Source organism: Macrobrachium nipponense, chromosome 26 (genome assembly GCF_015104395.2).
Source record: "Macrobrachium nipponense isolate FS-2020 chromosome 26, ASM1510439v2, whole genome shotgun sequence".
Classification (NCBI taxonomy): Eukaryota; Metazoa; Arthropoda; class Malacostraca; order Decapoda; family Palaemonidae; genus Macrobrachium; species Macrobrachium nipponense.
In genome coordinates this window covers 67305925-67509961 of record NC_087215.1, presented here as the reverse complement: position 1 = coordinate 67509961, position 204037 = coordinate 67305925, and the positions used below count along the sequence as shown (strand labels likewise).

General features: G+C 39.2%; 3 protein-coding genes across 10 annotated transcripts; 2 read left to right on the top strand and 1 right to left on the bottom strand.

Moving 5' to 3' along the window:
• Positions 1-50587: 50587 nt before the first annotated feature.
• Positions 50588-66499, top strand: LOC135200367 (uncharacterized). Of its 2 annotated transcripts, none has more exons than XM_064228980.1 (8): positions 50588-53463; positions 57607-57720; positions 58372-58537; positions 61206-61304; positions 61750-61880; positions 62448-62623; positions 63345-63472; positions 64105-66499. In XM_064228980.1, the coding sequence occupies exons 1-8, from the start codon at positions 50835-50837 to the stop codon at positions 65186-65188; spliced, it is 4527 nt and encodes a 1508-aa protein (XP_064085050.1). In that variant the 5' UTR covers positions 50588-50834; the 3' UTR covers positions 65189-66499. The 2 variants fall into 2 exon arrangements, with proteins under 2 accessions (XP_064085050.1, XP_064085049.1); XM_064228979.1 differs by having other exon boundaries at positions 50588-54027.
• A 1600-nt stretch (positions 66500-68099) lies between these two features.
• Positions 68100-121109, top strand: LOC135200364 (exonuclease 1-like). The gene is made up of 11 exons (XM_064228970.1): positions 68100-68458; positions 70864-70983; positions 85155-85309; positions 92076-92182; positions 95060-95275; positions 95894-96181; positions 108908-109106; positions 117249-117642; positions 119075-119768; positions 119876-119991; positions 120611-121109. The coding sequence occupies exons 1-11, from the start codon at positions 68298-68300 to the stop codon at positions 120648-120650; spliced, it is 2490 nt and encodes an 829-aa protein (XP_064085040.1). The 5' UTR covers positions 68100-68297; the 3' UTR covers positions 120651-121109.
• A 1118-nt stretch (positions 121110-122227) lies between these two features.
• Positions 122228-192095, bottom strand: LOC135200365 (coronin-6-like). 7 transcript variants are annotated; one of them, XM_064228976.1, is made up of 12 exons: positions 191947-192095; positions 173478-173684; positions 167896-167931; positions 161727-161881; positions 157738-158014; positions 157052-157268; positions 156592-156803; positions 154071-154185; positions 150513-150664; positions 149459-149620; positions 130717-130789; positions 122228-125609 (listed from the first exon to the last, which is right to left on the bottom strand). In XM_064228976.1, exons 2-11 carry the CDS (start codon positions 173682-173684, stop codon positions 130754-130756), a joined length of 1569 nt encoding a protein of 522 aa, XP_064085046.1. In that variant the 5' UTR covers positions 191947-192095; the 3' UTR covers positions 122228-125609; positions 130717-130753. The 7 variants fall into 7 exon arrangements, with proteins under 7 accessions (XP_064085046.1, XP_064085041.1, XP_064085044.1 ...); XM_064228971.1 differs by lacking the exon at positions 130717-130789; XM_064228974.1 differs by lacking the exons at positions 130717-130789; positions 167896-167931 and adding an exon at positions 166172-166201.
• Between the last annotated feature and the right edge of the window lie 11942 nt (positions 192096-204037).

The following is a 204037-nucleotide window of genomic DNA, read 5'->3' as shown; positions in this document are numbered from 1 at the left end:
ATGGCAAACTACACCCCTATACCATATGAAACTTAAACCAAAGACTTCTATCGGTTTAAAGTTTTCCTGTTCCCTAATTACGACTCCGCATGTGATGTCATTTTCAATAAGTTGAAAATAAATGAAAAAGACATACGAGGAGTTTCAGAATATACCAAATAACAGAGTTGCTGTGAAATTTCTTGAGGCCAATGTTTTTGACGTCTTTATACGAGAGTATGAAGACAAAGTTATTAATTTTGGTGATGGGAAAAGGCCCTAGTAATTAATTTGAGCAGTGTATTACATTATGTATCAGTACGTTATGCACCCTTTGTGATTTGGAAGACTCCCTTTAACTAGTGTCCTCAGCCAGTATGGAAAAAGTCCTCCATCTAAGACCATAACTTTTCTTTTTCTCATGGGAGGGCGAGTGGTCTGCTAAATGGAACACGCACTGTGAAAATGGAAATAAAGAAAACATCCCATCCTCCATAAATATCTGTGGTTATAATGTTGTTTTTCTGTACAATGGACAAAAAAAGACGTGTTACAAATGCGGAAGAGACTCTCACATGGCAGTTAATTGTAACATGGATAGTGAAACCGAAGTTAAATATTTTCAATTTGAATGACTTTCCAGCAATGCCTGGTAAGGATTCTGGTAAGGGTGATGTTCCTGACGGAAATGGAACTAATTGATATTCCAGCATGCGAAAAATAATGAAGGAAATGCGGAGCCACCATCTGATGAAATTAATGCTGGCAATGACAAGCGAAATCTAGCATCCTTGATAAAGACCAGATGGGTAAAGTATGCGAAGTAGTAGAACAACTTGTAACTTTTCCTTTATCCGAAAGTGTTGATGATGTTATTGGAGGACCCAATTGAAATAGAAGATAAATCACAAGACTTGGATTGTAATGTTTCAAAATAATAATGATGATATAAAGGATACTGACAGTGACAGTGATATCTTTGCAATAAAAATGCACCCGAAAGGTGCTTCTCAAGTAATGGAAATAACTGATGATGAAGGACCTCGCTCACAAGACGAACCTCGTGTTCCTTACACTATTGGGAGTCTCTCTCCGTTGATGATGATAAAAATGAAGAACTGGGACAGTCTTGAAGAAATTGTTGTAGCGGCTTCAGTGATAGGAATGATGAATCTGTGGATGATATGCCAGAAGAATGTGATATGGATTCAGAGGTAAATAAAGAAAGTGATATTGAAGATGATTTGGAAAATGATGATAAAGGTTCAAACATGATGTCAGAAAGTCAGTGGAATTTAGACCTAGAAACTGTAGGTAAATTAAGGTTCACTAAAGGAAAATCACCAAAGAAAAAGGAGGAAGCAAAAATGAATGGGAAAGTAGGTTGTCAAAGAAAAAGAAAATTAATTGTTTAATTTTCGGTGATATAATGGCTCTTTCTGTTGCCACTTTAAATATTAATGGCTTAAATGAGGTAAATAAGCAAATGAAGGTTGTGTCTCTTATCATGTACTATAAAATTGATATCCTGTTAATTCAAGAGCATAATGTTAAAAAAGATTTTTCAGTTTTGAGTATCTCGCTCATTTACAAGTATAGTGTTTAATCCACAATCAATCAATTTAAAAGGAGGTACAATGATATGTATAAATAATAAAACAAGTGTAAAACTTTTAACTAAGGAAATGGACACTAATGGAAGAATTGTGGGTGTAAGAATATGTTACAATAAATGTATTATACCTGTCCTAAATGTGTATGCTCCGTCTGGTACAAGTAAATCTGCAGAAAGGGAAGACTTCTTTAGAAATGAAATTTTGTACTACCTGAGACATAATAATGATTATCTAATCTTTGGGGGTGACTTTAACTGCATAACAAGCACAAGAGATTGCAGTAATAATAACAAAGCCTTGTTGTCTAAATCTATGAGTACTCTTGTGAAAAACCTTGCCTTGAAAGACAATTACAAATTCTCAAACAGAATACCAGAGTAACTTACTTATATACGTGAAAACTATGGATCAAGGATAGATAGGATGTATACTGTCAAGTTATTGATAATATAATAATCTGCTGACACTGTTCCAATAAGTTTTTCAGACCACAGTATGGTTGTTTTGAGGCTAAGAATTAACACGCATGTAATTTGCACAGGGTATTGGAAGTTAAATGTGAAAGTTTTAGATTCTGATGAAACTGATGGAAATTTTATGCATGTATGGCAGTGTATAAAGCAGCAGAAAAAAGGTACATTTGATAACTACTTGTATGGTGGGACTGGGCAAAATTACAGTGTAAAACATTATTTGTCAAATTATGTAAAAAGATATCACAAGAAAAGTATGGCTTGCTGAACTTGCTACAAACAAGATTACGGCATCTTTATGACATAAACTACAAAACTAGTGTAAATTATGACAATATTAAGCTTCTCAAAAATAGGATTTGTGACATCCAGAATGAAATTTTAGAGGGTATAAAGATAAGAGCCAAACTAAATGATCTTACAATGGGTGAAAAAAATGTCTGCACATCTACTTGGTGCTGAAAAAAAGAAAATCATACTAGCATTACCAGCATAAAACAACCAGATGGTTCCATTACAGAAAGTACAGAGGGAATATCTGCTTTTATTCAAGAGCCTTTTGAAAGATTATTTAGTATGGTCTCAGGTCAGGAAAAAAGTCAAGACTATTTTCTTAGCTTCTGTAATTCTAGTTTGGACCAAGATGATGTACATTTGTTGAGCAGAGATTTAGAGGAAGCTGAGGTTTTCGATGCTGTCAAGAGTATGTGTAAAGGTAAATCACCAGGATATGACGGGCTTCCTATAGAATTCTACAAAAAGTTTTGGTTTTGGTGTATAATAAAATCTGATATAATGGAGGTGTTCAAATTCATTGCAACTATGAAATGCATGTCAGATAGTCAATCCTTAGGTATAATAAAATTATTAGCTAAAACAGGAGATTTATCCGTGGTGGAAAAACTGGAGACCTATAAACCCTACTGAATGTGGACTATAAAATCTTTGCTAAAGTTTTAGCAAACAGATTGAGATGTGATTACTGAGAAGATTATCTCCCCGGAAACAATATTGTGCAGTGAAAGGAAGGTCAATTGTGAATTGTAACTAATACGATTCGAGATGTAATTTTTCATGCAAAACAAAAACTGTCTAGATTTGGCAATCTTAGCTTAGATTGGTCCTAAAAGCCTTTGATAGGTAAATATGGATTTGTTTTAAAAATAATGAAGAAATTTGGTTTACCAGAGGAATTTGTGGACTAGTTCGAGTTTTGTATAAGGATTGTAAAAGTCGTATTTTTGTAAATGGGTTATTGGTTCCCCCTTTTAGTATTAAAAGATCTGTAAGACAGGGCTGCCCGATGTCAATGCTGTTATATTGTATATTTCAAGAACCTTATATAGGGCAATGAAGAGTAACAACAAGATAATAGGGCCAAGCCTACCTAACAGTGTAAATATATGTCTGCAGGGTTATGCAGATGATTTATCTATGATTTGTCAACTGATGATTCAGTTAGAGAGTGCTATGAAGAAATACAATTGTTTGAAATTGCGACAGGTGCACAGCTAAACAAGGACAAAAAACTAGTATAATGGGTTTGGTAAATGGGAGAACCGAAACACCTGGCCTCTCAGTTGGTTAAAAACTGTTGAAAGTATAAAAATTCTTGGTATGGTTTATTATAATGATTTTGAGATGACGTGTGAAGAGAATTGGTCTCGCCTTGCTAAAAATAGTAAAAAAGAAATATCAGTAGCTATGCTTAGTCCAAGACAACTGTCTATTTTCCAGAAAGCTATTATTATTAATTCTCTAGTTTTGTCCAAAGTTTGGTATATTTCTCACACCTTGCCTCCATCAAAAAAATACATTGCTCAAAATAAATATGCATATTTTCCGGTATGTCTGGAGGGGTACTTACCTTCCTGTAAGCAGAGAGACTCTTGTTGTCTAAAGAAAAAGGTTGGATTGGGAATAATAAATGTTTTTTTAAATCATTAGCGATTTTCAGTTCGACAGCTTTGAGTGATATTAAAAAGGATATAGGTTGAGCAATTTCTATTGCAAGATGAGAATAAGCTTCTTGTTAGATTTGAAGGAATGAATGAGATTTCATTTTTATCAACATCATTTACTCAGTAGCAATTGATGTCATCAGGAAAAGTTTCTCGGCATGAAAAATTCCCAAACTTGAATAGTAAAGACTGCTATAAATTTATAAGGCCAGAAAATGCACCAAAAATTGAAGAGGAGTTATCCACTTTTGGACTGGGAAATGGTATGGGAGAGCATAAACAAACCTTTCATTGGTATCATGGAAAGGGAGTTTGCCTTTAAACTATGCACATGGAACCTTGGCGACCAACAAACAGGCTAAAAATGTTTAAAATAATCAAAAACAGTGATAGATGTGATCATTGTGAAGATGTTGAATACACCTTGCATATTTTTACTTCTGTAGTCACATAAAAACAATCATTGGAGTATTTCAAAAGTGTGCTATTCAATACTTGTAAAATAAATGAGATAATGTTTTGAAAACATTCAAGTTTAGTTTCAATTATAGGACTAAAAAGGATCTTAATAGTGCCACTGTATTAATTGTAGGGTATTTATATGCGTTTGGGTTTAAGTAAAAAGAAAAACACTTACACAAAAAGAGGAAACAGATGCCTTTTTTATTAAAAGCAAATTTTGTTATGATAGGTGGCTATTAAAGAACAATTACAAAGAAAGAATAAAAAAATATTTTCACAATAGAGTACATTAATTACTGTTTTTAAAATAGCCAGATTAATTTTGTAAGTAATATCACAATTAATTTTATAGTGTTAAGGAAAAAAAGTTTTAAAGTCTAGTTAATAATAAAAAAATAAAATCCAGTAATTGTAAATATTGTAGGTGTACAATTTGTAATATTTTGTTAATATTTTGTAATACCTTACTTATGTAAATGACATGTAATATTTTTCTAATAAAAGTTTAAAAAAAAAAAGAACTTGAAAGGAAACGAAAAGACCGACAATAACCCCCAAAACTTGACAAGGGAAAAGGTACTGTAATACTAAATAAAAACGAATACTACAAAGATGGAAAAATATCTTGGGCGGAGATGAATCTAAATTCAAAAAGACAAGAGAACCTCAATATTCTGCTATCTTTAAGATAGAAGACCGAATCAACCGTTTTTTGAAATACCCTAGAAGAACGCAAATCATTAGGGTGAAAATACTATACATTCATTATATAGCACAGGTGCCTCATATGGGGTGATGTATGGGTTACCTAAATCCATAAAGAAGGTATACCAAATGAGGCCTATTCTCACCTCTATACCAATTCTAATTACAAAATTGCCAAATTTCTTGTGCCTCTCCTAGCGCCTTTAACTACCAATAACTATAGTTGTAAGAATTCAGAACATTTGAAAGAAAAAAATTTTACCCCAGGATTCAGACTTATTTATGGTTAGAATGGATGTGGAGTCTCTTTTTACTAATGTACCGGTAGAAGAAACCATTGATATTATTGTTAGCCGTATTTTTCCTGACCCAGATGCCACTTTCAATCATTTAACTTACGATTTTAGAAAATTGCTCGAGCTCGCTGTGCAGGGACACAGCCTTTGTTTTTAATGGGCAGGCCTACATTCAGGTTGAGGTATGGCGATGGGCTCCCCTTTGGGTCCCACCTTTGCAAACATTTTGATGTACTGGGCCCCTGGAGGAAATCATTCTGGACAACTGCCCTTTGGCCTACATCCATTATTTTATAATAGGTAGGATGATACCTCTTATTGTTCAGAGATAAGATCAGCTGACAAATTTCTTGATTATGCCAATGAAATACATCCTAACATTAATCACAATTGAATATGAAAAGGAAAATAAATGCCGTTTTTTTTTGGATGTAACCCGTTTTTAGATATGATGATCATTTTAACACACGGTTTTTTGAAAGGAAACGTTTACCGGCCTGGGATCGAATTTTTATAGCAACTGTTTTTATAATTTTAAACTAAACTCCATATCTACCCTCTTTCATGGGGCTTTTAACATAACGTCTAACTGGAATCGTTTTCACCATGAAATAACCTATCTCCACCAATATTTCACTGACAATTGCTTTCCATCGAAACTTTTTTATAAACACCTGTACAAATTCTTGAACAATATCTTCCATCCTAAAATTAAACTGCCAACAGTGCCCAAAATTACGATTGTTTGCAAGTGTCCCATTTATTCATAACAAAATTTCTACCATGAATTGAAACTGTCAATTGAAAGTTTTTTTCCTGCAATTGAATTAAAACTAATACCTTGCAACCCAATGAATATCAGATCTCTGTTTAAACACAAGGAGAAATTAAATCCACTGATGACCTCAGGAGTCGTATATCTATTTAATTGCCCTAGATGTAACCTAGGGAAGTACGTCGGCTCCACACGGAGGTTACTCAAAGTGAGATTAGACTCTCATCGAGGCGTTAGTTATATATAGACCAGGAATCAAATTAACTAATCCTGAGTTTTCATGTATACGGGAGCATACAAAGAAATGTAAACATGACTTGAATTACAAAGATTTTAAAATTATAGGCCAATCCTCTAACGAACAGCATTTAGCTATTTTAGAATCACTTTTCATTAAACAACTCGTTCCGCAGTTAAACACCCAGTCTTCCTCAACACCTCTGTATCTCTCGTGAGTTCAAGTCGAAGCTGCCGGCCCGAATTGTCACTCGGTCTGTGCTTTCAGCACCTTATGGTATTGACTCCTCCCTACTTTTGTACTTGTCTTTTACATTTGTAAACTTTTTAAACTTTTAATATGTATTCCGAGTTTGTGATTTTAACTTTTGTTTAATCTTTTTTTTAGCTTGATAATGGGACTTTTATGTCTTGAAACGTCGCGACAATAAAAGTACATATAACGGGAATAAAGGATTGTCCTTCACCTTGCATCGACTGATATATATATATATATATATATATATATATATATATATATATATATATATATATATATATATATATATATATATATAATGTAATGATAGCAATAAGAAATAATAGTAGATAGGGTAGCGTAAAAACAGAGAGAGAGAGAGACAATAATCAAAGTACAGTGAAAATAACGAGAAAGAGGAAGAGAGAGAGAGAATTAAGCTTTGGTTTGTGAGCCAGAATTTGATCAACAAAACCTTAGTCACAGGAAGTTGGACCATAACACCATCGCAATTAAAATCTAAAGACCGTCATAAAATCTTTGACCTGTGACCTCGCACCAAAGTTACTCAGGTTCTAGCGGAATGCAGCTCCGCCTCCCGGAAGAGGTATTAACATGTTAAATTATTGACTCCACCTGGAAAAGGAGAAATCAACATGTTAACCCCGCCTAAAAAGGGGATGGGGAAAAGCTAAGGAAACACCACTCCACGAATCAAGAATCCAGTTGGGCGGAGAACCAAAATCTACACCTCCTGAGGAGGTGGTGCCGAATTCGAACCGAGGGTGGCTCAAGTTGAGACTGACAGAAGTAGCCAGAGAGGACTGGCAGCCGTCGTTGAGTACAGGAGTAGAAATATTGCTAGAGTCAACAAGAATACAAAGATTACTAATCCAGAACTAACATTAAGAAGAAGCATAAAGTTAAAACCCAGACTGCAGAACGCATTATCAAGAAGAAGCAGATAAGCGATCATATAACTCGAACACTACCTTACAAAAAAAAAGCACCATATAAAATTGGTGCACCGCTTAACACACACACACACACACACACACACACACATATATATATATATATATATATATATATATATATATATATATATATATATATATATGTATGTATGATGTGTGTTTGTGTTCCCCCTGTGTGTGTGTGTGTGTGAGAGAGAGAGAGAGAGGACAAACTCACTGAAGACAATAACCAACGAATATGGATGAAACCTATGAACATATAGGGCGTCCATGACTGGAATCCATCCAGTTTAGGGATAGACAAAGCCAATCATCTGGAACGCCATGACAGAGCACACTCATACTGTTTGTATTACAAGACACAAACAAACCGAGCATTTTTTGTCTTGAGAAAATCTCCTGAGGGCGGTGGTAAGATGATTTGCCTGTAAATTCAACTCAGTCCCTTAAGAAATTTGCAACGGCCAGAGAATCATTAAAAGAAGAACGTTGGTATTGAGGCCCATATATTTTCACTGAGAAAAAAAAATACAAATGTTTACAATAATGACGTTAAAACATCCGTTTGAAAAATATTACACACTGACGTATAAAGACTCAGTCTTGTGTGTAAGACAACCAAAAGGAGTAATTTTCTAAATTTCATTGTTATACCTACTCACTCACTAGAAGCAGCGCCTCAGTGGCGTGGTCGGTATGGTGTTGGCGTGCCACTTCGGTGCCCGCGAGTTCGATTCTCGGGAATTCCATTGAGGAGTGAGAGATGTCTATTTCTGGTGATAGAAGTTCACTCTCGACGTGGTTCGGAAGTCACGTCAAGCCGTTGCTAGTCCCGTTGCTGAATAACCACTGGTTCCATGCAGCGAAAAAATACCATACAAACAAACAAACAAACAAAACTCACTAGAAGCCCTGGCACATGTTTGAAAGCCTGGATCTAATTTTAAGGTTTTCACGGTGCTTGTGACGGAATTTCGCGCCTTGGTTAGTGAGTTAGTTGGAATTTTGCCCCTTGGTTAGTAAGTTAGTTAGTTGGAATTTCGCGCCTTGGTTAGCAAGTTAGTTAGTTGGAATTTCGTGCCTTGGTTATAGAGTAAGTTAGTTGGAATTTAGCGCCTTGGTTAGAAAGTTGGTTAGTTGGAATTTCGCGCCTTGGTTAGCGAGTTAATTACCTGGAATTTTGCGCCTTGGTTAGCGAGTTAGTTAGTTGGAATTTTGCCCCTTGGTTAGCGAGTTAGTTAGTTGGAATTTTGCGCCTTGGTTAGCGAGTGAGTTAGTTGGAATTTCGCGCCTTGGTTAGCAAGTTAGTTAGTTGGAATTCCGCACCTTGGTTAGTAAGTTAGTTAGTTCCAACTAACTAACTCGCTAAATTCCAACTAACTACTCGCTAACCAAGGGGCAAAATTCCAACTAACTAACTCGCTAACCAAGGCGCAAAATTCCAGGTAATTAACTCGCTAACCAAGGCGCGAAATTCCCAACTAACCAACTTTCTAACCAAGGCGCTAAATTCCAACTAACTTACTCTATAACCAAGGCACGAAATTAGTAAGTTAGTTAGTTGGAATTTCACGCTTTGGTTAGTAAGTTAGTTAGTTGGAATTTTGCTCCTTGGTTAGCAAGATAGTTAGTTGGAATTCCGTGCCTTGGTTAGTAAGTTAGTTAGTTGGAATTTTGCGCCTTGGTTAGTTAGTTAGTTGGAATTTTGTGCTTTGGTTAGCGAGTTAGTTGGATTTTTACGCCTTGGTTAGCGAGTTAGTTAGTTGGAATTTTGCGCCTTGGTTAGCGAGTTAGTTACTTGGAATTTCGCGCCTTGGTTAGCGAGTTAGTTAGTTGGAATGTTGCGCCTTGGTTAGCGAGTTAGATAGTTGGAATTTTGCGCCTTGGTTAGCGAGTTAGTTAGTTGGAATTTCGCGTCTTGGTTAATAAGTTAGTTAGTTGGAATTTTGTGCCTTGGTTAGCAAGTTAGTTAGTTGGAATTTCGCGCCTTGGTTAGTAAGTGAGTTAGTTGGAATTTTACGCCTTAGTTAGTAAGTTAGTTAGTTGGAATTTTGCGCCTTGGTTGGTGAGTTAGTTAGTTGGAATTTCGAGACTTGGTTAGGAAGATAGTTAGTTGGAATTTTGTGCCTTGGTTAGCAAGTTAGTTAGTTGGAATTTCGCGCCTTGGTTAGTAAGTGAGTTAGTTGGAATTTTACGCCTTAGTTAGTAAGTTAGATAGTTGGAATTTTGTGCCTTGGTTGGTGAGTTAGTTAGTTGGAATTTCGAGACTTGGTTAGGAAGATAGTTAGTTGGAATTTTGTGCCTTGGTTAGCAAGTTAGTTAGTTGGAATTTCGTGCCTTGGTTAGCAAGTTAGTTAGTTGGAATTTTGCACCTTGGTTAGTGAGTTAGTTAGTTGGAATTTCGTGCCTTGGTTAGTTAGTTAGTTGGAATTTTGTGCCTTGGTTAGTGAGTTAGTTAGTTGGAATTTCGTGCCTTGGTTAGTGAGTTAGTTAGTTGGAATTTTGCACCTTGGTTAGTAATTTAGTTAGTTGGAATTTCACGTCTTGGTTAGTGAGTTAGTTAGTTGGAATTTCGTGCCTTGGTTAGTTAGTTAGTTGGAATTTCGTGTCTTGGTTACTTAGTTAGATAGTTGGAATTTCGTGCCTTGGTTTGTAAGTTAGTTGGAATTTTGCGTCTTGGTTAGTTAGTTAGTTGGAATTTCATGCCTTGGTTAGTAAGTTAGTTTGTTGGAATTTCGTGCCTTGGTTAGTAATTTAGTTAGTTGGAATTTTGCACCTTGGTTAGTTAGTTAGTTAGTTGGAATTTCGAGCCTTGGTTAGTAAGTTAGTTAGTTGGAATTTTGTGCCTTAGTTAGTTAATTAGTTGGAATTTTGTGCCTTGGTTAGTTAGTTAGTTGGAATTTCGTGACTTGGTTAGTTACTTAGTTAGTTGGAATTTCGCATCTTGGTAAGTTAGTTGGAATTTTGCGCCTTGGTTAGTTAGTTAGTTGGAATATCGGGCCTTGGTAAGTAAGTTAGTTAGTTAGAATTTTACGCCTTGGTTAGTTAGTTATTTGGAATTTTGCGCCTTGGTTAGTTAGTTAGTTGGAATTTTGCGCCTTCGGTTAGAAGTTAGTTAGTTGGAATTTTCGCGCCTTGGCGTTAGGTAAGTTAGTTAGTTGGAATTTTGCGCCTTGGTTAGTTAGTTAGTTAGCTGGAATTTTGCACCTTGGTTAGTAAGTTAGTTAGTTGGAATTTCGCACCTTGGTTAGTGAGTTAGTTAGTTAGTTAGAATTTCGCACCTTGGTTAGTAAGTTAGTTAGTTGGAATTTCGTGCCTTGGTTAGTAAGTTAGTTAGTTGGAATTTCGTGCCTTGGTTAGTTAGTTGGTTAGTTGGAATTTCGCTCCTTGGTTAGAGAGTTAGTTAGTTGGAATTTTGCGCCTTGGTTAGCGAGTTAGTTAGTTGGAATTTTGGGCCTTGGTTAGCGAGTTAGTTAGTTAGTTGGAATTTTGCACCTTGGTTAGCGAGTTAGTTAGTTGGAATTTCATGCCTTGGTTAGTGAGTTAGTTAGTTGGAATTTCGCACCTTGGTTAATAAGTTAGTTTAGTTGGAATTTCGCACCTTGGTTAGCGAGTTAGTTAGTAGGAATTTTGCGTTTTGGTTAGTAAGTTAGTTAGTTGGAATTTTGTGCCTTAGTTAGTAAGTTAGTTAGTTGGAATTTCGCACCTTGGTTGGTAAGTTAGTTAGTTGGAATTTCGCGCCTTGGTTAGTAAGATAATTAGTTGGAATTTAGCGCCTTGGATAGAAATGTGGAGTTTTTTAGGTTGGAATTTCGGCAACCTTGGTTAGCAAGTTAATTACCTGAATTTTGCGGCCTTGGTTAGCGAGTTAGTTAGTTGGAATTTTGTCCCCTTGGTTAAGCGAGTTCGTTTAGTTGGAATTTTGCGCCCTGGGGTTAGCGAGTGAGTTAGTTGGAAATTTCGGCGCCCACTTGGTTGTTAGCAAGTTAGTTAGTTGGAATTCCGCACCTTGGTTAGTAAGTTAGCTAGTTGGAATTTCGTGCCTTGGTTAGAAATTAGTTAGTTGGAATTTTGCGCCTTGGTTAGTAAGTTAGTTAGTTGGAATTTCACGCTTTGGTTAGTAAGTTAGTTAGTTAGAATTTTGCTCCTTGGTTAGCAAGATAGTTAGTTGGAATTTCGTGCCTTGGTTAGTAAGTTAGTTAGTTGGAATTTTGCGCCTTGGTTAGTTAGTTAGTTGGAATTTTGTGCTTTGGTTAGCGAGTTAGTTGGATTTTTACGCCATCGTTAGCGAGTTAATTAGTTGGAATTTTGCGCCTTGGTTAGCAAGTTAGTTACTTGGAATTTCACGCCTTGGTTAGCGAGTTAGTTAGCTGGAATGTTACGCCTTGGTTAGCGAGTTAGATATTTGGAATTTTGTGCCTTGGTTAGCAAGTTAGTTAGTTGGAATTTCGCGTCTTGGTTAATAAGTTAGTTAGTTGGAATTTTGTGCCTGGGTTAGCAAGTTAGTTAGTTGGAATTTCGCGCCTTGGTTAGTAAGTGAGTTAGTTGGAATTTTTTTACGCCTTGAGTTAGTAAGTTAGTTAGTTGGAATTTTGCGGCCTTGGTTGTGAGTTAGTTAGTTGAATTTTCGAGACTTGGTTTGGGAAGATAGTTATGTTGGAATTTTGGTTGCCTTGGGTTTAAGCCAAGTTAGTTGAGTTGGAATTTCGCGGCCTTGGTTAGTAAGTGAGTTAGTTGGAATTTTTTGTTACGGCCTTTAAGTTTTAGTAAGTTAGTTAGTTTGGAATTTTTGCGCCTTGGTTGGTGAGTTTAGTTAGTTTGGAATTTCGAAGACTTGGTTAAGGAATATACGTTTTAGTTTGGAATTTTGTGCCTTGGTTAGCAAGTTAGTTAGTTGGAATTTCAGACGGCCTTGGTTAGCAAGTTAGTTTGCTGGAATTTTGCCCACCTTGGGCTTTAGTGAGTTAGTTTTATTGGAAGTTTTCGTGCCTTGGTTAGTTAGTTAGTTGGAATTTTGTGCCTTGGTTAGTTAGTTAGTTATCTGGAATTTCGTGCCTTGGTTAGTTAGTTAGTTGGAATTTCGTGTCTTGGTTACTTAGTTAGATAGTTGGAATTTCGTGCTTTGTTTAGTTAGTTAGTTGGAATTTTGCGTCTTGGTTAGTTAGTTAGTTGGAATTTCATGCCTTGGTTAGTAAGTTAGTTTGTTGGAATTTCGTGCCTTGGTTAGTAATTTAGTTAGTTGGAATTTTGCACCTTGGTTAGTTAGTTAGTTAGTTGGAATTTCGAGCCTTGGTTAGTAAGTTAGTTAGTTAGAATTTTGTGCCTTAGTTAGTTAATTGGTTGGAATTTTGCGCCTTGGTTAGTTAGTTAGTTGGAATTTCGTGACTTGGTTAGTTACTTAGTTAGTCGGAATTTCGCATCTTGGTAAGTTAGTTAGTTGGAATTTTGTGTCTTGGTTAGTTAGTTAGTTGGAATATCGGGCCTTGGTAAGTAAGTTAGTTAGTTAGAATTTTACGCCTTGGTTAGTTAGTTATTTGGAATTTTGCGCCTTGGTTAGTTAGTTAGTTGGAATTTTGCGCCCCGGTTAGGAAGTTAGTTAGTTGGAATTTCGCGCCTTGGTTAGTTAGTTAGTTAGTTGGAATTTCGCGCCTTGGTTAGTTAGTTAGTTAGCTGGAATTATGTACCTTGGTTAGTAAGTTAGTTAGTTGGAATTTCGCACCTTGGTTAGTGAGTTAGTTAGTTAGTTAGAATTTTGCACCTTGGTTAGTAAGTTAGCTAGTTGAAATTTCGTGTCTTGGTTAGTAAGTTAGTTAGTTGGAATTTCGTGCCTTGGTTAGTAAGTTGGTTAGTTGGAATTTCACTCCTTGGTTAGAGAGTTAGTTAGTTGGAATTTTGCCCCTTGGTTAGCGAGTTAGTTAGTTGGAATTTTGGGCCTTGGTTAGCGAGTTAGTTAGTTAGTTGGAATTTTGCACCTTGGTTAGCGAGTTAGTTAGTTGGAATTTCATGCCTTGGTTAGTGAGTTAGTTAGTTGGAATTTCGCACCTTGGTTAAGAAGTTAGTTTAGTTTGAATTTCGCACCTTGGTTAGCGCGTTAGTTAGTTGGAATTTTGCGCCTTGGTTAGTAAGTGAGTTAGTTGGAATTTTGCGCCTTAGTTAGTAAGTTAGTTAGTTGGAATTTCGCACCTTGGTTGGTAAGTTAGTTAGTTGGAATTCCGTGCCTTAATTAGTAAGTTAGTTAGTTGGAATTTTGCGCCTTGGTTAGTTAGTTAGTTGGAATTTTGTGCTTTGGTTAGCGAGTTAGTTGGATTTTTACGCCTTGGTTAGCGAGTTAGTTAGTTGGAATTTTGCGCCTTGGTTAGCGAGTTAGTTACTTGGAATTTTGTGCTTTGGTTAGTGAGTTAGTTAGTTGGAATTTTGCGCCTTAGTTAGTAAGTTAGTCAGTTGGAATTTTGCGCCTTGGTTAGTGAGTTAGTTAGTTGGAATTTTGTGCCTTGGTTAGTGAGTTAGTTAGTTGGAATTTCGTGCCTTGGTTATTTAGTTGGAATTTCATGCCTTGGTTAGTGAGTTAGTTAGTTGGAATTTTGTGCCTTAGTTAGCAGGTTAGTTAGTTGGAATTTTGCGCCTTGGTTTGTGAGTTAGTTAGTTGGAATTTCGTGCCTTGGTTAGTGAGTTAGTTAGTTGGAATTTTGTGCCTTGGTTAGTTAGTTAGTTGGAATTTAGCACCTTGGTTAGTGAGTTAGTTAGTTGGAATTTCGAGTCTTGGTTTGTAAGTTAGTTAGTTGGAATTTTGTGCCTTAGTTAGTTAATTAGTTTGAATTTTGCAACTTGGTTAGTTAGTTAGTTGGAATTTCGCACCTTGGTAAGTTGATTAGTTGAAATTTCGCGCCTCGGTTAGTTAGTTAGTTGGAATATCGGGCCTTGGTTAGTAAGTTAGTTAGTTAGAATTTTGCGCCTTGGTTAGTTAGTTATTTGGAATTTCGATCCTTGGTTAGTTAGTGTTCAGTTGGAATTTTGCGCCCCGGTTAAGAAGTTAGTTAGTTGGAATTTTGCGCCTTGGTTAGTAAGTTAGTTAGTTGGAATTTCGCGCCTTGGTTAGTTAGTTAGTTAGCTGGAATTTCGCACCTTGGTTAGTATGTTAGTTAGTTGGAATTTCACGCCTTGGTTAGTGAGTTGGTTGAAATTTTGTGCCTTGGTTAGTAAGTTAGTTAGTTGGAATTTCGTGCCTTGGTTAGTAAGTTAGTTAGTGTGAATTTCGCGCCTTGGTTAGAGAGTTAGTTAGTGTGAATTTTGCGCCTTGGTTAGTGAGTTAGTTAGTTGGAATGTTGCGCCTTGGTTAGCGAGTTAGTTAGTTGGAATTTTGCACCTTGGTTAGCGAGTTCGTTAGTTGGAATTTCATGCCTTGGTTAGTGAGTTAGTTAGTTGGAATTTTGCACCTTGGTTAATAAGTTAGTTTAGTTGGAATTTCGCACCTTGGTTAGCGAGCTAGTTAGTTGGAATTTTGCGTTTTGGTTAGTAAGTGAGTTAGTTGGAATTTCGCGCCTTAGTTAGTAAGTTAGTTAGTTGGAATTTCGCACCTTGGTTGGTAAGTTAGTTAGCTGGAATTTCGCGCCTTGGTTAGTAAGATAGTTAGTTGGAATTTCACGCCTAGGTTAGCAAGATAGTTAGTTGGAATTTTGCGCTTTGGTTAGTGAGTTAGTTAGTTGGAATTTCGTGCCTTAGTTAGCAGGTTAGTTTGTTGGAATTTTGCACCTTGGTTAGTGAGTTAGTTAGTTGGAATTTTGTGCCTTGGTTAGTGAGTTAGTTAGTTGGAATTTTGGAATTTCGCTCCTTGGTTAGTATTTTAGTTAGTTGGAATTTTGCACATTGGTTAGTTAGTTAGTTAGTTAGTTGGAATTTTGCACCTTGGTTAGTTAGTTAGTTGGAATTTCGTGCCTTGGTTAGTTAGTTAGTTAGTTGGAATTTCGTGCCTTGGTTAGTTAGTTAGTTAGTTGGAATTTCGAGCCTTGGTTAGTTAGTTATTTGGAATTTCATGCCTTGGTTAGCAAGTTAGTTAGTTGGAATTTCACGCCTTGGTTAGTCATTTATCATTTGGAATGTTGCGCCTTGGTTAGTTAGTTAGTTAGTTGGAATTTTGCACTTTGGTTAGTTAGTTTGTTGGAATTTCGTGCCTTGGTTAGTTACTTAGTTAGTTGGAATTTCGTGCCTTGGATAGTAAGTTAGTTAGTTGGAATTTCGCTATTTGGTTAGTAAGTTAGTTAGTTGGAATTTTGCACCTTGGTTAGTGAGTTAGTTGGAATTTTGTGCCTTGGTTAGTAAGTTAGTTAGTTGGAATTTTGTGCCTTAGTTAGTAAGTTAGTTAGTTAGTTAGAATTTCGCGCCTTGGTTAGTAAGTTAGTTAGATGGAATTTCGCGCCTTGGTTAGCGAGTTAGTTAGTTGGAATTTTGCACCTTGGTTAGCAAGCTGGTTAGTTGGAATTTCGTGCCTTGGTTAGTTAGTTAGTTGGAATTTCGTGCCTTGGTTAGCAAGTTATTTAGTTGGAATTTCACGCCTAGTTAGCAAGTTAGTTAGTTGGAATTTTGCACCTTGGTTGGCAAGTTAGTTAGTTGGAATTTTGCACCTTGGTTAGCCAGTTAGTTAGTTGGAATTTTGCGCCTTTGTTAGCCAGTCAGTTAGTTAGAATTTGGCGCCTTGGTTAGTTAGTTAGTTAGTTGGAATTTCATGCCTTAGTTAGTGAGTTAGTTAGTTAGAATTTTGCGTCTTGGTTAGTGAATTAGTTAGTTGGTATTTCGCACCTTGATTATTGAGTTAGTTAGTTGGAATTTCGTGCCTTGATTATTGAGTTAGTAAATTGGAATTTCGCACCTTGGTTAGTAAGTTAGTTAGTTGGAATTTCATGCTTTGGTTAGTAAATTAGTTAGTTGGTAGTTGGAATTTCACTCCAGGAATGCAAAGAACGCAGTGAATTTAAAATGATGTTCTCTCCCACTGCAAATTTTTTTTTGGGGGGGCGGGAATTTCATCTTGAAATCGATAATACGAATAAGTGCCCTTGTATACCTGCGTCGCAGATTAACCCGGTGTTTTCAGAATTAGTGATGAAATGATTCTGAATACCTGTATTTGCTTGCTGTAAAAATTACTTTATCAGGTTTTTTGACATTTAGAATGTTTTTAAAAATACACATAAATCAGCGGTCGTTACTGCATTGCAAATGATTCTTGACAGTTGAAAATGAAGTATACTTTTATTTTATTGTTCCTTAATAATAATTTATCTATCACCTTTTCTCTCTCTCTCTCTCTCTCTCTCTCTCTCTCTCTCTCTCTCTCTCTCTCTCTCTCTCTCTCTCTCCTCTCCTCTCCTCGGCAAATTATAAGTGTATGGTATCCTAGAAGTCAATGGATATTGTATATATTTTGGAAAATTGGTATGTAAAACCACCATTGTAAAATGGAGGCAAAGTTTTTTATTTATGATTTTGACTCTCTCTCTCTCTCTCTCTCTCTCTCTCTCTCTCTCTCTCTCTCTCTCCCTTTGAGTTTCTAGTCTATTGACTCTGTCCATAAGGGTTTTCAACTCAAAGACTTAAAGAAAGTAAGACCAGTTGTCCTTCCTTGTAGTGCAACTTAATCATCTACTCTGACTATTATTGTCTGCAAGCTTTTAAATACCTGTCTTTTCTTGCACTGCAAATCAACCAGGTTTTAACAACATAACGCCACATCTAATATCATTAGTAGCCGTTTTTTTATCCACATTTCAAATACCATCTGAACCAGTGGTTTCCAACCTTTTCTAATTGTCGCCCCCCTTCATTGAATGGCACATTCTCTGCGACCCCCCCCCCCCCCCCCCCCCCCCCCCCCCCCCTCAAGCTTCCTTAAATACTGTAATTTTACTGGCATAGTCGGCACATGTCAATAATTCATAATTCACAATATTATATATATATATATATATATATATATATATATATATATATATATATATCTAATTCCTTGATATAGAATTTGGAATAGTTTATATATTTAGACAACTAAATTTCATTTTTATTTCTAAAATATTTTCTCAGTATTTTGAAATTCTGAATTCCGTCATAATTAATAGTTTTCAGATATAATTATCCCCTTCATCAAGCATTTGTGGCCACCCTGGTAGCCCTTCGAGCACCCGCTAGGGGGGCGCGCCCCACAGGTTGGAAACCACTGATCTAAGCCGTTATTATTATTTTTTTTATCTCTTTAGCGATTCCATCAGTTGATTTAGCTAATAGTGGGTCTTTTTTTGTCGATATTTTATTTTATTGTTGACGTTGGCTGTTCGCTCTTAATCTTTGCCTCGATGTTATGTGTTTGGTTATAATGTCCAATTTGGTCTTTGCGTTTTTCATCGTCAGTGAAAAATTGTCGAAATTAATCATTGTTGTCATTTTCATCTTTGTTTCTTAAGGTTTCCCACGAACAGCAAAAATATAGCCAGATCCTAAAGGATATTCTTGAGTTTAGCATAATATCCGCAGTGCAATACATCCATGCTAAATTCGACGAGTTTACTGTACTTTTGTATATTATTTGAATTTTTTATTTTTGGAAGTGACAATAAACTTGACGTTTTCTTTTACGAAACCCGAAAATATTCCCAATTTTAGTATAAAATGTACAGTGCAAACACCTGCATAAAACGTTCAGTGCGCAATATTTAAATATATATTTGAATTTGCAATTGCTTGACAGAGCAGAACCTAATATATTACTCTCGATTTTATGTCATATATTTGCAACGTATCAATGTCTGGTAGTCATTGCACTTTGCCAGTTGATTCGTAAAGAAGAAGAAAGAGAGAAATTTGTCTCTTTTGTCTCAGACAGGCAGGTCGCAGCATTCTAACGGATACCTGAGTAACGTGAATTTGATGAGTGTTGTCCTTATTAAAAAATCTCTCTCTCTCTCTCTCTCTCTCTCTCTCTCTCTCTCTCTCTCTCTCTCTCTCTCTCTCTCTCTCTCTCTCTCTCTCTCTCTCTCTCTCTCTCTCTCCTCAAATAACTCTGTGGATGGAAGCTGAAGAATAATTTAGACACTCATACAATAATCAATTAAAGAAAACGTTTCATCTAGAGAAAACGAAATTAATATATGGCAGACTATAATTTTTGCGATCCCAACTCTATGCCTCTCAGTGACCGAAGGCGTACCAGTGAATTCTTCTTTATAGGAGATTAGTATTTTTCTAAATCCAACGAAATTCCATGCGTTAGTTTCTTTTACACTCAAATATCAATCAAAATGAAACGGAATAAAGTAATTCAGTTTCTTAAATGTCATCTACATGAATTACCACAGACGCCCCTGGTACTCCGTCAGGTTTCTGTAGGATATGGTCTGATTACCAAGGATCTTTTTTGAGTGTCAAACAGTAGCTCATGAAGCCGCCCGCGGCGTTCTGACACTTGCCATATGGCTAAGAAACGGCACTTCTTTTTTGTGGGTGAGTTTTGTACAACAGGTAATTCTAAGGTGTGAAAAAAATTATACCTTTTTTTATTACACAGCATATGGTCGTCCACTCGAATATTTGATAATCCATGATTGTTTCTCTCTCTCTCTCTCTCTCTTCTCTCTCTCTCTCTCTCTCTCTCTCTCTCTCTCTCTCTCTCTCTGTATACGACGCGTATAAGTGTGTTCAGGAAATATATATATTTCTTGTATATTTTATGTAAACATATATACATATCTAATGCATAGTATATATATATATATATATATATATATGTACATATATATATAGATATATATGTGTGTTGTTGTATTTCTATATATATATAGATATATATATATATATTATGTATATATATATGTTATATATATATATATATGTATAATGAACAGTCAGAGATATATGGGCTTGTCTTTCATTTCATAATCGATATCTATCGCATGATAATCTCAGGCCTCTCTCTCTCTCTCTCTCTCTCTCTCTCTCTCTCTCTCTCTCTCTCTCAATCTGACACACCACCCCCACACACCACGGGACTGCCGTATTAATGTGAAGGGAACACACACACACATACACACACACACAAACTCGGCAAGCCGTGGCCTGCACAGCAGATGAGCAAGGAAATAAATACAGTTAATTGTGACTTTGAATTTGAACAGCCGAGAGTAGTTTGTTTTAACCTAGATAGAGAACAGTTGCAGCGGAGGTAAGATGTAGTTTTTTTCTTCTTTACAGGTAATATTAATTGTTTTTTTTTCTTTTATAACTGGTCATATTCTTCGGTGTTATCCCATTCACAGTTAATAGTCTACATAGAGAACAGTTGCAGCGGAGGTAAGATGTAGTTTTTTTTTTCGTTGCAGGTAATACTAATTGTTTTTTTCTTTTATAACTGGTAATACTCTTCGGTGTTATCTCATTCACAGTTATTCTCATTATCATTATTTTATTAATAATAGCCGTTACCAGTGCGTTTGGTTAATGTAATAATGCTGCATACTAAATCAATGTTGTTGTTATTATTATTATTATTATTATTATTATTATTATTATTATTATTATTATTAATGCTTTGTTAATAATGTTAATAATAGGTAGATTATTGGTGCACTTATTCATTCAGAATGTGCTTTAAGAATACGGTTACAATAGTATCATTATTATTATTATTATTAATATTATTATTAATATTATTATTATTTTTTTTTTTTTTTTTTTTTTTTTTTTTTTTTTTTTTTTTTTTGCTCTATCACAGTCCTCCAATTCGACTGGGTGGTATTTATATGTGTGGGGTTCCGGGTTGCATCCTGCCTCCTTAGGAGTCCATCACTTTTCTTACTATGTGTGCCGTTTCTTATGATCACACTCTTCTGCATGAGACCTGGAGCTACTTCAGCCTCTAGTTTTTTCTAGATTCCTTTTCAGGGATCTTGGGATCGTGCCTAGTGCTCCTATGATTATGGGTACGATTTCCACTGGCATATCCCATATTCTTCTTATTTCTATTTTCAGATCTTGATACTTATCCATTTTTTTCCCTCTCTTTCTCTTTCAACTCTGGTGTCCCATGGTATTGCGACATCAATGATGATACTTTCTTCTTGACTTTGTCAATCAACGTCACGTCTGGTTCTATTTGCACGTATCACCCATATCCGTCTCTGATACCATAGTCCAGAGGATCTTTTGCCTGATCGTTTTCTATCACTCCCTCAGGTTGGTGCTCGTACCACTTATTACTGCAAGTAGCTGATGTTTCTTGCACAGGCTCCAGTGGAGGGCTTTTGCCACTGAATCATGCCTCTTTTTGTACTGGTTCTGTGCAAGTGCCGGGCATTCACTTGCTATGTGGTTTAGGGTTTCATTTTTTCGTATTGCACTTCTACATGTGGGAGAGATGTTATTTCCGTCTATCGTACTTTGAACATATCTGGTTCTTAGGGCCTGATCTTGTGCCGCTGTTATCATTCCTTCAGTTTCCTTCTTTAGCTCTCCCCTCTGTAGCCATTGCCAATTGTCATCGCTGGCTAGTTCTTTAGTCTGTCTCATGTATTGTCCGTGCATTGGTTTGTTGTGCCAGTCCTCTGTTCTTTCTGTCTTTCTCCTGTCTCTGTATATTTCTGGGTCTTCGTCTACTTTTATTTAGTCCTTCTTCCCATGCACTCTTTAGCCACTCGTCTTCACTGGTTTTCAGATATTGCCCCAGTGCTCTGTTTTCGATGTTGACGCAGTCCTCTATACTTAGTAGTCCTCTCCCTCCTTCCTTTCGTGTTATGTATAGTCTGTCCGTATTTGCTCTTGGGTGTAGTGCTTTGTGTATTGTCATTTGTTTCCTGGTTTTCTGATCTATGCTGCGGAGTTCTGCCTTCGTCCATTCCACTATTTCCTGCGCTGTATCTGATTACTGGCACTGCCCATGTGTTTATGGCTTTTTATCATATTTCCGGCGTTGGAGTTTTGACTTGAGTATCGCCTTGAGTCTCTGCATATATTCTTTCCTGATCGTGTCCTTCATCTCTTGGTGTTTTATATCTCCTCCTTCCATTATTCCCAGGTATTTGTATCCTGTCTCATCTATGTGTTTGATGTTGCTCCCATCTGGTAGCTTTATCCCTTCAGTTCTCGTTATTATTATTATTATTATTATTATTATTATTATTATTATTATTATTATTATTATTATGTAGTAGTATTTTAGTTAAGAATCTGTTCAGCGCATTATATATATATATACATATATATAAATATATATAATTTATATATATTATATATATTATATTATAGATATATCCGTAAATAGCCCACATGAAATAAGGTGAAAGAATCAAATGACCAGGTACCAAGCGCTTTCGTGTAGTTGCGTACAACTTCCTTCGGGGTACCAAAGTCAAGGTCCTTTTTCTTCACCTTTGTCATGTGGCTATTTACGTATATATATATATATATATATATATATATATATTATATATATAGTATATATGATATATAAGCAATTCAACAAACAGTCATGACCGACGGACCTGCCCATTCCTGTATACGAACATCGTCTTATAGTAGGTACGTAGGCAACAAACGCTCGAACCAGCCAGCCCAGCGATGAATAAATATGGAAGGAAGTGTCTTCTCCACTAATGGAGGAACAGCGGGTGATGGCCGGCAGCAGCGGCAACAGCATCATCCTCTTCTCTGCCGCAACCTGTTCTCTGATTTGGGTCAGCGTTGGGGGAAAGAAATTGGTGCTCTCTCTCTCTCTCGCTCTCTCTCTCTCTCTCTCTCTCTCTCTCTCTTTGTGAATGAAAAGTACAAACCTTTTCCTAGAGATGGAGTGAGCACACGATGTGGTCTCCTCGGATTGACTAATAGATAATTGTCTTTGAGACATCCTCATCCTTGTAACGCTTTCTCTCTCTCTCTCTCTCTCTCTCTCTCTCTCTCTCTCTCTCTCTCATCTGCGAATATCTTCTTTTATAGGTCTTGGAAATATATTCTTTAACTTCTGGAATTTCTCTCTCTCTCTCTCTCTCTCTCTCTCTCTCTCTCTGAATATCTTTGCCCTTAGATCTGGGAACTATATTCTTAGAATTTTCTCTCACTCCCTTTTTCTCATATATATATTATATATATATATATATAGATATATAATATATATATATATAACATATATATATATATGTATATATATATATTATATATATATATATACACACATATATATATATATATATATATATATATATATATATATATATAGATATATATATATATATATATATATATATATATATAATTCTTTTCCTTCCTCTAAATGCTGATCTTCCTTTTTTCTCTCTCTCTCTTAATTTAATTTCGTATTTATCCTACCATTCTTCGCTTTGATTTTCACATTCCATCTTTAACTAGCTATTTGAAAAAAAAATAATCAGAATCCTCCATTCTCCTCTTCGCCGTTCATATTTTACCGTAACTTTTTATCATATTTTTATTTTTTCATTTTTATTACCACGTTTTTTGCAATGCACCTTCCGCCTTCCAGCAATTCGTGTTTCGCATATGTTGAACTTTTTCGGTACACAGGTCACATCAAGTGTCTGTTCACGTCCTTATTTGAATTATTTTAAAAAAAGAAAAATTTTATTATGGTGTATTTTTAATGAGCGTATCTTCGCTGTGACTAATTACCTAGCGTTTTGGCGGCAAGGTTCCACCTCCAGATGGTACCGTTAATCTAAAAAAAGTGTGTGTGTGTGTGTGACTCCTGTCGTATGTATGTACATTTTTTTTTTAATTGGTCGCTACTTTAAAGCAACGGGTCCATGACGAATGAGTGATTAAAATAATCATTCTTTCTCTCTCTCTCTCTCTCTCTCTCCATCTTTCTTTAGAATAAAGTATGATTTAGACTCTCTCTCTCTCTCTCCTCTCTCTCTCTCTCTCTCTCTCTCTCTCTCTTCTGTTTTTTGTTCATCTACATTCTCTCTCTCTCTCTCTCTCTCTCTCTCTCTCTCTCTCTAGATATATACAATATATATATATATACTGACACGCATGTACAAAATTGTTATTATCGTTGTAGCAATCATATCTTTTATAATCTTGTTGCGCTGAACAAAGGTAGAAATGTCTGTGTCTAGAGACATTTCAGGAGAGAGAGAGAGAGAGAGAGAGAGAGAGAGAGAGAGAGAGAGAGAGAGAGAGAGAGAGAGAGAGAGAGGGAGGAAATAAGTCGCATAACCTGTAATAACTGTAAGATAGAATCCATGTTCGAAATCTCGAAGTGACAAGTGACGAAGAAACTTCGTTCGAGGTCAGAGTGTCAGCAACTGCACTCAGAACCTTCTACTTGAACGGTTGAAATTCTTGGGCGTCTTCCATCGTGAAAAGTTGATTGTTAATGAACCGAAAGTTCGCGGGAATTTTAGAAAGTGGCAAAATGAAGATTGATTGAGCCGAGACCACATTCCAAGTTCCCGCCTTTTCTGAAGTTTTCTTTCCATTTGTTTGTCCGTTGTCCGCTAAGATTAAAGCTTCTTAAGCGCTGTGAATTCAACTTCTTTGGGGATAAAGACTTCAGGCTTCGTCAGTCATTTATGGGCGATGGTATAACTCAGCATCTCATGGTGGATCCAGAGGTCAAAGCCAAGGTCACATTTGTCAATCTAAGAGTCAGAGTCAAGGTCATGCCACTGGGTCACGTATGTCATGCATATTCCGTTAACGAAGCCGCTTGCAGAGCGAGGTCGAGGTCAGAGTCATGCTTACAGGTCAAAGGTGAAATGAGAATTTACCACCGGTGGGGCATTGTCTTCCACTGACTTTTTTTTTTTCTTTATTTTTTTTTTTTGGGGGGGGTGGGGGGGGTGGTGGGGCTGGGCAAGGGGGAGGGGAATTTTCCTTTAAGGGTTCGCATATTTCCTCCTGAAAGTAAGATCCCTTGTTGGCGTAAATCCAGCTTAGACTTCAAACAGTTTTTATGAATGAGAGTTTGCCCGAAAATAAGATGTTTGATCGTCTAGGGTATTTCAGCTATACGCTTCGTTTGAAAAATCTCTCTTTAATAGTTCATTAATATTTTGTGCATTTGCTTGTTAGTATGATAATAAACGAAAAAACAAATCCTCAGTTATTTATGGGTACGTATTTAAAAAAAAAAAAAAATTTAAAAAAAAAAAAAAAAAACTATAGAAAGCTTTCGGGAATCCGTTCGATTGTCCTTTTCAGGTGTAGCTTTTGGGGGGGGTTAATAATAATAATAATAATAATAATAATAATTAATAATAATAATAATAATAATAATAATAATAATAATATAGCATGTGAGTATATGGTCTTCAATGGATATCAAAAGCTTTCGAACCTTGTGCTAGATTCGAAAGTTTTTAATATCCATTAAAGACCATATACTCACATGCTATATTATTGTGGACCTGCGACAATTGTCATCATATTCGACACGGAAAACTGTGCCCAATAATAATAATAATAATAATAATAATAATAATAATAATAATAATAATAATAATAATAATAATACAGGACACAAAAATTATACAGAAAGCTATCATCGGCACAAAGATATATTTTTTTTTTTTTTCGTCCATTAGACTTGCTCCAGAACCTGATTGTTCTCCGTATGCCAATCATAACACGAACCGAGATTTACATGAATATCTCCTGCCAGTCGTGACCTCTTCGTCATCGTAAATAAACAACTTAATATTCATGAGAGCACAACATCTCGTCCTGTGGGAGATCTTGCTCGTATTAGGAGAGAACCTTTGGGTTTTTTCATTTCTTCGATGTCAAAGTATATTGAGACCAAAATATGGAATGATTTGCAAAATTATTATCATTGGTATTTCATCATGGCAGGAGAGACCGATGATTAGGTCTGTGTGGCATTCTAATGGATCCATTGGAAAATCTTAAGCACTTAGCGTTGTGAATTGGGAAAAATAAATCCCGTGCGAAAACCTCTCTCTCTCTCTCTCTCTCTCTCTCTCTCTCTCTCTCTCTCTCTCTCTCTCTCTCATAGAAAGGATTTTTCACTGACGTACACTAAAACTGTCCATAAATTTAACTCTTAATCTTTTTTCCCCAGATTCGGAGATCTCTCTCTCTCTCTCTCTCTCTCTCTCTCTCTCTCTCTCTCTCTCTCTCTCTCTCTCTCTCTCTCTCTCTGACGTGGAAGAAAACTATGTTCCTAACTTTCACCGTTTCACAATCCCTTTCCTCCAGATATCGTAATCTATCCCCTCCTCTCTCCTCTCCTCGTCTCTCTCTCCCTCTCTCCTCCTCGCACTGTACTCCTACAAACTATGTTAGTATATGTCTCTTTCTCAATACTTTCTCCCAGATTTCTTAATCTACTCTCTCTCTCTCTCTCTCTCTCTCTCTCTCTCTCTCTCTCTCTCTCTGTGAAATCTTCCCTGACGTACGCGAAAAATTTTCCCAAATCTCTCTCTCTCTCTTTCACAATATCCTTTCCCCCAGATTTCCTAATCTACTCTCTCTCTCTCTCTCTCTCTCTCTCTCTCTCTCTCTCTCTCTCTCTCTCTCTCTCTCTGTCTGTGCGTGTAAAATGAGATTCACCGGTCGGCTGGGAGAAAGTGGGAACAATGGTTCTTTTCCCGGCTCTGCCGAGTTGGCAAAACCAGCTCGTAAGGTCATACATTTATTTTTACTAACTGGTTAACATTTTGGTGTCGAAGAGTCAAGATATTCTTATCCCTGGAAGACTCTCGGGATCTCGAAACCAAGGGATCTGGAAGCCATGTAAACGGATTTTTCGTCGGTTCGTCGGACCCCAGACTGGGTTCGGTTCCAGAGCCTGTTCATTTGCAGCAGCAGTGACCTACTGGAAAGTATGCCCCTGTTCTCTCTCTCTCTCTCTCTCTCTCTCTCTCTCTCTCTCTCTCTAGCATGTCTTGGTCCATGGAACTGCTTTTCTTTCCTAATGAATTGTCGCCTGTCGTCTATTTTGTAAGCGTCCCCCTCCACCTCCCGTCCCCAAATCTCTCTCTCTCTCTCTCTCTCTCTCTCTCTCTCTCTCTCTCTCTCTCTCTCTCTCTGACGCACCCAGGTACACACCTCCGTGTCACCTTTCCTGGAAAAACCATTTCCGGATCGTTAAACAATAGGTTTATTATCAACTATTACCTTGTTTCTCGTTTCATTTCAGTCACGGAACAATGGCAGTGTAACAAGACTTTAAGGACTATTATTATTATTATTATTATTTTTTTTTTTTTTTTTTTTTTTTTTTTTGCTCTATCACAGTCCTCCAATTCGGCTGGGTGGTATTTATAGTGTGGGGTTCCGGGTTGCATCCTGCCTCCTTAGGAGTCCATCACTTTTCTTACTATGTGTGCCGTTTCTAGGATCACACTCTTCTGCATGAGTCCTGGAGCTACTTCAGCCTCTAGTTTTTCTAGATTCCTTTCATGGATCTTGGGATCGTGCCTAGTGCTCCTATGATTATGGGTACGATTTCCACTGGCATATCCCATATCCTTCTTATTTCTATTTTCAGATCTTGATACTTATATTCCCATTTTTTCCCATCCTCTTTCTCTTCTTCAACTCTGGTGTCCCATGGTATTGCGACATCAATGAGTGATACTTTCTTCTTGACTTTGTCAATCAACGTCACGTCTGGTCTGTTTGCACGTATCACCCTATCCGTTCTGATACCATAGTCCCAGAGGATCTTTGCCTGATCGTTTTCTATCACTCCTTCAGGTTGGTGCTCGTACCACTTATTACTGCAAGGTAGCTGATGTTTCTTGCACAGGCTCCAGTGGAGGGCTTTTGCCACTGTATCATGCCTCTTTTTGTACTGGTTCTGTGCAAGTGCCGGGCATTCACTTGCTATGTGGTTTATGGTTTCATTTTTCGTATTGCCCTTCCTACATATGGGAGAGATGTTATTTCCGTCTATCGTACTTTGAACATATCTGGTTCTTAGGGCCTGATCTTGTGCCGCGTTATCATTCCTTCAGTTTCCTTCTTTAGCTCTCCCCTCTGTAGCCATTGCCAATTGTCATCGCTGGCTAGTTCTTTAGTCTGTCTCATGTATTGTCCGTGCATTGGTTTGTTGTGCCAGTCCTCTGTTCTCTTTCTGTCTTTCTCCTGTCTCTGTATATTTCTGGGTCTTCGTCTGCTTTTATTAGTCCTTCTTCCCATGCACTCTTAGCCACTCGTCTTCACTGGTTTTCAGATATTGCCCCAGTGCTCTGTTTTCGATGTTGACGCAGTCCTCTATGCTTAGTAGTCCTCTCCCTCCTTCCTTTCGTGTTATGTATAGTCTGTCTGTATTTGCTCTTGGGTGTAGTGCTTTGTGTATTGTCATTTGTTTCCTGGTTTTCTGATCTATGCTGCGGAGTTCTGCCTTCGTCCATTCCACTATTCCTGCGCTGTATCTGATTACTGGCACTGCCCATGTGTTTATGGCTTTTATCATATTTCCGGCGATGAGTTTTGACTTGAGTATCGCCTTGAGTCTCTGCATATATTCTTTCCTGATCGTGTCCTTCATCTCTTGGTGTTTTATATCTCCTCCTTCCATTATTCCCAGGTATTTGTATCCTGTCTCATCTATGTGTTTGATGTTGCTCCGTCTGGTAGCTTATTATTATTATTATTATTATTTATTTACTTATTTGTTATTTTTTTTTTGTCTATCACAGTCATCCTATTCGACTGGGTGATTTTCTTAGCGTGTAGTTACTGGCTGCATCCTGCCACCTTAGGGTCCATCACTTTTTCTCACTATTTGCTGTTTTCCAGGAGCACGCTCTTCGGCATTGGTTTTTCCAGGTTCCTTCTCAGGGATCAACGGACCGTGCCTGGTGTCCCTTTGATTATGGGTACAGTTTCCCATATCCCATATTTCAGTTCTTGATACTTATCGAATTTCTTCTCTTTCTCTTCTCTCTCTCTCTCTCAACTCTGGTGTCCCATGGTATAGCGACATCAATGGGTGATTGACAAAACCAAGAAGAAAGTATTATCATTATTGTTATTATATTATCATTACTATTAAGAGCATTATTGTTGTTATTATTATTAGATGAAACCTATTCGCACGGAGCAAGCGCACTGACTCGAAATTCGAGATGCGAACCCGTTGGCATACCACGACACTAACCACTATATCCAGCGGACCAGCAGGCATAAGGGGAAAGAGAGCTTAGTAGAATTAATAAGGAAAAATATCAATCGCACTGTTTTGCCAGTCAAGGTTGCGCCTTGAATAATAATAATAATGATAATAATTGTTAAAACATCCACAGTTATATACTAAAATATATTTTTACATCGAAATATATTTTAGTATATAACTGTGGATTTTTTAACAATTTGTTCTTCACGAGACTGTGAATTTCTTAACAACAACAACAACAACGACAATAATAATAATAATAATAATAATAATAATAATAATAATAATAATAATAATAATAATAATAATAATTACTGTCGTTGTGGTGATCAGTTGCTGGATGACGACCTCCAAGTACCTGACCGTCTTCCCCTTCAATTGGGTTGAATACCTGGTTGCCGGACGAAGCTCCTCTGTTGCCAGAGGTTCCATTTACGTCGTTGTCGTTTATTCCTTCATTTCTTTCCATCAATGCTGAGTTTTGCTATTTAACCCATAGCTGGACCCTACCCCATCAGGGATAGGTACTCATTTACAGCTGAGTAGCCTGAGGAAATTATGGTAAAGATCCTTTCCCAAGGAATCAACGCGAGGAGAGCGGTCACCCATCCAACGACTGACCAGGCCCAATGTTGCTTAATTTGACTTAAGTCTATTGACGACCTAACCCACTCCTCCACGGCTATACAACTACCTAGAGGAGACAAACACCATCCCCCACCAACAGAAAGGCTGCAGAAGAAAGTGTAGGGGCACAAAAGACCAGCTCCTGATAGACAAAATGGTAATGAAGAACAGTAGGAGAGGGAAAAAAAACCAACCTAAGCATGGCATGGATAGACTATAAGAAAGCCTTCGACATGATGCCACACACATGGCTAATAGAATGCCTGAAAATATATGGGGCAGAGGAAAACACCATCAGCTTCCTCAAAAATACAATGCGCAACTGGAATACAATACTTACAAGCTCTGGAATAAGACTAGCACAGGTTAATATCAGGAGAGGGATCTTCCAGGGCGACTCACTGTCCCCACTACTCTTCGTAGTAGCCATGATTCCCATGACAAAAGTACTACAGAAGATGGATGCCGGGTACCAACTCAAGAAAAGAGGCAACAGAATCAACCATCTGATGTTCATGGACGACATCAAGCTGTATGGTAAGAGCATCAAGGAAATAGATACCCTAATCCAGACTGTAAGGATTGTATCTGGGGACATCAGGATGGAGTTTGGAATAGAAAAATGCGCCTTAGTCAACATACAAAAAGGCAAAGTAACGAGAACTGAAGGGATAAAGCTACCAGATGGGAGCAACATCAAACACATAGATGAGACAGGATACAAATACCTGGGAATAATGGAAGGAGGGGATATAAAACACCAAGAGATGAAGGACACGATCAGGAAAGAATATATGCAGAGACTCAAGGCGATACTCAAGTCAAAACTCAACGCCGGAAATATGATAAAAGCCATAAACACATGGGCAGTGCCAGTAATCAGATACAGCGCAGGAATAGTGGAATGGACGAAGGCAGAACTCCGCAGCATAGATCAGAAAACCAGGAAACATATGACAATACACAAAGCACTACACTCAAGAGCAAATACGGACAGACTATACATAACACGAAAGGAAGGAGGGAGAGGACTACTAAGTATAGAGGACTGCGTCAACATCGAAAACAGAGCACTGGGGCAATATCTGAAAACCAGTGAAGACGAGGGGCTAAAGAGTGCATGGGAAGAAGGACTAATAAAAGTAGACGAAGACCCAGAAATATACAGAGACAGGAGAAAGACAGACAGAACAGAGGACTGGCACAACAAACCAATGCACGGACAATACATGAGACAGACTAAAGAACTAGCCAGCGATGACAATTGGCAATGGCTACAGAGGGGAGAGCTAAAGAAGGAAACTGAAGGAATGATAACAGCGGCACAAGATCAGGCCCTAAGAACCAGATATGTTCAAAGAACGATAGACGGAAATAACATCTCTCCCATATGTAGGAAGTGCAATACGAAAAATGAAACCATAAACCACATAGCAAGTGAATGCCCGGCACTTGCACAGAACCAGTACAAAAAGAGGCATGATTCTGTGGCAAAAGCCCTCCACTGGAGCCTGTGCAAGAAACATCAGCTACCTTGATGTAAGTAAGTGTACGAGCACCAACCTGAAGGAGTGATAGAAAACGATCAGGCAAAGATCCTCTGGGACTATGGTATCAGAACGGATAGGGTGATACGTGCTAACAGACCAGACGTGACGTTGATTGACAAAGGCAAGAAAGTATCACTCATTGATGTCGCAATACCATGGGACACCAGAGTTGAAGAGAAAGAGATGGAAAAAATGGATAAGTATCAAGATCTGAAAATAGAAAAAAGAAGGATATGGGATATGCCAGTGGAAATCGTACCCATAATCATAGGAGCACTAGGCACGATCCCAAGATCCCTGAAAAGGAATCTAGAAAAACTAGAGGCTGAAGTAGCTCCAGGACTCATGCAGAAGAGTGTGATCCTAGAAACGGCACACATAGTAAGAAAAGTGATGGACTCCTAAGGAGGCAGGATGCAACCCGGAACCCCACACTATAAATACCTCCCAGTCGAATTGGAGGACTGTGATAGAGCAAAAAAAAAAAAAATAATAATAATAATAATAATAATAAAACCAAAACAGTATATTTTTTGGCAAATAGAATCAATTTTTAAAATTCCATAAGAGAACTTGAGCACAATTTTGAAGCAACACCGATGTCCCAATTAATATAGGAAAACTATAATGTCATTTAGCTAAAATCCTGAACTCAGCTCGACATTTTACAACAATGCATATTTAATGAAATTGTATTACAGAGTCAATGTTACTAGCATGAGTCTTCAATACTTAGCATTTTAACTCCTTATTCAAATGTAGCCAAAACTAGAGAGCTTGCAACTTGGGCTGACTTTGGTCGGTTAATTTTGAATAAATCAGCCCGATGCTAGAACGGCCGTTATACGAGGTCAGCCTGTAAGTGAGGAAAGGTGCTAAATTAGAATAAGAAGGGGTTTGGTGTGGACCTCATGACCGGTCCCAGCCATAATGGCAGTCTGATTCCTTATTGGGAATTCAGTGTTTGAGGTAGGAGAGTTTTGAATATTTATTGAGGACACCTTCCTTTCCTCTTTCAGATTATATCTTTCGGTTTTCTGTGAAAGAAAACTATAGAGATGGCTTACTGTCTGTCCGTCCTCCCTCAGATCTTGGAAACCACTGAGGTTGCATGGATGCAAATGAGTATCTTGATCATCCATTCCCCAATCATCAAACATACCAAATTGCAGCCCTCTAGCCACGGTAGTTTTTATTTTATTTAAGGCTGAGGTTAGCCAATATCGTGCACTCCATGATTGATCATAAGCCCTTCTAGGCATTGGTTCAATCGGTTGACGTGCTATGACGGATTCTTGCATAGATGGCTGATCACCCATCCAGCTACTGACCAAACCTAAAACTACTTCTTAAAGTCACTGATCGAGTAATGACCTGCTGTGCAGCGAATGTGCCCGCGCGCGTCAGTGTGTGTGTGTGTGTGTGTGTGTGAGTGGGAAGAGAGAAAGAGAGAGTTGCGTAAGTGTTAACGCAGATTATCTAGTCTGACTATCTTAGCCACTCTAAAAAAGACGACTGAGTAAGCATACAAATGATCTGGAAGAGAAAATGTTGCTTGGCGGAGAGAGAGAGAGAGAGAGAGAAGAAGAAGAAGAAGAATATCCTTATAAAGTAAGAAAATGCAACGACGTAAACAGGAAAAAAAAGAAGAAAAAAAATAAGTTTCAAGTAGCGTTACCGGTATGAACAAGTTTCGGCAGTCGTCTTTTAATCGGGTCTGGTGCGAATTTGGGTCAGCCCCGACACATATCCCAGAGTCCTACTGACCCCGGGGAGTGGCCGCCATGCCCCGTGTCCTTAAAAGAGCCGTGAAGGACGCGTAGGAGTCAGCGCTTTGCTGAGAGGAAGAGATCGTCCGTGCCGAGTGTGGGAAGGCAAGAGGTACTTCCTTCGAGTTTCTCTTTCTCTACACAAAGACGATTCTCTCTCTCTCTCTCTCTCTCTCTCTCTCTCTCTATATATATATATATATCTATATATATATATATATACATATATATATATATACATATATATATATATATATATATATATATATATATATATATATATATATGAAGCTGAAATTCCTTTTAGCTCAACAGTTTCGGCCTTCACTGGCTAAAAGGAATTTCAGTTTTTCTTTTCCCCTGTGTTAACTCTACAACCTATATATATATATATATATATATATATATATATATATATATATATTATAAGATATCTATATATATATATATATATGATATATATATTATATATATATATATATAGATATATATATATATATATATATATATATCATCCCATATATATATATATATATACCACTCCCAATCTTGATGGGGTTAAAGTAATCATTATCTTCCCCCTTCTCAATTGACAGGAATTTAAGCAAATATGACTATCTAATAAAGTGACCGCTTTCCTTAATGCACTTCTTCAATTTCTCGTTCTCAGCTTCATCCTTGTCCATGGCTCAATTCCAAGTACCGTATTTTTGGTGGATATCTTACCTTCCCCGACTCCAAACCCAACCTATTCATCCAGGCTTTAGTAGGAAGAGGAAGTCTGGTCATTCCTAACTTGGTTTGTACCTCCGCCAATTCTCATTCCTTTCGCCTCTGAAGCAAATAGATATTCTTCAGGACATCGCTCTCCCGGATTCTGGCGGTGACCATCCCATCCGATATAGGCCTACCGATGTCCTACTTCTCTTTCGGTCAGTAATCCTTTCCCTCATTTGTCCCTAAGGGCCGGCGTCGCTAACGGTACTCGAATACGTATCTCGCATGGGAAGGCTTCATCATACGTGTACAAGGGTCACAGAGGGTTCTTGTTAAAAATGAGAAGAAGAGTGACACTTGACTTAACATGAACCTCTCGGGTTGTTGTGTCAGTTATTAGCACCAGCATGATAAGGAACTCTATCAAGTTCTGTACTGATGTTCCAGCCACACTTTTATGGCCGTGGAATTTATCTTTAGTAGGCAGCGATCCCATGCAAATTGGCAGTACTTACTTATCTAATTATTCATTTATTTATTTAAATATCTGTCTAAAATTATTTACTTGTTTGTGTGTTTGTGTATTTCTTGTTTTGTTGATTTTTGTTTGTCGATCCTGTTCAGATTTGCAGTACAAATATATCTATTTATTTGTTTAATTCATTAACTTATTGACCTATCAGCCTATCTAATTATTTACATGTTTCTGCGTTTTTTTGCATTTATTTATCTATTTACGTGTTCGTTCGTTCATTCGTCGGTATATTCTCCTCTTCTGCGTAGGCAGTAATGATTGTGTGATATAAATCTTAGCTTAAGTAAGGAACCTGGAGGTCACAGTTACCGTAACTTTTTTTTTTTTCACTTGTAATGAGATTTTTTGCAGGTATGATTACGCTCTTAACGGATGTAATTTTGCGTCAACACCTGTCGTTACATTTTTAAGACACGTCGTTATATCACGAAACTCTTTGGTTTATATAACCACCTTAAAGGAAGGAGCTTTTTTTTTGACCCGATGTTTTTGTCTCTTGAAGGGAGACGAGATGCCTTGAAACTGGAGACGTTTCTTGAAACTGGGACGTTGAAACTGGAGACGGTTTCTTGAACTTTGAAACGTTTTGAAACTTGAAAGGACGTCTTGAAACTGGAGACGTTTCTTGAAACTGGAGACGTTTCTTGAAACTGGAGACGTTTCTTGAAACTGGAGATGTTTTTTTTAAACTAGGGATATTTTCTTGAAACTAGGGACGTTTCTTGAAACTAAAGGACGTTTCTTGAAAATGGACTTTAAAGACGTTTCTTGAAACTGGAGACGTTTAAATGGAACAAAAAACTGAACGTTTCTTGAAACTTTGGAGACGTTAAACGACTTGAAACTTGAAAGGGGAGTTTAAACTTTGGATTTAAATCTTTGAAACTAGACGTTTGAAACTAGACGTTTCTTGAAACTGGAGACGTTTCTTGAAATGGAGACGTTTCTTGAAACTGGAGACTGTCTGACTTGGGAGAAACGGGTCTTGAAACTGAGACGTTTCTTAACTGGACTGAGACTTTCTTGTATTTCTTGAAACTGGACGTTTCTTGAAACTGGAGACGTTTCTTGAAACTGGAGACGTTTCTTGAAACTGGAGATGGGATACTTAAAGATAAAATCTTGAAAACTAGGGACGTTTCTTGAAACTGGAGACTTTCTTGAAACTGGAGACGTTTCTTTGAACTGGAGACGTTTCTTGAAACTGGAGAGTTTCTTGAAACTAGACTTCTTGAAACTGGAGAGTTTCTTGAAACTACTGGAGATCTTGAAACTGAGTTTTTGAAACTGGGATTTCTTGAAACTAGGGAGCGTTTCTTGTGAAACGGAGGAGATGTTTCTTGAAAATGGAGATGGTTTTTAAACTAGGGATTATTTCTTGAAACTAGGGGGAGTTTCTTGATGAAATAGGGAGTTTCTTGAAACGGAGGACGTTTCTTGAAATGGAGACGTTTCTTGAAAACTGGAGATGTTTCTTCAAACTGGAGATATGTTTTTTTTAAACTAGGGATATTTCTTGAAACTAGGGACGTTTCTTGAAACTAGGGACGTTTCTTGAAACTGGAGACGTTTCTTGAAACTGGAGACGTTTCTTGAAACTGGAGACGTTTCTTGAAACTGGAGACTTTCTTGAAACTGGAGTACGTTTCTTGAAACTGGAGACGTTTTTCTTGAAACTGGAGACGTTTTCTTGAAACTGAGACGTTTCTGAAACTGGAGACGTTTCTTGAAAACGGTAGACGTTTCTTTTGAAACTGGCGACGTTTCTTGAAAACTGGAGATGTTTTCTTAAACTGGAGATTTTTTTTTAAAAAAAACTAAGGGATATTTCTTAAACTAGACGTTCTTGAAACTAGGGACGGTTTTTCCCTTTGGAAACTGATACGTTTCTTGAACTGGGAGACGGTTTCTTGAAACGGGAGACTTTTTTTTTCTTGAAACTGGAGACGTTTTCTTAAACTGGGACTTTCTTGAAACTGGAGACGTTTCTTGAAACTGGAGACGTTTCTTGAAACTGGAGACGTTTCTTGAAACTGGAGACGTTTCTTGAAACTGGAGACGTTTCTTGAAACTGGAGACGTTTCTTGAAACTGGAGACGTTTCTGAAACTGTAGAACGTTTCTTGAAACTGGGACGTTTCTTGAATTGTAACTGGAGATGTTTTTTTTAAACTATGGGAATTTTCTTGAACTAGGGACTTTTCTTGAAACTAGGGCCGTTTTCTTGAACTGAGACTTCTCTTGAAAACTTGAGACGTTTCTGAAACTGGAGACGTTTCTTGAAAGCTGGGACTTATTCTTGAACTGGAGACCGTTTCTTTGAAACGAGACTTTCTTGAAATGGAGAACGTTTCTTGAAACTGGAGAACAGTTTCTTTGAAACTGGAGTACTTTTTCCTTGACACTTGGAGATGTTTCTTGAAACTGGAGATGTTTTTGTTAAACTAGGGATATTTCTTGACACTAGGGACGTTTTTCTTGAGGATTTGAAAACTAGGGACGTTTCTTGAAACTGGAGACGTTTCTTGAAACTGGAGACGTTTTCTTGAAACTGGAGACGTTTCTTGAAACTGGAGACGTTTCTTGAAACTGGAGACGTTTCCTTGAAACTGGGAGACGTTTTTTTCTTGATTAAACTGGAGGGATTTTGTTTTTTTTAAACTTAGTAAATTTCTTTTGGAAATAGACGTTTCTTGAAACTGGGAGGACGTTTCTTGAAACTGGAGCGTTTCTTGAAAATGGAGACGTTTTTTTTTTTCTTGAAACTGGAGACGTTTCTTGAAACTGGAGACGTTTCTTGAAAACTGGAGACGTTTCTTAGAAACTGGAGACCGGTTCTTGAAAACTTGGAAGGAGAGGGACGGTTCTTGAAACTGGAGACGTCTTGAAATGGAGACGTTTTTTTTATTGAAACTGGAGATTTTCTTGAAAAACTGGAGGGACGTTTCTTGATAATTTTTCCGAAACTAGGGGACGTTTCTTGAAAACTGGGAGGACGTTTCTTGAAACTGGAGAGACGTTTCTTGAAACTGGAGAACGTTTCTTGAAACTGGAGACGTTTCTTGAAACTGGAGACAGTTTCTTGACTGGAGACGTTTCTTGAAACTGGAGACGTTTCTTGAAACTGGAGACGTTTCTTGAAACTGGAGACGTTTCTTGAAACTGGAGATGTTTCTTGAAACTGGAGATGTTTTTTTTGTTTAAACTAGGGATTATTTCTTGAAACTAGGGACGTTTCTTTGAAACTAGGGGCGTTTCTTGAAACTGGAGACGGTCCTTGAAACGGGAGTTTCGGTTTCTAGAAAACTTGGGAGACGTTTCTTGAAACTAGGGACGTTTCTTGAAACTGGGAGACGTTTTCTTGAAACTGGAGACGTTTTTCCCTTGAAACTGGAGACGTTTCTTTTGAAACTTGGGGACGTTTCTTGAAACTGGAGACGTTTCTTGAAATGGAGAGGTTTTCTTGAAACTGGAGACGTTTTTCTTGAAAATGAGACGTTTCTTGAAACTGAGACGTTTTCTTGAAACTGGAGATGTTTCTTGAAACTGAGATGTTTTTTTTAAACTAGGGATATTTCTTGAAACTAGGGACGTTTCTTGAAACTAGGGACGTTTCTTGAAACTGGAGACGTTTCTTGAAACTGGAGACGTTTCTTGAAACTGGAGACGTTTCTTGAAACTAGGGACGTTTCTTGAAAGTAGGGACGGTTTTTTTGAAACTAGGGACGTTTCTTGAAACTAGGGACGTTTCTCGAAACTAGGGACGTTTCTTGAAACTAGGGACGTTTCTTGAAACTAGGGACGTTTCTTGAAACTGGAGACGTTTCTTTAAACTAGGGACGTTTCTTGAAACTGGAGACGTATCCTGAAACTTTGACATCTCCTGAAACTGGTCGTTTTTCCTGGAATTGGTCGCGTTTCTGAAACTGGCGATATTTCTGAAACTCTCATATTTACTCCAGGAACAACCTCATCTTGATATGTAACGAAAATCGGACTCTCATACTATTATTATTTCCGTATTCCTCAGATTATTGGTTTTTGTATACGGATCCGGGTGGAATAATATACTTTTATTCCAAAATTCTTAATTCAATGCACGACTTCCTCTCTGAACACTAAATAAAGTCATACGTTTATACAGTTGGCGTTTAGATGTGTCCCTTCGCTGACGTAGTCTTGTTTTCTAATGTACTATTTCCGCTGTCAGAAGAAAGTTAGGAAAAATCGTCAGTGCATAGTGTGTGTGTGCTATCCACGTGTTGACGTGCAGTTGTGAATCTGTTATTTTTTTTTATTATTCATTTTTGAAGACGCAATAATAGGAAAAATATTGACGCGAATACTTTTGGGTTCCGCACCAGTGGACAAAGTTTACTAGTCAGTGGCAGAACTTTCTCAACAAGCCTTGAGGAAAATAAGAGGAGCCTGAACTGTATACAGGGCAAAAATAACAGCGCTCGATTTTTTTTTTTCCACTCTCGAAAAAAGTCCCAGAAGAAAGGCGAGGTGTCGTCAGGAGAATCTGAAAAAAAAGAGACGAAGGAGAAAAATAAACAAAGAATGAAAAAATCATGGAAGCGCATCAGATAGGTACCGTCATGGCTTAAGACAGTTCGCCGCCGCTGAGGAAATACTTAACGTGGGACGATTCCGTTACTCGTCTGTGCCACTGACCTGCATTATAGTGCACCCAGAGAGACTTCCTTGCCTAGAGGCATTCCTCCCTCTCTCCCCCTCTCCCCCCTCCTGCTGGTCCCATTCCCCCCACCCCCGACCAGAAAGATTCCTCACACATCCCATTGCGGGAACTTCTTCGCATACAAGATATGTCACACGTGGAATAAACTGCCACCAGAAAGAAGTTGTAAACAGCAACAGTGTGGAAGAGTTTAAAAGAAAGCTAGACAAAATCATTAGGAGGACACTGTGAATGCACAGTAAAACCTGCTCCTACAGATAAGTGAGCACGCGATGTCTCCTCTAAGGATGGACTATAACAAGTCTTTGAGACATCCTAATCCTTGTAACTCCTTGTGACTTTCTCTCTCTCTCTCTCTCTCTCTCTCTCTCTCGTGGTCAGGCTCTGACCCCAGGGAGATTCAACGTTAGATATGTAACACCTTCAGAACGTCTGATTCAGTCGTTCTTTGTGGCTAATTACGCAACAAAGACGGCTTCTCCTTTGTCGTTTTAAGTGCAAAAGGTCATATCGGGCGACATCCATTGTCTTACTTTTTTCCTCGCCTTGGTTGTACCACTCGGGTCATGATTTAAAACCAATTCATGACGTTGTATGGAGGGAAGTGTACAAATATGCTTACCGGTCAGAATATTTTAAAGGTAGTGTCTTTATGTCGAGAAATATAGAAGAAGCTGCTTTCTAATGTGTTAATTGCGTGTGTACTATGATACAAAACTGTCCTATATATATATATATATATATATATATATATATATATATATATATATATATATATATATATGTGTGTGTGTGTGTGTGTGTGTGTGTGTGTGTGTGTGTGTGTGTGTTTGGACAAGCAGCCCTATTCTGTTATGAATCGCTGAAAGCGAAGAAGAGTTATTATGACTGGATGACAACTGTAAATAGAATACGCACAGTTGTCGTGTTGTAAGAATAAATAAAACTCCCGTTGCATATATTAGAAACGTTTGTCTATTTCCTAAGTACAACGGGATTTTGATTTACAATTACAAACTGTCATTCCTGTAAGAACAACGGCGTTTTTTTTGTCCACAGTGATAATAACTTCTCCATCTGTTGTTTGTTAAGTTAAACTATTAACGAGCCCGAGCTTTTGAGCCGATTGGAAAAGTCTAACCATACTCCTGGAGACGTTCCTCGAGATTTTAGCATGCTAAGCAGTCAGGCCATTTCTCTTGCAATTGCGCATGAGATTATACTCGTATATTAACCACTGCCCTGCCCTTCCTTGGCGCGTTTCGAGACCTAGAAAATCTCTAGAATCCGGTATTTTCTCTCCCAAGGGTCGACTTATGGCAGCATCTCAAATGCACCCACTTAACGTTCCAGGGCTTTGTAGATGATCGTCGCTCGAGGCAGCTACGTAGTACCTCGCTGGACACACCGTTGCCTTTTCCTTCCCAAAAACCACCACATACTTTTGGGAAGATTTACATTTTCTAACTGGTTATTTACGGACTTCCCTGGGTTCCTTTGTCCTTAATAGCATGCCGTCTCCGTCTTTTACCTCTCTGCATCATTCCTTCCGAAGCTTTCACCACCCTTTCAGCTTTCTCTCTCTCTCTCTTCTCTCTCTCTCTCCTCTCTCTCTCTCTCTCTCTCTCTCACACACACACACACACACACACACAACATTAATCCACTACGCACCAGCATAGATAATGCAACGTCTATTCAATACGCTACCAGCTCATCTGAGGAACATATCAGGAGTGAGCGTTGATGTGTTTAAGAATAAGCTCGACAAATATCTAAGCTGCATCCCAGACCATCCTAGATTGAAAGATGCAAAATATACCGGAAGATGCATTAGCAGTTCTCTGGTAGACTTTAAAGGTGTCTCACACTGAGGGACCTGGAGCAACCCGAACGATTTGTAAGGTCTCTCTCTCTCTCTCTCCTCCTCCTCTCCTTCTCTTCCTTCTTCTCTCTCTCTCTCTCGTCTCTCTATCCTCTCTCTCTCTCTCTCTCTCTCTCTCTCTTCCCTTGTTAAGTGACTCAGGTAGCTTCCCGGTACCGCATTTTCTATTCCTCGAAAGGGCTACCAGGATCCGCTTGGCTTTGTGAAGTGTATCGCTCCTATTATCACTTCTACTACTAAATCATCATCGTTATCATCAATAGCATTATAGGGGTATTTTTATACATTGGGTCTGGGCAGGTGAATTTCCGTGGGTCGTAGTGGGAGTGTAGCCTAGCCGCGCCATCCCAAAAATACTTGTTGACACCGGAGGGCGTTGCAGTTTTAGAACTGACCCCTTTAAAGGACAAATGTCCGCGGATTAAATATATATATATATATATATATATATATATATATATATATATATTATATATATATATATAGTATATATATATATATATAAATATATAATCTAGTAGTCAATTTTTAGATATATCTGCTATTGTAACAGCCACAATGACCTATTAACTCGTTGATTTCGTAACACCCACACGTGGTCAAATGGTGTTAGGGTTAACCCCGTTCTAACCGTATCGGTTGCCGGGTCTAACTTTTCCACGATCGTCAGAGTGTCTTCGTTTCTTTCTGAAGCTTTGTAGTGAAAAACACATCCAAAAAGCGCGAGGAAATCACTTAAAAAAAAAAATTAAGTGTAGTTTACCCGGACCTCCTTTGTAGAGGTTTTGAGTTATTATAACTGTCTTCAGTTGACGACGGAAGATCATTTAGCAAACTGATCCTAGTAAAAGAACGTGGTCGGATTTATCAAAGCTTATATATGCACTGAAGAAGCACTGAAAAGCACCTTGCTAAAATGATGTTAATTTCAAGATATTCATTCAGGGATTTGCTGTGGATGATAGATTGAAGATTTCCTTCAAAAAATGCTCTGCTTAGCCAAGGTTAACTTAAATCTTCCGTACAAATTGCTTTCATGAATCGCTCCTTAATATGACTTGTCTTTCTGCAGTCTCATTGTTCTTCGTAGTTAGAGTCGTGGGTAAAGGGTATGCTTTTCAATATAATATAATACGTATATATATATATATATATACTCGTATATATATATATATATATATATATATATATATATATATATAATATATATATATATATATATATTAGTAAGCGAAAAGTGAGAGAGACCTGCGGTGAATGCAACCATTGTAAAAGATGGTCAGGTGCAGGTTAAAAAAAAAAAAAAACTTAAAATCGGTTCCTAGAAATAGTGTTTTTTTTTTCATCACTATTCAAGTATCATCTGCTTATAGCAAATCCTCTGTTCATGACAAATGTCAAATGGTTCTGAAGTGGATCGTATAATTCATTCTAGAAGTCTGTAACATGTGAGAATGTTGAAGGGTTCTTCACCTGTCATTTTAACTCTTGGAAAAACCTCCAGTTACTCCACGGGTCCACACTGTAGCTCACATGTCCACCCAGCAATAAATGAGGTCAAGAAACGACGGATGCATATACATATTACATATATATATATATATATATATATATATATATATATAATATATATATATATATATATATATAAAATGTGCGTATACACGCAGGCATATGTGTACCATAATATATATTAATAGTATAATATATATATATATTATATATATATATATATATATTATATATATATATATATAATATGGTATATACAATATATATACTATATATAAGTATATATAGATATATATATAAATATATATATATATATATATATATAGATATATGTATATACATATATATATGTATATATATATACTATATATATATAGTATTATATATATGTATATATATATGTATATATATATATATATATATATAGAGAGAGAGAGAGAGAGAGAGAGAGAGAGAGAGAGAGAGAGAGAGAGAGAGATGGGTGCGTAATCTTAAAAAAGACGAAGAAAGGAAGCAGTTCACAAGAGAAAAATATCATGTCGGGCAAACCGCTAAAAATAAAAAATAAAAAAAAAAAAAAAACGCGTCTTGATGAGTAAGATAAAAAGAAGAAAAATGTTAAGGCCTTATTCTTCAGGTACCGTTATATGCTACCTTTTTTTTTTTTTCATCCTTAGACAACTACGACCATTTCCATAGTTAATGACTAGTGCTTCGTAACGCGACACGTAAAAGAGCGTATCTCTGGACAAATTGAAATATTTCTTGAATCTTTCGAACGACAAAACTCTCTCTCTCTCTCTCTCTCTCGAAAACTTTACCCTAGAAGAGATTTTTACGCTCAAAAGTGCATTAATCACATCACTATTCTCTCTGTGGCCAAATTATATATATATATATATATATATATATATATATATATATATATATATATATATATAAATTCCTTATACGACCGATATTTGTGAAAACTAGATATTATCATTGTTATTATGATTATTATATATAAGTAACACGAGAGTTTCGCTATAATTTCTGCAGGTGATATCAACGATAGTATAGAAAGTGATCTCATATGGAACAAATTCAAATCCGTAGTACCCCATAATTATATTTACACATATATAGTTATAAGTATATAATATATATCTATATATATATATACTATATATATATATATATATATATATATATATATATACTATATATGTGTGTGTAAATATAATTATGGGGTACTACGGATTTGAATTTGTTCCATATGAGATCACTTTCTATACCATCGTTGATATCACCTACGGAAATTATAGCGAAACACTTGAGTTTTTTATATATAATAATCATAATAACGATGATAATGTCTAGCTTTCACAAATATCGGTTGTATAAGGAATTTGCGAAGCTGTGAATGAGCTTAGGCTGCAATGACTGATTTAGGCATATACTCATTTAATTCCTTTTTCATTTACACTCAAAAGCTATTAGTTACGTCCAATAAATATTCATTTCATTTTTCTGGGATTCGTCAGCGTTTTACTAGAGGGCATGAGTGGACTATAACTGTGAGACCGCCTGTAAACACGTCAGCGACAGTCCATGGAATACGCATACCGGAAGGTGACACTCCATGCATGCAAATATACATTTATATGTGTAAATGACACGGGCCGAATTCCAAAACATAATCTTTAAGTACCAAAAATAATTTGATTAAAATAAAGAAAAAATTATTGTTAATTAAATAATTTTATTGATATTTCAATAAAAATAACTTTATTAGAATAAGAAAAAATTATTTTTATTAAGATTTAGGACTACGCATTAGTAATATTTCAATAAAATAACTTTATTAGGATAAAATAAAATATTTTTATTAAGATTTAGGACTACTTATTAGTAATATTTCAGTTAAACAACTTTATTTGAATAAGAAAAAATAATGTTATTAAGATGGAGGACTACTTATTTGTAATATTTCTATTAAACAACTTTATTGAAATAAGTAAAAATTATTTTATTAAGATGTAGGACTACTTATTAGTAATATTTCAATAAGATAACTTTATTAGAATAAAAAAATTATTTTTATTAAGATGTAGCACTACTTATTAGTAATATTTCAGCTAAGCAACTTTATTTAAATAAAAAACATAATTTTATTAAGATTTAGGACTACTAATTAGTAATATTTCAATAAAATAACTTTATTAGAATAAGATAAAATAATTTTATTACGTTTATGGACTTCTAATAAGCAATATTTAAATTAAACAAATTTATTAAAATAAAAACATTATTTTATTCAGATTTTGGACTAAGTAATATTTCTTTTAAATAACTTTATTAAAATAAGAAAAAATAATTTTATTAAGATATAGGACTACTTAGGTGTATTGTTTTTTTTTCAGAACTCCTAAACCCCTGATCAAGAATTCTCATGTTGAATGACTGAGTACACCCTGTGGCGCCAAGAATAGTAGGACGTTCAGGCAACTCGTTTGAGAGACTATTGCATCTTGCAGTTTCTCTCACTTGAAAACGGCCAAATTCTCAACGAGAGTCAATAGAATTGAGGATTTCTCTAAAGTTAGTCACCAGAAAATGGCCAATTTCCCAACGAGAGTCGATAGAATTAAGGATTTCTTTAAAATTAGTCACTCGAAAACGACCAATTTCCCAACGAGAGTCGATAGAATTAAGGATTAATTTCATGTTTTTTTTTATAAATTTTTTCTCGGGATTCCGAGGTTCTGCTTGGAAAGCGTATCCAGAAGTATTCCAATAAATAAATATGAGCGGTTTCGTATGACTTTCAAAATACATAGAATTGGTACGACAATTTGACCAGTCGAATCAAAGAGCTTTCTCGTAATTTCCAATTTCCGTTTCGGCAAATAATTTTGCTAACGATGTCATACAGTGCTGCCTCGCGACATTCCCTTGTAAATAATCCGAAATTTGATAGCTTATTTCCTCCCGTCCGAGATTCCAGTGCTTATTTCCTGAAGCCTTGATGGATACGCTTTGTTAGGACTGCTTTCGTGCTCGGCCATTGCAGTTTCTTCTCGAGATGAGCACCTGTCGTCTCCGGAACCTGTTTTCCAGACCTGTGACTATAACCTCATTTTCGTTTGCTACACCCGGCAATAAAAACGTTTATTGTGTCCTCTTTCTTCTTCTTCTTCTTCTTCTTCTTCTTCTTCTTCTCTCTCTCTCTCTCTCTCTCTCTCTCTCTCTCTCTACTCTCTCTCTCTCTTCTTCTCTTCAATCTCTCTCTCTCTCTCTCTCTCTCTTCCTCCTCTCTTCTTTCCTGGGAATTTAGGAGTTCGTGGACATCAGCTGTCCGGGAGTCGAAGTAGAACTTCGCGGCTCGTCTGGTATGCAAGAAAGTTTAGAACCCTTCGCGGTCTCGTCTGGTATGCAAGAAATGTTTAGAACCCGGAAACCTTCAACATCCATTCATTTTAAAGTGGAAAATTGAGAGCTCTCTCTCTCTCTCTCTCTCTCTCTCTCTCTCTCTCTATATATATATATATATATATATATATATATATATATATATATATATATATATATATATACATATGAGTGTGTGTGTGGCTGTGTAATATTCCGTTTTGAAACAAAAAAATTCCGTCTAATAAAAGGAGTCCATAAAAAAGCCAGAAGGTAGAAAGTTAATTCTGTATTTCAGAGCACAACTGTCTCCTTCTACAGGGATGTACATGAATCGTGTACTTGCCTGTAGAGGGAGACAGTTATTGTTCTCTGAAATATAACATTAACGCTCTACCTTTTGGCGTTTTTACGGCCTCCTTTTATTCCATAGATGTATATGGATTGTATGTAGTATGTATGTCCTATAAATCCATATAATCTATATGTATATATCACACACACACACACACACACACACATATATATATATATATATATATATATAATAATATATACATATATATATATATATATTATTATATATATATCCAATGTAGCACGGAGGAACATCACGTACTTGAGAATATCCTTAAATCCGCGGTAGAAAGATAAATCAAACAGGATCTTGGAACAAGTACTTTCGTAGTATATTCTACATTTTCAAGTTCACGCTGAATATGAAAGAAGTTGACAGGCCTTTTATACAAAATCAGAAAGAGGGGGTGGGGTTACACTTTATTAAAGTACTTTCGTAGAACATTCTACATTTTCTAGTTCACGCTGAATATGAAAGAAGTTCACAGGCCTTTTATACAAAATCAGAAAGAGGGGGGCGGGGTTGCATTTTGTTATTAAACTTTGTGTTCTCGCCTTCTGGGAATTCCTGGTAGATCAATCTTCTCTATAAGAAACTTTCTGTTCTCGCCTTCTGGGAATTCCTGGTAGATCAATCTTTCCTCCATAAGAAACTTTCTGTTCTCGCCTTCTGGGAATTCCTGACAGCAACCCGTCAAGGCAAGTAGAATGTTGTTGGAGATTAAGGTGACCTCATGCCAGCACGGGCTCTTGCTGATAGATCAGCCTGTTCACAGGGCAAGTCGAAGCGCCTCAGCGGCGTGGTTGGTATGGTATTGGCGTCCCACCTCGGTGGTCGCGGGTTCGATTCTCGGCCATTCCATTGAGGAGTGAGAGATGTGTATATCTGGTGATGGAAGTTCACTCTCGACGTGGTTCGGAAGTCACGTAAAGCCGTTGGTCCCGTTGATGAATAACCACTGGTTCCATGCAACGTAAAAGCACCATACAAACAAACAAACAAACAAACAAACAGGGCAAGTAGTAGTATCTAACGCTTCACGCGCGCCGTTGGCCGACTTCCTTTCCCCCTAAGCTCACAACCGGCAATCCGCGCGTTCATACCACAGTACCAGGCACTAGTCGCTGTTTATTGACGCCGGCGCCAGCATTTCGTGTTTTTTTTTTTCAGGGTGGGCTGATGCAAAGGTCTCTCTCTCTCTCTCTCTCTCTCTCTCTCTCTCTCTCTCTCTCTCTCTCTCTGTCTTCCGGAGCAGAGACGACTCTTTTTCTGCTTCGTCATTGTTGTTAGATATTGTCGTTGCTGCATTTTTGTTTTATTAGGTATTGTTTCTCCGGCAGTATTTTTTTTTTTCTTGTTGGTCGCGCGTTTCTGTTAGTCCTTTTGTAGAATTTCTTCCTGCTTTATTTATCATTCGCAGTGTTCCATTTTCAAGGTTAGTGTTGTTATTGGAAATTATAAATTACCTTCCATAAAGTTACCTTGCAAGATACCTGATTTCTGATTCGACAAAACAATATCGGTGAGCCTTTAAATAAAAAAATATCTGTTTATTAGTACTTAAATGACAAACAAACAAAAAAACGAAAGAAAAAGCGAAAAATAAGGCGAAGAATAGCTGAAACCTTAACTATACACTCGTATAACTTTGAAATCTATTTCTTTATCTTTAAAATCAAACACTTCCAGCATTGGAACTTTGAGACATAAAGCCAATGCCAGTAAAAAAATAAAAAAAAATAAATCTCTCCCAGGATCATTTTCTCCTCAAGGTGTTGTATAATTTTTAGAATTATAAGATATGTAGTCGGATTTATTTCCGAGCGATGTCTAACTTTTCAAAATGAACCTCGTTTTTTTTTTCTAATGAATGAGTAAGTCTCTCTGAATCAGGAAGAACCAGTTGTGAGGAAATTCACAAGTCTTGTTAAAAAGAGAAAGAAGGAAAAGATTGTTTAGGCTTAAGAATGCATTATGAAGAAATATAAGAAGTGGGCTAAAGAACAACTATGCAAAAGAACAGGGAGATGGGGGTGGGTGGAGGTGGAGGGGTTGGGGAAGGTGAAAGAAAAGAAAAGAAAAATAGATAATAAAGAGAACCGCGAACCGCCAGCAAAATATTAAAAAAACAAAAAACAAAATAAATAAATAACATTTTTGTGGCCGTAATTTTCTGGCCTCTTCGAGATCATATCCAGGGTGGGGAGTGGGGCGTTGGGGAAGGTGAAAGAAAAATAAAACAGATAATAACAAGAACCGCGAACCGCCAGCCAAAAAAAAAAAATTTAAAAAATAAAATAAAAAACGTTTTTTGTGACCGTAATTTTCTAGCCTCTTCGAGATCATATCCGACCAACGGAAGACTAACGGTGCATGAGTCGCCGAGAGTTCTTCGCTCGTCGGCGGATGCAAACCACGCGCGTCTGCGCAGCGACTTCGGCTTACGAAGATGAACTCTGCAAACGGCCTTAATGAGGGAGAGAGAGGCACTGAGAATGATTACGGTCTTAATGGACACTCTGAAAGAATAAAACCACAGAGCTGAGTGTGAGTGCTGGGTTCACTTCCGTGGCTGAGGCACGTCGGTCTAGTTCTTCGGTCAACCTAGAAAAAAAAAAAAAAGCAAGGGTTTGTGACGCCTAACCCCCCCACCCAACAACAACAAAAAAACACTTAGCAAAAATGAAAGCAGTAATGTTAACAGAAAAAGAAAGGTTATCGATGTAAATACCAAAGGGAAGAAGATTCCTTAAAATGGCTAAAACTGGGATCAAGTAATATATCAAGATATATATGTAAATAAATTCCTCTGTTAAATCAGGATACGTCTCAAGTATAAAAGGTCCATTAAAACACTCTGGTTTAAAGCTAAAGGACTATATTTCGGTGGACTAACTTACGACCTTTTCAAGTACGGGCCACCGAATAGTCCGTAGCTTTAAGCCAGAGTGTTTTAATGCCTTTTATATTTTAGATTTATATATATATTTATATATATATATATATATATATATATATATATATATATATACTATATATATATACTATATATATAACATATATATATACGTGTATGTGTATAACAGAGAGAGAGAGAGAGAGAGAGAGAGAGAGAGAGAGAGAGATAATAGGTAACATGGGAATGGAAGACTAAGAAAATAACGGATAAAACACTTCTTGAAAGAGGACACAGAGAGGAGAGAGAGAGAGAGAGGAGCGCGCAGGAAACAGTTTTGAAAAGAAAAGTAATTAGCCTCAATCAAGGTATGAAGGTCAACGTTTCCCGGCTCGTCTTGACCTTATTCAAGAGGTATAACTGGTGTAGACCCAATGCGACTTCAGAAATTTCGTTCTTTTGAGTCCAATACAAGAATGTGCGTGTATAAATGCCAACGCACACACGTGTGTGTGTGTGTGTGTGCACACATATATATATACGCATATATAGTTTGTGCGTATGATGTACAAGACATAGTTGTATATCAGTGTTAAGATAACTTTGTAAAACACAGCACATAATGGCATTTCCCCTGCTACATGCATATAGTCATCGTTTGATCTGTGCTACGATGCATGGCAACTATACTCTGTTTTTTTTCATCTGTCCATCCGCCGGTGGTGTTTTTGTATGGTAACACTGCGTGCCGGGCTTTAGATAGTTACGCTATTTGTAAGTTTTAGGTAAATAAAAGGATATCTGGGTGTACATTTGCAACTGAAAAGTGTTTTAATAATTTACGGTATGCGAATTACATCGTTAATATTCGAAATAGGATATTATTATAATCGTTGAATGTAAGCTGAATGTAACTATCTAAAGCCCGGGACGCAGTGTTACCATACAAGAACACCACAGGCGGATGGACAGATGAAAAAAAACAGAGTTTAATTATCTTAATTATTCATTTTATAGTAATAATTGTACAGGGTTTCTTCGGTTAAATCTGAATGTTCTCCTCGGAAACAGGAGGGAGAACAAACGAATGGGGGTTCCCCCCCTTCCCCAGCAGCTTTCACAATGATGACGTCACAGCGTACTCACTCAAGTTGATTAGGCCCGGTCAGTTCTCTCTCTCTCTCTCTCTCTCTCTCTCTCTCTCTCTCTCTCTCTCTCTCTCATGAGAAATGCTTGAAGACTTTCCCTACTTCACCTTTTTTATTTGTTTGCTTCGATCTGCGGTGCTGCCGGATAGAGAAGAACTTTCAATTCAGTTTTAAACCAAATAGTAGATGTTTCATCGTTTCTTTCTTCATCTTTTATCCCCTGTTGATTTGAAATAGAAATTATCAGTGAAGGAAAAAGAAGTCTTATCGTATGTTTACCCCATTTCAGTTTGAAACGCAGATTATTAGCCTATGAAACAGGAGTCTTATCATGTACGAGCAAAAGTTAAAGGAAAAAAATCCTGCTAACTTGATGAGCACATCAATAAAGATTGCACTATGACGATGAAAGCCACGTACAGAAAGAAGCCTGTTGATCTCAGCAGCCACAGTCGCCAACTGTAGTGAATATGATCATCGTCTCTTCCTACAGATGTTACGAAGAGTATCTGCGCGTGCGTACGTGCGCAGATATACCTTCCGGTAAGTGTTGCACATGATCCCACGAGCGGCGAGCCACTTGGACCCCTTTCCTTCTTCTTCAAGAGGTCAGTGTGACGCGAGACACCTCTGCGAGAAGGTGTCTCAGAGTGCTGCTCTTCAAAACAGAGACCTTTTTTTCTCTCTCTCTCTCGCTCTCAGTCGTTCTACTTTTCTCGTATGTGTCAGTTCGAGAGCAATGTGTATCAGTCATTTCTAAAGTGAGACGAGAGTATATTAATCCATTTGACTGCGTCTACTGTGATTTTTTTTCGTAACAGTAATATGAAAGAGTGAACATATAATATAATAATACATTTCAACATGTTTTCAAAGCTGCTCTTCGTGTGGTGTTCGGTGCTGGCAGCCACACGGGCACACTTAATTCCCTATAACCTCGGGGGAACCGTTATCATGGTGGACAGTGAGGCGCTGAAATACAACTCTCCTCTTCTGGCCCATTTGGAAAATGGGATGCCCACACGGCAGGGCCCTGAGAACTCATCGAGCGAAAGCCATTCTGAGACACTGGGAACGATCTCAGATGATCAGCTGAAAACAGAAAGCAATTTCAATGTCCAAGAAACGCAGACACTAAGTTCAGCAGAAAGTGATTTCAGAAAGGACACTCAGGGGAATTTGGAAATCAGTGTTTTAGATGAGGGTCAGGAAGTGTACCCTCTGCCCACCTACCATTATGAACCTGCTCAGCCCATTGGGTGGAAGGATGCGGCGGGAATTTACTTGGGTGAACAAAAAGTGCCCCTTGTGTCGAATAACCAGCCTTCTTTGTATTACTCGGTAGAAAACCCAGACGAGAGCCATGTTTCAGAGACAATCCACAAGATAATAACTTCGCTGAACCAAAATACAGCCGACATCAAACTGAACGATCGAGCTCCAGTTCCCTTGATCCCACCTATTCCAGATGCTCAAAGCTTTGTCAATCCAGTCCAGACTACTCACTTCCCCTCTCAAGAAAGTGATCAGTCGACTGACAGCTTCCTGAGTCATACTTTCTCACAAGCTGTTGCCAGTGACTCAGATTTGGGGGGTTCTGTCGTCGACAGCGTGACGGTGTTAGGAGATAACGTTCGCACTCATATCTATCATGAGCATCAAACGCTTGGCGATGATGGGGATACTCATCGCAGTGACAACATACCAACACCTCCAAGTGAAAACAGTGGTCAGGAAACTACAACTAGCTTTGGACTCTTCCAGGCATCCCAAGCTGATCGTGAAGATCTTGAGACTGTGACAAAGATCGCAGAGGACAGCAACAGTCCTTCTGTCACTATTGTTAGCGATAGTACTGAGCAACCAAACTTTGATGGTACTACAGAGCAGCCGTTGGAGGATCAGACTACTGAAATAGCTTTGGAAGAAATCCTAACCCAGAAGGAGGAAGCCATCATCGCGGATCTGCAAGAAGAAACTGACATCAAGAAAGAAGAAGAAGAGCACCAAGTTGCACTTCAGGAGGCAATGGCTGATATATTTGGAAGTCTATTTGCATCTGAACCTGAGGAGTCTGCGAAAGAAGACAAAACACCTGCAAGCGATGCTGATTCAGAAAGCTCAGTAAATTCTAAAAATTCAAATCATACAGTGGTGCAACATCACCCTGACACAAATTCAGGGGTACATTCAGGTTCAACAGAACAAGAGGATTCCTCTTTATCTGAACTCAGTGATAAAGAAGATACATCTTCAGCTGTTGAAGCTCAAGAGGACTCTGACGCATCTAACTTTAATGACCACGAAGAAACACAAGCCTCAGATTCACAGACACCCACAGACCTTGCTGCTCCAGAAGATTTAAAGAACTCTAATGATGATCAAGAAAACAAGGAACAAGAAACCGACTTTCCATTGCCATTCGATCTTTTTAAAGAAGAGGATATGAATATACCGAACAAAGATGGGGAAGAAAATGTGCAAAATGACAAAGTTTCCCTAGATCATTCAAATCTTTCACCACAAGAGGATTCAGATGTGTCAACTGTTGATAAGCAAGGAACAGATTTACAAACACCTTCAGATGTGGACCAAGAAGATATAAATATGTCTAATGCTGATGAGCCAGAAGGGATACAACAGGATGCAGGTTTCCCAGTACCATTAGACTTTATTGCCCTCGAAGATTCAGAGATGTCTGCCACTGATGAGGAAGAAAGTATACAACAGGAAACAGACTCGTCAGTTCATTCAGACCCTACCATTCAAGAAGATTCAAATATGTCTGCTGCCAGTGATCTTACTGTCCAAGATGATTCAAGTATGTCTAATAAGGATGCAGAGGATAAAACACATCAGGAATCAGACTTGCCAGCACCTTTTGATCTAACAGCTCATGAGGAGGATTCAGCTGTATCTAACAATGCAGAGCTAGGTGGTACCCACCAACAAGAGGAAAATGAGACATATGAGCCTTTTGGTCTCCTTGGTATCTTCAGTGGTCAAAATGACGGGACTGAAGAGCAGACCTCCCACTCTGAGACTGTTGATGACAGTGGTAATGGTGAACCTTCAACAGTAAATGAAAATAACAACACCAGTGAGCAAAGCATCTTGAGTACTTTGTGGTCTTACTTCCCAAATACGAGAGGCGAACCAGAAAAGGCAACCGTTACTGAAGCCCCTCAAGTGCCCCATCACTCTCAGGCAGCTATGAATCCTCTGCCAATCACTGGAGACCAAGCAGCTGGAATCTACATCGACGACAAAAAAGTTTACAACAAACAACCAGATGATCAACCCTCTCAGTACTCAACACGGCACGACCCGCCTGAACACGACGACGGACTCCTCACCTGGTTTGACGACGAACCTATCAAGATTTTTGACCGTGAAGTAGCTTCTGATGCTTCAGAAGTGGCTAACACTCCTGAAGAGGCTACATCTCCTGAAGAAGTTATCACCCCTGAATTAGCTAACACACATGAAGAAGGTAACACCGCTGGAGTAGCTAACACTGCTCAAGCAGCTAATGCTGTTGGAGTACCTAACACTGCTCAAGCAGCTAACGCTGCTGGAGTACCTAACGCTGCTCAAGCAGTTAACACTGCTCAAGCAGCTAACACTGCTGGAGTACCTAACACTGATGGATTACTTAACACTGTTCAAGCAACTAACACTGTTGGAGTACCTAACACTGCTGAAGCAGTTAACACTGCTGAAGCAGCTAACACTGCTGAAGCAGCTAACACTGCTGGAGCAGTTAACACTGCTCAAGCAGTTAACGCTGCTGGAGCAGTTAACACTGCTCAAGCAGCTAACACTGCTCAAGCACCTAACACTGCTGGAGTGCCTAACACTCCAGAAGAAGGTAACACTCCTGAAGAGCAGGAGGTATCCGAATCATACCCGCCTGGCCCAGTTGACCTGAGAGACACACACAAACCCATTGACAACACGATTCCTGTGGGACGGCCTGGTACTGTGGGCCGACCAGCCATACCTGGCAGCGTAGGAGGCGGCGCACCCAAACCAAAACCTTTCAGTGATGTTGATGGTATGTCTGGTGATTCATTGTGTCAGATATAGTTTTTAGTTCCATGACTTATGTTTTTGGTAGATACAGTTTTTAGTTCTTCCCTGACTTATGTTTTTGGTAAATACAGTTTTTATTCCCATGACTTATGTTTTTGGTACGGAATATGATACTTATGATGCTTCTCATAATTTGTAGATTATTATTAGAATTATGGTATTAGTGAGATAGTTCTCATTCCGTTTTCTGTTGTGAATTATTCCATGCACACTTTATTTCCGGCTGTGTCCCCAACGAATTTTCTGTGGGGGTGACTCTGGTAATCAAGGAGAAATAAAAAACAAACAAAAAATAAATGTAACATCTAAACAGAACAACCGCATATTAAAAAGCAGCAACTTTTAGATTCAATTTCGTGCCTAGCCAGTTGATGGAGTTTGATATTTCTATAATGAACAACAGAGAAGTCATTTGTTTCACACACACAAATGGACATCATTACTGACAGTCAAGATATCAGAAATCGTTATTTACAGACATTTGCAGAACATTTTTGTTGTTTTTGTAACCTGCTTCAAAAAACAAAAAACAAAAACAAAAATAGGCTACACAACTCTTAAGAATTTTTTGTCAAACGTATTGATGAAATGAGTGTATCTTAAATATCTCTCTCTCTCTCTCTCTCTCTCTCTCTCTCTCTCTCTCTCTCTCTCTCTCTCGCTTTTGTTTGCGAATCGCCAAGCAACATTTTCTCTTCCAGATCATTTGTATGCTTACTCGGTCGTCTTTTTAGAGCGGCTAAGATAGTTTCTGTTTCTGTTACAAGTCCAGTCATAATGCGTTTGTCAAAATGATGTCTTTTGACGTAAACCTACCGTGTATTTTTTTTTTTTTCGTTTTACGACATTCAATCGAAAGATATACAATAGAGCAACGACCAAATTTTTTTTTAAGTCTACACAACTTTGTTTCGTTGGTTTGAGACAATCAATGCTTACCCAAGAAAACGGTGCAGAGGACAGACAGATTTTGAAAAGGAGATAGAAGCAAATGAATCCTAAATGTGACCAATCTCTCGTTGTTGTCCTGGAATGAAGTCGACCTTATTATTATGCCCGCACGGGCTCTTCCTCGTACGAACAGCCAGCTTGCATTAAAAAAAGAAAAAAAAGAGAGAGAAGAAGAAGAAGATGAGTCTCAGGCAGAGAAAACAAAAAACCGGAAATGACAGGCAAACTGGAGTGGATCGATCCGCTAATTCGCCGAACTGATGACCCGAATCAGGAAGAAGAAGAAGAAGAATCAGGAAGAAGAAGAAGAAGAAGGAGACGATGAAGTAGAAAGTTTCTTTCCAGAGCTTTGTAAATAATTGAGAATGGCGTCTCTGTAATGGATGATGATATTTATATGTTGCAAGTTGTAATAATGGTGGCTATAATAATACTAATTGAAAAAGAAACCCACAAAATTACTGTTTATTACGTGTTTACTTATAAGTATTTACATTTTATTTTACTCAATCTTTAGAAGAAAACCGAAAGAAGTTTTTGTTTGGTTCAATAATAATAATAATAATAATAATAATAATAATAATAATAATAATAATAATAATAATAATCTGGCTAATAAAACGGGTAAAATGCCCTTGGATGAAACCGTAAATTTTACAGCTGTTCTCCAATGTATTGTTGAAAAGATGAATTAATATCTCTCTCTCTCTCTCTCTCTCTCTCTCTCTCTCTCTCTCTTACTCCTCCTTCTCTCTCTTCTCAAACACCACACCACACAAACACACACAAACACACACCCACCCACACATACACACCACAACACACACATCCTTTTTTCTTTTATATTGTCTCCTTTTTATGAATTCGTTTTTGTTTTCTTGACTAGTTGGATATGGTCAGATAAAAAGCAAGCTCTCAAGATGATTAGCCATTTCGTGTATTAGATTCAGATTCACTTATTTACATTGATTTTTCTTTCTTCAGGTCTGTCCATTTTTGCTATGTCGTGATAAAGCTCACCAGAAAACCTATACACATCATTAAAGACCAAAAAATAAAAAAAATAAAAAAAACTTATTTGAGAATGATACCAATTTCTTCGTAGCTCTAGATCGAACAAAAGGGCTTTAAAAAAAATCATTTTATATCATTCTCCATCAGCTACAAACTCATTTCATATTCTCCTTTTTTGGGTGAGGGGGGAGTATTGGAATTTTGTCGTGATCATAAGGGAGAAATCGACTTTTATAACTTTCTACGTCGGTTATAAACACGACAAACGTTGACGTATGTAGCCCGCAGGATGGAAAATGCCATAATGAAACGCTAGAATCAATTTTTGGTTTCCTTCCCTCTGGCTCCTTGAATGTATGCCAACGTCCCCCTCCCCCATCCCCCATCCCGCCCCCTCATCCGCTATCTCCCCCTCCCCACAAGACATCCCACCACACCAATCCCCTCCTATCGATGTCTCCCTTGGCATACCTTTCGTTCCAGTTCCTCATAGAAAACGGGGTGAGGTCACAAATGTGAAGTCGACAGGTTTGGTTGCATTGGTTGTCAATTTCTGTAAACTGGCAACGTGGCATCTAAGGCTTGATTGATTGACATTCATTTCCTGTGCACCGGCGTCGCAACAAAGGAAAGTGTTGTTGACAATTCAGCGAATAACATCCTTTCACCTTGTACATAATCGTACTACTGTGTAATAGCATGAGTGTAGATATATCCTTTCTTTTGTGTGGGACCTGGTTAGTCTGTGGGAAACAAACGCCACGTTTTTAACTGTCACAGCATCTTAATCAAGAAATTGCAGTGGAACGTAATGTACATATTTTACAAATAACGCAATTGCAGTGTCACTTAAGAATTGTTTTTGTTTTTTGACGGGACACTAATTCTAGCACTGATGCATTCACTCACCAAATATGGAATTTGTCTTTGCTTCTGTATTCTCGGTCCAGTTGTCAAGCCTTGCGAGAATCAGCTTACGAGGAGAAGTCCATTACAACCCCCTCTGCTCTCAATTACTTCTACTGCCTATGGGTAACCATATCTGTCTTGATATCTTCAATAAATGTTACCATTTTGCATTTTACGCAGACGCCCTTACCAAATAAAAAAAACAAATACAAATAGATAAATTTAAAAAATCAATGATTGTCTTTTTTCCAAAATCTTTTAGGGATAATCATTTTAAAAGTCAGCTGTGTGTCAGTGTTTTGCCATGGCTCTCCATAGCGTTGTGTCTAAATTTCTTTGATGAACCAGTTAACCAAAATTGCAGAATCGGAAACTGCCGATGGTTTCTGTAAATTCAGCTATTTTTTTCGTCACTGTCAGACATGATTCTCAATTCACGAAGCTTTAACAATAAGGCATATTTCTCAGGCATGAAACCTTCAAGAACGCGAGTGTATACGTATAGTTTCTGCTTGTACACATGCATGCGCTAGTACGCACGAACACATACACATATATACACACAGACTCTCTTTGCATTATGTTACTGACTGCAGCAAGAGGTGGGAAAACATATGACGAGTAACATCCACAGAATTAAAGGACGTTTTAATCCCGATCATTCCAGAAACTGGAGCGTTCGACGACGACTTTGCTGAGGACCAAGCCAATGTCACGATCAACACAGGAGGTGCTGTGTTCCACAGCGTCGTACCGGACCTCCTCCACAAGTCTACTTGTCGTGAGTATTTTTTCCTCCTCTGCATTTTCTGTCACTTAATAAGTTATGTTAGGTCGGTTTGGTTAGGTTAAGCTACCTTGGGCTAGGTCCTCGTTTTCTGTCACTGGAGAGGAGACTGGATGGGTAAGTTCTTCGTTTTCTGTCACTTACGAGGAGACTGGATCAGTTAGTTCCTCGTTTTCTGTCTCTTAAGAGGAGACTATATATATGCCGTAGCAACCGCTGGTAGCCATATTATATTGTGCCTGAAGAAATTGAAATCGCCAATGGCCTCCTAGTGATGGTCGTCAGTTTGGAAGAGGGACAGCGGCAACCATTTGATTCTGCCTTGTAGTACCATTCGTTGTAAAAAAAATCAAGTAACTATTCCTATGACAATTTTTCTTTTTTCAATTAAGTAACTCCATGAGCATTGAGCTACCAAAGGTGCTTTGATGAACACGTATTTTATATATATAAATTTTTTCTTACTTTCATCATTCATTTCTTCATTCGCGTCTCCTTTTAAAAGATAACATTATTTCATGATTATTTTCGAAATTGCTTTGATTTTTTTGTGTTTTTTGCTTCTATTAATGTCACCTTCCTCCCTCAGACGACCTAACTGAACCTCATTCTGCTCTAAACCAAACTAACCTCAACCTCTTCCAGGATGCGGCATCAGATTCAACCAGAAGATCGTCGGGGGCGACCCAACGGACATCGACCAATACCCGTGGATGGCGGGCATCACGACCAAGTCGGACGACTTCACCTTCTGCGGAGGATCGTTGCTCAACGACTTGTACGTCCTCACGGCCGCCCATTGTCTCTACCAGTAAGTATGAGAGTGGTAGGCCTATCTTTTCGTTTCATCTCACACTAGAGACCTCTGCCCACTATGTATGAGAATGGTAGGCCTATCTGTTGGTTTCATCTCACACTACAGACTTCTGTCCAGTAAGTAAGAGAGTTTGGTCGCCTATCTGTTGGAGTTTCCTCTCACAAACTAGGAGACCTACTGCCCAGTAAGAATGAGAATGGGTTAGGCCTATCTTTGGGTTTCATCCTCACATAGAGACCTCGTCCAGTAAGTAAGAGAGTGGTAGGCCTATCTGTTGGTTTCCTCTCACACTAGAGACCTCTGCCCAGTAAGAATGAGAAAGGTAGGCCTATCTTTTGGTTTCATCTCACACTAGAGACCTATGTCCAGTAAGTAAGAGAGTGGTAGGCCTATCTGTTGATTTCCACTCACACCAGAGACCTCTGCCCAGTAAGAATGAGAATGGTAGGCCTATCTTTTGGTTTCATCTCACACTACAGACCTCTGTCCAGTAAGAATGAGAATGGTAGGCCTATCTGTTGGTTTCCTCTCACAATAGAGACCTCTGCCCAGTAAGAATGAGAATGGTAGGCCTATCTGTTGGTTTCCTCTCACACTAGAGACCTCTGCCCAGTAAGAATGAGAAAGGTAGGCCTATCTTTTGGTTTCGTCTCACACTAGAGACCTCTGTCCAGCAAGTATGAGAATGGTAGGCCCATCTGTTGGTTTTATTTCCCACTAGAGACTCCTATCTGGTTAAAGGTGACAATACACTATCACCTTTAATGTCTGGAACTAGCTTTGTAGTGCGTCAGGATCCGGTGTCTGTTAATTAAGGTGCGTAGATGTCATTGTTCATCATGAAAAAGAAACCCACAAATTCAATTTGTAACTTGTTTACTTCTAAGTATTTACATTAAGTTTTACTCCACACTCGAGTACTTTCAGGCTCTTCTGTGGCCCATTCTCAAGAGATGTTTGGGATGTTAGCCTGGGTCAAGGCCCAGCAGTCTTCTGGAACTTCTTCTCGTTGTGCTGTCATTTATGCGATGGCTGTTCTGGTTTTCTTGAGAGTTGCCAATCCCCTCTTGTCGCTCTGATCCTCCTGAGCTGATGGTCAATGGAATTCACCCTTGTGGTAAGGGTGTGGTCACCGAAAGTCTGTTGGGCAGGAAACCTAATCTCCAGGTCAGCAGGGTCAATCTTAGCTAAGATTGACCCTGCTGACCTGGAGATTAGGTTTCCTGCCCAACAGACTTTCGGTGACCACACCCTTACCACAAGGGTGAATTCCATTGACCATCAGCTCAGGATATCAGAGCGACAAGAGGGGATTGGCAACTCTCAAGAAAACCAGAACAGCCATCGCATAAATGACAGCACAACGAGAAGAAGTTCCAGAAGACTGCTGGGCCTTGACCCAGGCTAACATCCCAAACATCTCTTGAGAATGGGCCACAGAAGAGCCTGAAAGTACTCGAGTGTGGAGTAAAACTTAATGTAAATACTTAGAAGTAAACAAGTTACAAATTGAATTTGTGGGTTTCTTTTTCAATCTTCAGAAGAAAACTGAAAGAAGTTTTTGTTTGGTTCATTGTTCATCATCTCTGTCAGTCATAAGGACGATGAAGCTTCTGAATTCTAGAGGAGCTTACTATAGTAGATTCACATCAACCGTGCTTTTGATGTCTAGGCCAGTCCCTTACGAAGCTCCTGATTGGCGGTTGATAAGCTGGAAACTTTTCTCAATCTCTCTCGAGAGTTCGCATGGGTAGGATCTATGTTCCACCTCTCCTGAGGAATGCGTCTTTCAGGAGAGATGGAACATACATCCTGCCTATGTGAACTCTCGAGAGAGACTGAGGAGAGTTTTTCAGCCCTTTAATTGGCTTATCAACAGCCAATCAAGAGCGTCATAAGGGACTGGCCTAGGCATCGGATGCACGGTTGATGTGAATCTAATAGTGTTAATTCGAATCGCCACATGGGTTTCTTCTGCATGGATATATATTTTTTCATTTATTTCTTATCAGTCATTGCTTTTATGCAGACATCATTATTTGTCATTTCCATACTATCTAGATTCAGTTTTTCTCTTTACTTAACTTTTCACAATTTTTTTATTTTGTGGAAAATGTCGTATAGAAACCTGCCAAGCTTTTTTTTCTTATATTTTATAGAATTCATTTTTCATTTGAAACACTAGTAAAATTGGGTCACTCCGTCAAAATTCTTTGTGGTACCCTCATCATTGCCAAGAGAACGCAGTGATATACTTACTCTAGGTGAGCGGTTCTCAACCTGGGTGAGTTTCCGAGTTTCTCTGTGGTGACCACAGATTGGCAGGCTCAAACCGGCTCTAGGACCACACGAAACGCACAGTGCATCAGTCCACGCTCATGAAAAAGAAAAAGAATGCACCTTTCGAGGGAGACAATTTTGGACAGGAGGGGTGGGGGTGGTGAGATGACATTCATTGACATTTGGTGGAAGGGGGTTGCATGGGCCGAAAAAAAGGTTGGAAACCATTTTTTGCTTCAGATCGACGGGCATGACATGAAAAAGGCGATCTACGCTTAACTGAGAGGTATCTCGGCCCTGAAGTTCTGCTGATCTAGAAATCATTTATTAATTTATGTATCTTATTCTATTTTATTTATATATTTTATTTATTTGTTTACAGGCAGTATCCTGACGATATATACGTCCGCTTTGGGGAGACTACGAGAGACAGTTACAAGTCGGTTAATGTGGATGTGGAGAAGATGATCATTCATCCGAAGTAAGAATCATTCTCTCTCTCTCTCTCTCTCTCTCTCTCTCTCTCTCTCTCTCTCTTTTGAATGCACCGAAATTATCATCAGTCTGTTTTGAAGAATGTCTTTTACTGCAATACATCAGGATAATATGAAGATAAAAGGCCCACAAAACTTTCAAATAGTGGTTTATGGGCCTCTTATCTTCATATATATATGACCTCTAAAACACTATTTGAACGCTTTATGGACCTTTTTACCATCCTATTATACTGTTGTATTCCAGTAAAAGACATTCATATATATATATATATATATATATATATATATGTACGTATATGTATGTGTGTATGTGTCCCCATGCTTCCAACTCGCTGGAATACGTGATGTTCAGAGAGACCAAAGTGTGAACAGTAGTAATCGGCCTTGCCCGTTTAAGAGACCTAAACAGACGAATTGGCTCGTTCGCAGGTACGACATCAACATCGTGTACAAGGCGGATATCGGCCTGATTAAACTGAAGCAGCCCATCCCTACCTTCACCGACAAGATCTTCCCGGTCTGCCTGGCCCTCGGCAAGGAGACCTACGCTGACTTCGATGGTGAGACCCGGAAATATATAGTCTTTCGACTGACGTTTTTCAAAAGGGGCCAGAGGCTACCGTTCATAGACCTAGTAGGCATTTTTGTAGCAGGAGTCCCAGAGGGGGTGTGACCTGACCAGATTTACGTTGGCCTCACCTATATATTTACTTTGCATTCCAGCCAAATTTTTTAATTGATTAGATATTCCCTTCGAGTCTTTTTTTTTTTTTTCATTTTTATATAGTATTTCTGGTAGAGATTCTTTAGCGAAGCCACGTTAAAAGCCCAAATTTTAGATAGCTTTTGATCAAAAATGCTAAAATCACCATTTTTTCCCAAAGCACTCACAACCCTGGACCCTGTCGTTCCTTTGACTGTGCCTCCGTTCGTATTCTCTCTCTTCCATCTTTCTTTCCTTAGCCATCGTCTAACAATTGATTCATAGTTTTCAGAAATTTTTGCTGTCAATTTCCGCTTCTGAATGACCTCGTAGGTCCCGGTGCTTGTTGGCCTTTGCCCTAAATTCTTTTAGTCTATTCATTTCACGCGTGACTGGAATTTTTGATGTGTTGACGTCATTTCAGCCCAAGTCTCCGGGTGGGGGAGAAACAGCTTCGGTGGTGACGTCACTAACGGCCTGATGGAGGCGACGGTGAGGGTGCTCTCGACGAGTACCTGCCGCAGGGAATCCGCCTACGAGAAGTTCGAAGTCCACAAGAAGGTCCTTTGCGCCCTGGGTAAGGGCATCGACGCCTGTCAGGTAACATATGCTTCGTCTTTTTCTTTTTCTTTTTTAAATCTTTTGTCATTTTTAACTTTTTATTTCTATTTCTTTATTAATTTCTTAGAATTTGTTTTTTGTTTTACTTTTTACGTTTTGGTAAGAGATGTAACTGCTCCGTGAAAAAATAAGTTCTCTCTCTCTCTCTCTCTCTCTCTCTCTCTCTCTCTCTCTCTCTCTCTCTCTCTCTCTCTAACTATGAAAATCGAAATTTTTGCGAAAATAGCTCACATTATATTGTTATAAAGTCCATGAATTTGAGCCTATGATAATTTCTCTCTCTCTCTCTCTCTCTCTCTCTCCTGTTCTCTCTCTCTCTCTCTCTCTCTCTCTCCGTAATTAGAAGAATATTGACAATTAAAAAGAAAATGAAGACTAGACATACAAAAATGGCTCATATGACTAACTGTAACAGCAGGATATCTCTCATCTACCTTTATATAATTCGGAAGATACATCCATGCATATTTAATTAATATTTTCCAAACCTTCTTGGTGTCAGTTTTCCTTTCTGCGCTTTTTGACCTCATAGGTCCCAGTGCTTGGCCTTTGATCTGATTTCTACATTCTGTTCTATTCGACACACGTACACGCGATTACACTTTTCTCAAGTGTATGTCTGATTATGATATTGTATTTCTTCCTTTGGACTTAAGTGTATGACTAATTCTGAGTATTGTATTTCTTCCTCTGAAAACAGGGCGACAGCGGTGGCCCATTGGTGGTCCTCGAAGGAGACCGTTACAAACAAGTGGGCATTGTTTCTTGGGGCATCGGGTGTGCGCAACAGGAATACCCCGGAATATACACCAGAGTATCCTCTTACAGGTGGGTATTGGAATATAGAATTTTGTCCGAAGGCCGAGCTTTGGGACCTATGAGGTCATTCTGCGTTGAAAAGAAAATTGAGAGTAGAAAGTTTGAGGGGTGTAACAGGAGGAAAACCTCAAAGCAATTGCACAATGTAACCATTGTTGGGAGAGGGAGGAAAGGAAGATGAAAGAACGCGAATATGAACGGAGGTTCAAGTAAAAGGAATGAAAGGGGCTGCAGCTAGGGGGTAGGATGGATGCTGCAAAGAATCTAAAGTAATGCCTACAGTGCAACCCATGCGGTGTATTGCCAGCACTATTTTCCTACGGGGTAGGTATACTGGTTGGTATTACAATGCTACTCATTGAAATACATTTAATAGGTCCATCCCAAGGCAAAAAGGCCTATGTTGGCCTAAGGACAGCTAGAATTAAAACCAACCAAATTTAATAGGTTCATCGTAAAATAAAGGCCTATGCTGGCCTAAGGACAGCTAGAATTAAAACCAACCAAACCCCCATTTCTCTCACTTAATCTTAGGAATACCTCATTGCAACCCATTGCCTCCCAAAGATTGCTCACAGTTATATGGAAGCCTTTGAATTCTTTCACTGTTTATGTAATCATTCTTCTTCTGTCTCTTCCAGCAAATGGATCCTCAAAAACTCCAAGGACGGCACCGGATGCCAATACGGCAAAACCTCGAAGCCTGGCAACAAGAACAAGAACAAGAAGAACAAGAACAACAAGAACAAGCTTCAGCTAGGCCAAATTCTGAACAACATGAAGAAGGGCCCGGGCGTGAGAGGTGACGAAGGAACGGCCGAAGATGGCGAACCAGCCAAAGGAAACAAGCAGAAGAACAAAAATAACAAGAAAAAGAACAAGAACAAGGGCCAGGGCAACAAGAAAGCCGACGAAATCGAGAAGCCGAACAACGCCTGGCAGCAGCTCTTCAGCGGAGGAGGCGTAGGGGCCCAGGGCTCCGGAAACAAGGGGAAAGTGAAGAAGAACCAAGTCAAGAATGGCGAGGTCGCTCAAGACGGTCAAAAGACGAAGACGGGCAACAAGAACCAAGTCGCTGATGGCGAGCAGGCGCCCTCGGCCGTTGACGCAGCGGGTGAGACGAAGTTGGAGAACTCCTTCACCGAACCCGAAGAAGCTCAAGACGCTTCTGGCGATAAGAAGAAGAAGAAGAAGAACAAGAAGAAAAACAAGAACAAAAACAACAACAAACGACGGGGAGGAGAAGTAGACCGAGGAGCATCTGACGATGGTGAAAGCAACAGCAACAACAAGAACAAGAACAAGGGAAACAGAAACAGAAACAGAAACAGGAACAACAAGAACAGAAGAAAAAACGGAAACGAGAACAGATACAGCGACCAGACGTTAGAAGACGCTGACGAGAACGAAATGAATCTGGAGAATATTCTGAGTGAAGTTGGGGAGGCCCAAGATAGCAGCCCCGTCGTCGATAACAAGAAAAACAAAAAGAAGAAGAACGAAAACAATAGCAACGGAGGTGAAGTAGACCAAGGCAGTTCTGTGGGTACGGAGGCCCCTGACACTAAAAATAGCAACAACAAACGAAACAAGAACAGAAACAATAAAAACAGGAGGAAAAACCAGGAAGACGACAAAGACCGAATTGACTGGGGGAACTTGGAGTCTGCCCTGAAAGGAATAGGCGGTATGATCGTCGGGGAGCAAAAACAGGCTTCCGGATAAGCCACTCCCCAGCTTTTATAAACGCATTCGAATATAGGCCTAGTGGTTACAGTCTCAATATGTATACCTAAACTTTACATACTTCCTTACTCGAAGAGGTAACTGCCTGCCTTTGAAAGGTAATAACTATAGTTCAGAGTTTTTTTTTCCTTTGAAATGTTTTTAAGGGGAGGTTACCAGATGTTTATATGATTTAGGTAGTGAATGATATGCAGCTGAGATCTGTAGTCGATCTTCAGAAAGGATGTGAGGTTATGATTTCACAAGGATAATTCTGGAAAACTAAAAATTATTTTTCCTCGCGTTTGTGACTGACTGAAATCACTGACAATTTTTCTTCTACGCACCAAATTCTCTGGAGGCTTGAATTTCAAGACAGTGGCCCCTCTAGTGGGCTTGTTCCGTACGAATAGGTTTCAACTTTTGAGTAATAATAATGATGATGATAATACAATATATAAATAAAGCATCTCTTGGTATTAATGGTGGCAAATATCTGAACGATAAGTCAGGTGTAGTGATTCTCTATAAATTGTGAGTTGATTGTGAGGTACAAAAGGATAACCAATGAGAAATTTTATTCCGTCTTCTGTCTTCCAGTTTGGGGCAGGTCCCTAAGGCTACAACTGTCATCAGGTGACCTTTACAGAGGCATATTTTCGTCATGTGATGTGATGAGGTAGACACATTAGGCCTATATCTTTCTATAGGTTAGTATTTATTTATCTATTTATTTATTTATTTATTTATTCATTCGTTCATATATACAATAATATATTTATTTTATTTCTTCGTCTCTCTTTTTCTTATTTTGCTATACATACCTCGATCCACACTGAACTATGGTGGAATCTTTTCTAATATATAGTTCTGTGCTATACCTTGTTACCTCTTTGATTTTCTTTTGTTTTCTAGTTAACTGCCTTTTGCGTTATTCTGATATATTTGTTGTTAATGTTGATATGTTTCCGAGATGCTGATAAAACTGTTCAGCCCTGCAGAGCATTATAATTATTTGTTACTTTACTCGTTAATATTCTGAAGGCCAGAAGTGAAACCTGGGTTGCAAAATAAGGCACCAAGAAGACGTTCGAATTGTGATTTGTCTTCTCGTGTTTCAGAAGGACCCGAAAATATTTTTTTTTGTAAAGAGGACTTTTTTTCAAGAGCCTTAGTCTCCATATTTACGTTGCCAAGTTGATGTGTATGTTACTCTATTTATCTCTTAATTTATTTATATATTTATTGCTGTGGCCTCGTCCCCAGCGACCCAAATGCTGCATTTTTACAATAAAGTAAAAGAAAATTGTACAGTACACGTTTTCTTTCTATCCTTTTACTCGTAACAAATAAATAGAATGTGGTTAGAATGGTCTTCTTTATCATGTTCCCCTCTGGGGTAAAATCTTAAATGGCCGAAACTATAGGCAATATTTGAAGATGAAATCCCCCTTTAAACGGATAAATTTGAGTTGCAACAACTCCTGTAAGGTGACAGAACAGATATCTATAATTTTCTTGGCTAAAAGATATGGGTGAGGTAATCTGAGAAGCCTACCGAGATAAGGGATTATATTTTTTTTTCTTTTTGCTGGTGCTAAACATGGCTGAAGCTCTGCGGGGCGCCGTATTCGATACCAGACCCTCGGGGATGGAAGTAAAATTACAAACATAAGGCGGTCCATTTCTCAAATTATGTCGGCAAATTCTACAAATTATCTCATGTACTGTATCATACGGAATCTTTTCTATACTCTTCAGTCAAAAAAACTAAATATACTAATAAACTATATCGTCTTGCTGCCGTCACCACATCCATCTAAGATGAAGCAGTATATTATCATAAACAAGAGTAAAAGAACTGATTATAAAAGGGAAACGATCTTCGTAATGAACGCCATAGTCTTTAGAAGCTTGAATTTAACTTCAAGGGCTTCTAGGAACCTTGTTCCACATGAATAAGGTTTATCCTGTGTATAAGGAGCCTTGTCCACACGAAGAGGGTTTATCCTGTGAATGATAATGACATTAATTACATTTAAAAGTGGATTGCGTCAGTAAATTGAGGTGCCGTCATGTGCGGAAAACCTTAACTACTACTACTACAATGCGCAAAAGAACTTATTACAAAAGGTAAACATGATCTTCGTAATGAACGCCATATTCTTTAGAAGCTTGAATTTAATTTCAAGGGCTCCATTGAACCTTGTTCCACATGAATAAGGTTTATCCTGTGAATAAGGAGCCTTGTTCCACACGAAGAGGGTTTATTCTGTGAATGATAATGATAATTATAACATTTAAAAGTGGATTGCGTTAGTAAATTGAGGTGCCGTCATGTAAGGGAAACCTTAACTACTACTACAACAATGCACAAAAGAACTTATTACAAATGGGAAACATGATCTTCGTAATGAACGCCATACTCTTTAGAAGCATGAATTTTACTTCAAGGGCTCCTTTGAACCTTGTTCCGCATGAATAGGGCTTATCCTGTGAATAAGGAGCCTTGTTTCACACAAAGAGGGTTTATCCTCTGAATAATAATGATAATAACATTTAAAAGTGGATTGCGTAAGTAAATTGAGGTGCCGTCATGTAAGGAAAACCTTAACTACTACTACAACAATGCACAAAAGAACATATTACAAATGGGAAACATGATCTTCGTAATGAACGCCATACTCTTTAGAAGCATGAATTTTACTTCAAGGGCTCCTTTGAACCTTGTTCCGCATGAATAGGGCTTATCCTGTGAATAAGGAGCCTTGTTCCGCACGAAGAGGGTTTATCCTGTGGGTAATAATGATATTAATAACATTTAAAAGTGGATTGGGTTAGTAAATTGAGGTGCCGTCATGTCGGTAAAACCTCGACTACTACTACTACAAAGCGCAGGCGCAGCGCGCCACGAATCGAAAAACGTAAACAAAAGTAAAACACTAAACCAGTCGTTGACCTCCTTTTTGGCGGGCGTTACGTAAACGATCCCCACGTGAATTACCTTCTCTACCCAGCTAGGAAGCTAAAATGGAGTCAGACGGAATAACACCAACGACATAAGCCCTATTTCGTGATAATAAGAACAGAAAATAAAGGGTCCTCCATCATGGGCATTCAGGGTCTGCTCCCCTTCCTGAAGAAGGCCTCCCGCCCGGCCAACCTTCGGGATTTCAAGGGCCAGACGGCCGCCGTCGACGCCTACTGCTGGCTTCACAAGGGCGCCTTCTCCTGCGCCGACAAGCTGGTCCGAGGAGAACCTACGGACGGGTTCGTCAAAGGAATATTTGTTGACTCCCAGGCCTACTGTAGAAGGCCGGGAGATGACGTGACGGAGCTTTGCTCTCACCATAGGCCTACTTTAGTTTAGTGTTAGACTTCGTTTTAAGTAAACCTAAATACGTTTAGGCACCAACTTAGGCCGCCAGGTAGTCACTTAAGTGTGCTATGAGACTGTCAAGGCTTAGTATCCATTTTGTTTAACTCGTTTTATTCCGTTTACCTAACAGAAAAAAAAAATTATGCCAAATAGGCTTATCGATTTTTATTCTGTCTGAATCAGTAATCCTATGTTGTTGTACGTACAGTAACAGCCACTAAATATGCTTAAGAGTGTTTTTAACAAGATTAAAATATTTTCAAATGCTTTAACTGAATTTGTAATGACTGCCTTGGTAGTATCCCCAGTAGGCCTACTATGGATGCTGAGAGGCTTGAAATTCACCCCAGCCCCTTCTAATCACTACGTTTCATACAGTCAAATATTCAGTAATATCTTCATGTAATTTAAATGATTTCTATCCCATAGGTATTTATGACATAGGCCTAAGTCACTTATAACTCAGTAGGCCTATTCATTGTCAAGTTGTAGGGTAACTTAAGCTTTTTTTTCCCAGTTGCAGTTTAACCATTTAGAAACCCAACTAAATTTTTGCCTGCCTCTTCAAATAAATTTCCAAGGCTTACAATTGTTTGACTTTTCAGGTAGCATAGGTCTTAGCATGGTCATGCAACCAGAAATCCTGTAACTGTTTTTAAAGATATTGTATTTATTAGGCTAACACAGTATTCACATGTTGGAAAGTAAAAAAGAAAAAGAAGACAAATGCTTAGAAGATAATGAAACGGGAGGAACTCCATAAAATTAACGAAAGGGGTCTTTAAGTTTCTTTTAACTGTAAGGTAGCATAAGCTACTTGATTAAAGTTTAAACTGAGATGCCAACCTGATTTTGACAGTTGTTGCAGATCTCAAAAATTTAGTAACGTGAAGTGACTTAAACCTAATTTCTCTTTGTTGCTTTAGGGTAAAATACCGCATGGTACAGGGGTGGACCATGTACGATCAATGTGTACAACCCCAAGAAAAGTACATTATAACGCGTCCTGACACCGGAGTAGAGGTCTTTAGCTCCGTTTCTCACCAACAACAAGTCGTGTCTGATGCCCATCTCCGATGTCAGGACGCGTTATAATGTACTTTTTTTGGGGTTGTACACATTGATCGTACATGGTCCACCCCTGTACCATGCGGTTTTTTGCCCTATTGATTTTTTATGGTCGACCACATGGCCAGGAATGTAAGCCCAAGTTTAATTGCTTGAAGATGCATTTAGCCCTTTCATTTTAATGTTTGAACTTATAATTTTAATTATACAGCTTCCCAAGTAATTGTATAGTAGCTAAGAGTTTCACTCACAGCTATATAATTACTGGGTAAATATAATTAAAACCATTTTGTCATGAAAATGTAATTTTAGCTTCTCTCATTGGTTGTTTTTACTAACTAGTAAGGATAATGTAATGTCCAAAGATGCAACATCATATGATTTCATTCTTGTGTCTTGTTTCAAAAATCTTCATTTGAAGTAGTGTACTCTTGAAGGGCACAGAGAAAGATTGAACTTGAAAATACTGTTTCAGAGAAAGTTGAGTAAAGGATTATTAACCTACATAGGATGGTAAGTGCAGTGAATGTAATTAGGCCACCATTCAGTACGAGCATTTCTAAGTAGAAAGCGGCTCAATTTGGTAAACGCTTCGGGCTAATGGAATTACCAGTGGCAAATTATTAAGCCAACAAAATGTAGATTCAAGTAGTTTCAAATATTAGATATGTCTAATATATCTACAATTTTATGCAATGTTCAGGATAGTATAGTATTATACTAAATTTCAAGAGGTATTTTTCTATGTTCAAATCCAATACTGCCATTTTTTTATTTATGAGTTATATAAATGATTTTTACATATACAGGCAGTCCCCGATTATCGGCAGGGGTTCTGTTCCAACGGGCTTGAAAATAAGCAAAAATCATCATTAACTGAAGCTCTGCGATTTATGGCGCCGATAACTGGGTAATGGTACCTTTGTTAGTTATGTATCAGTGCCGATAACCGGAAATCGCTGAAAATTGCCACTTTCATGGCACTAGACAAGGCCCATAAAACCGGATCACCATTTACCGAGTCTGCTAATAACCGGGGATTGCCTGTTTTAAAAAATAACAATATTTGAATTAAGTGAGGACTGTCTCAAATTAAATATGGAATCCTCTTAAGTCTAGGATTAGTTGTGCTTGACATTATGGTATAATGTTATGTACAACAGTCAGAGTTTTAACAGTTTACTTTGTTGATATGTAATCACATTACTAATTATAGTTTGTCTTTCAGGTATGTCATGTATGTTATGAAACAGATTAACCTGTTCCTCAATAATGACATTAAACCCATTCTTGTGTTTGATGGCTGCCACCTCCCATCGAAAGCTGTTACAGAAAGAAAGCGAAGAGAGTAAGTTGATAGTGGAGATGTACAATATTTACTTTTGTTATGTCAAGAGCAATAATGATTTTTTGTTGAAAGGAGCATTTGTAATGTTTTGAATTGCTTACAGTAATATTTACAGTACGTATAGCATGTTCAGTAAAACCTGGGAAGGAAATGTATGGTAAATCTAATATGTTGTATAATGAATATAGTGTAGCAGCATTTTTAGGTTTTTAAGTAATTGTGAATCTCAATAAAATTTATTTGTTTTTATGGTAATAAACCCCCCATATTCCTAGGGAATGTGTACCAGACCAGCCTGCAAATAGCTAAAATCCACAAATACTTAAAACCACTCTAAAAATGCTTTAGAACTGCCTATTTTGTTAGTTCAAATGTAAAAAAAAAAAACTAAAAATGCTTATACCTGAATATTTTAACAGTTTTACCACAAAAAGTGCATTTAGTCATGAAATTGATATGAAAATGCAATAATTAGTGAATATTTCTCAGTGAAAAATACTGCAAATAGGCAATTTCACATAAGTGACTTACCGAACAGTTACATAGCTTATAGCTTCTTACCTGCGGCAGTCGAAATTCAAATTGTTGGCGCCAGCGGCGTTGCTATCTTAAGTATAGGTGATACAAGACCCGCCCACATCCGGGAACCCTGGGTACTGCTAGCCTTCTACCGTCAATTTTCGTTTCTGCCGCTCACAGGGTAACACCTGTGAGATTTTCGCTGCAGTCTCCTGCGTCGCCATTTTGGATTTTGGTTTGTTCCGACACGGCATACAAACCTTCGGTCCTTTTACAATAGGAAGGTACTAGCGGCAGCTGGATAGGTCGTAAGCTTTCGAACAAGGGGTTCGGTAGTTAACTGCTTGTCCGACAGGCGCGCGCGCGCGACTGGTAGGTAAACAAATCACTTTTGCTTTCGGCCTGCTGGCGTGTGGACGTGTATCATCGCTCTCTGCCCGCTTCATCGTCGTCTGCTTTCGCATGATTGTGTTTTTCTTTTTCTATGTATCTAGTGAAACTGAATTGTAAGTACAATCATTTCATTGAATTCAATTGTGAATTAAAGGATCTTGGTTCACAACAAGCCTCCGATTACCCGAGTGCCGGGACTGAAGGGCGTAATTGCGGGAATTCATTTTCCCAGAATGATCCTCGTATTGTGTATGCTCGGTGCCGAGGGCGGGAGCGCTCGCTCCGAGCGTATATTGGGTTGGAAATGTGTAGATGAAAATCGTAAGTAAGTGCTCTTTTCATTTATAATTTTTTGACCTGTATGCCCGTTGCCGAACGAATGCGCTCGGCACGGAAACTTATTAAGTATGAAAGTGGAATCGCAAGTACAGTATTCTTTTTCATTTTCATATATTATTTTTTATTGTAGCAATACTCATTTTGGATCAGTTTCCGAGCTTGCCCGGAGATTGATCCTTCCCCCTTTTTAATTTAAATGAAGTGAAATCGCAAGTGCAGTTCTTTTCATTTTCATTTTTTTATTGAGATTGCATTGTTGACTGGGATCATGTTCCGCTATTCACGGGAATTGATCCTTCCCCTTTTTATTTGTATGAAGTGAAATCGCAAGCGCAGTAGTCTTTTCATTTTCATATATTTGTTGATTGCATCATTTCATTATGGATCAAGGTTTCCAGAAACCTTGATCCATAAAGGTAAGGAATGAAACCTTTCACCCTTGCGCTCGGTACCGAGGGCGCAAATGCGCTCGATCCGAGCCCTTATTCATTGTGAAGTGAATCGTTTTGCAAGATGCATTTTCATTTTGTTCCTTATTTTTGATTGCATCAATTTTATTTGGTTCAAGTTCCGCTCAGTCAGGGAATTGATCCTTATGCCTTGTATTCGTGCCGATGGCACGATTGCTCTAGGGCTCTTATTTTGTTGTTGGGTACATGGGGACTGTGCGGGGGTGGGGAACGAGACCCCCCCCGCTCAGTTCCCACAGATGACTCTTCCCCTTGGGGGGGGGGGAGGTTATCGGCGTTCTTCTCCTCGCCCGATCCGTCGAGCGCGGGGGAGGGCGCTCGGTGCCCGATGTACAATTGTATTAGGGGTCGTCCACTCGTTCGGGAGGGATCAAACCCCCGCACGAGGGATTTCCCCCCCATAATCGGCTACTACTATTATTTCCGCAGGTGCTACTGCCACGAGGGTGGACCTTGGTGAGGTATGGGCGTCCTTCCAATTGCAGAGCGTGCTGGTGTCCAGGGGCTGCGGTTCTATGTCTGGGCCTACTGCGGTCACCCATGGAGTGGTGACCACGCAACCAGGTGACGACGTCCCTCCTCACCTGGTGTACTCGCCTCACGTGGTAACAGTCTTGCCTACAGCCGCTGTGAAGTGCCGTTCGCCGTACCGAGAGGGGGGCGTGCCGCCGCCGCTCGTGGTTGCCGCGCTGCAGCGACCACACTTCCGCTGCCCTAGAACTCGCCCCTGTGGACCTGCCGCCGTACCAGGATGTTGCTGGCTGCTGCTCCACTTCCTGTGTTTCCGGTGCTGCCTGCCGTACCTGCCGATTCTGGGCTGACTGTCCATGCAGTTGCTGCGCTGGCTGGCCCTGCCGTTGCTGCGCTGGCTGTTCCTGCCGTTGCTGCGCTGGCTGTCCCTACCGATGATGGGCTGGACGTGCCTGCTGTTCCTGGATGCCCATACCTGCTGATGTCGTACCCTGTTCGTTGGTGGTTGGTTGTACTACCCCAGACTTTGGTCTGTCTGTACAGGTGCGTCCTGGGCCCTGTGGCTTCGGCTACAGCAGCCCCGGCTCCGCCCTGGATAGCAGATCTTACGTCTGTCCTGAGGAAGCTGACGAAGAAGAGGAGGAAGGTGTCGTGGTCGTCGTCTTCATCTTCTTCATCGTCGTCGGCCGCCGCCTCTTCCCCTTCGACTTCTAAGGCTTTACAGCCGAGGAAGAAGAAGGTCGCCTCCTCCCTCCTAAGAAGTCTCCCTCGGGAGCTTCTCGGGACCCGTCTCACCTCGGTGGGACGGGAGGGTTCCTTCCGCTGGTCCTCCTGCTCCTCGGGAGCGGGGCCCGTCTCTTCTTCCGCAAGGAAGAAGACTACGGGGACCAGAGGGGTACCGGCTAACACCGGTACTTCCTCGCCTGGTGTCAGTGGTTCTGCCACTGCATCAGGGTCCGTCTCGGCCTCTCGTTCGCGGGAGGTACCGAGTGTACGGTCGCCTACCAGCGACCGTGCAGCCAGGAACCAGACCTCTGAGTCCGCTCAGCGTCAGGTTCACGGCACGGGGCGGAAGGACTTGGTGACAGCCGCTCATGCGACTCTCACCAGACCAGCTCTCACTTCGCGCGGTGAACAGTGGCTACCCATGGGGACGTGACGGTCAACGACCGACCACGGGCGAGGCTGGGAAGAGGTCCTCCCGTTCGCGGTGCCAGCCACGGCTGGAACCAGCGACGTGACGTGCCGTGAGGACAAGCACGGTCTCACTTGCGACAGTGGAGCCTGCAGGTCGCCTGACCGTCGCTCTCACAGAGAGCGATCGGAACGGCAACCAGCACCAGCTCTTCTGACACTCGAGATCGGGCCGCTGTGCTCAGTCCAGCCGTTCTCCACAGCGAGACGGTTCGACCAGGCCTGCAGCTCGATCGTCACCCCGGGTTGACGATCGCCTGCAGCCCTCCAAGCCTGCTGGTTCTGCCAGCGAGCGACGAGGGAGCGTCAGGTCTGCCTCTCCCTCCCGTAACCTTCAAACCATCCTCGGGGTTACACCGGGAGGAGCGAGGTATTGAATTGGAGTTGATCCGTGATGAGGGGTGCGCCCCTCATGATCCCACCACGACGCCCTACGTGCCAGCACGGTTCTTTGGACCGACCAGGGGACGTAATGCGCAAGTGGATGGGGAAGACCGAGAGGGCTGTCGCTGTTCCCCCTTCTTAGGAGGAAGGTTCTCGGAATGCTCTTGTTCGAAGGGCTTAACTTCCCAACTCTGCAAGATGCGGTGACTTCCGAGATCCAGAGGAACTTTGCCGAGGTTACGGCGCTGATTCGTCAGCACAATGACCTCGGGGAAGGATCGCCGCTCCCACCAGCAGAGCCACGTCTCGGCTCGAGTCGTTTTGGGGCCCGAGAGGGAACCCAAATCGACGGTGGTGGTCGGCCGCGATCGGAGCTTGCCGACTGTGTTGAACCAGGTAGTCTCTCGTCTCCGGACAAGAAGGCTCTCTCAGTTCTGGACGGTCGAACAAGCTACTTCACCTCCTCTACTGCGACAGAGGCGTTTATACGTGTCTTCGGACACCGTATTTAAATACCCCCTTCGGTCCTCCTGAGGTTTCGACCTCGACGAGGACTGGAATGAGTCGGAGCGGTATCGGCTCTCTACTGTCAGGTGTCGATCAACCCCACCCAGACGACGTTCACAGTGGCGGCAGACACTTACCTACAGTATGAGTTCGTAACCCTCCTCGGGGAAAACGTTTTTTCTCTGACGATACGTTTTTCCCAGGCTCTGAGGGAGGCCATCGCCGTAAGGCGATGGCTGCTCCTTTTCTTCTCCAACTGCTAGATCTCGATTCTACGGGAATCGAGAGGACCACCAGCCGATATCATCTGACGAATTCGGTGGGGGGTTTCGCAGAGTGCTTAGAATTCTACGGAATTTCTAGCGCACTCAGAGTGTTCGAGTTCTTTACGATCTCCAAACACTCAGGCGAGACCACGGTCCAAAGTGAGCGAGAATCCCCGATAATTGTTACAGCGATAATCGGGAACCTCGCTTATGCTCGAATTCCTGTAATTTCTAGCATTTGGAAGAAGACTGCTGCTGAAAGAAGAGTATCTCACAGTAGGCGCTTAACCTGGAATAGAGAAGAACGGACGGGAAACTCTTCCAGTTTGGCTTGAACTATCGTCTTCGGTATTCTGTTCACCATTGAAGCTTTCCTTTGGGAAAGACTTCTCCTTCACTCTCTTGACTAGAGAACGAAGGCGGTCGATTCTCCAATCCTTATTCTCATTCCTCGAGGGGAAAAGAATTTAGGATGGAGGTCGTGGTACAGAACCTACAAATATACTACGTATATTACCCTCGCGACATGATTCTTTAACAGTTGAATTGTCCTTGGGTAGGCGCATACCGTAGTTAACTCTACGGTTTGTGACCGAGACGAATTGTATCTTAATTGAACTGCAACTCGGGGTTCCTGCCTGCAACCTCCCAGCAGTTATCAGTTTCGATTTTAGATACTTGGTATTGTCATGACAACACCAAATCAGCTTTTGTATTTACCGAAATCCGTTTTCGGTTAAATATAATGATCGAGCGTATTCGTTTATGGCTCGATGGTTCTAGCCGAACGCATTCCTTCGTGGAATAATGGATTACCTGGCAACTCAGGATGACGAGTCACCGAGAGCTACTGCGTATTGAACTGCCTGATAGCGGCTCAGTATCAGCTAGGTCTCGGAGATGCACGGTCGGTTACGTCTCTCTCTCCCCTGGTTGGATTGACTACCGAACCGTCATCTCGCCCAACAATCATGGACTTAGGTCTCTGATTAACGGGGATTCTCGCAATAATGAAGGACCATCTACTGCTGTGACGCTCGATTTCATCGCCTTCGACATTGCGAGAATTTTCAACAGAGATATCTCTTGGACTCTTTCATCTTTCTGTTTACCGCACGGTAACAGAAGTCTGTACTAGTCAACCGCTGCATCGCACTGCGATAATGCGAATGATTTTTGCAGACATCTGAGTTTGTCTTCAAAATATCTCGTATTCGTAGGTGTGCAATTTCATTGCTCGCCCCCCGAATTAAACAGATATGTCAGAAGACATCGCCTACTCTCCACGACCTGACAGCTCTACTTTCCAAATGTTCAGCCCATGAGAAGCAGTTCTTCAGGCAGTAGTTCCCTGTCTTCATTACTGGAAGCGGCTCCGCTTTTAGTGCACTACGATCCTCACCGGACAGCAATCAATAGCGGTTAGCGTTCTCAGTCTTTGTAGCACAGGTTCAGAATCTTGAGATCCTTCTCTCGGTTCAGCTGTGAAGACGTAGGTTGCATTTTCCTGTTACACCTTCGTCTTCAACGTCACATAGTGTTGTTTCTCCTTACCCCGAGAATCAACTATACCTATGAGATATCTTGCCATCAAGGACCTCGGTCTCTAGAAGGCAATTGACTTTCGCCTGTTGGCACATGCCTTAAGAGAGTCATCACCTTGCCTTCTGGCATCGGTGACGAACAAATTATTTGTTTAGTCTCTTGGCATAACCCTTTTAAGGCGAAGGTCACGTGACTTGCTCGGGTGCTTGGACAACTTGCCTCCTACCGAACGCAGTCAGTAGGCAGCTGTCAGAGCGCCCAAGTCTGTTACGAACTTCGCTGTGGACTTAGTTCGGTTGTTCCATAACAATCTTTTCTTCCGTCCTAACGGCTTGTCACAGTACCCATACCATCGACACCCAACATTGAGTGTCGGTGTCCTATCCACTACCGAGAACAACAACTTCGCTGCAGACGGATAGACCAGTATGGGTACAGGACATCACCGAAGTCGAGAAGAGGGATAGGTCATACGACAATTCCCTTCTTTTCCTCTGAGGTAATTGCATGACTTTTTGCCTGCGAAGTCAAGCATCCAGGGGATGGGGATTCGTGACGCTCGATTTCGTACCGAATTCGTAGCGAAGACTCTGAACCCTTCGGTTCCTGACGATCGGTTAGAGTCCTTCACAGTCCCCTCCCTAATGGACTTCACCGCCTTCGATGCGAAGGAGATGCTGCTTTGTCCTGTGAAAGCACGACCCGCGCTTTCTGAAGAAACTCGACATCACAGGCGGAGTGTTGAAGACTCTTCGTCAGCACCAAGATGACCTAGAAGTACACTCCCTCGAGTTACACAAGGAACTTCTCCGTGGCGCAGGCTGAAGGCAGGGTCTGGTACAACCAGACCACTGGCACTCCTTCTACCTTTTGGATATTGCCCACAGGTCCTTGGATCGTTTTCCTTCTAGGACCCGTGGTGGCTGCTCAACACGTTGTGTAGCTAACCCAGACCCTAGCAGGCTGAACAGCATCGAGTCCTGGTGTGACTGTATGAATAGATAGTGAATGAGAAAGTGACTGGCTTCTCTTTCTATCTTTTTCTACCCCTCTACCTGTGGGTAGAGGGATACGGTCATTACCCTGCTGGATAAGGACGAGATGCCGGTGAGCTATATGACAGAGCCCCATCCTATCCCTTTCACTAGGGATAGGAGCAGAATATCCACCACTTCCTTCTACAAGGGGGGGAAGTGGATGCCTACAAGAGTCAAACCCATGACTTTATATTTGCTCCTGTACAGGAACAAGTTCTTGCATTGCTGGTACGAAGAGATGCGCATAGCCCCTCTCTTAGTACTCGGTTGTAGGGCCAAGGAGGTAGTGTAGTTCCGGAGGTCTGACCATTGATCCTGCGGTGCACACCCCGATCAATCGGACAGAGGCTTGGATCCCTCCTCGCTCTTACGACCAGGGAGGCTTCCAAGGTTGGGCGAACACCAGTCTGTTCACAAAAGACTCAGATTCCACCACAAGAAGTGAGTCTTCCTATTGTAAAAGGACCGAAGGTTTGTATGCCGTGTCGGAACAAATGACAATTTGTCCAAAATTGCATTTTTCCTAACTATACAAACCTGAGGTCCTTTTACACATAGCCCCACCTCATGCCACCCCTCACTCTGCAGTTTTTGCTTGGGCCAAAAGCAAAAGTGATTTGTTTACCTACCAGTCGCGCTGCGCGCGCCTGTCGGACAAGCAGTTAACTACCGAACCCCTTGTTCGAAAGCTTACGACCTATCCAGCTGCCGCTAGTACCTTCCTATTGTAAAAGGACCTCAGGTTTGTATAGTTAGGAAAAATGCAATTTTGGACAAATTGTCATTTTTGTTTGGTGATGTACAAGTTTTTGGTTTTTCTTGCCAGTTAGCTATCTCTATTCAGTTTTATCGTCATTATTGCTAATTATGTCAGATTCTAGTTCATCTGCTGTAAGGTTTTGCAGCGCTGGCTGCAAAACAAGATTAGCTAAGTTATGTCACGATCCGCACTCTAAGTGCACTAAATGCAGAGGACAAAATTGTAATGGTATGGATGTGACATGTGATGAATGTAAAGAATTGGAGGTGAACAGGGATGGAAGGCGGTTAGATCGCATGCTGAGAAATGGAGAAAGATAGGAAGAGGAAGGCAGCTCTTAGGGCTAGTAGTAAGAATAGGTTAGAAACTACTCCTGTTCCTTCGGAGACAAATAAGTCTTCTCTTGCCTCTCCTTTATTAGAGAATATTTCTCCAATTAATAGTCCTCCTACTTCTCCTTTGATTACCCCTGTTCAAGTTGCCCATGTTTCCGAACCCAACACCATTGCCTTGCTTGAGTCTAAGATGGATAAAAGTTCGAAGTGTTAGCTGAAATCAGTTATGAAGTTAGGAATGTCTTTTAAAGCTTTCGTAGATAGTACAGTGAAATCTAGTGCAGTGCAAAGTGTTAATGTTGCGCCTGAGGAGGCGGTTGTCCGTTCCCCCTCGACTCCCAGACGAAGGTCACGTCCGCTCCCCCGCAACCGAGAAGACATACCGGAGGTCGTAAGGAGTCTGGGGGAGTTTGCCCACGGTCAGCCGTCGACTCGCGGGTGTCGTCCAAAAAGATGTGGAAAGGTATTAGTGTTTGTGATTCTCGTCTGTCTTCTGATTCGGAAGTGCAATCGCCAGTGCGCAAAAGGCGAGGTGATTTGGTGTCTCGACCGTTAAAAAGACATTCGATTCTTGCGGGTGATTCGTCACCGACTCCTGTTAAGAAGTCTAAGAGGCATTGGAGTCCTCAACCTTCGTGTAGTTTTGCTCCGGATGTGATATTTAGTGAATCTCCTCCGCAGTCGCATTTTTCGGCTAAAAGCAGTGGCTCTCGGACTAAACTTTGTGATAATTCACGATCGCTCGACTCTCCCAAGCGAGTCTCGGTCGCAGTTTCGGCTCGGTCGCCTCATTCGACTCCGTATTACTGTCCAGAGAAGCGTATTCGCTCGTCTTTGTTCGACTCCCCTCGCCGTGAGTCGATAGGAATTTCGACTGGTTGTTCGCCTGTGTCGACTCGTGGTGCGGAGACTTCACCTGTTAGAAAGAATCGTTCTTCGACTGAAAGACCATCGACTTCTACAGTGTTAGACGATTCTACCTTAGCTCCATTTAAGAAGCATTTCCAGGATCTTATGAGTTTGTTGAAATCCTCCACCGGGGTAGAACATAAGCCTGATTTCGACTCTGCTTCCGTGCAGTCTGAAGAGGAAGCTTTGGATCAAGATGACAAGGATTCGTCGGCTTATTCGAGTCTTCTTAAATTCACCGCCTTCAATGTTCGTTAAAGATAGGAAGACAGCGTATTCGTGTCTACCTAAACTGGTTCTTTTCTCAGTCCTCGAAGCAGGCCCTTATGGAGTCAACAGAGTGGCTTTCTAAGAAGAGGGAAACAAGGTAAGGCTTCGTTTGCTTTCCCACCTTCTAAGCTTCAGAGTAAAGCGTATCGCTTCTACGCAACTGGAGAAGTTCCTTCTTTGGGAGTGTCTGCCTCCTCCCAGGGAGACTTCTACGTTTAGTGGACTCACACCGAAGAGCAGCTTTTTCGTCAGCTAAAATTTTGTTTTCTTCTTCAGAGCTGGACCATTTGGTGAAGAATATTTTTAAAGTATTTGAGGTATTTAGTTTTTTGGACTGGACTATTGCCTCTTTAGCTCGCAAGATTGAAGACTGTCAGTCTTTAGAAGAAGATTTTGCCACAGACTGGTTAGGAGTTCTGTCCTGTTGCGGATAAGGCTGTTAGAGATGGTTCATGAGAATTAGCAGCCCTTTTCGCAATGGGAGTGATGAAAGAAGAGAGTAAGGTGGTGTTCTTTCGTGTCTAAAGGAGTCACTAATAACCAGAAGTCGGCTCTCATGTTTGCTCCTCTCTGTAAATCTCATCTTTTCCCTGAAGAAACCATTCAACAAATTCTATCGGATTTAGAAAGAAATTTACTAATGATCTCCTTCTTCAGTCTTCCAGACGTCCGAAGAGCCTACTCCGACAGGAGCTAAGTCTTCTCTTACAGAAGCATCCCTTTCGAGGGAATAAACCTAAGTGGCAACGACCCAGGACTAATTTGCGTCCACAGTACAAGTCCTCAAAGAAACCTCCCCCCAAACCTTCGGACAAGTGAGAAGCCGTTCCTTCACGTGCAAGTAGGGGCAAGACTCCATCTTTTTTGGGAAGAATGGAGTCGAAGAGGTGCAGAGCAATGGGTAGTTCAAGTTCTTCGAGAGGGATACTCGATTCCTTTTGTTTTAGATCCTCCTCTCTCCGATACACCAATCAGCTTAACAGCATATTCTCCAGGATCAGAGAGAGCTTTGGCTTTAGCAGCAGAGGTCAATGCACTCATCAAGAAGGGAGCAATAGAGGAAGTCCTCGACAGTTCTCAGGGATTCTACAACAGACTCTTTGTAGTTCCCAAAGCCTCGGGAGGTTGGAGGCCAGTGCTAGATGTAAGCGCATTGAACCTTTTTGTGCTGAAGACAAAGTTCAATATGGAAACAAATCATTCTGTGATGTCGGCACTTCGCCCAGGCGATTGGATGGTGTCCCTGGACATGAAGGACGCCTACTTTCATGTCCCGATTCACCAGAGTTCAAAGAAGTTCCTGAGATTTGTGTTCGAAGGGAGGACGTATCAATTCAGAGCCCTTTGTTTCGGCCTTTCGACGGCCCCTCAAGTATTTACTCGTGTTCTTGCTCCATTGGGGAAATGGCTGCATATGTTGGGCATAAATGCAGCATTTTACCTGGACGACTGGCTTCTCAGATCTGGGTTCGAGGACACAGTGCGTGAAGGATTTACGGAAGACACTGTCATTAGCGAGTCAAATGGGAATTCTCATCAACCTGGAGAAGTATCAATTAGTGCCGTCCAAGAAGATCCCCTATTTGGGGATGATTCTGGACTCTCAGACTTTTCGGGTTTTTCTGTCCCCGAAAAGAATAGAATCTTGCCTCAAAAAAGTGAGCCAATTCCTGAATCGTCAGTCCTCCTCCGCCTTGGAATGGATGAGTCTTCTAGGGACGTTATCATCAGTAGAGACGTTTGTAAAGTTGGGTCGTCTTCACATGAGATCTCTTCAGTTTTATCTGAAAGCGAGTTGGTGTCGGAAGTCTCAACCAGACACGTATTCGTTCCCAGTGTCGTAAGAGATCAAGAACGACTTGAGATGGTGGATGTCGAGGGAAAGATTGCAAGAGGGTCTCTCCCTGACATTAAGGAACCCAGACGTAGAATATACTCCGACGCATCGGACAGGGGTTGGGGAGCTCTCCTAGGGACCAAAAAGATCTTAGGATTATGGTCAGAGAAAGAGAGGTTGAATCACATCAACATGAAGGAGTTGAAGGCGATTTGGTTCGGTCTGCAAGCATTCGCTCCTTTGGTCGTGGGAAAGAGAGTGGCAGTATACTCCGACAACACCACCGCTCTATCTTATATCAGGAATCAGGGAGGAACCCATTCATTCTCCCTCAACAAAGTCGCAGAAGATCTCCTTCTCTGGTCTCAATAGATCGGGATATTTCCCTCGTTCCGAGGTTTGTACAGGGAAGTTAAATGTACTGGCAGACGAACTCAGTCGATAAACCAAGTTCTTCCCACGGAGTGGACATTGCAAGACAAAATTTGTCAGGAACTGTGGAAACTTTGGGGAAGACCTTCAGTGGATCTGTTTGCCACGTCGAGGAACAATCGACTTCCGATCTTTTGTTCCCCAGTTCCAGATCCTCTTGCTTGGAAGACCGACGCAATGCTTCAGGATTGGACGGGTCCTAGACGTTTACGCCTTTCCCCATTTGGAATGATCAGAGAGGTGTTGAACAAGTTCCTCTCACATCAAAATGTGTCAATGACCGTTGGTAGCACCATTCTGGCCCAGGAAAGAGTGGTTTCCAGACCTTCTCAAGTTGGTTATAGACCATCCCAGACTTCTTCCTCAGTATCCTCGGCTACTCAAACAGCCCCACTTCGACAGGTATCATCAGAATTTGTCCGCTCTGTCACTGACAGGTTCAGACTGTCTGGAACTCGTCAGAGCGAAGGGGTTTTCTCGTAGAGCGGCAGAGGCTATTGCTAACTGTCGAAGAAGCTCTTCTGCCAAGCTTTACCAATCAAAGTGGGGAGTCTTTGGGACGTGGTGCAGAAGACATAATTTCTCGTCTTCTAAAACCTCTGTGACAGAAATAGCTGATTTTTTGCTGTACCTTAAAGAAGTTAAGAACTTGTCGGTATCGACAATTAAAGGGTACAGAGCTATGCTGTCCTCAGTGTTTAAGCATAGAGGGCTTGACATCTCCTCTAACCAGGATATTGGAGATTTAATTAAATCTTTTAATACAGTAAAAGTATCCAAGAAGGATAGTGTGGACTGGAACTTGGACGTAGTTTTTAACTTTTCTGATGTCTTCACGATTCGAGCCACTTCGTGAAGCGTCTTTGAGAGATGTAACGAGGAAGGCACTTTTTCTCTTCGCTTTGGCTAACGCAGGAAGAGTGAGTGAGTTACAAGCCATCCACAAAGAGGTGGGGTTCAAAAATCGTAATGCGGTTTGTTCTTTTGTTAACGAATTTTTAGCAAAGAACGAATCTCCCTCTAACCCATGGCCTAAATCTTTTGTACTTAAGGGATTATCTAATATAGTGGGTCCGATGGACGAAGAATATTTACTATGTCCTGTCAGAGCTCTGAAATGTTACCTGTCAAGGACACAATCCGTTAGAGGTAATTCCGACCGACTTTGGTGTTCGGTTAAAGAATTCTGCAAAACCCCTCTCCAAGAACGCTATTTCGTTCTTTTTGAGAAGTCTGATACTGGAGTCACACTCTCAAGTCCAAGATCAGACTCTAAATGTGCTTAAGGTGAAAGCACATGAAATACGTGCAGTTGGCGACATCCTTAAGCTTCAAGCACAATATGTCGCTTTCCTCGATTCTTCAATCTACGTTTGGAGATCGAGATTCTTGTGTTCGCCTCATTTTACCTGAAGAATGTAGAGGTTACCTATGATAGTTTTGTTGTAAATTGGGGTCTTTGTCGGTAGCGGGCATGGTGTTGGGAAAGGAAACATAGGGGAACTTTCTATCCTCTACTGTCTCCTCGCCTTGTTATAGGTTGTTGAGATCCGTGGGCGGTACGAAGAGGAAAATCGGTAACTTGGAGGCTCATAGTACTTTGGAGAAAGGAACCTCCAGATCTTATTTATTACTTTTGAGTATGTCATTATTTTTTGGTATAGGTGATGGTCTGTTGTTTTTTATCTGGTTTCTGAAGCCCAGGGCAAGGGCATTATCTGTTTTTTAATATTTTGTCAACCAACGGTCTTGTCCATGGTTACAAAATCCCACTAAGTAGGGACGACCCTGGCCTATACTGCCACGTCTCCCTACGAGTGATGAGAGCGCTAACCAGAGGCAGTATTCTCCTGCAGCTGCTCTCTCACAAGGTAGGGTACTGCAACATTTGCTGTTTTAAAATGTGGTTTCTTAACTGTACATTTTTATGTAAGTCCCCATACCCTACCCCCCTTCCAGGGGGTAGTTTGGATTCAGCTATGTAACTGTTCGGTAAGTCACTTATGTGAAAATGATATTTTCATGATAAAATAAAGTTTCACATATACTTACCGAACAGTTACATAATCAAAGCCCACCCACCTCCCCACAGATGGACGTGGCGGCTAAACGAAAATTGACGGTAGAAGGCTAGCAGTACCCAGGGTTCCCGGATGTGGGCGGGTCTTGTATCACCTATCACTTAAGATAGCAACGCCGCTGGCGCCAACAATTTGAATTTCGACTGCCGCAGGTAAGAAGCTATAAGCTATGTAACTGTTCGGTAAGTATATGTGAAACTTTATTTTATCATGAAAATATCATATTTCCCACGAATAATGGGTAGATATGATCCAAAGGGAAATCAGCACATAGGCGAGTAAGCAAATCTCAAAAATGCAAATACGGGGGCCAGCTAGTATTATTGAACAACTACATCCTTCATTTTGCTTTCTTTGGAAAAAATTTATAGAACCATGAAATTGATTCAACTTCAATTGCTTTTTCATTTCCAACAACTTAGGAACAGAGAACGTAACCAAAAGAGAGCAAAAGAGCTGTTAAGAGAGGGAAGAGTCAAGGAAGCTAAGGAGTGCTTTCAACGATGCGTCGACATCACTTCAGAGATGGCTGCAGAAGTCATTGCTGCCTGTAGAGCAAGGAACGTTGACATCATTGGTAAGGATAATGGGTCTGTTGGAAAGTATAGTCTTTTTGGCACTTGTGTTATACTATTGTAGAAATATATTGTTGCTAGATTATTCATAAGGATTAATTTTCACTTATATAACTTACCCGGTGGTTACATATAGCTGTCGTCTCCTGACGTCACGGCAGAATTTGAAATTCGCGGTAGCGCTAATGGTTTGACAGGTGATCCCTCTACTCCCGCCCTCTACCGGGTACCGGGAACCATTCCAACAATAAATCAGAAGTTTCCTGCCGTCGGAACCGGTAACACGGTTCCTCTGCTGGTTGGAATTTGGATTTGATCATCTTGGTTTTCTCCTTTTGGTGATGTACCTTGAGTTTACTGATCTTTTTGCTAGCGCTATAGTTATTTTGGTTTTGATATTGTTGTCCTTTTTAGGAATTATTTTGAATTCTTCACGATGTCTGACACCGGCTCTGTTCAGTATAGGGTGTGTAGTAGTGGGTGTAAGACTAGACTTCTTAAAGCTTCACTTGATCCTCATTCTACTTGTGTTAGTTGTAGGGGACGTGAATGTTCTTTTGAGAATACGTGTGAAGAATGTAAGTCTCTAACATCTCAGGAGTGGAAGGCACTGGGAAAGTATATGAGAAAGTTAGAAAAAGATAGAATCAGAAAGGCTTCACAGAGATCTTCTTCTAAGTTAGTGAGTAGCCAGGATATTCCTCTGAATTCTATTAATCCTGTTCCTATTAACCCCGTAGTGGTTGCTCCTGCCCTCGAATCTGTATCTCCCGTATCCCGATCCCCGTGTCAGTATTACGAGCCGATATGGACTCGAAATTTGTCTCTTTCCTTTCCTCACCACTATGCAGAAAATGGGTGAGACAGTGCAAGAAGTGGTAGTTAAGTGTGATAAATTACTTAGTGCAAGTGTAGTGGAGGAGGTGGTTTGTTCGGCCCGTTCGTTCTCCTAGGTCTAGGCCCCTGTCAAACTCCCCAGATCCTGGGAGGAGGCATGCCGAAAACCGAAGGGAGGCGAGCGGGACCCTGCTCCCTAGGCAGTCCGCCCCCTCAAGCAAATCCTGTAGCCGATTCCCCATGATTGCTGTCCGCTCACCATTGGAAAGGTGTTGCGAGGAAGTGTTTTTCGTCAAGTGACTCTAGTTCAGATGTTTCCTCTTATAGAGGTTGGCGTAATAAGACTTCTGAGACCGCTGAAAAGGTCGCGCGATGTTTCGCCTGCTGCGGTTCCCAAGAAGGTGGCGGCTGCCGAACCTTCTTGTAGTTTTTGGGAGGAGCCTGAAGCTTTTTCTCCGGCGGTTTCGATTTATCGCCCTTCTCTCATAGAAGTGGAGAAGCCGAACACGCACACTCCGTCGGAGCCTTCTCCAGAGCCTCCTCAAGCGATAACTCCTGCGGCTCCAGACGTGTTTGTGGATCATCCTTCTACAACTCCCGCGCCTTCTACGTCGGTGGATCCTCAACCTTCGGTGTTTGAACAGATGAATGCCAAGTTAGGCAGTATCTTGGAGCTTTTTGGCAAGTCTCTTTCGTCCCCGAATGCGCTCCCGACCGCCTTACATCTTCCGCAGACTACTGTGCAGTCCTCGTTCGCAGGCTCCTTTTGGCAAGTCGCCTCTTCAGGCTCAGACTCTCCATGTGACTCCTCTTCAGACGCCACTTCAGGCGCCTGGTCGGACTCCTTTCCTGACTCCGTCTATGGCGCCACGTCAGGCTCTCGCTCGAGCGCCACCTCAGCCTCCAGCTCAGCCGCCAGCGCGGCCGCCAGCTCAGCCGCCCGGATACGTCTCAGTACAGGCTCAGACGTCTTCTCCTGCTTTCTCACACCCTCCTCGGACGCGTCAGGGTGTGACTTCGCCGAACAGGATTCCTCTTCCGATGGAATGTTCGCCAGTTTCGTCGAAGGAAGCTTCGGATTTGGAGGAAGAAAGAGAAGGAATTACAGAAAAAGACAAGCATTTGTCGGGGTATAAACTCCTTTTACGATCCTTCGTTGACAACTTTGGAGATTCTTTTGCGCCTTCCGTTCCAGTTTCTCCTAGTTCGCAGTGGAAAAAGGACAGTAAGCCTGACTCCTCGTCCTCGTTCACGCGTCTCGTCCTCTCGATTTCGACTAAGAAAGCTATCAAGAAAGTTAACGCTTGGCTTTTGGAGAGAGGGAACAGGGGAAAAATGTTTTTTGTCTTAACAAGGGGAAAAATTGTTTTTGTTTTCCCTTCCCCCTTCGAGACTTTCGTCAAGGAGCCGTGTCTGGTATGACACTGGAGAAGTTTTTTCCCTGGGTGTGACTGCCTCCGCTCAGGGAGACTTTTCTAGTCTCGTGGACTCTTCCCGCAGAGCAGCCCTTAATACTGCTAAGATTTTCTTTTCAACAAATGAACTGGAGCATCTTTGCAAGAGTGTTTTTCCGTGTTTTCGAAGTTGTTAGCTTCCTGGATTGGGCCATTGCTTCGCTGGCCAGGAAAGTCAAGTCATTTGGACTTTCGGAGGAGCAGTTGAAGGATTTTCCCTCGGTACTGGATTGTATCGATAAAGGCATCTGTGATGGAGCTTCGGAGCTCGCTGCCATTTTCGCCTCTGGAGTGTTGAAGAAGAGACAGCTTTGGTGCTCCTTCTTGTCGAAAGGGGTTTCATCGAACCAGAATCTGCTTGCCTTGCTCTTCTCTCCTTTGGACAAGAAACACCTATTTCCGCAAGAGATTGTGAGCGAGATCGCTCAATCTTTAACACAGAAAGCGACCCAGGATCTTTTATCACAGTCAGTGAAGAAGCCAGGAAGATAGCTCCGGTTCTTTCTGCTTCTCGGAGTGCTCCCTCCACGGAAGCTCCTAAACCATTTCGAGGGAGAGCTCCGTTCGATCTTCCTCCAGGTTTCGTGGGAGAGGTAGAGCCTCTTCTAAAACCACTCCCCCTTCCTTCCATCAAGAAGTAGGCCCGTAGTCCTCCACACAGCAGTAGGAGCCAGATTACACCTTTTCTGGCAGACCTGGTTTCATCTCGGAGCGGATGCCTTTGGACGGTCCAGGTCCTGAAGGAAGGATACACCATTCCGTTCATCAAGCACCCCCCTCTCACAGAATTTCCTGTGAATTTGTCAGCCTACTCGGAGAACTCCGAAAAAATTTGCTGCCCTCCATCAAGAAGTTCTCGCCTTACTGGCAAAGAGGGCCAGGGAGAGTTTGTGGACTCTCCGAGGAACCAGGATTTTACAATCGCCTTTTCCTGGTAAAGAAGGCCACGGGGGGTTGGAGACCGGTGTTGGACGTCAGTGCCCTGAACGTCTTTGTCCTAAAGACGAAGTTTTCTATGGAAACGACCCAATCGGTATTAGCAGCTCTTCATCCTGGAGATTGGATGGTTTCCATAGACCTTCGGGATGCTTATTTTCATATTCCGATTCATTCGGAATCGAGAAGATTCCTGAGATTCGTGTTCCAGGCCGCATTTATCAGTTCAGGGCCCTCTGCTTCGGCCTGTCGACAGCTCCACAGTGTTCACCAGAGTTCTGTCGTCAGTAGCAAAGTGGCTTCATCTAGACGGGATACGAATATCCATGTATCTAGACGATTGGCTTCTCAGGGCAAGGTCCAGACAGAAGTGTGTGGAGGACCTACAAAAGACTTTAAGGATGACGGAAAGCCTAGGTTTGTTAGTAAACAAGGAAAAGTCATGTCTCACTCCTTCTCAGGAGATAGTTTATTTAGGAGTGAGACTGAATTCAGTTCTTTTTCAGGCTTTTCCGTCTCGCCAAAGGATCGACTCTTGCCTGAACAAAATAGACGAATTTCTCGTCAGACAAACTTGCTCGGCGAATCAGTGGATGAGCCTTTTAGGAACCTTGGCTTCAATAGAGCAATTTGTAAGTCTGGGCAGGCTCAACATGAGACCGCTTCAATTTTACTTGAAGCAGAAGTGGCAAAGGAAGAAGTTCCCAGACTCCTTCGTGTTCCCCATCTCGGAAGGAATCAAACAGGACCTACTTTGGTGGAAATCAGAAGGAAGGCTAGAGGAAGGCTTGTTTCTCTAAGCCAGTTGAGCCCCAACCTTACGCTTTTGCTCAGACGCATCGGACAAAGGGTGGGGAGCTACTCTGGGGAGAAAGGAAGTGTCGGGACTTTGGCAGATTCATCAGAAGAAGCTGGCACAATAAATCTAAAAGAGTTGAAGGCGATTCATTTGGCTCTAATGCACTTCAAGACAGAGGTAAGAGGGAAAGTAGTGCTGGTTCAAGCAGACAACACCACGGCTCTCTCTTACATAAAAAAACAGGGGGGGACACACTCGTTCTCTTCTCTGTGCGAGCGGCGAGAGACCTACTCATTTGGGCGCCGAAAGAGAACAAGGTTGTCTTGAGCACAAGATTTATTCAAGGCTCGAAGAATGTAAAGGCAGACATTCTCAGCAGGAGAGGACAAGTCCTCTCCACAGAGTGGACGTTACATCCTCAAATATGCAAGAAGCTTTGGGGGATTTGGGGATGTCCTCAGTTGGATCTCTTCGCCACAAACAAGACAGCTCGTCTACCACTGTATTGCTCCCCAGTTTTCCCAGACGAGGAGGCGTTTACAGTGGATGCCATGCTTCTGGACTGGTCAAATCTGGATCTGTATGCCTTTCCACCTTTCAAAATGCTAAGATTAGTTCTGGCAAAGTTCAGAGGTCATCAGAACGTCAGGATTGACTCTGATAGCCCCCTTTTGGCCGGCCAGGAATGGTTTCCGATCTACTTCTGCTGTTGACAGACTTTCCGAGAGAGTTACCGTTAAGGAAGGATCTACTCAGACAGCCCCACTTTCTGAGGTTCCATCACAACTTGTCCGCTCTTCGACTAGCCGCCTTCAGACTGTCGAGCATCTCCTCAGAAAGAGAGAATTTTCAAAGAGAGCTTCAAGGGCTATTGCTAGACCCAGAAGAGAATCCTCTGATCGAGTGTACCAAGCTAAGTGGGTCCAATTCAGAGCTTGGTGCAAAGAAGAAGGAATTTCGTCTTCTAAGACCTCTTATAGCTCAGTTTTAGCTAACTTCCTTCTTTTTCTTCGTGAGAAGAAGAAGCTTTCTACCCAGACGATTAGGGGTTATAGAGCTATGTTGTCTTCTGTGTTCAGACATCGAGGATTAGACATTTCTAATAATCAAGACCTCTCAGACCTGATTCGTTCCTTTGATACGACCAAGACAAAGGAGTCAAGAACAGTAGCTTGGAACCTGGATGTAGTTCTTAAATGGCTGATGTCAGATAGATTCGAACCGATCTCCTCTAGTTCTTTTAGAGATCTGACCAGGAAGACCCTTTTTCTTTGTGCTTTAGCATCAGCTAGAAGAATCAGTGAGCTGCATGCTATTGATAAGAGAGTTGGATTCGCTAAGGGCAATGCCATTTGCTCATCAATGCTGGGGTTTTTGGCTAAGAATGAAAATCCCTCACGTCCTTGGCCTCGTTCTTTCTCTATAAAGAACATTTCGGAGTTAGTGGGGCCTGAATGAGCCTGAATGTCTTTCTCTGTCCAGTGAGAGCACTTAGACATTCATGTGCAAAGGACCAAGTATAAAGAGGTAAGAGTGATAACCTGTGGTGTTCAGTGAAAGATCCCTCTCGGCCTCTTTCTAAAAATGCGCTCTCCTTCTTTTTAAGGAATTTGATTTCTGAGGCACACGGACAATGTCAGGACTCAGATATCAAAGTGTTTAAAGTCAAAGCTCATGAAATTAGAGCAGTGTCTACGTCTATGGCCTTTAGACGTAATCGTGTTTTGAAAGACATTATTAAATCTACATATTGGAGAAGCAATTCTGTCTTCGCATCTCATTATCTGACAGATTTGCAAACCACATATGAAAATTGCAGTACATTGGGGCCATACATTGGGGCCATTCATTGTGACTGACACGGTATTGGGTGAGGGAGAGAAGGATGTATCCCATCCTCACTAACTTTTCTCCTTGATTATGTTTTTTGTATTTTTAAGGTTGTCTGAAGATACAGGGAGTTTTTTGAGTATCTTTCAGTCTTTTAATGTCTGGTGTATTTCTTAAACGGTTGTGGTGATCCCTCGTTTTTCATTGTATTTTGTGGTGATTTGTACTGCGCCCTGAGCAGGGGCATTATAGTCTTGTCCGTTACGGTCACGTCCTCAACGGCAAGTACTTATTATTGTGTCCGACGCACGGATCCATATATCCTGTCGGTACAATAAAGGCCAGCAGACTACAGAGGCAGTAACCACTGAGTCAGCGGTCTTTAAAGGTAAGGAACCTATATCTTCGGATAATTCCAACAGTTATTTTAGCTGCCATTGTCCCACCACCTAAATGTGTCAATCAGCTATATGTAACCACCGGGTAAGTTATATAAGTGAAAATGACATTTTTATAATAATATAAAGTTTCACTTATACTTACCCGGTGGTTACATAACGAAGCCCGCCCTCCTCCCCTCATATGGACAGGTAGGCATGAAACTTCTGATTTATTGTTGGAATGGTTCCCGGTACCCGGTAGAGGGCGGGAGTAGAGGGATCACCTGTCAAACCATTAGCGCTACCGCGAATTTCAAATTCTGCCGTGACGTCAGGAGACGACAGCTACTATATGTAACCACCGGGTAAGTATAAGTGAAACTTTATATTATTATAAAAATGTCATTTTCAGTTTAGCATAGGAATTCATAGTAATCTTGACTGATTTTAAAAGTTAATTTATGTGTAACATACAGTGTACTGTTTGGCTTATTTTGCAAACTGTTACTATTGGTGTCACATTTCTTTTCAGTGGCTCCATATGAGGCTGATGCTCAGTTAGCTTATTTGAATGCATGTGGCATTGCCCAGCTGGTGGTTACTGAGGATTCAGATCTGGTGTTGTTTGGCTGCAAATATGTAAGTTGACCATTTTTAAATGTCTGTTCTTTATTGTTTTAGTACTAGTTTCATGGGCACATACCAAGCAATGCCCTAGTGGGAGATAACATAGATTATTTGTCATGAGGCAAAATAGATGCTAATTTGTTCCAGGGGATAAACTGTCATAGCTGGTAGGCTCAATGTTAGTTGAAGGATCCTAGATATGGTATGAATTACTGGCTTACGTCAGAGGTGACATGGATCTGTCAACATTAAAAATGCAATTTGTTCATGAAACTTACTTGGCAGATATTATATAGCTGTATTCTCCGAAGTCCGACAGAATTTCAAAACTCGCGGCACACGCAGTGGGCGGCCAGGTGGTAGTACCCATTCCCGCCGCTGGGAGGCGGATATCAGGAACCATTCCCATTTTCTATTCATATTTTTTCTGTCGCTGGTCGGTAAACACCTGTTTACAGACCTCCGCCCAGGATTTTTGGATTTTGACTCGTTATAAGTATCTGGATTGACTTTTGGTTTTGACTCTGGATTGTTGGATTGGCATACGCGATAGTGGACTGTTTTTGGATTTTGGATTGGCTTTTCTTTGAACGTGATGTCGGGATCAAGTTCAGTGAGCTTCAGAGTGTGTGTGAGAAGTGATTGCAGACAGCCCCACTTCGCAAGATATCACCGAAACCTCTCCGCTCTGGGTCTGACTGCGTTCAGACTATCGAAAAGCTGGCCAGAGCGAGAGGTTTTTCTAAAGCAGCTGCAAAGGCGATCGCCAATGCTAGGAGAACGTCCTCGAGAGCTGTTTACCAGTCGAAGTGGGCTTCCTTCAGGGCATGGTGTAGAAAGGAGGGAATTTCCTCTTCCACTACCTCTGTGAGCCAGATAGCCGATTTCCTGCTATTTTTAAGGAATGTACAGAAGCTGGCTGTCCCGACCATCAAGGGATATAAGAGTATGCTGTCGGCAGTCTTCCGTCACAGAGGACTAGACCTGTCTGATAACAGGGATCTTCACGATCTCCTGAGAGCATTTGAGGACATCCAAGATACCTCAGGCGAGGCCTCCTTCTTGGAACTTGGATTTAGTCCTTAGACTGTTAATGTCGAGTCCTTTCGAACCTCTACATGAAGCGTCTCTTATGAAACTTGACGAATAACGGCTCTTTTCCTAACACTGCTCTGGGCGACGGCGAAGAGAGTTAGCGAAATTCAGGCCATTTGTAAGAGAGTGGGCTTCAAAGGGGACAATGCTGTCTGCTCTTTGAGTCCCACTTTCTTAGCAAAGAATGAAAACCCGTCGAACCCTTGGCCAAGGAGCTTTGAAATCAAGGGTATGACAAGCCTTGTGGGCCAAGAACCTGAGAGTCCTGTGCCCTGTCAGGGCTCTAAAGTTTTATGTCCACAAGACTAAAGAAGTACGAGGTCCCTCAGATAATCTCTGGTGTTCGGTTAAACGACCGATATACCATTATCCAAGAACGCATTGGCGTTCTTTCTGGAGGGACGTCATTAAAGAGGCTCATTCGTCTTCCACACAGATCGATTTGAGCCTCTTGCGAGTGAAAGCTCACGAGGTCAGAGCTGTCGCAACCTCGCTTGCCTTCCAAAGGAACATGTCGATCAAGGACATCCTTGACGCCACCTTTTTGGAGGAGCAATTCAGTATTCGCCTCACACTTACTTGAGAGATGTGAGAACGATATACGAGGACTGTTGTTCTCTTGGGCCATACGTTTCTGCAGACACAGTCTTGGGGGCTGAAGGTAGCTCTCTCCCTATCCCTTAGTTAGGTTTAGGTTAGTTTTTAGTTGTTGTGGTTTTTGGTTGTGGTGAGGTTTTGGTGAAGACCTCCCATCTCTTAGCCTAGTGTTCAGGGGGTCTTGGATAGTTGGTCAGGTGGTGGTCAGTTGCTTGGTTGCCCTCATTTGTATGGCTCGATGCTCTTGTCACATTGAGGTCACGTCCCCGTTGACAGAGCATCCAGAGCGCACCAGCACTACAGGTCTCCACCTGGCTAGCAACTCTGATTAAGCACAAGCAGGCTGAAGTGACAGTAATCACAGAGTCTACTTTGCTAACAGGTGAGGAACCAAGGTGTATATCATCTACTTAATTTAAGTTTTTCCTACGAATCCTATTCTTGTCTCTTTCCACCATCTCCGAAGGTGGGATTCAGCTATATATATATCTGCCAAGTAAGTTTCATGAACAAAATGTTATTGTTATAATACAATTAAGTTTGTTCATACTTACCTGGCAGATATATATAATTAAGTGCCCACCCACCTCCCCTCAGGAGACAGTGGCACTGATAAAATATGAATAGAAAATGGGAATGGTTCCTGATATCCGCCTCCCAGCGGCGGGAATGGGTACTACCACCTGGCCGCCCACTGCGTGTGCCGCGAGTTTTGAAATTCTGTCGGACTTCGGAGAATACAGCTATATATATATCTGCCAGGTAAGTATGAACAAACTTAATTGTATTATAACAATAACATTTTAGAAGAAAATTTGAAACAGTACTATTTGTGATGAAGCATTGCCAAGCATTGTAGATTTTAGACTTGCACCACTAGATTTAACAGTACAGATGAGATTTGAGAATACAGATGTCTGTATCTATGGGGTTCATGATATTGTGATTTTGGCTAAGATTTTAATCCATCATTGCAATCCTGTTTGCTAATGAGTTAAATATTGAACTTTCATTTGATGTAGTTTGTTGTGATTTTATGTACCATTTGTTATTCATTGTTATTCTTACCCTCTTAGGTTTTTTCTTACGTTTTCTTACAGAAAGGACTATGGGCAGTCAATTTAGGCATAATTTTTGGTTATCTGAATGAATTTAGCAATTTTTTTCCATAATTCTAATACATCTTTAATTTCACAGATTTTATTCAAGATGGACTACCAAGGGAATGGCATCTTGATAGAGCAAGAGAAGTTGCACTTAGGGATGAGTGTGCCAAGGGACAAGTTCAGTTTTGACAAGTTTCGCAATATTTGCATCTTGTCCGGCTGTGATTACTTGCCTTCTCTACCTGGTATTGGTCTGGCCAAGGCCTGCAAATTCTTCAATGTCACTTCAAATCCAGATCTCCACAATGTAAGTTAACTAGGATGGTGCTTTTGATAGATATTCAGAGGTTTTATATAAATGGTGCCACAATTCAGGTTTCTGTGTTGTGTCATTCTTATTAAGCTATTATTGTTTGTTAGTATCCATTCTTCTAAATTACACTTTGAAGTTTGTAATTATAATTTCAGTGTTGTACTTTAATTATCCTGTTTTTGGTGTTATGAATTTATTAGCATAGATCTGCAAAGAGATTGCCTTACTAGTTATCTTATGTCTGTCTTGTAACAGAGTAATGTAGAAGATGAAAATTTCCTTCATCTTTTATTACTGACTTTATCAAATCAATCTGTTAAAAAAACGTAAAATGTGAACTTGGGTGTAGATCAAGGTATTCGTTGATCTTTAACTTTTAATTACGGGACTTACTTTTGTTTTATTATAAAAATGTCATTTTTTCAACTTACATTAACTCCATAATGTATATAGAGCAGTTGCATATATATTGCCATTTGAAATGTAGTGAATTGAGCAAATTTTCACAATTTGGAATAAGGGGGCCTCCTGTTGCTTGACTGCTGTACTGTCTAATCTCCGTTCCAGTTTGTCAGTCATAACATAAGTGACCAGAGTTTTATGGTATTTCAGGTTTTGTGCAAGCTTCCTTCATACTTGAAGATGCCACAGCTTGAAGTGACTCAGGAGTACCGAGATGGCTTCATAAAAGCTCGTAACACATTCCTGTACCAGTTGGTGTTTGACCCCATTGAACGATTACTGAAACCGCTGAATGATTATCCAGATGGAACGGGACCAGGAGATTTTCCTTACGCAGGGAAATTCATAGGTCATGACAGGGCTCTGCAGGTCGCCTTGGGAAATGTTAATGTTCAGACTGGTGAAACTGTGGATAACTTTGACCCTGAATGTTATCAGGTTAGTGTATATTTTTTATTTATTTGGGTATGAATAAAAACTGCTGGCCTTATCCAAAATGGTGTGTAGAACATGATGGCTTTTTAAAGTTGATGCTACAAATAGAAATTGTAACTTGATCATATTATGTTTTGTTCATGCAACTTACCTGTCAGATATATATGTAGCTGATAATTTCCGACGACCGACAGAATTTAAAACTTACGACACACGCAGTGGGAGTCAGGTGGTTAGTACCCATTCCCGCCGCTGGGAGGCGGGTATCAGGAACCATTCCCATTTTCTATCCATAATTTTTCTGTCGCTGGTGCTGAAAACACCTGTTTTCAGTACCTCCGTCTTAGGATTTTGGAAACTTCATTGCCGCTAAGTATCCTAATTGTCTTTTGATTTATTTACTTGGATTTGTGGGATTTGTGGCTAGGCATACGCTATCTTAAATTGATTTGAATTTGATTCATTTTTGCATAAAATATCTGAATCTAGTTAGGCTAGTTTCAGACGGGGTTGTCTGCAAAGATAGGGTGTGGCTACCGAAAGCTTCGGTAGATCCGCACTTGGTATGTACGAGGGGTATGGGTCTTGCTTCTTTGTTGAGATTTGTCATGTAAGGAGTGTGAGACTTTGTCTATTCCGTAAAGAAGACGTATGATTCGTATGTACGCAATTAATCAGTAAACATGTCTAATTCCGTAAGGAAGACGTATGATTCGTATGTACGCAATTAATCAGTAACAAAAGTCAGGGTAGTGAACCTGCTAACCTTCCTGTAGACTTTATTTTGCCTAACCCTGTAGTATGGCCTACGGGCTATGAATATGTCTACGAGAGGTGCTCGCTCTCCTTCATTGCTGTGAAGTGCTACTTCTGTAATTGTTACTCCTAACCCTGCAGTGTTGCCTTCGGGCCCTAAGCAGTGTCTGTAGAGGAATTACCCTTTCTCTGATACTCTTTCAATTCGTATCTTAGAATCGAAAGTGCTTGCTTTAGAGAGTAAAAGTGAAGTGCAGAAGTGCAGTGATACCCCTTGTGTAGTGGAGGGTGCGTCAGATCGGCCTCGTTTCGCCTCTAGGCCGGGACCTCTGCTTGACTCCCAGGACCCGGGGAGGGAGCATGTCGAAAGCCTAAGGAGGGTTACAAGGAACCCCCACCGATCTGGCGTGCCTTTCGGCAGTTTCTGATGAAAATCCCCAGACTGCCAAAGTGCGTGCGCGTGCACGAATCCTGAAAGATTGCTTCTCGTCCTCCGAAGCGTCCTCCCCGTGCAGGGGTTGGAGCTTTCGGAAGGACTCGCGCCCTCTAAATAGAAGCTTTATAGAAGAGGACGCTTCACGTCGTCTCTCTCTCTCTCGTTATGCGTTTCAGTGAGAAGTAAGAAATGGGCGAACGTCCCGCCTGAACTCGTGTCCGTCTTTCCACCGAGAAATACATAAAAGAAGTCATAGTAGCAGGAAGCTTTTGAGAGCGGACGCCCGGGACGCTCGGATGGACTCCAGGCGCGCGCGGGTGCACGCCAAGTGCGCGCCAGTGGAGCTCCGAGCGCGCTCCAGTGGACGCCCGAGCGCGCTCCAGTGGACGCCGAGCGCGTTCCAGTGGACGCCGAGCTGCGCGCAGTGGACGCCGAGCGTGCACCAGCGCACGCCAGGTGTGTCGCCTGGCTGAACGTTTCTGTTGAACTCTTCAAGCTCTTGTTTCAGATATGGGCCTAAAGAATGTTTACCTCTACCTCCGGTGATACCTTCTACCTCACCTGCAAAGAATGTGAAGTAGGCAGTGCTTCGGAGGAAGTTTAAAGTGAACAGACAACTTCTTCTTCGAAACCCAGCAAGACATCGGGTTTTCGTGAATTCAAGAGGTCTCTGTCAATTAATATTGCTTTTCGCATAGGTGGATGGAGTTAAGGAAAGCTCAAGGGAAGATCTCGTTTGCTCAACCGCAACCTTTGCCATTCGGCCAATAAATTTAAGTTGCCACTACCGCAGTCAAGACTTTGCGATAAGGCAGTTACGGGTTATGTAAGGCTCGATGTCCTGCACGTCAGGACTCTCGGCAACGTTCAGTGGGATTCTTGCAAAGGCACTCGTCAAAAGGACGCTCTTCAGGAACGCGCAAGACAGGACTTCCTTTGCCATACTGCCAATAAATTTTAAGCTTTAGCAGGCATTAGTTGTGATACGGGAGAGGAAGCTGGTTGGAGAGTTTCTTCCTCTTCCCAGGATAATTTTGCAAGCTTTTTAGCCCATCTGAAAGGGTTTTTCAGATGATCGATTTTGTTAGTTTCTAGTCGGGACTACGCTGCCGAATTGAACATCGTCGTTCTAACCTGCCGTAAGCCCAGTCTCTTAACAGGATTCTTGCCCCTTCCTCGTTTGAGACGGGAATCGAAAAAATTAAATGCTTGACTCCCTGGATTACGTTTTGTCAATTCAGTGACTTTCCCCCATTGACAATATACTTTCGTTTTGTCAAGTAAGTGGGTATCCCCTCATTGACAAAATATCTCTTTGTCCCGTAAATGGGTTAGTTCTCATGACAAACATCTCATTAACTTGATATTGCGTAAGCGAATAAGCTCTTATTGACAAGATTCGGAAGAGCTCTCATTCGTCATTCGCAGACTCGTACAAGAAATAGACTTGTAGACTACGTCAATGAACGCTTATGTCCAGTAACATAAGAAGCTTGAGCTGACTGCTTCGATTCTCTTAAGTTTTGTTCATGAAACTTGCCTGTCAGATATGTATGTAGCAGTATTTCCGAATTCAGCTATAGTATATATGTCTGCCAGGTAAGTATGAACAAACTTTATTGTGATATAATTTCATATTTTGCCTTGCGTTATTTTACTTCTGGTTGGTTCAAGTCATATACGCTTGCTGTAGTTACCTCTTCGGATGGCAACCGAGAGGTCTATTGTCTATTTTAAGGACATTTAATCGTTACTCCCTGCAGCCTTCCAGGAGTTTCCGATTTATCTTTTACCGTTGTATGGTAGTGTTCTGACGACACAAACGCATCTATATATTTAGCGTTTTCTGTTTCGCTTAAATATACCAGCTTGAGAGTCTTTCGGCTCAAAAAAATAACGGACCTATTTCTTCGTAGAATAGGGTAGCTGGCAACCCAGACATAAAGTTAAGAGACGACGTTCGTAAGCTGCTGGCTGCTGCTGTCACGCTGTGTCTGTCTTCCAGTCCAACCGAGCCAGTAACAGATCGGGCGCTGTCATGCGCCGTAGGTTACGTCTCTCTCTCCTGCGGGATTGACTGACTAACCGTATCTCTGTGCTGGCGGTTACGTCTCTCCTGCGGGATTGACTGACTAACTGTAACTCTGCCCTACAATCACGGACTTTAGCCTAAGATTGAGGGGATCTCTTACGTGAATGAATAAACGTTGCATTCGTTTTGCCTTACTATGTTCAACAGAGTTATCTCTTAATCCTTTCGGTGCTCGTTACCGCACGGTATAGAACTACGAGTCTACCGCAACATTGCACTTTTATATGCTCTCCTGCTTAGGCAAAGCGCAGCCTTATTAGGGAAGTAAGCATACTCGGGGAGGGAATGGATGAGCTTGCTGGGGACCATTTCCTTCCTGAAGAAGTTTGTTTCCCCGAATAGACTGCAATTCAGACCACAGTTTTTTCCTACCGGGAAACTGAAATATTATTCAAGATCTAGGAATGATTCTGAACATCTCTCAGTGCGTTTATCACCTGAGGTGATAGAAAGAAGGTGCCGGACATCTGGATAGGGTTTCAGATGTCCTGGATCTTAATCTGAAAGAAGTAAAAGCGATTCGGTAGTCCCTCCAGTCCTCGTAACGAGTTTTGGGAACCAGTGGTCCAGATCACTCTGATATTCCACAGCTCTCTCATATCTTAAGAAGTATCTTCTCTCGGTCCCTGTTCGAGTTTACGAGAAAGCCTATTATAACAACAGGCGTAGAATGTAACGATCCTCTAGAGGTTCGTTACCGGATTGCGAAAGACCGTACGAATCGTCTCGATCGACGGCAGCAACTATTGACTTCCGAGTGGAATCTTTCTTTAGAAGTAAGTTGAGAGTTGTGGAGACTTTAGGGACGCCCTTTCATTCTTCTCTTCGATATGTTGAGGACGAAGAGGCTTCTTCTTCTCTGCTCCCTTATTCTCGATCCGGGATCGGTACCATTAAACGCCATCCTATGATATTGAACGGGGATGGATATTTAGTCTCTTTTCCCCTTTTTTCAATCGCTTAGGAAATGTAATAGAGGATTTATGACGTCACAGGGAGCGACAATGACGTTGATCGCCCCATGTTGGCCTTCAGGATCCTGGATTCACAGAGGTCACATACTTCCTAGTTCACTTTCCAAGGACCTTTTCCGAGAGAGTCGGTCTACTCTAACTCGAAAGGTACCTATAACCTCTCCGCTCTGAGTCTTGACTACGTTCAGGGGCTATCGAGATGTTGACAGGAATAAGATTACCGTCTTCCATTTCCGTCTGAAGAATGGGATAAGCTGGCAGTCACAACTATTAAAGAATACGCAAATATGTTGTTGACGGCCTTTGGGCTCAGAGATTTGCGTCTGTCAAACAACAAAGCCCTTCACGATCTTTGAGTTCTGTGGAATCTCGAACCTCGCTCACCATCTACTTTTTGTCTCACCTGTTTTCTCGGAGTCAGACACTCGTGCGAGATCAGGCGACATATAGTAGCCCTGAGTTTCTTGTTGACGAAGTCGGTTGCGTTTATACACCCCCGATGATCGTGTAACATGAGACCAGGTTGGACTGTCAGGCATTCTTCCTTCGGGACTGAATCGCCTTTTGCTCCTCGCTCCTTTCTCCTGGCACCAGAAGCTCGAGTCAGGAGTTGATTCGCTGACGACGTTGGGTTGCGTTGATACACCCCCAAGGTTTGCTTAGATTGAATCGCCCAGGCAGTCCAGACATCATCCTTCAGCGAAGAATAGTGCCTTATGGTCTTCAGGGTACAGCCTTGCTGTCCTTGATTCGTCTGACTGGTCAACTGGTCGGTCACCTGACTTTAGTACAGACGGACTGACTGTGCATGTCCAGATCGAAGCTTTCAATATGGAACTTAGACGTAGTCTGAAGTTCTTGATGTCAAAGTATTCGAACCTCTCCTACCTGTTAACTTCTTGCATGTGATAAGGAAGGCCTTCTTCTAACCACCCTAGATACGACAAAGAGGGTTAGTGAGATTTTAAGCCATCGTCACAAGTTTTGGCTTTAGAGAACACAAGGCGGTGTGCTCTCTAACCCTTCCGTTGTGGCCTAAGAATGGTAACCCGTTTTGTCCTTGGGCCAGGAGCTTGGAAGCAAGGATGGCACAAGTTAGTGGGCAGGAGCCAGAGAGAGTCCTGTGCCCTGTCGGGTCTCTCAAGTTTTATCTACATAAAACTCAAGAAAGTCGAAGTCAATCGGGCAATCTGCAGTGTTCCGAAAAAGACCAGACTTGCCCATATCGAAGAACAGCCTGGCTTTAGTGTTAAGGAGTTCTTTCAAAAATGCTCCTTCATTGTGTTTGCACAAAGATTTGAAATCTTTTATCTGAATGCTCACGAGGTGAGGGCGCGGCCTCGGAAGCATTTCAACAGAGCATGGCACTCAGCAACATCCTGAGTACCATGTTTTAGCGAAGCAACTCTGTGTTCACTTCACACTCCCTGCGAGATGTGAAGATGGCATATGAGATCTGCTGCTCGCTAGGGCCATACGTGTCTGCAGACACAATCTTGGGGGCAAGAAGTACCACTCATCCTATCCTGTAGAAAATGGTTAGAAAGAGCTCTTAATTTAGTTGTTGAGTCGCCGACAACGGCGACTTCTTAACTCTTAAGCCTTAGTTAACACACCTTAACTTTGGCTAGGTTGGTCAGGTGGTGATATATATATTTATATATATATATATTTATTTTACTTCTTAGCCCTCATGGTATGGTCAATATGGTCTAGTCACGTCGTGGTCTCGCCCCTGTTGACAGATCATCTGGAGTGCACCAGCTATATAGGTCTCTACCTCGCTGGCAACTCTAGTAGCACAAGCAGACTTACGTGGCAGTAACCACGAAGCCAGCTATGCTAACAGGTGGAACCAAGATGTAAATCATCTGCATGCATTTGTTTCCCAAAATCCTTCTATTCTGTCCCTTCCCACCTCCAAAGGTGGGATTCAGCTATATATATATCTGACAGGTAAGTTTCATGAACAAAATGATATTGTTATGATACAATAAAGTTTGTTCATACTTACCTGGCAGATATATATAATCAAGTACCCACCCACCTCCCCTCAGGGGACAGTGGAAATAAAAATTATGAATAGAAAATGGGAATGGTTCCTGATACCCGCCTCCCAGCGGCGGGAATGGGTACTAACCACCTGGCCGACCACTGCGTGTGTCGGAAGTTTTTAAAATTCTGTCGGACTTCAGAAAATACAGCTATATATATATCTGCCAGGTAAGTATGAACAAACTTTATTGTATCATAACAATATCATATTCGGACGCCAAGCGCGCGCTGGTGGACACCAGTTCCTCACCAACGCAAGTTCAGGTGGATGAAGGAACCCTTCCTGTTCGTCAATTTTCTTCAGAGTTTCCTCCTACTTCTCCAGTTTCTGAGGAAGGAGTTAGCGATAATTTAGTAGAAGCAGAGGAAGAACAGCAACCAGCTCCTGTCTCATCGGACTATAAAGTTTTGATGCGTCTTCTACAGTCGGAGTTTGGAGAAACTTTTCAACCGGAAGCCCCTCGTACTCCCCCTTCTCAATTTTCTTCTTTTAAAGCATCGAAGGCATCGGGGTTCGTTAAAATGAAGAAGTCGCTTTCCACGAAGCAAGCGTTCCGGAAAGTCCATGAGTGGATGGAGAAGAGGAAAGCGTCAGGAAAGTCCTCTTTGGCTTTACCGCCATCAAGACTCTGCGGTAAAGGAGGCATGTGGTATGAGACGGGAGAGGACGTAGGTATTAAACTACCAGCCTCTGCTCAAGGTGATTTCGGGAGCATCGTGGACGCCTCCAGAAGAGCCCTTCTGTCTTCATCAAAAGTCACTTGGACCCATAACGAGTTCGACTTCCATCTAAAAGGCCTCTTCAGGACTTTAGAGGTCTTCAACTTTCTCGACTGGTGTCTTGGAGTTTTAGATGCCAGGTCAAGGAGTTCTGATACTATTAGTCTGGGGGAGCTGTCCAGTGTACAATTTGTATGGACAAGGCCGTCAGGGATGGTTCTGAGGAGTTGGCTACGCACTTTAGCTCGGGGATTCTCAAGAAGAGCACTCTTCTGTAACTTCACGGCCAAATCCGTCTCTCCAGCGCAAAAGGCGGACTTGCTTTTCGCTCCGTTTTCAGACCATCTCTTCCCCCAGACTATGGTTAAGGACATAGCATCAAGCCTTCAGGAGAAGGCAACGCAAGATCTTCTGGCTCAGTCTTCTAGAAGGCCAGCAGCTGCTTCATCTTCTGGGGTTTCGTTTACCAAGAAACCGAAGCCCTTTCATGCTGGATCTTCCTCGAAAACAGCCTCCCGAGGAAGAGGCTCTTCCAGAGGAAAAACCCCTGCTCCGTCAAAGAGTAGGAAGTGATTTGGAAGTCCTTCAGACGCCGGTAGGAGCCAGGCTTCTTCGGTTCGCGAAAGCCTGGGAAGAGAGAGATGCTGACCCTTGGTCGCTAGATGTTGTGAGGAAAGGTTACAGGATCCCGTTCTTGAAGTCACCCCCGCTATCCTCAACACCAAAGGATTTGTCTCCCTCTTATCGAGGAGAGAAACAGAAAGTGCTTTTCGATCTGCTGGAACAAATGATCGAGAAGCAAGCGGTGGAACAGGTCTTCGACCTGGAATCTCCAGGATTTTACAACCGTCGTTTCCTGGTGCCGAAAACAACATTCGGGGGGGTGGCGACCCGTCCTCGATGTCAGCAGCCTAAATCTTCTGCGTTATAAAGAAGAAATTCAAGATGGAGACGCCTCAATCGGTGCTGTCAGCTTTGAGACCGGGGGATTGGATGGTCTCACTAGACCTCCAAGACGCGTATTTTCACGTCCCCATCCATCCCCAATCAAGGAAATACCTGCGATTTGTCCTGAAGGGGAAGGTGTTCCAATTCAGGGCACTTTGCTTCGGTCTGACCACAGCGCCGATGGTTTTCACCATTCTGATGAAGAACGGGGCAAGGCTGCTTCATCTGGAGAATATAAGGATCTCTCTCTACCTAGACGACTGGCTTATTCGAGCTTCATCGCGGGACCGGTGTCTGGAGGACCTGCACACGACCATGACGTTAGCGAAGTCCCTGGGGCTTCTGGTAAACCTCGAAAAAGTCGCATTTGACTCCTTCTCAATCTTTAGTCTATCTGGGGATTCAGATGGACTCAGTGGCTTTTCGGGCTTTTCCGTCCCAGGGGCGACAACTTCAATGCTTGGAAAAAGTGGCGACCTTTCTGGGGAAGGAAACATGCTCGGTGAGGGAATGGATGAGTTTGCTGGGGACCATTTCCTCACTGGAGAAGTTTGTTTCTCTGGGAAGGCTGCACCTCAGACCTCTTCAATTCTTCCTAGCCAACAGTTGGAAGAACAAACAAGATCTGGAGGCGATCTTGTGTTTAACGAGAGAGGTGAAGGATCACCTAAGTTGGTGGTCAGATCCACGGAAGCTCGCAGAAGGGCTCTCCCTCAAACTTCGGAACCCCGACCTAGTGTTGTTTTCCGACGCGTCGTCCACGGGTTGGGGAGCAACACTAGGAGGGAAAGAAGTGTCGGGCACCTGGAGAGGGGAACAGGTGTCCTGGCACATCAATCTGAAAGAGCTGTCAGCGATTTACCTGGCTCTCAGGTTCTTCCAGGAAGAAGTATCCGGCAAAGTCATTCAGATCAACTCGGACAACACCACAGCACTGGCATACCTAAGAAATCAAGGGGGAACTCACTCGCCTTCTCTGTTTGCCATCGCAAAGGAACTCCTTTTATGGGCGAAAGCGCAAGAAGTCACTATCCTGACAAGGTTCGTGTCAGGAGTACAAAATGTTCGAGCGGACCTTCTCAGTCGACGAGGACAGCTTTTGCCGACAGAGTGGACCCTTCACCAAGAGGTTTGCCAGTCGCTGTGGGACCTGTGGGGCTGTCCGCAGGTGGATGTCTTCGCAACTTCCAGGACGAAAAGACTTCAACTCTATTGCTCCCCAGTTCTGGACCCGGGAGCAGTCGCAGTAGACGCCCTACTTTGGAGTTGGTCGGGTCTAGACATATACGCTTTTCCCCCCGCTCAAGATCCTCGGGGAAGTGATGAGGAAGTTCGCGGCATCGGAAGGAGCGAGGATGACACTCATCGCCCCCTTCTGGCCGGCAGCCGACTGGTTCACAGAGGTGATGTCCTTCCTGGTAGACTTTCCGAGGACTCTGCCCTTAAGGAAAAGATCTACTCAGACAGCCCCACTTCGAGAGGTACCACAAAAACCTCCCCGCTCTGAGTCTGACTGCGTTCAGACTATCAAGAAGTTGGCCAGAGCGAGGGGTTTTTCAAGACCTGTGGCGAAGGCGATTGCCACCGCAAGGAGGCCCTCCTCAATCGCTCTGTACCAATCGAAGTGGGCTGTCTTCAGATCCTGGTGCAGGAAGAAGGGCATTTCCTCCACCACAACCTCTGTGAGCCAGATAGCTGACTTCCTTCTTTATCTGAGAGAGGAAGTGAAGTTGGCTGTTCCAACTATTAAAGGCTACAGGAGCGTGCTTTCTGTAGTCTTCAGGCACAGAGGACTCGATTTGACTAATAATAAAGACATTCATGATCTCATTAGATCGTTCGAGACTAAGAAGGTCATCCAGCCTAAAGTACCCTCGTGGAACTTGGATGTGGTGCTCAAATATTTGATGTCGAGTCACTTCGAACCGCTTCATTCAGTTTCTATCAGGAATCTGACGAAGAAAACGATCTTCCTAACCGCTCTGGCGACGGCGAAGAGGGTTAGCGAAATTCAGGCCATTAGCAAGCAGATTGGGTTTTCAGACAGTAGTGCAATTTGTTCTTTAAGTCCCACGTTCTTAGCAAAGAACGAGAATCCTTCCAACCCGTGGCCGAGGACCTTTGAAATCAAAGGGTTGTCAGAAATAGTGGGAAATGAACGTGAGAGATTCCTGTGTCCTGTCAGGGCTCTAAAGTTCTATCTGCAGAGAACTAAAGCTTGCAGAGGTTCATCTGACAATTTGTGGTGTTCAGTGAGGAAGCCTGATCTCCCTATGTCGAAAAACGCACTGGCGTTCTTCATCAGAAATACGATTAAAGAAGCTCATGATAAGTGCAGTGATAGTGATTTGAAGCTTCTGAAAGTGAAAGCTCACGAGGTGAGAGCTATTGCTACTTCGGTAGCGTTTCACAAAATATGGCGCTCAAAGATATTCTGAATGCCACATTTTGGAGAAGCAATTCGGTGTTCGCTTCACACTACCTGCGGGAGGTGAAAGTGACATACGAAAATTGCTTCTCCCTCGGACCATACATTGCTGCAGACACTGTTTTGGGGGCAGGAGGTAACACTCATCCTATCCTTTAGGGATTAGGGGGGTTTTTTAACTTGTGTTTTATGGTTGTGGGGTGACCGCCTGGGGCGGGTCTCCCTTCCATTAGCTTAGTTAAGTGGGATACCTTTGGTAAACTAAGCCAGGTGGTGGTATTTTTGTCTCGTTGCCCTCATTAGTATGGTCCATGGTCTAGTCACGTCGTGGTCTCGCCCCTGTTGACAGATCATCTGGAGTGCACCAGCTTCATAGGTCTCTACCTTGCTGGCAACTCTAGTAGCACAAGCAGACTTACGTGGCAGTAATCACGAAGCCAGCTATGCTAACAGGTAAGGAACCAAGATATCAAATATCTGCATATATGTGTTTCCTAAATCCTCTATTCTGTCTCTCCCACCACCAAAGGTGGGATTCAGCTACATATATATCTGACAGGTAAGTTGCATGAACAAAATGATATTGTAATGATACAATTAAGTTTGTTCATACTTACCTGGCAGATATATATGTAGCTGATAATTTCCGACGACCGACAGAATTTAAAACTTACGACACACGCAGTGGGAGTCAGGTGGTTAGTACCCATTCCCGCCGCTGGGAGGCGGGTATCAGGAACCATTCCCATTTTCTATTCATAATTTTTATTTCCACTGTCTCCTGAGGGGAGGTGGGCGGGTAATTAATTATATATATCTGCCAGGTAAGTATGAACAAACTTAATTGTATCATTACAATATCATTTTTATCTTGAGATTTTCTGAATGCTCTGCTTGGTTTTATAATGTATAGTCTTTTTTTTTTTATATGCAATGAAAAATTATAGGCTGTCACCAAGGTACAGTATACACAGTACAACAGGAATTTTGATGTGCATTAAGATTGTAAAATAGTTTCAGAAATATGTTGATCAAATGGAATGCATTTTCAATACAAATCTTATATTGATCATGGGATGTTTTGGACAAACCATAACTTTAGAATGTCTTACCTTTTGATTTGAAGCTTGGACCACTTGCCCACATTTAATGGTCATTTGTGCTGTTAGGTAAAGATGGAAATCCTCATGTTTCTTAGGTATCCTTTGTTATGAAAGCTGTTTCATCTGTCGGACAGATACTTGGTCAAATTTCTTCATTTACCAGTAGCTCCAAATCAATAAAACTGTGATATTCTTTATTCAAGGATTTGACGAGATTGATACAGGCTTCCACTAGACCTAAGAGAATTTAGAATGGTAACTTTCTGGTCTGGTTCAAGTATTTACTAATGATAATCCTGTCTTATGTTTGCTTACTGAGCAGTATAAAAGTTTCCAAGCTGATATATCAGGTACATTTTGACCAAATAGCTTGAGCAGTGCTAGAGATGATTAATTTGCTAATAAATAGGGAGCAATATTAAAACATGGAAAAATAATAGAATTAAAACAATTTGTCAGGATAGACAGGTTTCCAAGTCTTGAAAAACTTGTTCAGTATACTGTACTGATTTTATGTGCAGTCAGAGATGATTTATACTTTACCACCAAGAAAGACACCTACAATCTTTTATGAATACAATGTAAATGCTGTTAATGAAAAAGTCTTAAGTGCCATACATCTCTTAATAATCTTGCCTCTAAGTTGTATTGATTTTCTCCATCCCTCATAATTTGAACCATACAGTAATTTTAGGTAAATCTTTGTATTATTAACAAGAAATGGCAGACATTGTGTTCATTAGTTAAAAGTAGAAGAGATTTTAGGGATAGAGTTAGTTTCGACATGTTATGAAAGTGGGTGAGGAACAATTAGTCAGAAAAAAGACTTGAAGTAAGGCCGAGTAGATAAAAGCGTTACGTAACCCTGGCAAGAGTTCAGACAGAGAGTGCGTGGAGTTGAAGTCATAAAGAGACCAGATTTCAAGTAAACCTGATTTGTGGCAGTGGATGTGTTTCTTTCTTGTTTTTACTGACTTGTGTACAGTTTTAATACAAAGGTGGTTTAGTTTTAAAATAGCAGTAGGGATTTTAGGTACTGTAAGGAACTCCATAGGTATGTTTTTTTTTTTTTTTTTTTTGAGTCCTGCACATTACAAAATAATATACAACTTATTTGTACTTCAGTGTGATATATATTAAATGCTGAAGTCAGCAGAAATAAGAAATTTTAGAATGATAGTTCAAAATATGCTGAAAAATAGTATTTCTGTTTTCAGCCACCTGAGATGAAATCTTCTGGATGGGATAAAAAAGGTAATATATGCCCCACCCATCCAAGTATGTGGAAGAAAGATTTCACTCCGAAGAAGTTTCAGCCACCAATCCCAAATCTTGGTGTAACTGAACGAGAAGTAACTAAAGGGAAGGAAGTTGTTGTGCCAACAGCTGCTGTTAAGAGAAAGAGAGAAGTAACAGGTAACATTTCATTTGTGTAAGAGCTTTCAGTCTGAACTTCATGTATCACTAGCTGTAAGGTAGTCTCACAAGTAGCATATATCACTAGCTGTAAGGTAGTCTCACAAGTAACAAGTAATTTGAGGTTTAAGCTGTCTGTTTCAAAGGTTAATGGAAAATTAAGGCATAGATGAACTTTTTTTTTTTTTTTTTACAAAAAAAGTACAGAAACCCAGTACCATGATACCTGATTCTGTGTAGAACTTATCCCCATTGCATAACAGTGAATGTGCTCATTTTCCCTTGGCTTCTACTGGATTGACTTTTACTAAACATATGGAGTTTTACAGGAGTGGTGACCACAGCTAGAAACCTGTTGTTTCAAGGGTCATCACTGCCTAGGGTTTATTGACTTGTATGGCTAGTACACATCATGTGCCATCATTCTGTGAATAGGGACTGTAGCATACTGATGTGCATTCCTCTCATGAGAGAGGACCCAGCTTGTGTCTCTGGGAATCTGATAGGACTAGGTAGTCCAGTACCTCAGGAACCCCAACAAACTGAACTGGAATGGTGATTTACGGATATCATTGCACTTGTCTGTGAGTGCAGTGCTTCTGGGGAGGCTTCCACAACTTCACTCTTGAAGCCGACATTGTCAGTAGAGCTTGCCCTTGGTAAGGCTGTTGTTTAGTTGCTGTGGTCCTACTTAGACCATGTTGTTTTGGTATAAGTTAATAGTCTGATCTCTGTGGTCTAGCACTAGATTGGGTAAGTTCCCTCCCTTGCTGTTGATGCTCCAGAGGAATTTGCGTGTGCCTGGGGATGCTGAGGCTGCTACTTTACAGTTACTCTAGTCCATCTGCTGATTGACTGATGCAAAAGGGAAAATGACAAATTTTTAACCAGTTTGTATTTTTCATAACTAACAAACCTGAGGTCTTAACATTAGGATAATACTAGCGCCAAGCTGGAAACCAGTAGAATTAATAAAAAAAAAACTTGTGAGATCCAGGGATTGTTGGCATCTATACCAGGTCACAGGGTATTGTAGTTCCCAGAATGCCCTTGGTGTCCTGTGACCCATCAGTTAACTCTTCCAACCCAGTTTAGACTGTTAGAGGGGTGGTTAGAGGTGGGCCTTATCTGTTAAGACCTCAGGTTTGTTAGTTATGAAAAATACAAATTGGTTAAAAGTTTGTCATTTGTTCATATGCGAAACAAACCTTCGGTCTTAACATTAGGATAGACTTACATACTTATTGGTGGGAGGTAAGTCTCTATAACCAGCGGGGAGTTTGCCACCTTTATCCATTTCCAAATAGATGTATTCTAAGACAATGGACTATTAACCTTTGAACAAAAGATATATGAGAATCTATTGGTTTCCCTCTCTGGGAGTTTCATACAATGCCATGGTTTATTGCATTACGGAAGGTGGAGAGCTATCCATTCTCATAAACCACTCCTGTCCCTTGTATCTGGATTTGTTATCACCCCACTCTCTTCCTATTATTGAGAGGAGTGGTTTGCTACTGAAAAGTATCCTATACTCTAGATTAACTTTACAGTATGGCTGTCCCCCTCACCTGCATCTAGTCGATTCCAGCTCATGATGGTACTCTCCTTCATACTGCCCATAGGTAGAGTAGTTAGAAAAGTAGTAAAGAAGAAAGACCAGTCATCTCATTCATTTTACTTTCATACCTTCATCTTAGACTAGACACAAATGGACCCGCCAGGGGTACCAGATGAGCTATACCACTTGCTGGGCCACTGGACCCAAGGAAAAAGTGTCCAAGGATCTATGGGCAACATCTTTTAAATAAAAGGAAGTGAGAGTTGTTTGGCGTTGCCAAATACCAGCTTTCAAAATCCTCTCCACAGGCATATTTTTCTTGAATGCCAAAGAAGCGCTCAAGCCCCTGATGTCATGAGCTCTAGCTCTCTCCATGCTATTTGACCCTCTGTCTCCTGTCAAGTATGCATTCCTGATCGTTTCTCTCAGCCAAAACGATATTGTGTTCCTGGACACTTCCTTCTTATTCCGCCCTGTACTTGCAAAAAGCCTTCGGCATCCCGGCCTGAGATGTCGCGTTCTTCTTAAGTAGGCTCTTAGTACTCTGACAGGGCATAGCAGCATTTCTTCAGGGTCATTGTCCACAAACTCTGCCAGAGAATGTATGGAAAAGGAGTCGAATCTGCCATCCACTACTGATGGTTTTTGAGGTTTAGCAACAAATTCTGGGACAAACTTGAAAACCATAGACTTCCAACCTATCGAATGCTTCACCACATATGACAGACCATGAAGCTCCCCCACCCTTTTGGTTGAGGCTAGAGCCAATAGGAAGACTGCCTTCAGGGTCAAGCTTCTATCTGTGGCCTGTCTCAATGGCTCTTATGGGGTTTTTGTAAGACTACTCGGTACCATGGTCAAATCCCAATCTGGGGCTTTTAGCTCCTTCGGGGAACAGGACTGCTCAAAACTCTTCATTAACATAGCCATCTCCCATGAAGAAGAAATGTCCACGCCTTCCATCCGCAGAACCGAAGCTATAGCAGCCCTGTATCCCTTTACAGCAAATACAGATATATGCCTTTCTGTCCTGAGATATATCATAAAATCTGCTAACTGTTGAATAGTGGTTCTGAGTGGAGACAAGTTCCCTCTACGACACCAATCGCAGTACGCGGACCATTTTCCTTGGTAGACCGCTGCCGATGACCTGATATTTCGTGCCATCTGTGTTGTTGCTTTCTGAGAAAAGCCTCTTGCCCGCAGGAGATACTGGACAGTCTCCACCCGTGAAGTGATTGGGACTGCACCGACTGATGGTACCTCTTCACGTGTGGTTGACACAGTAGATTGTTCCATGGAGGTAACTCTCTCGGCATATCTATTAGGAGTTCCAATAGGTCCGGAAACCATTCTGCCTTTGGCCACAATGGGGCTACCAGAGTCAACTTGAGGTTCTGAGACCGCATTACCATGTTCAGAACCTGACGGATTAGGCAAAATGGAGGAAATGCGTACACGTCCAGATTGTCCTATGGGTGTTGTAGCGCATCTTCTGCTACTGCCTCTGCATCCGGGACTAGTGAACAATACACTTCCAACTTTTTGTTGTACCTGGTTGAGAATAGGTCTATGATCGGCCTTTCCCACAAGATGAACATTCTGTCCACCACTTCTTGATGCAAGGACCACTCCGTTCCTAGGATCTGGTCCCTGCGGCTCAATTTGTCAGCCACTATGTTTCTTTTTCCTGGAATATATCTGGCTCTGATGTCTACTAATTTGAACTGTCATCAGTTGTAACTGCCGAGATACTAGGCCTCCTTCTTTGTTTACGTAAGCTACTACTGTGATGTTGTCTGACATTAATACCACTGATTGCCCCTTCACCCTCTCCCAGAATTCCTGTAGTGCCAGAAACGCTGCTTTTAACTCCAACACGTTTATATGGAGTTTTCTGTCCTTGCAACTCCACTTTTCTGAAATTATCAGCTCCTCCATGTGGGCGCCCCAACCTTCAAGTGACGCATCCGAGAACAGCAAGAGGTCCAGAGAGGGTTGCTGAAAGGGAACTCCCACTGTCAGATTGTTGTCCTGCACCCACCACTGTAGGTCTTTCCTCACCTCTGTCGACAAGGGAATTTGCTCTTATGGGTGATCTACCGTTGGCGACCAAAACTCCTTCATCCTCCTTCATTGCAATGATCGAAGGTGTCGTCTCCCGTGTGGTACCAGCTTCTCCAAGGAACTTAGAATTCCCAGGACTACTTGCCAGTTTTGCTGACTGTGTTTGCTTTTCCAGAAAGGCATCCATCACTTGTTTGCATTTCTCTACCCTCTGGTCTGCTGGGAACACTTTGGTTTTTACTGTGTCTTTAATCATACCCAGATACACCAGCCGTTGACTTGGATCCAACTTTGACCTCTCCTGATTTATCACAGTGCCTAGGCTGTGACAAAACTGCAGAAGGGTATCCCTGTCCCGAAGTAATTTTTCTCTGGACATTGCTATCACCAGCCAGTCGTCTAGGTATCTTATTAGCCTGATCCCCTGAGCATGCGCCCATGTCGACACGAGAGTGAATACTCTTTTAAAAACTTGAGGAGACGTTGTCAATCCGAAGCACGGGACTCTGAATTGGAAAACTTTCTCTGCAAGACTGAAGCAGAGAAATTTCCTATAAGACTGATGGACTGGGATCTGAAAGTATGCGTCATTCAACTCCATTGTCACCATAAATTCCTTGTCTCTGACTGCTGCTAGAACTGTCTTTGGGGTCTCCATTCTGAATCTGGTTTTCCTTACAAACAGATTCAATGTTGCCAGATCTATCACTGTCCTCCAATTCTCCATCATCTTCTTCACTTCCTCTTGCAGAATAAGAGCTTTCTGAGATTCCTGAGCATAGGAGAGGTGTGGTAATGGTTGTTCTGTCAGGGGTGGGGTAACTTTGAACGGAATCAAATATCTGACTCAGAACATCCACCACCCACTGCTCTGCTCCAAATTCTTGCCACACCCTCCAATGATTTGCCAGGCAAACCCCCACTGGTGTGGCTGAGTGATGAGAGGTGCCCATCCTATCATCTTGAACCTCTCCCCCTGCCCCTAGTACCCCTTCCTCTGTTGAGTCTATTGTGAAAGGGCTGATGAGCTAACTTCTTTGGGGAAGAGGGTCTTGTTGATCTATTGGAGATGTTATGTCTCACTAGTTCTTTTGAGGTAATTGCTGATGTCCTACCTCATTAGAATTAGCCTGGCTTCCAGATGTTTTCCTAACTGCCTGCGGGACTATTCTGTCGTTAGTATCCATCCTTCTTCTATCTATAGCAGCTTTCAGTATACCCTTTGGTAACAGCAATTGCGACTCTAGGATATCCCCATTCTGCATTGCTAACAGGGCATCCAAGTCAAAAGTGCGGCTTAATCTAGCCAATGCTGCATCTCTCCTCATCAACAGGATATTAGCCCATACATTGGCACTCAAACTCATCAAGTACACTTGATCCAAGGTTAATCCAGGCTTTAACCTTACCACATCTGGGTTAATTTGTCTTGATAGCAAAGGAACCATAGGTGTCACATAATATATCCTATGTTTCATCAATGGCGGGGGAATAAACTTAAATGATCTACTTGATCTTTACGAATTATCCCTTCCAGCAATCCATGCATTGACGTGCTGTAAAACTGACTCTGCATGACTTGAGCAAGGTAATTCATATGACACCTTCATATCCTTTCTCAGTCCCAATACCATGTCGATTCTTGGAGGAAGTATACTGGCAGGTGCCTCCAGGCTTCTCAAAAGGTTATTGAATTGGCGAATCAAATCAACCACCTCTGCATACGAAGCCAGAAACTCTTGGTTTTCCCCTTCCTCCGGTTCCAAGGTATTGTGTTCGGCCGCAGGAGAAGCTAGTTCACTTCTATCCTCTGACAAACGGTCGGGTGCGTCATGGCCGTCCGACCCTATGACTGCGGCATCTTTGATGGATGACGTTGGCTCGATCTCGAATAGCCAGTAGGAGAACGTGACTGCCTAACTTCTTCTCTACTCACAGATCTAGAGTGAGAACTCTGTCTATACCTCCAAGATGAAGGTTCTCCCAAAACCGAGCTAATTTCCTCTCTATCTCTATTAATATTATTCAAGGTCATTTGACTATCATCTCCGACGGCCGTCGGGGAAGTTGACCATGATCTCTCGTCGAGGCGAACTACGCCTTCCGTCAGTGTATCAGGAGAGGTTACCAACTCTTTATTATTCAACCTTTTAATGGGAGCTTTCTCATCCTTTCTTCTTATTTTAAAGGGTCTTACAGGAGAAACTGGTATACGCTCTTCGTCTTCGTTGAATGCTGCCCACTCACCGTTGATTTCACCAATGGCAGTGGAGTCTGGTAAACGCTTTGTCCTCACCGCTGGCATCTCCACAGAAACCACCAACTCTAGTGACCGTCGATGCTTTTGCCCATTTGGACGCCTGTAAATGACTTCATCCGTTAGCGTTAAGTTTACCAGCCACTGTCTTCTTCACTTTGTTGTTGACAGGGGTGTGACAGTCCTGGCTCAAAGATGAAGAAGAATTTATTCTTCTCTTGGCCGGAGGATCAGTCTCGAAGTCCCGTATCCTCCAACGCTTGACTCATACACACAGTGACGTCATTGAATTTTGCGATGATGCCGAACTAGAGGAAGAAGACGATTCACATCTTTTCTTTTTGTCTTTCTTATCTATTTTGTCCTCTAGAGAATGTAATTTTTTCATGACTGTGTGTACCAAAGAGTCAGAAAGCGTGTTCGTCTCCGGAGGCAACGAAGTAGTGAGAGAAGCAGTAGGCTGTGACATCATCGCGTCACCCATGCCTGTGTGTGACGTCAGTTGTGACGTCACCACGCATGTAGGGAGAGATTGAGCGGCTGCTGCTGGAATCCCTGCGTGTGCTGCACAACTGTTTCCAACGTTCTGCATTGCCGGAAACATAGATGTTGTTGTCGTTGTTGTAGCATTTGCTCCCATAAATTGCAGGCCAGGGGGATGAGGAACATTCATCGTTGTCGGGCCCGGATGGAAACGTGACGCCATATAGTGAGAAAGCAACCCCTCCAAGGTTGGTAGGCCCAACGCTGACCACGTTCCTTCCATTCTCTGTGCATCGGGGGCTGACACCTGGGACAAAGATGGTGATGCTCCCCCTCTCCCTGCCAGGAATGACGGAGCATAATTATGCATAAAATTACCCAAAACCCCTCCTGGAGTTTCCAATAACGAATCGCTAGAAGAAACTGAAGGGTTATGGGAAACATCAAAAGCAGGTGACGAAACATATTGAGCAGTTTGATGTATTGCCGATACAAAAGAAGCCGACGACGCATGGTCATCCAAAGATGGCATCGTCTCCTTTCTTTTGTACTGGCCCTTCCCATAAAACTTCATCCATTGTTCCACCGACCAACCACGACAAACTGAACAAGGATTAGTAATAGTACATATGTTTTCTCTGCACCTACTACACATTGGATGTGGATCTGTAGATACCGATGTTAAAAATCTTTAACAAGGAAACCCACTCACTCCATGGCATTTCCTTTGTCTTGCAAGAACTCAAAGAAATTTCCGTTGGTGAAGCAAAATTCTCCATCTCACAACGCACACACACCTAGCAGATCACCCCCACACTGAGATCACCCAGAGAGAGAAAAAAGGAAAATATGAATAGAAACGGGCAAACTAAACCAACTTTAAAACAGATAGAAAGTAATCACGTCTTATCTTAAGGCAGTAGGAAAGTAACTGATAGGTCACGGGATGCCAAGGCCGTTCTGGAAACTACAATACCCCGTGATCTGGTATAGATGCCAATAGTCCCTGGATCTCACAAGTTTTTTTTATTAATTCTACTGGTTTCCAGCTTTGCACTAATTATCCTAATGTTAAGACCGAAGGTTTGTTTTGTTTATGAACAAACAAAAGATTTTGTTGAATTAGGGCACAGTTTCTCTACAGGGTTGTATAACAGATGTTGAATGAACAGCTGGAGCATGCAAACAGCTGGGAGTAATGGGTCACTTACCTTGGAAACAAAGAGGCCATTCTCATAGGTTCAAAGAGGAAATTTATTTATAAATTAAAATCAAATATATACAAATATTCAGAGATCAAGTCCCATACCCTCAGCCTATGGTACTCATACCCCCAACAGGTATGGATACCCCCTGTTAGGAGGGTATAGATAACCCCTGTTAAGAACCCTTGGTTTAGTTTAAATATTTTAATGTTTACTGGACTCTGACAAGTCGACTAAATAATGAAATCTGATAAGTTGCAGTTTGTTAAATTGGGTTGCCACTGTTAACCACTGTTAACACAAAAATTATCTTGGAGAGTGCCGCTGAGATGTGATTGCTACTAAATCAAAGGAATGCTGAAAGTGCCCCCTTGGCTTCCCGACCACCACTGTAGATGCATGTGGACCAATAATTTTATACTCGTATCATTGCTTCATTCGTATTTTTCTAAAGTATTTTTATTTATACCCAGAAAGGTTCTGAACTATATTGCATACTTTGGGCAAGGTCACAGATTTTATATGAGTTTCAAGTCCACTGACTGAACAGTTTTATCTTATTTTTTCAGAGGAAAATTTGCCTACTGAAATAACAGAGGGAGATCTTCAGAGTATGTATGGAGTTGCAGAAAAGAAGATGAAACTTCCTTTGGATTCTGTTGGAGAGCAGCCTTCTCAAAGTGTGGGTGAAGAGGTAAAGGAGGAGGAGGAGGAGGAGGATGATACCTGTGGTGATGCCTTAGATCTGCTCTCTAATGCTCTTGATGCTGAAGAGAATACCAATGAAATATCCCCCGAGGAAGATGACCAAAAAGAACCAGAAGTGCAGAAATCCAAGAACCCTTTTGCCAAAGCACAGTTGCCCAAGAAGAACTCTCAAACAGTGGGACAGTTTAGTGCTTTGAAAAGGTTTAGCAATATTAGGAAAACAGTTGTTGATCCAAATACCATTGTCCAAAGCAGGTTAGTCATTTTTCTTACTAACTTGAACTTATTTGTTTTATATGCAAAAAGTTTTCAATTTGACACAAACATTAGTTGGTTTTTATTATATGCAAAAAGTTTTCAATTTGACACACAAACATTAGTTGGTTTTTATGATGTCAAACCCCTAGGACACGTTTAAAATTTGACTGAGTAATTTTGTAACAATCATGATGCATTTTAAGTACTTATGCAATGAAGCGCAAGAAATGTTCACACTAAGTTGATGATTTTTCTTCCATAGACAGGTACACAATCCTTTATCCGAAATTCTAAAAAACAAAAGTTCCAAAAACTGTAAACATTTTGTAGAGAGTAGCATTTCAATTCATAAGGTTGGCAGTTCAGCGTGCTAACGGCTGACCTGAGTCATTTGGATGTATGCTGCTACTCAAATTGTTTCCCTTACTAAATCCCAAGAACTGCCCTTAGAAAATCCTAAGATTAACAAAAAATCCCAAGATGATAAAATAATTGTATGTCTGCTAAGCCACAGTTCGGGAATCCGAAAAATTCCAAAAACTGAAGCATATCTGGCCCCACAGATTTCAGATGAAGGACTGTGTATTTGTACACAGTTTTTAATTCCTTTCATGTGGATAATAGTCACTTATGTCCAGATAACCTTATTTGTCATGTCTAGAAGCTTGAGTGAGGTGAAATGATCAATGCACTTACGATGACCCAGGAATCTCTTCTGGTTCAAATGTAGATTTCTTTATATTCTTCTTCTCTTTCTTATCATTATTTCAACCACATATTTTATCCTATTTCATCAGATTTCTCCCATCCTGTTGTATATTCTCTCTTAATTATTATTTCATAATGCAACTGCACCTGAGCAGTTTTAACCAGTTTCACCCTCATGGGCAGTGCCACATGCAGTAGCTTGAGTAGCAACTACAGCAGCACTGGTGTGTCTCTCAGTATCCACCCTCCCATATGGACTGTTATTGTCAGATAGGTGAAGGCTGTGGTTTCTGCACCAGGTACCTAGCTAAGATAAACGCATAATTTTCACTAGACTAGAATTCACCCATGAAGAGCATGTCTCGTCAAGAGACATGCATAGACAAACTTGTCTCTTACTGACTAGGATAGAACAGTGGATGGCAGTGAAGTTGATTTCCCTCAACCTATGTTTCAGTAGCACAAAGCAATGACTGCTAGAGCGATTTCAGGCCACTTGGAAGGTGATTCCATCAAAGGTTAGCCTGTTAAAACAAAAAATCTGGGACAACAGAGAGTACAGTAGGTATATTGCTCCCTTTTGTTCCAGTCTTGTAGGAATGCATCTTATCTCTTGCTGTTGTCTGAGTGTCCAGGTTTGGAGGCACCCATACATGCTGGAAGTTGATGGTTCTTCATATCGTGTAGAAATTAATAATCTTTTTTATGTTTTTGTTGACAGATACTTTTCGTCATCCCTACCATCAAAATCAGTTGCTGCTAAAGAGGAATCATCTGATGGATCTGTTCAAGAATCATTTGTAACTTGTGATAATAAAGATCTTCCTAGTGCAGTGCAAATGGATGAGATTGATGATGAAAATAAATCTGATAAAAATGACAGAGTAGAGTGTATAAACTCTGATAATAAAACTACTGAGAATATAGAATGTGAAACTGCTAAGGAGCAAAACAAAAGCAAAACTAATGATACTGAATGTTATGCAAAAGCACCATTGTCTCCAGTACAGACAAATTCTATGACTCCCAAACCAGAAAAGACATTTAAGTGGGGAAAACTCTCAGACATGTTTTCGTATAAAGGTAATAAGACAGAGATTAGCAGCAGCCCATCAGCAAGAAATTCTTTCAAGCCAGTTGTGACCTCACAAAGTGTTCCATGTACACCTGTGTCAAGGAAAGAAAATGAATATTTGTCTGTTGTTGTGGATCCATTAGAATCCACGTCCCTTTCTCAAAAGAGCTGTGCCTCAGAGGTTTCCATAGCAAGTAACATTGGATCCATAGATAATGACTCATTTGATTTGACCCCTTCCTCCACTCCAGATTCTTCTCAAAACTCACAAGGCAAAGAAGAGAAACGGAATGCACAAGATGAAAAGAGGGCATCAAATGTTAAGCTAACAAGTCCTTTGGTATGTTGAGTTAATTTTGGTGTTTTATGTGTGGTTTCCAGTCACTGATATTATATTTATGGCAGTACTTACATTGCATTTCTTTTGACGTTTTACTTTTGTTTCAGAGTCGGATGTCTTCAGCAAAGTCAAGGCCTGTTGGCCTCTCGAAACCACGGGGCAAGGCTCAGAAACAAACAGATGCTAAGCAGAGGAATCTCAGAGATATGTTTGCTTTTAAGAAGTAAGTATAGCAGATGTATAAGTTCACTCACAAGTTTTCTACACAAGAGTATGGATACCAGGCCTAAGAATTATACAAGTTGTATTGCGGTTAACGGATGTCTTGGTTAGCTGATAAATTGTTCAAAGGATGTTTTGAATGGACTTTTGCTCAGTTTAAGGAGTATGTTTGTTGTGGTAAATTTAATGCAACAAACATATTGAACTCGCATTGATCTATGCCAAAAATCAGCATTAAGAGTTGGCAAAACAATCTTGACTGATGACCTAACCCTATCCTAGTTTTTGAAATGAAAGTCAGCGCTTAAAAGACCACATTCATGAACATTGCTGTAAACAAGGAAGAAGAATGTAGTTAAATCATTTAGATATACTGCCTTCATCGCCAAAATTTTAGCAGTGCTATCCCAGATCATCTTTGTACTACTCGCATTCTAGCTCTCACATCATTACTGGGATGTCTGTATGAGGGGGATCAACTTTTGTCTCCCGTAGCAGGAGTTGAGTAGGTACACAATCTTTGTTCTCTATTGCAAAGCTTTCATACCATATTCATCATTGATTTTTAATATCTGGTTATCACTGGGTTATTCTTAACTTTTCTCATTTCTTTGTTTCAGAGATACAACCAAGCTTTTATCTTCAAGACCATCATTGTAAAAGCAGTTTTTAATAATAATTCCATGTGACTTTTGACAGTAAGAGAAATGTGTCTGTAATGTATATTAATGTGTGATCCACAATGGTGTATGTGTACGTGTATATGCTTTTTTACTCTACATGTTAACATGTAAGTTTACCCATAGAGAAGGTGACATCCTTTAATGGTACAAAATGTGGATTCAAGTTATTTTGATTATTGAAAGTTAAGCTGAAAACTGTAATGGATGAAAACAAATTTTAAATATTTTTTATTTTAAACTTTTCAAGGTATCTTAGATTTCTATCGACATTATTTTTTATATTTTGTATCTTATATACAGTTGTAAAAATTATATCTTTGACTGACCATGATACAAAGTAGGTCCTTGGCATATAATTAACTTATTTTTTAGATATTTTAACATGAAATATGGTAATTGTAGTGACATCTACAGTATGAATAAATACACAAAGCAGTGCCTAGTATATGGACCGGAATCTCAAATTTTTTAGTTCCTCAGGTACCTCATTAAATTCAGCTGTAATATGTTAAGCACCATTTTATCATCCCTCACCACTCAGACATCATGCCATTGCTACATGATATCAAAATAGATGTGTTTTTATATTTTCTACAGATGACATCATTGGAATGTCATGGGATAAAATTTGCATGATGTGATTTGGCGTCATGGGAATCTCATGGATTAACAAGGTATAAAAATCCTGCAGGTACTGATTTTTACAGTTATAAAGTTATTTTGTTACATTGCTTAGGTTTGGTGTTAAGATGATTTCTCTGTTCGTGCTGCCGTACCTTGGTTAATGTGCTTGATCCATTCCATGAAAGCTATCCATTAACCGAGCGAATTTTTACAGAAAAAAAATTACATAAAAAATAGCATACAGGCAGTCTCCTGTTTTATGGTGCTTGCCTAGCCCCATAAAATTGGAGACTTATGGCGCCATAAAGGGCAAAGTGTTGGTTATTGGCGCCATAAGGAGCTGACAATAAAGTAATGGTGCCATAAGCGGCACGAATCTCAGTGATTCGGTTAATGGCAGGTTTTCGCTTATCAGCACCCCGCCAATAACTGGGGACTGTCTGTAATTGGATTTGAATTGATCCATTCCAAACCTACAAAAATAAAACTAAAGAATTGTAGCTTGAATTTAACTAGAAAATGTCAGCTGTTTGTTCCTCCAGTTCTTGTGGTGAGCTCTGTGCTTCACCCTTAGTGTGGTTTATAATGAACTCATGACAAAGTATTTCTAGTTGGTTGGGGCATGTACAAGTAGTAATACGTCAGGACTCACTTTTGAAGTATACAAGACATGTTCAGAAAGTGTCTGCCATTTGTACTATAGGGAAGTATTAGCTAATCAGTTATGTTTGGGCCTCAATTCCCCTAGAGATTGCAGCTCCTCGATACAATCCAACAAGAGCCGACGACATTGTACTGTCCTTGGTGTAGGGAAAAAAAGTTTTCCCCATAGAAGAAACACCCAGGCTGTGTGAATTGGTCCACTGATTAGTAGTGGTTCCTCAAGACCAAGAGCCTTTACATGGGGATTCACTATTAAATAATACAGCGTTATCTAAAAAAATTCCTATTTTATTTTCAATACAATTACAAAATTTGTGCATTAAGTACAGAAGTATGCTAGCCTTTTCAGACGTGTGCAGATACGGCCATTGTATTCTGACCAAGTCGACAAGCAGTATCACACAGTCTATGAATCAAATTGATTCCCAAGATTAAAATGAACTGTCTCCAAGAGGCTTTTGTGACTGATTATTCAGGTAACTATAAAATTAACTAGCAAACATGTAGAAAAATTGATTTCAAAATTAAATTTTAAATTAATTTAAAACCTTAAAAGAACTGTTAAATATGCAGAAATTTTATTTTCACTTGATAAATCTCATCTTCAACCTGTTTGCCAGCTCCAAGTTAGTTTATTACCCATGGAATCTACACATCACTGTAAATTCTATCATGTATACCCATATACATTATATATTTATATATTATATATACATATATAATTGGTACTGGTATAGCATTCTAATGTAATCACAATAAAAGACTTTACTTCTGGTATGATGAACATGTTACAAGGAGCATAATCAATGGCACATACATATTCTTAAAACAGTTGCAGCAAAATGTAAGGTGTGGGGTATAAAGCACCAGGGCATTAAAACATGCCCTGAGCTTGAGCTAAGGCACAAAGATTTGGGAGCCAAAAACATACAGCACATTACCTAGAACACATAATACATCAATTGGCTCAAATTTGCAAGTACAGCATAGCACCACTTTTCCTAAATGCCAGACATCGCACAATAACTAAAAAAAAAAAAATAAATAAATAAAATTCTGCTGTTAGCCATGAACCACATGAAAAGGCATACCAAAGCAGAATTTTCAGTCTTTACTCCCCCTTCACTTCTTAACCTTGAACACTTTCCAAAACATTCTCTACTTCCAGTATTAGAGGCAATTCCTCACTTCCTTTGCCAATCTATCCTAACAAACTCAAATTTGCTCCATTTTCAAAAAATAAAAGAGTTGAATAATTGTCTGTACATATATCATTTTTACAACTTTACAATATTTATACCTAATTCTATACATAAAAGTCCACACAAACTATTTGTGATGGAATTCTATATCATCTCTTTGTGAAACATTGGTAAAAACAATCAACAGAAAAAGACTGACAAAACAAGACAGTGGAGATGGGAGTAGTAAGGTCATTAGTAGATAACTCCTTTAACAGACTCTTAAGAAGATTACTTTCACAAAATCACATCGTAAGCATGGCTAATGGTCATTCCTAACCCCACTCCTTACTAACAGACATTAGTAAAGGTCACTAATTTGAGTTAGCAAGAACATAATGCCTATTCAATTAATCTTAATAAAATGGGTTTTAAAAATTGACAATTAGCAGGAGCTCAACTCAAAACTGAAAAACAAAAGCTTTGGTTTAAAAACAGAGAAGACAATTCCCATACATTTTCTGCATTATTTATTCAAGAATAAAAAAGCATTTCCTTGTCCAAATAGGTAGAGAATATTTTCATTATTCAGAAGGCTAAAGCAAAGTCAGTTGAGAACCCTTATAACAATGGTTATGGTGAAAGGTAAATGAAGTCATGTGGTAGAAAATTATCTATCAAGAATTTTCAATTAAATTAATACAAGAAAATTGTTAATTTAACATTGACCTTGGCAAAATATTATTCACTACTATGGGTTACGTAAACTTTGATTTAAAACTAATTACCCTGAACATTATTAATAGAATATAGGTCTACAAAACAACTAGATGCTTCACTAACCCTTACCACTTGTACTACAAGCCACTTCCTGAAGGTGTTGCAAGTGGTACCTGACCAGTGTAACAGGGAAAACTCAGAAGGAACACAATAAGACACAAGACAACAGTCAGAGACATGGCATTTAGTTATAAATTACAACATGAATAAAACCTCAAGAACTCTCAAACTTGTAATTCTTCAAAATTAAAATTTTCATAAATAGCACCATATTTAACAAGTGGTAATGACATACCCATCAGAGAAAATATCTCTGATGTGGGATTGGTTGCAAAGTCCACCATGTCTCTGCCTTATATTTCCAAGTTTGCAGGGCAACATTAGTTCAACATAACAGGTATTAATAAATAAGATGAAATCACCAAATATTCATAGGCATAAAATCATACCCATTTACAGATAAAAAAAATCAGGCCCTAATTTAGAGTAAGAAGTTAGAATACATGAGATCCAAGTCTTAACCCCAATTGGCCACTAGACTTGTTTGGTTTTCAATTTTTTGCAACTACATTTCTGTACTACACTATAAAATTCAATATGTGGGCCAACAGGACGTTACAGCTACAATCTATAACAAATGACCTGATGAAAGTATCAACCTAACAATTATGTGGGGATAAAGCTATAATCAACCTCTTATGGGTGTTAATAACAAGCGGACACTCTGCATAGGAACTACACCGAGCCAAAGAAAAAAAAAAATCAATGAAGCAGCCAGAGACTTCACCCTTGCCTGTACATCTCAGTTCTGTAGGTTGTTATTCTGAACAACTGGGCAAATAAATATTCTATCTACTTTTCAAGAAACCTTTCTATTATTAAAATAATCAATTACAGGCATACAAAGTTTTGTACAAGTGTTTTCCAAACACCAATGGTTTCCTAGTTTTGGTCAAGGAATGAAGTACGAATCAGATTCGTCTTAACCAAATAAAGTATATTAAGGTTTGGGCTGAAGGATGTAACAAATTGTTTACAGAGGGTTAAGTTACTACTGTACAATGTATTAAGGTAAATGGTAAGGAAGGTCCCATGCATCCTAAAAGCAATGATGAACTTGACAATCATTGGCAAGGCACATAAACCTCATTCTACTTTGTGTTTTCCCACCAGCGGAGTAGAAGAACAAACATTTACAACTAGTAGCAGGCCTGTACATGAATTACTGTACACATGACTATGACTGGGTTGAGTCAGCTGGTAGTCACTAGTGAGCGATGGAAGGACTCTTGAAAGGGAGCCCCTCACAATATTTACAAATACAGTACAAATTAGTTTTCTGACTTATTGGTTTTGTAAGGACTATACAACTGATGCATCACAATCAATCTTCACTTCACAGAACACTGCAAGAATCAAGTCCACTATTCATCATAAACTTCAGGATAATGAGTAAGTGCATGGACTACTGTAAACAGCTTCAGCAACAGTGGCTCTTCTTGTGGTATCCCTGATTGACGTGAAGCACAGGACGCAACATGGTGTGAGTGTGTGTACGCAAACACAACAGACATCAACAACTCCTTGTCTTACTGGGGCTCAGGTATGGCCTCCTTTGGTATTTACACCTCATCTGGGGCCATATCACAATTGTTGTTGACCGTATTTGCTGCGTGGGAACTTGGGGCCTGGCAAAATAGGGCTTAGTTAGTTGGCTATGTTAAATAAACAATTCTAAATATAAATCTAAGCCAGAGAAAAAATAAGAAAATTAAGTATAGTACTGAAATAATATTGAAGTACATAAAATGTTAGATATTAAATATCAATAGAAAAGCAAGAAAGCAAATTATTATATACATGAGAGCTGTTAGTTTAAGACTTTACAATATACAAAAGAAAAGCTTATCTAAATATGCACTTGAAAAAGGCTTTCACTATATATTTAAATAAAATCTAATGCATAAATAAAATTAGCATATATAAAATGTAAATAAAAGCTTGAACTGTTTAAATGACAAACTAAAGTACAGTAATGTTAAACACCTTGAAAGAAAAAAAAAATCTTTATATGTTATGGAAAGAGCAAACTTCAATAAAAATATTCTGGCTAGTATAGCATAGTTAAAAACTGGTACTAGCACAGTGAAAATCCTTTAGATTTTTACTCTTAATGCTTTATAGTCTTGGATTATGAATGCATAAGACAATAATATACACTTAAATGAAGCATTTGATGCATTGTGCATGCAATATATTTCATCACACCAAAACAAATCAACTAGCCAAAACATATGTGGTTAAGTAAACAAGGCAAAACTTCCCAACTCGCTCTCAACATGGAAAAATCCTTCCCTGTAATAATCTAGACTTTCAGTTCACTAAAGAAAGGAAATAACTACACTAAAATACAAATTTCAGAGCAAAATGTTCCACAAGTAGAAACCTCTCATTTTATATATGCATATCATTCACTGTGACACCTACCAATGAGATGTTAATTACTCATAAGAAACAAGATTTGTCAAGTTCATGATGCAAAGATGAGGGTTGCTCACCACTTTCAAATAATACTGATTTAACTGGAAAGGACTTATGAGGCCAGTTGGGTTGGGAAGTGTAAAGCTTGGACTTGCTCCCATTAATTTTGATGGCTATCACACTGTTGAATTGTAGCTCAAGCAAATTTTTCTTCGTGGACAGCATGAACATAAGCCACTTATCCATAGTTCATTTTCATACTAATCCCAATATCTCTTGGATGACTATTTAGTATATACCATATATCCTTCCTGACTTGGCATTTTCATTATGATAAATGGCAGTTGGATGAGTCTGAAGGATCACTGGTAGCCAACTCTTTGTACACAGTACTATGAAAATTCTCAATGGCTGCCTTCTGCAAAACATTTGCTATCTTGTCTAAGGCTTGAATTGGGCCTGTAAGCTTGCAGTCTACCAGGAATAGTTAGAGACAAAGGATATGCAGATAATAAAATATCTCCCGGTAACCTGAAGACAACCACCCACTAGATAATGCTGCTACTGTCACTTTCCTTTTTTTACATGCTTTCTCCCTCTAGCTAAAGATCTTGGAAACTGTTGAGCCCACAGTCCACAAACCACCAGTGGATGTGTAGGACCTCACAAATGTAAGAGGTCGCTCCATAATGCCTTACTTGTTCAACTTTACCACTACTATTTTGGCAGTGCTTCTCAATACCATTGCTGGAGTTTAGGGTTGTAGCTAAATGGTGCATCAAGGTCACTGATCTAATTGTGATAGTCTCTCTCGGCCTCTGTCGAATAATGCCATCCAAGCACCCTGAGGCAATCGACAGAATGATGGCAGCTAATGAATAAGGCCAACAAAGGAAGGAATACTTTGGTTGGCATTGAATTTGTCTAAATACTGAATACAACCAACTATGAGACTTTTGATTACGCTTTATTGTGGATAAAGGCATCCACTGTTGTAGAAACCTTGGAGATCACTCCAAGGATTCCTTTGCTCCCAGTACAACCTATTGTTTGTTGGATGAAGACAGAAAAGATCAGATACTTTAACAGGATGCATTTACTTCCATAGATTTTTCCTCTAACCTTCAGCATTAACTTACTACTGATTTTGACTGATAACAGAGGTTACTGTAGATCAATGGCATCTTAACCGTATATATATATATATGTCAGGAATATCTAAGTCACCTTTCAACAGTTAGATGTGTAACTTTCCAAAATGGTTCCTTTAATGCAGCCATGACAGCTGGCTGAGTTCTTTCACATCAGATTGTCATCTATTCCTATAGATGAAAGGAAATGCCTGCAGTCTTTGCCTGACAGCCTAAGTCTATTAGGTTTCTCTCTCTACACTTGACCAAGGTTCCTGGGTCTTTGACCAGCAAGGAATGTTCCCTCCTCCTTCCGAAGACCTTGTCCCTATCCCTGCTGTACAGTCAGTCCCCTAGAAGTGATAATGCCAATCTCAACCACCTCAATGGTGCCAGAATCTAAATCTTGATTGAACTTCATTTAATGGTGACCTATGGTGGTCTCTTGGTCCAACAAATAACTAGACAAATTTGAGTTCAAGAATCCCACAAATCAAATGCACTGAAACATGTGATAGTATTACTACATGCATACATTAAATTCAGTATCCTAGCATGTCACTTAATTTCTATAAAAATAACAATCTTTGTTTAGGGCTGCATAATTTTCCCAACCATCCCAACATGTTATAAAACATTATCCCAACATGTTATAAAACATTGTATCATTAAAACTGTCTCTCACCAAACTTGTATTTCCAAATGAGAGCACAGGAGAGCATTTACTAAAGAAACATTAACTTAACCAAAAGTTTATGCAAAGCATGTTAACACACAACTTCCTCAAAAGAATTGAATGCCCATGTCAGCTGTTCATTGAAAACATGTGATAAGTATGGACCATTTGGTTTTCCTTGCACACAATGTTCCTCTGAACCCCTTATGGCATGGATTTTTGCCAGCTCCAATCTGAGTGGCAAACAAAAACAAGAGAAAAACTGTAAGCACATAAAGAACTGAGTTGCTGGCACTGGCTTCCTCTTAGAAGCAGCATACCAAAAAAAGACATTACTGATCTTTCAAGAAAAGTCCATCTCTTGACTAATTGTTGTCCAGCAAGCAATATGCACACGTCAAATAAGAGGGCTCATCATGTATGAACATAAAAAGCAGAAAATCCCAAGTTCCAGCAGAATCTCTTCTTAAACCAATATAGAATGTCCTAACCTTGATGTCACATTAGTTTAGTGACATATCACAAGAAAAGACACCACCAAGAACTCTTCCTATGATGCCTTCATGCAGGATATAGAATCCTTACTTACATGTACTACATGAACTAGCAATGGTTTCTTTCTTATGGAATGTATTATGCAACGTGATTCAATTGGCAGCATTGCCTGTTGAGTAGATAAAAATACCTAAAAATAAATCAAATGCAAGCTAACTCTCAGACCAGTAAGACCTGAAAACTACATCAATGCTAGTACTACTTTTTTTCTTCTTTATGCCCTATGCCTTACATAATGGAAAGTGCGTTAAAAGACAAACCATAACTTTCTGTACTGCCAAACTTCAAAAAATTGTAACTCGACTCTTGAATCAATACATGAAATTAGTCCCCTTCATCATCTGACTATTATGACGACTAGGATCCTGATGACAAATCAGCCTCAACCTATTATGCTCAAAGGAATTTGCTAAATAAATCTAAAAAAATTGATCGGGAACATTGTAATTTTAATTTCATCCAAGACAAAGTTTAGATTTTGCCATAATTCATGGTTTTGAATGGTAGGTACTTCAGTCCTAAACTGCATATAAAAAAAATTGGGAAATCACTGTATTAAGTATTTCATCAAGAATTTAAATAAAACCCAAACAGTTAAGGGTAAAAATCAAACATTTACATGCAAAGGCAAAGTATGCAAAAGATCACAAAGCAAGCCAGGTGCAATATACATATATAGAAAATGTCATAAGGTACTCAAAAGTTTTGAACAAAATGACTGCTTTCTAAGACTGCATCAAATTCCTAAAGACGTAAAGAAATTTTCAAACCTACACCCTAAAAAATGTGTGTGCTGACCATCAAGATATTACATTACAATCACCAGTCAATACTGTATATTCAAATTTTTCTTGTGGCATGACATAAATAATATGTAATTGCTACTGATATTCAATTTCCCATGAAGTGCTGGAATAAAATATCATTTGTGTACAAACAGCTATTATTTATCATAAAACAGGTCATAAACAGGAATTGTAAAACATTTTCTGTTATTCAAACAGGACACTGCAAAACCAGAGGAGACTACTTTGCTGGCCACTACAAGTCTGAAAACATCAAGGGTTAAGAGTGCAGGTGGAAAACTATCTGAATCGTACACTGTGCATGATCAATCAAACAACTCATGAACAAGCCAGGGAATGTAAAATAAATACTCATAAAACTAATACAAAAATCTGAATTATTATTTTTTGAGGAAACCCCAATGCAAACAATACCATCATTCAACAAAACTTTTTAGTTTTCAAATTAATTTAGGAAAATTATTCTCCAAAATAAATACTTTATCTGTAAAATCCTAAAGAAATTAAAGAATGTTGCTACCCCTTACTGGAATAACTTTAGAAAATGACAAGAAAGTACAACTGCTATTTCAGATTAACATACCCCGGCCATGCTTAACGAGGGTAACACAAGATGGACAACATATGTTGGTGTAGGGCAACAGTTTGCTAGATGATGGTGATCAAGCACTCTTTTTTTGGGCCTACTTCTCACAAAAGAAATTAAAGCTTTGTTTCAGAGAACCTCTATACAAACTATCCTATATGTATCATTGTAATCTCTTTTCATGTTTACATACAGCATATGCATATGTGTATCCAAGTTCCATCCTCAGAACTCAAATAGAGAAATTAAGTTTGATATAGCTATTAAGCGCTGTTTCATCTGCTGCCCTAGAGAGACTTGGAATATAGCCTTCAAATACTTGTCTAGTACAGTATTTGGTTTAAGCTTCTCTTGCGGAAGAAATAAGAGTTTACTGAATAAATTAACTTGCCCACTTCAGTTAAAATTCTTCAATAACTGCTTGAGCCATACACCATGCAAGAAGTTACCACATATATATAATATATACACTATTTATAAAAACCAGCCACGTGTGTTCATTAAGTTCTTCTTATGGATGGACAGGCAAGGGTGGTAATCATCAAGAGAGCATTCCCTTACCTATACAGTAATACTATGCCAATCTCTGACCTCCGAATTATTTCGCTACTTTCTTTGAGCTTGATTTTTTACCCTGCAACATAGTGTAATGAATGACATTGAAAAGAATTACAATGCACAGGAAATTCTCAAAGTCACTGCAGTGTCAACCAGCAGCCAAGCATCTACAGCAACACGCCCCTGCTCCAAAACATCTGTTTATGCCTTAAAGCCGCCAGGATTTCAAAAACTGAAGAGATCTGAGATGTTCTTAGAGTTTTAAATTTTTAAAAATGGCCAAAACAATAAATGGAAAATAAATACAAATTCAAGAAAGTGCTACTACTCTAAGAACTGGTTAGTTACACAGTGCTGTAAGGCCATTTAAGGTAAAATGATAAAAATAAACTAATAATGTCAGTAAACAAAAAATACAAGAAACTGAGGTTACACTGCTCACCCCATTTTTACATTACCAGTTACATGAATTAAGGAAAAACTGTCGTTCAAACAAACACATTCCCAATTTTGGTGGCAACCTGATGTTTCAGATACAAGTAACTTTATTTAGGTAGATAAAAACATTGAAATCAATAGTGAACTTGATAGATTGACAACTGGTGCATAATCAAGAGTAAATCAGCAAGACAGAAACAAACTGAGGTGTTCCAACATCATATCCCAAATATGCTATGTGCAACTACAGGCAATATTCTTTTGCTGTACTACCATGCAAATCAGACAACCTTAATATTCATCATTTAGAGAAATCCTCTCCACATACAGATGACTCTCACAACCTTCCTTACTTTGGGGATGGTGTTCAGATAAGCCTTAGTGAACCTTAATGTTATTAAACTAATAAAAAAAAACTACTCCTTGACACATGCCACATCATCCCAAGCATTTTTTGGTTGGGTTTTCCCTTCTCTGCCCTTCCTTATTCTGCCTGAGCCAGCCCCCCACCCCCTTGAGTCTTCATCTATTCTTGATTTCTTGGGTGTCCCTACAGGTCTGACCTGCTGCTACCATAACTACTGCTTTCCTGACCAAGTGGTCCTCATCACTTCTCAATACATTTCCTAACCAACTAAATGTTTGGGATCTCAAGTCATATTTTCCTACTTGTAATACCATTTATCTACCGATACCTGATTCATAACAACTTCCCAATTCACTCCAGCCATGAATATAAATATTCTATGGTCACACCATTTCAAATCTCCTCAATGTTCCTTGTCAGTGGCCATGTTTTTGCTACCATTAGTATGCATACCTTATGTACCTCTGAATCCACGTGTCCCCAAGGGAACCGAAATAACCCAAATCTACTAAGACCTATCCATCTGTCATGACAGGGTTCTCAACTCCCCCTCTTTTTCCCACTTTCTCTTGAAATGAATGACAGGCATTATAAATCCTGTGCTCCATGTATATTTTGTAATCCTAAGCTTACACTGGTTCCTGCTCTCATCGGCATTCAACTCTTCCACCTTTCAAATATTTCCACCACCAACAACCCCTTTTCTACACTCATAGCTTCTCCCAGTACGTACTATGATAAAGAGCAAACGGCTCAGTGCTTACCCTTGATGGACACCAACATGATCTCAAATTCTTGTGATACACTTGCAGCTGTCTAGTCTTCTCTCTAGATTTAGTAGTATTATGGTAGGGTAAAACCATTAGCTTAATGAGTCTTCCTAGTGACTGACTTTGCAATGCCCATTTCAGTGTCTCAGTACTTTGTCAAATGCCTTTTTCAAAATCCACAAATATTTGATATAATCTCTACTTTGCATGGTACTTTTCCTCCATTTCCTCATTATAAACACTACTGAGATTAACCATTTTTCTCAGCCTTTCCTCAAGCACCTATTCTGGTGGTTTTATTCTGCTGTAATCTTCACATAGCATTGCATGCCCTTTTACCTTTACTGAAAGGCTCTTTCCCCACTCTTCTGGTCCATTAATCAGGTTATACATAGCGGTTTCTGCGCAATTAACCAGCCCGAGGAGAGCCTTTATTAAGCTCAGCAGTCTGGATAAACTAATCCTTTATAACAATAATGGATGGTTTTGGGACCTAACCATTTTTTATCTGCCAGAGGGCCATTTTGAACCTCTTCAGCTGTTGTTTTCAAGTTGTCTCCACTTCATGTCCATTTTCTTTATTCAGATGGTTTCAAACCACTGTGGTATCTCTAGCCTCAACATTTAATTTCTCCATTTTCATCTTTTATAGCATTTGGCCCTTCTAAATCTTTTCCATCTTTCCTCGGCCACTTTGCTACTCAAACTATTTTCCTTCTGCTGTGTGGAGATTCTGATTCCATTCATATAATTTTGTCATCTTGCCCATGCCCTGCCTTTCTTTAGTCTGCCTCCTTTTTTCCTTTTCTAGGTCTCTATCCTGTTCTCCACCTGTCTTCTGCCAAGGCTTGACTATGCCATTCAATTACTTCTGTATGATGAGAAATCTACACACCCTTTACTGTATATTCCTTTGGTCACAAATTCTAATGGGTTAAGTCTTCCCCGTCCCCAACAAAATAATGAGATAGAAATAAAATGCAGTGAGAATAAAACTCCTTAAAAATAATAGAATAACAGAGGAAAAACTTGTTACAGAGAAAAATGTAGTTGAAAAGATCAGTAATAATAGATAATGATAACCAGGTGTTTAACCCTTAAACGCCGACTGGACGTATTTTACGTCAACATTTTTTGTCTCTCGGGTGCCGACTGGACGTATTTTACGTCGACATACAAAAGTTTTTTTAAAAATTCGCAGAAAAATACTTTTAGGCCTACCAGCCGAAAACTCTTGAATCACACGCCTTGGGGGATGCTGGGAGTTCACGGATCAAGGTGTTGTTTTGTTTACAATCGTTACGCAGGCGCGCAAGCGCGAATTTCTTTCTTGCCGTACTAAAAAGTATCTGTGACACATCTCGGAAATTATTTCGTCACTTTGACATAATTTTTTTACCATTTTAAATTAGTCATTACATAAAGTTTTATATATGAAAATGTGCGCATTTTTATGTAAAACACAACAAAAAAATACTCATGATTGTAGCTTTTATCAGTTTTGAGATATTTTCATATAAATAACGATAAGTGCCAAAATTTCAACCTTCGGTCAACTTTAACTCTACCGAAATGGTCGAAAAACGCAATTGTAAGCTAAAACTCTTATATTTTAGTAATATTCAATTGTTTACCTTAATTTTGCAACTAATTGGAAGTCTCTAGCACAATATTTTGATTTATGGTGAATTTATGAAAAAAAATTTTCCTTACGTCCGCGCGGTAACTCTTCCAAAAAAAATCATACATGCGATTGTGGTAATGTTTGCACCATTTTAAATTAGCCGTTACATAAAGTTTTATATATGAAAATGTGCGCAATTTCATGCACAATACAACTAAAAACAACCCATGGTTGTAGCTTTTATCAAATTTGAAATATTTTCATATAAAAAATTATGTGACAAATTTTCCACCTTCGGTCAACTTTGACTCTACCTATATGGTCGAAAAACACAATTGTAAGCTAAAACGCTTATATTCTAGTAATATTCAAGCATTTACCTTCATTTTGCAACAAATTGGAAGTCTCTAGCACAATATTTCGATTTATGGTGAATTTATGAAAAAAATAACATTTTCTTTGCGTCCGCGCGGTAACTATTCCGAAAAAATCATACGTGCGATTGTGGTAATGTTTCCACCATTTTAAATTAGCCGTTACATAGTTTTATATATGAAAATATGCGCAATTTCATGTAGAATACAACAAAAGATAATTGAAGGTTGTAGCGTTTTTCATTTTTAAATATTTGCATATAAATCACGATAAATAGAAAAAAAACCACGTTCGTTCAACTTTGACTCTACCGAAATGGTCGAAAAACGCAATTGTAAGCTAAAACTCTTACAGTTTAATAATATTCAGTCATTTATCTTCATCTTGAAACAAATTCAAAGTCTCTAGCACAATATGATATTGTTAAGATACAATAAAGTTTTGTACATACTTACCTGGCAGATATATACTTAGCTATAGACTCGGTCGTCCCGACAGAATTTCAAAACTCGCGGCACACGCGACAGGTAGGTCAGGTGATCCACCATTCCCGCCGCTGGGTGGCGGGGTCTGGAACTATTCCCGTTTTCTAAGCCATAATTTCTCTTCCACCTGTCTCCTGAGGGGAGGATGGGTGGGCCATTAATCGTATATATCTGCCAGGTAAGTATGTACAAAACTTTATTGTATCTTAACAATATCATTTTTGTACAAGTAACTTACCCAGCAGATATATACTTAGCTGATTGGCACCCTTGGTGGCGGGCAAGAGACAGCTAAAAACAAAATAATACTTAAACTAAATACATTAAAAAACAGGGAAAAAACAACCTATGTTCTTGGATAACATAATCCATAGTTCCTACCTGATTGGGCTGAAGACTTCATGACTACTGTCGATGAGTCTGCTTGCCTCAAGAGTTTCAACGAGGAATGAACCTATGGTTGAATAACTCTTTGGATCGTGTCAATGGGGGCTAGCCCGCTTACGCGACAGAGCCTATACTGGATCGTACCAATGGGGGCTGACCACCTTACATGGTAGAGCCTTGACCCTTTTGTCTTATCAATGGAAACTCGCCCTCTTACATGACAGAGTTAAGGTTATTAAAAAAAAATTCACAGAGCACTGAAGCCAATCCCGATCACCTGACCATGTTAGTATTGTTATAATCTATGAATTGTAAGAGGGTTCCCTATTCCCTCTGACAATTAACCAATAAAAACAACCACCAATAAACAGTAATTTAAACATTAAACTAAATAGGAAGGATTAGCCTCAGCCCCTTCTCCCAGCACTGAATTCGCCGAAACATACGCTCCCAGAGCAAAGCACTTTTCGTACAAAATTTTAACGTCTCTTAGGTAATTCGAGGCGAACACCGAATTACATCTCCAAAATGTCGACTCTATAAGAGCCTGAAGAGACCATGTTTTGTGAAATGCCATAGACGTAGCTATGGCTCTCACTTCATGAGCTCTCACTCTGAGAACCTTGAGATGCTCTTCTTCGCACTTAAGGTGAGCTTCCCTTATTACATCTTTTATGAAGTATGTAAGGGCGTTCTTAGAAATCGATCTTTTCGGATCTCTTACAGAGCACCAAAGACTTTCTTCTGTACCTTTCAGCAACTTCTTCTTCTCCCAGGTAGACTTGAGTGCCCTGACTGGACACAAAGTCCTTTCTAGTTCTCTCCCTGTTAATGAAGATAGTCCTTTTATCTCAAAGCTTCTTTGGCCAAGGCTTTGAGGGATTTTCATTTTTTGCTAGAAAAAATGGTTTAAAGGAGCAAATCGCTGAATCCTTCTTAAACCCCACTTTACCTTCCAAAGCTTGCAACTCGCTAATTCTCTTGGCTGTTGCTAACGCAAAAAGGAATAATGACTTTCTCGTTAAGTCTCTAAACGAAGCTGCGTGAGACGGTACAAATTTTTCCGACATTAGGAACTTGAGGACCACATCCAAGTTCCAGCTAGGCTTCTTGATTACATGTTCTTTCGTGGTCTCAAAAGACTTATAAAAGGTCATGAAGATCTTTATTATTCGTCAGATCTATTCCTCTATGTCAAAAAACTGAGGCCAGCATACTTCTGTAACCCTTCACTGTTGAAACTGCCAGGTTACAGTCTTTTCTCAAATATAGGAGAAACTCTGCGATTTCAGTTACAGAGGTACTGGAGGAGGATATTTTCTTTCCCTTACACCATCTTCTAAACACTCCCACTTCGACTGTATACTTTAGAAGTGGAGACTCTTCTGGCTCTTGCAATAGCCTTCGCCACTTCTCGTGAAAAGCCCCTTGCTCTGACAAGTCCTTCGACAGTCTGAAGGCGGTCAGACTTAGAGCGGGGAGGTTTTTGTGAAACCTGTCGAAGTGGGGTTGTTTGAGAAGATCGTTCCTTAGTGGAAGCGATCTTGGAAAATCCACTAACCACTCCAGCACCTCTGTGAACCAATCGAGAGCCGGCCAGAAGGGAGCGATGAGGGTCATTCTTGTTCCTTCCGAGCAAGCGAACTTCCTCAATACTTCCCCTACTATCTTGAAAGGAGGGAAGGCGTATGCGTCCAAGCCCGTCCAATCTAGCAGAAAGCTGTCTACTGCTACTGCTTGAGGATCCGAGATCGGGGAGCAATAGGTTTCTAATCTGTGATTCTTGTTGGTCGCGAACAGGTCTATATTGGGCCTTCCCCACAGATGCCAAAGTTGTTGGCAAATCTGAGGATTGAGAGTCCATTCCGTGGGTAGGACTTGTTCTTTTCTGCTTAACAGATCTGCCCGGACATTTTTCTCTCCCTGCACAAACCTTGTGAGGAGGAGAGATCTTCCTTTCCTGAGCCCAAATCAGCAGATCCTTTGCTGATTCGTACAGGGAAAAGGAATGCGTCCCCCCTTGTTTCTTTATATAAGCGAGGGCTGTTGTGTTGTCCGAGTGAATCTGAATCCCCAGACCTGAGACCTGTTCCTCGAAATGAACCAAAGCTAGATGAATGGCTGTTAGCTCTTTCTTGTTTATGTGCCAGGACACTTGTTCTCCTTCCCAAGTGCCTGACACTTCTTCCGAACCTAGGGTCGCTCCCCACCCTGAATCTGAGGCGTCTGCAAACAACGCTAGGCGAGGGTTCTGTAAGCGAAGGGAGATTCCCTTGCTTAGTTTCTGTGGATCTAACCACCAACGGATATTCTCCTTGATCCCTTTCGAGATTGGAAATGTATCTCCTAGATTGTTGGACTTCCAATCCCACTTCTCCTTCAGATAAAATTGAAGGGGTCGTAGGTGTAGTCTTCCTAAGGAACTAACTGTTCCATCGAGGAGAGGGTCCCCCAGTAAGCTCATCCATTCCCTCGTGGAACAATGTTCTTTCCTTAAGAAGACTGCCACCTTTTCTAAGCAGCGTTCTCTCCTTTCCTGCGAAGGATACGCTAGAAAATCCCGAGAATCCATCTGAATCCCCAGATAGACAATACTCTGCTGGGGAGTCAGCATGGATTTCTCGCAATTTACTAAAAGTTTCCTAGGGACTTTGTCAACTTCCATGAGTAACTAAATAGGTCCTCCAGACATTTTTTCTCCGATTGGGCTCTTATTAGCCAATCGTCCAGATATAACGAGATCCTGATCCCTTCCAGATGTAGCCAATAAGCTACATTCTTCATGATGTCCGTAAGACTTGAGGGGGCAGTCGAAAGTCCGAAGCACATCGCTCGGAACTGGAACACTTTCCCTTGGAACATGAACCTCAGATACTTCCTTGCTGCCGGATGAATTGGCACATGGAAATACGCATCCTGAAGGTCCAGGGACACCATCCAGTCCCTGGACGAAGAGCAGATAGAACAGAGGAAGAAGTCTCCATTGAAAATTTCTTCTTCAATACAAAGAAATTCAGGGCACTGACGTCTAGAACCGGTCTCCATCCCCCCGATGCTTTCGGTACCAGGAATAGCCGATTGTAGAATCCTGGAGACTGGAGATCTTGAACCAGTTCTACCGCTTCCTTGGAAATCATCTGTTCCACTGCTTGCAAAATAGCAAGCTTTCGGACCGGATCCGAGTATCTTGCGGTCAACTCCCTTGGAGTTGTTGTCAAAGGGAGGATTTTCCCTGAAGGGGATCAAGTATCCTTTTTTCAGGATAGAGAGGGACCAAGAGTCCGCTCCCTTCTGCGCCCAGACTTTGGCAAAGTGGAGTAGTCTGGCGCCTACTTTCGTCTGGAGGACTTCCTGCTCATCTAGACTTCCCGAAGGACCTTCTAGATTGTCTACTCCTTCTATCTGGTCTGCGACCTCTAAGAGGGGCTCTAGAAGAGGAGGCACCTCGAAAGGGCTGTACAAAAGAGGGTCTCTCTTTTTTCTCTATAGGCACTGCCGGCCTAAACTTCTTGGCTGAGTGCGTGAGAGATCCTGAGTTGCCTTCTCCGTAAGAGATTTAGAAACCTCTCTAACAGTCTCTTGTGGAAATAGGTGCGGGGATAACGGTGCAAAAAGAAGAGATGTCCTTTACAAAGGTGATACTGCTCTTGCTAAGAAAGAGCTAAAGACCGATCTCTTCTTTAATACTCCCGTTCCAAAAAGAGAGGCAACTTCAACGGAACCGTCCATGACCGCTCTGTCCAGGCAAGCCAGGACGCTCGAAAGTTCCTCCATGGAAACAAAGTCAGTGTCCTGAGCTCTCTTCGCTAAAGCTCCCAAAGCCCAATCCATAAAATTGAAGACTTCTAGGGTTTTAAAGAGGCCCTTTAGAAGGTGGTCTAGCTCACACATGCCCCAAGTTGCCTTAGCAGACAGCAAAGACTTCCTCCTAGAAGAGTCCACTAAGGAAGCAAAATCCGCATCTGCGGAAGAAGGAAGGCCTAACCCCATAGGTTCTTTGGTCTCGTACCACCTTCCTGGTTTGCCTGTTAACTTGGAAGGAGGGCAGGAAAAAACTGTCTTGCCCGCTTCCCTTCTGGAAGTCAACCACTCTGAAAAAGTCTTTAATGCCTTTTTCATACAAAGAGCGGGGCGCATCTTGACGAAGGAGACGACTTGAGAGCTTTAGTGCTAGACATCAACGATCCTGGTGAAGGAGGGTCCGCAGGATGAAGGGAGTCTCCGAACTCCTTTAGCAGCAAAAGAGAAAGTCTCTTGTAGTCAGAAAAACTGCTACATCTACTGGCTCGTCGTCTTCCGATACCTGGTCCAACTGATCCACAGAAGGAGACCGTTTTGGAGTGATCTGGCTCTTCCCGGGAGAAGAACTCCTTTCCCGAGAAGGGAAGCGCGGAACATTAGCACTTCTATACGAAGAGTGAGACTCCTGCCTGTCGGAAACACTCTTGCGCCTACTAGACTCTTGTTGTCTAGGTTCGCCAGGTTCGTGGCGCTTGCTAGGCTCCTGGCGTCCTGATTCAGGGCGCTTGAAAAGATCCCCGCGTCCTGATTCCTGACGCTTAACAGGCTCTTGGCGCCCTAACACTTGACGCCTAACGTACTCCTGGCGTCCTGCCTCCTGGCGCCCTGACTCCTGGCGCCCTGACTCCTGGCGCCTGACATCCTGGCGCCCTGACGGACCCTCTGGCGCCCTGACTCCTGGCGTCCTGGCTCATGGCGTCCTGCTCATGGTGGCCTCATGGCTCCCTGATTCCTGCCTTCTAGCAGAATCCTGACGTCCTGAATCCTGTGTTCTGAGAGGCTCTTGACGCCCTTTCTTGCGTCTTGGCTGCCTCTTTGCGCCTGTCTGGCTCCTGGTCCTGCAGACCCAAAGGATCCTGATACTTAAATCGGTTTTCCGGTTCCTTGAACCTAAACCGATCGAGTTCTTCTGCTCGATTCGCGGCGTCTCAGAGGGCGCTTCGGGGAAGACAGCCTATAGGGCGAAAGGACTCTTCTCTCAGGAGAACAACTCCTATCAGACGAGTCTCTCGACGAAGGCGATAAACGCCCTGGAGATCGTGAGGGTTCTCTCCTATACGAAGAGGGGCGCTTAGCGGAACTCTTAACAGGGAGCGAAACATCCTTCCTCCTTGTAGAGTCCTTAGCAAAAGAGCCTACGAGAGAAACTAACTGCTCTTGCAGATTAACCAAAAACTTCTTCGTAGGATCCTGAAGAGAAGGCTCCTCTTGTTTAGTCTTCTTAGGTCCCGAAGGCCAATCCTCGGGAAAACGCTCTGGGCTGGAATCAGCCGCGTCTCCTTTAGGCGCCTTCCAGGCTCTCTTCAAAGGGCGCGAAAGAGAGGCCGAACTCCATCCTCGTTTAGGAGAGGAAGAGTCTGAGGCCGAAAAACACTCCCTTAGGACGCCTTTTCTGCGGCAATCCGAGGCAGCCTGGGACTTAACAACAGGATCTGCCGAAGGGACGCCTGACCGTTGGGGATGTTCTGCATCCTCCCTGCGGCTTTCGACATTCCTCCTCCCCTGGTCCTGGGAGTTTGGAAGCGGTCTAGGCCTAGGAGCAATGAGGAACCGGTCAGACGCCCCCTCCACTGCACTGGGGACACTGCACAAGTCACTATCACCACTCTTACCTTGGTTTAGAGCTCGTAGCTGAGCTTGAAGTTTCTTAATTGAAGCTTTTACATTTTCCCTCTCTGACGAAGAATCTTTGGATTCAGAACAGGGAGAAGCAGCTGAGGCTAAGGGAAAATCGTTAGTAGGAGAGTTAACTTCTTGTTCTAAGGAGCAAGATCTACTAGATGACCTAGCTGAAGCCTTTCTCACTCTATCTCTCTCAAGCTTCCTAACATATGATGATAAGTCTTTCCATTCAAGCTCCGTAAGGTTCTCGCATTCAACACAGGTGTTAATAAAAGAACATTCATTCTCCCTGCATTTAGCGCAAATACTATGAGGATCTAATGCCGATTTAGGCAGCCTAACCTTACAACCTTCCCTACTGCAAACTCTAAACATAGGTGAAGCCTTAGCGTCAGACATCGTGAAAGAGTAGTCAAAACCAAAGTCGAAAAACAGTCCACAATAAGCGTATGCCAAGCCAGAGAAAAAACAGAATACGTCACCAAAAAACCAATCCAAATTCTCGGCAAACGAGTTGAAATCCAAGATGGAGGAACGAACAATAGGTGTTGTCCGTTCAACCGACAGAGAAATTATGGCTTAGAAAACGGGAATAGTTCCAGACCCCGCCACCCAGCGGCGGGAATGGTGGATCACCTGACCTACCTGTCGCGTGTGCCGCGAGTTTTGAAATTCTGTCGGGACGACCGAGTCTATAGCTAAGTATATATCTGCTGGGTAAGTTACTTGTACAAAAATTTAAATTTATGGTGAATTTAAACAAAAACTTTCCTTCCCTCCGTCTCCGCCACAAATCTCCGAAATGTGTACGTCCCATTCTCGGAATATTTGCTCAGTTTCATATTAGGCATTTCATAGAGTTTTATATATGAAAATGTGCGCAATTTTATGTAGAATAAAACGAAAAATATTTGAAAGTTGCAGCTTTTCTTATTTCTGAAATAATTGCATATAAAAAAATATATAAAAAAAATTCGACATTCGGTCAACTTTAACTCGTCAGATATGGTCGAAAACTGCATTTGTAAGCTAATATTCTTATAGTATAGTAATATTCAATCATTTGTCTTCATTCTGAAAGAAATTGGAAGTCTCTAGGACAATATTTAGATTTATGGTGAATTTTTGAAAAAATATTTGTTTAGGTCCGCGCGTTACGAATTCATGCATTATTTTGTGATAATATTTTCTCTGTGTTGCTTTTATAGTTTTACAATGTGTTATATACCAAAATGATCGCAATTTAGTTTAAATTACAACGAAAAAAAAAGTAACTTGTTAACTTTAACCGTTTTGCGCACAGCGCGATTTGAATACAATTATATATGAAATTTTGTTTTTGTGCTATCATATATCGCATTATTTATATATGATAATGATAATTTTTTTCATTTCTGATGGTTGCATACTAAACTTCAGGCAATGACAAAAAAAGGAGCCAAAAAAAAAAAAGAAATCTTGAAAACTAAGCGCGCTGTGATTTTTTGAAAAAAATATTTTTTCCGCTTCCGCGCTCACTCTGAAACACCTCTGGCACACGGGAGACATTTTTTTTTTTACCGCTTCGGCGTTTAAGGGTTAAATGATAATTACAAGGTCTATACTACATTAGTTCAGATAAAAGTTACGGGTAACCTTTTCAACCAATATAAATTAAGTATGCTGATCAACCTGTTATCTGCACACACCATCTAATAAATGACTCTTTCTCATCATTTTCTGAGTCAAGAAGGTTGTACAATCATCCAACTAGTCACTTTCACACTTTCATCCTTACCCTGTAGCAAGCAAAGATTTTGCCAATCTCTGACAATCCTTAAAACTATCAGGTAAAAATTGGGTTAATGTGCTGCAATGTTAAAGCAGCAAAAAACAAAATAAAAGTCAAGCACAAGTTTCACCTAACCGATAAATACAAAGGGATCACAACGAGGTTCTACTTAAAATTAGTTAAAACACTAATAAGTTATAATTTTAAAGACTTTGGTAAAAAAAAAATTTAAGGTTAAAAACTATATACTTCCAGCTTACTTCATGTAATCCTGGTAAAATTCAAACAAAAACAGCCTTTATAAAAGCAAACATGCAAATGAAAATCAACTAGATTTAAAATGCATTTATTCAGCCCCATTCCCATCATGCATATCAGGCCAACAAACATATTATACTTTCCAGTACATGGAAATACAGTACTGCATGTCAAATTTATTCCAAACTTTTGTTGTTGTTGAACTATTACCTAATATATGTACTCGCTAAAGCTTTCGCCTTTACTAACATACAATACTTCAATTATTCTACCTAACCAGTCACCATTTCTCATTTATACAAGCTCCAACAACCAGGCCCTCTCTGCTTTGTAGCACTTTTTAATGTATTGAGTTGACCTCAAACACATTAATAGGTTAGATCTTGGCGTGTATAAACCTGATTGAAAACCTTATTTTAACTGCTAGAGTTTTACAAATTTTATAATAATATACTGTACTAGTGCCATATTTTTTTATATATACTATATTAGTTTCAAAACTTGGCCCCTTTTGAGTTTCAATTCACAATTGTATATATAACAGCATTTCATACAATCAAATACACAATTCGCTCCCAAAAAATCAAAGGATAATGTATAAAAATTATCATATGCGCACGTAAAATATATATGCCAATGAATCTTACTTTTTCTTTCATGAACAAAATTAGAGATTCCACCATGACCTTATAACTGGTGTTTAATGCTCTTTACATTAATCTTACTCGGACTACTCTCATGCCCTCAAACATTTGAAATTGTCTACCTCTGTACCTCAACTATTGCAAACCTGCCTGTGCCCATCTTTATGCATAACTTACACAAGTTTCTTGATATTACACCAGATAAGCCTAAATGCAATGCCACTGGCCATTTCTATGACTGTGATACAGGGCACAATTATGACTTGATCAAGCACCTTGTATTTCAATCTGAATTCAAATCCCACAGCATTGCTCTTGGTCACTACAATGGCTAATGCTGAAGTCCACACCGGAGGGTTTCAACAAGGTATACCCAAGTATACTCCCTGCGGAAGTGGATCCCATAAGGAAGTCTAGAACTGGGACGGGACTGGGAATGGTTAAGAGAAAGGTGGCTGGAAAATTAATAGGCAAGGGTGGCAGATTTAAAGTAGTGGAGCAGTGAAAGTACAGCCAGTCCCCAGGTTACGACGGGTTCGGCTTACGACGTTCCGAGGTTAAAGCGCTTCTCAATTATATTCATCAGACATTATTTCCAGGGTTATGACACCTACAACACTCATCTGGCAGATGAAATATGACACCAAAAATGCAAAATAATCAATATTTGAAGGTTTTTTAGATGAAAAATGCAATAAGAATGCAGTTTACATAGTTTTCAATGCACATAAAGCATTAAAACTAAGGTTTTCTTAGGATTTTTGACGATGTTCTGGCTTACGACGATTGTCGGCTTACAACGCATCTCGAGAACGGAACCCCCGTCGTAACCTGGGGACTGCCTATCTTGTGAAATCCATTGACAACTTTAGACAATCCATTGGTGACTTTAGAAAGTGGCAAAGTGATCAAATAAAATCCTAGAAACAGGGATAAAAAAATCCTAGAAACAAGGAAACAGATGCAGAGAAAAACCGACACACTCAAAACAAATAATAATGCAGTTCAAGACTATTGCATCCGATAAAGAAAACTACCACCTAATGAGATCAAACAGCCACAATGATTAGGTAGGGATAATGCTAAAGAAATTTGAGAAAGACAGAAAACAAATACACAGTCCCTAGTTATCAGCAATCCAGTTTTATGGCGCTTGCCTAGGAATGACAACAACTTAATTTTTGAAGCCAATCCCCACTTATCTGTGCTATTATCGGCAATTTTCAGTTATTGTCATGCCGTCGGGAACGGAACCCCCCCCACAATAACTGGGACTGCTTGTACTATTAAAATTACAATCACCACAAGACATAAACAGATCACAAAACAGGGGTGCAGGGAAGCAGAAAATGAAGATGGGACTGTGTCTCCAGTCAACAAGGTCCAAAAGAACTTTTTACACAAGTGAAAGTTTGGTCTGATGACCTAACACTGGAGTAGTTTGGTTATTCAGTAGTACTGTGAACTGTGGGATCCACACTTAAGCAACCTTTTAAGACTTCTTCCTTTAGTATACATGATACAAAGACAGCCATATAGTACAATATAAACTATCTGGATATTCAAAGGATATTTGACAAGGTGCCACATACAAACTTACAGCTGGTCACCAAGTTTGCTGATGACATGAAAATGGGTATCAGTGTTGATAATAAGAGTAAAATTTACAAGACACAGAAAATAAGGGAAAGGTCATTACAAAGGTAGGTTCCTGCCAGCTATGATAAAAGCATTATTGGTAGGCTTCCACAATTCTGGATGCCATCCAAAGAGAAGTATATAGAAAAACTAGAAACAGTACAGAAAAGAGCAACCAAACTAACACCATCAATCACACACATTGGATCTTGAAGAATATTAGTATGCCTCAACATATTCTCTGGCAAATGGCAAATTGCTCATTGGGAGGTCAGTTGATCAAAACAGTCAAGATATTCCTATGTATAATATGGATATCACTTATCAGTTTACTTAAGTAGTAGTAACCAGACTAGATCCAAAGGATAGAAACTAGAACTGAAAAAGTGAGTGGAAACTTCTGCTCATATGAGAGAGCTTAATTTCGGAACAGAATACCTAAGCTAATCTTATCTTGGAATATGGAATAGCCTTCAGCTGAAGGTAAATAATATCACTACATCTATAAATGTGACCCATTACTCTGGTTAGAATCCCTTTACACAGAAAACTAGCTCAGCCAAGTTGTGGAACACAGGATTACAAGGCCAAACCAAACTGAGCAACATTTGACATCAACCTACAACTCAAAAATAAAATAGCCCACTTACATCAGCATTCAAAAGACTAATGCTCCTGAGATTTCATCAAAGCCACATTAAGTAAATTCAACATAGAAATGAAAATTGGCAAAATAGGTAGCCATGCACACAACACTAAATTAGATCCTAAAAGTACTGGAATAAACAGAAAATCTCCAGTTCTCAAACAGATGCACTGTGAAAATATGAACTGTAAGCTTTTCTGAACACCAAGCACCTCATGAGATGGAATTAACTATTTAGCAAAAAGAAATGAAAACATTGTAACAATTTACAGTTGCCAACACTGATAATGAAGGTTACCCCAAATTATTATACCAAAGGCAACTTCTATACTGTATTATACTACATACCATAATGTTCCACTCCTAGTAGACAAATTACCCTTGTAAGGACACTTAACACTTGATATTAACCCCTCACATACTGCCTACTACTATCTAACATGAAAAATAAGGTGCGATGAGACCTTTGTAAGAGAACAAAATAGATCATGCCTGAAAACATTTAGTATTAAGATTTGACATTATAAAGTTATTCCCATCAAATGACATTTGTTAATAGCTACTTAAACTATGCACAAACAACAAAGAGAAGTTTCCCTTCAGTTACAAAATTAACCAATATCAACATCAATTTCACCAGGTCATTTGTTATGGGTTTCCACATCCAGAGAGCTATTAAATACAATGAACTTTCTCTAAAACTAATGACAAGCTAAATTGGCAGCAATGTTAACTTTTCCATCTACTACATCAAGATTCCAGCTACCTGGATTTTGTGATTTACAATTTTATATGTAGTTGAGAAATAGACTACCATTTATCAAAATTTTTTACATAAAATCATCAACCAAAGGAATTTTTTCATACAACCATCAGCAAATAAGTTCCAACTAAATGATAGTCTTCAGAATTTTCCCAAACTTGACAAACTAATTTTTGGATCTCATAATTCAACAGCTATGCATCACTTGCAGAATTCAACAGCTATGTATAATTTCAGTCAAAAATCATTAAACAGTTTATATATATCTGGTTAAAACACAAATGCAGGGAAAATTAAGGCAGTCCTTGGTAGTGACTGCATCACTATTCTACTACGTACTCCATTCTCCTGGCATACTTCTAAAACAAAGTACAAGCTGTCTACATAAACCAGATGTGTACTAGAGTAAACAAAATTTATCAGCATGCACACTGCATAAACAACACCTTAGAAAAACAAAACTGTATGTACACTCATATTCAATATAACTCATTATAACCTTTAGAAGCTTAAAAATTGCTGCAAAACAATTAAGAAAAAGTACCGAAAACCTACTCTTACTTGAACACTCCCCTAAAATATTTGCATTTAAGGCCAAACCTACATAAGATACTACTATATATGTAACCCGGATAAAACTAATTTGTCAAAAAGCACTTTTTCACTTTCATTTATTACTGATTTACAAACACCTTTAACAAAATTGTATAAAGAAACTTTCATGACACTCCTTCTACAACTTGCTCTTAACCATGAACTAGCTATACTACAATTAAGTGTGGTAAAACTCTAACATGAGTGAAGGTACATTTCCACTAACTATTCAACAATTATAACAATGTAACATACTTCATTAGCCCCTCATTTCCCATGTAATAATATTTTAAACATTGGTAACATACAAGCAATATCAAATACTAAAAAATTTGATTTATAGAAATTTTTATTAACAAGTGGAGTACTACCTGATTCCCTATGGCTAGCAAGTGGATTTGGCATAAGCCTGAACATAATGGATTCGAAATTTCTGAGGTTTTTATCCAACAAGAACTTCAATCCAAGTCACTCTACTCAATCGGAAGACTTCTATCTAAATTATCCATTCATGTAAATCTTTAACTGCTACCCATTATTTTAGCATTCAACAACGTTTGAGTTGATTCTCCTTCTAGCTGAGAAACATAATAATCAAACTGGAATTCCAAGGTAATCATGCAAAAACCTTGGCCAAGGCCCATTACAAGATTTAATTAACTTTATATATGCTTATAATATACAAAAACAAAATGTGCTCTATATGGGGAATTATCAAGCTAATAAGCAATAAATTACAACAAAAGTAACTATTACCTTAAAACCAACATTAAAAATAAATAAAAAAAAAGTAATCAGCACATACCACAAGCTGGAAACTATTTCAACTCTATACTCTTTCAAATCGCATCACCAGCCTTTGTTGAGACATTTTACAATTGTAGTGTGTACTTCAAAAATTCTCAAGTTTTCTAAATGCAACATTATCTTCGTATCACTTCTAAGAGGTATGTTTTGCATTAAATGATCCCAAAACCCAATACCTGTATACGTTAGCTGCACTATTAATTAATACCTTCAATGTAAGCGTACATATGTCCATTGGGAATGGGGAAAATGTGCATAAATATATTCTACTGTCAAAATTTCCACACATTAAAACCTTCAAACCTATACATTTAGTACACAGCACCCATTTCACACAAAAGCACACAGTTTCAGCTCCATTTAAAGCTCTCTTTGCAGACTACAAAATATAGCACCATCAAATTATCCTATTCGGCATCCCTCCTGTGCCTGTATCAAATCAAAATACAGTAACAACCACTGATCACAAACACACACAACACAATCGAAAGAAGAGTTCCCAAAATGGAACTAAAGCAATACCCTAATCTTACCTAAGAAACTAAATTCATTTTCATCCTTGTCAAGTACTTCTCTTAACCTCAATAACAGGTTGTCCTTGACACAATAATCTAGTTCATCCTTGCCTTGCACTTCACGCAACCTCAGAATTAGGTTGTCCTTGACGTCCTATGTGATTGAAATGTTTCAACCGATGTGTATAACATTGATTTATGTAATACCTTAGACTATCGATTATTCATTTCTACAATGAACATTATTCATTTCTACAATGAACACCTCTCAACTGCATGCAGAATTCATTACAATGTCTAACTCCAACCCAAGCCCATCTCACAATCATCTTTATTACACTCACTCTTCACTAAAATGCACACACTGCCTGAATACGTGATAGTACACTCCCCTTAAAAAGCATTCTATTAAATATTCTTAAAATTAGCTTAAAATAGCTTGTATAAAAGATGCACTCAATACAAAATCCCTGGCAAGATTTAATCTTGTATTTTTACTGCTACAACTACACTCAAAAAATAATACTGCAAAACACATATATAATAGTTTTCTTTATTTTTTGATACCCCAATAGAGGATGAGGCTTTGCAAGCCATGCAAACACATCACACACATATATTTACAATTACTTTTAAAAGAATTTAAAAAAACCCTTGTAGCTATGATGAACAGATCAGTCTCACTTCCAAACTACAAAGTGATGTTAAACCTGTTCCTCATAACAAAAGATATAAAAACTAATAAAATATCGACTAGTATAGGATCCTAATACTGCAACTATAAACTTTTAAAAATTATACACTTTAAACAAGCAGCAAATAAAAATTTTAAAAATACTTAAAAAAATTTTAGTGAATGAAAAAACAAAGTATTTATCAAAAGAAGTCAGGCAAAAGAAGAGACTAGAATCCTAAGAGATACTTTGCATAGAAATAGAGAACATTCAATAAAACTATGATAAAAATGATATTAACGATGAATCCCTTCACTGAGTTGAGGACCCGATTAACGAGACTAACCTGCGTTGGAGGTGGAGCCACAGGCGTTCCAGTGAGTTCAGATAGTTTGTTCTCTAGGCCCCTGATTCTGTTTTCTTGTTTTAGGAACACTGCTTTAAATTTCTTCATTTCCGACTGCAATTCATCTATTTTCTTCCGAAGATCATCGTTGATTTTGCAAACCTAAAAAATTCAGTGAATGAAAAACTTGCATATTCAAGGAATTTAGTTCTCAGTTTGGACTTCAAGTGACTGAATTATTAACATTCTTAACTCTCACAGAACTGGCCAGAATCATTTGTTCTTGACGAAATACGTTAGATCTTATTTTATATTTTGCAACTCCTTCAAAGTTTAATGATTAAATTAACTGAAAATGTTAAAGATTCTCACAACATTTCTTTCAAAGATTTGTTGCAATGATTGATGTATGTTGCTCACTGAAAGTTGTCCAATCACTGAAGATATTCCTTGAATTATAAGTGTTCTGTATTTCTATAACAAGGGACTGGGTCATGTTGGTTTAACAAATACACTTGGGACCAGATAAATGTGAACAATTCAAAGACCGGACATCACTTCAATATGGTGTCCTTTTTTGGAACGATAACATTACTTCAATTTAGTTTCTTTTTTTGAATGAGCAGCAGCACAATTCCACTTTAACAGTTGATTTGATCTATTATAATTTATCATTGTCAGATTCATTATTCCACAATTCCTGCCATTTACTAAAGATGGGTTCAAGAGATATGAACAAACTTTTAACCTCTTCTTTGTGATAGCAGCTTTTGACTTCCTTAATCACACATTTCTTTTACTGCCTGGAAGAGCTAGGACCAATCACATTTCGATATTTACACTACCTTCATGTGATTTGTGGAATGAAAACTTTAGCTACTGAACGCAAAGATGAAAATTCTGAAGGGCTTCTCATGTACTTCCCAAGTAACTGAAAACGACAAATTACTATACGGCGCTGTGTTATAATAATTTTAATATATAGACAATTTTGCTGTGAAACAGATACAAAGGCCAACTATTATTTCTGGAATAAACATAACAGACTAGCTACCTCTGTGACTTTCTCTAATGCCTCTGAAGATAATGCAGTAGCCTTGCCCTCCTCTTCTGATTTCACTTTTCCGGTAGGAGGCATCCTGTCAAGAATATTTGTCTTCTTTTTGGTTACCTTGAGTTCAACCTTCTGTGTTGCTTGAATGCCATCTGAAAATGGAAAACGTTATCTATAATATTGCATATCAAATAGTTTTCTCACGATATTTACCACCTTTGGATAAAATACAGGTAATACTTACAGATCTGACTTTATGGTTCATGAGCATTTTCTGAAAGATCTGCACAGAAAGCATGTTACAAATAACTAAACACAGACAAGGTATACAAATTATGAACATACAATGAGGTAATTCCACACATTTCCTCAAACTGCATGATACTACACTGAGAAAGTAAACCTCAGGCTATACAAAATCAATAGTTTCTGAATACCCAAAGGGATAGATAGCTTTACTTTGGCCTCAAGGATGAATTTTTTTTCCTTACTGGTTTATTTTCTTTTTTATGTCTCTCAAACATAACATAAAAGTATACAAGCTAATTGCCTTTCACTCTTTTGTTCCTGTCTAAGTTAAACTAACTCTACACCACTAAAAATGACAAATTTGTAACTAATTTGTATTTTTCATAACTTACAAACCTGAGGTCTTAACATTAGGATAAATACTCAGCGCCAGCTGGAAACTGGTAAAGTTTAAAATAATTGTGTACGCAAGGGACTATTGGCATCTGTGCTTGGTCACGAGACGTAGGGCCACCCACATATCCCTCATTAACTCGTGACCCCGTCAGTTATTCTTCCAACCCAGGTTAGTTGACAGAGGGGTGGTTAGAGGTGGGCTTTTGTATGTTAAGACCTCAGGTTTGTAAGTAATGAAAAATACAAAATTAGTGACAAATTTGTCATTTGTTCATAAACGAAACAAACCTTCGGTCTTAACATTAGGATAGACTTACTCTTGGTGGGAGGTAAAGTACTATTAACCAACTGGGAGTTTGCCACCTTGGTCAGTTTTCTGAATACCAGAATTCTACTAAACAACTGACCAGTATTTCTGAATCTAAGATATATATGAATATCATAGAGTCAGACTTCTGGATTTTTACACAATGTCATAGCTCATAGCATCTGAGGAAGATAAGAAGATCTGTTCCCCTAACAAACCAATTCATCCACTCATGTAGGTTTGTTATCATTCCTCTCCCCTTGCTAAAGAGGAATGTCCTGCTACTGATAGGTATCTTACTGATACTAACCCTAACAGTATGGCCACTTCACTCACATGTACCTTGTCTGTTCCAGCTTATGATGGTACTCTCTTCTTACTGCTCTAAGTAAAGAAGGAGACAGAAATTTGAAAAGGAAAGAGGCCAGTTAACTCCTCCATTTCAAATTCATACCATCATCTTAGATAAGATACCAACTGACCCGCCAGGGGTACTGGAGGAGTTACACCTTTTGTTGAGCAGCCACCAAAGGACCCAAGGAAATTGAGTCCAATGACCTCGTTCGGACTCTTGTAAACGGCTTCGTCTGATTGCTTTGAGCTTACCAGCCACTGACTTCTTGATTTTCTTGCTGATTGGGCTGTGACAGTCCTAGTTCAAAGATGAAGAAGAATTTACTCTTCTCCTCTTGTCCCGAGGATCAGTCACGAAATCCCGTATCCTCCAACGCTTGACTGATACACTCAGTGATGTCATCTAACTTAGCTATGACATCATCTAGAGAAGAAGACGAAGAAGGCGGCGAATCACGCCTTTTCTTTTTGTCTTACTTAGCCATTTTCACCTCTAGATCCTGTTTATTCTTCATTACTGTGTGTACCAATGAGTCAAAAAGCATATTAGGTTCCGAAGGCAGCGAAGTAAATCGAGAATCAGTAGGCTGTGACGTCATGACTACCACCATTACAAGCGGTCTTGGCTAAGACGTCAACACGCTTGATGGAAGCGTGAGGCTGTTTATGGTACTCTTGCAGCCAAGATCAAGAGACCCAACCTTCTGTGGCATTTCTACTCTACAAGGATGTGACAGTACTGGCTCGAAGATGAAGAAGAAATTATTCTTCTCCTCTTGGCACGAGGATCAGTCACGAAGTCCCTGATTCTAGCCTTTTCCAACTCTTCACAGCAGCCACACTAGACTAACTTTCCATCATTCACTTGTTCGACAATTACAACTACTTCTTGTGCTTTCATATAATAGGGATGTAACAATCCTGGCTCGAAGATAGAGAAGAAACTTCTCCTCTTGGCTCGAGGATCAGCTACGAAGTCCCGATTATTTCCAGGATTGGCAGGAGAATGCACTGGCATCAAAGCCAGTCACCTAAGCTTGACGCCTAAGCGGAAGGATACAGAGGAAAGACTTGTCTTTTCCATTATGTGACTTACATCACTTAACGCTTGTAATTTCTCTCAAAAACAATGTGCATTAAAAATCTCCCATCCGAAAGCATAGTTGTAAAGTACTGTACCTCGAAATGAAAAGGGAAGCATGCCTTTGTGTAGGCCGCAGCTGTGAAGAGACGTCATGGCGGTCGCCATGTTTATGATGTCACAGAGCAACTTGAATGCAAAGCCAGCACCCTACCAGAAGTGCAAGGCTGTTGATGTTATTCTCGTAGTCATAGCAACCTGACATTAAGGGCTGCCTTGTTGCCATATCTGCTTCTTTACAGATGGCGACGCATCCGACTGCCATCCAGTGCATGTCAGGATGAAAGGGACATCCATCACATGGGATCCTGGATGGCAACAAGACGTTAAAACATCAAACCAACTGTCCTTTTGGGTTGGTTCTCCTGATAAGCCTAACGCCGACCGCACACCTGCATCCTCTCTATCCACGTATCTGGAACGAAAACAAGATGGCGATGCATGCCTCTCCCCGCAGGGAAAGGAGCACAATTAGTCATAATTACTTCCCAAAGCACATCCAGATACATCAAAGCTTTGAATTACAGGCAATCCATATGAATATGCGATATTCCCAAGCACAGGTAACGAATTAACCGTACCTTAAGAGTTTCTTCACCTACGACTTACTACACGAAGAGTACTTCGACGGTTTCCATCGACGTCGAAACTGTCAAAGATATTAACAGGGCGTATAACTGCTTCTTGTGATATCCAGGAAGTCTCGCAGCATGAGAAAGCTTCATGTTCACATATCCGGGAATTCCAAACAACAAATTGAAAACAACAGGGGGCAAACTAAACCGGCTTTAAAAGGACGGAGTAAACCACGTTCTCACTTAAAAGCGGTAAGAAAATAACTGACGGGGTCACAAGTTAATGAGGGGTAAGTGGGTGGCCCCACATGTCTCGTGACCAAGCACAGATGCCAATAGTCCCTTGCGTACACAATTATTTTAAACTTTACCAGTTTCCAGCTGGCGCTGAGTATTTATCCTAATATTAAGACCGAAGGTTTGTTTCGTATATGAACAAAGAAATAATTCAAATGGTAAAATGATTCATCCCCAACAACAATAAAATGCCTTCTGGTATAAAGGCTCCTCTGAATTACATGCGCACACAGCATTACCTTTAAGCGATATTAAGATAGGTTCTCTTGAATCTCCTTCCCACCATTCCTCCGCCGTCAATGCTGGTATATCTCCAGGAGTGTCTGGATATAAATCTTCTTGGAATAACTCGGACTGAAAACAAGAAGAGTGCCAGTTGTCTATCAAGATTTCAAAGGACAAGTTGCAACAATCAAAACTATACAAATCAATTAATGAACCCATATTTCAATATGGCCTCCCCGACATAAAACATAGTACAAAAAAATATGTGACAATCTTAGTTTTAATATAGTGAAGTAAGAGTTTTACTGTAATGAAAGAAAATTAAAAGTAGGAAGTCTCTGCTATTCCACAGCTTTATTCTTAAGACCTACCTAATATCACATATGATTTAAAATATTTAAAGAAAATAATTACTGTGTGCAGCATTCTTCCTATCAATACTTAAGAATCATATTAGCAATTACAGCATCATTTTCCCACTAAAAACCAGGAGAGAATAACTTCAAAAGCCACCCAAAGGATGGAAGATGACACTAGTACACAATCCTAACTATCGTCGTCTTAATGATTTTGGTACGTTACTGCCCAACTCTTGTAAATTTATTTGATCTCCTCCTACTGTTACCTGTCGTAAACACTTGTACAGAAGTTGGTCAAATGCTTAATGGTCTAAAGTGGATTGACATTTAATTTTTAATTATCATCTCTCTCTCTTTGCAGTTGTTACCACACTAAAGAGGTCTATTTTTAGTGCCTCTTAGTATGCCACACTGTGGAAGGCACTAGTAATTCTTTTCCTTTCCCCTGCAGGGTGAAAGCCACATATCATCCATTCTATTCCACCTTAGCCATCAAATTACTGCAAGACTACCTCACGAATTACCTTGATAAAATTTTAACTTCTTTCATTTCAAAACAAAACCCTTTGGTCAACACACGAGACTAAAATGTAACACCAAACTCAGAACATGGGAAGGAAGTATGAACAAACTAAACTCGGTAGTATTTCTGACTATGGGTATTATACTTAAGTTTCCGGACTTCTGTAAATTATTGCCGACATTCATCAAGAAACAAACATTTTTGTCTCCACATCAATATAATTTCTTCTTTCAAACAGTTTCAAGCTCTTGGACTCCCCAGCTTTGGGGTTAACCCTTCATGGATGGCTTGATCCTCGGAAGTAGTAATAAGAGGTTTGTGATGGTGGACGGATTGATCCTGTAGATATACAATATTAAGCGCCATCGATTTGAAAAGAATCGGGCAGGAAAGAGGTGCCAATACTTCTATAGCCCATAGATTCACTAATAGCAACTTTTACACAGGATAAATCCACAAAACCACGAATCGGGTGGCTCAGGACTTCAATTCAGCTTGTAACTTCAAGGGGGGAATGTAATGTGTCTCTGTTTTACGTGACGTCTTTTTGTAATTTTGTTCGTAAATATACCAAGGGGATGCTGTTGGTTTTTGTTCTTGTCTTTTACGATAGTATGTCAGTTGTAAACGTAATTTTGCAAAGAAAAGTGCAAAGAAATATGAGAAAAAACGTAAAATAAAAGTTACTGAATCTTTGTTCTTGATAAATCTATGTAAATATTTTTCAACAAATATGCTAAGATTTTGTTACTAATGTTATTTCTTATCTGTTTAGATATTGAATAAATTTATTCATTAGAAAACATATAATTGGTAAAATTTACAACTGTCTTGTAAAAGAGGCCCCCACAAAGGGGTTGTAAAAAGAATTTTCAACTTCTCGTGGAAGGTAGGAAAAATTGTTTAGGTTTTTTTTTTCTTTCACCATGTGCATTTACATATCTAACTCTTTCCATTAAAGTTCCTCGTTGGACGAGTGGTTTTCGCGCTTGCCTGCCAATCCGGTGGTCCAAAGTTCGATTCTTGGCTCGGCCAACGCGGATCCGAGGAATTTATTTCTGGTGATAGAAATTCATTTCTCGACATAATGTGGTTCGGATCCCACAATAAGCTGTAGGACCTGTTGCTAGATGACCAATTGGTTCCTAGCCACATAGAAGTATCTAATCCTTCGGGCAGCTCTAGGAGAGCTGTTAATCAGCTCACTGGTCTGGTTAAACTAAGATATACTTTAAGTTCTTTCCCTTGTGTTTTTTTTCGCAAATTGGCCGACCTCAAAGTTTACCCAGCCTGAGGAGCTGCATATTGATATATTTACCCATCCAGTAAAGGTTAATGGCTGATACTGAAAGAACAACTTGACAAAAGGACACACTTCCCATTGAGTTACAGAAAAAAAGGTTTCCAATTTAAAATACTTCTTTACTTCCAGAGTAAAGAAAACTTAGATCGGTTCAAATGATATCATAAAAAATCTGAAAAAATATAAGATGTAAGTCTACGAACAGAAGCCCTATATGATTTATTACAAAGAAAAGCTGCAATTCGATATTTCAAGGGCCCTTTTAAAGGTAAAAGAAACTGGACAAGCAGCATAAAATCTCCACATGCTATCATCCAATAAGCAAATACTGAATATAAACAATGTAATACCTTTCTTGGCACTGTCATGGAGATAATTTGGCAAAAGCCACTGTTGTTGAGCCTGTAGAAACGGGTGATTTCGCAAGTGGTTACATCGACACCTCGCTTTGGCATCATACCAATACCTCTTTGAGGATCTGGTAACTGGAAGGTGTTGATGTAGTGAACGAAAGGAACTTCAGGCGTAATCTCAAAATAACGAATAACACTATCACCCTTACCTGTTGAGTAAAATCCAAGTACAATAGATACACATTTTAATGCATTTTACAACTATGCTGCCCTAGACAAAAAACAAAGTAACTATTATAAAAAGTACTTTATTTTGGAAAGTTTGGCATCAAATTTATTACAAATATAGTACAAACAGCTCAACTCAAATCAATTTACATATATGTACTACTATAAGGGCAGAGGAAGTATGTGAACAGGAACCAAACACACTCATACTGTAAAGGTTAATACTTACCACAAAGATATACAAGATTGGTATCTGGATCATACATAGGAAACATAACACCGTTGGAAGAATCGAGCTCTACCATTGTGATTGGATCATCTAAGTGACCCGGAGCTCTTAAAGAGTACTGGCGCTCAGATCTCTTGTTGAACCCAGTTGTAAAGACTAAACCATTCCGGAGGAAAATGGCTCTGGTGGCTTTGCTGCCCCCGTGTGAAGTTGCTTCCTGAAAGAAAAACCAATTGAAATCAATTATCATACTGATCTCCATATACAGAGCAACATGGCAATGGTATCTTAATTCTGATATGAAATTTCAGTAAAACACCTGCAAAGCACCACTTTAATAATGCAAGCAATTTCAGAAATTATCTTTCAATATAACTTATCTGTCCAGAATGTTCTGGAGTGAAGCTTTCACATAGCATATTTTTTCATGAAAACCCAACAATCATACAAATCCCTAATTTGCTGGTATTTAAACAGCCGACAAGACTCCTACATGATTGATGGGTTTATGATAAAATTAGTTAAAACTGCATTTTTGACTCAATGAAGTTCAGTCAGTCTGCCTTGTTACAATGAAAAACAAAGGGTTAAAACCTCTGTTTATGACAGATGTTTACAAAGACCAACCTTTTAGTAAAGACAAGCAAGTCAGTTAATTACAAAGTCTATTTTGCTATGAGACTCACCTCAAAAACTTCACCATTTCTGGGGTTGATGATCCTGATTTTTTTATCTTTACACGTTGTCAGCAAGAGTGAACCATCCCAGTTAAAACAGCACGAATAAATCATATCAGGGTGGTTATTTAAAGTTATGAGGGCTTCCCCACACCCTACATTCCATATGGCAATGAAATTATCAGAGCCAGCTGAAAGAAGGATGTTGTTAGCTGTCGGATGCCACACGACAATGCCAACTCGCCGCTGGTGGAACACGAGATCTACAACTGGGTCTGTCATGTTCCTGCAAACAAATAAGGGTGGAATTAGCAAAAATGAACGTTGCAATTCAATTTCTATCACGTACCTTCTTTCTTATGCCCAAGTATAAGGTGGATATAAAAAAAATTTTGTTTCTAAAAATACTCATTCCCAAGTTTGCTAGCATCTTTTAAAAGTTTAAAAATCTAACTGAACTTTGCGTGTAACCCTGCACTAAAGACAAATCTGACAAAATGTTAACGGTCATTTAAAAACTTACCCGGCAGTTCATTTACTCGTTTTGTGGGATATTTAAATGTTTTGTTTGAATTACCTGCTAAAGGAAAACAACGAAGAAATAACTACTTTGATGGTCTACACAAGCAAGTGTCCATTGAAAGAATTCATCCTTCCATGATATTACTACACTAATATTTACACTATGGCCAAAAACTTTAATACCATCAACCAAATCTAAATGTATTCTTCAAATCACATACTCCAAAAATCTTTATATAGCAACTCGCTACAACAAAATATTCTTCTTCTCTTATTAAGCACAATGTACTTTGACAAAAATGTGATGAATATTTTCTATTTCAAGAACACAATTGAATGGGAAGATGTTATATCACAATTTTATAAACATGCAAGTCATGGAGTACAATAGCAGCACTAAAACTTCTATGATACTGAGTCAAAACCTATAGAATTATTCTTCATAACAGAATTAATATACAACTGATGGCCATTTAAGTGAATTTATAATGTCTTACCTTCCTAGTAAAAATAAGAAATAACCAAACTATTCTTATGACATATGATGAAAGTTGTACAAAAACACTACAGATGGTCCTTAAAGCTAAACATTATATTATGTATATTGAAAAAAAAAGCAATGTAAAATGAACAACTTCCCTTATAGAAGTTGGTCTACACAACATGCACTGTTAAGTAAAACTATTAGGAATAAAAAAAATAAACACTACAGAGGATGGAAGATTATAAAACTCTGAAAGAATACAGTAACTATTAAGTGATAGATTTAATGTGCACATTAAAGAGAAATTGCCAACAGCCAACAAAAATCAAAACATTTCAAAAACAAGAAAATGAGGTGGATATGATAGCCTGACATGCTGCCTTGACCTGGCCCACACTAGGCTGCCGCATTTGAAGGGAAAACAGCATCTCTCTACAAATGAGACTCAAAAAACCAAACCAACTTCAAATTTTTCTCTCATACTTACGTGTGCATGCCTTTCCAATGAAGCAGAAGCAAAGAAAAATTAAATTTTCACAAAAAACTTAGAGGCTTTCTAAAAGTCATAATTTTTTTTACGAGGGCAACTTTCAACATTTTCCATGACTGTTAAGGGCTAGAGAATGAAAATTAACAAGTGCTCAACTGTGTCTCATTGCTACAACTATGTACATACCTTCTTCTAATCATACTTTTAAACTTAAAAGCAGACATCTGAGATTTTTGTATCATTATACAGCAGTTTAACAACACTGCACTGTCACACACTTCTCAATTCTCATAGGGCATGCCCCCCACACAGTTTATTCTTATATGACAGGTGGAACTGTCATGCCCACAGAGTTTATTCTTAAATGACAGGTGAAACTGGCATGCCCACAGTTTATTCTTAAATGACAGGTGAAACTGGCATGCCCACAGTTTATTCTTAAATGACAGGTGGAACTGTCATGCCCACAGAGTTTATTCTTAAATGACAGATGAAACTGGCATGCCCACAGAGTTTATCTAATAAGGTGAAACTGGCATGCCCACAGAGTTTATTCTTAAATGACAGGTGAAACTGGCATGCCCACAGAGTTTATTCTTAAATGACAGGTGAAACTGGGGATTAGGTAAAGATATAGCAGCTGGACCGCTATAGGAAGGAAGAGACCAAAGTACACAGATGAAAAGTGAAAGGAAGAAACCAATGCAGCTGGGAGCCATTCTTTTTCTTAAGGTTTCTGAATGTTTGATGAAACCTGGCATCACTTATCATTCTAATCTTTCTTTTTCATAGTGCTTGAAAAATATTACCTATTGTTGTAAAAGAATCAGTAAATCAGGAAAGAAGTTAATATAGGCAAAGAAAGATCAGTCTGAAAACCAGAAATTCAAATCAAGACAATAATCCAAATGGGAATTTATATGGAATGCAGATGATGGATGAAAGTGGTAAGAACTCATTTTAATTAGTGATGATTACTGTTTTATAAGATAGGGCCACAGATACAAGAAAAATAATCTAATTTCATAAATTGCAACATTTCAGCTTCAGATATAAGTTGAAAAAGCTGAATATTCTCAGGGGGCTTGATAAATGGTCTTGAGTCCAAAATTGATCACCATTGATCAAAATTTGGGCAATTGCTTAAAATGTTTTACAGATGTCAAACTACATTCTTAACCCTTTCATGTCCAACTGACATAATAGTACGTAAAAATACTCTATCCCCTATCTATCCAACTGACGTAGCGGTATGTAAAATTTACCTAAATTTTTCGTGCGTGGGGTAGGGGCATTTTTTTTTATTTTCGGACAAGTAGCGATTTCCATAGGCTAGATCATACCTTAGACCGTGTAACTCGGGTATCAATACGCCAGTAAAGTAGTTTCTGTACTGCGCATGCTCAAATCCCTGTACTGCGCTCTATTTCTTACCCTCTTTTCTATCAATTTTTTCACTGGTTGGACTAACTCATTTTCCATTGATTTATATGTCGATATTTAGAAAATTTTATTGGCTTTCTCATAAAAAATAATTCATTCGCCTGACTTTCATAGTTTTTGGGTTTCGAACAAAAATATAAAAAAAGTAAAGATTTTTTTTTTTGTGAAATAACTCGCATTTTTTTGTATTTAGAGGGCTGGGACTCTTATTCTGACTATTCCACCATAAAATACTAACATTTAGAAAAAAAGGACAGAAAATGAACGTTCTTGGCATAAAATTTCTAATTCTGCTGAATTTTCGAAATAATTATTTTTTCGCACTGTCGAGCGCTCCCAAATACCTCGGATATCTGGGGACACAATGCTCAAAACTAAGCAGATATGAAAGAGTTAATAGATGGGGATTAGACCAAGATACCATGTTGAACCAGCATGCCCCTTTCTAAGTGGAGAAAGCATATTACTGTTGTCAAAGAACTGCTGTATAACCTAGCATCTCAAGCTCAACATAACAGATGCTATGGGGGTCTGACTTTCTTAAATTATGTTAAGTAACAAAGACACCACATTAACACTTGTAACTGAATGTTGTTTCCATATCTTACAAATAACAGCAATTCCACAGTTCCTAACCTAATGAGATTTATTTAAAAATGTATGACATCTACAGTGGTAGCTAAACAAAAATCAATGATAACATAGCTGATAAATATGGGATGTCCAGCAAGTTGTAGTGTTACTGGATCACAGTCAGAACCTTTCCCACATTACAACCATAAGCATCCTGCTCAAGAAAACATAAATGCTCAGAATACTTATAAATAAACACTTCAAAACATTGCATTTATTCAATTTTCACACATTCTCTTGCTTCTGAGTCTCAGAGTAGGTTTACAACATCACCTCTGACCACAAGAAATTAAGACGCCTCTACAATCACCAGATATCTGCTTGTTTCCCATCCTTTGTAAGAATGCAAGGCAAATGTGCTTTTATCAAACAAAACTTCAAATCATTACATCTAATGCAACGTCTTGTTCTTTGATCAATACTTACGTAACCAGCCCATAGTCAGGGATCTGCCACACCTTGACGACACAATCCTCTGACCCTGAGGCAATCACATTGTCGTTAAAGGGATCCCACGCTATGTCGAGGACAGGTCCTTTGTGACCTCCCACGAGGGGGTGGTCCGGTGGAATCCTCCCAGCCTGCAAAAAGTTTCTGTTGTAACAGGTCTGATATGAAAAATCTTTTAATGAGCCTTCCAGCTAGTATCAAAGCACATCCAAAAGAGAATATAGATTGTTACAGAGGGAAGGTTGCAACAACATTGTATGTATCCAAATTCAATATGCAGACATGTTAAGAATTCCATCTCTTTGATACATATAAAAAGTGGTCTGTTAGTTGAGAAATTTAAAGAGCAATAATCTATGAAAACCAATTATTTATTCCATTTACCTAATTACTGAAGCATATTTATATGACAAAAAATATATGTCACTTGTTAAAAATTATGCCAGACTCGAAAGCAGCACCATTTAGTCAAGTATATTAACCATAATTCAATAGTTAATAAGCACCAATACTTAATTTTCATTATTTACACAGTTTTTAAACAGTAAAAATCTTAGCACCCAAAACCTACTAGAGCAGGAGTTGGGCAGTAAGTTCTAAATAAGCCATTCAATTGTTTAGCCACAGTGCACACAACAAACACCATAAAACACAATGCTATTCATGCAAATACTATTCAAAATATGAAATTCACTCCGTAGACTGACCAAAAGCTAATCCTGTTTCTACAACACTGAAGGTAAATCAAATATGTACTACTGTGAAATTTTCATTTTTCTCAATAATAAGCGAGAGAAAGAGGCATACTATACATTAGAAATCTGTAATAAAGTGCACAAGAATTTGCCAAGTGAAAGCTGCAACAGCAAAGAGAAGAACACAGCATTTCACTTGTCAGTGCTGTCCATTCAATTACTGTATACGATTAATTATTCAAAGGGCAACTCTGACGACGACTTCCTGGGCAAAAGGAAACCTATCAACAGCTCATCTTAAGAGATTACGGCTGCCTTCCCTACAACCGCTTAAGAAGCCACAAATTACTATATTTAATTTGCGACAGAGACCTCTCAAGAGACAACGTTAAAACTAAAGGAAAACAACTTGCACCAAATTTATCAAAAGCATGCTGTTACTCTCGGTTATTATGAATCTGATGATGATGACAATGATTGGCACTATAAACAACAAACACCTCATTTTTAACATTCACCCACATATGGAACTTGCTGAAATTCAGTCAATTCCATCCTAGTTTAGCCAAAACTATTTTCCACTGGCTCAGTCACATCAGATTTCAAATTTAGTGCAAGATAAAACTTGACAGCTTCTTATAATATTTTACAGGCCAACTGAAAACAAAATCTTAGGTGAAAAAATCTTACCGATGGAAAAATTCCATCAAACAGGCTATGAAAAAAACACTATACAAATTGCAATAAAGAAACTCCCATTTGTGTTCAATTCCAATGCCAGTGGAACACTTCTCCACTAATGTGCTGTAATCAAGAGAACCTAACCAATACACATTATATGAACTAAAAACACACATTGACAAGAATTCATCTGATGATTACATTTCCAAGGACACAAATCACAACAAACACCAAGAATATGCACAGAAAGACGACAATTTTGCTACACTGCACCTCCAACACAATAATGAAATGAAATGTAAATACATGACTATTAAAGATTAAAAGTTTTAAATTCAATCATAAAGAAATCTTTTAAAAATTAGGAACTAGCAGTTTAAGAACAAAGATAAGATGTGAATGAAGGGGGGAAATGTGCTCTTTCATGTGTAATCGGAATCTTTACATGGCAAATATCAAATGGATATTTAAATAAAGCAAGTTTCTTTCTCAGCAAAATAATTCCATTAAACTGATGTTGCCAAAGTTATTGTCAACTTGAGGACACTTATATCTCAACTAAAGACATTTATGTGTATAATACTGAATAAGAAGAAAGAGAAAAAAGTCGATAATTGTATTGAAAACAATTTCAAGTGCTTTAGGGGCCTAATTCTTAAATTTGGAGAAAAAAAATAAAAGTTTGGGTTGAAAAAATTAGTTAAGCTAGCCTATTAAGTACGGTAAGTATAGAAAAATCACAAACTTCTACAGGGGTAACATAAATAGTTTGTTTTTCTCAAAAACAAAAAGGAAAAGTGGAAAAATGTACACTGCTGTATATACTTTGTTGACTATCATTCCAGCATGTAAACAGCATGTTGGCTATTTTCTAGATTTCTTAGGGATTTAGGTCAGACCCCTAATTCGGTGTTTACTGGTATTGGGCCAGTCTCAGAAAGTCTTTATAATTAATCTGTACAGTGATACATTTTCTTTACAAATTGGGATTTGGTTACATGGGGATGACCATCAGCAATCAAGTTATAATCTTGGTAAGGACAAGACAACTTCACTTCTATGCCTCTTTTTGTATTTCATTATTTTAAAAAAATTGGTTTTTATCAAACCTTCAAGCTAAAATTTCTTTCTTCACAGAAGAATTCTGCAACTCTTGAGTTTCATGGCCTTTGATATTTTATCAACTTCATCAACCAAGTAAGTCTTCCACTTATTGCTTATTACAATGGGTGGCAATATAATTCACTTAAGGGAATTCCTTTTTAACCTTATCTTACGCACTGCAGATGTGGATGATTTTTCTGTATCAGTGTTTCCCTTAATGCTTTCCTGAGTAAAGATCAAGCACTTTGACATTGATGGTAAAAATTTCAACATATTGAGCATAAGAATTTTTAAAGCAAACTGTAGCTGCTGCTGTTTCATTAGAGAATTACTGACCACTGATATATTATGAAATCCAGGCTCTCAAGCCAAGAACTGGGGCACTATTGGCCATGAAATGCTTAAGACAGTGGAAATAGGGAGTTCAAGTGGTTGGACAGCAGTACAGAGAACCAAAAATTAGAGGTGGTGAAATACAAGGACTCAAAGGAATAGTCCAAGGTGTTGGCCAGTGTGACTGAAGAGAGGAAATGGGAATGGGGGGTCAAGTAAAAGGCTAAAAAGTGGGTACACCCAGGGGCTGGGGGGACACTGCAAACGTCCTACAGTGTGCTACGTGAGTTGCAGTGACAGCACTGGCCCTTATAGGGAATTGCAATTCTGGAATCCCTTATGTAACATTAATACTACGTAATAATAAAAATGATAAATTTTATTTCAGCTCAAGGTCATATGCATGGAACATACTGGAACCAGTACATATATGAATTCCAGACATATTCATCACTAGCAAAGAAGCGAAGTTTGTGTTGTCCTGTCAATTGTATTTTTCCGAGTGGTTTAAACAAAAAATTCCACCCCAGCAAGGGTTATTTACATACTGTTCTTTTACCAGATGAGTGATGTTTGGAAAAACATGTTCAAGACATTGGACAAAATAGGAAGAGCCCAAATGAATCAGAACAGTAAAAAAAAAATAAAAGGCAAAGAATGCAGCCGAGGTCAGGGGAAAAGTATACTTCAAAGTTCCTTTTGCACTGTCAAATTACAACTATTTCCAAAAAATTTCTAATTCTCTGAAATTTGTAACAAATGTATCAAGATGAACATGACAAGATTTAGTAGCTGTTATAATTTTTGTGCCATTTGAATGTGTGTAAAGATTTAAGTATTACTAGAGATTCCTAATATAAGAAATTGAGTGACCTATAAAAACTTGTGAATGTAAGAGCACATCAATTTGAAAATGTCAGTATAAAATGCCATGAAGAAAGGAAAAGAAATGTGTAAAAGATCTGGTAATGATTTAGATAGGAACAACTGAATGCTCAGTCACCAATGTATCTAACAAAAGCAATCCTACAGTGGCACAAAATCTGCCATAAAATAATAATTTGGGCCTATTTAAAAGTTGTAACTGTGACGATTTACAGCTTATATAATAAGACAACACTTAAGCTCTAAGACGACCAATCAAACACCTGATACCAAACTAAGGACGAGGGTTCAATTTGCTCCTGAAATGCTTTTCTTTGCTTTAGTTAGTCACACACAAAAAAAAAAAAAAGAAATGTACAGTACTCAAAGAGAGTCATTTGTCATCATCACCTCCCTACTGGTTACCTCCAGCACTTACCGTAGACGCTTTCTTGAATACTATACTCTGCAAGAACATTCAAACAACTTAAAAGTATACACCTGCACCGAATACATGGTGCCTTGCTTAACATATACCATTGATTAATACCACTGATTAATATGGTTACCTAAAAAAACTATGAATTAATACCCTAAGTAAATTAATCCAAAATATGCATCTAATATTACTGGACATATCTATTGTCCTAATGAGTTGTTAGTGGAAGACATCAAGTATAATATACAGATATTCCTTCAAAAATGTACGGAATATCCCTACCCACTATTTCCACACTAACTTACCATAGCTGCCGCTTTCTTCGAGACATAAGTCTGCAAAAACATTCAAACACCTTACAGTACCAACACAATAAACTATTAGTGTGTACAGATGATGTTATCAAACTATTAATATAGAAATAACCCAAATTTCATAAATGCATTCTAAAAAAATTTAGCTTGCTAAATCTAGAAAAGACAAGAAAGTACTGTACATACTTCTTGGTCACTCTTTTTGTGAATTCTATAACAAAAATTAAAACAGGGTTAAACTAAAAAAAAAAAAATTAAAATGAAAAACCATGGGATTTGATTCTGAATTCAGCCCGTCACAACTTGGTTTCAGCCTCAAATAAGTGACTGACCAAAGTTCCTACTCGATCTCTTAAAACACATGAAACGATCTCATGGCTAAGGTTCATGTTATCTTGAAATGAATGGGAAATATTATCCCTATATGGCTTAAAGAACCTAACTTCTAAAGAATCGCCAAGAGAAGGGAGTGCATCCACTGCATTAAAAACAGTAAAAAGTTTAAAGTAAACAACACACTGTGTAAATTAAATCACACATTACGCCCCCTTACAACAGAAAAGAACACAACAATTATTCAGAGAGAACAGTCAATATACTCTAAACCATGTCAATTTCTTGCATAACAATTATGTATCTATTATCAAGAATACTTCAGCTAAACCCACAGTCAAAATTGTCAACACTGATTAGACCAACCCTTTGTTTGGTCATATGCATACTGTACTAACACAAAAATGATTATACAAGAATCTCAATTAAAAATTCTTTAAAGATTTAATTGTCAGAGGATTTTGCTATAACAAAGTTTGCTGCCATTAGATTTTTTAACCTGTGGTTGTTTAAATTAAAAACTATGGCAGCTAGTTATCTTAACCATTACTACTTACTTACAATGTTGCCCCTCCCTCTCTCCAGAGTTATCATATAGCCCAATTTTCTTTATCATACAAAGCTTAAAAAAACTGAAGCATGTCGATTCTTGATTTCACATTTGCTTTCAATGTATTTGGCATTACTTATACTCGAGTTAAATCCGATCACTGACTTGTCTATGGAACACAATGATCTTTATATAATAATAATGGAAACAGTTTCATAATATTATATTTCACTACTTTATTCTCCCTGGATAAAAATTGCACTTTAGCATTAATATAGGTGAGCAGTGTATTAAAATTATGCAAATCCATAATGGCTTGACAATTTATTTATTACAAAACATTGCACTTAAACATATTAGACAAAAAAATTAATTGCAAAAATTAAAAAGACCATCGCCAAAGGTAATGTACTCAAAATATTTGTTACAAATAAAAATAGCAAATTACAGTTTCAAAATACTGAATAAAAAACTGATAGGAAAAGCAGTTCATAAACCAACTTTAGTAACAAACTTTTCAAATGTTTTCCTGTCGTTTAACTAAACTCTTGGGGATTCTTTGCAGTTTTGTTATCTAAATACCTAATAGTAACTGTGCCAGCTTGCTTATTAAAAAACATAAAATTGATACCCTTACTAGCAATAGCTTTCAATCTCCCCCAAATCCTGCATGACAGTCTAAATTGGCATTACAAGTCTGAATTAATGACAGTATGGTCTCTAACTATCATCATAGCAGAGCAGAACTTTTATCACAAACTGTTTCAGAATTCCATCCGTGTGAGTTCAGTCATCTATCCTACTTGGCTACTATGCAATTCAGCTGACTTACCAAAGCACCTTTCCTATCAGGTTCCCACTTTCCCTCCTGTAAATTTGAAGTTAAATTCTTGATAAAACTAAAAAAAGCACATCAACAGTAATGCAACACAATTTGATATATCCCATAGATATACAACTGTAAATCAATTATTATTGCAAATTCTGTAAGAATCAATATCTCATTCCATGAAACGCCTGCTAAGTATAGATCACATCTCAGAAGTAAGTCAGCATCTTCAAAACATTCCACTTTGTATCAAACTAAAATACTTCCTTTGAAATTACTTCAGCATACCTTTTTAGAAAAGTATAATGCCCACCATCATTTAACATCTATATTTTTTTCCACCAGTCAATATTCTTCACATTTTCTTTCACAGCCATTCAAGTACTATGGCACAAACATCTTTTTAGAACTTCAGAAATCCTTCTGGTCCCATAACTCAACATTTATTTATTCAAAAATGAAATACAGGCATAAAAGAAAATGCAGTTTTCATGCTAGACAGATGAGGATGCTGACATCTTTGACATTTGCCAACCTACTGTAACGAAGCCATAAAATTTTTTGCTTAATAGTATACTGTACTCAGAAACCACTGAAAAAAAAAACTTAAATGGCTAATACGTACCTATCTAGATATTCTTTATCAATTACTACAATGTTCCCTTATAACTTTAGAAGTGTGTTTAAATTTATTCAGTGCATATTTCAGACTACAAACCATCACACTTTATAAAAGAACTGCGACACAACCTTCAAGAGAAACAAGACTCCTAAATCATAACCAAATTTATATTAATTTCATGTGTACCATTAAAAACAAAATCCAAAAATCTACATGAACAAGATGAAACAAAACTTACAAGAAGGCATCTGCTAAAGGAATACAGGCTGAGAGGCAGAGGAGGAGGCCAGTACAGTCACCCCAAAACCCCTCACTAGATTTATTTATAACTGCGACCATGCACGACAATCCCATGTACAGGCATAACCACCAAACTCTCATAGATTTTTACAGTGAAACTGGGGGACTTCAATATCTTTAAACCCAAGAGGTTCCCTAAAGTCTGAAAATGCGATACATCCTTTCATGTCAGTGGAGTTACCCAAAGCTATTCTGGGGAGCTCCACTGCATCTAAATATAGACATGTCTGAGCTCACTGGTTTAGAGAGGTCCCCCGATTCTGTTATGGCCATGCCTGCTGCTACCTCAGAACCATTTCATAGGGAGAATAGTAATTGCCATAGACTCCAAACCAAATACGAATGGAACTCAATGTTTTGTAGTAATACCAATTTACAGATTTCATTATGAATATTCCTCAGAACAAGACTTCATTTACATGAGAATTAATTGATCTAAAACACCAGTGCATATTATACCTCATGACAGTTGGAATTCTTCATTACCTTCTAAACTAAATATTTCAATGAATCTATTGATAGAACCAAGAAGCAAGGAGAAAAAATTAATTTATGATTAATCCTAATCCCTTTGAATATTACCACCATGTAATACATGTAGAGACTCTATAAATACAGTTTTAAAGCAGCAGAGCAGACTGGGTACAGTATGTGTGTTAACATGCTCTCACCCAGGAACCTATGGCTATTTATAGACCAAGGAGCAATCCCCAGCAGACGGCCTACACACAAGTGTGCCAATCTGCAAGAATCACCAAACTTATAGATCATCAATGAAATTCCAGAATGTTAACAAGGGGGAATGGCATCTCTAAGGGTTAATATAAAGATTTTACATTGGGAAGAATTTGTAGTGTAGAAAAATTACATGAAGGGTTAACATTTGCAATGGTTGAAAACTACAAAATGGTACAGGAAGGCACAACAAATCACAGTACACTATTTATTTAAGTGAGCACTGAGATGATGATCAGGATAACCTACCAACAAAGTTTCATGAAAATAATTGTCCAAACTTTCTCATTTTCAATCTCAGAAATTTAATACTTATTTACTTGATCTGCAGTCAACCTATAAACTAAATTCTCATGAAAACAAGATTTCTCTCAAATGAGCACATAACCTTCTATAAAACTCCCAATTTTCGAGTGTGAGCCAAGGACTTTAATGTAGGACTGAATTTATGAGTTATTACAAGTTCAGTATACAACAAAACTATATTGTCATTATACATTGTGAGGAATGACTATTAATACAAAATAAGGCCCACCTAAGTGGTAACCAGAATTTTTTAAACATCTGTATCAAAGAGCACACCCTCTATTTTGACATGTCCATTCTCAATTCATGATGCCCATATGTATGACTATCATTCCTACATAATAATAAACAATTATAAAATGCTTTACAGAAAATGAAAATCTAAGATATGTACTATTCATATTTATTTGTTTGCTGTAAAAGTAACTGCTAAAGTATCAAGACCACTAATTCAAAGTATACAAATGTTACTCAGTTATTCATAGTTGTTTCCCATAAAGCTGCTATGACCAATCACTTTTTTTTACTTTTCCTTCACCGGGACATCTTTATGTACAGTACTACTTGTCTCTGTAAGTCACTTTTGAATTTTGAATATCCTTTCTCTAGGTTCTCATCACCTACAAAATGACCATTTCCTATTTCTTCATTCCCGACAGTTAACATTCTACAAGTCTCTGAACTTCCTCTAACCATTGCCAGTTCGGATGTCTCCTTGGAGACTAAAACAAAATCCTCAAGTATGTCTGGCATCCAAAGAAGCAAGGGAGTACAAAAAGTACCAGTGTTGCCGCACCACATACTCTTCTTTTTTTTTGATAGAATTCAGATAAATTTCTTTCCAATCAAAATTATACAATAACATTACCATGTGCTTCTGGCAAATATTTTGACAGTCTATAATTAAAGTTAAATGTTACTAAATTCTTTCAAGACTTTTTAGACAAAAACATCACAGAGTAACTTTCTTAAGTCAAATACTGTACATATTTTTACTAACCTAATCAGACTATGGTGCAGTATTTAGCCGTACAAAACCAAAACTATCACCATTTTTCAATCTGAAAATGCAATGGCAAGCCTAATAGATAAAAATACCCTAACTGTTGCATTGGAGACCCTTAAATAATATCTATAATAGGTACGTAATATATACTACACAACTTAAATCATCTTGCTGAAAAGTAGGCTGCACATCACTGTGTATTTATATGCAGAGATTTCAGTGGCAATGCTGTTCTTGATTCCTACACTAAAAATGGCTACAAACAGCATGAAGTTAAGAGGAGATAAAACATACAAAAATCTTCACCCAGGGGAATAGACATGAATACAGCACCAGCAAGCACTGCCAAATTTCATCCAAGTCTCCTACTCCAATACTGCACTAACATTAAAAATGGCCAATCATTGATAAGCCGCATGAATAACACATCTAATGGGCTTTCACACACCACAAACATAAAAGAGAAGCTCCCTTTTCTCCCTCAAAGAAAGAATGACAAACAAAGGGAATCTGAATACAAAAACAAGCAGTGAAACAATAAGATAAAAGGAAAGGACATTTTAGCTACTTTCTAGTGTAATGACTACTGGCTTGAAGAGACAAGTAAGCCAAGGCCATTAAAATGGGACCTTAGTTTCCCCAAAAATAAAATGGAGACTTCCTGTACATTCCTCAGAGGCCTGCAGGGCGGCCAATCTTGAAGCAGTGCCCAGTATGTATTTTCAGTAAGAACACGAGGTGGCGTTTTAGTTTCCCGGTACTAGTGTGATCATTATAACCGTGACCAAAATGGAAGGGAGATGCTCTATATTTTCCTGGTTACACATCACTGATGAGGTCCTCAATGTGCCCATCAAGGTACCTAATTGTTGCAACTTACCTTAAATCACTAATGACTTGATTGCAAAGTAATTTCAAACAATGCCAATTTAAAGCCATTAAGATGACCACTATAAATTTTATGTGTGTCAGCGGAAAATTTAACCATGGGAAAGCACACTTAGTTTCTTTTTAGAGCAACTGATCATCTTAAAATTTGGGATCAAATCACTCATTGGGAGTATATCTCAGACAGCACTCTAATTCTACATGTTATATTACAACACTACACAAAGCACAATTACTGTTGTAATATTAATAAACCTTTAGCAACAAAATTGCTAAATTTGACAGAAGATTAGATATAATATTCAAATATATCAGATTTCAAGATACTATACATAATTAGAAATACTATTAAATAAGTTTATAAAGCAAAAATTACATACGTACTGTACTTTAACCCAAGATAAATTTATATAACCATGAAATAAACTAAGCTATAATCTTATGACAAAATGTTCAACATGAGATCCCTGTATGTATTGACTTTTGGCTGATTTCAATAACCGAGACTTTTTTTTTTTTTTTCCCTCCCTATCAAGTTTATTGTACCTAACACATAATTGTCTAAAACACAATTTCCTTTACTTTAAGTACTCATACTTTTCTTGATTTTCAATTCTTTTAATTTTGTGACATGATGCAACATGCAACAGCAATTGCTACAGTAGTAATCACTCACAGGGGTCTAAATTGAGTCAGTTTCACTGAAAATATGACTCTCGATTGTGTATTCTGCATCTGAGTCATTCGAGTAGAATGCATGTGGTGTCACTAGTGCAATATATGACAGTGTAACTGTCTAAGATAGTCAAGGAAAAAGACAGAGAAAGAGACAAGGAGAACCAGAGACTATTTGGCTCCTAGCCATGCCTATTCTATCATGCCACCACCTACGCAAGGCTTCAAACAGGATGATTTTGATGGTCATACACAGCAAAGAATAAATTTAGAACCACCCATTGCATACCCTGCTAAAAATAGTGTTGCAAAATTACAAAAAAATATGATTCGCGTACAGACTACATGACGGAACAACAGAGGCAGTCTTCGTTTCAGCACTAGTTGGCATAGTACCCATAAGATGTCAGCCACCAAACCTCAAGACATGCTAACCTTCAAATCTGGGTCATACTATCTAGCACTGATGAGCAGGACCGTAACACATTTTGGAAATCTGGCTATTCATTGATCATCAGGTTGCTATATGTACTTTGTACTCAAGTCATTTACTTTACATCAGAAACAGTACTGTGATTGTAAAGCTGACAATGACTTCATCAAATACCATGTGATAGTAACATTTAAGAGGGAAAGTAACCTGCCCAAAAATGCCACACGATTCAAAAATGGAAAAGATATATACCCACAAAATATAGCACTATATTTCACAGATATCAAAAACTAGCTTCAGGTGTACCAGACATTAAAAATACAAAAATTAATTAATCACCTTATAAAAATTCTGTTGCCTATAATACTTATATGAATAATGATCTAAAATAACAATATAAAATCAATGGGAACGACTGGGCACATGAACATTCCCAAGTGATCAAAATTCAAATAGGTCAACAGTTGATAAGCAGTAGGAAAAAGGGAAGCCCAGTGAGCTGTACCTGCGAATACTGTGCAGTCAAAAAAGGCTGGTGCACTACATGTATTATTTATGACATTAAATGACCTTAACCCTATCAATAACAAGTGACAGCATAACAAGAAAATGCTCCTTACCTTATTGACTTTGGCTAAGGGTAAAACAATGAAAGCACCGCCTCCTCCTGATTCTACTATAATGGCGCAAAACTTTGGGTTGACTGCGCAGAATGTGGAGTCACAAGACGACTGACTAACACGTACATTATCAAAGCACTGTTCCCTTTTTAAACATGTGCCAAATACATGTCGGAACTTGCTCTGTCTGACCATACGGAATGACATCTGAAAAAGGGACAAAAATTACCTCACAAAACAGAAAATGTACACTGTACTGTAATACATACTGCAAGTTCAATTTTAGTGACAAAGTAAGAAGAAAAATGATCACAGTCCACCTACTAAAAATAAATATATCAAATTAACAATAATGAAGTTCTACCAGTTTAGACAAGAATCCAGCACAGTAAGGATACTTGAATACTACTCTCTGAATTGGCAAAAACAATATACTGCATATGTAATAAGTTCAAAAGGGCTTAGTTTTTCTGCATTCCAATCTGGACTGATAACCATATAGCACCCTTCTTTGTCATCAACCTGTGCAATAACATATAATATATCACTTTCCACTAAAACTGCAAGACATACAATTAGGCTCCTTTCATACACAGGAGAATACTGCACACCTACCTATTCCTTGCCTTGTCCTCACTATCAGTATCATTATATGATTGTGCACTTAAATGACAAAATAACGAGCCAAAACACCTTACTCGGATCTAGACTGCTATAGATTTGTTCTTTAAAGATCAGTTTGGATTACGTTGAAACAAAAGAAGTTGCAGAGGCATTGCAAAAATCTGTAGCATTTACTCTGTCATAAACACTAAATAATTACATACAGGGGTCACAACTGCATCTGTAGCAAATATTGCACTTTTCACTTTCATTAACGGCAATGCTTTTGTTGTTGCTCACTGGATATTGGTGTTACTCTGAAGCATAATACATTTGAATTTTATTGCAGCATACATACTACTCACAATAGGGAAGAAACAAATGAAAAGGCCAAAATGATAAGCCACAGTTAGCAAAAAAATGTTTCCAGACATTCTCAGTGGTAGCTGTATGATGACATCAGCAGAAATCACAGGAACCTCAAAGAGTTGACACCTATATAAGCCTTTCCCACATAAGCAAAAATGGGAATATCAGTAGAGTATGGTGTTCTAAGCATACTACTGACCACACCCAATCCTGATCGCAAACATATTGAATAGTGTACGTATGTATATTGTGACACAGCACTTGATAATGGGTTACAGAAACAATAAAAGCAGTTTCAAAGAACAGAACTTGAAATATGACAGCAGCAAATAGTATTCAAAACTTTTCCTTGATATGAAAAGTGCCTTACAAAGACAGTGCAAATAGAAAATGGATATATCTAAAACATTTCCTTGGCAAACTGAAAATTACTTTACAAAGACAGTGAAAATAAGATCGGCAAATCAAAAAGTACTTTACAGTGAAAATAGATTGGCTAATTGAAAAGTACTTTACAGAGTGAAAATAAGATCGGCAAATTGAAAAGTACTTTACAAAGACAGTGCACATAGAAAATAGATACAGATTTGTTTATAAGCATCCAACACAAAGATAGGCCAAATCTACCTTGATATGCAAAATTTCTTTCAAACAATCCACTGATCCATATGAAAAACTGAGTTGGGTTACACAGACAATATAACAGCAAGACTCCTGAACACTGAACCGGCAGCTAAAACAGAGACTCCTTATCACATTACTCTATATGATAAGAGTAGTAATCACCTTATCAGTCATAGTTTACAGTGATCAGTGAGGTTCTCAAATCAATATTCAAAAAGCTACCCAAAAATAAAATTGAGAACCTGTATTGTATAAAATAACATAAAAAGCTCAAAATGTCAAGAAAACTAATGTCTGGTATCATGACTAATAAAAAAAAGTACAGCATGTTATCTTATCATGAGACACGTAGAATCCTCTGACTGTGATTTCACAACCATGCAACATCCTGAGATTATACACACTTACAGACAGAACAAAAAAAAGATATCCAAGGGTTTTGCTTGTACAACCAGTCTGATTTTCTCATGCTTTATTCAAGCAAGTAAGAAGGCAGTTTGATACTGATACAATGGTCACCCTGTATTCACGATGGATGCATACCAGACCCCCCCCCCCCCCCCCCCCCCCCCCCCCCCCCCCCACCCCCCCACCCCGGTGAATAGTTAGAACCCGCGAATAGCTGGAACCCCTATAAAAATGCTGAAAACAGCCTATTTTGTTAGTTAAAACTCAAGAAAAACCCACTAAAAATTTTTATACTTGGTTTTTTTAATAGTTTTATCACAAAAAGTCCATTTTAGGATGAAATTGATTTAAAAAAACAGGAAATTGTGGATATTTCTCATAGAAATACACCACGAATATGCTAATTTTCCGCGAATAATGCGAGGAAACGTTCCCAAGAGAAATCCATGAATGTGTGAGTCCGCGAATCCGGAGAACGCGAGTATGGGGGGCCACTGTATATAGTTATGCCCACTATAACCTAATGAAAGGAAAATTACCGAGACATCTGCATAGACAGGAAGATACTAAGGAAGATACAGTGGACCCCCCGTATTTGCAGACTCACACATTCGTGGATTTCTCTCAGGAACGTTTCCCCACATTATTCGCAGAAAATTCGTGCATTCGCTGTATTTTTCTATGAGAAATATCCACAAATTCCTGGATTTTTTTTTATCAATTTCATCCTAAAATGCACTTTTTGTGATAAAACTATTAAAAAACCAAGTATGAAAATTTTTAGTGGTTTTTCTTGAGTTTTAAATAACAAAATAGGCTGTTTTTAGCATTTTTATAGGGGTTCCAAACATTCGCGGGTTCTAACTATTCAGGGGTGGGGGGGTCTGGTACGGATCCCCCGCGAATACGGGGAGGACCAATGTACTAACATATAAGATTATGGGAACCACTGGCCACACTTCCCCAACCCACCTTACACAGAAAATGCAAAATAATTCAAATTCACACAGGTACAGATGAAACCAGCAATCACCAAGTCAAACATAAAAGAAGAAAAATGTCTCTGAGGCCAGCTTATGGCATGAAAACAGTCATAAGAATATTAGCATGTTTTGTTTGAAATTTTTACAGGATTCCAAAACTCCTAAGGATTATGTACACTACTTTAGATACTAATAACTGTCGTATTCGGTCTCTATTTTCTTATCAAAATCCTCAGGCACAAAATAATGCAACAGCACATGACATGAATGACTTTGCTTTTCAGACAAAAATGATCTATTCGCCCAGAATGCTGTAGTACTGTCAATTATCATTCTCTCTCAATGATAATTGCTGGGAATTTGCAATCCTTCACAATTCATTACTATTTACATTCCCTTTAATATTATCACTATTCCTTTTACTTATGTGGAACAAACTACATTGGACATTAACTTACAAAGCAAACTTCCACAGCAAAAAATTCTAAATGAAAAAAAGAAAAAACTAGATGAACCTAAATACAAATCAATAAACTGTAACTACACACAAACAACACATCAGTAAAAATAAGGCAATTTGGTTATTTTGCAAAGCAAAGCATTGATGGAAACCCACAGAGAGAGAGGCTCCAATCAATCAAGTCTGTGCTGGTACTAGGCGTCATGCCCCAATATTAGCGTCTCTGGAACTTCACTTTGCATACAAGGTGGTGCAAATTACAGTAAGAATTAAGAGTAGTATTGTCTGCATACTATACTAATGTATTCATCCTAGACTAAATGCACAATGAGTTTCCTTCAACAATCAGACACTAATAACCACGAAAATCAACAACTTCCCAGAACACTCGCCTGTGAACAAATGACATTAGTACCATAGTTCCAACTCACATAACTTTCCCTTACTGGTTACTTGAAAAACTGTGAATGGAATCAAGTACTATTACACATACGTACCTCCCTCACAAATTATGAAATTTATTGCAAGAGTCTTACAATCATCGCAGGTCAAGAGGACAAAATCAACTACTATAAGGGACTCGGGACTCACAACAACTGCATATAATGGTGTGGAAGACAACTAATCAATTGGATATATAAAGGCATTACAAGTACTATACACTTGAATGTAGGCATATGACATACTGGCTGGCAAATTGTAAGGATCTTGATTAAGATAGTTTAGGATTTTAATGTAAAATTTTCTCCAACTTCGGACATCAAGGAAAGGATGCATATTACCCTGGAATTTGAACTTCTTGCTCCTCTCAAGCAAAACGTAACTTAATGCAACTTAAGTAATAGAACGGTAATGTGTTGAATTTAGCCAAAAGAACCTCAGAAAAACCTATCTAGGTCACCTCCACTCAGGTGTGTATGTTGTCCAGGATCACTTTTAATGATTCAGCAGACTTCTATAGTATTTAGATACCAATGCCCTGTGAAGCAGATAAACTAAAAGCTAGGCACAATATTTCTGCTGTCTATCTACCAAGGATAAGGGGGTTACATTTCTACGAAGGACCCTGAAAACTGGTGGACCCATTTCACCATCCCAAATGATTATCAATATCAACCCACCCCTATATCAACAAGGTTACCTACACATTCCTAATTCATTCAAACACCCCCATACAGTTAATCAGGGGTAATGGTGGCACCTATGAATCAATATTCTCTCCCTAGACACATCTAATTAGGATGAAGGACTGACACATACTAATGAAAAGAAAAATACTGTACAGTACATGTTAGCACTGGCAGGCATTACAAAATTTTGACAAAGCACGTGCTGCGTATTTTAAAAGTACATACCACATATATGTACACTTAAAGACAGGTGGAGGGTCACAATCCTTAATTGGAAGTAGCAATATACTGAAGCATAGTAAGGCAAAAGATGAAAAGAATATAAATTTTAAAAAATTAGAATATACTGTGCAATATGCTACTCTGAAAAATACTTAAGTCACAACTTTAGACAGAGCAGCAGATTCAATACAAAATATCAGATATATATTATATGAATTTGGTAGTGTTCAACAAATATTACCTAAAATTATGAAAAAAAACAAATGACAAACAATAAAACATACTTCCATATTAACTAAGTATTCTCCATGTTGCAAAATAAAAAAGTAGAAATATCAAAGTAAATTTCCATGTTAGCTAGATTTAGTACCAAAGATATACAAAAATTGTCTATACATATAACAAAAAACGTACGAATTATCTACATATGTACGTACATGCCTCACTTTTTAAGGCAGCTTCATTTGACACTTAATACCCAAATGAGCCCCCGCTTCTGTTGACAAGATTAAATGCCAAACAATACCATATTAGGACTTCCTGTTCAAATATCAAGCCTGGGATTCTCTGTCCATTTATCTAGAGAGATTTATATTAAACACTAACCCAACTCAAAAGCTTGACGGCAACACGTAAATCTTAAATGCTGACATAAATGACCAATATGATTATGAAAACATTTTGATTATGAAAACATTTACGGAGTCATATTAGTGAAATTTAACCTAGCCAATCGGCAATTAACTACTAAATTTGTTCCTTACAACAAATACAAGCCTCTCATTAAAACGGAATATCCTGTACTATCTATCATTGACCACTTTCACCGAGATGCTGTAGAATATTTAAATCTAATATGCTGGCCTAGAAATGTCTGGCTACAATAATTAATCTATCATACTCTTGCAATGGAAACCATAAATACAGCCTTAAGATTTAATTACACATGAAGCCTACGTAATTTAAGCCTTTGTAGCTTCAAATAAAACTGCAATCATTGGAAAAAGTTTGCCCTTCACACAACATATGAAAGATTTAGCAAAATAACTACATAATGTTCTATGCTTCCAATCACTCTTTCATACTATAAACGGATTATACACTAAATGACACATTGTGGAAATACACACAATGTAGAATAAGGTACATATCAACAGTTCTACTCACGCAGTATTGTACAGTGGAACCCCCTTATTCGCGTTCTCGAGATTCACGGACTCACATATTCGTGGATTTTTCTATGGACCATATCTACCCATTATTTGAGGGAAATTTGCGTATTCTCGGTATTTTTCTATGAAGAGTATCTGCAAATTACATACTGTATTTTCAAATCAATTTCACTGTTAAATGAACTATGTGTGAACTAAGAATATAGGCAATTGTTAGCGTTTTATAGGGATTCTAAGTATTCGCGGATTTTATCTATTCACGGGAGGTCTGGAATGCATCCCCCGCGAATATGAGGGGTCCCACTGTACATAGGCTATTACTTTTTCTGATACATTAACAAAAGTCATTTATACACACTTTTCACTTTTAAATGCACATTTTTATGGGCCAAATATTTAATATTTTATTTACAAATGTGGTTTATTATCATTTTTACTGACATTCCCATGAATTTTGCCTGTTGTATGCGGATAGCCTCAAGCCCAGTGTCATAGTGCCTTAGCAACAAAAATATAAATGCTTCAAACAGTTATGAATTAAACCCCCCTTAGTACCTACGTAAAAATTAGAACAAAAATAGATTCACATTCTAAGAGTGTTTTTCAATACTGTACTCATCTTAGTTACAGAATATTTTTATTTTTTATTTAATATTACACAGCCCTGTGTGACATACAGTTATTAGCATAATCTGCTACTTTCAATGTTTAGCCCACATTATCTATGACCTAAGGAATTATTTATAACGTCAGTTTGTTGGCACCCACTGAAAGCACGCTGCTGCCTCTGCCCACATCCAAGACTCAATACATGACTTGCTAGCCAAAGCTCTCCGTGCTAAAAATGAAAATGACAATATACTCAGCATGCTGAGTTGGCGACAAAAATACTTTGATCTCGAAGAGTCAACAATTCTGGAGGAAATTTTTTGTTAGTCAGTACCTTGCAAGCATCCTCAGGAAAAGTAAACAAAATCAAGGTAAACGCTGAACTCTGGTTTAAATGCGCAGGAAGATGCACATCAAGTTTTCAATTACGATAAACTAACTGTTGACCAAAATTTAGTCTAACTGCACAAATATCATTGCATCAAGAGCTCTAGTTGGTTACTTGTAGCTCCCATTTTCTTGAATGCAAAACCAGTCTAGGGCTGGAAAGAAGCATGAAAAAATAGGAACTGAAGCATAACTCTGAATTCTAACAATATCTGTAACTGTAATACCTACTTAACAAAGAAAAAAAAAAAAAAAGAAGGCCTAAGCAAACAATGAAAAAAAAAAATAAGTAGACAGAATTTAAAACAAAACATCTCTTACACAAATAGAGAAACCCTGGTTAACTGCCATAAGTAAAACAAGCCACAAATCATTTACATTAGACACCAAAGGACACTACTGTACATAGGTATATAACCAAAACCAAAGTAAAAAGGCAGGCTACATGTTATGGAAATATTCCATTAAGGGCTGGAGGTTAGAGTTACGCCTACAAATGAAACCCGAACCTCACGACGGGCACGGCTGAGGATAATTATGTCACCACTGGTATGAATCAGCAAACCATCAGCTGTATATTCTACTTGTCATGGTCAATACTCAATACTATTCACCTAAAGGAGACCTGCTCTGAGGATGGAGAAATTTCTTGAAAGGCCGAGAGATTTGCTACATGTAGTAGAAGTACACTTGCATGACACAGCAAATTCTATGGCACATTCTGGTGCTTAGTTAGGTATGATTTATTGAGCAGGAAATTTCAAACAGAAATTGGTCAGATTTTAAAATTCAACTCTAGATCTGCATCACATTCAATGGTGCATTTGACACCCTGCTTCCAATGAATTTTGCACTCGTTGAGAGTGAGAGAGAAGAGAGAGGAGAGAGAGAGGAGAGAGAACGAGAGAGAGAGAGAGAGAGAGAGAGAGAGAGAGAGAGATCCAAGGAAAAATAATATGTACTTATATGATTTGAGAATATACATAATATGCAACCAAATCTACAAAACAGTATACAATAATCCATTATAAACATATGGTTACATGACTGGCTATGTTATAAACACCTAATTCACTGTCTAAGGTCTGATTCCCGTGAATCTGCTTTCTGAAAGCTTCTTGCACACTACACAATCAATACACTATAAAGCACCCTAAAATAATCCAATTTGCATGTCACATCAAAACATTACCCCCACAAAATATCAAGCAGCATTCCTCCAAACAGGTACATATTCGTACTATACATAATTATCATATACTACATCATTCGTCTGTACATTTATGTATTTGTACCATGTAGCATATACTGTAAAAACATTAGTACATAATTATAGAGTAGTACAGGTGTATAAAATACATGTGAGAGCAAATAGTTATGTGCACTCCCCCTAGATTTCATCTGGTTCAACACCTGCTGATGTTCATTTCTGACAAGTCCTCAGGTGCAAAATTCAGTGTATGAATAATCTAATAAGGACACACCCTGCAGACATTACTCTGAATCACACTTCAACTCGCAAGACTAATAATAGTAACAACGTCCTCTGTCAATATTGGTTTGTTAATGAAAGCTGTTAAATAAGATGGGCATTTAGAAGTAAGCAATGCTAGACAAAAAATTTAAAAAAAATAAAAAAATTCTTAGCATTCATTAAAGCATTTTTGTGGCATGCTGCCTGAGTAGGTAACTCCAAGTGAGTGATCGACATTAATTGAAAAATCAGATCTCGACACCACAAATACTGCTAAACAGGAAGAGTACAGTGTGACTTCAGACATCTGCACACTACCACAATATGGCTTAGAAGCTCAGCCCACAAACATAATCACAGATTTGCTTGACCGTTGACAATTAAAAAAGGTCATGGATCAAGAAAATGGGGAAAAATCCATGAAAAGTAAATGTACTGAGGAAACCTACCAGAAAAACCCTTTAAAATAAACTAATTATTCACTAATATCACCAATAATAAAAATAGTAACCACAAAATAACTATAAATGCAATGCAAATGGCTCCCAATACACCTCAACTGACAACAAGCACTAGCCACATATGTGAACACACCCAAAACATGTTCAATTACCATTCCCAAGCTGCACCTGACTGATACCCATATAACTCAACTCTCTCTCTCTCTCTCTCTCTCTCTCTCTCTCTCTCTCTCTCTCTCTCTCTCTCTCTCTCTCTCTCTCTCTCTCTCTCTCTCATTATCCTTTATAAGAAACTCACACATTATCCTTTATAAGAAATTAAGTCAATCTCTCATCAAATTTCAATTACCTTATATATTTAACCAGTTTCCAGCCCATCCATTTAAAGAACTTCAAACATGTTTTGACAGGCAAAATAAATTAAGAATCTTGATAATCAGAATGTACAAATGTTTATAATGATCCATGATGACTAACAGAATGTACAAATGTTTATAATGATCCCTGACGACTAACAGAATGTACAAATGTTTATAATGATCCCTGACGACTAACAGAATGTACAAATGTTTATAATGATCTCTGATGACTAACAATGTCTTTGATCCTGCATTTATCTTTAAGAGACCTACAAACTGTTCTTAATTCACAAAAAATTTAACAAAATATAGCCAGCTCTCATAATACCTTAAGAAAAAAAAAAAACATTTGGACACAAACTCTAGAGAGGTATTATTCTACTAATTTGTTGCAAAGATCAATAATGAGATAAAACATACTCATCACAGTTTAAACCTTTAGTAAATAGTTTCCAATTTTTCCATAACAGAGATACAAGAAAGGAAAGAAAACTGATAACTAAAAAGCTCAATTATTTCTGAAGGCCTTCCAGTATTTATTCTTAAAAAAAAAAAAATCTGAGAAGAAAATCTAAAAACATGAATATTAAATTACTCATCCATCAAAAATTTCAGTGTCATTCACCATCTACAAGTTACAATCTGTGAAAGCCTACTTTAGCACCTTAGTAAGCCAAACCAAATGTCTAGTAATTTTAGAGAAAGTTGTCAACAATCACATAATGTACTACACAACTAACAATATGATACAATTTTAACTGCACTTTTCAAAAAGGAATATCCATTTCACAGCAGCTGAATGCTTTAAATGACATGCAATAGTGATACATAGGATTCAGAATTAGTATTAAAATCATGATATAGCAAACACATTACTAAACTGCAATGACCATTTGCCAACACCTAATAAACAATAAAAATTTAGCACCTGACGATATACATAGAAAGAAAAAGAAGAAAACTATCTCAGATAGATTCTGGCAAGCTTTAAACAGGGCCACTGCCAATTTCCTATAGGGGAATATACATCCCACATAGCCAGCTGGTGATGGCACCCACATCACAACTTTTGACATCCCACAACCACAACACTCTCCCACCATGACTGCGATAGTTAAATCTATTTTCCAAACTTGCACAAGAAATGCTTTCATACTTCTCACTGCAGCATGAAAAAGGTTAAAGGTCAAATTGAACCACTAATAACAGTCTTGCCCCTAATGTAGCCTTCTATACAGACTAATGTATTGCAGTCTTTATCTGAATTTCCACCGTGTCCAGGTCTTTGTAGTACTGGCACTTCATGATTTCCTATGTAGTCCTTCTGGTTTCCATCTTGCTACCTATTTGCAATAGGATAATTGAAATTCAAACAAATAAATAATTGTCCTCTGACTGTCAACTACCTATAAAAACTATCAAGTCCTACCTAGCAGTTTTATAATCATTTGTGATGCCTCAATACCTACCAAAATCAAGAGTAGTTATGCCTTTACACATACACAAAGACAGGTTTAACATTTACCTAATAAAAAGGTATGTTGAATTCCTTGTTTTAGAACCTTGAGTTTTGTACCTTCTGTAATTGAAAACTAATGTAGAAACAGTGTTTTTTTTTTAAAGCAAATCCAACTGGTAGACATTCATTTAGCTTCATAAGGTTTGAAGAAAACTGAGAAAGGAAACAGTAAAAACGGTGGAGTATAACCATAAATTCTGTTAGTCTCTTAGAAAAAAAACAAGTTAGAAAAAACAAAGAGGAAATCCAAAGCCTTCCAGTATATATTGAATGACAATGTCATTCTGTTTCATGTGAAAAAAAAAACACTTTCCTGTCTAACGTAAGCATATTTTGCTTTTTGAAAAATTCTGCCACAGCAGCGCAAAGACCGTAATAACGGGAGATGTAGGCTAACTGCTTTTAGTATATTATCTGAATACAGTTGAATTCACATTTCAATGATTAAAGGTAACTCTGGTTATATCTAAAAGAGAACCCAGTCTTCGCGTAAGTTTTGAATATATATACAGTGGTCCCCCCGTATTTGCGGGGGATGCGTACCAGACCCCCCCTTGAATAGTTAGAACCCACGAATAGTCAAGAAAAACCAACCAAAAATATTTAGACCTGGTTTTTTAATAGTTTTATCACAAAAAGTGCATTTTATGATTAAACTGATAAAAAACCCAGGAATTTGTGGATATTTCTCATAGAAAAATACCGCGAATAAGGGGGGGGGTCCACTGTACACACAACTAACTTACTGGAAAAACACCAAGTAAAATTGATATACACACTGGGCTTCATCTTTCAATTAACAGAATATGTACAAATACCAGTCTCTACATTTCTGTCTCAAGATTTTTGGTTTTCAGTCATTGCCTAGAACTGTGATATTGGGTTTTTCAAAAATTTTGTACACAACCAATAAATACTATACAAATATGTAAATAAGTTTTAATTGAACATAAAAATACAACACCCAACTGAATCTACCTCGATGCTCAAGAATCTAACTAATAATAAAGAAATGATAAAAAAAGATGCAGACTATACTTAGTGAATCAAGAGGGAAAACTAAATGCTTTTGTCCACACACATAACAGCAAGGAAAATAAAGTACCTATACGATGAAGAAGTCTTAGGAGAATTAAAAGGGTGGTAATTCTTATTACAGGATATATAAAATTACCATAAAATTAACATGAAACAGTATGAAAAACAACAATAGTGCCATTAGATATAATGAGCCTAATTATATAGTGCAACAAATTTATTAGTGAAATATTTTTCTAATTCAATTATACAATACAGTTACATGAAACCAAGGAGAAACTTCTTGTACTTCCAGCTAAGTAATGAAGACCTGAATGGCTGAGTTAGGCTAGCTAAGGGCAGCCCATTTCTGCGATTCAGTGTCAAGGGAATAAGAGGCCTGGTAATGGGAAAAACCATGATGGCAACATAAAAAAAATTCCATTCTTAAATAACAACAACTTACAACTAGAAACAGGCATAAAACAAAGCTCACTAATCCATCTTGACTTCTAAAAAATTTCTGTCAAAATGTATTTTAAGGCTTGAGATTTATGGAGAGGTGACAGATACTCAAAGCAGCTCTAAGGCTCCAGTACCAAAAAATAATAACAATAGAAGCAGACACCACACACTTACAACAGCCACTCACTAGACACAAGATAAATTTACCAGTATATATTATATCTTGTGAGGAATAAATTTACCAGTATGTATTATATCTTGTGAGGAGAACATTGCACACGAAGCAGATAAACTCCATATAAATCAGAATAAAAATGAAACTCACTGAGAAGGCACAACCAGTAACCCAAGTATGTATAAGCAAAAACGCTCCAAGTTATCAAAAGAACACTCAAATCAATAAAGATAATTTATAGGGGTTAACTTTACAAAATAGAGTAGTTTCCACAAGCAACCCTTAGACAAAACTACTACTAAGAAATTAGACTGAAGCATTGCACAAAAATTTTGTCTACCCCATGTGGATATACTACTCACATCCACAATAGAAGAAACACTAGTTAAACTAGGCAACAGTGATAACCACTATATATCAAAAGCAGGTTCAAAAATATTTTAAATTAACCAAATAGGAGCTGGCCTTAAAATCCCACGTGGCCTAGATACAACATAAAAATACAATAAGTCCTAGTAAAAATAAATACCATTTTGTAGCATAGAGCCACCTAACCTAATAAGGAGACGAGGTGTAAGATTAAAGACATTTTTCTTAATCTCTTGCCATAACACACCTACCACTCGCAGTTCCCTGGATTATCAATAGAGAGAAGAAATTAAGGGCAAGGGTATTTAATTTTTTACCAAAATGAGCAACATCATTATCTCACTATTTCCAACTGAGTAGCCTACATTTCATAGTGTATGTATGTGTATGTATGTATGTATGTATGTATGTGTATGTATGTATGTATGTATGTATGTATGTATGTATGTATGTATGTATGTATGTATGTATATATATATAGATATATATATATATATATATATATATATATATATATATATATATATATATATATATATATGGAAAAAGAATTTGAACTAATTCGCAAGCAACTTTCATCTTTAAAGTATCCTGACCATATAATTGAGAAAGCAATTCAAAAAGCAAACGTAATTTTCTACCGACCCCCTAAAGACAAGACAGAGACACACCCAACAATAAAATAAAAATTCCCCACCTGGAGACGATTAAGAGAGTAACGTAACACACCCTTGGGGAAATCCAACCCTTTTGCATTTTACCTACCCAAATACCTTAGCCAAATCCCCTGATTAACGTCCAACAAAAGACATCTCCCAAAGACTCTGGGGTATATGAGATCCCATGCCAGGACTGTGACCAATCTTACAATCGGTTTACAGGTAAATCACTTCCCCAGAGATTAATACAACACAAACGGTCAGTTAGGTATGGACAACAGAACTCGGCTATTTTCAACCATATAAATGAACATAACCATAGAATAAACTGGAATATGTCACGTGTAATTTATAGCAGCAACTGCCGGTACAAGAGTCAAATGATGGAATCGGCCTTAATAAAAGAGAAGCAGGTAATGAACATCTCAAAAGGGAATTGGATATCAGATATCGTCGACGCAGTGTTCATTCAACCAACGCTTAAGAAGATTAAAGGAAGATATCAGCGGGGGTGACCTAAATTGGCTTACTTGTGGACAAATCTCTTGGTATAAATACCACCTTTTCTGTAAACTTTTCTCATTCATATACCTGAAGAGAGAGACAGCAGTCTCTGAAATATAGTACTTTTCTCTCTACCTTTTTGGTGTTTTTATGGCTCCTTTTATTAGATATATATATATAATATATATATATATATATATATAATAATATATATATATATATATATATAATCTATATATATATATATATATATATATATACGTATATGGTATAGCTTACATTAGAAAAAAAAACTGAAGCCTTCCAAAGATTATATGTATACACAAGATTATGGATGACACTGAATATATTATTTTCAAAAAAGAATATATGAAAACAGAGTAGACAAACATAAAAATAAAAAGTAAATGAAGGTAAAATAATGTTCTGTACACGTATATATAATCAGTGCATATAGTTAAATAAAAAAAAAGTTGCAAACAGTGATGGCAGCAAGAAGCTAACTGAAGAACATCTAAACATAGAATCGAACATTGAATATCGATATACTGTATTAAACATCCTCACGAATAGCGGTAGCTTAAATATGTAAATCGACCACATTACATGAAAGATTACAGTGCTTAATTTACAATATTTAATATACTATATATAAATTCCCCTTGGGTTAGCATCATCGCTTTATTTGGTAATGAAGCACTGGCTACCTATTACAGCACAAAAGGTATATACGTATAAAATAGTAATGACTTATTTTGTGATAGATAAAAGACTGAAATAAGAAATACACAATGAAAAGCATAAATACGCTTAGGAGCACAGAGAACGACAGATTAAAGGAACCATGATAAAACAAATAATGGAGAAACAACTTCTGTTCATAAAGCTGGAAAAAAAAACTAGTTTGGTACAAATGCATCACCTAGACTATTCGGAAAGTTACCAAAAAAAAAAAAAAATTTAAATGTTAAGCTATCTGCTTAAAATAGTTTGCACATGGAAGCATAAGTTATTACCAAAAACTATAAACTGATGGGCTTCATAAAAGCCTAAAGAGTAAACAAGGATGATGATGATCACATTACATACCTCACATTCACTTTAGGATAGTTCAGTCTTGCCACTACAATACATAACTGTCACCTGGACAATCAGGCTACCATCTTGGCATATACAAGAAAGGTCGTGTATTTCAAAATGAATGCCTGGTAAAATCAATCCTACCACAGGCCTTACTACAAACTAAAAAGTGACAGATTAGCCCTGTTACCTTCATTATCTGGTATAGAACAGACATTCATGTGTAGACTATTAGAATATATCATGGTACCAGTAGGTATGTATATAAATTTTTCTTTGTACCTTGGTCCTATAGCAGAGCAATGACCAACTGACAAACTGTTAGTTTCTGAATCAAAATTAGAGACTTAAATCATAATTACTGCTTAGATTGACAAAATCCCTAATCTGTCGACTTACTGAAACAATTTAACTGGTGCAGAAAGAAGGATCTACTGTAGCCAGTATCTTGCAGCCCTTACAGTGATAGCATTCCTACAATTTAAGTGATAAGTCACAGATAACATCTTAGTCTACAAAAAAAAAAAAAAAAAAAAAAAACACACACACACACATACTGGCAAAATGTGCATCTCAACCACTGCTCAGCACGACAAAAGGGTGTTTAACAATTCGCACAGCAATTAGGAGGGCATATTTCCATGAGGTAGCTGCAGGAACATCTGATGATTTCATTCAAGAGGTAACAAAACCTTACAAAAGGAAGCATTCACCTACTTTTGTAAAAGTTACTATTCAATTAAAATCTAAAACTTATCTACCAATACAGAAACACAATGATATGGTAGGCATAGTAGTCTACACTACACATAGCTTCTAGGTAGGAAATTTCCTTTCCTACTGGTAATCTCAGTGTGTGACAATAAACAATTTAGATATGTGAATCCTTCAAATGTCCATGACTTACAAGTAATTCACATCTGTGATCAACAATCAAAAAGGGGAATGGTTGCACGATACACACTAATACTAGTTTAACTAAAAGGTTAACTGCTTAATCAGACTTTAAAAAAATTTATGTATGTATATACTATGTTGATTTGTATAAATATTGGTTTATATCAAATTACTGGAAATAAATGGAGAGAGAGAGAGAGAGAGATCGAGAGAGGAGAGGAAGAGGAGAGGAGGATTTAGAGGAGAGGAGAGAGAGACGAAGACGAGAGAGAGAGAGAGAGAGAGAGTCTTTCCTTAAATAATGTAAAGCAAATATTACATACATCTCCATACCCACAAATACTATTACTACTACTATGGTCATACATATTTCACCAATAAAATTATATATGTCAGTTATTTTCCTTTTTTTTTTTTTTAGTTATCCTACTATGTCAAGTGAGGCCTTCTCCCATACTCAACTGCTCAAGAGATCACAGCATGTATCTATTTTTACATGCATATTATTGATTTTCAAAAGTGAATATTCTCCACTCAAACTGATTTACAATAATTTTACATGTGAATTATTCATTACGTATAACTCATATACTATATGTGCATTGCATTTTTTCAATTATGATTATGATGTTAATGAAGATGATTCACATTAACCTTTCTGTGCGCTTCATATCATAAATCTTACTGCATTTTTTACAACATTAAGCTTGTCACTGCTTCCCTCTGAGCTTGGAATAAATACATCATTCAAAAAACATCAAATATCTTAAATCATAAATTGGGGATGAAAGACAAATGCAGGGTGAAAGCACTTGGACTGGAGCAAGGTAACTCAGAATTGCAGGCCTAGATTTCTGTGATATATAGTACAGATATATTTATTTGAACTGCATGGGCTAGACTTATCAATTTCAGCCAGTGTATGGAACACTAAATATTAAAATTTGCTTGCAAAATTTGGCAATTCTACGGAAGACCTCTGCACATAGATATTACTTATTGCTGAAATATTTAGACTGCACAATATAGAAAAAAAGGGGTATATACTAATAGAGTAAACAACTTGAAAAATTCATCAAAACAATGTGAGGAATTTACAATGGCTGGTGTATATTTTTACAATGAATCCCAAGGGTCTTGTACTGAACATGGCATTCAGCAGAGCTTTTCTTTGTAAAAATGTAAAACTATGGCAGATTTCTCATATAATTTTGGTACATTTCTAACTATCTCACCAGTACCACAGCTAGGGTTGCCAACCATCCTTTATTTCAATTGCTGAAGTATGCTAAAGGTCAAAACAAATGTAACTTTAAAACTAGAAGCTTGTGTAACGGTACGGTCAAAGTATATTCAAACGTGTGTATACATTTAAACCTTAATTTTAAAAATGTGGCTACATTGCTAATTATTGTCCTTTAGGTATTGAAATTTGTCAAGAGTTGGCAACTCTAACTGCATCAGAGCTATACTCCCATTTCTATACTGTTCACAGAGAAAAATTTCATTGATAAACAATAACCTGGTACAGAGGTTTTCCTTTTGAATAACTCACAATTCTTTTGCCTCATACTACCTGCGCATTTCAGTCTGGTCTGCATGCTTTTCAGTAAACAACGGCCCCTAACGAGCCATGAATACATTTTGTTCTCATAAAAGATCACTATAGGGCTTTGTATACCCTCACCTGATTAGCCAGATACAACTGAGGAAACACAGGAGGGCTTTATTAATCACATTCATACAAGAAGAGGCTTAGAAATTATCAAATGAGAAGAGTCTGGGATCAGACTCTTCTAACCTAACCTGGGGAAAGTACCCACCCAGTCTACTGAACAAAAACTGAAAAATATATAGTATATATTTTTATGTTAATAAGTGGCTGTATGAGGCTGGATAACTGAAGCGAACTAAACTGATGCATTACGCTAAAATAACGACAAATCCTTTCCATTCCCAACCTCTTTTTGGGAGGGGGGCTCGGTTAAACGACTAGTTGGCAACCGCCTGGCAGCTCGGGCCAGGCCTTTCGCTAGGCGTATTTTTGGCTACTTCTAGACCCTACAACGAACGATTCATACCCTTTGATTCGTTTCCGATTAACGATTCCTCGTTTCGGGCATAGGCTACGCCCTCGTCGGGGCACGAGGAGACGTTAAAAACCCCGACGAGGTTCCGTCCCGTGCCCTAGAAATACCCCCGGCGGGAGAGACCTCTCCCTACGACACCAGCCATGCCCCACCGAAAGCCTATATAAAAACACCGGTAGTCTGAAGGGCGATCATCTCGTGCCTGCTTTAACTATGACGCCCGACCTGTGCCAAAGCCCGAAAAGCACATCGGGTGCTTGGGTGGGGGGTGGGGGGGACCCGGAGACCCTAATTTTATTTTTACCCGATTTAGTGAGCCTAGGTGTCAGGTACAGTAGTAGGTGGTCTAGTATAATCTAAAGACGAAACGATCGTTAGCGGCAAAAGAGAGGCAAGAGGCGAAAACATCAATGAAAGGCGTCGAGATAGTTACCTTGGCTGTATCTTATGTGTATAATTATCACAAATACAGTACACGATTTGGTACGGATGAACCTTAACTTAGTATCACATGGAGCGGCACTACACACCCGACAGCCACCACAGCGAAACCCATACTGAGGAATACAAATTCCAATACGTAGATCGAACCCTCTTTCGAAACGTATTTGGCAGCTGGCTACCTCCAAAATGGGAGTGAAAATTAATTCACTCATCCAAACGCCTATAAATATTAGTTAAAAGTGAATCACAGCCGTATTTCCAAGTTTGAAGAGAGCGACGTCAGTTTTAGAAGACCTGCGGATATCCCCGCGCGAGTTCTGGTTGAGAATAGGTGCCCAAGCCAGACCTTATTAGGCCAACACGGAAAGGTGAAGAACATAGATAACAAACTAACTGAAGGAAGTCGCTACTAACTCAAGGATATGCTAACTCAAACATTATCAGCGTTCATTGGGACAGGGTGACTCGATTGAAGAAATGACCTTGCCTGCGTATATACTGGTATTTTATTCATTCACGCATTCATATAAATAATTATATATATATATATATTATATATATATATATTCTATATATATATATATATATATATATACACCCACGTTTTTATATATATCTACACGTGCATATTGCCTTATGCACTTGTGTACTTCATAATTTTAGACAGGTGTAGTACCTACAGCAACGGTAGTAGCTAAAAGCATTGCAGTAGTTACTTAGTTTCTTCCAGTTTTATTTTCATAAACAACAGTTACAACTAAAACAATCTTCTCCTTAAAAGTTATACATTTTGTCTGTAGTACATCATACCGCCTGGCATTCTCAGCTGACCCATTTACCGAAGTTGGAGAAAAAGAAAAACGCTGACATTCGTTTTTCTTGATTCGTCTGTTCGCTCGTTAAAAAGAGAGAAAAAATGCTACGATTAGCTCCGCGAGTCACTATCTGAACAGTATTAAAATTTCTAAAAGCATTGGACTAAAATATGGTCCTCGACATTAATAAACGAGAAAAAAAGGAACAGGAAGAAAGAAAAAAATTGCCGCTGATTCACAAATAAAAAGTGAAAGTTTAGCTCCGTTCATAATAGCTGAGAGTCTGGTAGGAAACACACTATCGAGTTACCAAACGAGTCACGTCCAAGCAAGCAAGCCAAGAAAGCACCCATTTCAGAAGACTTATATTATTTTTTCTTAATTGACAGCGGCTGCCTCTTGGATTTGTAGGCCTAATAATTCACCACACAATTTTTTTCATTTGCTTGTTTGCTGATTTACTTACTGGCGACAGGAATTAGCATTTTATAGGGCTAGAAATGTCATATATTTAGATATCTATTTTGGTTAGTTCTCTTCTGCAATAAATAGTTATACGCGCCATGTAGCCAGTTAGTCAACTTGTAGACCTAGGCTTAACTACTGTGTTCAAAGACATATATATAGACCTACCGGGTAATTTGTGTTTATCCAAGCATCTCATTAACGTTTTTAAATGAGCAATTATTTACGACGGACAAATAATAATAATAATAATCATTCCAGGCGTGTAAAGCTCCTCTCCTACTTACCTTCAGGTTTCCTTGAGTTGAGTCTAGTGGGCTTCTGCCTTTTAGGGGAATGGATGGGAGCGCTCCGGAGGAAACTCAACCCAAATGGTACTCTCTCTCTCTCTCTCTCTCTCTCTCTCTCTCTCTCTCTCTCTCTCTCTCTCTCTCACTGTGTACGTGCGCACGTGTGTGTTTGTTATCAGTAAAGAAAACTCCTCGAGAAAGAATATCGAGAACCATTTCATCATCTCACAGCGTCGGTCTAAGGACAGGATACGACAGCTTCTGGTCGGTTTATTTTGATGTGCTCAGCCTCCGGGCCGTCAGGAGTATAGAGCGTTAAAAGGCATCGTAATGCTCTTCTTCTGAAGGATCGGAAGATGAAACCACAATAAACATTATCATGAGGGAAAATACGGATTTGGTTGTCTTGGACGTTTCCTGGAAATGAGTGAGGATGAATTTTGTTTTGAATTATCATCTCAGTGAGTAACTTGATTGAGTGAGTATACACGGTCTAGAGTTCTAGGACACCAATACCTCTAGAGTCATAGTAGGACCCAGTAGTTCTCAAGCCATGGGTAGAGAAATCAGTTTTAATGGGTTCCAAAGGAACACGAAAATTATCACGCTTTTGGTATATTTCAGTTACTTAACTCTGAATTCTTCTCATAACTGCAAATTACTCTAATTTACTTATGTAATGTATGTTTATCCTTCCCTCACACCCTCCCTCCTCCTGGTCCCACTAGTTTAGTTTGAAAAGGTTTGAGAACCAATGGTCTAGACCACGGTTGAGTTGTATTACTATACGGATTATATTTGATATAGAATCCGTGTGTCACTGTGCAATCGTCTACTAGTCCGCCCTGTTTTGAGAGAGAGAGAGAGAAGACCGAGAGATGACATTGACTGAGAGAGGGTGCGAGATCGAGGGAGAGAAGGAGAGAGAGAGAGAGAGAGAGAGAGAGAGAGAGATTGGTGATACTATTGCAAATTCATCAATATTAGGGAGCAATTCGCACCCAAACTCCTAGGAAGGAATCATACGAAAAAAAAAAAAAAAAAAAAAAAAAAACTATTCGTACCGTCTGCGTTGTGCCATCCAAGGCACTCTGTAACGGCACAAGAAAAAGAAAACAAAAGGTAAAAAGACTTAAAAATGATTAGAACTCAAAGCTTAACTGTCCGAATGGAAAGTAAAAGTACAGACGATGTGAGAAGTAATAGAGATAGAATATCGCGAATGAACCAGGCAAGAGGTCTCGGAGTGAGACTAGGAAGCTCTTGCTCTTATAGAACGGAATGTTTAAGCTTGATAAACTGGGATACATAGACCTATAGATGAAAAGTATGAGTGTTCCATTGTCATTAATAATGTAATTTTCAGCTGGTAGTGACTTCCGTAACTCTTCAGGACTTACGGTATTTTTTATTCGAAATCAACTTGGTAGCTTAGTGGATAGGTCTAAATTACCTGTGTCAAACCACCTAAAATTATAGGTTTGAATCTTTGCCGGGGCGTATGTACTTATCGTAAATAATCAAATGATTCACTCTTAATAACAGAAGTTTTCTCAAACTCCACGGAAGGAATCCTCTTCATTCTAATGCACTCATATAAATGAAAGGTGTTAATTTCAACTTCATTATAAAAAAATCCACGTCTACGAAATTTGATACAACGGCTTTGGCGGGATGCATCGTCGGTGTCACCTTACAAAATCTTATAACACTTCGGCTCACCCTAATAACTGTTCCGTGAAATCAACAGGTTACGGATACCTTGAGCTCGTGATTAGGGTGCTGAGGACAAGTTCTTAAAAAGTGCCAAAGAGGGACGGCTTCAAGTCACGCACTTCTCTCTGCAACAACCTCTCTAACTTCCGTGAACTTAGAGGCTATAACTTCTCTAACTTCCGTGAACTGAGAGACTTCAGTAGGCTAGTTGGTCATTTCTAACTTCAAATTACACTTGTTTTTCTCTTTCTCTTTAGACGGTAGGGTCGTTCGTTCGACAACTTAGGACTACCTACAAAAACAGTTTCAAGAATTAAACGGCTGCTCGCCTTCTTTCAGTTGCTAGTGCCATTGTTTGACAGAAATTTAACTGTGGTCCTTAGTACGTTTTCTCTTTTACGTTAGCGGGTTAGACCATTTTGTTCATCTCATCTATCAGTTTATTTGTCTTTCGCTAATAGTTGCTCAATCTGACACATGGGCGATTGCCACAGATGCTGTTTGCCAAGATTTAATTCGGTCTAGTTTGCCTCCATAAAGTAAACAATCGCAATGAGAATAATAGGTCCCGCAATTATCAACGATTCGGCGGACACTGTGTACACATGGTTGCAATTAAGTCAAGGTCGTCTCAAATAATCTAAAAAAAAGTTATTTCTTTTAACTTAACTTCAATAAATGCTGGGACAAATGTGATCAAGATTGCCGGTACGTTAGGGCTATCCCAAGTTTCCCTGACAGAATTTCTCATGATTGCAGGAAAGTCAGGGTTGTAAGGAGCTTTCAAAAGAAAAGTTCATTTCTGATATGGTACTAAACATCCCGTTATTGCAGTGAAGTCACAGACCAACCACCCAACCCAGTCTACCAAACAAGAAGACTTTCTTATAAAACGGGTGACGAAGTTTTCCACGACTGCTGGGCCACAAAAACACGCATCTCCAACATGGGGCCAAGTTTCCCATGACTGCAGGGAACCCTACCCCTCATTCCGCCCCCCACAACTTTCCCGTGAATTGAGGACTTTCTATTATGGGATAAGTTACCCAAGCTAATGGAAAGGAAGTTCTGGTCAAGAAGCATGCGTTGCAAAAGCTCAATTCTTTCCCCGACAGGAAGTAAGAGTATCGCAGAGGTAGACCGATCCTCGTGACTCGCAAGAATTTTGAGACGGGTAAAGTTATCTAACTGAACTCAAACACCGGCTGAAGAGGGATATGACGTTCCCCATGAGGAGAGAGAAGAGAGATGAGCGGACTACGGAGGGAGGACCGTGTAGAGAGAAGAGCGAGAGAGAGAGAGAGAGAGAGAGAGAGTTAAACGTCAAAAACAGGGGAATCCAAGCAATTAATCTGCCGTCTTTATAGGTCTAAAACCAGATGTCTCTGCTAGTGGGTGGCAAAGTTAATCAAACAATGCAACTGTCATACACATGAAACCGGTCTGTTGTTATGGTGGGAAGCCATATTCACGTGCAATAAATCTAAGTTTGTAGGATACAATGCAGCTATAAAATGTACCTATAGGCCAATAAGGGCAAGATTTTTACCCGATGCTTCATTCAACGGAGAAGGTAAGTCGTACGAAGAAGCTCTTATCGACTGGTTCAGTTATACTTGCGGTAATCGACGCTTTACGGTTGGCTATCTCTTTAAATGATTCCCCCACCCCCCTCTCTGTCTCTGTCTCTGTCTGTCTCTCTTCTTCTTCTTCTTCTTCTTCTTCTTCTTCTTCTTATGCGTGTCGAATTTCCTAAAGTCCGCATAATATCATCATATTGCTCTGTATTTAGACTCAAGTCTTATGTATTTCAGAGATGTGTACATCAGGAAACACTTTATATATATATATATATATATATATATATATATATATATATATATATATATATATATATATATATATATACATATAGGTGATCTGAGTGAATACCAAAGTCGGTATATTACAAAGTTCATACTGATTTGCCGTGACATGGAGAAAGAACTGGTCTACTTGCATAAACCTGTGCTAGTATGAAAGTTATTTTTTTGCCATTAAACTAAATGCCAGCTCTTTCTACTAACTCTCTCTAGATGAAATTAACATTTCTGAGTAAGACGTGTGAATTTCATCACTGAACTGGATAAAAACATGATGCCAGATGTTTATTAATGGAACTGCTTCAGATTCTCGTGCATTCCTTGACAGATCGAATCATGATCTAATTTTGTTTGAACGAAAATAAAAATCCTACAAAACAATCAATGTAAAATAAAGTCTTTTGAAGATAATGAACATCGACTCGGAGGTCACTCTTCTAAGTGAGTCAGCCGAGTACTATATGTCGGTCTAGGGCTCGCAAGAGACTCTGCAAACTGACTCAGCCGATTAGAAAGAGGTCTAGAACTAGAATGCGACTCTCCAAACTGACTCACGAGAGTTCAATAGGTCTAGGGCTGGCAAAAGACTCTCCAAACTGACTCAGCCGATTACAAACACTGACTCAGCCGAGTTTAATAGGTCTAGGGGTCGGGGGGCGACTCGCCGCACCGAAGGATATTGGCTGAAGGTTATGCACATTGGACCAACAGAAGGGTAGGCGGATCTGTGACGTCATTCAGGGGAACAGACAGAAATAGCTTAGATATTTCTGTCCTGACTGCAATGTCTTTTAGCGGGGGACAGGATCACCGCCGATAGTACTATTACTTCTTCAGTCTCTCTCTCTCTCTCTCTCTCTCTCTCTCTCTCTCTCTCTCTCTAGATCGTGACTGATTCGTTTTCAGGATAAGGTTGTGTTCAAAGAAATATTATTTGTGTTTAGTTCCACGAACTGAATATACGCATTTGTATTTTTCCAGTCGTTCAGAGTGTCACGGAAAAATATACGCAGTAAATGTGCAGTATACAAAACTCTGTGCGTATATATTACATGCAGTACAAACCCACACACCCACCCACATACAAACAAACACACACACACACATATTTATATATATATATATATATATATATATATATATATGTATATATATATATATATATATATATATATATATATATATATATGCTTAAAAAATCACAGTGAATGCACGTCAGTAATTCTATATATGCATAATACACGTTTGTATAGCTCCACACACGTAGTTACAGTATGTTTGTATAAATCCAAATGTGTATATAACACACGTTTGTACAAGTCCATACATGTATAGTATAATACATGTATGTATAATGTGTGTGTATAAATCCGTATACGTACGTATGATACACGTTCATATAAATCCATATATGTATAGTATGATAGACATCTGTACAAATCCATACATGTATTATAATGTTTATATAAATCCATATACGTATGTATAATACACGTTTGTATAAATCCATACATGTATAGTATACTACACATCTGTATAAATTCATACATGTAGTATAATGTGTTTGTATAAATCCATCCACGTATGTATAATACACGTTTGTATAAATTCATACCCGTATGCATAACACACTTTTGTATAAATCCATACCCGCATGTATAATACACGTTTGTATAAATTCATCCACGTATGTATAATACAAGCGTGCACACAAAATAGACTATACACATATATATAATACCTGTTTGTGTAATACACGTTTGTATAAATCCATACAATACACGTCTGCACGTATGCAACTCTACACAGCTACACAGTGCCACGCAGCACCGTTCCCCCGGCCGTCTAATTTAAAGGCCCTCGTCACCCTTGACTGAGCAAAGAAACATCAAACGCTGCTGCTGGTTCCTTTAATTGGTCAAAGGTGGGCAGCAGATGACTCAAGATTTCGAAATTAGAAATCTATCCGGATGCAAGTAAGTGAGTACAGGCATTCTTCGCTATTTCTCTCGTTGGATTCATTATGGAATAAAGGTTACGTTAGGTTTGTGCCGACCTATATATATATATATATATATATATATATATATATATATATATATATATATATATATATATATATATCTAGCACATACCTAGAGTAACCTTTATTCCATAATGAATTCAACGAGAGAAAAAGCGAAGAAAGCCAGGTGAAGAAATTTTTTTTTTCATTAGCTAGTAGTAAATTTTTTAATAAAACTTCGTACGTACGTACATACATACATATATACCACAGGGGTAAATTGAATAAGAAATGACGGTTTATGTAACAGATGGTTATATTTATTTCAATAAGACTAGGGAATGAAAAAAATATCTCCCTTAATAAAACAACGCAAATATCTTTGAATGAAAATCTTTAAAAAAAAGTTAATTACGGAGTTGACAAGCAAAAAAAAAAAAAAAAAAAACAATCGAAGAAAAACGCAAAAATGAATGAAGCCAAAGGACGAATAAAATATAAACCGGTTTCACCAACAGGTGAGATCCACAGCCACCCGATTTCTGCGGCCATCAATAACACCTCGAGATGGAGACGGCCCATTAAAACGAGAGCTATATCAATATTTGCAGGTCCCTCGCGTGCGGGGCCCCTCGGGGTGGAGGGGGGGGGGGGGGGGGGGGGGGGGAGGAATGGTATTCGTCAAGTCTTGTCTGATAACACGCAACTTCTGCTAGAGATGGAAGCACCCATCTCTCTCTCTCTCTCTCTCTCTCTCTCTCTCTCTCTCTCTCTCTCTCCTGCCAACAACTATCCTTATCCCCACATCTTCTCTGTATACCTTTCATCCTCCTCCACCACCCACATTCTCTCTCTCTCTCTCTCTAGCCCACCCCTATCCTTCAAGCTTCACCCATGCAGAGCTCTGCAGGGGTGGGGAGGTGGGTTGGGGGAGGGGAGGTTACAAATCAAGCCAGCCAGCCAGCAGTCATGAATGCAAACGGGTAAACGAGCCTATAAAACTCCGTAAACACCCAAGAAGCAAGAGCGAGGCGGAAGATCTCGAAAGAAGAAGAAGAAGAAGAAGAAGAAGACGAATGTTGCAGTGACGTATGAGTGTACGAAGGGGAATATATAGGATTATCCCTGGAGACGTTCGTGACACGAAAGATAAATTGGAATTATGCGAGGAAAGCGAATTCTTGGAGTGATGTTAAACAACAATCAAGTCTGGTGTAAAATTAGACTAAAGGGAGAGAAGGTAGAATGAAGTTTAGAGTAATTGAGAATTAAATAACCAAGAATTCATAACCATATAAAAAAAATGAAGGAGAAAAACTGAGAATTCGGAGAGCGAACGATAACAATACCAAACGTAACAGATTGCAGATAAATAACAGACCGCAAACACATGTCAACGATGGTCCTCCCCAAGGAAAACAAATGTCGTGTCGCATGGCAGCAATGGGAGAGAAGCTACGAGGGTAATTGTGAAGCCTCCTCCCTCCTCCCCCACACCGTATCCCCACCCCCACAACCCCTACACACATACACACACACACGCACACACACAAGCTAATTCCCGAATTGCAGAAGTTACATCACGCAAATTTCGACATCGCTGACTGCACCAGAGAGATAGGAGGGCATGAAAGGAAGCCATCTGAATACAGGGTCACTTCAGGTTCTTGGAAAAGGACAATGATAGCCTGCTGGATGCACTACAGTCTAGATCGTACGAAATACATCTCGGTTATTAAGTCTAGAATCTCCTATTGGCGCTGGAATCTAAGGAATGAGGTTTTACGGTCTAGATCGTAGACAATAGATCGACGTTAGTCTAGAATCTCCTTTTGGCGCTGGAATATAAGCCATGAGGTTTTCCAGTCTAGATCGTAGAAAACAGATCCCAGTTACTATGTCTAGAATCTCCTTTAGGTGCTGGAATATAAGCTATGAGGTTTTTCAGTCTATATCGTAGAAAACAGATCTCAGCCACTAAGTCTAGAATCTCCTTTAGGTGCTGGAATATAAACCACGAGGTTTTTCAGTCTATATCGTAGAAAACAGATCTCAGCCACTAAGTCTAGAATCTCCTTTAGGTGCTGGAATATAAACCATGAGGTTTTTCAGTCTAGATCGTAGAAAACAGATCTCAGCCACTAAGTCTAGAATCTCCTTTTGGTGCTGGAATATAAACCATGAGGTTTTTCAGTCTATATCGTAGAAAACAGATCTCAGCCACTAAGTCTAGAATCTCCTTTAGGTGCTGGAATATAAGCCATGAGGTTTTTCAGTCTATATCATAGAAAACAGATCGCAGTCAATAAGTCTAAAATCTCCTTTGGTAATGAAACATAAGCTATGAGGTTTTACACTATAGATTGTAGAAAACAGGTCGCAGTCAATAAGTCTAGAATCTCCTTTTGGTGCTGGAATATAAGCCATGAGGTTTTTCAGTCTAGATCGTAGAAAACACATCTCAGTCACTAAGTCTAGAATCTCCTTTTGGTGCTGGAATATAAGCCATGAGGTTTTTCAGTCTAGATCGTAGAAAACAGATCTCAGTCACTAAGTCTAGAATCTCCTTTGGTGATGGAAATATAAGCCATGAGGTTTTACAGTCTAGATTGTAGAAAACAGGTCGCAGTCACTAAGTCTAGAATCTCCTTTTGGTGCTGGAATATAAGCCATGAGGTTTTACAGTCTAGATCGTAAAAAACAGATCGCAGTAAGTCTAGAATTTCCTACAAGACATGAGGTTTTACAGGCTAGATAGCAGAAAATAGACCCCAGTTACTAAATCTATTTTCCTTTGGTGCTGGAGGTTTTATTAAACCGAAAAGATGTGTTAATTCTGCGCCATTTATTGATTTTTAATATCTAGATATGAAAAAATATGGTAGAAGAAACGTATATTATTTTAAATATTATTATTACTGGTAAAGCTTCCAGTAACCATATTTGGTAAAAATAAAAAAAGATACTGAAAGAAACAAAAGGTAAAGTTGAAAAGTAAGAAGATTATTGAATAAATTAATGTCAATAACAGTCAAGACGATGTTACTCTTGTTGAGTAAGAGCATTGGTGAGTGAAACCACTATGTTAGATTTAAACGGTGCTGACAACACATGTGCTTTTAACACCTGTATACAGATGTGCAACTACGGTTATTTTTACACTGCACACACACAAACCCATATTTATATACTCCTGTGTGTGCGTATTATATATATATATATATATAGATATATATATATATATATATATATACATACATATATACACACACACACACACACACATATATATATATATATATATATATATATATATATATATATATATATATATGATTACCTATACAGTAATAAGTACATTCATACAGAGAGAGAGAGGAGAGAGAGAGAGAGAGAGAGAGAGAGAGAGAGAGACGCAAGGCAAGGCAAAATTATCTCCTATGCCCCGCCAGTTGATATACTCGATAAAACTCACAACCGCGGAGAAAAAAGAAAAAAACCCCTCAGTAATTCAGTTTAAACAATATATAATCCCAAGTTAAAAAAAAAAAAAAAAAAAATCCCCTTAGACGCTGACGGAACAGAAGTCAAGTCTCGTTTTCGCAGCTTGTTTTGGAAGTGAAACGTATAATAAATAATCATTCCTGGAAAGCGGATATTACGAAGTCGATGTATCATCATCATCATCATCATCATCATCATCATCATCCCCCCGAGTAAAATGATTAATAAAATGATTATCTGCCTCGCGAAGTTGCCCGAAATAATGATTGGCGCTGACGCCCGCCTTTGTTCCACCGACGGACTGCGAAAAAGGCTTCTCGCTTCGCTGGCGCCACTCTACCGTTCTGGGAAGGAAGAAGAAGAAGAAGACATTATTGACAGGCTACTGTGGCTTAGTAGTACCACTACTACTGCTTACTACTGGTAGTAATCAGGTTGCTACTGCTGCTTCCGAATTTGCTGCGCTGGACGCGCAAGCAACTGTGACTGCGTGCTACTGATACTGCGTGCTTATAGTACTTTCGTAGCTTCTGCTGGACTAGATAGACTGCTGTGACAACTGCTGTAGTAGTACTATTACTGTTACTACTACTGCTTACTGCTGTTAATTAGGTTGCAACTGCTGCTGCTGCTGTCACTTCTGCTCATGATAGGCTACTGTGACTAATGTGAATACTAGCTACTATTACTGCTGCTGATCAGGTTGCTACTGCTGCTGCTCTCACCTCTGCTCATGATAGGTCACAGCGACTATTGCTACTACTATTCCTGCTTACTACTGCTGATCAGGTTGTTCCTGCTGTCGCCGCTTCTGCTTTTCTTTCCAGGCCACTGTGACTACTGCTACTGCTACTGCTGCTTACTTACACAGGTTGCCATTACTACTGCCACTTCTGCTCTTAACAAGTCAGTGTGACTACCACTGTTGCTACTGTTACTGCTACTGCTGCCGCAGTTAAGATTCTCATCAACCGTGCATCTAATGTCTAGGCCAGTCCCTTACGACGCCCCTGATTGGCTGTTGATAAGCCAATCACAAGGCTGGAAACTGTCTCTCGAGAGAGTTCACGTAGTCAGGATGTATCCGTCTCTCCTGAGGGATAAGTCTTTCAAAAGTATCCCTCAGGAGAGGTGGAACTTACGGCCCGCCTATGTGAACTCTCAAGAGAGACTAAGGAGAGTTTCCAGCCCTGTGATTGGCTTATCAAGAGCCAATCAGGAGCGTCGTAAGGGACTGGCCTAGGCATCGGATGGACGGTTGATGTGAATGTACTATAGTAATTCTGGATATTGCTTGGACCATGCTAGTAAAACTACTAGCACTACCACTACTGTTAATAATAGTAATAGATACTCCAGTGGCTGTGATACTAATACTTATAAAGGACACTTTGAATGTCAGTGGTCATATATTATTACATAG

Bases quoted from the DNA above. Each gene is read 5' to 3' on its own strand.
- LOC135200365 (XM_064228971.1), bottom strand. From the start codon at position 173,684: ATGTCATTCCGTATGGTCAGACAGAGCAAGTTCCGACATGTATTTGGC. The intron at 157,269-157,737 runs GTGAGTCTCATA...TTTTTCTTTCAG, and splicing joins GAAATGGTGAAGTTTTTGAG to GAAGCAACTTCACACGGGGG. The intron at 125,610-149,458 runs GTTAGTCTCGTT...CTATTTTGCCAG, and splicing joins TGGCTCCACCTCCAACGCAG to GCCCCAAGTTCCCACGCAGC.
- LOC135200364 (XM_064228970.1), top strand. From the start codon at position 68,298: ATGGGCATTCAGGGTCTGCTCCCCTTCCTGAAGAAGGCCTCCCGCCCG. The intron at 70,984-85,154 runs GTAAGTTGATAG...CCAACAACTTAG, and splicing joins ACAGAAAGAAAGCGAAGAGA to GAACAGAGAACGTAACCAAA. The intron at 119,992-120,610 runs GTAAGTATAGCA...TCTTTGTTTCAG, and splicing joins GATATGTTTGCTTTTAAGAA to AGATACAACCAAGCTTTTAT.
- LOC135200367 (XM_064228979.1), top strand. From the start codon at position 50,835: ATGTTTTCAAAGCTGCTCTTCGTGTGGTGTTCGGTGCTGGCAGCCACA. The intron at 58,538-61,205 runs GTAAGTATGAGA...ATTTGTTTACAG, and splicing joins GCCGCCCATTGTCTCTACCA to GCAGTATCCTGACGATATAT. The intron at 63,473-64,104 runs GTGGGTATTGGA...TGTCTCTTCCAG, and splicing joins ACCAGAGTATCCTCTTACAG to CAAATGGATCCTCAAAAACT.